Raw genomic sequence first — 229,741 nt, forward strand, 5'->3', positions numbered from 1 at the left:
GTTTACTATCCAACACGCGTGTGTTGCTGCGCTAGTAACGAATTGACACGTTTGCTTACGTGACAAACCTTACTCGTTGGCTGTGTCGGGTGGCAGCGGGTTTAACGACACATTTCTCTGTACGCCATCTAAACCAAAAACCTCTATTATGGATGAATCAATACAATGATTTGCAATTCACTCAAGAACTATGCTACTGTTGTACATAATAGTAATACTGTACGTTTCGAATGTAAAATTCAACATTAATACAATATTGTACTGCAATAACGTGATGTACTTAAGGAAAGTGTTAATATCGCATCTATCTTAAGACTATGAATTCATCATAAAGTAGCAATACATTATCAACGCATTCATAACACGTTTTACTTAATACAAGTGCATGTGAATATGCAGCACAGTTTATTCGTAATATACATTAATGAATAACAGTACATTAGAATAATTTACGCGATTTAAGGCAAATGTGACGACGCAGCAGTGTCGCTTCGTTAGTGATTGATAGTTACAATTACACGTGATTAACTTGAGGCGTCTTAATAGAATACTATCAAATTATAAAATCAATAACGCATAAATGATGGAGCTCCTGTAATATCGTGTGATTTACTCAAGTCTTGTGTTAATGTACAGAAAGCAATTAATTGCAATAATGATTTATATGCTGCACAGTAGTTAGAAAACATAACCTGCTGTAGAATGGAACCCTTCATGCATGTAGCTATCAGGCGTAATTGTCACTTCTCAGTAGACATGCCAATGTTGGACCAACGTCTTAATAAACAGTCGTAATATCTTGATTTGATGTTATACATACGTGACTTTACCGACCAAAGAGTATACAGTCGTAATGAACTTTGGCACGTGGTCTGGAACCATTGGACCAACTTTGGAACAACGTTCAATGTTTACTGTGTTGAAGCTCAAACGATGTCCCGGAGTTTAACGTTAGCGTAGTGCATACTGCATATAGTTCAATATTCACAAAGTTGAACTGTAGGGATAAGTAAGCGAATTGGCAACTGGTCAGGGTTTGGGTGGCGTAAAAGGGGAGAGAGACCATTTCTCTGAAAATGATCAACCACCATTGAAGAAACATCTCTTTGGTATTTTGAGGAGAAATTGAAAGAAGTCAGGGCATTTGCATGACAATATAGAACAGATCCGAAAAAGTCAATTCCTGGGATGTTGTTCGTGTAAGTGTTCCTTATTTGACAAGTGGATTTGCAATAATATTACTACAAAACAACCGTCCCCGTAAACATTACAAAATTTACCTAACTTTGGCATTTTTCCGGTCAATCTACGTTTTTTCCTACGTTACGTGGGCCGTTTATTCGTATAAAGGGGCCGTCCATAAATGACGTCACGCCATTTTAGAGGATTTTTGACCCCCCCTCCCATCGTCACACGGCGTCACAAAAAGTCAGACCCCCCCCTCAAATATGACGTCACAAAGCTCTGCCCCCCCCCCAAATAAAACATGCTTCAAATCGCTTTAAACTATTGTCATTGTAGTGCGTATTTAATGTGGCGCTGCACTCTGGTGTTGTAGTAGAAATCATTTATTAAAAAGTCTATTTAATTAAGTAGAACGTGTTGTCTATATTTATTTAAAGTTGCGCATTTTGATGCGACGTCACATTTATCAACCCTCCCTCCCCCATCGTCACACATCGTCATTTATTGACGGCCCCTTACAAAGAAGTGGTAATGGTGTGTGTCAATTTCTTCATATCCGCGCAGATCCTCAGAAAAGAGGAGCTGACTTGAGGTTACAACGCATCTGAGAATCTGCCGGTTGGTAAACGGGCAGCATTTGGGATGCCCTGTATTTACATCACTCGATGTGATTTGCAAGTGAGATGTAAATTAGTGACATTCATTTATTTCCTGTGGACAAGATGACACCATCAGAAATTGTATGGGAAAGGATCAATGATGACGGTCAAGGTGATGACAATGAATATGTTGCACATATCAAGTCCTGTTACTGATTTCAGTATATTGATGTGGATCGGGCACATTGCTTTTGCTGCTGGTGCCAATAATGTTGCTGATGATTGTCATTTATCCAGTAAAGCGTAATTCTTGAGTGTGTTGCGTGCGTGGAGAACACAGGAGAAGCTGGAGTTAACTCATGTTTATGAGATGGAAATTTACGACAATGTAAGGATGAGTTGATGAGTTAATGATGACGTCACCCTGCTGCTGCTCTATATAAGACCGGGAACCAGAGCAGAGCCTCACCATTCTGGCGAATTGCCCGATGATGCTGGATGCAATTACCAGCGAAACGTCGTACTCAAAAATTGTAAATGTTGTGGTTTCACGCTTCAACACACCGGTGGGCTAAAGCAGTGAACTATTTGTCTTTTGTCAACGTGACACTTTTTACTGATTGGCCGTGTCGGGTGGTGGAGGGTTACGACACATTTATAAATAAAGCGATCTAAACCCAAAAACGTTTATTATGAGTAAGGATCCATGCAATATTGTTGTTTGTATTGTAATAACCTCACCATCTCACACAGCCAAGTGTATTTTGGAGTTTCACTAATACAATATGTGTAATCATATATGTAATCTACCAACCCTTACCTCTAAAACAACCCTTTTAGTTTGCTGTACTCCCCCCGCACTTACGATTAGCGCGGTTGGCTATGTACGGTGTGAAAGATATCTAGCATACAAACACCGCATCACAGTAATGCACCATTGTGTCTGACTGCAGTAGCTGACATCGCTTCTGCTGCTGATAACGATGCTGTTTCTGCTGCTTCTAGATTGATGGAGATGATTCCGATGATGCAGACCGATGGGTGCTGCTGCTGATGATAATGCTCAGCTCATGCTAATGGTGTTCTTCATGATTATGTAGATGATGTTGATCATGCCGCCGATGTTGCCGTCATTGATGCCTTGCTGTTGCTGCGCTGCTAATTCTTATGATGATTATGCTATTGCTGCTGATGCTAATGGCGCTTATGATGCTCTTTATGCTGCTTTGCCAGATGTAAGCATCTCATGATTCACCCCCCCCCCCCCCCCCCCCCAGTGATTTGATGAATCGTCACAACTCAAGAATCGAATTTTAACTGCTACATCAGTTCATCGTTACAGGACATGCTAGATGTGCTTGTAAGCATCGAATAATTTAGATCCGACAGCTGGTCCCCACTTCTTTGATGATCACAGTTATCCTAATTGGTCCAGGGGTATTTATTTTCTTAATACTGGAAAAGGCAGTGGCTACTTCTTCAAGTCTAGATTTGAAGCTTTCGTGACTGCAAGGATTCATACTCTTAGTTCTTTCGGTAAAGTCACGTAGGTCAAAAATGAAATTAAAATTAATAAAAATAAAACAATAAAATCACGACGCGTTGCCTCCGAAACGTCGTCATTTTATTGTTTTATTTTTATTAATTTTTATTTCATTTTTTACCTACGTGACTTTACCGAAAGAACTAAGAGTATACTTCTTCAAGTGCTTGAGAGATCCACATAGAATTATTCCGCTAGTTATATGTCTCTGCATTTGTGTTGCATTTTCCTCACTCATGGCTAATATCTGTGAGTTTTCAACCAAGAACTTTGGGTAAGAGGAGTCAAATGTGAGTATTTAATGTGTATAATCCGACCGATCCATTACACCCCTTATATCGGTGTAGATACACTTAATTGTGTGAATTACATTAAGTTAATTATCTTCTAATAATGTTGCATTTCAAGCATGGATAGCAGGAGTAATCTGGGAGTGGTGACAACTGCATCCTAATATCCACGCTTGTTTGTGGGTTTGACCCGAGCCAACTTGATCTCTGAGATTGTACAAACAAGACACGGAGAGAAACATAACAAACAAGATAACAAAAAACGAGACGGCAATGAGTTTAGTTGACACGCCAATAGATGAGGTTTTCCAATGAGCACACTAGGCCTGCGTGTGACATCTGGAACACCAACATTTGAAAACCCGATAGTAGAGTTTTTTCCCTTTCTGGCAACAAAACAGGTGTTAAGATGGTACAACACCAAATTGAAACCTTTGCAAGGAATCATGTCTGCATTAACCACATATACTTGAGACTAGGCTCTAAAGAAAGCTGTCTCTGGTGTGGACCAATCAGTTTCAAAGACAATGCACATACTGTCAGAGCATGTTTTTTTATGTTTGCATGTTCACCACGAGTATATGTTGTTCATGCAGACATGATTCCTCGCAAACGTTTCAGTGTGGTGTTTTACCATCTTAACACCTGTTGTATTGCCAGAAAGGGGAAAACCCTATCATCATAATTTAATACTGGCAAAGAAGGTCTCATGATCTGAAAACCCCTTCGAGTGGAAACCGAACTGATTTGACCAAACCAAACACTAAATTTCGATTTAAAGCTTTCGTGACTGCAGTGATTCATCTTCTTGGTTCTTTCGGTAAAGTCACGTAGAAGGGAAGTAATAAAATAATAAAAATAAAACATAATAAAATAATTCTCACGACGTTTCGGCCACAACGCAAGCAGCCGTCTTCAGGTGAAGAAACAGGTCTGTCATTCAGACGCTGTCTTCTCGACAGACCTGTTTCTTCACCTGAGGACAGCTGCTTGCGTTGTGGCCGAAACGTCGTGAGAATTATTTAATGTTTTCTTTTTATTATTTTATTACTTCCCTTCTACGCGACTTTACCGAAAGAACCAAGAAGACAAACCCAACACGTGTAAAACCAGGCCAACACCAGCGTATTCATTCTCTCAAAACCTCACGAGTTACAACCCGAGATGGGTGCTTTATTTTTTCCCCTCTGCTCCTTCCTTCATCTTTCGATCAAATAAGTTTGCCTTTTAACCTCCCCCCCCAACACACCACACACGTGTCACACACACGCCTGCAGTGGCAGAGACACGTGCGCGCGCCCGAATCGCGTGGCGCTCGAATGTGGTGCCAAGCGCCGCGGCGGGCGCAGTGGTGCAGGGGGAATGAATGGACGCGTGGATTTTCGTGCGTCTCCCCCTGCTGCTGCTTCTGCTTCTTCTTATTCAGCTGAAGCTGCTGCTGCTGCTTCTTCACATTCAGCTGAAGCTGCTGCTCCTGCCCATGATGAGGAGGAGCCCCGTTTCCTGCCACCCAGCGCCTCCTCTCCTCCCCATGGCCCCGTGTGTGCCTTGCCCTGCCTCTTGAGGTGACCCCCCACCCCCCAAGAGACGTGGGGGGGGGCAGCCTGTAGTACAAGCCCCTGACCCTGACCCCTCTCACATCCCACCGGTACCCCCCCACCTACCCCTCGTGTCTGTCTGTCTGTCCCCTTTGTGTCTGTCCGTCTGCAGCTACCACCACCACCCCCCACCCCACACACGTACATCCCGCTGCTGATGTGTGCAGTGAAAACAGCAGGCGTGTTTGTTGTTGTTGTTTCATTCCTCTAAAGCTGCTGTCCAAGGAGCGGCGGTGACAGCGATTATGGGTAAGTGACGGGGGCGTGCGTGTCGCTGACCACCCACCCATCCACCTCTCTCTCGTGTGCCTTTGACGACCTTTCCCCAACACTCTGTTAAGGCTAAACCGGGGGAATCTTTGTCTTTGTGTGTGTACGATCTGGTGCCATGTGATAGTGAACCTGGTGATGGTTATTGTGCTGATGGAGACGATGTGACCGACTGGGGTGATGGTGATGATGATGGTGCCAGGGGTGATGTTAGTGATGTTGACTGGTGGCGCTGCTTGCTGTTGAGGGGTGATGATGGTGTTATAGATTCTGCTGGGAGTAATGTTGGTGGAGGTAATGATGCTGACTAACTAATATTACCAAAGGAATGGCTTTCTAAATAATCTCACAAAATACTAATACATTATTTTAATTCTTGCTATGTTTTGATGTTAACATGTGGTCAATGATGCAGTTATTGATCACATTGGTACTGTAGTTGGTCACCCACAAAAAGATCCCACTAACATCATTAATATTGCTCATGCAGTCGTGATTGATGTTATGACGATCACTTGTTATTGTAATACATTTTTCATATACACTATATGTTATGTTATTCAACTATTAGAAATTAATATTGATTTTTTTTTACATACTGTAATAGTTTGTCATTATTAATGTAGGCCATTTGGTTATTAACTTGGCTGTTATGTTAATAGTCAAGATGGAATGTTTGTTAATGGATTTGGTTTTGGATTTTTTATTCCACACTTTCTAGAAGGTTCACTTTGAAGAAAAAAACGTCACCAATCAGCAAACACAATCACTGCATTTCAATTTAAACTCTTGCTTACAAGATTATATACAGTACTTATATACAGTACATGATTCACAATTGAATGGTTGGGATCAACTCTGTACATCATCCGTCTAAGATCAATAAAATCGGTGCTCCTTCATGGGAAGTTAAAGGAGTCATCCTATAGCCTCCGCCATGGGAATGTTGAATTTCTACAACTGCTTCAGGGCCACAAATTGAGCTGAGGACACTGTGACATTTGACTTGATTTTTAATAGAAACATTTTTACAGTGCTATAACAATTGATAAAAGTATTATGCCTGGTATTTGAATTACATAGAGTAGTGCAGTCTTTTTTTATAATCACATTTGATGTAGCACCTGCCAAAAGGCTTCTTTGCAGCTTGAAATGGTGGAACAGCTTGTAGCGGTTTCAGCACTTGTGCTATTGAGACGTGGCCCACGCTCATTAAAAGCTCAATTTCAGATGGTTTTAAAATCCAGTGGGTCCTGAATTTAACATCGTTGCTGCCAGGCAGGAGCTACAAGAGACCCAGTATAGTTACTATGCGATTCCCAGAAAACCTTCACTACAAAGATGATTTGAGCTCGGTGGTTTTTCTCTGCGGAGGTGCCGAGTGCTTACAATGAATCTGAGAACTAATCACGAGACCAGTTCTTGACACCTTCCTCGAATGTGAGCAGGCCCTGACAACAACTCAATATCACGACCCCATTGCCTGGTTCATCTGTGGCAAATGGATCCCGTGAGGCTCTTCCATAGGATATCTAAGGCTCAGCCGGAGGTCCATCGGGGCCAATGCAGAACACGATTGTTATAGCATGATAATGTGGAAACCCTGGGTAGGGATGCAGAGATTCCCATTCTTTATTCCCCGTTTGAGGGGCACAGCGAGTGCCGTCTCATTTCCCAGGGTGCATAAGATGCTGCCCATATGTCGACCTACACGGTTAGTTCCAAAGCACTATCGTACGCAATTTGACCAATCATGTTCGAGATTGAATGTGTCACTGGGGATCTGTAGAATTCTGTGTGTGCTCAGTTTGTTTAGTGGCAAGTCTATGTTTTAATTATGGTGTTTTATTGGGAACAGTCTGCGGATGATTCATGTGAGTGTATGCAGATGTCTCTTGGTATATATTTTTAAAAACTGCTCCAAAAATTATAAATATGTTAAATTCTGCCAGCACTTGGATATTTCTAACGACCTTGCTGATTGTGTGTCTCTGTGGTTTAATCAGGTCGTTAATTTTACAGCGGATGGAAAAGACCCAATGATAAGTGTTGGTTTCATCACAACGATTCAAGTTACAGTCTCTGGGGTGACAGTGGTTTGTCAGACGTTTAAATAATATGCAGCGATGATTTCCAATGCACATTTACTGCTACAACCCTGGTATTCCCATAAATATACAACAAATGTAATGACCCCCTAAGCTCAATGCTTACAGGAAGCACGCACTCTTAGTAACTGTTAGAAAAGACTGCCACAGAGTGCGTGAAGTTGTGAACGATTAATTAAGCAGACAGCAGTGGCATGTCACTCACAGCCGGGTCAGGTAATGTCAATAGACATTGATCAGAGCAAGCACAAGTAGCCGCTAAAATCCTCCATGCCTCTTGTTACCTGGATTTTTCTCCCGGTCCTCTGGTTTCCCCCGACACATGTAGAATCGTGCGGTTAGAGTATTTGGCTGCTATCCATTTCCACATTATAAGCCTCTTCTTATGAATTGTCATTTGTGGCCAGGTCGCTTCTGAAAAAGAGCAATAAAGCTTAGTGGGCCGTACCTGGTCAAATAAAAATAGGAAAAAAATAGTTTAGTTTTACCTCTGGAACCGTTTGAAGAATGAATTGCTGGCTGTACCTAACTAAATACAAATATTGTACACCAAGGCCGTAATTATAATATATATTGGGGGGGGGACACATCCCCCCCCCCCCCAATATTCAAATATGCTCAAAATGTCCCCCCCCAATATATTGCTGTAAAATAGATTTATGTTTATATGATTGTGGTTATGGTTGTACTTTATTAATCCCTAATCTCTGCCATTGCATACAATGAAACAGAGCAATGGTATACAATACACTTTTAGACATTATTGTAAAAAATAAATAAAAAGTCCATCCCATGTGTTAGTGATTTTTTAAATATTTTAGGCAGGAAATTAGTTTGCAAATTTAGATTTTATTTTCTGGGCGAGGACTCCCAGACCCCCTGGAAGATTTGGTCCCCCCCAATGTTGACTCCATGGCTACGGCCTTGTTGTACACATCACTCCACAAGGCGTCAAAAGCAGCTCAGTCCTGGTAAAGTGCCATTTTACACGTAGCTTTGTTCATGTTTTAGTTAGAAGCTTCCTGCTTTCCTGGACAACAGAAAGGATGGCTTGGTGCATATTGTGACGTTTAACTACACACGTCACAAGAGATCAAGTGTGCTTTTGATTTCTGACAATACCGAGTCAGCTCCAAGGAAAAATACATGTGCATGTAATTTTTTGCATCGTGTGCGCTTATCAAGTCACATGGTGACCAACTGTCATTTTACACTCATCAGTGATTGCAGAATTTCAAGAAATGCTTATTCATTTAAAGTTGCTCAATTTTACCAAGAGGGAGCCCATTGAGACAGTACATCTGGTAGAAATACATATGATTTGTAAAATGGGGGGGGGGGGGGGGGGGTGTAAGAAGAGTAAAAAGATATAACTGTGCAAGTCAAAACGTCTGATTGCCCAAACGACCATTGATGTCCTTGAGCCAGCAGTGGAAATGACATACCTTTAAGGTCTGGGTTACTTTCTCCACAGGGTTTTCATTATACATTTCCTTCAAATTTGCATGAAATTTTATCTCCAAATATTCTTATCGTAAGTCAAGTGTTCTCTCAACGCACTAGTGGATGGGTAAATAATGGATAATGTACTCTTTTTATATATAGTTTCCAAGTTCCCCCTCAACACAAGGCTCAGCAGCTAATTCATAACTTTTGCAGCTGTTCGGAACAGCTGAAATGGGTTGAAATTCGACCAGCAAGTATGACAATTATCTAATGACTGGGTGACATGTTCCTGGAGTCATCATCAATTTCATGACCACTCAAGAAATTCCATCAATATGCTTACTTTGGCAGTATCATCACCTTTTCATCTTAAGGAGGGATTGGCCTCTAACATAGGCATGTTGGATTTTCCCCATCAGGCACAAGTCCGGAAACAATGTGGAACACTAACCAAGATCATTTGAATAGAAACAGTTTATTTAGACTAAGAAACTTTGCTTATATCATGAATGCAGCAAGAAGTTAAGCCATTAAGTAAATGAAGTCTTAATAATTATATAATACATTTGCAAAACACACTTTCAGTAATCATTTGACTGCTATATTATGCAGTACAATATACTCTACAGTATATATAAAGCGTACTTAGAAATTGCCTTAACTGTAATGTTTGCAAAGAGGTATCTAATAAATGTCGATATTAATGAATTGTCGGTCACTTGGTCATGTGGTTTAAATGATGGAAGGTGAGTGATGGGAATAGATTATAAATGAACTCTGGACTCAGCTTGTACTACAGTAAATAGGAACGTATTTACATTTGTATTTTAGAAAGGGCAAAATATCGCTGGCATATGAAACCTATGTTATTCCACCAATAGATGTCAGCCTACCAAAATCATTGTTTTAACCTCTGTTAAAGTGGAAACTCTGTTGCGTAAGAAACATAAAATCCACATGCAATTTTAATTCCTATTTCTTGTGAAAACTCGTTGCCAAATGTCAAATCTCAAACGTGAATTGTATGTGACATGTCCTTTGCAAGTTGCGTCAGTTCCTGAAGTGCTTGGCGAGATTTTTTAAAATACATAAAATGTCAACATTTTCTAACAGGCTGTGTAGAAAGTTATTCTTTTTAGTCATACATATGTATATTTAATAATTTATATTTCCCTACCTATTTCAGTGAATCATTACACTAAAAGCACTTTCGTGGAATTCAATTCCACCATTTCTATTCGCCCTTTATTTGACAAGTTCAGAAGCCAATGGCTAACCAACTCAAGCAGGACACTCCCAAGAAATATTTTTAAGACTCAATGAGGTTTTTGCAGATAAATAAGCAATTATTACGATGCAGTAATTTATTTTACAAGTTATTGCACAATACACAGCCCTTTGTCAATGCACCGTGAGATGAATGCATTACCATGCTCGGTCGGTCATGTGGGATATTTGACCATACTTTACCACTCTGATCAATGTGGGGTTGTGAAGGGGGGGGAGGGCTGCGATAATTTCAGACATACATCACTGATGTTAGTTGTGGATCGGAATCGAACTCCGTTCGCAGGGTTCAAAGAGCAGTGGGGTGACCCATCACCCCATTGCTCTGACCCACATGTCTGCATGTGGGTTTCTATCCACGGTTACATCTGCACCAGTCGTTGTTTTTTACAGTTTATAGTAATTTTGTGTGAATTTCAGCAGGAATGCTTGAATGGCCTGCTCGTTCAAATGATATCGCGGGGTCTTTAACACCTATTTTGTATTGCAAAACGCACTTTTGACAATGCCGCAATATAAATTACCGGCTACTGCGGGAATCGAACCATCGGCTCTGCGAAAACCGTCTTTGCTTGTGAATACACTGACCACGAAGCGAATAGAGCCGCTGTAAACACGCGTTAGGTCGACAGACAAGTGCAATGCTGCCCTTGCTGAATAGCATAATGACTTTCAATTGAGTGTCTACACGTACAAGCATCCAATAATTCTATAACCGTTGTCGTCTGATGGCTTCCCTTTCGTGCGAGGAACAAGAAACAGATGTAACCTGACAGCTGCTCCAAAGCCTTTTGACAATCAATTCAGCACAAAACATAGAGCAGACATTTGTATGTACTTTGATTTAATGCGCTGTAGCAACTTCAGTGGGCTGTAATGGAGGTAGGAGCGCATAGCATTGGCCTTATAGGGTTGTTGTTGTTGTTAATAAACAATCGCTGGCTATTAAAGGCCTGTGATATTTGGGAAATACTGAATTTATGCGTTGGTGCTGTACTGTTGCTAATTTCCATGTGGCTCTGTACTCCCAGTGAAATGGGTTTCCCATAATTGTATCCACAGCTGAAAGCGAAATGTTATTGCATAAGGCTTCTAACCTTGTGGTCAGAGGACATTGGGCCATTCACACAATTAGATATCGGGCCTTGGTGCCATTTTAACATCCGCCCGGGCGGCACTTTGGTTCGAGTGCTGAGGGGAATCTAATGCATTCAAATTCTGTGTTGGGAATTCGACCCAGACCATCACATCGCTGGGGTCGATAAAGTGACTACTGGGAACTAGGACGCCATTAGTTGTCAGATTCAGATACTGGCCCCCCGTCAAAGGAATTTTACATTTACCACCACTGGCTCAAACAGCCAATGGAGCAGAGGCACTGTTGTGTGTGCATTTAAACAGGGGGACATTTCTACTTTAAACGTGGACACAATCATTACCATAATCACGATTAACACAATCGCGTATGACAGATGTCAACTTGCCATCCTGCTTAGAGACTGACAGTTCTTCCACAAGACTGTCCATCGGCTAAAATTCTATCTTTACCCTCACGACGCGAGGGCGAACCCCTTCAGTGTGCTGCTGTCCTCATGGGAGGCAGAAAAGCACAAGAATTAGCCACAGTAGAGGTGCAGCTTTTTGTTTAATAAACATGTTTGGCCTGAAGAATATGGGGTGATAAAGTTTCATATGTGTTTGTGACCTGAGTTCGATTCCCGCTCACGGCCAACACCACTGACGATTATCTGAACCAGTCCTGGGCCTTCCCTAGGTCGACTCAGCCTCAAATGAGTACCTGGAGCGATACGTAAAAACATCGCCACTATGGAGACAAAGGCGACCAGGCATAGTGCTGACCACCCACCCCCTCGTGTGCCGTTCTGGCCTTCATAGGTACTCGCTAACAGCACTTGCCCCAACAGTCTGTTAAGGCTATAGGGAGATCTTTGTCTTTTTGTGCGTATGTGTGCGTGTATTTTTTTCAAAAGACAACACTGGTTTGCGGAATGAAAAAACAACCAATTTGATTCATTGTATGAAAAAAAGTTAAAATTCATTGCCCTATCCTTTGGGTGTGCAGTACTTCCAGACTGATTGCAAACAAATCAATGTAAAACCAAATTGCATGGTTAGCTGAAGCTCTGCCAAAATGCTTGCCAAAAGGGAAGCTGAGCATTAATATATTCATATATCTCATCACACATTTTAAAAGCAGCCATGTGAGTCGCACACGGCATATCTTAACTTTATTGGTCGTGTTGCTCGCTGCTCTCAAATGGCTCTTTGTTCTTCAGCTCGTCGCATCTGAATGTGATGCACGCAGACTCACAACATTGGCATTGCTACACCTATAGCATAGCTAGACCGCCCCGTTTTCACCTTAACATTGCAACAACAAAAAAACATCCTACGTATGTTTACGTATAGGATTTCAAAGTTCCATTGTAAAATCCCCCAGACTTACACGGCCGAGCTAAAGAACCCTGACACATGAAATACTGTGCACAAATTGCGCCTCAGAGTTGAACTGTGCGAAACAAGATGACACTTGTGCCGATCGCCACTGTGTCTTTCTGCGGACTTCTGGGAGCTGAGGATGCCAATCAAAGTGTCAGTGTGCGCACTGGGGGGTGCTTGTGTGTGCTATTCGTTGAGTTGTGTCATTGTTGTTGAGTTTTAACAGATATAATGGGAGTTTGTCTTACATAGGGAATCCACGTGTGGTCTTCAGACTTCCTTTGCAGGAGGGTTCTGCCTGGTATTTTTGGCCTATTCTTTGTCGTAGGACGAAACGCTCTATAAACACTACACAAGTAGGTCAGCGACCTACTTGCTATGCTTCCACATGCTATATAAGCTTCTCAGATGGTCTCTTATGTGTATGGCCTATGGATGTCGTAGGCATCTTCAATGAATTTGCATTGTATGTATGTTGAACTTCTTTTACACCATGTGTAGCCAACCGCGCCAATCGGAGGTGCGCGGGAAGGACAACAAATGGTAATGGATGGTGCACTGAAAACGGGTGGGGGGGGGAGGAAAAATGTAAACAGAAAACAAGCTGTATGAAACCACAACAAACATGAAAGCAAATATGTAGAGTATACAGGTAATCAACATAAAACAATAAAATGCACAAAACGGCGTAACTCTTTCGCTTTCGCGACCAATATCCATAATACAGGTTTTTTGGGTTGGATCAAGTTAATATAAACGTGTCGTTAAACCCGCCACCACCCGACACAGCCAATTAGTAAGGTTTGTCACGTAAACAGAACATGCCAATTCGTTACTAGTACAGCAAAACCGGTGTGTTGTAAATGTTGTGGCTTGGCTCTCCAACACACCGGTGTAGTGCTGTACTAGTGACGAATTGGCACGTTCTGTTTACGTGACAACCCTTACTAGTTGACTGCGTCGGGTGGTGGCGGGTTTAACGACACATTTTATATTTACGCTATTTAACCCAACAAAAAAACCTGTTTATACGGAAGTAGTTACATAAATTGAGCAAGAAAGCAGAAAAAAGCAGGTTGATGATTGGTAAATAACAGGATAGCTCTTGGCAAGATGGGACCATACCTCATGGTCGATATAGTCATACATAAAACTAGAAAATAAATGTAATATACACATATCTCTACAGCAAAAAAACAATATAATGCGGGAATCAGAATTCGATTATCTGAGGAAGAGGGAGCAATTCCAGATATCGCACTTGAAGAAGTAATGGCTCCCCTTCTCGGTATGAAAAACAGGAACATGCTCCCAGACTAGACGGAGTAACGATGGACTTCATTAAATGAGTGGGGCCAGACGTAACTATAGTCCGTGGACGCGTTTCATACATGTTTACGCACAAATTTAATACCTCGGTTTTGTATTTATGCCTTAATAATTCTCTTCATTAAGGGAGACACACTTATTTGAATAATTGCTTGCACATTAGCCCCCTTTTGCACGAATGTAAATTGTTCGTGAACATCGTAGGGAACCTAACAAAGAACTATTTAGAAGAGGACCAACCACATAAGCTGAATTTAGAAAGGTTTTTCTACCACGGATTACGAAATATACTTTGATATACGTATTTTAAATATAATATTAAATCATTACAGCTGACTTTCGTAGGCCATGAAAAGCCACGTGATCCAGCGTAATTCGGTAGTCATTAAAGTTCTCAAACCGAGGCCTTAATAAAAAATATATAAACATCTTAATCCATAAACTGGCATAGCTACTGTATGTGGAAAATTACAACATATGAATAGGAATAGCAGTCAGCAAGTCCATTCACAGCAACGTTGGCTAGATCATTTGTATAAGTTCTTATTGTGCTCGCGATGCCACTCCTTCATGTGCCGTGCCATCCTTAACAGGCGCTCGCTAACAGAACGTGCAACAATATGCTATGTAGGCCAAACGTGAGATGTGTGTTCCTTTGTCATTTTATGTCAGTGGGATGTAGGAGACTGCCAGATGCACCGCCTGGCCTTTAAGGTTGTTCGCTATTGATGTAAACTGCTGTTGATTGGCTGCTCTAGAGATTACAAGTAGTCCCTCCTAATTTGTAGGGCATACTGCTCATCACACCCTTGACATCCCTTAAAAGTCAGCCCCCTATTTATTTGTCTCAAAGCAGTTTAATTTTTTTCATCAAGTATTACAAAAAGTGTGGAGGTCACAAGGTTAATGCTTTTTTTTTTACTACACCACATGTTTATGCTTTGTCGATGCACTGGAGATGGCCAAGCAATTACCTAAGGCTGGCTCTGAGCAGGAATCACAATTGTGCCTCTAAACAGGCTTTTCTTCACGCCTCCCTGTACGAAATGGCTTTTTCAAATATTCCTGAAATGTTATCACATATAGTATTTGCTATATCATTTTCTGGAAGGTGCAGGGTTAGGCACAGTTCACCAATGCGTAGCCAGGGCAGTTTGCTGTGTGTACGTACACCTCACTAATGCTGCAGTGTTTTAAAATGCAACTAATTGTGCGCTGGACCCGAAATGAAATCATAAACATTCGGAAGAAAAGCCACCGAATAACACCGTGTTTGCAGTTTTCAGTGCCACCTCTATCCATTCCCGGCAAGTTTTAGGAGGCTATGCTATAGTTTATCTTGGTGCGATAATAACGCTTGAACCAACAACGGTGCCATATTTGCTTGCCAAGGCTGTGCAGCCTTTGGCAGTTTGAAAAACGCAAACAAATGCGGGCGCACCGATTTCCAGGAGAAATTCCTCACTCAAAGTCAAAAGAAGAGATAATAAAAGCAATAGCAATGGTTTAAGATGAGCCCCTGAATCTGAAACAGAAGCCACTGGATCCTAGAACAAAAGGAATCGTTTTTATTTCCATGCACGGCTTTTTTCCCCCCTCTCTTCCACGTTCCAGGTAGCAGAGAGAGTTAAACATTTAGTAATGTCTCATCCCATTGCACGCGCTTAACTGACTTTGTGATAAATTGCTTCGTTTAGATTGCATTCAACCTGAAAAATGGAAATGAATCTCTGGATACCAGGCACGTTTACAGAAAAAAAAAAAACACTCGAGCTCCTGATTATATTTTAATGCCTTTTCTTTTAAAAGGGCTGCTTACATGCTTTTACTTCTAAAAAGGGATAATTTAGCCAACGTCCATGAGGCTGGAGTCCGAAGTGGAGCGATTATGATGCAGCTCGTCTCCAGAGGAAGAACACGCGGGGGGGGGGGGGGGGAATGCAGTTTTAATATTTTCCGATCCAGAGCACCAATTCTAGCCCTTAAAAAGCACGACGCACGTGGTAATTTGCAACTGCACATTTGAATAAACTTCAATTACTATTAGCCATTGAAGCGTCAACGAAAATGATTCAGGTTCATTGTAATTATTGTGATGGTATCATAAGTGGAATGCTAATTTAAATGGAGTTTTTTTTTCTGTTTTTAATGAAGAATCTGTGAAAGGCTAATCATCTGCCCTCTGCGGCTGTTTCAACGGCAGTGAAATGGGATCGGGAGAGTTTTAAAATAAGTTTTATTTGATCCACATTTTTTTCTTCTTCCCGTATTGGACAGCAGTAAACATTTAGCCATGTATTATTTTTTTTTAAGCTTGCTTATTCTCACTTGACATATGACACCACCAGTGGAGGAACTAAATTAACTCTCTGTATTTCATTGCGGGTAATGTAAACAAAAAATAGTACCATTTGTGAAAGTCAGTCGTGGTTTTCCCAAATGGGGACATTTGTTCTCCCCGCCATAGCAATGTGGAATTTCACCACTGACTCACTGTCGCAAATGGAAACAAGCACACGCTAATTTCAACATGAAGACAATAATATATTGGAGATATTTTTTTTTTATAAAGGTCACAATTTAAATGCTCTCGTGCACTCTTGGAACGTTTTAGGCCTGCACTCCGTACTTTGACCATGGCTTTTGTTTTATCAGCCCTCAGCTGGAGTTCTCTCTTTGTATGACCACACTTTAAAAGAAAAGCAATCCAAAGTTAGATAGTTGTTTTCTCTATTGGACATTGTTGTGAGGTTTAGCTATTTGACAAAAACCCTCTCTACAATCAGGATCACACATGTAGCCTGGCTTTCTTGCCTGACTCCAAAAGCTTTTGACCTCATGGTGGGAATGGTGATATTTTGAGTTTTCCAAATGACCCTATGACCAGCAATGTTCATACCTTGTTTTGTAAGTTCAATAAAAAATGTTGTTTATTAAGCCACAGCTTCCAAGTTGTCTCGCTGGTTAATTAATCTCTAAGCATTATTTTTGTGGGCGCATCTGGGTGATCTACATGGTGGGTTATGTGCCTGCCTCTATTAGTTCAGGGTGCACTGATGTGGAATCAGATTTAGCCCCAAATACATTGTATAAAATACACGTGCTGCGTCTCATTTGTGTGGTCGTAAAAAAGTGTTCCTGTATCGGAGCATTTGACTCGCAATCAGAAGGTTGTCAGTCTGCTGCATCAAATAGTAACACTTTGCAGAAAGTCAACTGTTGTCATTATGTGGACAAACTTTGGAATGTGGAATATTCGCCAGCAGCTCGGGCCCACTAGCAGAGATGAACACCTGTCCAACGTTCATTAGAGCAGGAAGGCATTTTGACTCTTTGGTGGAATATGGTCTCTGAGCACTATCTCCACCTAAGCAGATGAGGACATATCTATTCTGGTCTCTCAAGCCAGTGACCCAGGGTCACCTAAAGCCCTTTGAGAACCAGTGAGGGCCACTTCCTAGTCAGCCCCACCTGAAGCGCTGGGAAAGGGATAAAGGCGGCCGGGCGTCATGCAGTCCACCTGCCCTCAGGGGCCAAAAAAGTACAAGTGTGCCCTGCCACTGCATGGTCCTATGATCCTTCCTTTCATTCTGTCAAGGGGTTTTTATTTCTCATCCCTGTCTGTCAAAGAGAAAATAACTCTGATCATTCAGAAAGTTGGTCAGCCGAGTGGTTGGCGTTCAAACCGCCGAGCCACTTTCCACTCGGGTTACGGTTCAATTCCAGGAGCTGCCCGGCAACGTCATGGGCTTTTTCGTGTTCATTTTCAAATCACACCGATTGCTGCAAGGCTCGATGATGTCCCTCCATGACAGCCCTGTGACTTCAATGTCAAGAGTAGGACATGCATAATGTGCTCATACCACAGCTTTAGAGACAGATCTATAGCATGTGTGCAACCAACAATCTGGCTACTTGGCATTCTCAGTTGAGTGCAATACTAAAATCACATTGGGACGAGTTCAAATCCCACTTCGGGGTCCACTCAGCCCATCATTCTTTTTGAGTGTATAAAATTAGTATCTCTTTGTGGGACACCAACAATGGTTTTCCTATGGAATGTGAAATTTCTGCCACAGAGCTCAGGGTTGTCAATAGAGAATATTGCCAACCCATTGCTTGTTTTGTGCAGGAAAAACTCACTTTTTCAATTCAGACGAGTACAATATTTGTGCACCGCATACATTTTTTGTTAGCACAAAGTACAATTCCATTATAATCATCGTCATCGCGAAAGGGAGGAGAGGTTACCGGGGTCTCTTGATGATGAACCTTGAAGCAGCAAGCTTTGTCCCGGCACGCAAGGTATTAACTAATTCATTAAACTACATACCCTTAGATAAGGAAGCAGGTTTTTGCCATTAATTAAAACATGTCTGTTTTGGTCAACGGGAAAAACGAGTCCTACGAGATGAAGAAACGTTCTATTAGCAGGAGAGTGACCTAATGCTGTAAGTGCCGTTTTTTTACTGTAAAAGTAGTTGGCTGCGTTGCGTTCTTTCTTGAATCCTACGTGACGTGCCAAAAGGTTTTGTCAAAATGAAGTGCTAAGTGGCAATTAATGTCCCAAGACACTGTAAGAGTTGCCCAATGTATGCTCGTGTCAAGGCCAAATTAGCATCCCACGATAACTGATATACCCACACAGAGCATATTTCAAAGTCTGTTATTGGAATCATTCTCTGTTTCTGCAGGGCCTCTGTAAGTCATTTTCATCATCATCAAGTGCACCTAAGTTGCAGGGTGGAGGGTGGTTGAGCAGGTCCTATGTGCTTGAAGCTTGATTTACTTAATGTGTAAAGTATATAAGCGAAAAGCTTATAAGTGCTCAGACTGTATCTAACATCACATTTTAAGTCCAAGTTTGAAAAATCACCCACAAATTACTCATTTCGGATTACACATTGCAATCATTGCCTCTTAGTGGCAGACTAATGTACACTTATCCATAATCGAGATTTTTTTAGTTTGATCGTAGAAATATAAATGTGTTACTGAACCCGGCGGGTTTAACGACACATTTATATTTAAGCGATCTAACCCCCCAAAAAAACCTCATGGATGGATATTATTGGTCGCGAAAGCCTACGTGATAGATTAATGCACGCTTGCGGACCCAGTGCCACAAGTCACCTTGTGCCACGTGGACGAGCTTACATTCAGGGTCACTCACCTGCTTAAACAAAATAAACTTAATTTTAAAGGAGTGAAGTAGGCTAACAAAGTGCACTCTGAGATGCTTCTTTACATCATGGGTGCAATATGAATGCAATTATACAATTTGCGATTTAAAGGCCACAACGCCGCTGAGGACGGCTGCTTGCATTGTGGCCGAAACGTCGTGAGAATTATTTTATTATGTTTTATTTTTATTATTTTATTACTTCCCTTCTACGTGACTTTACCGAAAGAACCAAGAAGATGAATTATACAATTGTTTAGTCTTTTTTAGTCAGTGTACCCTTATTTATTGTTTTGCCGCATATTACATTAAAGTTGGCTGATCTCCTAAAAGATGTTAGGTCACGGTTTCACTCTATGTTCGTTAGACTGTTACAATGGCGTAAAAGCTTGGAGACGTCACAAAGCACATTACTACAGACAAAGAACTGCCCGGCATGCTTTATCAGACAGGGCCATTCCCGTGGCTAGTTGCTCTGGAAATGTGACATTTTTTACCATTGGCCTACAGCAGCTAAAGAAGGTCAGCACCACAATTTTATCATTCGAGCTGGGAGATTCTCATTATTCATAGCCTGGAATCATGACTCTGTTTTTATTATTCAGGATAAATAAGCGGGGATCGTGGAATCATGGGGAGTCAGGCTGCCCAGAGCCCAGTGTGGAGTTCAGGCAGGAATGGAGGACCCATGTGGCGTGGCTGGCCCCAAGAGTGATCGCCATTGCAATGTACGGTTGACGCCTAGGGTACCACAGTGGAGAGATGTTCACTACCTCGCCTATCATACAGTCAGCATGAGTTCGACCCTGACATTGACACCTGCTCTATATTTAGAGTTTGCATGTTCCCCCTGTAGTCGCTTCGATTTTTCTCCGGATCCTCTGGTTTTTTTCCCTCCACATTTAAAAACATGCGTTTTGAGCATTTGGCTGCTTTTTGTGTTTACTTTGTTGTCCTTCCCCTGCACCTCCAATAAGCATAGTTGGCTATGTATGGTGCAAAAGAAGTTCAATATACATATATTTCTACATGATAAGCCCCTTCCCCGAGCTATCGTTTGTGGCCAGGTTTCTCAGTAGGCCTTACCTGGTAAAAAAAAAAAAGGTTTTCTAATATATTCTTGGTTCTTTTGGTAAAGTCACGTAGAAGGGAAATAAATAATAATAAAAATGAAACATAATAAAATTAAATTTTCACGACGTTTCGGCCACAACACAAGCAGCCGTCCTCAGGTGAAGAAACAGAGGTGTCGGAAAGACAGCGTCCTCATTAGGACGCTGTCTTTCCTCATTAGGACGCTGTCTTTCTGACAGCTCTGTTTCGTCACCTGAGGACGGCTGCTTGCGTTGTGGCCGAAACGTCGTGAGAATTTAATTGTTTTATTTTTATTATTGTATTATTTCCCTTCTACGTGACTTTACCAAAATAACCAAGAATATGAATCCCTGCAGTCACGAAAGCTTTAAATCGAAGTTTTATAATATGTTTCAATTGCGATCCTGGTTCGATGCCATCAGCTGGTATTGACTCGCCAGAGCTCGGCTATGCATGGAGCAAATACGTATATAGGCTAGCATATAAACAGGGCAGCTACATGTAGAACATGGGCTATAAGCACTTGTCAAGTTTTCACATGAAGGCAGAGATTAATATAAACCGAAGAGGTTCAGAGGTAGAGAGGTCATCACAACCCCCTGCTGTTTATGCTAATATACATCACCATCAACTTCCTTCCATTTACCACATCCTACAGATGTTGAACAGTCGACACCAGGCCTCCGAGGTCTGATCTTACCATCTGGCTTCAGGTCGTCCTCTTGGTGGCTCATCTATGGGTGCCACGCCAATGCCTGGCTCATTAAGCTGCCCTCTTCCATGCTGCACACACGTCCCACCCATCGCAACCTCCACTTCCTGATTGTGTCTACATTTTAAACTAAACTTAAACTAAACTATTTTCTTCTACCGGGTAAGGCCCACTGAGCTATTTAGATCTTTTTCAGAAGCAACCTGACCACAAACATTAGCTCAACGAAGTGGCTTATCAAGTGGACATTTATAGCGGCCAAATGCTCACAATGCACGCTTTTAAACGTGGAGGGGAAAACCGCGGAGGACCCAGAGAAAAATCCACGCGACTACAGGAGAACACGCAAACTCCAAATATACAGGCACCAGGGGACGGGATCGAACTCACGACCTCCTGTATATAAGGCTGGGTAGTTAACATCTCATCACCGTAAGATTAGGCTAGTTCAACGTGGTTAGTTTAACATTTTAATGTATTACCAATTCAATGCAATTTCCGTATTTATTTACGTATGTGGGTTCATTTTTTCTTTAATCCAAATTATATTCCAGTAGTGATATTGACCGCATCTCTTGAGAAGAATACATTTACATTTGGAACTCTCCCAGCATGCAGTGCGTCACTTTGTAATGGAGAACAGTCCCAGGAGATTAACTGGCATAAGTGTGTTATTTCAGTCACACCAACCGGCTGTTTTATCCACGGTAGGAGGCGCTTCTCTTTATATGCCCCAAAAAAAGTGTTCACCGCATGGTAATAAAACCAAAATTCTAATTCTCACATTTTGAATACGCTGAATTAAGTAAAGTAAAATTGTATACAAAACCCCGTAGTTATCGGTGGCCCAAGCGGGCTACACTGGAGAACCCACTGGTAATCATGGACGGCTGCCCAGAGTCGAACCCAGGCTCTGAGCAGCGGTGTGCCGGCTCTGTGCTCTGACGTGATATTAGCCCCCCCCCTGACGCACCCGATCACCACGTTCGTTTAATATTTTGTGTGCATCCCAAACGCACGTATATTCTATTTTACATAATGGCCATTTCCCCCATAAGCAGAAGCTTCTAAGGATGCCCGGCAATGCCACAGCACAGTAATGATTCTCAACCTGTATCTGATAAAACTGTGATGCGCGAGAGTAAATAGATAAAAAAATATACGTGCGGCAATTCAGTGCACAACACTTGTGATTTATACAGAAGCCTCATATAAGTAGAATGTTTAGTGTCACACAGGGAATTTCAAAGTGCTTCAGTGGTGTAAAATACCGCATTCCCAAAACTCGAAGCCATATCTCGTGAAGCCCTTAAAGTTTTGCTCACCGCGTTGTAGCGTCGTTAGTCTGAAAAGTATTACGCCAAGGTGCTGTGTTTCATTATAACCAAATAATCAGAAATAATCTTGGCTGAATACGTGCATCCTTAAAGAATGCGCATTGCATTAAAAACGGGTGCTTAAGTGTCACCCAGGGGAGCTATAAAGCCACACTTTGTGTGTTGCAATGGAGCCCGGGGGACATAAGTATGCTGCACATATTTGTTAAACTCTTCGTTAATGCTGAAACAAGAGCATTTTGCAATTACCGTTATTAGATCCTTTTAAAGCTTCGTTTTAAGCGCAGGTGGATATATTTTATTGCAAGGTGGGCTCGGACGAGTAGGAGCAAGCAAAGGGGTAAAGTGCGACGCGATGAGTCGTGGGCGAATGACAGAAGGTGACCGACTGTGGGACGACGGCAGGGTGGGTGGCGTGTGTCGTGATCTCGTCAACGTGGTGTGTGTGCGCGCGCTGCTCAGCCACTTTGCAATAGGAGTTAACGGTTCGAATCCTGCAACCTCACCGCACTGCTACGGCGAGTGCCGCTGACGTGTAGATTTTGCAATCCCTTGTGGCATAATCTCTTCGGGTAGGCCAATATGTACCTACCTGCGTCGCGGCTCAAATCCCACGTTTGAAAATTATCCATAATTGAAATCACGAGCACCATTTGGTGAGGCTGCATAGCCCTGTTCAAAGCCAACATTCCTTGTGTGGATAGATAAACTCGCGCCTGCAATGGGGAGTGTGGAATTTCCGCCACTGGATTAGGCCAAGCAAGAGAGATCGGCGCCACAAAATTGTGTTGTGAGTATGGGGGGGGGGGGGGAACACACTCATTACAAAAGAAACTTAACATTAGCAGGTGTGTTTGAGCATACAATACTGCCAGCTGCCCACCACATCTCAATCACATGGTTGCAATTTCTGCGCAAGGGGTTAGAGGTTGAGCGATGTGCAGGACCGCACATCCTACTGGTCGTGAGTGAAGTCTGTGCCCTAGCGATTGCTTGATGGTTGAGACCATCTTTTCGTGGAGCTGAGCGATGTTGACCGATCGATTAAAGTTGACACACAGGATCTACATGCATGTATTTTTTTCCCCTGGGAATATTTATCTTTTATGGAAATGACATGCAAATATACCCCCTTGAGGCAAATTGAAACAAAACTATGCAAACAAGACAGAAAAAAAGTGAAACAGACAACACTAACGAGACAGTACAAATGGGACGAACCAAAAATGGTTTCCTGAATCAAATTGCGACTCGGAATTGTAATGACTCATCGAATGAGCAGAGAGGCAAGTCGTCAAACGCTCTGTAATCAGTGAAGCCTGCGCATTTGCAATCAGCACACATTGCTCACAGACTCGCATGCTGTTCATTGGAGTAGCCAGAAATTATACCATAATAGAAAAGGTAATTCCACGGTGATGAGGATGACGATAAATATAAAATACATGCGTTTTTTAAATGTCATGGTCAATGTACCATTTTCTAGAATTCGGAGTCAAATAGGTCGTGATAGGTTATCATAGAAAGTGCTGTGCGATGCCTGGTAACATGTCAAGCTTGTCAGGGATATAGGCACATGGATTTAAAACCGGGTCGTGTTACTCCGCTTACGACTAATACCCCAGTTCATGTTAAATATTCTCAATGCATACATCTGGGATAAAATCACACGCATATACAGATGACGTACCGTACATTTGAGTCTGAAAAAATATTACAAAAATCTACTTTATCAGCCATCCCCTAAAACTGTCCTTTGGACACAAATTGCATTTAGTACTCTTTTAATTACGGTATTATATCTTGCAAGGCAAAAGTAAAATAAACCCGATGTGAGAAAGTCGACTGTAATGGAAGAAATGTTGGTTGATTTAATAGCTCAAGGACTCGTCGTAACCTTCAAAGTTGGTGAACCCTGTGCCTTCTCACCCATATCGTTTTTGTCCAACGATGGTCTTATGCCGACGCCTTGCGATGGTCATCTGGCTCTGACGAAACCACACTTGTCAACATTTGATCGTGTCTGCACAGGAACAGAAACCTGCACAAAGTTGCATCTGCCTCCTACGAAGTATGACGCACACATTGCGTAGATATTTACACACAACCATGCTCGCTTCTATTTTTACACGAAGTTTGCACTTTTGCTCGTGTTGTCCTTGCTTAGTTAAGTACGACACACACCCTGCGACAAAGTTGGCGAAGAACTTATTTGACTGTGCTGGCTACAGGCTTAGCGTCAGCCTTGCAAGCGTTGCATAAGTGGCTTAGAATAAATCTTCACTTGAAAAGGAAATCCGGGGAGCATTGCTCAACTTCTTCCCGTAGAAATATGTACCAGGCTTGACAGTGGTATATTACGGATAATTGCTCTGAGGTTGAACATTTTAAATTTTAAGTAAGTGACCCGCTGTGCTGTAAAGCAATGCAGTTGCGTGTCAGTTTATGACAATCTGGCATAATTGGAAGTTTATAATCCACGCTTTCTCTCCTGGGATTTATGTCGTGCGTTCAGTTCTCTTGCCGAGACGAAACAAACTTGTAGTCAATTCGGCAAGTGGAGTTAGCGATGCATCGAGTGGAACACAGCCCTATTAGCTGTACGCATAATTCATCAGAATCTCGCATGCAAGGTATTGTTTTACAAATCAAGCGCATCTTTTTCCCACCAAGCAGTGTGCATACAAACACAACATCATCTGAAATATAGTCTTTGTAGAGTGACATCAGCCCAAGCATTAAGTATTTAGACCAACATTGCATAACATTACCGCTGTGTTATACCAAACAGCGTCTAACTTATTTTTTTCTACAGATATTTTTTATGCTTTTAACCGCACGTGCAAAATTCACGGAGCATTCGCTCCTCGTGTGTCTTTGGTGTTGTGTTGTCTTTTTAGATAGTGGTGGGGTGCCAGTTGAATGTAACCTACTCAACTATCCACCACTCTAAATTACCAAGGTGCAATTCTAGGCTGTGAATATAACTGGAAATGTCTTCCTGTTTTTCCTTCATAGTTGACTCAGTTCAACGACGACAAAAACGGTCAAGATCAAGCCATCAGTTTGGTTCTATGTTGAAAGGAATAATGTGGGCTGTGTTCTTCGCTACTGGTGTTGTGCTTGTCGTGGAAATTCCACATTCCTGGGGCAGGAGCTTTGGATCTTAAAATTAAGCAACCATCGCTTACTCCCCAGAGGCATAGCGAAGCAGACAGCTGCCCTGCTAAAACAACCACGGCTTCGCCCACTGTTCATTAAAATACAATGCGATTTAATTTAGTTGTATGTGGCGTCAAATATGCTCAAGCATCATGCATCGACTTTAATAGATGTTTGTTGATGATACATTTCTAAAATGGTCTGATTAGGCATAAACATTTTATCTGTGCTTTTCAAAATGAACAACAATACCTTGCTGATCCTTCAAGAAGCATAAACCATCACGCAAACTTCGGTCATCCTTGCAGCAACCGTTTTTGGCTGGCCATTGAATAAAGACGATCACCGTATCACGCGCTTTCAGATGCGCTTCTGCGGCCGTCTGGAACGCTCTTCCTTCCAATATTAGGAAGCCGCTGGAGCTGTGCACTTTTAAATCTAAATTGAAAACTCATTTCTTTAGAACTGATTTTCGTGTTTTATTTGTTGTCCTTCCCTCGCACCTCCGATTATCGGTTGGCTACGTACGGTGCGAAAGAATTTCAACATTCATACGTAAAAAATTTACCCGTAAAAACAAAGTTTTTCACTATAAATCCTTTATATGTGTGGCGGCTAGAGTCATCTGGTCCTCTGGCTTGAGATGGCTGCCACCTATGGGTCAGATGATTGTCTGCCAGTATTAAGCAATTGGTAATTAAATATTTAATTTGTTTTCCCTAAACAGTGTAAAATTTTGGAAAAAATTTTTCACGAACATTAATTGTCTCGCACAACGAGTCTGTGTGCAAAATGTCAGCTCGATTGGATCACGGGAAGTGAGTTAAAAAACGACCGAAAGATTTGCACGGTCGTAAGCAAGCAAGCACGCAAGCACGCAAGCAAGCAAGCAAGCGAACTTAATATAAAGGATTTAAAAAGGGACGCGTGCCGCGCCATGGCGCCTTGGGAGCATTTCACCTTGAGAGCATTTCGCCTCGCGTGGGTGCTGGGTTTGCAGGTCGCCGTGCGCGGTGTCAACCGTCGTGAAGCGGGACGCCCAAGTTGAAATTCCGTGTTGGAGCAATTTTTCAAAAGCATGCCTGCAAAAAGCCGATTATTTCTGTTGGAACAAATTATTTGTTTTGTAATTTTTATATCATAATTGAATTAAATGCGCTCAATAATATGGTCATTTATCTTGCAGGGAATATGGAAGCTATGCCCATTATAAACGTTCTGTAATTAAGCGTAAGTAAATGCTTATTATTATATACTCGTTGGTTATTCAGTTTAGCTATGTTAATAACTCCATCGGTATTTTACATTTAGATTTTTCATCAGAGATTCCGTTTCGATATTTAAAAAAAAGATTGAAAAAAAATATTTTCAGCTAATGTACAGTAAAAAATGTATCAACCTCAGGAAACTTAAATTCCATAATAAAACTACCCCAGGTCTCGCTCGATATGAAAAAATGTATATCTCAGCGTGCTCCTAACCTGGTTAAATAAGATAGCTACACATCTGTAAAGAGTATATATATATTTTTTGGAGCATTGTGTGTTTGTGTGTGGCAATTTTCAAATATGCATTGCGCGATATAAGTTCGTTTCAGTTTACAAAAAAAAACAACCTTGACCGGTGACAGTTTTATACGTGTGGGTGAAAAAACCTAACACCTTTTTACAAAAATAAAATCTTGATTTTCACGGCAACTGGACAGCTCGATGAACCGATGATCTGGCGTCTCTGGCAGAACGGGGTATGGTAGTTCAACTGCTACTCGTGTGTCTCGCAACGCTTTAGGTTAATCTTCTCCGATGACTGCATATGATTTGGCGGCGCTGCGGCTGCTGCGTTGGCAGTGGTGCACAAGCACAATTAATTTTAAAAAATCAACACATTCGTCAATAACAACCGCATTGAAAAAATGGAGAAAAAATATAATAGGTGCCATTATGGGCAATGGACCTTCTTCACGTGACATTACAAAGAGGTGTGTACTATGAAAAAGGGCCATAACCCGAAACATTACGTATTTATATATTGTGTCTTTTTCTAAGGCCACAGTGTGATAGACTAACATGTTGAGTTGTTGTTGCTAAAATCCTGCGGCACATTATGCAATAATTCCTCTCTTGTAGTCTTGCTGATTTAAATAAAACACATTGTGCTGAGTTTGGAAATAGAGACCATTTGCCAGAGCGGCAACACGTTGGTAAATTGGCATACGTGATCAATGAATTATATTAATCAATCTGCAGACGGATTATGTCTGGGCAGAAAGGAAAAAAAAACTCGTCCAAGTTTAACGGGTGCTTTATTCATTTACAAAGGACGCTGGCTAATGTATGTATTCACTAAAGCCGTGTGTTTGCTTAAAGAATGCAAACGTTGCCGGTAAAGTATATGCAGTTTGAAAGTAGCAAAATAAACACATTTTTCCTGAGCTTGCAGACAGTGTGGTGGAGTAAAGCTTGAGTTCTAGCACGTCTTCTGAGACGTCTGGGTAGCGTGGAAGAGTAGGCCAACACATCCTAGACATGCGCCTCCTCTCGAGCCTCCTCTAGCACAGGCACTTCTGGCAGCAGTGGTGTGAGCAAGCAATTGCAGGGCTGCACCTTAACCTTTTTATAACAACTATTAACGTCACGCAACAGGAAAACATCAAAATCCACTGCTCGATAGCCCAAAAGCGTATCACTGATTCTGACATTACTCGAATGTGTGAGCCCTTGCAAATGCAAACACTCACAACAATTTACCACGTTAAGGACTGCCTTAACCAGGTTGTTTTATTATTTAGCTGTAAGCAAAATATATGGCTATTTATTCATTTATTTTAAAAATTAGGAGCTGTGGTTAGAGCGCTTAACTCACGGGTCAGCTCGCACATTATCCTTCATTGAGAGTGACAAAACACACACCATTACGTGGTCGGTCAATAACAATCGTTCATGGGAATGTGGAATTCCCAATGCTGGCTCAGGGTCACCGACGGACATGAGGGCATATTCGCTTGAGCATGAAAACACTGACGACACAGTGACTGTATAAGTTAAAACAAAATGTACTGTCTTCCCGACAGTGGAAGGTATCACCAACAAAGAGAGTGGTCGCACAGTGATTTGCGCATAGTGCTATGAACCCGGCAACTTGGGTTCAAATCCCGGCGATGGCTAACCTCAGTGGCAAGTGATATTTAGACCGCATTGAACGAGCATGGTGTAGTATGGTCTTGCAACGCACATGATTGATATGGCTTGCATAGGCTTTCCTTCAGCAGGGCTGTGAATTATCATCACTAATATATATTCACACGAGAGTGAGTCGTCAGAGCGAAAGTTCACACACCTCACAGAAAAGTGTTTTTTCCGATCAGCGCCTATTCATCTGCACCACTCATATATAAATTAAGCAATTTACTTTAATTTCTAGCTTAAATATCTTTTAAGTTTTTACCTCTATTTCCATTGGCATTTTTTTTTACCAGTACATACATTTTTTAGAAGTTTGTAACAGATAAATAATGAACATTTTTCCCCACGCCCGGTGTGATGGAGAAATTAAGCGTGTGTTTAAGAAGGGCGCAGCCGCGAGGTTTCCGCGTTTTGATCGGAATGCATCGGCACATGCGCCGTTCCTACCACGGACATTGCTGGCAGGCTTGCAATAAAAAAGGATTTCACATGATAGAGAGGTAATCTGTAAAAAAAAACACCGCAGCTGTGGAGCCTCCAACCAGTCTCGGAGCGTAGCCCGAAGGGAAAGCATTGCATGGCGAGTTTCTTTTAAACCTGATGCCAAAAAAATGAGGCTTCAAACGATCCTTTTCTCACTCCACGCTGTTCCAGTTCCAGACCAAACTCCGTTGGTGCTTTTTAGCCAAAATAAACTTTTTTTTTTTAAGGCGAGGAGAGGAATAGAACAGCTGCACGTTGCCAAAAGTAGCCGGAACGCGAACGCGCGAGTGATAAATTATGTGCAGGTTAGCATTTAAAATTGAACAACATCGGCTTTTATGTGGCACGAGGGCCGGAGATGTCTGAGGAGCACAGAGGAGCAAATCTGTGCCTGTGGTGCAGCGAGCGGAGCTGCGGAACGAGCTGTCCCAGGCCACGCACGGCGAAGGGCCAGACGTAGTAAGGACAGAGCAAGGGCGGAATGCGCAGAGCCGATTTATAACATTTCCTCGAGTGCAATTCCACTAATTGATATCCATTTGCCGCATATCAGTCGGCCTATTTAACGCGTAGGCTTTCGCCAACAATATTGTTCGTAATAAAGGTTTTTTGAGTTAGATTGCGTCAATGTAAACGTGTCGTTAACACACCACCACCACCCCACACAGCCAATTAGTAAGGTTTGTCACGTGAGAAAAAACGTGGCTATTGGCTTTTCAGCACATCGGTGTGATGGCGAGTAAACCCACAACATTTACAACTTGAGCACGACGTTTCGCTCGGTGATTACAACCAGTTTCTTCAGAAGATTTTGCCAGAATTGTGAAGAAGTCATCCTGCATCCGGTCTTAAATAGAGCAACCTTCATTATGAAACGGTTGGCCTGATTGCCACTGAGATCTCTTCCCACCGCTCCCCACCCTCCCCCACAGAAGTTGAAACAATGGTGCAAGTTTTTTTTAGATCCCACCCGCCCCCCCCCCTCTTTCTGTGCACCCAGTAGTATAAACAGGCTCACCGCAGTCGGTCAAGTGTGTGGTGGCGTAAAATGTGGGTACTCCCATCTGTCCAGCGTGGAAGACAAAGCCAACATATCCTCTGGGGGGGCCTCTCTCTCGAGCTCCCTATAGTGAAGGTCCTTCTGCAAGCAGTGGCTGGAGCAAGCAGTTGCAGGGCTGCACCTCTTCCAACTTTTATGTGGCCAGGTGGTGCTGTGGTTAGAACGCTCACCTCCCAACTTCGTCATCGTTTGATTCAGATGAAATGCATTATATGACTTTGTGGGAATTCAGTCGTGGCTGTTGTATAACCCTCCCCCACCATTGTAATATGGAATTCCACCACTGGTTCAATATGGATCTCACGTTGCCACCTGGATAGACATAAAAACAGAGATGGAGTGATGAAATTAGGGCATGTGTGGAAGGACAATGCATTTCAGCTGCACAGAAGCAGAGGTGATAGTGTCAGCATGGTGATGCATTAATTCAGCGGTGGGCTGAGAATGGGTTGATGATCTCTGAGATGATACACAGGAAATGCACACAATCAAAATACGCATATGCATGTGTATGCACCGTACACATAAATGTATGCAGATATTTCGAGCATTCACGCGGTGAAAGATAAATGTGGACCGCGCTTAGATTGTATGCCTAACTTTCGCGAACAAAAACACAGAGTAGAAATATTTAAAGTTGGGATAGTCCTGTTAACCCCAAGAAGTAAAATCATACCATCACAATATTGCTTATATTGGGTATATAACCATGAATCACAAGAGAAAACCTTACACCAAATAATGTTTACTGTTAGGGAAACACTAAAATGAAATGGGAAAAGATTATTGATAAAGAACCGGCCTGAATAACATTGTGAACGTACAGAATATACATGAATACAAAGAGACTCACTCCATATCTGATGTCAAGGCACTATCTTCATCCCCTTTTTGAGACATCCAAATAACTTTAGCCTTAAATAGAAAATGCGCGTTATTTTTCACGTGGTGGAGAAAAAAAAGCATATTTATCATATTCAATAAAAGCTCCGTGTGAGAGAGGGGACCAAAAATATGTCACCGTAGATTATAAAGCGGTGGGTATTTTTTTGTGCTGAGAATGTAATCGCGAGTTAGGAGCACAGTTTATACGTGGGCCGTGCGGTTCTGATTTCAGCATCGGCTCTCTTTATGTAGAATAAAGTGTCGTGCAAGGACTGTTAAAGTGGATTAGACCCATACATTATTTATGCCAGAGAGACTGGCTAATTCCTTTGGAAACGTCAGCCCCAGCTGCAAGTGCTCTTAACCCATTTGCTCGCAAAAAATGCGGAGCAGCTATAATCATTGATTTCCATGTTACGTTCAGCAGCAGCTGCAATCGCTTTCAAAATCGACACCAGCCTCATCGTCGTTATTAGCACCGCTACTTTTGCAATTGCGTAAAGTTCGCGTTGTGCGTGTGTTCTCTTACGGCAACAAAGCGGATCCGGGTGTAAAATGCTCGAGTGATTAATGATTCACCGCGCGTGTCGTTTCGCGATAAATGGACAGCGATATGCACAATTAGTGCAAATTGAAAAAATAAATTAAACCTTCTGCCATTTAATTGGTTTATGCAAGCATTAAAAAGGCTTTGTTGTAAATTCATTTTTTTATCAGGTGTCGGCCGTTTATTTAAAAACCCATGGATCCAAACCCACGATCGTAATGTCGGTTGTTTTTCCTTTTAAAAGCCGCCAATTTGGCATTTGCGAGCGATGCATGCCAAGGCCATGTGACTGCACAGCTAGTGTGACATTATTTGTTCTCCTGGCTTCATTTTCTTTCTTTCTCAACTAGAATTGCCTTCAATGTCTTAGAGTGGACGCTGTACCCGTTAGAAAATAGGTGGCAATGCTCAAACAGTTAACCAGTCATTTGCTGTGCAGTGAGTGCAGGATAATGTGGGACTTGATAACAAGCCTTGTCTAAGCATGGCTTGATCTCTAAGGCGTAAGATTACAAGTTACTACACATTACATGCACTCTATACCGACAGTTCAAACAGCGGAGCCACTGTTTATTATAATAGGTGCATTCTCAAACCACTTCACAATAAACCCACTTTGAATGGGGTTGGTCGTGAGCTCAATTTATTTATGATATTCCTGCCAGCGTTAAACACATGGACACATTGCTTTTGTTAATATTATTATTTTATGGATATACTATTATAATTTTTTTTCTGGAAGGCAAGTGGTGTTTTCAATTAGGTTTATTTATTCCACGCCTAACTTTGTACAAGCGGCCCGCGATTAATGAAGGGCTGTGTGTGAACCTCTGTGCAACACAATGCAAAACATCTTAACTCGATCATTTCCGAATGCAAGTTTTTTTTATATATATATAAAGGAGAATTCATCACACGCTGCAAGGCTGTGTTTTAAAAGTTAGAATTTATGAATAGAATATGTAAAAAAAAACATATACTATCCCATGGTTAATAAAAAAAATATTCTTAATGAATGGCAAGTGTTATAGTTGTTTTATTTTTATTATTTTATGATTTCCCTTCTACGTGACTTTACCGAAAGAACCAAGTATATGAATCCCTGCAGTCACGAAAGCTTTAAATCGAAAAATGTCAAGTGTGTTAACTTTGTATAATTGCAACCTAGAGAAATGACTGTAGGTCAACGCATTGCTTTAAGTCTCATATGCTGGACGGTCAAACGCAGGTTGAACATTTGTTGGAAATGTGCCCGTGCCACGTTTTACGAGTAAAATAAAAGGCTGTTATAAAATTACCATGGATTAAGATGACTGGTGTTAAAGTGCTTTATTTTTTAAAATACATGTTTATACATTATTAACATTAATTAGGTCATTAAAATGTATGCTACAGGGATCCAATTATCTGTCCTTAAAATATCATGGCAAATAAAAGAGAAAATAGTTGGATTTAATAAATATTTAACGGTTTGTTTGGGGGGGGGGGGAGGGTGTGGGAAATTCCACCATGTTCATGTGTCGTGGTGTGTAGAAGTTGCGAGTTTACCTCTCAATCAGTGCAGCACAGTGCAAATCCCAGCCGTGGGGCCTAACTCGATATAGAACGCGACGCCTCAACCCTCATATCCCCTGCTCCATTTTGCCAAATCTCGCCCTGAGGGAAGCCTCGCAAATCTGTGCTGCCTCATCTGTGCGGCCGGGCGAGTGTTTTTCATCGCGCGCAGGGAGGCCAGCTGTACGGTTTTGAGATTGCGACCGCCGAGCGAACATAACGTCACGCCGGCCTAATGCCGATGCTTACGATTTTGAATCGAATGAACAAACGAGTGCGTTGAAGCCCTATCGGAGGCCACCTCAATGGATGTTGGGAGAGGAAGCGACGCGTGTGTTCTCAAAGCAGGTCCCACGAAAACTTTAACCACCCCTTGTACTTCTCATTTCGGTCAATTACACACACGTCCATCACAGTGGTTTCCCCCTCCTCCCCGCCCTTTCCAGGTAAATGCAATACCACCCCAAAATTTACACTCATGTCTCACATGGCGCCGGTGCAGGGCACTGCTCCGGATTTACAATGTCTTGAGTTTCAATTCCCAGCCAGCATATGAGTGTCGAATAACACATTCCTGCGGAGGGAGCTGGTAGGAACGTTGGGTTGCTCGCTCAATGGCCAGGGTCAACGGCGGCGTGGTGTATTCCGCAAATATGGCCGACTGTGAGGGCGGGCGCAAGTCGGCGTGAGTAGGTTAAACGTTGAGTTTTATAAGGGCACCACGGGGTGACCAGCCCCTCCCCACCCAGCCCCACCCCTCCCTCCCCACCCAGCCCCACCCTCCCCACCCAGCCCCTCCCCTCCCCAGCTAGCCCCTCCCTCCCCACCCAGCCCCTTCCTGCACGACGGACACAATAATCCCCTGTGGGCTGGTGTAACCAGGAGGTTCCTACCAGTATTATCTGTGCTTTGTCCGTCACTCGTATTAGGTCATCCTCACCTGGAATGGGCGTTTGGTGGAGTGTAACGGCACCAGAAGTGGGGAGACAAATGCGTTTGGCTGTGTCGCTGGACAGAACCACCCACTCAAAAGTGCTGTGCTGAATTAATAACGAATAAATATATGCTCCTAGCAGCGCTGACCTTAAGAATTTAATAGACCTTTGTCGTATAGAAGTATCAGCTCCAAACATATCGGCAGATTTGAGAAGAGGTCGAGCAATATTAAAAAAGCATGTTATTCACCAATGTAATTATTCAATCTTTATCCGTGTTGTTTTCCCCTTATTAATGCAATGTCTTTATATGTTCATGGTCAATTTAAATTCCAGGGTGCTTCATATACACACGTACAATACGCGTTTGTACACATAGAGTGTATACATAATGCACCTGCGTCTCCCTCTCCACTGAAACCGGACGTCCACACTTCATAAACATGCCCCTAAGGTAGGACACCATCTGAGGCTGAACTCCCATAAATAGTTTGTAGCACGCGTGGCTTATGAATAAAATCATGTTTATGCAACTCACTTAATTCGCGTGTAATGAGCAGTGCTGTAGCAGCAGCAGCAGCACACACATTATGCATCAATGCGATGCGTGTGGGGTGAAGTTTAGAGCAGACAGTACGGCGGGTAGCCCATTAAATCAAGGGCGAACTGTCATCTATTTGCTAGCTCTATAGAAAGCTTGACAATTTAATGTAAAACTATTATTCAAAAGGCGGGCGATTAAATAATGGCATCCACGCATTCTTATAAAGCCCTTCAAATTTACGAGGACACCCCGAATAAATAATGCTTATTTGATGCGTGTTCAGCTCGTACCTTGTGCGTTGGGCTTTAGCTCCATGTGCTTGGAGTTTCTTCAGGAACTGACGAAGCTCCTAGCTCCGAGCACGTGGAGAGAAATGTCGGACATCGTGCCGAACAACCCCCGGGTACAACCGAAAACGCATCGGAGAGCCATATGTCAGAACCGCGAAAACCTACGGAATAGCACAGCTTATTTTGTCACGTTTAAGTGTGCGTGGCAGAGACACGAAACCGTAGCAAATAGGAATAGTGGCACGAGTTGCCATATTGCTATTCGCGAACATTGCAATGATACGAAGCGAAAGGGTAGCAATGGAATTCTTCGCTCTTCCCTGCTGATCGAAATTCCTTGTAACTTTTTTTTTAGTTCGCCACGTAACTCGCGATACGTAAAGGCATAATTACGCAGTAAACAAGGGACGTTGGATCAACGTTGCGGCAACGTCGGTCCAAGGATTCCAACCAACGTGCCGAGGTTAGCCCAAAGTTCCATGTTCACTGGGTATCCACCGTAAGCCGCCACATTGTGAGGTGAATATGTTGAAGCAATCTCCTTGGTCTGTTAGGGAATTCTGCCACTATACTCTTAGTTCTTTCGGTAAAAGTCGCGTAGGTAAAAAATGAAATTAAAATTAATAAAAAATAAAATAATTTTTATTTCATTTTTTACCTACGCGACTTTACCGAAAGAACTAAGAGTATGAATCCTTGCAGTCACGAAAGCTTCAAATCTAGAATTCAATTCTGCCACTACTCTCTGCCTCCATTTTGAACCCCCAGCCGCTTGTACCGTGTCCGAATGGAGTGAAAGTGACATGGATGGAGCGAAATCAGCTCTGGTGTGTAGGTGCCGGGTGGATTGTTTCAGAGCAGAACCGTGAGAGATGTCGATGGCTTTGCGAGGCATTAATCTGGGAGTGGATTGATCAAGGCTGGAAGCAATGCAAATTTTCATCGCTTCCACCACGGTCACATGTCAATTTTTTGACCGTGCTCAATTTAATAGAGTCATTAAAAACAGTAGGCAAGACTGTTTGCATAACGCTCGTATTTAGTCATTGCTTAACAAGTGTGTTTGCAGAGAAAAGGCACACGAGGCAGTGAGCAAAGCCATTGAGACGCTCAATGTCTTTGCGAAGTTCTTTGTCAAGAGTTGTCGCGCTTTCATGCGCGCGCCGTGCCCTCATTCACAATTCAGCGTAATTTGCGTTTTTCTCTCGACCTAAGTTCCTGTCCGGGGCCCCGTTTGTGATCTCCCCCGTAATGATTTTGTGCCGAGGAGCTCGCAGTTTAACGATGACACGGATTAGCGCCGACACGCCTTCTCATCTGCGGGCAGAGAGGAGGAGGAGGATGACACATTGAGAAGCGGCATCGCGAGTGCTCCGCACGACGTCCTCGCAAATGGCTGACGGTGAGAGGCAGCGCTCGGCAGGAGAGTGCCATGGCCCCACCACCTTTTCTCTCCATGCAGCCCCTTCTCACCCCCCTCCCACCCCCTTCCTTCACCCGAGCCTCGTCTCTTTCCCTTCGCCCGCCTTCCCTAACACACACACACAAAAAACAAACCGCCCAGCCATCCCGTGCAGCTTTCTTGCGGCGGCGGCGGCTCTCTCTCTCTCTCTCTCCAACCCACAAAGCATTGTTTGAAGCCTATTATTTTTTATTGCAGAGGTCCCAGCTCAGTAGATTTGAGCAGAGTTTCAGAGCACCTGCTAAGTCTGGTCAGGAACAAAGCGCGGCCAGAACTTCACAGCCTGATTCGGGCCTCTTGTGGCGGCAATCAATATTTTGCCACGGCCTAATGAGTGCTTGTCAAGTGCCCTGAAGCTTGCCCTTTCCCCCCCTCCCTCTTCCCCCATTGCTTCACTTTTGCCATTTTCTCTGCTCGTGTATTGCTTCCAATTGTGGTATTCCACGCCTTATTTTGTGTTCTTTTTTTATTGTTGTTCTAATATATATATTTACTGAGAGTCGTTTTTTTAATATATCTTTCTTACATTGCTTGTCCGTTTTTGGTTTGTCATTCCGGACTCGTGTACGGCTCTCCGTGTGTTTAATATTTGAGTGAAACCGTGCATTTCCGAATTCTATAGAGGCACACACACACACAAGTGGCCAAATTGACATTGGTGAGTCCCCGTGTTTTAATTGCCAAATCCGCTTAAATTCATTCATCAGTCGTCTTGCTCTTTGTCATCGCAGTCAAAGGACAAAGGAGTGTTTGGCTAATTGTTTTGAGTGTTGATCTGACTTTGAAGAGGTCTTTGCAGAAGCAGGCTGATGATGGGTGCTCTGATGGCTTCGTTAAAAATTAAATTGAAGAGTGCTTTGTTGAAATGCTGCCTTTTGTTGATTTCACAAGGCACATTATACGGACGTCAATAGCATGCCAGTTTAATTGGTCAAAACATTATTTGTGTATGTGTGCATAAATAAAGCACTGTAGCACATTTCCATTGCTTTATAATTGGCTTGTTTATAATAATCATGTAACGGCAAATTGAGATGCCCGTAATTAGGTGTTTCGTGAGTCCACCTTGTATTACACAATACACATATGAGAGTTGTTTAGACCCAATTAGCATCATCAGCCAAGGTCAATCCACTGCTGGACGAAGGCCCCTCCCCAAGCCGCTCACCACCTTTCACGATCCTCCCAGTCTTAATAATCCACCCAGGCACCTGCACACGAGCCGATTTCATCGCTCCATCTCCACAGTCTTGCGGACACTTGGACGCATTCCAGTCCTTTTTCTGTCACTCCGTTCTAATTCTGGACCGCCATGCGTCGTTTACAATACGGGAGGTTTCCGAATTTGACGACTGAAGCTCATTTTAAACGTCGTTAATTTACCACCACGACACCCAGCACACAACAGGCTTCGCGAATGACCTCGCAGCCCTCTCTTACGTCCCAGCTTCGAACGGTCCGTGTCTCTACGAGCGCGTCGGCTCTCTGGCAGTGCCGAGCGCGCGGCCGCCCTTAATAGAAACGTTTCACCTACGCACGGCGCACGCGGCTCATTCGCTTTCCGCGGGGGCTTTATTTGGGCCGAGCCAATTCGTGAAAAAAAAAGAAAACGCCCAGGACAAATTCAGATCTAATCTCTAATTTACAGACAACCCGGCAATCAAAAACACATCATTTTCCCATTGTCTTTCCATTTATGCGGGGATATAACCATCCTCTTGTGGGCCCAGTTACTTTGCTAATTAGTGCGGGGACCCAGCCTGGCTTACGGAGCATTTTCCATAGACGCCACTGAATGGGTTTAGCAGAGATTATAATTCTGCACTGACCACCCCTGAGGACCTGTGAAATTAGGCTGAAAGAGCCAGAATATGGTTACTTAGCTGTGTTATCTTCTGAGCAGATACAAAGGCACAATGGTTGGGCCATACAAACGTTCCATAAACTGCTTGTGTGGAATCCATTATATGATTGTAAGGCCTGAAAAAAAAGTTCCACACTTGCTCTTTGTAAATGTGAAGATAATATTCCTGGGAAAGGGCTCTACACACTGCAAGTGAAGAGACTATTATGAACGTATATTCGCTTGTAAGTCCAACTGCACTGTGTGCCAACATGCATTATTATCATTATTAGAGAAAAACTGTACAGGAACGGTAGAGTAAATTCAACAATATTGAACAAAAGCCTAACTGTATTATTTTGAATAAAAAATGTAGTAAAAAACGGATTTATCCATAATCGGTATAATCTTGGAATGCTATTTTTGTATATTAGTTTGTCAAATGTGCATATCTATTAAGAAAGCTTCGACTCCTGTACACAGTAAAGGTGATCCCTGCAAGTGCTTGCTCATTCCACTGCTACTGGCAAGGCCTCCACTTGAAGGAGCTCCAGAGAGGTCATCTAGAGGGTACTTTGGCCTACTCTTCCACCCTGGAGAGAGGTTTTGGAAGAGAGGTGTGAGTACCCACACTTTACCCCACCAAACACATCCTGCCAATTGACTGTTTGTGGTGAGCAGAGACGGGAGGGATTTCAGAAACTTCCGCCGGCATTTCAATGGCTCTTCTGGGAGATCGAGCCGGCGACCTCTGGATTTGCGAGTGCAGTGTGCTAACCATCACATCGTGGCACTGTCCTTACTCCTTTATAAACGACCGCATATGAAACGTTTTTACCACATTGAAATAAGAATTGCCGTTGGTCAATGAAATTAATGGGTTAATTCGAGAATTTTTTTTCTAACATGTAGTAATATTTTATTTATTTATAAAGTTCTACAAGTATTGGATCCAGGTTTATCTTCACAGTGTGCATCGTCTCCCACCAAATACCAGATTTCATTCATTTGTTAAACGTAAACCCGGCCTGTAAATTATCACGGCATTTCTGCACCCCCCCCCCCCCTCGTTTATTTCAACAACATGAATCTTAGTCACAGCACAGGTCTAAATTGTAAACGTTTCTGAAACATAAAAAAAAATTTGACCAGTTAAGCCTTATCATTACGTGGAAATTAATAGCAGCCAAATACTCGTAAGTACATGTTGAGTCTAAATGTGGAGGGAAAAACCAGAGGACCCGAATAAAAATCCACACCACCACGGAGGAGAGAACACGCAAACTCCAAATAGACAGGCATCAGGGTTGGGATGGAAACCACGACCTCCTGCATTCTAGGCGAGGTAGTTAACATCTCGCTACTGTGGCGCTCCATTTTCTTAAAATCGTGAAGGGTGGCTGACACCCGATTCTGCATCTGCAACCTTCAGAAGGTTACCTACTGAGTGACAACGACGACGGCAAAGAAATTCCATCTCGTAAATGCTGCTGCCTGGAATGTAGGGTAACGGCACATTGTCTGGGAACGTGACGGGAGTATTATACATCTGCTAAGCCCCCACCTTTTGCATTGTCACCGTGTCCAGACGGCTCAACTTGACAAAGCCCTGCTTCTGCCCTTTACCTGCCGCCCAGTGAATGGTGCCAACTGAACACCGCAAACAAAAACGTGCCACACATACGTGTATTTTGCAATCACGTGTCTGGGAACATGTTGACACAAAGGGGCACCTTTAGGGCTCGCCAAGTAGCCAGACACCAAAAGATGGTAAGTCTGGATGGTTATGCTGAAAATGCTTCGTGTTTATTGACGTTTAAATCTGGAGCCCCAAATTGGGTTTTTTTGAAAGCCATCGCCCCTTGTTTATTGGCTCCATACAGAGGTTTTATTGGCAGAGGCTTTGTAGGGTTTTTAACCATCTGCTCATTTTGTGTGGCCACTGGAGGGGGGTGGAATTGGTTGGATCAGGCTGCAAACTGGAAAGAAGCTTAGGCTTCACAAAGGATCATGTAAGAAGATCAACAGATAAGTAACTAATTTTGCGTACTTAGCGAGAAATAATTGAGACCATCCCCAGTGGAATAAGCTGGCAGATGAGATGAAATGAGAATCGGCTGTTGACTGAAAGGGGGAGGCTTAGAGCCAGCGTAGCAGCAAAATGTTAAAAAGATTCCCTGAATTTGATATGGTGCTTTCTGACGGAGGGCCCCGCTGAAATTGGTTATTTAGGGAGATTTGCATTTTGGGTGTAACCCTTCACGGCTCGCGCGGTCTCCCACAGCAGCTCCATCAAAAAAGCCACGCCGCACTAACGCGGAAGCGTGTAAATAAATAAATAAGTAGGGCCCCGCTCGTGCAGCTTAAATTCAAAAGATCCCTTAAAATAGCTCCCATCATTAAGAGAGCACATTGGGAAATGGTCCGCATTTGCACGTGGCTGAACAGTATTGGGCATGTGCTGCACATGATGACAAAAACGTGGTTAATCAGACGCTCTCCGGGTTCTGGATGCGGCTGTGTTTCCGGACTGCGTGGTCGTACGGCAGGATTTTTGGGGTTTGGCCACACAAGGTGGCAGAGAATTAACCTGCTTGGAGAAAAGCTGGTGGAGTGATTTAGATTTCGGTAGATTTGGCAGCTCATCTGTGGTTGGGATCCATCTTTCTCTCTTTTTTTTTTATTCCTGAAATTGCATATTAGTGGCGAAATGCGGCTGTCGTGCAGGATTGCTTGATAAGAAATGAAATGAACTGTCATTCGGGTTGAAGAGCGGCGTAAATGGGATATTTTACGTCTAATTTTCCTTCGCTAAGTTTTCTTTCTCTCGGCAAATGCTGGTCAAAACTTGTTTTTACACGCGGGGCACATCAACAGGCGAGAGTCCGTCTCTGTGGATAAGATAAATATACTTGGCCACAAAGTTGCCAGTGTCCACTACTCGTAAATTACCCCATCAGGCAGGCGTAACTGTCGAGATACCACAACTAACCTGAGCATCCATTGATATATAATAGTGGCACTTAGCAGGTAATTGCGAGCTAATTGCCAAATTAATTAATGGCATGTGTTGCTGTTGGGGTTCCTGTTTAAATACAAGGCAATTACCAGATAACAATATAATCTTCAACTTTGTGGTTAGTAATGTTACAGAAATACACGGCAGCGTCTGCCTGAATTACTATCTGTTGAAGCAGATTTCTAGCGCATTCATGAAGCAGAAATGGGATTTTCTGTGTGAAAGTTTACGTCTGCAACTTTAATCAATTAATATTGTTTCATGATTCGAATTTCATCGAGACAACTTCAATTTTTGGCCCATTAACTTCATGGGGTTGAATAAAATCAGTTCCACTGTGTGACACGTCTTCAGTGTTTGCCGTGTGGAGAGAATGACCACTGCCATAGGAAGGTTGAATTTCTAACACTGGCTCAGGACCACTAATATTCATTTAAACCAGGGCATTCACTTTGACTTTGAATTGAATTGCCTTCAGTCTTCCTGTAGGGCCGAATGAGCCAATCATCTGAAGGGGAGTCAACGTGAGGTATATGCGCACCAATGCTCCTCAAGCAACTGTGTGATTGACTTATTTATTGCAACAAGGTGTGCCGCAATGGTGTCGTCGGGCCCATCCTTCCACAGAGTTCACAGCACCAATTCTAGATTTGAAATTTTCGTGACTGCAAAGGTCCATACCCACTTGATACAGTAATTTTGCTGTGACGGTGCCACCTGAAGACGGAAGCTTGTGTTGCCTCCGAAACGTCGCGATTTAATTTATTTCACAGCACCACTTGTACGTTGAACTTCTTGCACACCGTACGTAGCCAACCGTGTTAATCGACTTGCCACTCACTGTGAAGATAGAACCCAAGGCTGAACAAAGGCCATAGCACACCCTGTCCTCCAGAAATTAGGCCTCTGGGGCCCGATTACCCAACAGGGAGGGCAGGCAGCTGCCAGTGGGCCCCACATGCCTCACGCAAGGGTGGGGGCAGGGAGGGGGGGGTTCAATCAAGACTCAAAGGCATGGGAGGGGGCCCCTTCAATATGTTTCTGGCTTAGGGCCCAGGATGCCCTTAATCCAGGCCTGGATAAGCCCACCGGCAGATTGGTGAGTAATGCCTATACATCTTCTGCTTGCTGTTTAGGGGGTGGGAGTTGGACAATTGCCTCCCCGGCGGTTCTGCATTGTTAACAATAACGAGTTTGCGACTGGAGGTAGTTCAGAGGCCTGGTGCCTGTGTCTGAGCACTCAGCCGCCCCCCTTTGAGGTTGTGGATTCAAATACTGGCCACCACCTGAGGTTAAACCAGGTTCTCTAAATGTCAGCATCAGCCATGATCAGCACACTGCTAGATGAATGTCTCCCCAAGCTGCTTCCACCACGCATGACCCCGCCACGTAATAATCCGCCTAGCACCTGGACACAGGCTGATTGTATCGCTCCATCTCCACGGTGGACATGCTGTCATATGTATTCCATTCCCTGGCTTCCACTCCATTATTATTCTTGACCATGGCCATCCTCCCTTGTAGTGACATGTCCTGCCAAGCCAATTCATTTTTATTAACAGCTTGAAACTCAAGTGTAGTGACTTCAAAGACCGCGACAAAGTGGAAAATGTGGTTCTTCACTTAAATTATCATTACCCAGCTCTGGAGGTGTCTTTGATTGATAAGTGGAGAAAATCCCTCTCACTGTGCAGATTTGGAGAGAGTTTAAAGTTTTGTTGTCGTTGTAAAGATGGGCCCTTGTCGGGTATCAGGCAGTGGCCACGTTGAATCTGCAATGATAGGGAAGCTAATTTAAATAAATGCTTATCTGTGTGCCATGATGTTAACAGTGTAATTGACAATAGTTTATAATTATGTGAAGAATAGAAACATAAAAGCCGAGTTTACAAAGTAACTACAAATATTTTATTCATTATTTTCTGTACATTTTGCATTGTAACCGGCCATCATCACATTTGCTTAACCAAATACAAACTGGTTGCATGCAAATACCTCCCAGCACGTTTGCTTACAGACAAAAGACAATAGAAACCTTGCCTGTTATTTGGCCTGCATGTCCATTGTCTTGTCTATTGTCTTTAAGTCTAAATACATATTCTGATTCAAATTAAACACTTTTCTAAATAATTTCCAGAAATCGACCTGATTTTGGTGCCCATTGTACCACCTCCATCTTGGAGAAACCCCGACAGCATGTGATTGCTTGTCTCCAAAGGGCACACAGCGCGTGCAAGAATATTTGCAGTAACGCAGTCTTGTGCTGCCAGCCTGAACACAGACACTCGGGAAGAACTAAAACCAGATTGTGGGACACCGTTGGGGCAGGCCTTAGAGGTCGCATGTCCACTGTGTAGCAACTTCTGGATCTGGAAAAGGGTAGAAAGGTGCGGTAGTACTAACGGCTTTGGCCATGATGAGATCTCGATGTTGATTGGTCTCGTGTTTCCATCATGTACGTTAAAGCAAAAGGCGGCCACAGGTCTTTGCAGGACGGGCAGCACAGAGCCCTTTGCAACGCCCAAAAGTGGCGGAGTGTCGCAATGCAGCGGAATTCACGGTGGAGGGTCGTGCAATGGCAACTTAATTTTCGATCGTGTTGGGTGGCGACCGGGGGGTAGGGGCTGGTGAAATGGAGGGCATTAGCCGATGCCGGCATTGCACACAGCAGCATACACGCGGTGCCGCGGAGCGCGATGTCCGGGCTGTGCGAGTGCGCTAAAATTTGCGGCTCGTAGCCTTCGCGATGCCTTGGTCCACAATGCGGTCGTAAACCCTTTGCTAAGTCGGTCGCTACAGGGGATTGGTTGGCACCTCCGTTGATCAATCCACTGCTGGTGAAAGTCCTGACAAATTCGTCACCATCTACTCATCGGTTTTGTGATGTAATGGTCCACCTACTTCCAACGCATGCACAAGCTTTTTTCATCACTCCATCTCCTCTCGGGAATGTTCCGTTCCGTGGTTGCCCACACGATTATGTTCTGTAATGTTATAAATGTGAAGAAAGTACAAGTCAATTATTGTGGGATCTTCCAATCCTGTGCTGCATACATTCCCCTGTTAATTACATGCAATAAGCTGCACGTGATATGAAAACGATATCATTGTAAATGTAAAATGTGCAACAGAATGGGCATGATATAATGTCATGTGTTCGAGCATAGTGGTAAAAAAATCCAGTAAGTAAACATATTTCAATATTCCACAGTAATTTGTGATTGTTCTTATTCTAACCATAATTATCAATTCAATAAGTTGAGAGCAATTGCCTTTATTAATTGTAGCACCTGCTATCGTGTTGTATCATAACAATGACATATTATTCACGTAATAAATTACTTAATCGAATAATATTTACAAAAAATATGGTACCTAATTTAGCATTTTATTATAACCCTTAAAGCGCCCATCACAATGCTATTTTGTACAAATTGTTCGTGCAAAATTATGAATTCCGAAATAATTAAACTTTCTTTGGAGGGCGCCGGGTATTTTTGTTATTGAATATATCACATGTAGATGATTATTGCAGTGGCACGACGATGCTTCACAATACCATGCTTATTTCTGATCATCGATTCCGTCTTCAGAGAGCCAAGTGGATGCTTCTTACCCTTGAGCCACTTGAGTGGAAAACTCTAAGCCACTTCACAAGACATTTGTTTTCATTCAGCAGCAGTTGGGGATCATTGCAATGCTCCGCTGCTGTTTCGGTGAATTTCCAGGAATCACCATGGCAGACACGTGGGCCACGCACATTTCAATCTTTGAGAAGACTCTTGAAGCGTACGTCCTGTTGTGCCTCCGCGACTTGGATTCTGCAGGAGCCACTTTGCCATGCAGGCCAAATAACAGTTTGTTTCCAGGCTGTGGCCACAATCCCAGAAAAATGGGTTTAAAAATCGAATATGATTTTGTTCAGACTATCGCTGTTCGCTGGGAAACTAGTACCAACCCTATTGACAATATTGTCTAAAGTGTCCCTGTCGGTTGACAACTGATTTTTGAGCAGTTGTGACCGCGTAGTTACATGGAATTCCCCGATGCATGAGTTTAAACCAACAAAAACATGATCCTTGATGTGTTTGCATAACCTCTACTTTCAGCAATGGCCTGACAAACGGCTGTTAATAAGACACATCAAGGTTAGAATGGTACACGCATGTTAATATCACAGCATGTTGCCGTGGCGTCACGGTTAGCACACTGGACTTCCAGAGGTTGTTGGGGCAAGTTTTTTGTTGTTGTTAAATCCCTCCACCGCCTCTGTCCAGCCAGCATTAACAAGTGGGTCTACCACGGTCGATCGGCAGGTCGTGTGCGGTGGGGTAAAATATGGGTACCCCCCCCTACTTCCAAGACATCTGGCCAGCGTATCAAAGAGGAGGTTCATTACCCCCCCCCCCCAGAGGAGCTCTGTAGAGCTCGCTCCTTCGAATGGAGGCCCTTCTGCCAGCAGTAGCCAGAGCAAGCACTTTCAGGGATGCACCTTTACCTTTTAGATGCTCCTAGCAAGAAATGTGCTCCTCCATTGGACTTGTCTAGTAACAGAGTTGAGCGTTTTCTTGCTCAAACGTTGGGCGGTGCTCATCAATGTTTGCAGCCCTGAGCCTGTCGTAGAAACTCCACGATTCTATGACGGGGGCCAGACACTCCGCACTCCACTCACCGTTGATTTTCTACAAAGTGGCACTCAAATGATCGTCCCCGGAGCCTGCTGCTCATGACTGCGTGAACGACATTTGTGGGACTATTATTTTATTAATATTGGAAACTAAACTAGGAGACGCATGCTGTAACAATTTCACTGCACACTCACTGCTCTAAGAGACGGAGACAGTTCTACCTCATGAAGCACGGAAAGAAAATCGCCGTCCGTCAGTCATCGTCATTAATACTGTCTCGTAACTACGAAAGTACGTGTAAAAAGCCACTGCCACTGAAAACGGTCTTTGTTTAGAGGAGCGTGAGAGGGCAGGCGGAGGATTTCTTTTCACTCCGAGGTGGAGACAGCAAGTCGACGGTGGCAGGTAAAATGTTTTCATCTTGCCGAACAGATTCACATCTCGACAAAATGTCTGAAACGTGTCGTTTTCGACGACAAAAAGAGGACATTTTCCAATGTGAGAACCGGGCCCGTGTGCGTCGTTAAATCAGCTTTCTGCTTCCCTGGAAGCCGTTCCCAACAATTAATGAAGCCGGCCTTGGACGAGCACGCTCGACTCGTCCAAAACCGCAGCTAGACTGATGTTAGACTGATGGCCTTAATCTAAGTTGTCTTGTGGATGTATATTGTTTGACTTGCATCCCACTGGGATTTTTGCACACAGCGTTGGTGTACGGTGCTTTTTTTGCAATATTTTGCTGTCTTTTTTTGGATCTTCTGTTTGCACATAGTCACTTTAAGATCTTCTTGGTTCTTTCGGTAAAGTCACGTAGAAGGGAAATAATAAAATAATAAAAATAAACATAATAAAATAATAAAAATAAAACATAATAAAATAATTCTCACGATGTTTCGGCCACAACGCAAGCAGCCGTCCCTTCTACGTGACTTTTACCGAAAGAACCAAGAAGATGAATCCCTGCAGTCACGAAAGCTTTAAATTGTCACTTTAAGATGTTTTCTTGTTTATGTTTTTTGTTTGCTGCAGTTGCACCCGATTAAAGAGCCAAATGGCTCACAGGGCTATACCAAATAAATGAAACTGAAAAAAATTAAACTAAACAACTCTGAGTATCCATCTCTTTGGAGAGTTCAAGTCTCTTGTATTTCGTTGGAGGTGGGTCTTCCCTGCTGCCTGCCAACGTTGCGCAAATACCGCATTCAGATTGTAAGGACGCACTCCCACCCCCCCCACCGCAAAATCTGGGGTTTCATCTTTTACTGGAATCAGGTGTGTGTTTGTGGTGAGCAATAGTGTCTTTGTTTTGAAGCGGTTAGTGCGCTGCACTAAGAACCTGGCGATCCGGGTTCAACTCCCGCTCATGACCAACGCCAGTGACGATTATCTGAACCGGTCCTGGGCCTCTGCTAGGTCAACTGAATCAGCCTCAAATGAGTACCCGATGCGGTGTGTAAACATCGCCACCCCCTCGTTTGCCGTACCGGCCTCCATAGGGGCTCGCTATCAGCACTTTCCGCAACAGTCTTTTACGGCGAAATGGGGGATGTTTGTTTTGTGTGTGTTAGTGACCAGATTTAGAATATGGTAGCTTGGAACAATTGTGCAATTCTCATTTTAATATTCACAACGCGAAAGTGTCTCCTTGCTGAAATGTGGAAATTTCCAAATGGAAATTCATCGGCTACATTCGTGGCACTCGTGGCGGAAGTTCCATGTTCTTATGACGGGGACGGTCTTTCCAGAGGAGAGCCTCTGTCAACGTCTCGCTGAGTGAATTGAACTTCTCAAAAATATCGGATGTGGTGATAGCAGTTGTTTATTTATTTGTACGTATGTGTGTGTATATGTGTATTGTCCTAGTCATCTCAGTCAGTCAACCCATGGCACCTGGGTCTGTCCCGTGACCTCCTACCAGCGGGCGTTCGACACTTCACATCACCTCAACGTGCACATGGCCTGGCACAAGCGCCGCGGTGACGTCACCGCCACTTAGTGGCGAATATCGGTTGTTGTTATTGTTCTCAAAACACTTGCCATTGTCTTAATAACATGCGAGGATTTGATGCCTGTGGGTTTGCTGTGGCTTTTAAGCCTGTGTTGGGGGAATCATCACTGTTGTCCAGCACTCTGGTGATGAAATACACAGGGCTGACCAACACTGAGTAATCACGGGCAAGATACACACACACACATACACCCATGGCGGGGACATTATAGCTACAGCCACTATTGTGGAGTAACACGAGACTACTGCAAACAGCACTGCATTACTGTAATCAGATTACTAAAGACTGGCACCAGTAATCATGTGTTGCTATTACTTTTGTCGGTAACATGTAATCAGATGAACGTTACTCAGTCTGTACCGGTGGATTCATATTTGTGATTATTTTTACTTGTAATAATTCGAAAAACATCCCAAAAGCCATTATTAAGTGGAAGAATGTGTGTGCCAATAGCTTGGCTTTACGTAATAACAGTGGCAACCAGGGCATGGGGTTTATGATGGAAGCCTACAAATTATACGATCATACTTTAACTTTGTGCGGTCTTCAACATAAACTAAATGAATGTAATGCAATTTCAGCTTGAAGACAGTTGAGACTTTAAACCGAAAAAGTAATCAAGTAATCGAATTACTTGACTTTGAAATACCAAATCCAGAATCACATCATATTACTTCTAAAACATCAAGCAATCAGTATTCGGGGACTTGATTACTTTACCCAAGTAACCCTCCCAGCTCTGCATACTGATGGCGAACTCTACACAGGGCCGTTTGACCTGCAAAAAATCCAAGGACTAACTCACCGCAGGGGATGATGCATGACAACAATTGAGTGTCAACAGATGTCTTTCGGAGCGGGCCACGAAGACCGGTGGCAAACAGCGATTTCACTGCTGTGCATCGACTCGCGGGTCAGCGCCGCGCGTACGCAAAGGAAGGGGGAAAGCGTTGCAAAGAGCGGACGTTTCTAAAGTTCGCCATTGATATTTGGGGCTAGGAGCATCACTCATTAATCCAGGGTTCACTCCGCACGCTCCTCGAATGTTTGTGAAGCCAATATTTGCAAGCGACGTCCGCATAATGGTGTTTGCAGTAATCATGAGATTTAGGACGCGTTTAGGTCAAGCTTATAGCTTTGGCGCTGGTTCTAATGCATGAATTCTTGCCGTGTGGCTGCCGCTGCGCCGCTGCACAGTTTGTTTGTCATGAATGGATTCGCTTATGTACATTGCTACATATTTATAAGGCTGCCCGGATCAGTTCACAAGAACCCGGCGCATATAATAATGGTCGGGTATTGCACTCGGGAAGAAACGTGTGTGTGTGTGTGTAAAAGCAGCATAATAGGTGCAATAATTTAAGTAGAATGTAAATAATTCAAGAAATTAAATAGTGTGAATTCATCCAAAATACTGACACCGTAATACAGTAATATATTTATATTCCATGTTTAAGCGTTACAGTATAAATGTATTTACTTCTTATGAAAAACTAATTTTGAATCCTTGAAATAGTATTTTTTTTATTTTACATGTCAGCGTAAATCATTTATTTCTTTTTAAAAATCACGTTGTTGGTTTTACTTGTTTCATATTTTAATTTGGTTTAAATTCTGTTCGAAATAATACTGCATGAGGTGTACACGGCTCTTCGGTGAGATCACTAAGTGGCCTCCACTGAGATCCTGAGTTTGAGTGATGGCAGGCCCTCGTGATGAAACAATGCACTAAAGGGTATCAAGTTCATGGTTTGAACCCAGTCACAAATATTCCCACAAAACAATCCCTGGTGACGAGATGTTAACTACCTCGCGTGGTATACAGGAGATCGTCGGTTTGATTGCGACCCTGACTCCTGTTGTTAATGTGGAATTTACATTGTCTTCCGGAGGTCGTGTCGATTTTTCTCCGGTTTTCCAATTTTTCCTTCAATATTTAGAAACATGTGTTTAGAGTATTTGGCTGCTATAAATTTCCACGTAATGATAAGCTACTTCGTTGAGCTATCGTTTGTGTCGAGGTCGCTTCTGAAAAGCAGCTATACAGCTCATTGGGCCTTTCCTGGGTAAAATAAAAATTGAAATAATAAATATTAAATTCGGTTTCTCACTTAATTCGTTTTTTTTCAGCTCTAGGATTAAACACGTTGTCTGATTGACATAAAGCAAATTACCTTTACAGAGAATTAAAAGGTACGTCTCTATTATAGAGAGAGGCCTACTGTGCGACATCACAAGTAGTCCTGTGATATAATTTTCCAGGACTGTTCTGTGACGCAGGGTAATGCATTGCAAGCTGCAGATATTCCAAATTGAGAATTTTTCATCGTGTCACATCATGCCAACAGCACAATCTGGAGATAATAGAGGAGATAATAGAGTAATTTAATCATATTAATTATCCTTTATCTAACCAGGTAAGAGCCTACTACCACTTGGAAGGAAGACCTGGAGAGCAGTGATGATGTTTCTCTGTTAATCCACTGCTGGATGATGGCCCTCCCCCCATGCATTGTCAGTCACGACGGTTGTTTGACCGTATCTCACCATGCTGATCAGTGCAGGTTGATAAAGTTGAGGTTTGCCCAGGACCGGTTCAGATGCCACTCACTCTTGGTATGTGCTGTGGTCGGGAATGGAACTGGGGTCATTAGGTTCATAGCACTCCCCCCCTGTATCACCACTCCACACAACAGTGATAATAACCCAATAATTATTGGACATCTGTGAAAAATTGCTTCTTAGCTCATTCCTCCAGCATAAATAAAGATTCTGATTCTGTCGGAATATTTATTAGTTAATGTTTTCTTTGGTAGAGTTGCTTTTATTTCACCTTTGGAATATGTGCTATCAAGTCGCTACACAACAGCCTGCTCTGGGGGTGGGGGGGGGTGAAGCGTTAACTTTACAGCAGACTTTGGTAATAATGCCCTGCAGTGGGAATTGAACCGTGGACTCTGCAAATTGGCTCAGTGGTGAATGCACAGGCTGCAAGGCAGTGCCTCGTTCACCATTTAGCGATAACAATCATCATAATCATCATCATAATAAACTGTGAGAGTCCTACCTTGTGTGCGGTTGGTGGCACCTGGAAGTGGCAGGCTAATGTTGACGGCAGCGTTGTGGGGGAACGTGCCACCCAAGGGCTTTGCATTAGCTGCAGCCTTAAGGGCAAGTGAGCCTGTTGACTTGATCATTACAGCTTTGCCACATTGCTTACCCATTAACCTCAAGCCGAGCTGTCTTGACGCTTGTGCCTCTGCACCGCAGCGTGGTCCTATTAAATTCCCGGCGTTTTTTTAAAAGGAATCAATGCCTCACCCAATTTGTGTTTATTTACCCAAATAAAATCTGCCGCCGCCGCCGCAACAGAGAGGGCAGCAGCAATGGTCTCACTTTGAGCCTCAGTCTCCGCACGCGCAGTGATGGGAGACTGGCGCTGGCCACTCGGTGCCATTGCGCTACGAACGGACCGTCTCGACCATGGGAAGGTGGAGTTTTCCACCACTGGATCAGGTCCGTCACTAGAGATAAGAGCACCATCCATTGCTTGTTTGAGCAGGGACACTCGTGAACTTTGTCTAACACGGACACTAGAAAACGTCTAGTTTTATCGTGATAAAAAAAAGCTATTCTATGGCGCAATTTATTAAATGCTGTAATTTTTTTGTACGTATGTACATAGGTATCTCAGCGGTCGAACGATTTGTGAGTTCAAATTCTGTTTGGGGGTTGACTCAGCGATTCATGATTCCAGGGTCAATAAAATGAGTACCGCTTTCTACGGGGACGTCAACAATGGCTTTCCTATGGAGCGACTCGCCCATGACCATAGGAACGTGGAATTTCCACCACTGGTTCGGGGCTGTCAGCGGGAAATGTGCACCGTAATGTCCTGCTCATTTGAGCAGGACATTACTTTGCCTTGCCTTTTGATATAAGCAGAATACTTATCCACAATTGTTGGGAATACTGACGGGTAAATAAAACATATGAACAGTGTCTCCGTGCTCAAGCAAGCGTTGAGCTTTGTCTTATCTCCACTGACACCGACTTGACTTTGTGTAAGAATCGTACACATGCTGTTACAGCTCACGCCACACAACAATACTCATTACTGGATTAAAACATCCGTGTTCATATGCAATAATGAGGCAAATGTTTTCCAAATCATATATTTCTGTTCCTTCTCTCCCTATCTACAAATACTTCTCAAATGTAGAATTTCGCTCCATGGGAAGCAAGAATCTGGTCTGTAGAAGAGTTTGAGATTCAAGGTTGATTGCGTGTGTGTATATACTGCATATATATGTTGGGAAGCATTAGCATCGCAGTCAGCATGGTGCACAAATTCTGCTCATGGCCAACACCAGTGATGACGATTTCAACCGGCCCTTGTCCTCCCTCAGTTCGATTACCTGGTGCAGTTTGTAAACATCGCCACTGGGGAGACAAAGGCAGTCAGCTGTTGATGATGGCATGCACCCCATGATGTGCTGTGCTGGCCTGCATAGGTGATCACTAACAACACTTGGCCTAAATGTCTCTTAAGGCTATTAGGCGGGGAGGGACTTTGATCAAAATATATTACAGCCAGCAGCGCTGCTGTAGCAGGTTAGGACCATAAGCAAAATATTCAACTGAGAATTAACATCGATCTTTTCATTACATTATATTGATATTGAGCTTAAAAATATGTAGCGACGTAAAGCATTCCTCTGCCAATAATCCCCGGGTCTCTCTGGCAAAAATAAACCACTCACTATCTCAGGAGGCTCATTCATACCTGGTTGTAAATTAGGGTTTACATTTTTTTTTTCGTACAAACAGTACGGCAGCGTAAAAAAAAAACATCGCTAAAGGTGCATATGGATGGATATCCACTGTGTTTTTATTTATACATACACACTGGTAAGCAGGTTTCAGATTGTGGAGAATGGTAAGCGACTGGCAATTGCAGCTGATCTCCAAATCAAACTAAATATCAACTGCTTTAGAGGCCACACAAAACCAGCTGCAATGCAAGCTGCCTGTTGTTTTGAAACTGGGAAAATGCAGAGGATCCCACGGTTAGGCTATAAACTTTAGCGCACAATTGTAGGTTGGCAGATTTGAATTATCTAGCCAAATCCACGGGAAAATAGAACAAAGACGGATTCAGAAAATAGGAACGTGCAACTGGAAATCAGGAAAAATTGTGATTCTAGGATTGCAGAGAAAGCCAGGCCATCGGGGGAGTTTGGTGTAATGGAAACGCATTTGTGGGTGTGTGTGTGTCCCGTGTGTGTGTGTACCGTGTGTGTGTGTGGGGAGCGGTAGTGTAGCGGTTAGTGCACTGCCCTAGGATCCCAGTGAAGCCGAGTTTAATTCCCACTCCTCGCTACCAACCCCGGTGACAATGTTCAGAACCAGTCTTGGGCCTCCCCTCGGTCGACTCATCCTCAAATGAGTACCTCGTGCAATGTGTAAACATTACCACTCGGAAGACAAAGGCGGCGAGCGAGGTGCTCGCCACCCACCCCCACGTGTGCCGTGCCGACCCTTCATCGGTGCTCGGAAACAGCACTTGCCCCAAGAGTCTGTTAAAGGCTATACGTGGGATCTTTGTCTTTGGAGGGAGTGTGTGCCAGAATGCTAAGGCCCTCACAACATAAAAGTAGGTCATCAGTTATGGCAGGTGAGGATAAACAGTGTAAGAGCATTCTTGATGAAGACGTAGTGAAAAAAATATATGGACAAAGCATTTGAATGTGGCCTTTGAGAGACCATCAGTAAACTTGAGTTTACATAGCTTAGCATACCTTCCCGTAATGCACAGTTTGTGAACATCATCGTCACAGTTATATTATACTTTATGGTAGGTGGCTACAAATTAGGGGATGACTTAGAATTATTTAGTTATATTTGAATACGCTTTCCATTTTCTGCTGTTGTCAAAATTCAAAGAGTTGTTCTGATAAAACGAGCATGGAGCGGTGCTTAGCTCTGTCAGTGACCCTGTATTCTCATCAAGGTCAGCCATGGTTTATCCACTGCTGGATGAAGGCCTCCCCCCTCTGCCACCATTTCTACGATCATGCAATACTCCTATTGTGCGATGTCGTATCGCTATATCCTGTCAACCACAATATTTGCGCCCACACAGTAGACCGAAAGATACGTGCAATGATGGTAAGTGGTGGAAATTCTACGTTCCCATGGTGGGGTCCAGTCTCTCTGGAGGGTGACCTTCTGGCAAGGTGGCTTTCATTCTGTCAAATCGGCTTCGTGGAAACGCCCGCTGAAATTTGATTTGATGACCTTATTGTGAGCCAAGCACTCAATAAAAAAAAACATGTTTAAAATCAAGGGCAGAAAAATATTCAGAGTGATATCTGGTTGCAGTTGGGTTTATGAAGTTAATTGAAGGTCATAACAAACTTATCTGTGTTGGAGCAGATTTTTGTTTAAAAAAATCTGGTTTTGGTTCTAGATAAAAAAAAATGCAGGGACTCTAATTCAATTTCTGGGTAAGGTGACCAAAGAACGTGATAAAATGTGCTATCAATTGCATGGGACATGCTGAACGGTAAAGCGTTTCGGATATTCAAAGTTCATAACACTAGGGAGGAAAAGAAGAGTGTGGCTTTGGGTCATTTAGATCGGATCATTGTTGCGAGACAAATTGCGGAAACAAGCGAAGAGTTTCATGAAGTGAGAGCGCCGATTCCAACAAGATTGATGTTCGCCATGCACTCCGTTCAATATATGGAGGGCTCGTGTGCAGTTTATCCACGTGTACAGTTCCAGACGATGTTGTTTCTCCGGTTCGATGGATGAACACAAAAACTTTATCATACATTTGAGTGGTTTTGAAGTTCCCCTTATTTAAGTAGAGTTCCGCAGAGATGTGCTTCATTGTCATCCTTCATTTCAGGGACAGCTTTGGTCTATGCTGCCAAACTAACAGCCCTGCACACAGTCGGCCGGCTTTTCCCATCACCATTCCATTCCACGCACCCCTAATTCGGCTGTATCTGGTGCTTAGCCTCTTCACTATCCCTTTGACATCCCGTGACGTTTTTGTTTAAAGCTTACAGACATATCCAGTGGCTAAAACCAAAAGTGCTAATGTGTGCGCTCGGTTATCATCGGAGGCCGCCGCTATATTCATCTCAACCCGTTAAAGCCTCTCCATACTTTTTTGAGCGACGGGCGGTAATCCTGACCACTGGTTGGTGGGCATTCCACATTATTGTGATAGAGCCCAGTCTTTCCAGGGGACAAGCACGGTTGACCTCCCACCAAAACTGTGTTCATCAGGAGGTGATGTCGAACTGATCGAAATGATACAGCCACGCAGTCCCTCCATGAGAATGTCATGAGCATTTAAATGTCTCAATGAAAGGCGTGAGCACTTTGTGCTGTGATCTCATCAGCACAGATTCCATACACAGTCCTGCACTCAAGTATTCAAGTTGGCCACAATGACTTCCCGGTTTTGTGTTGCGTCAACAGCAGCACTGCGGAGACCCAGGTGGCTGAATCGTCGATGGTTCACTGCCCCTTCGTGCATCTTGATACATACTTGCTCACGGTCCCTGGACCATTGCCCTTACAGTATATAGTCTTCTTCTTGGTTCTTTCGGTAAAGTCACGTAGAATGAAAATAATAAATTAGTAAAAATAAAACATGATAAAATAATTCTCTCGACGTTTCGGCCACAACGCAAGCAGCCGTCTACTCGACAGACCTGCTCTCCACATGAGGATGGCTGCTTGCGTTGTGGCCGAAACGTCGTGAGAATGATTTTATTATGTTTTATTTTTACTATTTTATTATTTCCATTCTATGTGAATTTACCGAAAGAACCAAGAAGATTAATCCCTGCAGTCACGAAAGCTTTAAATCGAAGTATATAGTCTTGTTACCTACTCAGACACGTAAAATATATAAAGATATTTTAAAATACCAGCAGATAGCAATACATTATGTTAGTGCAGCGTGGAGGAGTAGGCTAAATACCCTCGCGAGGGGCGGAGGTGATTTTGCTAGCAGTGGCATGAGCAAGCAATTGTAGGCCTATACCTCTATCTTTTACAGTTGGCGCAAGTCTGGTTCTCAGCCGCCTATTTAAGGCTCGCACTACGTGCCAAGGGTGTTTGTGGCCGACTCCACATATGCCTGGCCACATTTGTGTCCTCGGTGGTGATGTTAATATGAACTCATTTCATGCAGTCAACCTAAGGGAAGCTCATACCAGCTTCAGATGTCTACTGCCGCTGGAGTTGTAGATCATGATCATGGAATTAACTTAAGCCACCAGGATTGTAGTTTTTCAACCTTTAACCGCTGCACATTGCGTACTTATGCGTGCTCACACTCATGCATGCATACATATGTATAAACTATTATTTATTTTACCAGGTAAAGCCCACTGAGCTATATAGCTCTTTTTCAGAAGCGACCTCGCCACAAATGATCGCTCAACAAAATGGTTTATAATGTGGACATTTATTGTGTGGAGGGAAAGACCGGAGGACCCTGAGAAAAATCCACGTGACCATGGGGAGAGAACATGCAAACTCCAAATAAACAGGCGTCAGGGTCGGGATGGAACCGACGACCTCCTTACCAGGCAAGATAGTTAACATCTCACCACCGTGACGTGTGGTGAGGTCAATGGCTGGGGAGGCACTGGCTCGTGTCAGAGCCAGAGTCACACACGGAGGGGGCGTGGCCTCACTGAGGGGGCGTGGCCACACAGAGGGGGCGTGTTAGACACGTCCCCCTCAGTGAGGCAGATGTGATAGCTGCCTCCCCTGGTGCTTTTTCATTGCAGTTTCATGACGAGACCAGCGAGCCTAAATATCTTTATACACATACGTGAAATAAGTTAGCTGGAGTATGGAAGGCGAGGACATGAAATGAAGGGGTCTACAAACATTACATTGGTGACATACTGAGATAGTAACAGGCACGCGCTTATTGCCCGCGCTCCGTCCAATTACTGAGGGGTTGCGCAATCAGAGGGGAGGCTGAGTTCGTCGCTGCCTCACCTCTCGTCTCTTACTGTATTTGCAGCGGAGCTCCGCAAATTTGGCGATTTTGACTATAAAAATGATTAGAATCATACAGAAATGAAATTCTTTATAACACAGATCAGTGGAAAAATCCTAATATTTATTTTATTGTTCTTTTTTTTACTTTACGTAACAGCTATTTTCATTGGAGCATGACAGGTGAGGCTCTGCCTCCCCTGCCTCCCCTGACCGCACAACCCTGCTTTATGACACACATAAAAAAATGTAACGCTGGGATATCTGAAATTACCTAATTGATTGCTTTCCTGATTATCAGTTATAATTACTCGACCAAAACGATTGAGAAGACAAAGTCCCCTACCTGTTCCCACGCGTGCCGCTGAACAGGAGGTGATTTGCCAATGACGTCATCGGCCGCGTCACGTTGGGCGTGGCTTTAGGGGGTTTCCCGCCTTCAGGAGGCAGAGATGTTGTGGTGCCGCTACGTTTTTTAAATGGGCCCTCAGTACAAAACAAAAAAAAGGGTAGCAGGATTACAATTTTCCAGTTGAATAATCGATACAGTGGAGCTAAATCGTTCGAGTTCGAAAACAATGCGTATTTATAGCTTGATGTAATTTCTCAAAAGAACCGTGCACTTGAAAATGATCAACGATTAAATTATTGCCTATGGTGAATATTGTAAGTTGGGGAGCACGGACTAGCTAAGACTATTGGCCGCGCACACCTACTCACGTTACACGCGTTGCTTCCAAGAAATGCATTTTTGCTTTCGGTTTAATTACGTGTTTTAATATTACAGGCGACATCTGCCAACCAGTGCCTGCTGGCCATGCAATTCCGCTGCATAGCAAGTGGATAAAAAAGCGCGTGTTGGGGGGGGGGGGTTTAAAAACCCCGTCGTTAATCCGGCCTCGTCATGTCGCTTGGCTAATACGGGAGCCCTGCCTCCTGTAAAGCAACCTGCAAAGACCTCCAGGGATTCCTGTTTATTTTCCTGTGTTCTTTCAACAAGAATTTAGAAACTTTAATGAAATCCCAGGGGGTTGAGGTAGAGAGAGAGAGAGAGAAAACGGGGGTTGGAGATGCGGTAGGGTGGGTTAGGGGGATGGTTGTTGTCTGTGTGTGTGTGGCGGTGGTCGCTGATGTGTTCTCGCGTACGCCTGCAGATTGGCGCTGCTGCTGCTGCTGCAACTTTTTTTTGGTGCGCTCGCACAAGAATCTCTCCCCGGCAGAACGGGGAGAGATTGCGTTGTTGCCTCTCAACGCAATTAACCTCCTCCGTAAATCCCCTTTTAAACGGGGAGATATCTTTTCACCCTCCACCACCCCCCCACGAGCTCAAATTCCCTTTGGACAGCTCTTGGAGAGGGGCCGCCCGTTCTCAATCGGCGATTTCCTTTTCATCGCTGCGGCGGTTGGCCACACAAAGACGAATTCTGTCATTCCGTCGCTACGTCATACGGAACGTTAAGTACAAAAAAATCAACACCCGGGCACAACGCTCCCGTGCCCCCCTCCTCCCCCAGCCCCCCGTGCCTGCCCATTCACGTACTCGGGTGGGGGGGGGGGCGGTACATGAAGGGGTGTTCACCTCGCCACTTGTGTGCTCAATTCACTCCCGAGTTGCAAAGACATTTTCGCTCAAGCCACCTCGACTCCGTTCACGGCTCGTGTTCTGCGGGTGTGTGTGTCCCCCCCCCACATCTCCCAACGCCGCTGACATTTTTGTTTCGCGATTTGGCAAAGCGGCGAGCGTGTTTTACAGCACAGATGGGGCTATTTCACGTTTTCCTGCTCGCGTGTAGAGAGATTAAAACTGCATATGTAATTGAATACAAATTACCTGCTCGGCGCCCGGGATTGAACGAGCGGCATGTTTTTGTTGCAAATCGGGGACGGGTGGCGGTATAGGTTGTTGTGCTAAAGTGAGTGATAAATGTGGCACAATTTCATCTGTTGTAGGAGGTGGGCATTAATACACTTTTAGAAAATTACCCCATAAATTAGAAATAGGGGTTATCGTTTTAGAATTACAAAAGAACACTAAGCTCCATGCGAGGTAATTACTTCCATTTGTATGCAGCCGCTAGTTTAAGCAAAGTTTCTTGAATTGTTAAATAAATAAATGTGTTTCATAACAAGCCGTTCATGTGAGTGGCAATCAAAACGTTTTGTCAATGGGACATGGCAAGTATCCACACTGTCATCTATTTTATTTTGTTCAACGTTCTAGTAGAATTGAATGGAAGTGAGTGTCAGCCACCATTAGCATCAGCTCTTATTGTAATAGAGCAACAGCAAAAAAGTCCAACACCCAAAAGTCAAAAGTGTCTCGCTCCTACAAACGAGCTATGGGACGGCAGTCAACCCCCCACTGATGCCCCAGAGCTAGCAAGGGCCAGGATCACTACGGTTGATAACCCACATAGGGGGTACTCAATTAATTTTATCGCCCTCTTGAGAGATGATGGATTGAGTCGGCTTGCCACTCGGGATTTGATCCCGTACGCCTTCGCGTGTGAGTGGAAGGCTCCACGTGTAGTGCACGGATATCAGGTGAGCCGGTTTAAGCTGCGTGTAAATCAGCTATGTTCGGCTTCGCAAAAATACACTTTCTTACTGTCGAATGTTGTATCGAATAACCTTGAATTATTCCACGAAGCTGGCAACACAGAAGCCACACATTAAGGATGCAACATATGCTTAACTTAAAGGCCAGCCGGTCAGTTTGTTGTTATGTTACCCCAGCTCCAACTATACTAAAACGTACGCAACCATGATTAGGATTTAGCCCGGGCCATTTATGATAGACACCGAACAATATGCCGATAATGTGCGTAGTGATTTACTGACAGGCTTTTGCGACAGAGGCACACTTCGGCATAGCATAGGCCCTAGGACGTAACCAATTAATTTTGGAGATTTTTTTTTTCTACATGGGCATGCTTTCTAAAGGTCTAATCAGTGTAAATATTCAGATAGGGCAGCGGGTTTTGTTCTCATTCTATAGACGCTTCCCTATTTATCTCTGTCCTGTCAATTAGACGGAAAATCTGAAAGCAGAAAAAACTAATTAAGGGAGTGTGTGGTTTTAATTAGCTGTTTTAATGCCAAAAATAATTGGTTCCCTTGTGTTTTGGCGGTGCGTGCAGCGGTGGGGCGTGATACCTGTGCGCTGCCGAGTTCCCAGCCGCCCTTTAATTAGTTTTGCCTGTGAAAAGCCTTATTAATCGCCTCGATTTGCAGTTGAAAAAGGGAAGTCGGCTGTCAATAATTTGGGTAATTGCCCGGGGGGTCCGGCCGATTGTGGGGCGGGCGGGCGGGCGCGGGGGGGGTTGGCAAGTCGCAGCCGTTGCATGTGGCCAGGGCTCCCATGGGGTGCCTTCACAGGGCGAAGGACCCCGCCTGATCTGACGTCCCCTCGGGGCCACGCTGCTGCTGCTGCTTGCTTTGCTGCTGCGACCGCTGCCGCTAATCAGACCTCTAAAACCACCAAGCCCACCCGCCCCCCCTCCAAAAAAACCCGCCCGCTCCAGAATGGGTAAACAACCCAGGCACTTTAGAAGTGCTTCGGCAATGCGCGTGCACGTTGCCGGCAAAAGAAACCCCCGCTCCGTTTAAAGAAAAAGGCTTAGAGAAGCCCTTTCTGGCTGGCCGAGCCGTACAAAAGAGAGGACACCCGGCGAAAGCCCCCCCCCCCACCTTGAATGCGGGTCCCTACTTTGCGTGGCCAGCCATTCACTTTTCATCGAGGCCCATTTTGCGTTTTAAATGATTCTATTTAAGCGATTTTCCATTGCACGTATTCTTGAAGAACGCCACCGTTGCCACCGTTGCCATCGACGCTCAACGGGTTTCCAATTAGAACCGATGGAAATTATTCCACTTCGCACAAATAAAATTAAATGAATTCAGAAAATCGCCACCTTATGCTTTCGCTGCATTCTCGGTGCATTTCGACACGGAGGCTTTCGCCGACCAGTCCTACTCGTTAATAAAGGTTTCTTGGGTTAGATCGCTTAAGTATAAATGTGTCGTTACCCCGCCACCATCTGACACGCAGCCAATGAGTGAGGTTTGTCACGAAAATAAAATGTGCCAATTCGTTACAACTTCAGCCGACCGGGTGTGTTGGAGAGTAAATACACAACATTTACATTTTGAGTACGATGATGCTGGATGCCATTACCAGCGAAACGTCGTACTCAAATTGTAAATGTGGATTTACTCTATAATACACCGATGGGCTGAAGGAGTAAACTAATTGGCACGTGTTTTGTTTACTTGACAAAGCTTAGTAATTGGCCGTGTCGGGTGGTGGCGTGTTAACGGCAAATTTATACTCGGTGCATTTATTTTCAAAATGGAAATATGCATTTCGGTATGAAACGGGATACATGTATTGGAGAACGTGTTTTGTTTTTGTTGGTCCAATCAATTTTACAAACCTTTTCGTGAAAAAAACAAGACACCTTGGAAACCCAGTGACTTGGTTGATAGAAAGAAAACCATACCTAGTTGGCCAGCATAAGATGCACCATACGAGGCAGCAACACTTCTTCAGAGTAGAAGGCAGACACGTTTTCATGATGGGGTAAATACAATTCTATGGCACTGTGTAGCAATTTTTTTAATGTTATACAGCACTCAGTCAATCGGCAGGTCACGTGTAGTTGGATAAAGTGTCGTCACTTCAACCTCTTCCAAGACATCTGGCCGGCATGGAAGATTAGGCCAAATACCATCTTTTGAGCTACCTCTAGCGGAGGCGTCTTTTGCTAGCCATGGGCAGCTTGCCCAATATTACTAAAACTATTTAAACTATAAACTATTTTTTTTTATTATTTTACCAGGTAAAGCCCACTGAGCTATGTAGCTATTTTTCATTACCGACCTAACCACACATGACTGACTCACAAATGGACAAACGGAGTTTCTCACAAAGTGCATTTTAGTTTAAGACTAAGATTTACCGTCTTCAGGATACGCTGGTGGCAGCTTGTGCAATGATACTGGTAGGAACCCACTGGTTCCACCAGCCCACAGGGGATTAATGTGTCCGTCCGTCCATCGTGCAGGGAGGGGCTGGGTGGGGAGGGAGGGGCTGGGTGGGGAGGGGCTGGGTGGGGAGGGTTGGGCTGGGTGTGGAGGAGAGGTGGGGAGGGGCTGGGTGGGGAGGGTGGGGAGGGGCTGGGTGGGGAGGGTAGAGCTGGGTGAGGGGTGGGGCTGGGTGGGGAGGGGCTGGTCACCCCGTGGTGCCCTTATAAAACTCAACGTTTAACCTACTCACGCCGGCTTGTGCCCGACCTCACAGTCGGGCATATTTGCGGAATACACCACGCCGCCGTTGACCTTGGCATTGACCGAGCAACCCAAAGTTCCTACCAGCTCCCTCCGCAGGAATGTGTTACATGCATTGCTTTCATCATCGTCATCAGCCATGATACATTTACTGCTGGGTGAAGGCCTTCCCAAGCCGTTGCGATCTCTCACGATCCTACGATGTAATCATCCATGCAGCACTCGCGCATTATTTGATGACTTGTCATTGTTTTAAGCTCAGTGATATTAAATTAGCGATACATTTAATATACCTCGATGAAAAAGAACAGCGATTGAGTGGGGTCAAGTCTTGCAACAAAAAAATCTTCAGATTTCTGCGATACAAAACAGACCACTTTTATGCAAATAAGTATTTTTAAATATGACTATTAGTATTATGCGTATAACTCTATTGCTGGCAATTATGTGAAGTGTTCCTTTCGGGTTAAGTTGTCGCCGCTGCTGTCGATCTACTCAACAGACCCACATAGTCATCAGCATGAGAGCTGCATCACTGCTTTTCCCATGCTTTGTATTTCCCAGAAATCGGCACAAATGCAGGCAAAATAGTTAAGCGTTCTCTCTCATGCGCACCGTGTAGAACATTTACATTAGTGTTGATGTGTGTACAGCGTTTTGATTTTTTTATTATTAATGTATTTGCTGTGTGCTATAGGGGGTACGCCTTACAGAATCCTAGCCTTTGGAAATGGTTGTTTGTAAACACGCAGAGCGGAACCTCGGTTATTTGCGCTAATTGGGACAACTCACTCGCGAAAACTGGGGGGGGGGGGGTTGAATCGCGTGAGTGTGAATCTAGGTTGCAGAGAAAGATCCTGTATCCAATGCATATATTGCACCTTCAGTTGTGTGGTGTGTTGTGTTGCTGGCCACTCAGTGTTTTGGGCCTTTGGACGTATACTCAGGAATCGAATTTTTTTTAAATGTATGCATGGCTCTTTTTAGTATAAAGTTACACCAAAATGCGGTTTTAAAATGGTCACACACCGGCTATCACTAGATCGCCATTGACATCATCAGAGCAACGGGGAAGACCTAAAGCCAGATGACGAGAGACTGTGGGGTTGGGTGTCCACTTTGCCATCGCTGCGAGATCTAGCAGTCACGAAAGCTTCAAATGCAGAATCTAGCAGAAGGTTCGAAGTTGGTGGCTCGGTGTGGTGGCATCATCAGCACTGGACGTGATGACCTCTCGATCTTTATCGTCCAGATGACACGGGTTAATCGGACATGGCGTTGACTTGCTATTGTTTCAAGAGGGTATTTTCCAGAAGCTTTGGTTGGGATTAGAACCTTTGAACTGTAGTTGGAGATTTAAGCACACTCACCATTAGGCAAACCCGCAGAGGCTTGTGTTTATTTAACACAAACACAATTTCGTGGTAAATCGCTAGCATTTAACAGCCTTGACAATTTCATTTCAACAAAAGACCTTTATTTCTGCTAAATCTTTAAACGTGTACATTACGTCTGTTTTTCAACTCCAATACTTTGCAACGAGCCCTTATGAAGGATATTTTTAATTAAAATGTTACAGTAATTTAAAGTGGTCACTTTCTCGGGATTACTTTTTAACTCGTAGTTAATCTCAGCTGCTGGACATAATTAAACAGTTACAACTTTCAAATTAAGGTAAATAATTTGATTTTGCCCCCCCCATGTTAATAGATTATTCATTAAAATGTGTCTGGAATGTTCACGCTGAACGGGGATGGCGGGTGGCTTGCTGTGCAATATTGCCTCTAGTCGAACGGAACACAGCTAATATCATCTGTACATTAGCTCCATGCAAGAGTCAAGACAAGTTCATTAGAAAAATTCAATGGCGTGTATCGATTTTGTGATCGGATAATCTCGCAACCATATGAAGGTTACAGATGTTTATGGCTGAAATGTAATTTTCTCTTTTCCTTTAATATTCCTTCAAATGCATTTAAAATAAAATATAACGCTGTTATTTTCTGTTGTCTTCACATCTCAGCTGTTCAATTGAATAGGTCCAGCCCGTCTCTCTATAGCCCTAAGCACCACCACGAAATGTATATGTTTATATATATATGCGTGTGTTCAGGCTGCTTCAGTAACATCAAAAGCCTGCAGGTTTAATTATGGGTGGGAATGAACCGGGATGTTTGTTTTATATTTTTTGCACAACCGTCGTATTCTCAATTCCCACCCTCCCTTTTTAAATGCATTATTGATTTCTTTAAAAGGTAATGATGCTCTCAGAGACCAACATCTGTGAAAGACGGGGGAATTTTACAGTTAAAAGGCAAAGACTGCTCTGCAGTGGATTTAATCCTAAATTATGAAAACCCAGAGGCATGTGTTAACAGAGCAAGAACTTCATTTTCAGCTACGGTTCTAGATTTGAAGCTTTCGTGACTGCAAGGATTCATACTCTAGGTTTTTTTCGGTAAAGTCACGTAGGTAGGAATAATAATAATAATAAAATACATGAAAATAACTCAATTAAATCACGACGTTTCGGAGGCAACACAAGTCTCCGTCTTCAGGTGGGACCGTCACAGCTAAATTGATACAGTAAATTTAACTTTCAGCTATGAATTGAAAAATGTAGTCCGTTCTGTCATGGTTTCCTTTTTGGTCAATGTGTTCAATAATTTTCTGAAGCAAAGACAAAGATCCACCATATATCCTGAACAGACTGTTGGGGTAAGGTTTGATAGCAAGCACCTATGTGCACACGTGGGTGGGTGGCCAGCACCACACCGCCTTTGTCTGTCCAGTGGCGATGTTTTGTACACACTGCACCAGGTACTTGTTTGCGGCTGCATCGACTTAGAGGGAGGCCCATGTCCTTGAGTGGGAATCGAACTCGGGTCGCTGGGTTCGTAGCGCACCGCGCTAACTGCGACACTACTGTTCACCTCCACAACTTCCCTCTTTGTCTTTCCGAATCACACACACACACGTATATAAACATTTCATGTTGCTGGAAGCTAAAAAAAAAAGGTTTATAGCTCTGGCCTGTAAAACTATTATCGCCTATCGGTGTAATTTGTATGGAATCGCAGTCCAATTTTGAGGTTAACTGAACAGAGTAATGATGTAAAAACTAATAGCCGCGGCTACTTACACACCACGGCACACACTTTAATTAATGTTTTCTCTGCCAGCAAAGATGTATTATGCAGCAATTTTACTTTTAAAATCTCACATCTGCTCGTTAAAAGTATTGCATTAATAACATTGCGGGGTTATCTGCAAATGCACTTATATCACTTGCTATATGTAAAAAACATTTCATAATCAGTAAATGTATATAAGATACAATGCCAGCTTTAGACGTATTAGGCACTGGCAATGGAGTCTAAATAGGATCCAAAAAGAAAGCACAGTTATGTGTGATTGCATTAAAATAAAGAATTGGAATTCGCTTGTTAGTGTAGACTCATCAGCGACGATGATTTCCAACTGAATATATATTTGAGCGAAAATATAATCTATCCACGTATGGGTGTTTTAAGTTTTCATTGTTGCAAATTAGATGATAACAAATAGCTATTTAACAGCAAGGCACAATTTATTAGCAGAATTTTCATGATAATCTTTTGGAAGCATATAAAAAAGGCCTTTAATCAAAGCTGTGTTTTCTTTATTTTCCTTTTATAAACTAGATATATTCCGGTAGTACTCAGCTCGTACCTGCAGCCCGTTATTGTTCAAATGGGAGCCCAAAAGCTTAAATTTTTTTATCATAAAGCAAAATAAACTGTGTATTTTTGACGTTTTTCGAAATCTTTAGAGCAGATATTAGTGGCTCCTGCAGCGGATGGTCTTGAGCAAGGTGGTTCAAACTTATCTCGGCAGAATTCAGTACCAACATCTGGGGTGGATGCTAGCATGCAGTGGACATTTGGCACACTTTTCCCTACTACTAGTGAACACACGAACCCATAACCCGAGATGCGTTAGCCATTAAAAAAAATAGCCCTTTACTGGATCGTTACCTTTTACTTCTTACATTATCACCGCGATCCAAACTGAAAAATGTAGTATTGGTTTTTGGGACATGTCTATTGAAATCCTATAGAATCCTATTAGCATTGTATAGCGGCATGTGCCATGTCGGGAGAATGACGGTAATTTGAACTCTGCGTTCCGATGGGAAAGGGTCGGCCACTCATGCCGCCTGCACGTAGTGTCTCCCCATGCATTGGTTCAGCGCTTATGATCATGGGGTATAAAGGGTGCCATGCAGCAGTGGTCTCAACTGTCATAAAAATGTGAGTTAACCTGCAAAGACGAAGATCCCCCCCGTATCGCCTTCGCAAACCATTGTGGCAAATGCTATTAACGAGCACCTATGAATGCCAGCACAGCAAACGAGGGGGTGTGGGATGGACAGCGCCTCGCACAGCCGCATTTGTCTCTGAAGTGGCGATGTTTACGCATTGTACCAGGTACTCAATTAAAGCTGAGTCGACCTAGGGGGAGGCCCGGGACGAGTTTAGATTATTGTCACTGGTGTTGATCGTGAACAATATATCGAACTTGGGTTCCTGGGCTCATGATGCAGCACGCTAAACACTCTACTACCGTTCCCCATGGATGTTTATGAACACACATACACGCGTAAAGATAAATATACAGGACTTTTTCAATAAATAATCTGGATAAGTAACCCCCATGATTGACAGGATATGAGGGTTGTATGACCATACTTCGCCACACTGGTCAGTGTGGGTTGGTGAAGGGGAGTGGGGGGCCCTGAACTGGTTCTGATATCATTCGCCACTGATGTTACCTGTGACGGGGGATTGAATTGAGCTTGCTTGGTTCTTAGCTCAATGCGTTATCACTGCACGACCACCACACCCAATCCTATGATATTATTGACTTAGAACTGAGCAAAAGGCTTTGTTGTCATCATTGATGTTGGTTAACTCATTGGGACTCTCATATCAACATTTTATTATTCAAAGGTCACCCAAACAATGTCATTGTCCTATGTGACCTGGTTCCAGTGAGACCACATTTGACAACATTTTGTCATTTCTGTATGAAGAAAATATTTTATAGAGACATATAGACGCGTTCACATCCCACACACTCACTCATCGCTGTAGTATTGCAGAAGCATTCTTGTAAAACGACTTTCAACGGTCTGGGGTCTTTGCTGAGCCATTGCAATGTTACGTTTCCACCACTTGGTGAGGACTATCAACAGAGAACAGGATGCAGCAGGGAAAACGTCCTTGTACAGGGCTTTTATGGTTCAAGTGATTTTCCATTGGCTGTTTGTTGAGCCGAGGCAGAATTTAGACCATGAAACTCAGTCTTCACAAGACATCTGAAACTTTGGGCCAAGCAGGGCCAGGGTCGTTGTTAGTAATTTTCACCACCTACACACAACTCGTTCATTGTATGTGCAATGTAGCTCTCAGAGACACCGTCTTGTTCAGTTATATGTATATTTATTATGAATAAAGTCCGCCGACTCACTGATGACTTAACGAGTAACCGCGAGTGAATTTATACACTTGGGTAACTTAAGTAACTCTATTCTGAGACAATAACAGGACCCTGCGGGGTGGGCTGGTAGGAATAATACTTAGTACCGGTACAGAGATATCGACCGGGTATAGAGGAGTTAAAGAAAAAAATTACTGTATTCTAGTGTAACGTTTATTAAAAGTGTTTGTTTTGACAAGAAACGCTGTGAGATTTAAAGACTCGTAGTCTTTCATTTCCAACACCACCCTCAACACCACCCCTCCCACGGACGGACGGACGGACGGACGGACGGACGGACGGACAGACGGACGGACGGACGGACGGACGGACACATTAATCTATTGGTGGTCTGGTCCACTTCGTTCCTACCAGTATAACTCTAGCCTTCCAAGACTACAAGGTGCCCCCTCCAGGACGATGAAGACGACCCACTCAAAGTTGATGACGGTAACGGCAGTTCCCCCACAACAGCAGCCCAGAGCCCCGGTTCGCGCCGGCTTTTATCCCCCTCACGACCCGGCCACGCCCCTATTCACGAACCCTCTCTCACCGCACCTGGCCCTGTCCCTCTCTGCCCTTATTACAATTTACGACCGTTAGGTCCCGTGCTTCCCCTCACACGACCCTGTCAACGCTTGTCCCATCAATCATTTTTAGCGACCACTAGGTCCCACATTACCCTAACGTGACCCCTGTCTGTTCCCGTTACATTAATCAGTAACCATGGCCACGGGGAGCCGTACTGTCCCTACATCACCCCGTACTGTCCTTACATATGTATTCCGAACTTCTTTTACACTGTACGTTGCCAACTGTGCTAATCGGAGGTACAGGACAACAGACTAAACACAAAAAGCGGTTCTATAGGAATTAGTTGCCAATCTAGATGAAAAGTGCATAGCTCCAGTGGCTTCCTAATATCGGAAGAGTATTCAAGATGGCCACAAAGGCGCATCTGAAAGCACGTGATGCAGTGACCGTCTTTGTTCAGTGGCTAGCCAAAAACTGCTGCTGGGAGGATGACCGGAGTTCGCGTGATGGTTTATGCCCCTTGACGAAATCAGCAAGGTATTGTGGTTCATTTGTAGCAAGCACATTGTGTGTAATGAGTGCGACCTTATAATGTATTCGTTCGGCGACCGGAAAATCGTTCGTTTGTTTGCGACTTTAGTGGACACGGATCGGCTTCTGCAGTGGAAAAACATGCCTCCTGAGCCGTGCCGGTCTGGCTCGGCACATGCCTGGCACTGCCCGGCGACACAGTGGGAGAATATGAAATGTACGATCACAGCAGCAGCTGTTGCCGAGCGCATTTGGCATCCTCTTGTCACCACAGTTTTTACACACGGAACGTCGACCATGCTCAAAGGGGCTCATCCTTCGATTTAAAGCTTTCGTGACTGCAGGGATTCATCTTCTTGGTTCTTTCGGTAAAGTCACGTAGAAGGGAAGTAATAAAATGTTTTATTATTATTTTATTACTTCCCTTCTACGTGACTTTACCGAAAGAACCAAGAAGAGGGCTCATCCTTGTTACTGCTTTTGCTTCTTTAAGTTAAAGTGAGAAAGATGGACGAAACATGGTCAATACATCACCAGTACCGTGATAATGAGTAATATATTATCAGGAAGTAATTGTTTTTTTTAATTAATCAAGAGTATAATGATGACGGTTTTAAAAAGTAATGGCATTTATCCAGACATCAATAGGTGTCTCTCGCGGGCAATCACACCCAACCAATCACTCCATTGAAAGTGTTTGTTCTGCCCTCCAGGTCATGCCAGGCCAGGTCCATGCCGTCTCAAAAACAAGGGATGTTTTTTTTTGTGTGCACATTTTTTTGGCGTTTTACCCATCCGCGCGCTACTCTTTTGGCTCTGCAAGCTGTGAGCCGCGTCTCGCGCAACTTTCAACAAACAGATGACCAGCCGCGCGTGGTGCTACTTGTTGATGTGACCGCCGTTAAGTTCTACGACGACAATAACAATCGTTACGAGGTCATCACTTCACTGCGGCTGGGTGGGTGGGGTGGAGCGGCCAAGCTTTGGCTGCGTTCGTTCGTCCGTCAGTCCCTCCGCGGTCTCGCGGGCGAGCCTTGAACAACGCGAGTCCACGCGCACGAACACCGGCCACCAACGCCACCATCACCACCACCCATCAGCCACCACCACCACCAACCCGTCACCAACCACCACCAGCCACCACCACCACCCCGCCACCACCACCACCACCACCCCGCCACCACCACCACCCATCAGCCACCACCACCACCCATCAGCCACCACCACCACCAACCCACCACCACCAACCCACCACCACCACCCATCAGCCACCACCACCACCCATCAGCCACCACCACCACCACCCCACCACCACCAACCCATCACCACCCATCAGCCACCACCACCCCCAACCCACCACCACCACCCATCAGCCACCACCACCACCAACCCACCACCAACCACCACCAGCCACCACCACCACCACTCCACCACCACCAACCCACCACCACCCATCAGCCACCACCACCACCACCACCCATCAGCCACCACCACCACCAACACCACCACCAACCCGCCACCACCACCACCACCAACCCGCCACCACCACCAACACCAACCCACCACCACCACCCATCAGCCACCACCACCACCACCCATCAGCCACCACCACCACCAACCCGCCACCACCACCAACCCGCCACCACCACCAACCCGCCACCAACACAAACACCAACCCACCACCACCAACCCGCCACCACCACCACCCCGCCGTCGTCTCCCACACTCGCCGCGTTGCCACCGGCGCGCCTGACGCCGGCGCACACGTGCGTCACGCGGGAGCGCACGGTGACCGGTGTTGGTGGGTGTGTGTGGGTGTGTGTGGGGGTGTGTGTGGGGGTGTGTGGAGGTGTGTGTGGGTGTGTATAGGTGTGAGGGTGTGGGTGTGTGGGGGTGTGTGTGGGGATGTGGGTGTGTGGGGGTGTGGTGGTGTGGGGGTGTGGAGGTGTGGGGATGTGGGTGTGTGGGGGTGTGGTGGTGTGGGGGTGTGTGTGTGTGGGGGTGTGTGTGGGGGTGTGTGGAGGTGTGGGTGTGTGTGGGTGTGTGTAGGTGTGAGGGTGTGGGGGTGTGTGGGTGGGTTTTGTCCCATCGGTGAGCTCCTCCGGCAGGCAAGGCTGCGTTGGCTGGGTCATGTAGCCCGCATGCCCAGCCACCGCATGCCTAAACAGCTTTTGTTCGGCCGGACGTGGAGCTGAGTGGACTTGCCGATGACTGGTACCAGCGGTGTCAAGATCGGCCTCAGTGGAGGAGGCTCGTGAAGGACGCTACTGGGCAGTTGGAGGCAGTCGCCCTCCAACAACAACGGAGGGCGGAGGAGCGACGCTCACAACAACGAGCGGAGCGCCGGGTGGCTAAAGCACAGCAAGTTGGCACAGTAGGGGGCACAGGTGGTGCATCAGCCAGTCATCTCGGTCATCTCGGTCAGTCGACCCGTGGCACCTGCTGGGTCTGCCCCGTGACCTCCTGCCAGCAGGCGTTCGACACTTCACGTGGCCTCAAGATGCACTTGGCCTGGCACAAGCATCGTGGTGACGTCACCGCCACTTAGTGGCGAATGGCGGTTGTTGTTGTGTGTGAGGGGTGTTTACAATGGGAGGCTGATCGAAACCCGGGTGCGGTCAAGGGATGGCTCCCGATTGCTCAACCACGTTGTGTATGCCGATTGTCTGGTAATTGTTGCTCACTCAGAGGAGGAGTTCGAGGCGCTGCTGCTGAACCTGGAGCTTGCCACCAAGAGGTGGGGCCTTACCCATAAGCCCCACCAAAACTAAGCACCTGCCTGGGTATTTTGTACCATCGGAAACTCCACCTCCACAACTCCCAATGGGAGTTAGGGCAGTTGTGGAGAGAGTGGAGAGTTTCCCATAACTTGGCAGTGTGCTCATGACCGGCTCCGGTTTAGAAGCAGAGGTCTCACTCCGAATCAGTCGAGCGGCATTATATTTTCATCGGTCTTCTCGGCCACAGTCATTCCCTCCCTTCTTTACGCTTGCAAAACGTGGGCCCCCCTAATGGAACATCTTTGCCGGTTAGAAACATTTCGGCTGGCCTGCCTACGATCCATCCTGGGTTTAACCAGGCTGGATTGTGTGAGGAGCTCACAAATTCTTAAAAGATCTGGACAAAGTCCCATCGGTGAGCTCCTCCGGCAGGCAAGGCTGCGTTGGCTGGGTCACGTAGCCCGCATGCCTAAACAGCTTTTGTTCGGCCGGATCGAGGGGATAAAACGGGCGCGGCACGGACTAGAGAAGAGATGGAGTGATGTGGTACAGGAGGACGTGGAGTTGAGTGGACTTGCCGATGACTGGTACCAGCGGTGTCAAGATCGGCTTCTGTGGAGGAGGCTCATGAAGGACGCTACTGGGCAGTTGGAGGCAGTCACCCTCCAACAACAACGGAGGGCGGAGGAGCGACGCTCACAACAACGACCAGAGCGCCGGGTGGCTAAAGCACAGCAAGTTGGCACAGTAGAGGGCACAGGTGGTGCATCAGCCAGTCGTCTCAGTCAGTCGACCTGTGGCACCTGCTGGGTCATCCCCATGACCTCCTGCCAGCGGGCGTTCGACACTTCACGTGGCCTCAAGGTGCACATTGCCTGGCACAAGCGTCGTGGTGACGTCACCGCCACTTAGTGGCGAATGGCGGTTGTTGTTGGGGGTGGGGGGGGTGCCTGTGCCCCCCACCCCACACACAAACACCGTCTCCACCGTTTAATCAGCCGCCCCGCCACCACCAACACCGCCCAGCGAGCGCCTCGCACTTAACGTGGCGCGCTGCGCCCTGACGCCGCCGAGTGCCTTGTTGTTGTTATTGTTGTTATTGTTGTTGTTATTGTTGTTGTTATTGTTGTTGTTGTTATTGTTGTTGTTATTGTTGTTGTTATTGTTGTTATTGTTGTTGTTATTGTTGTTGTTATTGTTGTTATTGTTGTTGTTATTGTTGTTGGCGTGAGCCAGGTGCCGGCTGGGGTTTAGGCTGGAGTGAGTTGGCTGTTGTCTGACCGTCATAGACCCCCCCCCCCACACACCCCACTCTCTCTGACTTCCCCCATTCTCGTCAAGGAGCCACAATGATCCATCACGCCAACTTCGGTGGTCACCACCGTCGCAGTGGCGACTTTTGGCTCACTGTCGAACAAAGGCGGCGGTCACCGCATCACGCGCTTTCAGATGCGCTTGTGCGGCCGTCTGGAACGCTCTTCCTTCCGATATTAGGAAGCCACTGATAGCTATGCACTTTAAAAATCTAAACTTAAAAAAATACTAATTTCTCAAGAACTGCTTTTTTGTGTTTAGTTTGTTGTCCTTCCCCCGGCATCTCCGATTAGCGCGGTGGGCTACGTACGGTTCAAAAGAGGTTCAACACACACACACACTATACTTTTCTTCAACCCACAAATGCTCCCTGATCCCTTGTAGGACACTTGCCCCGTTGGTAGCGACTGTGGTTGCGAGCGTGCTGCTGTGGACGTGCCGTTGGGAGCGGAGCTCTAGGTCGTGGAGCCCTAAGCCGTGGAGGGTCGTGGTGGCTAACACAACGTGTTCCGATCGCAGTTTCTCAGCGTTGTTGCGCAATTGTACGTTTGTACTTCTTTCGCGCCGTACGTAGCCAACCGTCGTGCGAATCGGAGGTGCGGGGGAAGGGCAACAGACTAAACATACAAAAGCAGTTCTGAAGAAATGAGTTTTCATACTAGGTGATTTAAAAGTGCACAGCTCCAGTGGCTGCCTAATATCGAAAGGAAGAGCGTTCCAGACGGCCGCACAAGCGCATCTGAAAGCGCCACGCGATGCGGTGGCCGCCGCCTTTGTTCGATGGTATTGTGAGCAAAGCCGAGTGCATGGCGCGATGCTGCGGTCAACATCGACTCAAGACGGAGACGAAGGCCACGGATGAGAAGTGGTTCTGGCCCCTCCATCCCATTCCTTGCGGCGTCAGCCTTAATATGTGCTTTCTAACAGTACTTGCTATACATCAGGAAAACGTTACAGATCTTTGTTCTTACGGCTGTATACAGGATTAGACCACACAAGACCCATAGAGCCGTGTCCTTGATCCGAGTAGTCCACGTTGCAATTCTCTGCCACAGTCCTCAGACACATTCAAGGCCTAATTAAATAACACGTAACGTGACTATAATTGCGGTTGTTCATGCAGTCATTGTCATCACCAACCGCGAATGTTGATCCAGGCTGAAAGCTGGATTCGAACCCAGGTTTCGTCGTTACCGGCTCATTGTTTGCTCTGACATGACTAGAGCCATATGGCCTCGTCAGAACATTCCCTCAAAATATTATCGGGCTATGCAATGCTTTAAATTCTGGCTTTGTGAGGTCGTATTGCCCAAGACAATGGCGGGGAGATGTTTCCGTGGGGTATAGTATTCGTACACACGCGATACGCGCACAACCATGTGCAAGTGGCATTGGCCTACCCATTCACTTGGCAGACTTTATTTTAATCATCCCATGAAACCGCAGCCTTGGCCAATCATCCTCTCTGCTGCCCTGAGCGATTGTCAATTCCATAATGCAATTCCCCCCTGCATAAAGGGACGCAATAATTGAATGCCAATACCAATGTACAACACACCACAATGGCTCCACTGCTTCATGTAAGCCTTTGCTGAGGGAGAGCGAGCGAGAGAGAGCGAGCGAGCGAGAGAGAGTTTCACACAAGTAATCCCACTCCATCTATTTTTTGCTTAAACATTTCATCAAGGAGGAGTGTTCAGGGATTGTTACAGATAGGCGTCGCAGATACCGCCGTCGGTTTAAAAGGAAATGTGCCGAGGCTCATGAGTTTTTCATTTCGCCATCGCATTCCTTCCCTTTAGCGCTGTCGAGCATTTAACATTCAGTTTATATGTCAGCGTTTCTCCAGGGGAAGAGCTTAAACAAGGCTTGCAGACGTCCTGGAGAGACGTGGGCTCGTGGTAATAAGTCGCCTCTCACAACAAGACCCGTGTCCATATGCAATTCCCCCCTTATCTCAGCCACAGATTATCACTAACAAGGGGCACCACATTTCGGGGATTAGTGTTGGAGAAATACCAGACACTGCAAGGAAATTCTAGCACCTGGAGAAAGAATTAACACCAAAAAAAAGAGAGAGGCGCGCTGTACGATCAGCGGGGCCAGGGGTTTAACCCATCGCACACCTCGGGGAGAAGAGAGAGGGAAAAGACGATGGCTCACAGCGAAATAAACGTGCGCACGCAATCTCGTCTCGACTAGCACTGTACCTCTGCGACACCTGGGAAGGGTGCGCGCCATGGCAATGCCAACCCCGTGGTTCCTCGTTAACTTCGCTCGGATTGCCCAGCGTAATCTAATTACAAAAGGCAGTTATGTAATTAAAGCCCTCGCCACCGCCCGCACACACACACACACGTGTGTGTGGTGTTGTTGTTTTTTGCGCGATTGCAAGCACGTTTGCCTTCAACGCGTGGTAGTATAACCCTTCCCTTTTTGAACGTTCGCACGAGTGCAGCGATGTTGTTGCGATGTTGAACGTCAACAACAACAACAACAAATCCGCGCATTCGTACGTGCTTGTAAATGGCTGTGATGGCAAACAATCGTGTGAAACATTAAGAGTTCGCGGCGTTATGGGAAGGCCCTGACAATAGTCAAGATGAATAGTAAAAAAAACGCTATCCGTTTTTATAACGGTGCGTAATTACGAGTGTAATTTAATTAAAATGAAATGTTCTTACATTCTTTTTAAAATTAATTTTAGCCACAATTCCATAATTTTGGGATTTGATTAAAGTCTTGACATTGAGACGATGATTCCCCCCCCCACCTCTATACTGCATCAAGGTGAATTTCATATTCCGAGAACAAGAAGAAGAAAAAAAATCATTATCACGCGCAGACTGGTCATTAATTAATTCCCCACACTTTTGTTTTATAGCGTTTTAGAAGACGGGCAGTTACGAAACAAAAATAATTGCAGAGGTGAACGGGTTAAGGACCAAATTGGACACTTGAGGATGAGACGGGGAGCACACAGCAAAGAACGCTACGCTAATCTGCGCGTGGTGTCGATAATTGTATTCACGTTTTTTGATGAGATATGTGCCCTTGCTTACCGACCGATCGATTTTCATTTTTGGACAGTAAAGCCACTGTTTGCCGAAAATGTCCTTGCTTTCAGCATAACCTTTTTTTTGCACTAGCTTTTACACCAATGCTTTCATTGCTAAACAAATATTACATTTATATACACTCCGCACATACATGGGCATAAAAAGCAGAAAAATATTTTTCAACACATTTCTGAACACATTATACAACTAACAAAACAGCCCGGAGGTGTTTATCTTAAACATAATTGGCTGAGCAAACCTGAGTAAAAATTAATACAATTGTGTATATATATTAAATACAAATAACAGTATGCCGCTTATCCCTTTCATATTTCTGACATTATTATCTGTTCGATGTTCACACAAAGCGCGCCTCGCTGTGTCTTCCCGTGCGCGCAAACTTTCCCTTTCTGCCGCCACCGCCGATCTTGCCAGTGTCCTTGACGCTAAAATTACCACATAATTCAGGTACCTCCTCTGCAGAGTAATTATGTTTGCCTATTGAATAATTGATTTTGGACCCAAGAACATAATGATCTCTGTTAATTAAATGGCAATCAAATTTAGAGGGGAGGGGGCGGCGGGGGAGCGGAGAGCATTTGCGAGAAGAGGCTCAATTCAGTCGCCATATGCCTTTGGCCTTCTGAGCAACCGGCCCAGTAAAATGCATAGAACAAATCACGAGCCGTGACAGCCTTCCATTGGTTTTCTCGACTCGGCTGCACGTCTCTGAAAAAAAGCAATTGCCGAACAAATTGTGTGGACCTTTACGGAGAGATCGGCAGACTGATCTTGGTAAAATGGAAAGTTAATTCCCGCAGTTTATCTGGTCAAGGTTGGAGCTTGGATGCCGCTTAACCCCTTCGCTACCTCAACCGCTCCTCCCTGGAACAAGACTGCCGGTCACTTGTTTTTCCTCACGAACTCTGAACCCTGGCTGAGGAGGAGGAGGAGGAGCGGGGGAGGTGCAGTGGCGCTGCCGCTTGCTGCTGTGGTTCAGCGCATTGCGAGCGCGAATCCCAGGGCCTGGATGGAAAGTGAAATAAATGTTGCGAGCGGGGATGGTTAACCCCTTCCTGTAGCCAAATTGCAAAGCGCTCTGCTCGCATGTGTGGCGTTTCTATTTGTCTGCATTGTGTGGATTTTGTTCTTAGTCCGTCACCAATCTGTGCATGTGAGCAGTGCTCTGCTGCATGTCCTGCGTCATGTGATGTGAATTTACAAAGATTCTTGACCCAAAAAAAGGCCCCTGTGGGAATGTGTCCCAATAAATTCACTTTCCCATTTAACTGGGCACTGTGCAGTGAGAGTGTTTCCGATAGGAATTCGGTTCACATGCAAGGTGATAAAAAAAACACATGTAAACACCCTCACAAAAAGCAACACCATGAGCAGAAAGACACAAAAATACCTTTTAAATCAAACAAATCTCTGCACAGGTAGAGAAGAATTACAGTATGTGTGCTTGATGTGACACAGGGTAATGAGCAATTTGTATTTCTCAAAAGATGGACACGTCATTTGTCAGGAAACTTTGTGTGGGTTAATTTAGTAAATGTTCGTGTCTCCCAGCTTCATCGGTGCTGGGCAGTCGTGAGAAACCTCCATTGCTACGGTAGGGACAGGTCTGTGCATGGGACGATGACTGTTGACTTTTACAATAAACCACGTCGGTTGTTTAAAAATACATATAATATTTATTAGAGAAAGTAGCACGGCATATTAGTTTAAACATACACGTTTGAGAATATTTGAGTTTCATCAAGAGTTAATAAGATTTTTTAAAACAGTGAAAACATGGTTTTAGATTCTATTGTCATTCTATGATATATGCGTAAAAATAACACAAAACAAGCACTCAACATAATTGACTCCGCACCCACAACCCCCTTCGTTCTAAAGGCATTTACAGAATAATTTCAGTTGCCGCGACTTAACCAAAACAACACACACACACAGAAAAGTAAAACGCGCGTCTAAATGTTTTATCACTTCCAATGTCTCCGTGCGCGCGTGGCTATGGCTATATTAAGCCGGGATGCAGCTTGTTTACAAAATGTGCTCCTGTTTTGTTTTGGTGATCGTTACTTATTTAATGCCTGCGGTTAATGTGGCACCGACACGGCCCCCACGTAAGGCCTTTTACCGGTGAAGAGCATGGTGGGGATTTTTGTTGTCTCCAGCTGAGAAAACGGAACACCCTCTTTAAAGCACAACGCCTGTAGCACCCTTATCGTGGCAGCACGGATGGCTTCTTCAACACACGACCTTCACAGCTAATATGCAAGCACATTATCTCCAAAACCTCTGTGCCATAACACTTAACATTACTCCTGTTTACAGCAACCCTTTGGCTAATTGGCAGCATCGAGGGCCATCACCATCAAAGGCATTGGACGAGTCGTGTAATGGTTCGTCGCATCTTTATTAAAATAATATTATTTACATGGCCGTCAGTCTCGCAATGGGAAGGTCATCCGTTTAGCCTTTGATCCCTCGCGAGTCGATAAAATGAATAGAGCACGACATGGCATACCTGACTCCCTGGGGACTGAGTTATAGGCGGATCTGTGAAAAGGTCGGATATGTGAATGTCTATCGATGAGAACAATTACACAGTGCACACTTAGGCTACTGGGCAAAAAGAAAGTGCTTTTGCAGTATGTTAGAAGCAAGTGAATGCACGCGAGATTAATAATACATTCTGCTACTCTGCTATAGGTGAAAGGAGAGAGGGAAATACATATTGCGAGAGGAACGTATAAGGAGGAGCAACCACCCACACAGGATCCCTGGGTGATCCACCAGCCCTACCTCCAGAGTGACAAATCGGAGGTCTGCGCCAGCGCGCCTGGGCCATTGTGGTGCAACCTCCGGCTGTCGTGCAAATTCAACCACTTGCCCATCAGAGGAGTCCCACCAAGGCTCCTTGTCCTGTCTTTGGAGGAGTTCTACCAAGGATTATTGTTTTGATTTTGGAGGATATTCCACTAAGGATCATAGCCCTGTCTTTGATGGAGTAACACCAAGAGTCCTTGTTCTGTCTTTGGATGAGTAACACCAAGAGTCCTTGTCCTGTGTTTGAAGGAGTTCCACCAAGGCACCTCGTCCTGTCTTTGATGGAGTTCCTCCAAGGTCCTTGTTCTGTGTTTGAAGGAGTAACACCAAGAGTCCTTGTCCTGTCTTTGGAGGAGTAACACCAAGGCCCTTGTCCTGTCTTTGGAGGAGTACCATGAAGGTCTGAGGCTCAGTGACGAGTAAGAGTAATTAATGTACAATTACAGCAAATTCCCAATTCGTGATCACGAACGGTTATGAAGATGGTTACAGTCAATTACAATTGGCCGAGTTGTAATAACAATTATAAATGGCTTTAAGGAAAATACAATTACAACTCAATTGCTTTTTTGAAAAGCTAATTATAGGCGGCGTGCCAATTACACTTGGCCAGATGCATTACTTGGGCGCTGAAATGCCATCAAGGACGTTCAGAGTGACCTCTCGTCGCATCAGCCACGTTCATCATCTTGCCACAGTGACATTTTGACTTACAGACACTGCAACGATGGCAGTATTTTGCTGACAAACAAATACAGTAATTCTATCAACTGGAAATACAACACCACACAACCAGAAGAGGGGAAAAGGATTTGATTCAGACCAAACTGGTTTGAGATGTTCAACGACCCGTTTTGTTCATAGTGCTCCAAATACACGGTCCATATCTAGGTTGTGTATTCCGCTGCACCAAAACAGCTCCGTCAGTTGCTCAGTAAACCCCACGTTGTGAGGAATTGAGTCAAAATCCCAGTCTGGATCAACTCAACAATATCATGATCATTGAGTAAAAATAAAATTTGCATCAGCTGATGAGGCTGCTCCCACTTTGAAGGAAGCCAGCCAGGCTTCTGCAATGGATACACTGTTCCCAGGCATGGGCATGTGGAAATTCCACAGCTGGTGCAAGGCTGCTGGTGGAGATGAGCAGCGCCCACAAGGAATGTGTACAGGGAGACACTCGAATATTAAATTGTGTCCCAGACCCAGTGACATTAAATACAAGCAGCAACACACTGCCCAAATATTGCGACTGCAAATGTTTGGCCACGACATACTAGGAGATCACTAAACTGAGGCCCAGTGTGACCCGTGCACTGGGTTTTAGTTGTGTTACTAATGCGTTAATGTAAGAAAGAATATTAAATGGACTCTTTAAGGCGACGTGGACATTATGCCGGAATGCGCTGCGAATCACACACAGTATTTATTTTTATGGGTGGAAATGCTCTTTTAGGCTCATTATGTAACACAAATGTTTGCCCTTTGTAGCTGTATTAATGTATCCTCATTATTATTCCTCCATTAACAATAACTATTTAATAGTCCACTCAAATATATACGGCTTGCAGATCCTGATTTTTTTTTGTTAATGCCATATAGAATCTCACTGGAATATGAAATGTCGGAAGCTTGTTATGCAATTACTTTTATATTCCTGTAACACCCAATATATTTATTTAACTATAACACATTTCCAAAAATGTTTAATAATCTGAAATAAACGTTGCCGTATGCTCACATATGTGTGTATGCTGTACACATGTAAACATGTACAGTATATGTACTATATGGGCAGCAGGGTGGCACTACGACTCATCTCACAATCAGAAGGTTGTAAGTTGTAAGTTCAAATCCCAGTCGGAGGTAAACTCACCGGATCATTTCTCGGGTCAATCAAATTAGTACAATTGCCTACCATAGTAATGTGGAATCTTAGGCCAAAGCTGAGGACTATTAAAGAAGATGAGCAACTGGCCAATGCATATTTGAGCATAAAATCTGTACATAGTACACGTGACAATGTTGTTGTGATGACATTGTTGCACAATGAATTGCAATGTCAGCTTATTTCTCTTTTTTAAATGACAGTTTTTCACCACCGCAGGTTAAGTGACAACGCGCAGGCCTGCGTGCCCTGAGCTCATTGCCCGGCGAATTGATGTGGTCTTGCGGCGCTGCTACTATTCCGGCCTTGATACCTTCCCGCTCGAGGGTCCACGGTGTGGGCAGGGGATTGTGACCGGGGCAGCGGAGGACAGCAATGAGGAGGTCGGCACTCGGGGAATGGGGGGGGAGGGGGAGGGCTAGCCACAAGTAGGCCACGCATGCTCGCTACACCGGCCCTGCTTATTTTCACGAGTCCGGCGCGAAATTAACGCTCTGCTCGTCGGCTTCCGAGCCGAGCGGCGTGCCCAGCCGCCCGTCGGGACCGAGCAGAACGCGTCGGCTCGCTCCGCTTTGACCTGGAGTCGCAGCCGAAGGCGTCGGCCGTTGCGAGATTGTCGATGAAGACGACACGAGAGACGCGAAATGCCACCGCGCGTCGAAGCGCGTCGTGCCCTGGCACCCTGGTCGCGAGGCACGGCAGCACGCGGGCGCAGGATCTTTTTGGGCACTTCTGCAGTTAAAATCCAGGGAGGGTGTTTGGCCTTGAAAGACAGGACAAGGCTAAAGGTTACCATCCTTTTCCAGGGATGAGGGCAAGAAATAATAGCTCTGCCTCGTCGCCACAGCCCGGTTGCCACGGGAGATGTAATTAAGAGTGCGGAGACCTCATCTCTCCACTAATCTTAGTCATTACTGGAGGTGCAAGTTGCCTAATCGAACAGGCAGCATAGTGCCTGCGATGTGGTTTTCTATTTAACCCTTTCCGCACCTGCCCATCTCGGATGTGCCGCCCGCGTTGACTGGACACCCCAGGGGCGAACCGGCGCAATGCTCCCCCCCCGCCCGCCCGCTCGCTCGGAGGCGAAAACGTGCGCCTCGAGAAATTGTGACACGAGTCACGGTTTTGCATTGTGGCTTCTAATGCAGGCACAAGGCCCCTTTCGCGAGACGCCGCAGGCTGGAGGCCGCTTTAACGAGGAGTGCTTTACTCGGGCTCCGTGGCATTTGTCGGTTGTTAGCGGCGAGGAAGGGCAGCTCGTTGCAAACGAGACGTCAAAGCAGCACCCGGCGCGGGAGGAGGTGATGGGAAGTTGTTGCGGCGGTCTGCGGAAGGGTTAAAGGCACATTGTAATTTCTGAGCTGGGGCTGTAATTGTCTTGTGCAGGCTCGGGCTGATGAATCCAGAGATTCGGTCACAGTCCTAACGGCGTTGGCCCCCAACGATATTAACATTTTTTTTTTTGCGGCAGCAGAGGCGGATTTTCGCAGGTTAGTTATACTCCTGAGTTCCATTAAATGAGGCTGTGACCTTATCAGAGGAAGCGGCGACGGGCTTTTCGTCTCGCGCCTGTCAGATTGGTCGCCATGGCGACTTGCAGAATCCGGCAGCGGGCCGCTGGCGTGCTGGCCAGTTTAGCAGAGAAAGGAAGCAGACGTGGCTGTCCCTGCCTTGCCTCGCACCTCGTGCTAAGTGCTCACACCCACCGAGTCAGTCCATATACACACACACACGCGCGCGCCACACTGCTTCTTGATCGGTAAGGGTTTCGCGATATCGTCACCGTGGGGTTGATAAAATGGGGACCGCTTTGTGGGAGGCCAATGGTGGGTTTGTTCGGTCAATATGCAGTTGCTTGCCATGGGAATGTGGAATTTCCACTCTTGGCTCAGACCTGCCAAGAGAGATGGTTGCTTCCCGATTTCTTGTTTGAGCAGAGAGTCAGTTTAATATGAACTTTAACTGTCAACGGTGGTTGTCCCTTGGATCAACAGGCCCCCTGCCATGGCAATGTGGAAAATCTACAACTGGCATAGGGGCGCCAATGAAGAGAAGAACTGGCCAAACACAGGTTTGAGGAGGGAGACACTGTGCGTTCTTTTGTATGATTTTTTTTTATTTACCGAGGAAAGGTTTGCTCGCTCATGATAACTCACACCGAGAAAGGTCCCGCTTGGGGTTTTGGCCAATTATGTTTTGAACATTTTCACGCTCAAAGTGCCCGGGAGAAAGCCCATGCAACACGAGGGGACATTACTCAAACTCTACGCAGATAAATCTTGACTTAAAGCTTTCGTGACTGCGGGAATTCATATTCTTTGGGTCTTTCGGTGCCGATTGCATGCGTTGCGATCGAAACGTCGTGATATTTGTATTATTATTTTTGTATTAACTTTATTTTTTATTATTTTATTGTTCTATCTACGTGGCTTTACCGAAAGACCCCACGAATATGAATCGACGCAGATAGTAATGTACACGTTGCATTGCTTCCAGCAGGCACCTCGTGCCCTTTAGGTGATTGACTCAAACCCATCATGGCTACTTCTCTCTGCCTGATCCGCCAACCTCACCTCCAAGTTAATGGGTTATAGACATGCACCACCACACCCGGCCATCGTCTGAGCCATTGATTGATTGATGTGCCTTATTTAATCAGGTGGGGGTGGGGCCCTCTGAGATTCATTATCTCTTTTGCACGGAGGGTCCATCGGGGGTACTGCAGTTACGTAGCAACAGCTGCTAATTTTTTTTTTGTCCAGATATTTAATTTAGCCGTGGGTGATTTTTTTTTTCTTCAAAGTTAGGATTTTTGGGGCGTGACGTCTGTTGCAAAGAAAGATAATGTCACGAGGTTTTTTTTTTAAAACGTCCGCTTTAACAATGAATGTATGGCGTGCTTTGGTAATTTTCGGGGCTGTAATTACGTGGCGGCGATGGGGATTGACCCCCCCCCCACAGTTTCTACGTAAACTGACCCAGCGGTGAGGTATGCAGACCACTAATCTGCCTGCTGTCCAATACAATTTATAAACGTAGTTGCTAATGTATTACAGCTACAGCGGTTTGTCAATTAGTGGTTTTATTTAATTTATATTCAGAGAAAGACGTACTCACATTTCTGTTGATGAGATCACAGTGAAAATTTGCATCCAAAACTACCCACCCAGACTTGGGAGATGCTCATTTTTGCAGAGAAATATCTCAAGCCGGAGTGGACACTCCACACTCCAATGACGGGTGCCGGTCTCTCCACACGGTGATCCTGAGGTTGCCAACCCAGGAGGGTTGCTGAGCTGAGTTGGATATCCTGACGAGGGTGTCAACTTGACGACTTTTTAACCGGGAGATAGGCGCACGCATTAACCACGGAGACACCCTGCTGGATTTGACCCAGTTAAAGTCAGCCAATACCAACTCAATCGTATAAAATAATAATCCAACACGGGGTGGTGTGGTTTTCGCTCCATGTAAACAACATATACACAACAGCTTTTCATTCAGCTTAGAGCCGAGTCCAGCGTAGCGAAGGTCCCGATGCACACTCGCAACAACAACAATAGCAGCACCAGCAGCAGCAAGGAAATACACATTGGGTTTTTACACAATGCTGTGTTTTGATGTGACGATGAGGCCAGGGGCAGGCACGCTGTGTATGGCATGGCCTAACTGCAACGCCGTGCGATCACGCGAGGCACCGTTCTCAGCGGAGCCGTGCTTTCACCGTCTCTCTTCGCCCTCACTCAAAGTAACCGCCGTGTGCTTTGTTTATTGCACTGAAATCGGTAAATAGGCGGCTCTGTAAAGCATCATCGTGACTTTTATTGCCATATTCTAACAACCAATCCAATGAATGTGACCTTATTTGCTTTAAATGATACCAGTTTCGGCATTTTCTTTGGCAGGAAGCGAAGTATTTAGTCTTACGCCGCATTCCAATTTCTGCTCCACGCTGCCCAGCGCATGCCACTTGCGGACACGCGTGTTGTGTCAGTAACTTGCAACAAACGAAAAACTGGAGCAGTCCTTGTGCTCATAGCCACACTGTCATTTTGCGTTTTTACAGGAGGATAAAGTGAGCTGCTTCCCTTTTGTAGAGGAGGTTTCATGAAAGCAAAGGTGACCACTGGTTCATTTCTGAAGCGTGTTTTTTCATATTCTTAACACAACACAAAGACAAAAGATCTCTCCCACCCTTAGCCTTAACAGGCTTTTGGGCAAGTGCTGTCAGTGAGCACAAGTAGATGGTTTGGCCAGCACCACGCCCTTTGTCTCTCTCGTGGCGATCTTTACACATCACACCAGGTACTCATTTTAGGCTGAGTCGAGCTAAGGGAGGCCCAAGACTGATTCATACATCCATCATCGATGTCGGTCGTGAGCAGGAATCGAACTCGGGTCGCCGGATTCATCGCGCAGCGCGCTAACCGCTGCACCACCGCTCCCCATTCTTAACACACGCGCGCGCACACACACACAAGCGCACGTGAATGCTACGGGAAAGACACTTTGCCAGCGATGTTGAAAGTGTCCGCTACAAGCAATACTGACTTGCAAATTGAAAACGGCACCAGAGATGAGACGGCGTTTTGTGCGCCACGTACACCTGTTTTCACGTTACGACACCGTGAGAGTCACACATAACCCAGACGTGTTCTTTGTGGCCATTCCATTTATTTTCCAGCCCCCATCTCCGCAAATCACATTTCAAGCATTATCCGCATCCCCAGCAAACATTGCATGTCAAACTTTTAAAATGGAAAGAGCGGCGGCAAGAGAATCGCATGCGATGCATATTTTTACGCGTGTGGGTAAATACGGCGAACGCGTTAATGCGCTTATTTAAGTGTGGGATTGGTACATGAAGGTTGGAAGGCCTTCAAAATAAACATTAAATTAGGTTGTTGTTCTTCTTGGTTCTTTCGAAGATGAATCCCTGCAGTCACGAAAGCTTTAAATCGAAATTTAGGTTGTTGTTATTGTTGTGACCTTTTGTAGATGCCTTGTTTTGAAATGCATTGCCCACTCTGTGTGTGTCTAAGCATGTGTGGTGGAAAGATGCATCGATCCGTCGATTAATATTTGTCTCGCGATGCACGCATCGCATCATGTGTGGGATTAAACGTTTTTTTAAATGTATATTTGTATCCAAATGTCAGAGGAAGCAATATGCAATGATTGTATACTTTCCTATCTTCGTTTGGGCACCACAGTGGCAAGATGTTAACTATCTCGCCTGGTATACAGGAGGTTGTGGGTTCGATTCCAACCCTGATGCCTGTATATTTGGAGTTTGCATGTCTCTCTCCCCGTGGTCGTGTGGATTTTTCTCCAGGTCCTTCGGTTTTTCCCTCCACATTTATAAATGTGCGTCTAGAGTATTTGGCTGTTATAAATCTCCACGTAATAAGCCACTTCGTGGAGCTATCATTTGTGGCCAGGTCGCTTCTGAAAAAGAGCTATACAGCTCAGTGGGCCTTACCTGGTGGAATATATTTTTTAATAGTTTTTAAAGGAAATTATATTTTCCAAAATTGCTCCATCCTGCTTCCACCTTCGGGAATTGCCTGCGGTATACGTGCCCTGTCGTGTGGTCCGGTTTTGCCCCTCCCAACAATTATTTGAAGGAGTGTGACATTTCAAGACCGTAAGGGATTTGCGACGACACGGGGGGATGCCTTTGTGCAGCAGTGGATAGAACATTGCCGACGACGCTCTGTTACGTTTGACGGTTTCATGTGACAATTGCGGACACTGCATTCCGCTACCATTCACTGAAATGTAAAAACAAAAATGTACCAAAATCAATCGGTCGAAAAACTGGCCGGTAAAGAAATTAATCCTTCTAATTCTTGTCCACATGCGAAGGGACCGTGCTAGGTTCGTGGTTAACGCACTGTGCTACAACAACTGGCAACCCGGGCTTCTGGTTCTGGCAACGAAGTACCCCATCGTTAGTGATTGAACTTCCCTTAACTAGAATGTCGCCTTAAATTAGTAGTAGTAGTAGTACTCGTGTGATACGGTCACAAGACCATTAGCAACGGACAGACTAAGGTAACCGGGCCTATGTGACGATGGTCTCCACACTCTATCATGTGCTGCGCCAACCTTCTTAACATGTGCTTGCTAATAGACCTTAATAGCCCATAGGGTTCATAAGGTTTAATCAATGGCACCAATGGTTTAATTTGTGCATTTAACAGATATACTCGCAGGTTTTTTGTGGTTGTGCCGATTAGCTCTCTGATGTGTTTTTCAGGTCGTACGGAGTGGCGTTCAGAATAATGTCCGACGCGTCATTTCACGTGCTGGGAGCTTCCTGAGTTAAGGCACATTTGAGAGACGAGAGACAGACAAATGCTCGCCTCGCGGTAAAGAGTAGACGCAGTTGGAATATCTGCAAGTTTAAATATACGGATAAAAAAAACCAACAATAATGTTCTTGTTTTGGGGGTTGACACCATTACACTGGGAAATTCAGTCACATAATCTACACATACACGACCAATTCACATTACCTAGAAATGACCACGGCTGACATTTTTTTCATTAAATGTTGAAGTACGGCATTCACAATTGCTAGCGAGCAATGCTAATACTGCCCTGGCCTTGTGGCTTTAAATACACATATATATGCACGTCCATATGCACTTTTGTAATCTATACATGTGTGCTGTGAATGTTAAATGACCGATTTAACGATACCAAAAGCCGCATTTTAATCGCCGCCCCCAATAAACGCGCGCTGGCATTCGCCGTGTTCCAATTCTCAAAACGTTTGCCTGTTTATTAACAACGGTAATAAGTTACAACAAATAAACGTTTCGAAAGATTAATCATCTGGATTTTAGGCTTGTATTGATATGTACACCTAGGCAATTAAGTGGCTCTCAGCTGTGTAATTACATTTTAAGGGACAGGCTCTGCAGTGGGGGGTTGTGCACACTCCCAGGGGAACAATCCTTCACCCGCAGTGACACGTGGGATAACCTCATGGTTAGCAGCAGCGTTCGTTATAGCAGGCGGCTCGGGAAGGAAATGCAGAACAAAATGGGGAGAGAATTGTCGTATTTTAAAAATTCGGTGAGGGGGGGGGGCACTTTCTACTGACCGAACAGGAGGCCATAGTGGGGAGGGGGGGGGGGGGGCCATGACGTAGCGCCATTTAACAGCATCATCCGATAATCGGGAGGAGGGGGGGGGCTCTAGGATGATTAACAATAAGCCCGTTAGATTGAGCAAGGGGTGGGGGGGGGGGGGTACTGTGGCCGAGCAAGGTGGCAGGGGGGAGGGGGGGGTGACGAGCAGAAAAGCTGCTGAGACCAAGCAGGAGACACTCGGCCTGGGTAGGGGCCACTGGGAGGCTAAGCAGCGGGGGGGGGGGGGGGGGGGGGCCTTCATCCTGAGCTATCGGTTGTGCGTGGGGCGAACTTTCTGGCTGAACTTTGGGGGGGGGGGTGGGAGCCTTAGGCTGTGTAGGGAGACGCGCTTGGGCTTCGTGGTACGGGAAGTAGCATGCGCGTAGTCACAGTGGTGGTGGTGGTGGGGAATTGTTTGAAACGCTCGGCAATTTCGTTCTTCCTCGAGCTGGCAAGCGCGCCAGTCACGTGCGTCGTCACGGTGGCACGACGCCGCCACCCTTGACGGAACTTCCGTCGAAAGCCGCAAAAAAACCCGCCACGCCGTGACCCGGTGCCGTGTTTTGATCGATGACCTTTATTTAAACAGGCGAGATCCCGCCGAGGTCGGCTTCGTGAGATCAAGATGAGCAGGACGTCACTGCCAGTTTCGTCAACGCTTCTACAGCTTGCCATTGCTTCCTTCCGTCTGCTGCATCCCTGAGCTGTGGCATTGTTGACACTTGACCTTCAGGGGCTGGCGTTAGGCTTATCGCGCCACCATCTGCCGAGCCGTGTCTTGGTGAACTGGCAGACCTCTCTTGTAAGGGAGTCCTAGGAATGCATAGTTTAGTACGAAGAGTGAGACATTTTTTTCCATGTCATTTTGAATAGTTTTCATATCTGCGATGTGTGTTAGGATGCAGACACACGATAGAATGCGCTTACAAATTATGTAATATGGTTTTTATAAGCTCCACCCGCATATGAAGTATTGACATTTGGCCAATTTTGTCCAATCTCATCCTGACATTGGTCATTAATCACGCCACCAACATTGGCCCAATTCAGCACGTTAATGGCGTCAGAATTCAGGCCTTGGTAGTACAGTAATGCCTCAGAAGGTTACCATACTTTACGACCGTTAGAAATAAGCTTTGAACTCTGTGTGCGCTGAGTGCAGTGGCGGACAATGCCACACCTCAGGCGCATTAATTTAGGAGTTGCTGGTTCGATCTCAGGACGTGGCAGATGTAGCTCTCCAGAGCTCCCATGGCGTGCGCAAGCAGATGCAGGGTTGCACCATTTCCTTTTCCCCAATTATTTAGTTTTTCTTTTCATGATAAATGTTGTAGGAGGTAAAGCGCAGCAATTGCAATGTTTTGTGTTTGGTTCTGGGACCGCAGATTTTGGTGAAATATTTTTTTGTATTCATTGTGTTTAGCATGATGATGAATCCACAGTCCAAAAATTGTGTTTCTTTACTCAACTTCAGACTGAGGCAGTGCTTATATCGGTGGGTAACCCTTAGCTGTTGGCGTAATATCCACATTCCTATGGCGGGCATCAATCTCTCAATGTCACAACGATCACTGACTTCCCACAAACGCAGAAGGCATTTTAAATAACCCGTGAAGGAAGAGCTGAGTTGACCACCATTCAGGGGTTCAACTTGCAACTGCTCTGTTTTGAGTTTGAACACTCTACCGTGCCAAGCAGCCGAATTGTTAAAACGTCGTGTATCATGTTCTCTGGGTCTTTCGGTAAAGCCATGTAAATAGATAAAATAATACAAATATATATTCTCAGCAGCTCTCCCGCGATAGTTCTCACCTGATGAGGATTGTTTGTGTTGCGATCGAAACGTCGTGATATTGTTATTATTTTTTATTCTATTTATGATTTTTTTTTTATTTCATTATCCACGTGGCTTTACCGAAAGACCCAAAGAATATTAATTCCTGCAGTCACCAAAGCTTTAAGTCACGTAGTGTATCATTTAGACGACATTTATTTTAGTTTCAGATAACAGAATAACAACGCAAAATGTACAAAGACTTTGCAGCTTATATTGCCGTCAGCAGTGGAACTGTGGAAATAACGGATGATAGAACGGCAACATCATCCCATGAATGCGATTTTGAAAGCGCGCTCCAAATTACCATTGGGGGCGTTTGACATTTCATTTTTAAAACATTACAATTACAAATTAAATGCGCATTGGTACATTAAAGCTGCATTTGCGTGGCACATTTTAAACATCTACACCACCACGTGCACTTTTCACAGCGGATTTAGCGGAATGCCAAAGGACGCTCTATTTCCGACACCAAAATAAATGGCATCCGGACTTTAAAAGGCGTGTGATTTGTTGCAGATACAGGGCCCGTAATTATACTATCCAAATAATGAGACGTGCAGCAGCTTCAAAATGGGGAAAAAAAGGGGCAGGGAATATAGTATTTTCTCAGTTACATAAATTACAGTGGAGCGAGCCGTGCAGTAATTAATACTTGTGGGACCTTCGGAGGTGTAAGCTTGGACATCAAAAGCTAACCTTGTAAGCAAGGACTCTTCCTAATGGAAGGGCAGCGTTGTGAGAGGCGCGCGGCACTTATTAAGTACTATCCCCCCGCAGGAAAGCTTAAAGAGAGAATTGTATATTAATTTGAGGGCTTGGCGGAAAAAGAAATTGGATCCGCCGCAAATGAATCTTCCGCGAAGTATAAACTAGAAAGCCGGGTGATTGGTTTGGCCCTGGCGAGCGGCAGATCAACGGCGACGCGATGGGAGATGAGGGGGCAAAGGACCTTCTTTGCGAGGGACGTTCTTTGTTGATGTCAAGTGCTGTCTTCAATGGGACCTGGGTGTATCCGGCAGCAGAAATGAGCAGCAGAGAAGCCCACATCTACTCTCTGTTTGAAAGACCTTGCCTTGCTTTTGTCAGTATCTCTCACCTTTTTACGCACGTGTATATCTTTCTTTCTCACCCAATTTTCTTTCAGTGCCCCTTTGCAGTCGAGGCTGGATTTCCGTGTGGAAATGAGATTTCGGGCTGGTCTCATGAAGGCAAACCCCATGGCCAAGTGCATTAGCTGTCCACTTTGCTGCCAGGTTCCATGCTGCGATGGGCTATTTATAATTTTCTCTTTACATCTCGTTCCATGCATGCCTTCTTTGGCCCTGGCCCTTTCTTTCCTCCATTTGAACCTTATGGCGGGACCCCGGGGTCTTATAAGCCCTCGGCTCTCGCATAAACTGCGTTGCGACGTCAATTTTATGTCTGTTGAAGGCAAACGATGCAGCAGTCTATTCATCTCGACGAGCTCTGCACGATGGGCGAATTAAAGTTTCAAAGTTTTGGTTATGACTACGGCAATTTTGGCAATGACGGGTGCTTGGTGAAGAACGAGAGTTTTGATTTCTGGTGGGTCGCGGCGTTTATGTGTGTGGTGGGACGGGAGTCGGCCAAAATTTTCATGTGGATGCCTCCAAAGAAAGATCCATCGTGACTTTTAATTATTATCGGTAATAAATAGCACAACAGACACACACACACACTATTTATGTGTGTACGTATGCATGCCACAACCGAGCTGAGTGTGCTGTGGATAATATTTTTGCGTCACTATCTTGACCAGTGATACATTTTCCCTTAAGATATCAAATAGGATTTGGCAAAAGAAAGTGAGATATCGATTTTTTGGCAAACAGTGGTGTCTGTTGGTTTCTAGTTTCACCGTTTTTACCTATATCTATCTATCTAGCACACAGGCTATATATATATATAACAGGAGCAGTTAGGAAGTATATCGAGAGTGGGATATTGCAAAATGTCACATCAACTTATGATATGTAATTAGAATTGAGGCCTTAATGAATAGTAAAATGCCGCGTGTGCGTACGTGCTATATTGAAGGAATAACATCATTTGTGTGAGTCAGCTTGTACAATTCATAGCCCTTATATCAACAGTTTCACCGTCATTCATAATCAACGTTTTTGGGTTTAGATCGCGTTTATTTATAAATGTGTCGTAACCCTCCACCACCCGACACGGCCAATCAGTAAAAATGTGTCACGTTGACAAAGACAAATAGTTGACTGCTTCAACACACCGGTGGGCTAAAGCAGTGAACTATTTGTCTTTGTCAACGTGACACATTTTTACTGATTGGCCGTGTCGGGTGGTGGAGGGTTACGACACATTTATAAATAAACGCGATCTAAACCCAAAAACGTTGATTATGAATAACATTGGTCGCGAAAGCCTACGTGTTAAACTGAGTTTCACCGTCCTTTCACAAAAGTACGCATTTTTACCGCATTACTTTAAGGCTTCTGCGGGTTCGCAGTGCTGATGTCTGCACACTCACCGGGTGCCGCTTTGAAGGCTGAGTTGACCAGACACTGGTTTAAATTCTACTCGCCACTGATGTTACCCATGGTTGTCAATAACACCGCTTTAACAAGAAAATATTTACATCGTAGACGACGTTTCGGGCAATGGTCTACACGACGTTAAGGCCATTTGTCCCTAAACGTCGCCTATTATTTCCCTGGCCCCCTTTGAAGGCAGTGTTATTGCCAAAGGTGTTGAGTCTTCGTTGTTATTTGTGCACCGCTGCCAACTAAGGTGTCATTGCCAAATAATGTATCTCTGGTTGGGAATCTAACTCGGGCACAGGGACACACACACACACACTGTTTATGCACGCGTACACAGACGCGCGCGCACACACACACACCGATGTTTAATAAAAATGCGTGTCAACCTCTCGGTGTTTACATGTAAAGACACTAATCCTTTAACTCCCGGTGAGTGGTCTAATTTATACTTTGTTTGCATGAGTGTTCGTTTCTTCCCCGTGTCTCTTCTCCTAAGCAGCAATCACAATAAGGTGCTAATCACAAGTGATTACACAAAGGGCCATCCATTAGGCCATTCACAAATTAGCGACCTCTGTAGCGTACGCCCGCATATCGCGGTGGCAGGTAAACTTCGGCAGGTAGTGGATTTGTTTATTCTTCTGCGTCTTCTTGTTCCCCAGCACAAATACCACGTGTGTCCAATGTGTCTAATTGAATGATTGATATTTTGACATGCAGCGCACATTAATCTATTAGGTCCGTGTGACGTGAGTAATCTTGACAACCGAGAAGGTGTCGCGGTGTCTCTGTGCGTGAGCGGTGGGTGTAGCGGTCAGCGCTACGCCGCGCTGTGAACCCGGCGACGCGAGTTCGATTCCCGCTCACGGCCAACACCAAGTGACGATTATCTGAAACCGGTCCTGGGCTTCCTTCCCTAGGTCGATTCAGCCTCAAATGAGTACCTGGTGCGATGTGTAAACATTGTCACAAGGGAGACAAAGGCGGCCGGGCGTGGTGCTGGCCACCCACCCCCTCGTGCGCCGTGTCGGCCTTCATAGGTGATCGCCATGAGCACATGCCCCGACAGTCTGTTAAGGCTATACGAGGGATCTTTGATCTTTGTGAGCGACGGAGCGGTGGTGCACTGGTTCACGCAGAGTGTCATCCTCGACACTGGACAATGTCAGCGGGAAGTGATATCTGAGCCTGACCTAGGCCTCACTGACATTAGCTCAGCCTTAAATGAGCATCTGCTTTAGACGTAATAACTGGGGACATCTGGCTGTGGGTGGTTCTCGCCACACTGTCTCCTCGGTGCCGGCAGTACCAGCCACAATAGGTGGACGCCAAAAGCTAGTTTGGGGTCCTTTCCTAACTACTTTGTGGGGAAAACTATACATATACGTATTCCCAGGTCTGTCTTGCAAGAGAGATGCGTTGTATCAGTTGGGTTAATACAAAGGTTACATTACAAAGGATATGCTTGAATGGATTTCAGGTGGCTGGGGGTTAGAATTCTCAGAACAAATGGGTACGACCGGTGTTTAGTATTATTTTTTAAGTAAGATGTTTAAACTGCAATGCAGTGACCTTCAGTGTCGGGGATTCCACATCTACACAGCGTACCTAGCCCATGCGCTTATGGATTAATGGTCAATCACATGCACAGCTGCGTGCAATCATCACACCGTGTGCCGGTCGGGGTATATTTGTTCTGTCTATTGTGCAATGTACGTATATACCCGTTTGTGCATTGTCTTCAAATGTGTTTTTTTTGTGTGTGTGCATAGACGGCGCGTTGCACGTGAATTCATAACGAGGGCTAGTGGCATTTTAAGAGATAAATATTTCAGTTAAATGCAACGCGTATGATTACACGCGGCGCTTGTGAATGCAGCGTGTAAAAAAACCCCACACCGAAATCGGGAATTTAAGAGGCATTTCATTTCTCAGCGAGCAGGTCATTGGAAAAAATTCCCAGCAGATTCTGTACAGACAAGATCCACTAAATCATTTAGAGGCGCAGTTCAACATACTCTTCGTAATTAAGGTGCTCCGAGAGATGTGGGTAAGACGTTTACGGCGAGGAAAGGTACATTTACGTCTCCCGGGAATTTCAAATAATGGAATAGAAAAGCCAGATTCATGAAGGAGCCAGCTACAGCAGTTGAAAGGGGGCTTTTCTCATTTCTTAACTATGCTTTGTATGCTCTTATGACTTACAGCTCAGATAATCGAATCATTGTTGTGAATTACAAGGTCAAAGGCTCAAGTTCAGTTCCACCAACACTCCGATACTGTCAGCAACTGGATGACTGTTGAGCTGCACTGAACAATTTCGGGCAACATTGCTAATGGCAAGTTTATTCTGTCTGGTGCGTGTGCTCATTGGTATGGTGGGATTAGTGGTGTGGTGATGTCTGGCCATGGATAACATCAGTGGCTTGTGGTATCATAACCTGGCGTGGTGTTCACCCGACGTGGGCTCAACTTTCAATGAGTATATTACGTGGTGTGCACGAGCTGTAGCACGGGGGAGTTAAAGGCAGCTGACCGTGATGCTACCCGAAGCATTGCAGCATTTGTCTTTGCTGCCTGCATAGCTGCTCGCAAACAGCCCTTGACCCAGTGTCTCCCCGCTCAAATGAACATCGAGGTGACACTCATCTCCGCTGATCGCCCTGAACCAGGGGCGATGACTCCACATTCTCATGGCGGGGGCCAGTTTATCACAGAATAGTGCCATTTTTTTTATCGACTCAAGCGTATTAAAGTGTGGGGTACACCCTCTTCCAAGACATCTGGCGATCGTGGCAGAGTAGGCCAAATACCCCCTAGAGATTCTAGATTTGAAGCTTTCGTGACTGCAAGGATTCATACTCTTAGGCTTTTTCGGTAAAGTCACGTAGGAAAAAAAATGATAAAAATAAAATTAATAGAGGGCCTCCCTCTAGTGGAGGCCCTTCCACCAGCAGTGGCATGAACGAGACATTGCAGGGTTGAACCTTTACCGTGCGAGTCGATCTCTGTTGCTTGCACAACCACCGCACTTGCGGTGCGTGTTTACGTGCGCACGTGTAGGCGCACCGCTACGAGACGGCGTTCGGGCGCGAGTGGTCAGTGCGAGGCCCGTTCGTTCCCAGCGAGAGGCAGAATTCTCGTTCGGTTAAAAGCGTGGCCTTTCAGCGCCCGCTGCGGTTGACGTCGCAATGGACTCTGAGAGTATTGCCGGCTGTCTTGTTTGATATGAGGCCACACAATTCTGACAGGGCTGTAACAAGCGTGTTAACTACCGGTGTGGCAGATTGGAAGGTCAAACAGTGCCTGTCCTGAGCGAATGCGGGGGGAAAAAGATGTGCATTCACCTTGCGACATGGGTTGTACCTGTAATGTCATGATGGAAAGAATGGCAAGCATTAATGCAAACCTTTTTAAAAGCACTCCCTTGTTTGACTGCCCTACTTTAACGCAAAGGTTGCCGCTATCAGATGTAATATTGTATGCGGACTTAAATAGACCGCAGTTTGTTTTTGATGCATTTAGCGACAAAGTGACTGTTTATACCACTCACGGATACTGTTAAAGTCATGCTGGAGTGTAGATCAGATAATGTTAATACAGTCGCTTGAAAATAACAGCAGTGCCGTGAGCATTTATACACGTGCGAGATTTAAAATATAAACACAAAGGAGTCCGTAATACCGCTCGCAATGTAAGTGGGCTTCATAACACTTGTGTTAGCGTGCCGCGAGAGATAAACGCATTCCCTTAAAATAATAGCTGTGAATACAATTTCGCTGCGGGTACAGGAGGTGGCTCGGTGGCTTTGAGGTCTGTTGCACCCTGTCAGGGCATGGTGCCGGTACCTAAGAGACACTGGGTCAATGCCCTGGGGTAAAGCAAATGAAAAATTTGCGCTGTTTGTGCAGCTTGGAGAGATACCTTTCGCGCGATGATTTTGATGGCCTCGGCTGATCCACGGGAGACGTCTCGCCTCACAACCTCACGACGACGGACGGACGGACGGACGGACGGACCCGGACGGCACGCGGCAGACACGACACTCGTGAGTGATTCACTCGGACAGATTCACTCAGACAGGGTTTCTTTTTTTCACCGTTCTACGGTGAAGGTTGCAATGCATTTTGTTTTATGATGAACGCGGCTTTAGAATCGCTTTGTCTCTTGGTTAGACTGGCAACGCGTTTGCCACCAACCTACTTTGCAGTACAGCAAGTAGGTTGACGGCAGGCTATCTGTTCGGCGTGGCGAATGCATGTCCTGGCGCTCACCTTCACCTACATGTATTTCCGGTGAGAAAATTACAATGATATGAAAATCGATTTTATTCATCGCGTGGTATAGCGGCATCCTCGAAATAACGTGAGTGGATATAACAACGGGTTTTTTTTTCTTCTGGACCCATAAACGTTTAGTCGGAACTAATTAAACACCGCGCTCTCCCAAAGCTCGGAAATTGAAGAGCGCGCAGAGCGATGCTCAAAACGTCAGCTTAGTCGAATACATAACAACTGTAGCGCTGCATTGCGCATTGCAGAATTCTTATTGATAGACCAATTTGTTATATATATATTTTTGCAAGTAATTTTATACATTCATGACATATACGCGTTGCTTTTTACGTGATAAAAACTGTTGAGCATTCGCGTATTAATATCACAAGCTATGGATATGGCAGGGTTTTGTCGAGGAAACTGAATCTCCTGAGCAACCCCACTCCTGAATTCGGCCAAGGAGTCTGAGGACACGGTATATGTGTTCTTGTTTGTCATCATATATACGAAGTAGATCAAGGTCAGAATGTGTCCTTGGTCAAACAATTTAGTTTCATCTTTGTTGGTTGTCCTGAGCCACCGGTGGAAATTCCTCATTCCTATGGCCAAGGCCAGTCTGACCACGTGACAAGCAGCGTTGTCTTCGTACAAAGTTGTACTGCGTATAACAATCCCGGAGAGACGATGAGCTCAGTTGATTTCAACTCACAACCTTTCAATAGTGAGTCGAGTACTCTTATTATAATAGTCCCGCCCGCTCAGATTTCAGTCGGCGAATGTTGGCTTACGCCACTGAATCGTGTGAAAGGAAAAGGTGGAGCCCTGCAATTGCTCACTCACGCCTCTGCTGGCAGTCGGGCCTCCACTAGAGGGAGGTCAAGAGAGCCCCTCTAGTGGGGAGTTTTGGCCTACACTTCCAAGAAACCCAGACATCCTGGAATGGGTGCGAGTAGCCACGCTTTACTCCACACTGCGTGGCCGGTCGGTCGATCAATGAACCCTCGTGTAACCCAGTTCATACCGCTGGGTAGTCACAGACGGCGCGGGGGATTTAAGAAACTCGCAACATTGTTTCAACTGGAGATCAAATCGAGCCGGCGACCTCTGGATTGCAAGTCCGGTGTGCCAACCACGACACCGTGGCAGTAGCCTTGCACCCGTTCCACATCTGAACGATGAGGTGTACAACCCACACCGTTTTTCGGAATCGCGTAGCTTAATAAATTGCCTGCAACCGCTTTGTCCACATCTGAGTGACTGGTTGCGCAACAAGGAACTTAAACGGCACATTCAGGATAGCAACGGCAAACGTGTGCAGCACGCGACGAACGCGACAAACCGCTGAGCAGATCGCAGCTTGCAATCGGAGACCATCCCGGCCTTACGCAACTGCTTGGGCAACTCATCGCAACTGATTGCAGAGACGTCCACACACGTAACGCGACTCAGTTGTATGCAACAAAGTAGCGCAACCGATCGCGTGGGTGTGGACCCACGTGTACGCAACCATACCTTCCGCAATGATAAGATGATTATAATAATGATAATAACATTATCATCGTCATAATAACATTATCATCATCATAATAACACTATCATCATCAACGCGGGGTGGCTGTGGCTGGCATCGCTGTCATCGCAACAACGCTGATCCTATTTCAAAGATTCCTTGCCGTGTCCAGTCACAGCCGATCGGAGCATCGAATGTGTTTCCTGGAAGCACCAAATTTGAGATGGGTGGCACCCGTCGCGCGTCCAACACGGGCAATTGTCAAGTGATTTGGAGCCCCAATCTTCGCCTCTGGCCTTGGGCATTTCTAATTTAGGGGCCAGCCTTGTGTACCAGTTCTGCCATTGAACACATCACATCAATAAAACAACCCGAAATCTATCATTCATGAGCCAGAACTTGTTTATTTAGTTAGTTATATATTTTTTGCAACGGAATAATGAATTCACCGATAGCTGAATAATTGCCGTGGTCACAATGTACGTTGCTATAATGAATCAATAATGCGCGCGGTACATAATGCATATAGCTACGGGTGAACCGTGACTTGCGTAGGTTCGGCAATTTCCCAAAGCTCTCTCCGTAGCCACGCGTATTCGACGGCACAATAACACGGCGCGTGCGGAACCGCAGAGAGGGCCAGGGAGAGGAGGGTCGGAGCGGAGCACGCTTCGTGATCGTGCCACTGGAACAACAACAAAAAAATGCGCTGTGGCAACGCGATTAACACCTTGCACTGATCGCGTTGTTGCGTACCCTCTCGATATCAATTTTTTTCTAATATATAAAATACTGATCCAAAATTAAATTGGGTTCATTTTAATTGACCACTTCAGCTCCATTTGATTGCACGTCCAATATGGATGGATTGCCGGTTCTCCGGCAAGCATTGTTCACTCAACGCCACCGGAGCTAAATCAGCCAATTAAGCGCGGCACTCGACTCGATGGGTGTCGCGGAAATTGCGCGCGGGCGACGCCGCGTGAAGCCGCCGCGCGCTCCTTGCCGGTCATCGGCACGCTCATCGGCGCGCGCTCGCTTAATCGGCGAAATGAAATGGCAGTTTAATCCGCAGACAAGACGGGCAGACCTCACGGATCGATGCAACCCCGGACGCGGGCCCCGGTGTTTGAGCAGATGTCGTCGCCTCGCATCAGCGGAGTGTTGGGCCCACCTTAAGCGAACGAATCCTGCTGCTTTGGTGGCCGGGCCCGCTACGTGAGAGGAGGGGAGGTGTGTCGACGGAATAGAAGTGTGGCCCAAAACGAACACGCAGCTGTGACGACGTCGGACGAAATGCGAAGTCACGTTGCAGGCATGCCACGGATATTCACAGCAATGCCAGGGAGGGGCCCCTATGCAGGTAGTGGGTAAAGGGGGGGGGGGACACCCCGTCCCTGTGAACAGTCGAGGGTTCATTGCGTAATTGCACGAAACGTTTGAACATCAGGCTCCTAAATATCCAAAACGCTAAATGCAACACAAAATTATCCAAAACAATCTTTCTTGAACAAAATGCAAATGTCAAAGTGTCACGATTTGTCGATATTTTTTTAATATTATCCGTATAATAAATGAGATATTTTAACGCAAATAACAAACACGGCGACAACAACAACTGTCATCACCGCAGTCAGATTTGTGGACAAACAGCGTGCGAATGGGATGGCGGGTGTCGCGTGCGTTGCTCCCTCTACAGATAGTGAGAAACAACAAAGAGGTTGGTAAAGGAAACGTTTAATTACCAACATATTTCAACGTTTAATTTCGCTACCCAATCCGGCCCTGTGTATGGTTGCCTGTCGAACTTCTTTCTTCGCCGCACGTAGCCAACCGTGCCGATGGGAGGTGCGGGGAAATCGGGAGGCTCGAAGCCAGATAGACGCACGTGCGCCGAGACGGAGCAAACTCCTCTCTCCCCCTTCAATCTCTCCCCTTCAATCTCTCCCCTTCAATCTCTCACCTTCGCCGTGCGGCGACACGCGTAGCCCGCCCGCCCGCCCGTCCGTGCATAAAACCACGGCGGCGCGGCGCGTGCAAAGTGCGCGCCAGTTGTCGGCCCCCGAGGTGCCCTGTGATGCTGTGACATGGAGGCGTGCTGTCGCCACGCGTTCCGTGGCACCAGCGGGGCCGGGTGTCACCCTCGCGGCGGCGGCGGCGGCGGCTTTTGGCGAACCATCGAATCAAAGACGGCGGTCACCGCATCGCGCAAGCTTTCAGATGCGCTTCTGCGGCCGTCTGGAACGCTCTTCCCCCCCCTCCCCCCCCCGATATTAAGAAGCCACTGGAGCTATGCACTTTTAAATCTAGATTGAAGACTCATCTTTTTAGAACTGCTTTTTGTGTTTAGTTTGTTGTACTTCCTCTATACCTACGATTGGAATGGTTGGCTACGTACGGTGCGAAATAAGTTCAACATACATGCATGTGTCGCAACGTACGGGTAGTTTTTGCTCTCTTGCGTCCGCCGGTTATAAAGGTTGAATATTCCAACCTTGCCCCTCTCTCTGGGTTTCCTTTTTTTCTGCTTGCCACGTTTTCGCGGCATTACGGGAATATTAATCGGTCTTTTATTTAACCCGGGGAAAGTCTCAAATTATAGTCTCAGGCATGTTTCCTAAGCGCCCCGCTTAGGGTGATCGGGCATATTTGTTAATGAGTATTTTTGCAATGGGGAAATAAAGTGGAATTTCTTGAGAGGATAATGAATTTCATTTTTTATTATGCAAGTGTTTCATGTGAGTGTGCACTCAAAGGCATTTTTCAGTGATTCAAGTTGAAGCCACAATTTTAAAAGTCGGTTATTTCATGTATCATGGACGTTTGTACACATGTACTGTGTTTGCCTTTCGCATTTGTCATTCCCATTGTAATGGAAATCATAACTGTGCACAACCCTGCTGCGTGTACGTATGTAACCAAACATATGTACGTGTTGGATAATTTTGAAGTGAATTATAAGAGTACGTGTGTTGGTACATACGTGTATGACCTTTTGCCAATTCACTCCCCACGTCGTGCCGGTCACGGGGATTATTTGACATACTTCACCACACGAGTCAGCGTAAGTTGGTGAAGGCGGGGCGCTTAAGTGTGGACACATATAAAAGTACAGTACAACTATAGCCGCACTACCCTCTGCTGCCCACCGCTAAGATCCACAGCAGCCTATAACCTGCCCGTGCACGGTTGTCACCCATCTAAGTGCTACCCAGGCTTATCCTGTTTAGTTTCCGATACGCGATGAGACCTGGCGCATTCCAGACGGCTTCGTTGCAGGCCGTAGATACGCAGCACAGCGGGAAATTGACAAATCGTGAGTGTTGATATTCTTGGTTCTTTCGGTAAAGTCACGTAGAAGGGAAATAATAAAATAATAAAATGTATTATTAGGAGACGCTGTCTTCCCGAAAGACCTGTTCTTCACCTGAGGACGGCTGCTTGCGTTGTAGGCGAAACGTCGTGAGAATTATTTCATTATGTTTTATTGTTATTATTGTATTATTTCCCTTCTACGTGACTTTACCGAAAGAACCAAGAATATCATTAATATTCTTACATCTAATCCCTGCAGTCACGAAAGCTTTAAATCGTGAGTGTTGCGTTGACACAACTGAGCGGTGTGATTTATTCGAGAGCATTGAGGATCAAATACAATCATTTATAAATCGTAACTTGAATATTTTTTTTAAATCGACTGATAGCCTCTTAACATGCAATACCAAACGAGTAATCGCCAAATTACCGAAGCAACCACGATTGGATTACTGATTCACGCGCGTCTATACAATGGATTACAGCTGCTTGGCCAAACAGCGATCTGGTTTGTGGAATGTGTTACCGGACCAGCCCTTCGCCCTACAGGCAGCGTTCATTCAGCCAGCATTGTTTTACTTCAGTCGTAGTCTTAGTGGACGACGGCTCCATGGAATGTTTTGTTTGTCAATTCTCAGTCTCGTGCGTATGGCGGTTTGTTTGTCTAGAACGTGACCATTCGTATTCTATACTTTAGTTGTTTATGTAGTTTATACTTTAGTTTTCTACGTGGTTGTTTAGTAACTGCAGCTACATACTATTAACATTCCTTTCCTTTGTTAATGCTACCCCCCTTCCCCCTCCCTTTGATGCTGCTAATCCTGCATAATGCACGGGCATAATATTAATTTGAAACCCCCCCGCCCACCTTCTACGCATTTTCCATATGCTAAATTCCTCTTGATATGCAAATTATTTTGTCAAGGCGCTCTTCTTCCCACCTCCCCCCCTCCAAACCAGCTTAAATATACGCTCCAAGCTTGGTGGTGTTTCATTCTTCACCTGAGGATGGCTGCTTGCGTTGTGGCCGAAACGTCGTGAGAATTATTTTATTTTATTATGTTTTATTATTTATTATTTTATTACTTCCCTTCTATGTGACTTTACCGAAAGAACCAAGAAGAACATTCTTATTCCAGTCGACGAAAGCGGTGAAACGATGAGTCACACGACGACTCTCAGTTATTAAATACCGGTGTGAGGGGCATGCAAGGATTTCACCCTCAATCATAGCATTGCAGCCAATCAATAAAGGAAGTAATATTTGTTAAATTTCGATTTAAAGCTTTCGTGACTGCAGGGATTCTTCTTCTTGGTTCTTTCGGTAAAGTCACGTAGAAGGGAAGTAATAAAATAAATAAATTTTAACATAATAAAATATTTTTTATGTTTTATTTTTATTATTTTAAACATAATAAAATATTTTATTATGTTTTATTTGTATTATTTTATTATTTCCCTTTTACGTGACTAAAATATTTTATTATGTTTTATTTGTATTATTTTATTATTTCCCTTTTACGTGACTTTACCGAAAGAACCAAGAAGATAATATTTGTTATTTACATAGATGGCTATGTATCATTTATGTTCTTTCATCGTGCTCTGCATTCCATAATAATGTTACCTAAGTCTGCATCTTCATTCAGACTCGATTCTTTCAATTTAACACGTAGGCTTTTGCAAACAATATTAATTATGATAAAGTTTTTTTTGGGTTAGATCGCGAAAATACAAATGTGTCGTTAACCCACCACCACCCGACACAGCCAAATAGTAAGGTTTGTCACGTGAACAGAACATGCCAATTAGTTACTACTTCAGCACACCGATGTGTCAGAGAGTAAACCCACAACATTTACGATTTGAGCTCATGACGTTTCGCTTGTGATTACAACCAGCTTCATCAGGCGATTTGCCAGATTCGTTACTTTTGTCTCATCACAGTCGGTCGCGCTTAGTTCTCCGCTGAGCCGTCGAAATCATCGTCGTTCCAGACGTTTTTCATCCACTAATGCTCATCGGTGACCAAAATTTTACAACACCGTTGACGAATAGTTGTCATTAATGATCTCGACGGATTTTGTTTACAAAAAATTAACACCGTAAGGGTCTCACGGCACACGCTGGTTAATAGGTGGGAGCGGCCCCAGGTCTGGCCCAAAATATTCACACCCTTCAACTCCGGCTGGCTCACGCGATTGTGGAGATAATGCACGTCCCACCATTCCTGTGTCCTCATCCAAATGTTTTGCTCTGGACCTGACTCCAGGGACGACGGTCTCGGGGATTTTGTGGAGAGGTCCAGTGGGAACGATGGAAGGAGCCCTTGCCCGGTCATGCTTAAGTACACCCAGTCCCTTAAACAAACACTCTGAATGAATAATCATCGTCCATACGCTTTCAACGGCGGTGGCAACTGTGATTTAAAACCCTGCCTTAGAACCGCGTGCTTGTCACGTTGCACGTTACGCTCGTGGAAAAAATCAGGTGAATTGAAAGTAAAGCTGACGCACGCCAGACTCCGGTCACATTTTTCTCGTTCCTGCTTTTCGTAACATACGCATTATTTGCAAGGCATTCCCGATTCCGTTGAATGCATATGAGTTTAGTTACGTTGATGGCTAGTTTCCTGGCTGCTGTGTTCACTTCATTGTTTCACGTCGTTGCTGACGGTTCATTCATATGCATCGTGCACAAACGCATTCACGAGGAGTTGCTACGTCACCACATGTTGTGAGCACAATAAAAAAAATAGAACGCACCGATAATGATAATTGTGACCCAGTGTCACAAGGAGGCATTCAAATGTTACAGCTCCCCTTACAAAGAGCCACAGATTTTACCGATAGGACTACACAGCATTGCAGGCACGGCAGTGGGGGTGATCGAAGAGCCACGGTTCTGACACAGAACACTATTTGGTGACCCTTACGACTACCACTCTCCAGAGGTTCATGCCATTGGTTCTTAACCTTTACTGCAGCCTTGCACCCCTTTGATTCTCAATCGTTAAAAACGTTTAATGCTAGTAAATACATAGAGGGTTTGATTAAACAAAGTAGTTGTACTTACGTGCTCGTGCTAAATTTGTGTTTTAGGTGATTTGCCTTTAAAAAAAAATCTGCTGCGTCTCGTACCCACAGGCGGTAAGCGCATCCCAGGTTAACAACCACTAGTTCTAGATTTGAAGCTTTCGTGACTGCAAGGATTCATACTCGTAGGTTTTTTCGGTAAAGTCACGTAGGTAAAAAATTCAATTAAAATTAATAAAAGTTATTTTTTACCTACGTGACTTTACCGAAAAAAAACTTAATTTGGAGCTTTCGTGACTGCAGGAATTATTATTTGTTTTTTTCGGTAAAGTCACGTATAAAGATAAAAAAAAAATTTAATTAAATACTAGCATACGACGTTTCGATTGCAACACAAGCAATCGTCATCAGGTATAAATTAAATAGAAACACAAATCTAGTATACTTAGTATGAATCACTTGATACAGTAAATCTAGCTGTGACGGTCCCACCTGATGACGGAGACTTGTGTTGCCTCCGAAACGTCGTGATTTATTATTTTATTTTATCTCTATTATTACTTTTATCATTATTTTTACCTACGTGACTTTACCGAAAAAACACAAGAGTATAACAACCACTATTTTATGCGCTTACGCTTTACACATGCAATGCCCTGATGAAACTCCCACAACATGGAGCGAAACGTTGGATGTCGTGCCGGACAACATGTTACGCGGCTCAAAAACCTCGCCTAGAGATGTGGCTGGCCTGAATTAAATCGTGGTTATTTTTCTTAATTCTCCCCTTGAAGAAGAGTACACTTCATCGATGCTCCAAGCCTTTAATCTCAGAACTATTTGGCCGTGATTCCCCATCTTGCCGACGGAGCGGTTTGTGGCTGTTTTTGACGTCAACCAACAGCTCACGGTAATATTTTCCAGGAGTTCACAACAACAACAACAAATGACCTTGCGAGTTCTTGTGTGGCTTTAATTGACCTCACCTGGCATTGTTACTGGGCGTCAGAGAACATCAAGCCCCCCCACCATCACCACCAAATGTCTACTCCTACGTAAAAACAATCACGTGTTTGACGGTGATGTCATCGCGTTGTGTGTACGTACGTTGAACTTCTTTCGCACCGTACGTAGCCAAAAGTGCTCATGGGAGGTGCGTTGCCAGTGCGTGTGTGTCAGCCCCCCCCCCCCACCTTGTGTGTGATTGGCTGCTGGACAATGCACGGAGGGGCTGATCGTGGTGCCGGCTGATACTGAACGATGATGGGGAATTCGATTTTCAGCCGGCGCTGGTTACCACGGCCAAGGAATCACATGTTTGCAGGACTTTCCAGTAGGGATGAGAATCGTGGCGTTCGTATTTTTCCTTTACTCAACGGCAGAATGCATATTTCATTGTCACGAGGAAATGTATTTCCCTGCAAGGGATTCTCGTTTTCACGGTTTAAATCGCCTCCAGTTTTATTTTCACAACCTATATTGTTTCGTTACTTATTTTTCTTGCGTAAAGTAGTTTTTATATATATATCTTTCGGTTGGTGATTATATGTATATATTTTTACTCTAACCTTACTAACTGCTGTAAATGACTTTGGGATTATTGTAACCCTGTAAAGCGCATTGATCTTGTAAAAGTCGTGATAAGGCACGAAATCAAATTAAGTTTAATTGAATTAACTTATTTAACTGTGGAGATGTGACGGGAAACGATGGGAGCCAGGTCTGATGAGTTTGGGGTTTCTCCGGATTTCTATGACTTTTCAACTCTATGATTATTCACATATTTTATTGGATTCACGTGATTATTTCAAAAACCTGTCAAGAAATGGCACATTTAGCCAATTGCTATGCAATTTGGTAATCCTTTACAATTGTATTGATACACTCAGAGACACTAGGAATAGGAGGCACTCTATGTATTGTAGCCTTCACAGGGCACAAGGGGTAACTACACTCTCAAGTCAGCTAACAGACTGCCTGACTGACAACGCCGAGAAGGTGAAGACGGTGACGAAGACTCCAGCAGCACGATGGGATCCCACTCCAGGCGACAGCCCCGAACATTCGCTCGGGGTCCCCTTTTATCCTCCCGGCGTGGCCTCGCTCCATTCCCGGCCACGCCCCCCTCCTGGAACCTACTAGTGGGTTCCCGGGCTCACCTCACGTGGCCCCTCCTCTATCACCTTTGCCCTACGTCCCCCTCTCTGCCTATCACGTGACCTGCTGACAGACAGGGCTGCTGCAGCCGCAGATCCCTTTCCCTGCCAGCAACTCGCGCTATGCACCATCGCGACCCATTCCATGTCACTACACAATTATACACGTTTAACTGAACATTAACCCTTAGAGTATAACATCACCCCTTATATGTTAATAAAATAAAAATGACTTACGTCTGTTTCTTTATCCACTGCTGGATGAAGGCTTCCAAATGCCTCATTAGCTATGGTGGTTATTTTCTTAACGATACATCACCATAGTCGTCAGTGTAGGTTAGTAAAGAGGCCGGACTAAGGACTGGTTCAGATATCACTCGCCACTGATGTTAGCCGTGGCTATGCGCAAAACCATTGCACCACATTACAAACACATTCCTGCGGAGGGAGCTGGTAGAAACGTTGGGTTGCTCGGTCAATGGCCAGGGTCAACGGCGGCGTGGTGTATTCGGCAAATATGGCCGACTGTGAGGGCGGGCACAAGCCGGCGTGAGTAGGCTAAACGTTGAGTTTGATAAGGGTACCACGGGGTGACCAGCCCCTCCCCACCCAGCCCCACCCCTCCCACTCCCCACCCAGCCCCACCCTCCCCACCCAGCCCCTTCCCACCCAACCCCACCCCCACCCCGCCCCTCCTCATCCTCCCATCCCCACCCAGCCCCACCCTCCCCACCCAGCCCCTTCCCACCCTCCCCTCTCCACCCAGCCCCACCCCTCCCATTTTTGGGTGCACGACGGACAGACACAATAATCCCCTGTGGGCTGGTGTAACCAGGAGGTTCCTACCAGTGAAAAGGCTCTGTGGTCGTGGGTGCCATTGCGGACCTGTTCATCTAATTCGAACTTCTCGTGATGAAGTTTCTTAAGCTGAGAATAGATTTTAAAAATGCAAACAATTATTGAAGATAATGACTCTTGAATGCGTTTAAAACTCTTTGAAATCCTGCAGAAGGTAAAATTACACAGCACAGCGGAAGAGAGACACATTTTCCTAATTGGTTGTTAGTGTTTATTTTATTATTAATCTAATTGTATAATTCCCCCCCCCCCACACATTCAATTATTTTGTATATTCAGAGATATTTAACAATTTCTAATTAAAAGTTTTCACAATTGCCCGCGTAGGGTTTTCACAGACAGCGATGTGTACACAATCCCTAAGTTAATTAGCCTGTGCGCGCGCTCGTCAAAAGCAATACGAAATAACAGGACGGGCTTTTAAAAAGTGTCACTTTTAAAGCCACGCTGGCACTCCATTACCGTGGGACACCGTTTAAAGCAACGATGTTACGCTGCTTCTGACAGGAAATAAGGTGCCATGCTTCAGGAGCACAATACAAGGGGCACGTTCACGCGTGGCGAAGCACACACCATTATCTGCTCAACGTGGTGTCACCGTAAGTATTGTGAATAAAACTGTGACAATTTGATGGAATTTCCAGCTGTGACTAAGGTACTTGGGGGCAGTAACGCTACGTGCTCTCTGCGACCGGCCTCATTTGCTGCCTCACGCTGTCTGGCTCAGCGCGCATCCCACCAGGACCCATCTTTTTTAGAAACTGAAACATTTTATTTCGCCTTGCGTGGCACTCCGGCGCCTCCTTAATCTGACCGTGTTGGTTTCCGCCTGTCTGATTAGCGAGGGTGTTAAATTATGTATTTGTGCAGTTTAATAGTGTATTTTATTTTAATTGGGAATTGTTGATTTTAAAAAAATGTTGATAATTTTTTGTGACGTCTTAATTTTTTTTAATAAGCAGTTAAATCGGGGTTTCGTGTACTTGTTATCGAGATTTTTTAAAGTCACACGGGTTGAGAATGTATGTCTACGTCGTTAATTGAGATACCGTGATTTATATTGTTGCGCTTGAACGCACGGTGTGTGCGTGTGTGCGTGCTGCATTATTATCCGAGCAAATGTTAGAGTTACACACATGAGTGGAAATTAAATGGGTATTGCAACCAACTTGGCTTGCACCCATCCACGTTAACTCAGCCTAAAGTAAACAACTCGTACAATGTATTCTAGATTTGAAGCTTTCGTGACTGCAAGGATTCATATTCTTAGGTTTTTCGGTAAAGTCACGTAGGTAAAAAATTAAAATTAATAAAAGTAAAATAAAAATAAAATCACGACGTTTCGGAGGCAACACAAGCTTCCATCTTCAGGTGGAACCGTCACAGCCCGACAATGTATTCACGCAAACACCAGTTAGACACAAAGGCAACGGCGCACTGCCTTAAGAACTCACCTGTGTGTTCTGTGCCAGCCTTAATAGGTGCTCCCAAATAGAACTTGTTTCAACATTCCCTTCCAAACACACTCCTGTGTATGTTCGCATACATTGTAGAGTGGCAGTGACCGCACTAGGCTATGAACTCGACACAGTTTGATTCCCAATTGCGGTTAGCACATCTGATGCAGTCCTGGGCCTCCGTATTGATCAACTCAAGCTTCAACAAGTACCTGGTGTGATGTGTAAACATCAGCACTGGGAAGACAAAGGTGACAAAGCGTAGTACAGGCCACACCACCTGTTCGTACACCATACCAGCCGTACGATGCTCTTGCTATCAGCACTTGCCCCAACAATCTTTTCGGCTGTGCGGAAAAATCTTCGTCTCTTTGCCTTTCTAGAAGGTAAAGGTGCAGCCCTGCAATTGCTTGCTCACACCACCGCTGGCGGACGGGAGCTCTATGAAGCCCCCCTCTAGGGGGCTACGAGGGCCTCCTCTCCCACGCGAGTCAAACACTCTGCCTCATCACACGTGACCCGTCCATCGACTGACTGCGGCGTTCCCGTTTAGGGGCCGTCCATAAATGACGTCACGCACCTAGGGGGGTGGGGGGGGGTCAGACATTTGTGACGATGTGTGACGAGGGAGGGGGGATTTGAGAAATGTGACGTCACGTAAAAATGCGCAACTTTAAATAAATATAGACAACACGTTCTACGTAATTAAATAGACGTTTTAATAAATGTTTTCTCCTACAACATCAGAGTGCAGCGGCACATTAAATACGCACTACAATGTCAATAGTTTAAAGCGATTTGAAGCATGTTTTATTTTGGGGGGGGGGGGGGCAGAGCTTTGTGACGTCATATTTGACGGGGGGGGGTCTAGCTTTTTGTGACGATGGGGGGGGGGGGGCAAAAATCGTCCAAAATCACGTGACGTCATTTATGGACGGCCCCTTACACTGCTGGGTGGAGACAGAGGCGGGCTGGGAGGTTGAAGCGAGCGGCCGCGTTGTTTTGACGGCCGCGCTCACAGTCACAGCGCGTCACCCCTCCGCCTCTGTACATCTCAGCCTGGAACGCGTGGCAAGGCCAATGCAGTCAGCTTGCCCGGCGCGTTTCTAGAGCTCGCGTAACATGCTCAGAAAATCGTCGCGACGTGTTGTTTATGCCTAACAGAGCGTACGAAGCAGCGTCGTCGCTGGATTCCGTCAACTGCTTATTATTATTGTTGTTGTTTAAAAAGACGTGTTTTTCTTTACACGCCGATTGTTTAAAAGTCTGCGCGCGCAGTTTGTAATCGGTGACACTGACAAGCAAATAATAACGGCACGATAAACAAAAAATCTTTGTAAATTCTGCGCCGTGATATTGCAACGATACGCCGGCTGGTGCGAACGTGGTCACCCAGGACGGACCCTGGAACGCGATGACTCAATGGCCAGATTTACAAATGCGAAGGAGGCATTTGGCACGGTGATGCACCACGACCCCAGGTATTGGGCGCAATTATTTGTCTCAAAATCACAGCCGCCGCTCCCCGCCGACATCGGCTCATTGCAAAGAAGAAGACGAAGGCTCGTCGCTGCAAGATGTCTCAACGTCATTTGTTTGGGATGCGCCGGCGTTGTATTGCCCTCCGTTTTGGTCGAAGTTAGCAGGAGACGTGTGAAGCGCAACCAGTGTGCAGTCAACTCGACCGTCACACAGTCGAGCAATCGTACTTATTATTGACCATGAATTACTTCTGTACAGCAGCAACAACAACACGACGCTGTATGTCGTCGAGTTCCGCTGAGAGCCTTGAAAATTCACGAGTGCACTTGGTGGGAAAAGCGTACGCTCGTGGTTGTTCCCAACCAGGGTCAAGTCGTCATTCCCTTACTCTTTAGGGTTGATACAAAACAAAAGAGTGCAGTCCAACGTCGCACCTGCTAATATTTTTCTACTATTTTAATTTTTACCAGGTAAGGCCCACTGAGTTACAGAGCTCTTCTTCAGAAGCGATCTGGCCACAAATGATCGCTTTACAAAGTGGCTTATCACGTGGACATGTATCGCAGCCAAATACTCTCAACGCGCGCTGATTCTAAATTTGGAGGGAGAAACTGTAAGACGGGGGAGGGAAAAATCCACGCGCAAACTCCAAATATACAGCAGGCGTCAGAGTCAGGATCGAAGCCACGACTTCCCGTGTACCAGGCGAGGTCGTCAACATCTCGCCACCCTTGCCAATTAAGCGCACACACCAAGAGCCGTTTTTGCGCGCGGTGTAACTATCAATTTTCTCGAGATGTTCACAAATCCGAGCTTTTCACGCACACAGTTATATGCACGTTCTCATCACGTGTACATTTGCTCACTTCTGAGTCGCAGTGAAATTTTCTTTCCCCCCCACCATAAGTAAAGCTGCTTGCACTTGTGCACGGTTCGCATATACGGCCCTATTTCACATATTCACCTCGACATCGTTTTCCCCGCAGACGTTATAATGTTCCACACGGTTGGGCGAGAGAGTGTGTGTGACCGAAAGCCTTATTGGGAAACTGGTTTCTGTCGTCGGAAAGCACGCTCGCTCCATCCTCGCCGACTCCAGATCCACCACCCCTACCAGTCAGCACACCAAGTAATCTGCCTCCAGGTGTACACCACACACGGCGAGGCTGTGCACAGGTAGGTTGTCGATAGGGAGCCCGGTAGCTACGAGCGTGGGCAGGTAGTAGAGTGAAATAGCTAGATAATAGGAGACATGCCTCGTTGTGTAGTAGGTATGCAGGTACACGGGCAGGTGGGCAAGTATGTAGGGTGAATATGACAGGTAAGTAAGCTATAAAGTCAACTTTTCTATTTTACCAGGTAAGGCCCACTAAGCTATGTGGCTCTTTTTTCAAATAGAATAGCCCAATGTGTTGGCTTATCACGTGGAAATTAATATCAGCCAACAACACTCAACGCATGTTTCTAAATGTGGAGGGAAAAGCCAGAGGACCCGGAGACAAATCCACGCAACCACGGGGGGAAAGAGAGAGGACATATATACAGCAGGCGTCAGGGTCAAGATCGAACCCACGACCTCCTTCATGCCAAGCGAGATAGTAACATCTGTGGGTAGACAGACAAGCCGATTGGTGGTTGGGTAAGGCAAGTTGGTAGGTCGGGTAAATATGTAGGTTTTTATATTTTTAATCTATCTCCGTGGCTTTACCGAAATACCCAATGCGTATATAGGTTGTTGGTAACGGGCGGGGGATGTGTGTCGTTGGGCAGAGAGGCTGGCAGGCAGGCAGATATTGTGCGGCTGGGGTTAGTGCACGGGGCACAGTGGCCAATGACTGCTGTCAAAGCTCCGTTAAGGTGGAGGAGCAAATTATAGGCGACGTTTGGGGGGGGGGGGGCGTGTGAAACGTTGGGGGGGGCGGGGCGTGTGAAACGCGCACTCATTACGAGCGGGGCGTGTTTGACATCCATCGTGGCCAATCGTTCCCCCCCCCTCTCCAAGTGTTGAACTCCAAAAGCAAAGACAAAGATCCCCCGTATAGCATCAGCAGGCTGTTGGGGCAAGTGCCATTAGCAAATGCCTATGAAGGCCGGCACGGCACACGAGGGGGTGGGTGGCCAACACCACGCCCGGCCGTCTCCCTAGTGGCGATGTTTATACATCGCACCAGCTACTCATTTGAGGCTGAGTCGACCTAGGGGAGGCCTGGGACCGGTTCAAATAATCGTCACTGGTGGTAGCCGTGAGCGGTAATCGAAACCGGGTCTTCAGGTTCGTAGCGCAGCGCGCTAACCGCTACACTGCCGCTCCCCACACACTCACGCAGCCTCGCTCTACGGAGAGTGAGAAGCGAGAGAGCGAGGAGAGAGAGATATGAGCTACCGTCGGAGGCCGTAGGACTGCGAGAAGGACTGGGTGCAGATGCAGCACTTGTCGTAGTAAAAAAAAAATATTACATAGAAAAACAGGGGGCACATAGACATAGAGTAGGGAGAGAGGGGGTGACAAGAGAGAGAGGGGGGGGGGGGTAAGAAGAAGGAGAGCAGAGCGTGGAATCTTTTGTGAAATCTTTCATTTAAAAAGGGGGGGGGGGGGCACTTAAAGCAAAGCATTGAAAAAAAAACCCGTAATGATGAACGAAGCAAAGTGCCGACTACACCGAGCATCTTCTTGTTTCTGATCGTAAAAAAAGAGAGAGAGACCGAGAGCGGCACGACGGAACACAAGTGGTGGTAAATCTTGTCACACACCTCGCGTAACCACCACCGTGTCTCCCTTTGGGGAGGCAGCGGGCTTCCAAACTTTGCACGCTATGCGCTTGTGAGGAATGTTTCACTTAGAGGTAGCGATGCAAGGATGTTTTCTTCTTCTACTACGATTAGTCGCTTGCCTTTCCCCCCCCCCCCCCCCATCGTTAAACTGTTTGCCGAGCACGTTCCGCTATGTAAGAGCACGTTTGATGACGGCCACTGCACAGGCAAAGGCCGTGGAGTTGCGGAATTTCTCCCAATGGACCAGGGTCGCCAACGGAGATGACCAGCACCACCGCCACCATCACCACCCTTGCTCGTTTGAGCAGCGAGGCAGTCTGACGTTTGAGTTTGTAATACTCGTACGTGTTGGCTCCGCGACATGTCTCGGGTTGCACCGCGATGACGATGTCTCACTTTCTAGATTTGAAGCTTTCGTGACTGCAAGGATTCATATTCTTAGGGTTTTTTTTCGGTAAAGTCACGTGACTCTACCGAGAAAAAGCCTAAGAAGATGTCTCACTTCACTGGCAGCCAGTTCCTGCAGAAGCTCCCCTGCACGTGCTAGCGAAGCGAGGGGACACCGTGCCGAACAACGCGCGGCACGAGTCGCAAACGAGTTGGAGAGACGCGCTGCGTGACCGCGAACACCTACGCAGGACCATGAATTCGTTGTAATAACCAGAATTTTTATTTCTGAGTGGAGAGAAAACACGCACGGGGTGCCGCGTTGGCGAGATGTTCATTCCCTCGCCTGCCATGCAAGAGGTCGTGGGTTCGATCCTGATGCCTGATGTTTATTTGGAGTTTGCATGTCTCCGCGTGGATTTTTCTACGTTTAGAAACACGTGCTTACAGTATTTGTCTGCAATATATTTCCACGTGATAATCCACTGCGTTGAGCTATCATTTGTGGCCAGGTCGTTTCTGAAAACGAGCTGTATAGCTCAGTGGGGGCCTTACCTGGTAAAATAAAAAAAATAGTTGTTTTTATAGTTTGCATTGCAACCCACTTGCTGCTGCCTAGATGGAGTGTGTTCATCCTTTGTACTTTTCCCAGTGTTGCATCTCTGACACAAATGTGAACAGAAGGCACAATCCAGCAAGTGTGTTTTGGGCCGTCTGACGCCCGTTCATAGCTTCAATAATGTGAAAGAAAAGTATTTAAAATAAAAACGCAATCATTCGCGCCACTCGTGACATCACTGTAGCGGGGTGACATTAAAGAGTATGGGAGCAGGAGGTGGTCGGAGGGGTTCAGAGGTCAGAGCACTGATCCGGCGACACCACTGAGATCCATCGGGCAGGAGAGGGCTTTCGCCACCTGTTGCAGACGTTCACAGTTCGAATCCAGCCCTGGTTATTACTATTTTCTTTTACCAGTTATGGCCCACTGAGCTATACAGCTCTTTTTAATTATGTCTGTATGTTGAACTTCTTTAGCACCGTACGTAGCCAACCGCGCTAATCGGAGGTGTGGGGTAAGGGCAGCAGACTAGACACGAACGAGCTGGCCACGAATGATAGCTCAACCACGTGGCTTGTCGTGTGGACAAATACTCTCGACGCACGCTTCTCAAAGTGCAAATACCCCATAATACAGTGCACGTTGAAGATCCCGTGGCGTCATTCGCGAGAGGAGGCCATTGCGTGCCGGCGTCATTGGGCAAACTTTGAAAAATGACACCGCAAAATGACTCGGGTGTTGGGATGATGCACAGCGATCATCGGCCCCTCCAACTGTGTCCAGTGCCGGATTATCCCAGGAGCAAAAGTAGCGACATGAAAACTAGATTCGAAGCTTTCGTGACTGCAGGAATTACTCTTTGGTTCTCTCGGTAAAATCACGTAGAAAGAAAATAAATTAAATAATCGAATACGACGTTTCGATTGCAACACAAGCAACCATCATCAAGTACGAATGAATGAGAAAATAAACATTGCAAACTTAGAAATATAAAGCAATACAACTCAGAGAGTCTGCTAACTACAACATTCAACATCCTACCTGGTTGATTACGTTCTTCCAAAGAATGCTAAATTTGAGAGAGACAAACACAGACACTTGTGTGTCTGTCTGTGTGTCTGTCTGCTTGTGTGTCTGTGTGTCTCCGTGTCTGCGTTTTGTCTCTCTCTCAAATTTAGCAATCTTTGGAAGAACGTTAATCAACCAGGTAGGGTGTTGACTTGTGTTAGCCGACTCTCTGGGTTGTATTGCATTATATTTCTAAGTTTACTAGGTTTGTTTTCTCATTCATTCGTACCTGATGATGGTTGCTTTTGTTGCAATCGAAACGTCGTATTCTATTATGAATATGCTATGAGCCCCGCACTTTCAAGGGGCCCGCGCTAAATGCTTTCAAGCTATCAATTCTGGCTCAGTGATTCTGCACTTGCTCTATTACTATAGTACTATACTGCATTCAACTTTTATAAACGACTGGGTGTTTAAGGTTAGCGATTTGTCGTATTATCTGGCTGTATAGCAAATGAAAAATGCAATTACTTTACTATGCAAGTAAACAAATGTGTGTTTTAATATTTATGTGTTTATTTATTCAGTGCCCCTTTATAACATATGCTACAGGCCCCGCACTAGCTTCATCCGGCACTGACTGTGTGTGTAAGAGAGGTGATCTCACCGTGTAATGGCCATAGCACAATTGTAATAACATCGGGGGGGGAGGGAGGGGAAAGTACAAAAACGATAGAGTAACACACAGTGATGTCACCAGAGCGCTATGACACATCTAGGCCGTGACTCTCAGTGCCGTTCACCCATATTCCTTGGGTCTTTCGGTAAGGTCACGTAGACAGTTCAAAGAAAATAACGAAAAAACTACGACGTTTCTATCACAACACAAGCGATCGTCATCGGGAGGAAAGAGGACGAAAGCTGCTTAAAGCAGACTGCCGTTCACCCATGAACAGAACCTCAAACTAATTAGTGAGAGTCCGTACACCGACCCAATACACATCCTCGGTACGCGTCTCCGCTATGAGCAACATTTATTTCGTTTGTTTGGGTTGGGAGGTGGCTTGGGGTGTGGGGTAGTTGTATCTCTCGTCTCAATAAAACAAAAGTGTTCTCACCCACTCGTGTGATCAGGCGGAGTGCATCGACAACCGCCTCGCTCGCTACGGCCGACACGCGTTCCCACTCCCGCCGCGTTAAAGGCACAGCCAATGGGGGGGGGGGGGGGGTTGGTGGTGATGGTGGTTTATGGCATGATCATGTTTTACGGCGCAATTACCCGCAGTAAATGCCACCACGGCCGGCATACGCCAGCGACGACGACGACGACGCCGGAGAGGGAGCCTCAAGGACGACGTGGGGGTAGCCCCCCTCGGCGTTTACCCACGGATCAATTATTAACGCTGCCCCCCCCTCTTCGTTCCACTGAGCTCACACTTATCGTGGCGTTAGCGTCAACGCGACGCGTTGGCGTGACCATGCGACTCGCGCACGTGCGGACACAACATCCGTGCTTGTGTCGCTGCCTTGTTTAAAAGGGGGGCGGCGTGGAGGTGGAGGGGGGCAGTGGGGGGGGGGGGCACGGACAATTACTCAGGAGATGGGGGGGGGGCGAGGGAGTCAGTCACAAATCCGGTCGATGTCGAACGAACTTTAAACGAATGTAGAACGCTAAGCGGGCTGAGTTAACGATGCGGTCTGCATGCTGCTCAGGGCACTCGCTCCCTTGTGCGTCTACGAGGGACTCTGAAGGAAAGCTGCCACTGGTGGGAAATAGTTCGAATTTGTTTAATATGACTGCTAGATGAATGTAGATGGGGCGGGGTGGGGGATTGCAACAAGAACAAGCTGCCAAGCCTACTCAAGAAGGGAGCCGCAGTTTTATTAGAGAAATTTGAATAAGCAAAGAAATGTGAACATGATACGAGTAAGACAGCAGAGTAAAGGTACAGGACATATATACAAACTTTAATAATACATAATCATGATATGTGTTTGATGGAGTGCCCTTTACACCGGGGGCATCTCAGCGGAAGATAAATGGACCCAATGTTGATATTTCAGTTTATCTTTACAGGCAGCCAACACCTCCAAGAGGCAGGCAAACCCGGGGCTCCTGTTTACAACGCGATGTGAATGCATTGCGTCTCAAAGCAACTTTAATCTCGAGACACAAAATAGTGTGACATGTGTATAACAGGGAGAAAGTAGGTGTGGGTGTGCGTATACTCTATATTCAGTGGGGAGCAGTAGTGTAACAGTGTGCTACGCTACGAACCCAGTGATTATCCGAGCCGGTCCTGGGCCTCCCCTAGGTCGGCTCAGCCTCAAATGAGTGCCCAGTGTGATGGTTGAACATCGCGACTGGGGGGAGAAAGGCGGGCGTGGTGTTGGCCACCCACCCCCTCGTGTTCTTTGCCGGACTTCATCGGTGTTTGCTCAGAGCACTTGCCCCAAGATTCCGTCAAAGGCGAGAAGGCGGGATCTTAGTCTTGCACTCTTTGGTTCTTTTGGGAAAGTCACGTAGGTGAAAAAATAAAATACAAATAAAAAATACAAATAAATAAATAAAATCACGACGTTTCGATTGCAACACAGGCAATTATCATCAGGCGTGACAGCCACAGCAAAGAGGATGTATCCTTTCGTCTTGTCTATATACTCAGAAAGAAGAGTCCCGAGTCCTGGACTTGGACAGGGGCGGTGAGTCGAGAGCACAGGTGGCCAGGGGCGTGGGAGTTTCCAGACTTTGTGGGGGGCAGCACTGACCCCCAAAAAATCTGTTCAGACTATAAAGGGATTATCTTTGTATTCTTTGGGTCTTTCGGTAAAGTCACGTCGAAAGGTTCAAAGAAAATAACAAAAAAACTACGACGTTTCGATCGCAACACAAGCGGTTGTAATCAGGAAAAGGGTGGGTGGGGGGTGGGTTTCTTTGTCTTTGGGGGACAGCGGCAAAGAACGGACAAACAGCAATTGATCAGAAGTCGGCGGCAGGAGTGGAGTGACGTCGTGCGCGGAAACGGGAGGGGAGGGATGGGGACGACTACGCGGTGGAGCTTGGGAAATGATGGCGGCGAGATCTGACCGCGTTCAAGATCCTCCGTCGTGTGCACGTTGTTTGAGCTGAAGCCCCCCTGTTGTCAAAGTGTCTCGACCACATGCCATTTAAGCGGGTTTCCATTAGGAAGTGGGAGAAATAACTGTAATTATGATATTTTTTAGTAAAAAAAAAAATTGGCATTTAAAAAATATGAAATTGTAAAAGTTGCGTATTCTTTTCTTGCGTGTGGCAATATATTCAGGAGCTAAATGTCAATGTTGCGGTCTGCTAGCCACGAAAGGGCTTCAGGAGAGAGTTGGTGTAGTTTTCCGGAACGCACTGTAAGGCTAAAGTACAACTACGGCGATCCATAATCCTATATTATTGTACTACTGTATGTTATTATAATTCCACAAACAGGTTTATATGTAAAAAAAAAGATAGATTCACAGTTATTGTTCAGTGTGTTTTTTTTTATTGATGAAAATACAAACGAAATAGCATTTTTTAAACACCAACATTCCAGACTGTTCCGGCTGAAATTAAACCCCAGGTTTCACTGTGGAATCCCGATTAGAGGTGCCTGCTATTGGATGGAATTTGCCACGTAATTTTACTCCTTTCTCATTCATGGCATCCTTAATGCATTTTTATCCTCGTTGTGAAGAGCTTAACTTTTATGGAAGACGTATACATTCTCCTCTGTCCAATCGATTTGTCCCAAACAATTTCTCATCAAATAATCCACACTTCTCTCTATATATATAAAAGTTGTACTCTAAACTCGGTATCGAAACATCGCTCCCGCACTGTCTTGCTCCGTTGAGCACGCGCACGTGCATGCACGCACGCGCACGCACGCACGCCAGCGTCGAGCTCAGATAATTCCGCAAGTTCGAGATGCAACGCGGAATGGGGGGGGCTACCCCATCTGCCCGAATGACTGTGGGAGAACATCTATAAATTTGCCCAGCGCCACAGCACAGAGAGTCCACGGGCCCTGCTTTGACATTAATTTCTGGGCAGCGCTGCGACTCCGCCGCGCTGTATGTTGCTCTCTGACATTTTGCTAATGAGTCAAAAAGAATCGGCGCTCGGTTTATGCGGCCGTGATTTCACGGGGGCTCGCGCCGAGGACGGGCGCGCGATGAAAGTGGAGGTTTCACGTCGCTTGTGGGCGAGCGTGCCCGCGCGAGCACGCTCTTTGCGCCGCATTCGTAATCGCCGATGCGCACGTCCGCAATGCAGGTGGCACGGCAACGTCGAATGCGGAGGTTGCGTTGTTGTTGTTTAAATGGAGGAGATATTTTTTCAAAACAGGCGGAGCCTTAAAAATCGATTTAAAGCTTTCGTGACTGCAAGGATTCATCTTCTTGGTTCTTTCGGTAAAGTCACGTAGAAGCGAAATAATAATATAATAATAATAAAACATAATAAAATAATTCTCACGACGTTTCGGCCACAACGCAAGCAGCCGTCCTCAGGTGAAGAACAGGTCTGTCGGAAAGACAGCGTCATTCATTGTTTTATTTTTATTATTTTTTTATTTCCCTTCTACGTGACTTTACCGAAAGAACCAAGAAGAGGTGGAGCCTTGTCTGTCTCTGTATGTTTGTGTGGCCGGGTCGGTTCGGGGTGTTTCAGTGGTGACCGCACGATGCTGTAATCCTGGCGACCCGGGTCCCATTTCTGGCCATGCGCACAGGTTGGCACGTGCCGTGTGGATCTGTATTGCTAGGGTGACTCACCCTAAAACTAGCGCTGCAATGTGCAACACTTTATCCTCGTGAAGATGGATACAGATGACGATTAGCCAACCGTGCTAATCGGAGGTGCGGGGGAAGGACAACAAATTAAGCACAAGAAGCGGTTCTAAAGAAATTAGTTTTCAATTTAGATTTAAAAGCGGCTTCCTAATATCAGAAGAGTGTTCCAGACGGCCGCACAAGCGTATCTGAAAGTGCGCGATGCGGTGACCGTTTTTGTTCGATGGCCAGCCATCTAAGTACTGTCCTTAGATGGGTGAGCATCAGGGGCTTGCCAGTTGATGTAAGAGCGAGGCGGCGCGGTGGAGCCAGGAGATAGCAGTGATCAACGTCAACCCCTCGTGTATGCCTGGTGCTGGGGTTTGTACGGTTATTTCGGTCTCTTCCCGTATTCCTCCCATTCATTAATGGAAACTGACTGCATATCCCAGTGCAGGATCCTACTGAAAAAAAGAGTCAGGAGATTTGAGTGAAGCCTTGCTGAGTAAATAAGTGATCATAGCTCTTGACTTCCCACAGTGGTGTTTCATATCAGCGCAAGACGGACGGTGGTTTAGTTAATATGGTTTAACCATGTGAGGACTCTTTTAACACGTTCCTTCGGAGTGGGCAGGTAGGAACTTGGTTGGACAGCGCATTCGTGCACGACAGCCAGACAACTCATACCTGGTGGGCAGTGTGGAACCTGTTGTTCCTACCTGTATACAAGAAAACTTGACTTGAGGTAGCCAGGCAGCCAGCGAGGTAGCCAGCCCTCTTAAATATCGGCCCCTCCCCCTTGCTTAGGCACCTCTCATTACCCCCTCCCTCCCTTAGGCCCCTCCCCTGACCCCCCCTCCCTTAGGCCCCTCCCCTGACCAACCCCCCATATCCTTAGGCCCCTCCCCTGACCCCCCCTCCCTTAGGCCCCTCCTCTGAACCCCACCCCCCCACTCAGGCCCCTTTCATGACTCCCCCCTTCCTTAGGCCCCTGACCCTCCTCCCTTAGGCACCTCCCCTCTCCCCTCTCCGTACCCGGCAGTAGGTCTCCACCAATCAAAGAGCTGTTTGTAAGGTCTCCACCAATCAAAGAGCTGTGTGTATTATATATTTATTTATGCACGACAGACAGACAATAAATCCCTGGTGGGCAGTGTGGAACATTGTTCCTACCTGTAAAAGATCCTGATTGTGTCACGTGCAAGAGTTGACCAAGGCTCAACAAAATGATACACTGAGCAGACAAGAGGCTGGGATTTGAACTCACCGCGAGGCGATTGTGAGGCGTGCACTTTAGCCACGGTCGTACGAAGATGCGCGTCGCAAACATAGCCGGGCATCTCACTCCACTTCATGTCGAGTCTATTGAGAAGGCAAAAGCGGTCTCCCACTAACTGAGCATGGGGTGGCGTTGAGCTCCTGTTTAGAGCGCAGTGGTGAAGGTCCACAATCATCCGATGGTGGGCACAAGGCTCTCCAGAGGACAGCCACCGTTGACTTACCTATAACGTGGTACTAATCTTGTCAGGAGGGGCGATGAATTTCGATGTAAAGCTTTCGTGACTGCAGGGATTCATCTTCTTGGTTCTTTCGGTAAAGTCACGTAGAAGGGAAATAATTAAATAAATGAAATAAAACATTATAAAATACAATTCTCACGACGTTTCGGCCACAACGCAAACAGCCGTCCTCAGGTGAAGAACAGGTCTGTCGAAAAGACAGCGTCTGAATGAACACCACCAAGCTTGGCAGCGTATATTTAAGCTATATATTTAAGCTATATACGCTGCCAAGCTTGGTGGTGTTCATTCAGACGCTGTCTTTCCGACAGGCCTGTTCTTCCCCTGAGGACGGCTGTTTGCGTTGTGGCCGAAACGTCGTGAGAATTGTATTTTATTACGTTTAATTTTTATTATTTTATTATTTCCCTTCTACGTGACTTTACCGAAAGAACCAAGAAGAGGGGGCAATGACTTAACCCCCGGCCAGGATTTGAACTTGCAACCTTTTAATGACAAGTCGCACATTCTACCACTCGGATACTTGGCCAGATGCACAGTTGTATTTTGGTTATTAATTCATTATTATTACGCTTGTTTACGTATGTATGTTGAACTTCTTTCGCACCGTATGTAGCCAACGGCGCTAGCGAGGAAAGCCTCACTGAGCCTCGAGACTTTTTTCAGGAGGGTCCTGCCAAGTATGCGCAGTAGTTTGCGATGTTGCTGTTGTGTGTAATCCAAAATTGAATCGTTTGCAGGAAATTTTCGCTGCATCGGAGCGTTTGGTCCATACCGGTTACAATGTTTGGTGTTTGCTTTGAGCGATGATCGGAAACCAGAGAACCCAGAGGAATTACTCTTTGGTTCTTTCGGTAAAGTCACGTAGAAAGAGAAAATAATAAAATAAATAATACCATACGACGTTTCGATTGCAACACAAGCAATCGTCATCAGGTACAAATGAAATAGAAAACAAAACCTAGTAGTAAACTTAGAAATATAATGCAATACAACGTAGATAGTCGGCAAACGCAACAGTCAACACCATACCTGGTTGATTACATTCTTCCAAAGATTGCTAAATTTGAGAGAGAGACAAAACACAGAACAGGAGACACAGACAGACACGTAAGCAGAGAGAGAGATAACACAGAGACACACACAGAGAGAGACAAACACATAGGCACACAGTACAGGGGGAGAACTTACAAACTACATATAAACTCCATACTCATTGGCTGTGTTAGGCGGTGGTGGATTAACGACCCATTTATATTTACGCGATCTCACCCACAAAAAAAACCCTTTATTATAGAACTCTACAGAGAAAAGGCGCCCAAGTAGGGGGCTCTAACCCAGGTATTCTTGCTTGCGAGGTACGGGCGTTACGAGCACTGCGTCACCACCCTGCCGCCCAAATTCACCTATACAGTGTGCGTTTTTTGTACTTTATTCACACGTGAAGTAAAAAAAAATTGATGTAGCGATCCATTGCCCACATCATGATTCGTCCACTTTTATTGCATTAGTTTGCACCCCTGGTCTCCCTCGCAAAAGATACACACACGGTGACAGCCAGCTCTAACCTGGTTAAATACTTCAATCAATCACTCAATCAATCAAGCCGTCTCTCTGATGTAACTACCTACCCATACATCTCTCCGCCTGCCTATATTCCTGTCTATTTTAGAAAAAAATTGTGCTATCGATTTGTTCACAGTGTCCACTCTTGCGCAGGAATGCCGCGTCTTGCAATTGAGCGCCGATTTGAAGTGGGGCATTTTAAAGTAATCAGGGCTCCGAGATCGCGTTGGCGCGAGTGTGCTGCGGTCAGAACCGTCTGTGGCTAGTGTGTGTGCACAGTGCAATGTCGCATAGCCGGACTGGGCTACAGGCGGATGAGTGAAGATAGTCGGATATGGGAACGTCTGTAGAAAATGACCGTTAGACCAATCACAACATGGGTTACCGGACGAAGATGAAACGCAAACTGATTTCAACCTGGAAAAACTACTCGACTCTGCTGTATCGCTCAGCGAACATTCGCGAGATTAAGAACACATGACCGTGCACGTCATTGCCGAGTGTGTGTGGGTGAGTGAATAGGTCACAACTGTGAACACCTACGGCAAACGCCAGTTACACCGCGTGCTGAGCCTGCACTGGGCATGGGTGAGCAAGTTGGTTAGGTCAGATATGCGACGTTGTACCGTAGCAGCGTCTCTCGCCAAGCAGCTCATCGGGACTCTTGAATCCAGTGGGGGACGGTGAGCCGCGATGCCTCCTGCGAAAGGAGCCGTCGCCTGCGGCGCAGCAGCAGGACTTGAATCGGGCGGTCGGGTTTCACTGAGCTAAGAGACGAGCAAGGCAGAGAGAGAGAGGTGAGTTGCCGTGCCTCTTGGGGCTCATTCGGCGCTTGCGTCGGAGAACTGAGCTTGCAACGCTCGGCCTTCCGCGTTCACATCCCAGACTTAATCTCAGGCACCCGAGGAGCAGGAGGAGGAATACAACCCCGGCAGATTCCCACGTGTAGTGAGTTCGATGACCTCCGTTGAATTTAGTTTTGCACCTCAGTTGGTGGGGTCTAGGCTCTGAAGGGTTATTCAGCAGAATGGCACAAAATGAACCACGCGCTTGTCACCGCACAGAGCAAACGAGTGCCGTCGAGTGCCTGCGCAAGATTTCGCTCCTGAAGGACATTGAGCGAGAAAACTGGCGACGTCGATTTTCGCGGAGTTTCATTTTTCTTTTCTTGAAGCGGACGCAGGGAGACCTCCACACCGGTTAACAACAACAACAAACGCGACTCTGCCGCCACGCCTGTACGCCGAGAGTACGATTATGAGGCAATTTGCGAGAGAATAACACATTTAAACGGAGGGTGGGGTGGGGGGGGTGGCGATATTAAAATAAAACGTGTAAGCAAAGCGATTCCGTCGTCGGGTCTTCTTCCCTCCTGCAGATCTCGCACGGGAATTTGTAGCGGCTAATTCTCTTTTTTTTTGGCGTCGAGATGCGGCCGAGCCGAGCCGTGCCGACGAGTCGCGGAGTCGCGGAGTCGCTCGCATCGGCCAACTTGAAGCCCCCCCACCCCCAGGGTTCGCGTTGCAAGCGGCCGCTAGCAGCGAGCGAGCGAGCGTTCGCATGGGGATCATCGGCGCGTTGGCGTCGCTCGTACCAGATCAGAGCGGCTGCGGTGATATCTCGCGAGCCATCTCGTGGAGGAAGTCTTCTCGTCGCCCATTCAGAAACATGACATTCAGCCCCCATTAACAAAACACAAAGACAACCCCCCTCGCATCCTCCCCCCCTGTTTGGAGTTACAGACCGGAGAGATGAGAGATGAGTGAAATATTTCATTTAAAAAGGGGGGGGGGGGGTGGGGTTTACATAAAGCAAAGCATAAAAAAAACTAAATGATGAACGAAGCTAAGTGCCGACTACACCGAGCATCTTCTTGTTTCCTCTGATGGTAAAAAAAAGAGATGAGTGCTGTTAGCGAGCTCCCGTTAAGGCCGAAGCGGGACACGAGTTGACAGTGTGGCCAGCACCACGCGTGGACTACTTGTGTGCCCACGTGACTGATGTTTACACGCCACGGCCTGTTAATCATTTAAGGTGGAGTCGACCCTAATGAGGACCAGAACAGCTTTAGACGTGATTTCCCGCTGATGTTATTTGCAGCTCGGAATCAAACCTGGGTCAACAGGCACATGACACTGCACTAATTCACTACACCACCGATTCTACCAAACACATGAACGCAACACTCACACACTCACTCTCCTAACACGACTGATAGTTGATTTTAGTGGACCCACTATCAAGACTAGCAGGCACACGAGGGGGTGTTGTTGCTAGACTCAAAAATGTACATCCACCTACCTTTGCCTCTTAAGTGCTGATGTTATTGATAACGCACCGAAACAAAAAACACTCATTTAAGGCCACGTCAAACCTAAGTGAGGCTCAGAGCAGCTTTATTTTTAATTTTTTGATAACCAGCTGCCAATGTTGTTGCGCACGATCAGGACTACAACTCGGGTGACCAGCACCGCGGCTGCTAGCACGGTGCGCCAACTCTCTCGCCGCCACTGCACACGCACGCATTACACAGATACGGGACACCGTGCCGGCACGCATACAGATACGGGGCATCGTGCCATCGTGGGACAAGTTGTACGACGTAGCAATGCGGCGGTATTGTAACGCCGCGTGACCGATGCTGTCCCTGCGGCTTTGATGGTGCCTGTTAAGATGTGCCCATGTGTCCAGATACTCACAACGGCCGTGCCTCTCACATCCTGAGCTCTCTTGTTGAAGGCACTTCTTTTTTTCAAGCCCAGTGTGTCTCACAAAGAAGGGCACATATCCACTGAGCACTACAAAGAAGGAGTAAAGTTTTCACGACAAAATGCGTTTTTTTGCCTTACGCTCTGAATGTAAAAGAGAGGGGGAAAACGGCATTTGTGAAAATGTGGCCGTGAGATGTAAATAAATGGCTGTCTATTTTTTGTCAAACGCGTTTTGTTGACATTAAAAGCCGAGGTGGTTTGTGATTTCTTAAAAACATTTTTTCGTAGCATTTTTCGTTGCATACTACGCAATTAGAAAATGTTGCTAATGAAAAACAAAAACATGTGTTCACACCAATATGATATTGGGGTATTAAAAAAAAGATCCTTATTTTATACACAATTCAAATAATCCGTCATTGTCTTCATGGTCGGGACGATTTTCTCGTCGAGTATTAAGTGCGTCCGTGTTCAATTCACACTCGTGTGTTAAAACTTCGCTTCTCTTCAAACCTGCGGCTTAAAACGCTGAGCCTTTTAACTCATCCTGTGTATCTTAGCAGCACCCATCATGTGCGTTTCTCATCCTTTATTGTTGTTTAATATAACCATCCATAACCGGGTGTGGCAACACAGAAGCATCTTGAAAATTAAAATCATTGGATTTTAAATGCACAGCGCATCACCGAACATCTCGGATTTTAAAATCCAATCATATCGAAAATTGCAACGCTAAAAGTTGCTCCAAGCGCACTAAACGATTCCCCAAATTTGCGGGCGGAGTGCTGTGATGTTTATTTCATGCCGAGGCGTTGGGGGCGTTAGGTATCGGGCGAGAGAGAGAGAGCAGCATCAACAGCCTCCGACTGTCTCCCGCTCGTAGCACTCCTACGGAAGCAGCCCTTCACCTGCACATTGCCACGCCAATGCGCTTAATTAAAACCCTCGAGGCCACATTTGTGGAACCGGCCACAACACGCGGACCTCCCTGTCAGAGTTGCGGTGGGGGGGGACGGGGGGCGGGGACTACGACAACACATTCCAGCATATATATGATGAAACACAACGTAAACATCTAAAATGTGAAATGCAAAAGCTTTCAAATTGGTGTGAATGCTTACGCTTATACTCACGGTGAGCTGTTACGGTAGATCCAGCTGGGGCGGGAATGGCTGCGGATTTGAGCCGAAGTAGTGATTAACATGACAAAAGAATTAGCAATGTTTCGGGTGTTTTAATGCCTCGGCTTTTCAAAGCACGGACACAAAGTGACCGCTCTTCTCTGGACGCGCGGTTCGCAAAAGAGAGCGCGATTCTAAGCGAGTGTATTTTTCACGTTCGGTTGCCGTCCGCGGGTGATTTCTATCCCAACCCTCCTTGTCTTGAAGCCGAATTTAGTTTTTGGATTTAGTTTTTTTACAACTTAATAGCTCTTCGCGTGCTGAAGCGATTCAAAGCGAAAACTTCCAATGGCCTGGGCCGAGGATTTTGTGGCCGTTTGATGGAACCGTTCAATTTCACACGGCAAAATTAACACAACGCTCGCCTTAACGCACTATTCTCCCGTTACGTACTCGAGAGCTAATAACGTATTTGTTTTTTTGTCCAGAAATTACAGCATGTAATGGTTACAGGGTACTGCATACAGCACACGATTCTCTCATTATGTGAACACAATCACAACTACACGCGATTGTTATGCATTGGATTATTTTGCAAAGATTTATATTTTTTGTCTCCACTTGCCTAGTCGCAGTCTGGTGTAATCGCGGGCAATGTTACCACCTTGTATAGGAACACTTTTGCGAATGTACGGACCTAGCGATTATGAATGCGTGATCGCTAAAGACACACCAGCTATCAATACAGCCAATGCTCGAGAGTAAATCATATATTCCGCACTCCAAAATTGAAGTCAAATTTTCCGGCTACAGCGCTCGGTATGACGCCAATTCCAAGAATTTCATCTCACATTTACGCAGCGCCCTCGAACGCATCAACATTTCTTTTTTGTACACCGGCTGGTGTTAACGGACATGCTTTCTGATAAAAAATAATAACGAAAATGCGGCAATGTTTTAATAAATGGTAGAAAAAATGGCCCCAACGCGTGGACAAAAACCGCATGAATTTTGCACGAGCGCTGGCTGTTTTGGTCTGCCGATGGAATTTTTTTGGAGTAAAGCTGCTGTTGTTGTAGATAGGAACAGTGTTCTGCTCTGCTCCCAATTACCCGAAGCCGCGCTCTGTAAAGTAACCCTGGCTACCCCAGCAGAGCGGAAGAGGGTCGTGATTCCGATAAAAAATGTACGTAGCTGCTCCAGAGTCGGGCGAGGAGAGGGGCTAAAAGTTTGCAGTGCAGTCTTTGCTTTTCTTTTTAAATGCAAAACCTGTTCATTCCCCAATTCCCAAGGCTTACCTTCTTTAATGCTCTCATCCTAATTAGAGGAAAATAACATTCTCAATTGATTGGCATTTCCAAAAGTTGGAGTGGGTCTTGCGTTCTCCCAGGTGCACACGCCTGGAAGTGCTTTTTCATTCTGCCTCTCAACACTGCCTTTCTTGTCTCCTGACAGTCCTGTGTAGTTTTTACGGGTGAAGTTTCAAAAGGAATAGACCCCAGGCTTAGTTATTAGTAGCCTGACTGCTCCCCCACACCATATCCCCTTCCCCCTCCTATCTCACCCTGCCCTCTACCTATTTATAATTTATTTATTTATTCCATTGGGGATTTTATGTCTATCCCCATCCCCACCCCCCCGTATTTTGCCTTGACTCCTTCGATCAGCCTCGTGGCCCCACAAACATTAGCCGAAAAGAAAAACGTTAGAGACGCAAGTGCCGGCAGCCACCAATGCCATGCAGCTGCGCCACTCGCGAGCACATCCGACCCTCCCGTCACCCCCCCCCCCATCTCTCACCCCGCATCCCCCTGAAACACCCCTCCGCACACACACACGCACACGCGCGCTCCCCCGCCCGTCAGCCCCCCAAACCCCTTCCTACATCCCCATTAGCGGAGGCGGCCCGACTACAAAAAGAGGGGGGGGGGTGGTAGTCCCCCACCGCTCGATACGGCAGGAGAGCAGCGTTCGGACCCCCGTTCGTTCACCCCGGCGAGCCGCGGACACTTTGATATCCACGACCGTCAGAAGGGCATTTGCTCGGAATTGGAGGTTGGGGATCTAATTACCTGCGCCGTAATTGGGGGCTGGGGAATAGACCAGGGCGCACTCGACTCAGTGCAGATCAATTATGTTAAGAGAACATCTGTAAGTAGACCTTAATGAGGTCCATTAGAGCAACATGTTCGGCCGCTGTCAGACGAAACTTGTCAGTGAAGTTGGGCGAGCCTCGGATGGGAGGTGGGGGGTTGGTCGGCTGGAGGTTTAAATACCGAGGCAGACAGCCCCCATTTCAGCACTCACACGGAGGAGGCCCTCACTTCCGAGCCGAGGGGGTTGGGGTTGTTTCTCGGCGCTCCGTGAGCTTTTTGAACGTCGTGCCGCGTCCGGGCGCGCGCCGATTGCGCCACTCGATCCGCCCGTCAGTTTTGCCGCCATCCCGCGTCAAACGTGGGCATACCTAGGAACCCTGGCTTAGCAGCGCCCATCCCATCTCGTCATCCTACTCCTCCTCCTACTCCTACTCCGCAGCAACAGCATCTCACCGTCGCAAGCGCTGACAGGTGTGGACAATATATATTTTGTTTCGTCGTTGTTGTCGTTGTTTTTTACAAAAACTAAATTGCTTGGCTTGAAATTCTGTTCGTGAACGTGTGTGAGATTTTTTCCACCGCCCCCCACCCCCTCCACCGATTTTGCGTTTTATTTTAATGTTAATTTTCGAGCACTGTAAATAAATTTTTGCTTTTTAAAAATAAATTAACACAAACGTTGGCACACTGTTTCGTAGAGTGTCGAGATCTGGCCATCAGCCAGTGCAAACGCCTTGCAGACAACACGAATCGCAGCGTAGCCTAACTTTGTCTACCGCTCTCCGCGTGTGATTTTGCAGTTGTGTGGGTTTAAAAAAAAATTCTCAAACGTGTCGTCCAAAAACAGCGGCATGGGAATGAGTTCCGAACAACTAATTGTGTTTTTCACGTAACATTTTTCAAGCGCGCACGCGCGTGCCGTCACGTGCGTGCGTGCAACCTGTGCGCAAATAAATAGGTGGAGGTGTAGCGATGTTCAAATGAGTATCGTGAGAGTCCAAAGCCAGGCAGGTTTCACGGTACGTTCCGTCGTGCGATCGTTCCGCCACTTTTCGTCGGGCGAACGTGTTTATTATGATGCCGATGTAGCCAAGGGGCGCTTGTGCAGCTCTTTTTCTCGGCACACTTTAAATAATAAGGACAACATACACACGTAGCAACGTTGACGCCGCGTGTGTGTATATATCTCTCTCTATGTGATGCGTACGCGTGCGTGTGTACCACCGCTTTGTTGCATCTTCCGTGGAATATTCAAGGAACATCTGCATTGTACACAAACACCGCTCCACACTGAAACGTGCTTTCAAATCAAGGGTTATGATTAAGAGCCGCGGCCATATGCTTAATGCAATTATGGGATAAAATTTGCGTGCATTGTTTGCGAGGCCCAGCGATGTAAGGGCTCACGCCACTTTTCTTCGCTTTGTGGATTTTTTGTAAGCCCTCGCCATGCAAATGTTCCCGCACAAACTGTATTACTGAAAACACATTAAATGTTGCATTGTTGCCAAGTCCACAATTGGTTTTTTGCCGCAGTTATTTGGTTAATAATTGATGTCACTCTCTTGGGGAGCCGGCTGGAGGGGGGCTTGTGTGTGTGTGGGGGGGAGAGAGAGAGGAGGTAAGAAACGCGAGTAAAAAATAAATTCTTTTTCATTTTCATAACATTAAAACGGTGCAGAAAATTGCCTCGACGGCGAGATAGCCAGCTCTCAGATAATTTAATTCATGTCAAAACCTAATTACTTTCAGGTAATAACCCTGTCAGCTTTAGTGCATCTCATCAGTCGAAATGAAAAAGCCGACCGTTTTATGACCCATCCAATTACCATTTACTTTATGAGGGAAATTGAATGACATGTAACTGAATGTTAAGTATTGATTTCCTTTATTGCTCGCCGTCCGTGCTGCTGCATATCATTCAGCCCATTTTTGCCTTCCATTCCCCCTGAAAGCGACAATCTCGACCGCTCACGAAAATCCCTTTCTGAGCGAGAGAAAGGGTGGAAAATTGCTCTAAAATGTTAAAATGGGCCTCATGATGGCAAGACAACAATACAGCACGATCCTTTATGCTCGCCTGAAAGGGGTTTGTGAGCGGGCGGGGGGGGGGGGGGCGAACTAGTGGGCCATTAATTACACAGGCCCGCATTAGTGTGGACAGCAGCGTTTCCAACGTTTAATTAGTTTAACGACTCGAAGCTAAGATTTGCGCAGAGGTGTCTAATCAGATGCCATTAATTGCGAGGCAGTCGTTCTCACAGCGTGGGGTCGGGTTTCGCACGCTGGAAAAAAAAACCTCATCTTCTGGAAGGTAATTAATTTAATTGTCCTCGTTAGCTGTGCCCCCTTTATCGATCTCCCCATGCCCCCCCCCCCATCTCTCACCCCATCCCACCGCCTTCATCCCTCCCCCACCACCGCCAACCACTCACACACACTCACGCACCTACACCCCCCTCAACCAACCCACCCACCCCCCACCAATCCACCCCCCCCCCCCACCAATCCACCCACCCCATTCTAAATTCCCTGAGGGATGACATTTACCTGGGTGGTGCTGTTCGTGTTGACAAGCAAGAATTAGGTGTCTCCGTGCGTAGTGCGCGCGCACACACGCACACACAGGCAGCATTACTTATGCTGTGGAGTTGTATCCGCATCGGGCACACAGAGTGGGGAGCAGCGCTGTGTCACCATATATCATCCGCGTGTACCGTGAAGAGAGTCGCGGGCGCGCTTGGGTCAAGTTCGCGCCGAGAGCGAGGTTTTGTTACCACCGCTACTTTACTCCCTCTCGCGCTCTCTCCTGCCCCCGCCAGCCAAGGTAGGCTACAACACTTTCGTTCATGCGCGCACACACACACGCATGCACCGTAGTAGCGTGCCCGTGCCATTATTAATACGGCGTAATAACAGGACGCATGCGACGTGTATGTGTGTGTGTGTGCATTGCGCGCATTGCGGCTGCGTGTGCGCGATTTGCCCGGCTACGATTGTCGCCTGATTGATGCCATTCGCGTGTCCACTCGGCCTCTCCTCTTAGAAACACCGTGAGACTCACGCGGCACGTGCGTTCGGTGTGTGCTGTGCGGTGTGTGTGGCGCGTGTGTGTGTGGTTATACGTCGTCGCCGGTGCAGTGAAGAGAGCTGGGCTCTGGCAGATTGCTGTGGGTGCACGAGGCTGTGGTGCCCATCCTCGTCCTGCTCCTCCTGCGGTCTCTCTGTGTCGCCTCTGCTACAAACGTGTACTTGATAAATGGCTCTTTCTTAAAGGCTCGCGGGCGGAGGTGGGATGGGTGGTCTTGTGTAACGTTTCGTGACAGCCGCGTTCACGGGCGCTGCTGCTGCTGCTATTACTATCAGCCGTGGTACAGAGAGGCGGACGGGCAAGACGGGTGTGCAGGCAGGCAGAGAGGGAGGAAGGGAACTTTGATAATAGCTGGAAGACATGATAGGCCAGACAGGCGGACAGCCAGGTTGTGTGGGTAACTGTCGCGCTATTCACGTAACTAAGAATATCTGAAAAGAGGCGGGCGATGAGTCGGTCACTGCTGCACATTTGGCGAGTGCATTACGTCCATGTGTTGCCGCGCATGACGGGCGCAGTCAACGCAGACGGCTGTATCTCCAAAGAGTGCAGATTGGATAAACAGATCTTGCTTGTATTTGAAAAGTTCAGCACGCAGATTGATAACCTGTAGGGGTTGTCTACTGTGCAGTGTGCGTGTGTGTGTATATACCTACCTACTAAGGAGATGATCACATCGCTTGGGATGCGCAGTGCCTCTGCATACCTCGGAAGCTAAGCAGGTCTTGAGCCTGGGTAGTGTTTCGATGGGCGAACACCACGCACAAAAATGTTGCTATAGGCTGCTGTTACCACAGACAACAAAACCTTACAGTTGTACTGCGCTTGTATGCTCGCCTTCACCGACCCGCTCTGACCAGTGTGGTGAAGTATGGTTATACCCCCCCCCCTCTCACTCGATGGCCGGGCGGCGTGTGATTTGTGGGGGGCGAAGGTGGGATGCTCATCCAGCAGTGGATTGCCGTAGATGGTTCACTCTCACACGACGGAGGGGTTACTGGCGTGCCCAGGCACTTCCCCATTGTGTTTTTTCCCCCTCGATTGTTTGGCTATTGTTACTTACTGACCCGCCCGTCACTGGAGGACATATGTGGTGGTGGTGGTGGTGGTGGGGGAGGGGGGGTGGGGAAAGAGCTTCATAGCTCATCGGATTTCCTCCCGCAGTCTCAATGTAAAGATGCCGATTCTGCCCCACGGAGTGCCGAGCGAAGCCCGCCGGCGTGGTGGATGCTGCCGGGCTTGTGTGGGTGAAAGCCCCCGACGTAACACGGCGATCGAGAGGGAGAGAGAGAGACGGAGAGAGAGAGGGGGGGGGGTAGGAGTGAGAGCAGCCCACGGCCCAGAGGAGACCGCGACGGGGGGTGGAGAGAGCGTGGAGACTCGGACAGTTTGTCGCCAGAGAGAGAGAGACCCAACACAGCCAGTTCGTCCCCATCGCTGCTGGCTTCTTACAGGGGCAGCGTCCCTCCTCCGCGTGTGCTCTGCGTGCTCCAGCTTGCGTGAACAACCCGCCCCTGTGCCGTACCACTAATGTAGCCATACAGCCGGCGTGGAATAGCCCCGTGGTTTAAGTGCGCGACGTTGTTTGACGCTACAGTCTATTGTGTCACGCGTCGTGTTTCAAACATAGGCTGCTTATCAGGACTCGTCTATTCGCTGCTGTCGCCCTTAGACGCTATTATATATATTTTTTCTTACACTGCGTTGGGTTCTCGGTTTAAATCCGCTGCGTACGGCTATCTGGTCGGCAATAGCCGCCAGTGCGGCTATTGTCGCGATGCGCTATGGACACGGTCTCGTGTAGTATTGCTTCATACGCACTCTGAAGGCCAGGTTCTTGCTCGCTAGAGCCCTTTCACACACGTGCGCGCGCGTGCGTGGCAGCAGTAGCCCGCTAGAGGTGTTTGTCGCTAGCCACGCGGATTCACCACCATCATCATCATCGCCACCATCATCACCACCATCATCATCAACCACCGCGCGCCCCTGTAAGCCGGACTTGGACCATCATCATTCAACATTCGCGTGCGCGGGACGTGATGGGATGGGATGGTTGGTGATTAAATTCCACTAATTGGGTGGCGGCGATTGGCTGGCTCCGTTAGGCACAATAAAGAGGAACAGAAGGAGGAGGATTTAGAGGTGACGGAGGGGAGGGGGTTGTGGAGGAAGAGGAGTGGGAGACGGACTCCCCAAGGGGGGGGGAGGGGGTGGTAGTGGGGGGGGGATCAGGGAGGGGTGGATAGACTCACAGCGCTGGGTAGAGCAGAGTGGCCGAGCGGCTGATGAGTGCATTAGGAGGAGCAGGAAGAGGAGGAAGAGGAGGAGGGGGGTCGAGGTGGAGTGACACTGAGCTGGCGGCCCCGCGTTGTGCGGCGCAGAGGCGGCCCCGTCGTCTTGTGTGTGGAGCATGAACGGTGAGCGGGCTTGCTACGCACACGACACCACACAGACGGATACACGCACACAGACATACACCCCCACACACAGACAACAGATCCCTCGTATAGCCTGCACACGCACACAGACATAGGTGTACACTACACACACACACAGGTACAATCTAGCTGTACTCGTACATATAGTTGTACACGAGCACGTCCAGGGATTATCAAAGGCATACGCCTACACACGCAGATATACGCACGGGCACACAACGTGGAAACAATTAGAAATGCACGTGCCTGGGTACACATGCGTGCGTACATGCGCGCACGTACGCAGCTCATACACACACACGCACGGTCACAAGCGCACGCACCGCAGACACGTGTGTGCGTGTAGTGTGTGTGGTGTGTGCACGTGGTGTGGGGGTGTGCACGTGGTGTGGGTGTGTGCACGTGGTGTGTGTGTGTGGTGTGTAGTGTGTGTGCGTGGTGTGTGTGTTGGGGTGTAGTGAGTGTGCGTAGTGTGTGCACGTGGTGTGTAGTGCGTGTGTGTTGGTGTGTAGTGCGTATTGTGCGTGTGGTGTGTGTGTGGTGTGTGTGCGTGTGCTTGCGCACGTGTCGCGATGAGCGGTGGCGCAGCGGTGAGCACACTGCGCTACAATTCCGGCCACCGACGTCCGATCCCTGCCCGCGATGCGCGTACTCCGGCGAGCACGCGGCTGCCGTGTCCCAATCTGCTGCGGGCCTCCGCGAGGTCCACTCAACGTACCGATTTTGAGTGCGGGGTTTTTTTGCTGTTGTGTAAATGCGTTGAGCAATTACGGTAATGCGGGGGGGGGGGGGTAGGAGAGACGAAGGCGGCGGCCGGGCTGTAGCCTCCGGTTTGCCCAACTCGTGTGCCGCGCCAATGCCTTAATAGGTGCTCGCTGACAAGCGCGTGCACGATTTGCAATGATACGCGTCGGGACGCATGTCTCGGGGAATAACCAATACGTGTGACCCTTTTTGTAGATCGGGTTGCATCTCACGCTCGAGTCAGTCGGGGGAGGTTACGAGTTCAAATCCAGTCTCGGACTATCATCAACACCTCGATCGGTGTCGATAAATGTGAAGTCAACGGTGGGGGTATCGGGGGGGGGGGGGGCATCATCGCTGTCAACCCGTGTACGGTTTACCCCGTATTCTTGTCCAGGGAAATCGGAGTTTGCAGGTCCACACGGCGTACGGCCGTTTCAATACGGGCAATACGAATCATGTTTTTTGTCTGTTTTGTGTTTCTCCTTCCTCGTGATGGGCACTTTGTCCGGTGAACATTGAGATGTATAAGGGCACGGGGTGACCGAATAAGGTCTGGATTGGTCTGTAATATGGCAGGGCACTGATAAGGGATTTCCAGGTAATGGGGAAATCAACAGTAGTTGTCCTAATGGACAATTAACCCTCCCCTCCCCTCCCCACTCCCGCCGGCCACAATAATGTGGAATTCCCACGACCGACTTCGGGCTGCCAAGTGAGATGATGAGCTCGGCTTGATGCCCGTTTGAGTCGAGGCACGCGCCGCTAGCCACATCCACAGTGCAGTTGTCCCCCGTGTGTTTGTATACGTAAGTTGTACATCCTAATGAATTGTAAAGACCTTGAGATATGAAATGTGATTTTGTGTACAGATGTATCCAGCGTGCTTGGCTGTGTGCGTTTCAAATGATGTACGCTCACCCACCCAGCCCTTGCTATACGACTCGATCGTGGCTGTGTGTGTGTGTTTGTCTTTGTACGGTAATTTACGCTGTGTAATGAGTGGTGGGTTCTACATTTGACCTGCTTAATAGAGCATATGTTTGACATGTACAATCATATTTATATTCACACGCGTGCACGTCGTATAATGGTTATCCTCACGCCAAGCCACGTGGTGTGTGTGTGTGAACAACGTATACGTTTTATACGCACACGATATATCTGTGCAACACGCGTGTGTGCGTGTGTGTGTGTGTGCGACGAGATGTCAGCGGCATTGTGAACGACACTTTTCGTTGATAGACTTGGGAAAGCCCTTGATGAGTTACAAGAGTCGCCTTTCATGATGATTGAGATGATTGGCCAATCCCCACGACCTGAGTGAGTTTTTTAAAATCCTTTATATTAAGTTCGCTTGCTTGCTTGCTTACGTGCTTGCTTGCGCGCTTACGACCGTGCAAATCTTTCGGTCGTTTTTTAACCCACTTCCCGTGATCCAATCGAGCTGACATTTTGCACACAGACTCGTTGTGCGTGACAATTAATTTTCGTGAAAATTTTTTTCAAAATTTTTACACTATTTAGGGAATTTTTTTAAAAATATTTAATTACCAATTGCTTAATGCTGCCAGACAATCATCTGACCCATAGGTGGCAGCCATCTCAAGCCAGAGGACGAGAGGACTCTAGCCGCCACGCATATAAAGGATTTATAGTGAAAAACTTTGTTTTTACGGGTTAATTTTTTTTCGGTTACTTGTGGTAGGAGCCGGGAGGGACCCCCCCCCTCCCCCCTCCCCCCAGCACGCTCGCAACTCTGCACAGATTGATTCAACAACGAATTTCTGTACTTCCCCCCCCACCCCCCTCCGCCGAACCTTCATCCTGCCACCTCGCAGCCCAAGTTTCTAAATTTCGTGGCTCTTGGCCAGTCTCGCATCCGAGTACGAAGCAGTCTCGAGCCTTTGCCGCGTAGCTTCCGAGATATTCGCGTTGGTGGTTCCTGTGCGGTAGCTTCATCGGTGGCATCGTTACGTGTCGGTACTAACAGGCGTGAAGACAATTGATGTGTAAATGTGCACGTGCTTTGTGGTTGTGTGTGTGTGTGTACCTACACTAGATGTAAGTTTAGATGCTATGCTTGAGTGTATATCGTGCTGAATATAGCGTAATATATGGAGTGCATCATCACCACTATACCATCGTCATACAAACATCAATACACCACCAGCATAACACCATCGCCACCATACGAGTAACATCGGTCATGACCACCGTAGCATCATCTGTCACCATCACATCCATATCATCAACTTTATGCCCATCATCGTATCACCATCGTACCACCAAATATACTAGCATGACCAGCGTACCAACATCACCATCTTCGCCACCGACGTATAAACATTACTGCAACCATATCAAAGTCATGCACAATGTGCGTGTTGGCATGTTGTGAATGCAATGCGGACACGTACCTGGCCAGGTAAGAGAGCCCGTTTTTAAGCCGAACGTCGCTCTGGAAAGAGAAACCTGCGTTCGGCTCTTGTTCGTGACAAACACCACCGTGGGAATTGGTATCTGAACCTGGGCTGCATCTCCCCCTAGGTCGACTCGGCCTATAATTGATCGCTTGGTGCGCCGTTTGTAACTTAATAGGTGCTCGCTAACTGTGTTTGCACAATGTCTGTCCAGTTGACCAAGGGTACAGATTATGCATGTGTTGTGCACGCTGTCTCCTGTGTCCGTGTGTAAATCAATGATATGGATGGCGCATGCATGTGTAATGCTATGAATGGGAAGATGCTGTGAATGAGTTCACTGCATGCACTCGTGTCACTTTGAAGTCCACGTGTGTCTGTGTGTGTGTGTAACTACTCATATCTACATGCACCTAGGTCGTGTGCGTGTATTTGAGCCGAATAATACAATACATATAGTTACATTTCGATTTAAAGCTTTCGTGACTGCAGGTATTCATCTTCTTGGTTCTTTCGGTAAAGTTACGTAGAATGTAAATAATAAAATAATAAAAATAAAACATAATCAAATAATTCTCACGACGTTTCGGCCACAACGCAGGCAGCCGTCCTCAGGTGGAGAACAGGTCTGTCGAGAAGACAGTCTGAGAAGACAGACCTGTGTGTGTGTTTTATACAGGACTCTGTCCTCTCGACAGACCTGTTCTCCACCTGAGGACGGCTGCTTGCGTTGTGGCCGAAACGTCGTGAGAATTATTTTATTATGTTTTATTTTTATTATTCTATTTTTTCCATTCTACGTGACTTTACCGAAAGAACCAAGAAGATGAATACAAATAGTTGTGTCCGCAATTTTGTGTCGTGGACACGGACACGCATTTAATAAAACATTGCAATGCGTGCAGTTTATAGTTGTGCTTGCACCTGTGTTGCTGCTAGCTTACAAAGGTGCACAATCGTACTGCGATTCCATTTGAAAGTTTGCGAGTGTCTTTTTATGACACGACAGTAATTTACAAAAAGGTGTTGGTGACTTCATACTATGGTGGTAATTACGGCATGGTGCAGATGGTTGGGATGGTGATGACATTTGGTCTGGTGACGTTGGTAGGATGACAATAATATGGTGGTGATGGTATTTTCCAGGTAATGATGGTAAGTGATTATTGGTAGTACTGAAGGTTTAGTGATGGCGAGTGTGGCATGTGGATGATAGGGGAGTTATTTTGGAGATGGGTTTGATCGTGGTAGCACTGCTGATGATGTTGATAATCCGATTTGTGTGCTAATGCTGCTGATGTGATAATGATGATGGTGTGAGCGTGTGATGGTACCAGTATCGTGTCAATGGTGAATAAGCTGGTTGTGATGGTGGAACATTAATGGTGCTAACAGCACTGATAATGGTTGTATAGTGATGATGTTAATGATGACACCACCTATATAGTGATGTTGATGATGGCAGAGCAATGTGAATTGGGCTATTCTAGTTCCAATTTTGTATTGAGTTGCAAGCGTGCAGTCACGTGGTAATTTATTTGAACACTTGTTCCCTGCCTGGTTCATGTCGGATGGACCTGGTTACTAAAATGTGTGTGTGTGTGTGTTTTATACAGGACTTGCGCATGTGTCCAATGTGTACACATGACTGTCAGAATCCTATATGCAGTCTGCAGTATTCGTGTTTCTGTTTCGTAACATACTGTGTTTGTGTATTTCTTTTCCTTTCCCGCACCTCCGATATTTAGCACGGTTGGCTACGTATGGTGCAAAGGAAGTTCAACATACAATAGCGCTGGCAACACGTGCCGTATACGTACATAGGACTATTTTTACTCGTGTTGTGTACACGCATGCGTTCTGTATACGCAGCTAGTATTGTGTGCATATACTCGTGAAATGTGTAATTGTAGACACAAACACCTATACCCAGTAAACATGGAGCGTTGGTCCGACGGTTCCAACCACATGCCAACGTTGGCTCAACGTTGGTCCATCAATTCCAAGGACCTGCATGTCCCGATAACCGGAATTACTAGTAATTGTAAGAACGCTGAATGTATCTTCTTGGTTCTTTCGGTAAAGTCACGTAGAATGGAAATAATAAAATAATAAAAATAAAACATAATAAAATAATTCTCACGACGAGAAGACAGAGTCAGACTCTGACTTCTCGACAGACCTGTTCTTCACCTGAGGACGGCTGCTTGCGTTGTGGCCGAAACGTCAGTGAGAATTATTTTATTATGTTTTATTTTTATTATTTTATTATTTCCCTTCTACGTGACTTTACCGAAAGAACCAAGAAGATGAATCCCTGCAGTCGCGAAAGCTTTAAATCGAAATTTAACGGTAAATGTAACCTATGTAAAGAATAAGATCGCATGCATGATTTAGAATTGATTGGCCAACTCTGCCAAAGCATTGACCAATGTGTGTTTTTTCTTTTGACTATTCCAGACGGATGTATCGGAAAAAGATCAGTCACGGACACTCCTGTATATTAAAGTACAGAGGGTTTTTTTTGTTTGTTAACCGTGTGTATACGTGTGTGTGTGCTTTTTACAGGTATCAACGTGTGTTTTACTAACTGCGGTGTATATACAACCTTGTGTGTGCATGCATGTCTGGCTAGCGTGTAATACATACCCTCCAATGTGGCATGCATGTGTGTTTATAGTCTCATCTGGCCACCCAGTGGATCCATCACTGAAATATGCACCGACCATATGCAGTCGAAACATATCCAATGCTGTACTCATTGGTATGTCTAGACCTACAGGCGTAAGATATTCTTATTAATGTGCATGCACACACGTACATACCGCTGCACGTACATTCCAACGTACGCGCATCTCTACACCTCGTACACTCGATGTTCAATTTCATGTTTATTTGCTACACACAGAATCTCGTGTAGCCAGTTACCCAGCTATAGTTTGGAAGGGGGGGGGGGGGGAGGCTTTGAGTGCCAATCGGCACAGAAACGACAACGTCGACCGTGGGAAACATGGGAACAAGAACCGTACGTCCTGGGCACACGCAATAATGACACTTAAAGACGTTGTATATACATACAAGACAGGATTTACAACGTCGGCACCAAAAACGAACACCGTGCACCAAAACCAAGGACAATGTAAAGAATAGTCCATACACTCCTCCCTCCACCAATGTTATATAGATTGCACACTCGCATAACTTATTCTCGCACACATACAGTGCCACATGCATGCTCGCACGCACGCACGCCCTCTGCCTGGCTGTAGGCATGTCCTCTACCGGTAACCCGGCCAAGGGCTTTTAATGGTGGGCGGCTGTAAAAGTAATTAAGTGAGAGAGAGGGGGGGGGGGCTGGTGGGGAAGGACGGGCGATTTTTCATTCTGGCCAAGCTCGTTTCGCCCTCTCTTTGTGCCGCTAATTACCAAGCCAGTGTGTTGGGCGCGGATCGATGGCATGTTCGTAAGCTGTTATTTAATGAGGGGGCTCCTTGTGGGGCTCCTTGTGTTGGGCGGGTTGTGTGGGGGTATTTGTTGGCCAGTGAATGCGAAAGTAGAGATGGAGAGTGGGAGCCCCCTTCCAAGCTGGGGGTCTGGGGGTTTTTTTTCTTCCTTTTTTCGTGGGACCATTTTTATCCTGCACCCCACCCACCCACACCACCACCAACCCTATCTCTCCCTGCCTGAACTGTTGGCCAAAATCGCGCAAGCTGGGGGGGGGTGGGGGCCGGTGGACAATTTGCCACGGGGGCCAGCAAAACGGAAAGGTGTCACTCGCAACTCTGTGCCTCCTGCTGCTGCTCGTTATTAAGGCCCCGGCACCGAGACACGCCACGGACTTGCCGCTTAATTTATCCTCAGGAGGGGGAGGACCCCCTTGTTAGTGAGCCCCCAAGTTTTTCGTTTCCCTGCAATGTTTCTTTATTTTTTTGCCGCTTATTGGGGTTTGGAAGTGGTCGGGTGGACGGGCTGGGGTGGGGGGGCTGACTGTCTCCCGGTAATTTGCGGCTCATTGGATTATAGAAGGCAACTGTGCTGGACTACACGTGTGCTCTTGTTGTCACTCCGAGTAGCGGTATTTGTTTTTTTTAGCCGTGCGTTTGTTTAGCAATTATGACGGATGCCGCGCTTATTGCTGAACAACGCACAAGCACCGTGTTTTTTTCTGTTTTAGCTTTCGTTTTATAATTGAGGGGAGGTGGAGTGAGGCGCGTGGATGCTTTGTGGTACGATCCCACCAACAACCCTGGCTTGATTCCCGGTTGTATCTTGCTTGCCGCGTTCCTGGGATTCTTGTAGGTCAATTCTGTGTGTAGCAGTTTTTTTTTATTACGGACATTAGCACCATGCCCTAATGGGTGCACACGCATAGCGCTTGTTTGTAGACTAAACAGGCGAATCTCTTCCCGTTCCCGTCGATAATGCGCGTGCGAGGCTCCGTGCGTTTAAGTCCTCTGATATGTCCTTGCCATAGCCCTTCCTAAGAATCTCTCCTTAAGAGTGATTTATAAATAAGCGTGCCTCCTGTGAGCATTTGCCTAATCAGATTATGTGCAATAATTACGTTAAGTGCGCTTGGTAACATCGCTGTTGCGGGTCCTGGGGTGTCGTCGTGACGCCGCGACGCACGTCCAAGCGTTTGTTGTGTTTTTGTTGCAAAGCGATCATAGCTGGAGCACTTTAAATAAATCGCCAACCATTTTTAAATGTCTTTTACGTTAAAAGCCCAAAACAAGCACCTTTTTCATATAAGCGCCTCCAATTACATGCTTGGGTTTCCGTTCGCCACACTTGCGCAAATTGGGCTCCAACGTTGCACATTCAACGCCATCAGTGTAGCGCACGAAACGCATCGAATGCAAAACAAAGTTTCTAGTGTCTGTGTGTCTGCACATGTCAGTGCGTGCGTGTGTCCACGTTCAAAAATCCGCGTATCGCAACATCGTGTTCAGAATCGCTTGACAGGTAAACGAGGGTTTCTTTTTTTTTGAGTGAGAGGAGCTCGTTTGGGAAGGGGGGGGACACATGCGGGGTGAGTGGGTGGGTGGTTGGTGGATTTGGCGGGGAGGAGGTTGTTGACTGTAGTTGGCCAGGGACTTGGGACCACCTTTTTGCGGGTTCCCAGTCCCCTACGGGACCCCCCCCCCCGGTCCCCTTGGCGAGGCGCTGCCGAGTTGGAGGCGGCTCACGATCCGTGTCTGCTGGCTTGAGCGCGCTTCCCGCGAGACTTGTTTTGTCAACAAGCGGCAGCTGTTGCACGCTTCTCCACGGACACCCCCTCTTTCTGCCGATAATGAGGCCCGATTTATCAAGTGCAATTAGCGTTACATGGAATATTTCTGTCGCTTGCGCAAAAAAAAAAAACTTGGGAGAGAGGAGGAAACTGTTCACCCCCCCCCTCCTCCTCCGCCCCCCTTTTTCACCGCTCCTACTCGCTTCGCGAGCTTTGCCGTTCTTCATCTGTGGATGGCTCTAACGAGTTGAGTGCATTTATGTTTGTGGGTTCGTTTGTGAGCTGCGTCGGGAGCCAGGTGTGTAAATTGTAAGTTTTTTGCGCTAAGCGTGCGCGCGCCACTAATCCAGCACTTTTCTCCAGCGTTCGTGTGTGTGTGTGCGACTCGCAGCCTGAATGATTGTGAGGTTTGCCGTGAAGCAGTACAGCAAGTAGGGCATTGACTTATGTGTGTGTGAAAATATTTGGATATTGGCGCTTGCCTGTGTTGGGCGCTCTCCAGGAGCTTTTCTCGGGTAAAAAAAAACTCTTAAGGATTTTGGTCACAACATTCCAGGCAGGGCCCTCCTTGAAGCTGAAGCTTTTCTATCGGTGTTGGTGCGTCATGGGTTCGAGGTACTGATGTCCTGGAAATGTAGGTATTTGTTTTTTTTATTAAACGAGAGCAAATTGTGAGTTGGTACGATACAAATATTAAGTTAAAATTGCAGTTGACCAACAGCTTAATTTGTCACGAAGAAAGATAATTTGTAAAATACCAGAATACCCTTCCAATGTATTCCTTTTAATGGACATACATTTTTGGTTTGATACGGTTCGTAGCGAAATGGTGTGTGTGTGTGTGTATATTTACTCCGAGAAAATGTATACCAGCAACACCATCACAAGTGTATCAAGGGAAGTTAATGAAATCCCATGCTCCACTATCTTCGTGAAATATATATTTTAAATATCGAACGCTTGTTGCTTGCATTCAGTCAACTTTGAAACTTCTCTCCAATAAGTATTGCATGGACTCAATAGTTTACCTTTTTTTTATTACAGCGCAGCTGCTGAGATCGATGTGTTTAAAAAAAAAAACATTGCGGGTGTTTAATATTTATATATGTATGGGACATTGTTAAGTACCCAGGTTTTGCTGGCTGACAACTATAGTTCCATTAATTGGCACATGAAGTTCCTTAATTAAGTGAGCGGCTAACTGTCATACGAGGTAAAAGTTGTTACGTAATGTGTGTGTGTGTGTGTAACAATTGTGCGAGTGCTTGAAGCCTTTTTGAGTCTGGTGTGGAAAGCTTGTAGCCGACTTTTTTTTGTTACACGACCAGACGTTACATCCTGGACATATGGGTCTGGTTACAAGACCCCTGCAATATCTAATCTCTTCACCCGCTGACTGAACTATTAATTTGCCTGCGCTCGTAGAGGCGGAACAGAAGATGCCGCAGACGTATACAATTTGTAAAAAACGTAGCACGGCGCTTCTCAAGGTGATTTTGAAAGAATCACTTTTTTTTAGGAAAAACAAATGAAACCTCCCTCCATTTTTGGCAAAATTTCCCCATGGCGCTTTGTGCGAGAGCCCAGATAAATTGTTAACCGAACGCAACCCAGAGCAACTATTTAATTGTACTTCGTGTAACGCCAAAGGTGCCGTTCCTTAATTTTTGCCGTGGTACTGAAGTGTTAATGTATCCTCATTATCGATGCAGCTTGCAAAGAGATGTTTTTTGTCTGTATTGCTGTCACTGGTACTTTAACATTGTCAAGGAACTAGTTTTTTTCACATTTCACACGCGTATATAAAGCAAGTGTTACGCAGCTGCTCCACCGAACGGGTTTTATTATAGTTCACTCATTATTGAATGAACTTATTCATCTTGTGTCAATATGCGTGCACATGTGGTCTAAATTTGGAAAATAATAAAATGCAAGCAGCCAGTTTTTGAAAACGTTATGGTGTTTTGTGATTTTGTTTTTTTAAATGGAATGTGCCAAAATTGTAAGGCCCTTTCTCAGCCGTAGGCAGTTCGGCTCGACACCAATAAGAAATAAAGTTGTTTTATTTTCTCATATTTTTGAAGGAAGAAATCTGGGTGATAAATGCGAAATGTGAGTTCTACTGCAATTGAAGAGGTAGGCAATGAGATGCGTGCCTCAGTCCATGTGTCTGGATCCCACTTTAAGCGAAACAGGGCTTTGTAAACTATGTAATTGGCTCCAAAGGTGCTTTTTGAGGTGGAGAAGAGAAATTCTTCCAACTTTCCCGCAAATTTCTCAATCGTTGCACTTTTCGCCATGGGTTTAAATCCGCGCTCTTTCGTTGTTTCTTAAGAAAAAAAAAAGTCCAAACGCCAGTATCGTGCACTAAAGAGTTGCATCCTGTTGTGTATCGTTGTTGACTTCATTTCTTCTAAGAGCTTCATTCCCGTTGAACAGAAACGTGATAATTGGGTTTCTTTTTTTTTATGCCGAATTGAAAAAGCTGGCACATTCGCTTAACAGCGCGAGGGGCTGCGCGCGCCACCGTTCGCGGGGTATCATTTGTTGGCAATTACGGGGGCTATGGATTGTTTTTTCTTTCCCTTTGCTGTGCTTGTGTTTTTGAAGTCGTCATAGTCATCGCTATAATTGTTATTGACGTGTACATACGGAGGCGGAGGTGGCGGTAAACATGACGGCTGTGGTTCACTGGCCGCACGCCGCATTATCGACGGACGTGCAACACGGCGATTGGGAGTTGCGATGCGGGGGGGGGGGGCGCTGTTGGGAGGCGGCGGGGGGGGGGGGGCACGGTTGGATGGGAACTTGCGTGCAGTAGTCTGAGACCTGCGGCATCCGCTCCCAAAACACGGATGCCACTTAATGTGCAACAGTAAATCATTTTAAATTGACAGATTGGCAGCTTCCCCAAATAGGGTTTACGCTCGGAAAGATGGATGGGTCTCATTTGTGACCTGCACTGCGCACGGAGAGGCGCGTCGCGACGCGGAAGACGAGACGCCTCCCGCCGCCGCCGCCGTGTTGCCACAGGTGCCACGCTCGAACGGGCGCCGCGCTCCAAATATCTCCCGCCGCCTGCCGGCAAATCCTAATCGACGGCATAAACCTCGCCGCTCTCCCTCTCCCCGGCCGCGCCTCCTCGCCACGTTGCCCCGAGCCCCGTGCTCCAGGTGGAGTCTCTTAGCGTGCACCTCCTCCTCCCTGCGTAGCGAGGACAATCGAAGCCGCCCCCCGCTCTCCCCTCCTTCCCTCCCCGCGCTTTCTGTGAAGGGGCAGGCAGGCGGGTGGGGTGGAGAGCTCGTGGCAATGTCGTTGCTAACGGGACGCCTGCGTGCATGTGTCGTCTGTGCGCGCGCCTCCGCCCCTACCGACCACTCTCTTCCCCGGTTTTTTTTGTTGCATCCGCAGCCGTCCAAATGCTGTCGGTGCAGTCAGACGGGAAGCCCAAGGGCTGCGCGGGGTGCAACCGCAAGATCAAGGACCGCTACCTGCTCAAGGCGCTGGACAAGTACTGGCATGAGGACTGCCTCAAGTGCGCCTGCTGCGACTGCCGGCTGGGCGAGGTCGGCTCCACCCTCTACACGCGCGCCAACCTCATCCTGTGCCGCAGGGACTACCTGAGGTGAGGGGTGTGAGTCCGCGAGCGGTCGAGCGGTCGGCTGCGCGCTGGCATCCCGGCGCTGGGGCGTCACTGCCGTGGTGTTGTTGCAGGATGTGCCAACCTGCAAGGGGCACGCCGATGACCCAGCCCGAGGGATTTCATTTGGCCCCATCGGCCCTTCCTGGGGGATGAATTTTTTTTGCATTTTAAGTTCGTCTCTCTTCTCTGTGGGAAGTTTTTAATAGCGTCTCGAACTATTGAGAGAGACTGTCTTTTGGAATGGCAATGTGACGTTTGAACGACTGTCGATGGATGAGTGTACCACCTCCCCAGAGGCGTGGTGCTTGGCCACCCACCCCCTCGTGTGTCCTTCCGACCTTCATAGATGCTCTCTAACAGAACTTTTCTCCAGACAAGTCTTAAAGCTATACGGGGGACCTTTGTCTTTGTAACCACTCCAGGGGAGACATTTGACCACTTGTTTACAGGTGTGTGCGTGTGTGTGTGTGTTTTAACACTGCTGCGGTGTCGTGGCTGACGCGCTGTGGACCTTCAATCCGGAGGTCGCCGGTTCAGTCTCCAGGCCACCGCAGTTGAGACAGCGAAAGTTTCTTGCCCCCCCCACCCCCACCCGGGGCACGCCAGAGGTAGTTGATGGACAAGTTGCGCGCGTGGGGTACTCCCGTCTCCATGTGAAGGGGTCTGGCCGGCGTGGAAGAGAAGGCCAAATATATTCTGCTGTAACATTCGGTTGAGTGGCTCCTCCTAATGGAGCTGCCTACGTAGAGAGAGAGAAAAGACCCCCTCTCGCTCACGGGTGGCGTGAGCAAGTAATTGCAGGGCTGCGCATTTTTTTACATTTTGTGGAGAATTCGTGCCTCCTGCGGAAAAACACAAAAACCTTGTCCCCTCGTGGCCCGAATCGGCGCAATCATTGACGGGGATGTGGTCTCGTTGAAGGCAGCGGGTTGACCATCGCTGCGGTTATAAAGGACGTTGGCATTTGCTGGTTGGACTTGGACCTTGCGGGAATGCAAATGAGGAATGAAGTTGGCCAACTTCGGGGATGACGACAAAGCCCTTTTGCACCTCGTTGATGTCAATCTGCAAATATGTTTATTTTATTCACTTTTCTGTGCACCCCATGGTACCTTACTTTTCCTACCCTGGGATAAGAGGCTTGCTAATCCATTCACGATGCTTGTACGTGGGGTGTAGCAGTAAGTCAGTATAATGGTTACCACATTGGACTCTGAACCCAGCGACCTGAGTTTGATTCCCAACCGATTGCTTATCACCAAGTGTCGAGTGATATCCGAGCCGTTTTAGGATTTCCCTCCGCCGTCAACTAGCACTGACCAGCGTGGTGAAGCATGGTCAAATATAACTGACACGAGGCCTACATCCATCAGAGGTGTGGAGGTGCTCGTTCAGCAGTCGCTTTAACAAAGGACTGTAAATTATGACGGAATTATCATCGCCGTTTCAAAACGGCACTCCGCATGGGGAGAAGAGTAAATTTTGATTTTTGAACCGTGATTTCTCTGTGATTGGACGACCTTGTAAGCCCCATAACCTTGAAAGGTTGACATTCAAGAATTGTAGCCTAATATGGGTCTTGACATGAACAAATTTCTACTCGGCAAAGGTCAATTTTTGCCTTTGAAATAAAGATCGCACCCATATTTCAAGCGATTTCCCCCCCCCCCCCCCACCCTGACCGCTCGGCAACAAAAACACCTCCACATATGCCTCGCAAGTTTCACATATCACCCACGCGATACACTCTACAAGACTGCAGTGCATTACATAGTACAAATTCCAGCAATATGCGTTTCTAATATTCACTTTGAATAGCTAACATTTACACCTTGACATTTTAAACTATTGGTGATGGCTAAAGACTTACCAATACTTAACTTAAATGGGTACGTATCAATGTAAATGTTAACATCTTTATGTAAACCGTTTAATCATTCGTGCCCCACAGTGTTATTATTGTTAATTTAACTTTACAATATTTACGCCGTGTTTTATATTCTCTAACCGATTAGGAGTGGGCTGATCCACTCCCCATTGCCTGTGTGGTGGGTGAGGCTCTGCCCTTTGTTTAGAATTCCCGTTGGATGGAATTCCCAGCAATCGTCGCTTTATTTTCACCATATTTCGTATTTTAGCCTCTCTCATTCCAACGTATCAATTATTTTCGATTTACCCCTTTCGGTAGCACCGTTTTGTTGCTGTGGCCGCTTTGGCATATTGGACCGTTGGGCTTGCGCTTGGCAACCTGGTTTTAAAAGTAAATGATATTTAAATAAGAAATATATTTTTACATGGTCCGAAGTCTTGAAAGGTCGATTGTTTGCTGAAGAGGTGTGGGATCCAACGCATCGAGGCGGAGTTGGAAATCCTCTTAGACAAGTGTTTTTACGTGGGACACGAAGCACTGTGGCCATGATGATGATCATCATTTCGACGTCTCTATCCCACGTAACTATCTCAAATATGTGCAAGATCCTCTCCTGCAATTATGTGTGTGGTAAGAGGCAGTAAAGCAAAAGAGCTTTTCGGACTTATCTGGGTAGAGTTTGAGCGTTCTCTCTCTATATATATATAATGCGTAAATGTTTCTCGGCACTGATTTTTTTTTTTTCCAAAGTCAAATACTTTTTTTAAAACAAGCGGTTAAACGTCATATCGTGAATTTGCCTATGTCGGTGCACCGGGAAGACTGCGCACAAGTGACAAGCGTTGTTAGGGATAGGTGGGCCCCGGTTTTTAACTTGAACAATAATAGTACGACAACCACTTGTTCTACTTTGCCGCAGCCATAATACATGTCAATGCCATCGTCATCTTCATTCACGCGGCACACATTTTGCAAACAAGATGTCCCAGAGCGCCTGACCTTAACGCACTGCATTTCAATTAAGTCGGAGTTTTTTTTGTGTGTGTGCGTGTGCGCAAGCTGTGAACGATTTGAGGGAATCTCACAGCACATAACCGCGTAGTGGTAGCCAGCGCCACCGCCGATGTTTAATGCAAAACATGATCCGAAGTGGTAACGGCCTTTCATCTTACTGGTGCGTGGTGGTGATGTATTACCCCTGTGATTTGTTTTCGCGGTTGTGGTACTGGTAATGTTAATCGGTATCTGAACTGGTCTGGGCTACCGCCAGCACAACCACGTCTCAAATGAAGAGTGTCGTGCCGCTGGAGCTAGCTAAATCGGCGCCGCGTGCTGCGCAGACTTTAATCGGCGCTTGCTCTAACGCCGCTTTTTGCCCTGCTATATATTTCTATCGGGCAGTTTTAGATTTTTGTGTGTGTGTGCACGTCGGTGGCAAGTGGTCTCCTGAAATTTGTCCACGGACCTTCTCCTTATTTACAAATTGGCCACAACGCGAGCAGCTTGCGCAGCGAAGTAAACATCAGCACTTGGGGGGAGACTAAAGGCAGCAAGGCCTGGTTGAGACTCAAAGGGCAATCCACACACTCTCTTAAGTGTTCCACATTTACTAAACCCATGATTAAGTCCGAGTCTCCCTGCTCGAATGAATAATGGGGCAACGCTCCTCCTCCTCCCATTGGTGGCCCGAGATCAACGGGTAGAATTCCACATTGCCATGGTGGGGGTGGGGGTGGGGGGGTATCACAAAAGGAACAACCACGGGTTGACTTCCAATAAATGTCTTTTTGGTTCTTTCGGTAAAGTCACGTAAAAGGGAAGTAATAAAATAATTTTTAAAAACATAATAAGATAATTCTCACGACGTTTCGGCCACAACGCAAGCAGCCGTCCTCAGGTGAAGACCAGGTCTGTCGGGGAGACAGCGTCTGAATGATACCGATTTAACATTACCAGTGCTTGCGTTGTGGCCGAAACGTCGTGAGAATTATTTTATTATGTTTTATATTGTTATTATTTTATACTTCCCTTCTACGTGACTTTACCGAAAGAACCAAGAAGATGAATCCCTGCAGTCACGAAAGCTTTAAATCGAAATTCCCATAAATGGTTTCTTGCTTTTACTGGTCACAGATGGATGCTGAGCTTGAGCTGACCACCTCGAACCAGAATCTGTACGTTACGTTGATTTCTGCTTTTGTGGGTTGAAGAGCTTGAGGTGCTGCACCACCCATCGTTGTCATTCGCCATGATCATTCCACTGCTGGATGAAGGCCTCCCCAAGCCGTCGACGCCACTTCCCATGATCCTGCCGTGCAGTAATCCACTGGCCACTAGCACTTGAACTGATTCCATCGCTCCATCTCCTCGGTCGTGGTCCTCTCGGACGCATTCCATCATTTGGATATCCAAGGAATGAGGAACGCGACCAAATGCGGCAGTTAAGATCTGTGACTCCCATACACCCGAGATGTGTGTGTGTGTGCTCGTGTGTGATCGGTTACTCCTAGGGGCAAAATTACAAATATTGCTACTTGAACTAAACACGGGCTTTGTTGTGGGGGAGGGGGCGGCTTCCTTGGGTGTATGGGAAAGCCAATTTGATATTGTTTTCAAAATGCACTTGCGGACTGGGAATTGAACGCCGATCCGCAGGATTACAGCGCCTGCAGCAATTGGAGCAATCGTTTTCCATCGCTTCCGCGCTGCAGGAGAAAACGCGCTGATCTTCGTGGAGGGATTTGGCTTGTGGGCAATAGAGGTGATTTAAACAAACTTTGATTTCCAAGAAGAGTCGTATTACATTTCTGTATTCATCTTGTTAACCAGCTTTGGTCGGGGCCATTGCGGGGGATTATTGTGAGAAAACATTCATTTCTCTTACAGGGAAGTTATCCTTGACACCAAATTAAATACGGTAGCGTGCGATTTTTATAAAAAATTGTATTTTAAACGTGCATGTCTTGCGTGACCACTTGGGTTTCCTTCCTCCCACAATGCAAGGCAATTCGTAATTAAAGTAAACGTGCAAACACCCGACATATGCAGAACCCCCCCCCCCCCCCCCCCACTATAGGAGGAGGAATAGTCAGTGAGGTTTTCCCATGATTAAAATAATAAAGTCTGTCTTATATGGGGCATTGGAAGGCGAGGCGCCGATGAAACAAACAAAAAAAACACCACAGGTAGTGAAAGAACGCACGTCAGTGAGGCTCGACGCTGATTCTCGGATGGGGGGTGGAGACGTGGTGTGTCGCCCGCTTTTTCAAGCCATCGCTTTGCTTGCCGACGTTAGCAAATGTCCACAGGCACCAAAGTCGCTGGCCCTCGACGAGCGAGGAGCGGATGGCGATAGCAATAAAAACCGGTGTAACGTTACGCGTTTGTTGTTTGGCAGGGGACCATGTGTTTTTGAGCTTCTTTCGCACTGAACGTGACCAACTGCGCTAATCAGAGGCACGATTTAAGCACTGTTAATGCAGTTAATCTGCATCCTGGATAATGTGACCCGCAGATAACCAAGGAGTGGTGGTTACCTGCACCAGTGGTGGTAATTCCACATTGCTATGCTGAGCACCAGTCTGTCCATTTAGACCCGAGCACTGTCGATTTCTCACGCAAGCGGAACTTGTTTTGATTGACCCCGTAGGGGTTAATGGGTTGAGTGGACCCCAGACCAAGATTTTTTCACTCCCAGCCTTCTGATTTTGAGCCTTGCTTTTTCTAACCAGCCTTGCCTCGGGCTGCATTTAATAAAGGGGACGTTATTACTACTTAATAATGCCGTCTTTTAATTGGCACGTAAATGAAAGTCCACATCTTTCAACGCCATTGCAGCGCCTTGTGTTGTTACAGCGTATGCAACGTTGCCGTTTCCGTCCATTTCCATTGCCTCCTGTGATTATATAACCTCCATTGTGGCTTGTGTGAAGAATCCATCGAGAACCTCGAATTGTCGGACGAGTCCTCGTGTCGTGGTGAAGGCGTTCTCGGGGTTTGCGAGCTTCATGGTGAGCGCGTGTACGGGCAAGGGCTTCGCGGCCACGTTTTGAACGGCGCTATTTCGGCCCAGAGGATTGCTCGGGAGCCCTCGATAGGCGTGGGGGTCCCCCCCCCCCTCCCCCTCCTGACCGCACGTTTCGCTCGCGGGTTAAGACCTTTGCGCAGGGAATAAAAAAGCGTTTTGCAGTACCTGCCTCAATACCTGTTCAGCGGAGAGGTGAACACTTGCAGTGTCTGCTTCTGCGCTGCGGTTGTGAGTTTGTTTTGATTTTTTTAATATGTAATCGTGCCTGTAAACATCACCGACGTGAAACCTGATTTGGAAAAATAATGTCGATGTTATTAACCCTTTCCCGTTCCGAGACATCTGCAAGTTGCAGTGTGGGTCCCGTTCACCACATCTGAATCTTAGAACGCGCAAGGCTCCGCATTCGTTTTATGTCGCGATGCTTGGTGCCGTTGTTTTACTGGTAGGAACCTCCTGGTTACACCAGCCCACAAGGGATTATTCTGTCTGTCCGTCGTGCATCCAAAAATGGGAGGGGAGGGGCTGGGTGGGGCTGGGTGAGGGGTGGGAAGGGTGGGGCTGGGTGGGGAGGGGCTGGGTGGGGAGGGGCTGGTCACCCCGTGGTGCCCTTATGAAACTCAACGTTTAACCTACTCACGCCGGCTTGTGCCCGCCCTCACAGTCGGCCATATTTTCGGAATACACCACGCCGCCGTTGACCCTGGCCATTGACCGAGCAACCCAACATTCCTACCAGCTCCCTCCGCAGGAATGTTTAAAAGAGTTGTACTCGCTGCAGACAACTCTGGCGACACGACTGCACTCGATGGTAGCTGGTGCCAAGGTAGGGTTGCACACCCTACCTTACCGCATGGCCTTATGGGAGCCACGGTACCGATGCAGTTATTTTATATTTTCTTCCGTGTTCGTTTTGATGTACACGTACGTCATCGGAACGGGAAAGGATTAGTTGCAATACAATGTAATGGTGCTTGGCTTAATAAAACAATTAACCTTTTATGTGCAGCATGAGTTGAGTGTGCTTGTATGTGTACGTGTGTGTCTGCGTGCAGTATAGTGTAGAGCGGCAGTGCAACGGTTAGCGCACTGCGCTACGAAACCCGGTGATCCTGAGGGTTAGATTCGTGCTCGCAGCCAATAATGCACACCCAACGTTTTTAAACCGGATCCTTGGCCTAGGTTGAATACCTGGAGCGGTGTTAACATCAGCACTGGGGAGACAAAGGTGACTGGGCATAGTGTTGGCCACCCGCTGCCCTCGTGCCATCAGCCTTCATAGGTGCTCTCTTACAGCACCTGTCCCACTGTTAAAGGCTATATCAGGGATCTTTATCTTTGTACACGTGTGTGTGTGTGTCTTTGTACATGTGGCAGAACCTTAGTTCGACTCTTGGCCTTGCCTTAGAAAAGGCACAAGTGATATCGAACCTGGTCCTGGGCTTCTCCTAGGTCGACTTGGCCTAAAATATGTAACCTGGTGCAGCATGTAAACATCAGCACTGGGGGAGCGGACCGAGGCAGCTGGGTGTGGTGCTGGCCTCAGCCACTGCTTTGCGCACCACCACGCAGGCCTTAATAGGCGCTCCCTAACAACACTCGCCCCAACGGTCCAATTAAGCGTGTACTATATGGCGGCTGGGGGGGGGGATCATTTGTGTGGTGTGGTGGTGGTGTGCGCGCGTGTGGCCAGTTCTGCCTTCTTATGCACCGTTGCTACGCGCGGAGGGAGAGGAGGGAGCGAAAGAAACCCCTTCCCCCCCCCCCCAAAAAAAAAAATCTCGCACCACTTCTCGGCTCTGAGCGCCAGTGTGGGGCACGGGGAGAAACGCGACCGCACTGCAGCCTCGCGCACCAGATATGGCCGAAAGCTGTCAGGAGCTCGACACGGGCGGTTGATCAATAGCGGCTAGGCATCACCCACCAAAATGCATTTTCTTAATAGGTTCAGACCTGTCGAAAGAAACGAATGGGGGCCTCGGAAGGTTGGAGGGAGCCTCTCTGTTTTGCGCTCGTGGAAAACTGCCCTGGCCGACTTGGGAAATAAAGTCTGGTCCGCGAGCGACGCCAAGCCCCAGAGTAATTGATTGCGCCCAGAATTTGCTGGTTCCTCAATTAGCGCGGGGGGCTTGTTTGACTTGCCGTGTTTGTACGGCGTGCCTTCCCTTCCCTTTCTCTCTCTCTCTGAAGGTCACCCTATTTGGACACCCGAAAGCCGCACAAAAGGCACCGCGCCTCTGTTTTTTTCTTCCCCTTCTAATTTCTCTTTCGACACTGCGCACGGCAAATAATCCCATAGTGGAATTTAATTTGGACGGGCCCCTGTTTGTGTGTCCCATGAGAAAAGAACGGGTTTTTTTTGTACAGCCTCTCTATATTTTTTCGTGTGTGCTTGAAGTTGCCCGTCCACTGCGCGAAGTTGGTTTGTGGTGATGAAGTCCATCGGTAGCCTGATTGGTTTTGCCAAAACATTTCTCTAGCTTTTTACTTGCGGTCTGGTCCACATGCTAATTAAATGGTTGCTGGGAACAAGAGGGAAGGGGGTGGGAAATGAACGAATTGTGCCTCCTGGCTTTTTTCTGACTTTTCCAAAGCCTCCACCAGTGGTATCCAATCCATGAACGTCCTGGTTTCAATTCTGTTCATTAAAGTTGAAATATGGCAGCCGCAATGAGAACATTGCTTTATTTAATTGGACGTGTGAGGGTTGTTGGTTTATTTTTTTGGGGAGCGGGAAATGAAACGGGATGGAAACCAAACTCGTTCATAACTAACCTTAAGTAAAACTCCAAATCTGGTTTTCAACGGGAAGCATGAAAGTAAAAAAAAAGCAAATACATTTTCACGACACAACGGAACATGAAATTATCAAACGGAGAACATTTTAAGTGGACATTCCAAATTGCTCATTTTCTTCCGAATAAAAGTTGAATACACGGAAAGGGACTGTGCGAATCGAAGCTGTGAGCGCTTTATAATGGAGCGCTGTGAAGTTGAAGGGCCCAGCGTGCCCATTACCGCGTGCTTTCCATATTCGTCGAAAATGTTTTAAGGTGTGTTATGCCTCGTAATGCGCTCTTGAACTCGGTGCGCTTTGAAACGCATGCCGCCGTTCAATTTGCGACGCGGTAGTTCGTTACCGGAGCGCTCTCCTAATGAGGAGTCCGGCGTGAGCAGCGTCGCGACTGCGGCGAGATGCGCACGCTGCCCCGTTTCACTTTTTTAATGGCCCTACAGACTCGCACTGTCACTCAGGGATAATTGGGTCCTTGTCCTGAACTTCACAAACACTCGTGCTTTGTGCGCCGAGAAAACTTCTGATTGGCGAAAATGTCACCTTGTTAAGTCTGAGGCCTCCAGTGAAACCAGCCATAAATCACTGCCAGGATGTCAGCGGGACATAATTGCTCTGATGAGTTCGCTGCGGGGGGAAGGCACGTACTCGCGGCGGGCCTCTCTCACGCTCGCTCCGCTCTGCGCGCCCGTAAGCAGCCGGGGAGAGACGCGCTCCTGCCACCCGGACGAAATTGGATCGATGCGGGGGCTTGTTTTTTCCGCCAGCCCTCCTCCTCCGTAACAAGCCGCGGAGCTTGGGACCGCGCGTGCCGCTCGAGAGGGAGAGGGAGAGAGAGCGGAAGGGAGCTTTTGGGAGAGACGGAGAGAAAAACAAAACCCATGGCGGTGGCTTTTTTTTTTCAAAGAAATGGTGGTGGCGGTGGTCTGGAAGGGGAGCGCCAGTGGGGAGGAGGTTTCGTGCGGCGAAGAGTCGGGTGGGGAGGGAGGCTCGCTTGCGTGAGGAGGGAGAGCGCAGCGAGCGTGTGCGTACTGGACGACACGCATAGAGGAGGAGGAGCAGGGCGGGGGGTAGAGGGGGAATAAAAGATAATTTTAAGTCGGACAGGAGCCCAGGTGAAACCACAGCAGCAATTAATGCGCCTCTTTTAATTGGCGGGCCTCGTTTAATTCGCACAGCAGGCTCAACGCGTTGCTGTTATTTGGCCCCTGGTAATTTGCGGCGAACACAATAGGCTCCCTTCTCCCTCGGCCATCACTGCGCACACCCCTTCTCGGTCGCTCCAACCCCCTCCTCTCCCTCTCTCTCTCTCCCCTTTCCTCGGGCGTGTGCTTGGCCTCCATGCTTGCACCTGGGACACCCCAGGGACCCGCAGACAAACAGAAAGCACTCGCTGGGTTGTGCACTGTCCGCGGCGCGTTTCGTCACGTTGATTGATGGAGAGCACCCTTGTCCCCCCATTACTGGGGTTAATGTAGTGTTTAATTAAGTGTCATTTGCTTGGTAATGGTCGGATGATTAATGGCCTGCCGCAGCACGGACACACCGACCGTGAGAGAGGACCTCGCCTGCGCACCAATAGATTCCGGGCCCGAGATAATGGAAACCTTTTACCTTATTGCCTTCTATCTATTCTTGATATTCCGATGTGAAATTGGTTCTTTTTTAATGGCTATTAATTCTGAGCCGCTGTATTGGCCTTTCTGCGCGCGGGGCGGGGCGGGGGGGAATTGCAAAATGTCACACGGCTGTCGGGAGGTTTTTCCCCGTCCGCAGAGTAATTTAGGCAGCATTGCTCAAGCCACGGTCTCGCCCAACGGAGCCACAAATCAACATGTGACATAAGACGCAGGGCCTCAACGCGCGCGGAACATCTACAAGAGTAATGCGTCGCCCCATAGCAAGGTAGTCGGCGTTTAAAATTGCATTTATTTGTAAAGGGACATGCTCGAAAACAACAACAACAAAAATTCCCGACGCAATTTCTCGCGATAAAACATTTATTTATTTTTTTGCGCCGCCGGTGTTGGAGAATTTGTTATAAATTGATATAACCACTTTCGAGGAGGGGAAAGCGAAATAACGCGGACTGTGAATTGAAAATGTTTGTGGCGGCTTTCCCCCCCGGTGTGTGCGGGTTTAAAAAAAAAACTGCTTAAATGTAAACATTTTGATGGTGGGGGGGGGGGAGAATAAACATCTTCCGCACGCAATAAAATGTTTTTCAACGTGCTTTTGTGATTAAATGTCCACTGTTTAAGCATGAGCTAGTAAAGAGATACTGTTTGTTTATCAATGAACGGCGAGTCTGGCTAAAACCCCATGAATTTTTGGTGCCTCTCTTTATTTTTCACATTGACACGATTCCCCGAGGTTATGGTTTTTTGTCCTGGCAAATTACCACAACACGGAATCCGTTGTGCTAAGCCTCCGCCACCCTACACGGGCAGAACCCTCGATCCTGCAACCAAATCTCCGTGAATACACCAGATCTCATCCCATCTCAGACGCGAAGGGGGGGGGGGGGGTGAACGTGGTTAGTAGCTCCTGGACGAGTGGTCACCAGGGCTTGCCAGGTGCTGTAGGAAGCGTGGAGCTGGGAAGCGTTGCCAGGAGATGGCAGTGCTGAGCGTCACCCCCTCCTCGGTGTATACCTGGTGGGTGTTCGCCAGTTTCCGCTGGCACAAAACCAAAGACGTCGATGATTTAAGCAGCACAGAAAGTAGGTCGTTGAACAAGTATTCCAGTGCGGAGCTCTCTTTGAAAAATAATCTCAAGACCCTGATTCCTTTCCTGGGTGAATGATTGGTATCACTAAATAAATGACACTTTCATTAAAAAAAAATGGCTTGTTGCAATTCGCTTATTTCATTTCACCTGAATGCAGTGATGGAAAGAGAATAAGCATTCGTAGCTTAAAAAAATGTCCCGTAGATGTGAATGCACTTTTGCTAAGCAGTCTACCGTCTCTGCGTGGACGCGAAGCTTCGTGTACGCGATGTGAATAAGTTGTAAGAAGGATGCGCGGACGTTTGCACGTTGAAAGCCTCCGTCTGTGCACTCATAACTTACTTCCCAACTTTCATTTTCCGTACGGTCACCCCCACCCCCTCCCCCCCTTTCGTATTATCGTTTAATATTGCACATGGGAGCACATAAACGTGCAGCTTCAATACAGTGCCTGTGATGTATCACGACAGATACAATGCGTGTGTGATGCATCGCGTGTTATTTACGCTGCGCGGCGCATATGCATACTAGGGTGACTGAATGACACACATATGTGCAGCCTGTCCCCAATCTGTTTGCTGTACTGCCTGCAACAGCCGATTAAGCAATTATTCTTCTTGGTTCTTTCGGTAAAGTCACGTAGAAGGGAAATAATGAAATAATAAAAATAAACATAATAAAATAATTCTCACGACGTTTAGGCCACAACGCAAGCAGCCGTCCTCGGGTGAAGAACAGGGCTGTCGGAAAGACAGCGTCTGAATGATCTTCATGTTCTTCACCTGAGGACGGATGCTTGCGTTGTGGCCAAAACGTCGTGAGAATTTTATTTTATTATGTTTAATTTTTATTATTTTATTATTTCCCTTCTACGTGACTTTACCGAAAGAACCAAGAAGATGACTCCCTGCAGTCACGAAAGCTTTAAATCTAAATTTAAGCAATTATTACGTGGACGTTGTGTGCGCGCGCAATTATACGCGCATATGTGTCTCAATGTTTCGACGTGTCATGTGCTTTGTGTCAAATCAATTCCTTCATCCAGCAGTGGATTGACGGGACTATAATCTATAATTAATAATCATGTGCAGTAGGTTTGTATTGTGTGTAATTATGCTGGCCACTATTCGATGAATCCAGAGAAAGGCGCTGCTGCTGTGTGCATGCTTGTGGACGTACTGTGGGTGGTGTCTGCAGACTAAGATGCCACCGTAACATCCACCCATTCATATTTTCGTTTTCGTTGAACGATGCCATGCGCTCTTTAGCAGCCCCGCGCTGTGCGCCTCGTTTTCACCGCATCGCGCGCTCGTCAAACCGACTGCCGGCACCGAAAACAGCAAGCGAGCTTCGTGCGCGTGTCAAAGTGTTTTTTTTTTGTTAACGTCCCGCGTACCGGCGTGTCTTGTCGGGTTAAGCATAATCAGAGGCGGTGTTGTTCAGACCTTCTCATCAGGAATTTACCTGTGGCAGTAGGATCATCCCATGGGGTTGGCAAAGGAAAAAACAAACCTTGAACCTTTTTTTTGGGTTGCAGTGTTTATTCGCAACACCCACCCTAATCGCTAATGATGCAACAGTGCAGCTCGATTTATAAAAATATTAAAATTTCTCCGGCTCGGAGTAGACGGTTGCTCAGGCACTCTGAATTTCTGCCGAGGTGCGGTCAGTTGCTGGGGCTGGCCCATTGGGCGTCCTAAACAAAAAATGTTTTTGCATTTAAATCCGAGGTGAGATGACCAAAGGGAATGAAGATGAGCTCGCGGCGTCGTGAGATCAGGGAAATGTAGATGCCGTGGCGTTGTGTGACGAGAGATGCAGACGGGATAGATGAGGGAGAGAGATTTATTGTCCTTCTGAACGTGAATTCGCTTGGTATGTGACTTAGGATTTGAATTTCTGCTTGGGGCACTGAACCTTTGCCCAGCTCGCCGCCGCTCGGCACCTTGAAAATATTCCGCGAGGCGGCGATGAACATTGCCTGCTGCTTCGTATGAGCGAGGAGATGCACGCTCGCGCCTTTTAAACGGCACCAACACTCCAGCTAGTGCTGCACTTTAACATTTAACATTCTGCTGTATTCTTAAGAATGCCCCCCCCCCAACAACCCTATGTACTTCATTGTAACTCTGACCTCAACACAAACTTTGTTTGAAAAAAATGGTTTTGAAATATTATTTTCTGTAACCCGCCCGTGTACCTCTCAGCGTGGCATGGTTCTCATGTCTCTCGGGACTTTCACAAGGACTTTTTTCCCCGCCTGGTGCCTTTTTTAATAACGCCGTTTGGATGCGAGTGGGTGCAGTGTCAATATCCCGACGCGCCAGACTGATAGAACGGCAAGTGGTACCCCATTCGTTTTACCAACACCCCGAACTTTAAAACATCGTTGGTGCTTGAACTTTAAAAAATCTACCCCATTCTGAAGCAAGCATTGTGTCCCGTTTGATTATCACTCATTAGCAAGCGTTAGACATTCCACAATGCGATGCCGGGGACCAGTCTCTTCATGCGATACTCACTGGACTTCCTACCAAGTAGTGCAGTCTAATGGGATGGTGCTCGGTGTGACCCTGGTGATGCTAGAGATGATGGCGATGATAGCTCCCTGATGTGTTTTCTCGTCGTTGTACCGCGTGCTGTTAGGTCGGATGCCCGACATTTCCTAGCCACGTACTGAGAACTGAAATCATTTCCTGAAGAAGTTCCCAGAACATTGACGGAAACGTCGCACACCAAACCGAACAACACGCCAGCGGCACAAGCCAAACGCACATCGGAGAGCCACCGCAGCACAACCTGTGCACCTACGATGACGATTCGTACAGCCGAGGCCATGCCTGGCCTGGATTTGAACTCGTGTTCCTGATCGTGGGAGCTCTGCATCTCTTGCACGCTAAGCCGCATCCATGGCTGATGATTGAACTCTGCGACCTTTAACAGAGAGGCAATCCGCGCCGCCTTTGTGATCCCCCCCAACAGGAGGTGCTCATCTGCACTGCATCGCTCGGGTCAGAGGTCACGCCGACTTCAAGAAATCATTTCAATGCAAGGATGCGCACTCCGCCGCTCTCTGGAGACGCGCGTTTTGCGACGCATCGCAATTGGCTAATTTTCGCGTTGCACCCCGCGAAGCGCTTTCTCTGCCTCCTTAATTGTTATTGACAGCTGGCAGCAAATTTTTTTGTATTTATTCAAATGTAGGTCATTGTCAATTATACTTGCCGTTCCGGTGGTAACACCGCGTGCTGTTGCAACTGACCCTCCCACGTGACTGCATCGCACGGAGCTACACAAGATGTGATTTTCTCTGTTTTACTTCTTGGAGCCTCGCTGAGACTGCAGGTTGATTTTCTAGGAGAGTCCTACCTTTGGGATGTTTGGCCAGTTCTGTTTGTAGAACTGCTGGAAGTAGAAGGAATGCAAGTACCTGGAGAAAAACTGCTCTTGGAGGAGATTAACGTGCAAACTCCTCGTGCATACCCTGTTAGCCTACTTGCTGTGCTGCTTTACTACATGCGGGTATCTTGTGCACATTGTAGCTCCATCATTGCATCGCCCACAAGCCTCACATTTGTCACCTAGATGACATGAGTGCATTATGACCACCACACCGGCCAAGTCAAATCCGTGGGGCATTGCTTTTTTCTCTCTTTGTAACTCTGAACCAGCAGTGACATTTCCACATTCGTAGGGCATAGCCAGATTATATATTGGACAATTTAAAATAAATTTTATCGGACATGATCAATTTACTGCTAGACAAAAGCCTGCCTAAGTCATCGCTACCCCTCTCATGGTTGTGTGATGCAATGGCTATTTATTTATTTTCCTCTTACCACAAGATGATGCATTGTATCGGCTCCAGAGGGACGGTGGGCTCGGTCAGCCCCTGACATGGATTTGAACTCGCAACATTCCTAATAATGGGTCAAGAATTCTCATCCCCAGCAGCGCCGTCGATGCTCTGCAGCGCCACGCGCGCCGCAACACCCAGTCGTTCATGAGCACTCGGCTCCCGCAAGTGATGCATAACTTTAGCCTCATTACGACACAGGTCAAGAACCATCACAACACGAGGCTAGTGGCCGGTGGGGGCGGGGGGGGGGACTGGTGTACAGCGACAAGCTGAGGCTCTTGTCGACTGCAATGATGACAAAGTTATTAGAGCCTTGGGTTCGCTTCAGTCGGTTTCCTTGAGGCGTCCTTAAGAAGAGCAGTTGAACAGCGCCACCTCTAGCTTCATCGCCAGGCCGAGTGAAGGGCTCCTGGCGCATGCTTGCCTCCCCTGGTCTGCAGGCATCAACACATCTGTGGGACACTTGATTTACTTCGAATTTTTAAGGGCGATAAACACGCCACTGTGCCATGCCTGGGAGGCTCTGTAGAGGAATCTGAATGGTTTGGTTAGAACTGACCTTGCATTGACCCAATCTGCCGACACAATCATTGCCTCGCTTTTCATATTGTTGGTGAATTATTAATATATATTTTAAATGAATCTCGAAAAGTAATAAGCTGGTGCGTGACTTTGCCCAAACAAGCAAATGGGGCAGTGAACATCTCCCGTGACCATCCTGAGCCAGTGATGGAAATTCGACATTATTATGGTGGGGGTCAGTCTATCCACTTTGGTTGCTTTTGTCAGTGATATTTTATCAGCCCTAGAAGGATGAATGTGTCGAGGTACATGTCTTTTAATCCATCACTTTGGGGGCAAATGTGGGTGGCTCGTGCAGATTTTGAGAAACTCTCAAACCCATGGAGATGAGCTGGCCAGGAAATTGCTGACTTAAAATGGGTCCATAAACCCATCTGTACGGACCTTTTTGTTAAACCTTTCGAAGCATGGGTTACCCCCATTTTCTTCCTCTACTGCTTTAAAAATAACAATTAGCCAATAATTCCAAAGCAGGACCTTGCTGAATGAAGTGCCGTTTGATTTTCTAGATGCTATATATTCATAGAAAAAATGTCGGATTGACTTTTCAGCTTAAGAGATCTTGGTTCTCTCCCAACAATCACCACGGAGCCGGATGGACCGCTTTGCGTCAAGTCCCGTCAATTGGGTCGCAGACTCTGCCTCAAACCGAGTAACACGGGGAAGCGGGCGGGGGGGGGGGACGCACAAGCCGCCCCCTTTCGTTTGCGATCTGATTTACTCTAAATTTTGATTTAAAGCTTTCGTGACTGCAGGGATTCATCTTCTTGGTTCTTTCGGTAAACGCTGCTTTCCGACAGACCTGTTCTTCACCTGAGGACTGCTGCTTGCGTTGTGGCCAAAACGTCGTGAGAATTATTCTATTATGTAGTATTTTTCTTATTTTATTATTTCCCTTCTACGTGACTTTACCGAAAGAAGCAGGAAGACTGATTTACTCTCTCGACGCATTTGCCGCCAACGCCGCCCAATTCTCACCCCTGAACTGTGTTGTGGCCTGCAACCCGCAGGCTGTTTGGCGTGACGGGAAACTGCGCCGCCTGCAGCAAGCTCATCCCGGCCTTCGAGATGGTGATGAGGGCCCGGGACAATGTCTACCACCTCGACTGCTTCGCCTGCCAGCTCTGCAACCACAGGTCGGTGCTACGCATGGCACGACTCGGGCAACACGGCAGGAGGGGGAGAGGAACTGCACGCGTGCGATTGCTTTGTCTTCGGTGGCGCATCGCGGCATTCTCTGTGTTGTTTATAAGGTGCAGACGTATCTCGTGCATCTTAAAGCAATAGTTTTTGAGTGCTGTGTACTATAATCTGGTAGGTGTGTATGTGTGATGAGATTGTGTAACTTTATTATTTGAGGGTGTGTCTTTCCGGTGTGTCTTACAAATCTGGACGATACATTATTGTGCAACCTGACAATAACTGGGACTTTAAGGTCCTGGGAAGACTCGAGAATTCCGAGGATGGACTACCTCGAAGGGACCAATTCATGGGAGAAAACCAGAGCAGGTGGCAACCCCAGTGGCAACGGCTTAAGAGCTCTGAGTTTGTTGAGTTCACAGCCTCCTCGAGACCCTGCGGCACAGAGCTGGGCTCCAGTAGACCGTTTGCCAAGGACACGTAACGCGCCCAACTAGGCAGAGAGAGAGAGAGCGCTTTGGTGGCCACTCCTGGCAACGTCGCCACGAGATTTTTGCCTGGCTCCGCGAATGACGCGTTGGGGTTTAATGGAGATTAATGATGTTCAGGTTTCCATGAAGCATTTAATGCACCTTTTTAAAAAAAAACTAAATTTTGTAAATACTTTCATTTTGGAAAGGGGACGTGTTTCGACTTGGAAAAATGATGTTCATGCGACTACATTTTTCGCCCCAGTTTTTATTCGAGCGGTATTGACGTTGATACTGGCAGAAAATGTATTTTGATTACCGCTGTGGGCTTCAATACTTGCTGGCGTTCTGAATTTGAAATTCAACCGGGTGGAGAGGCTTGGTGCAGCGTACACTTTAGACGGGGAGGTTTGCCTTCCATTCCTTTTGTGACGAATCCCTGTGCCTTGGCCAAAGAGCTGTGGTCATCGGGACATTGTCTCGGATAGAACCGATTTTGTATTGAAATGATGGAAAAAAAACCCACCCCTTGAACACAACAGGATAGTCGAGTTACTCCGCTACTCATTCGGCCACAAACTACCATGCCTGGGTAAGTTGAGTAGCGCAGACATCGGATACGTGTCGCGAAATGTAATGCCAACGTGTGCAGCGAACGCAATATAATTCCCTTTAGAAGTCGAAGTGTCTCCCTGCCTACAGAGACACATGGCAGTGCTGCTCGTTTGCATTCGCAGCTGAACTGGTCCAGTTTCGTAAATTTCACGTTCATATAACAAGGGTCAGTTTTTATCCGTAGCACCATCGTACCATAACCTCGAATAATGGTCCAGTGTGGAAGAGTAGGCCAAAAAAGCCTCTAACGGGGCTCTCTAGACCGCCCTCTAGTGGAGGTGTTTCTGCCTACAGCGGTATAAGGAAACAATTATATAACGTTGCATCATTACCTTGCCTTAACCTCACAAAGCGAGACAAATGACATGTATCAAGACGTTTAAAGTGTTTTTTTTTACATAAACATGTATTTCCATTTGCAACTGTTGCTTCACATATATATGATACATTACAATGCAACATGCGGGAATTTTGTTGTAGCCGAACATAAACATGATTGTTCATCTTTTGGATTTTTGTGGGGGGGGGGGAGGAGGGGGGGGAGTGCAACGTCGCGTCGAGTGCGCCGCTCGCAGCCGCGAGCTGCGGTGCGAATTCGCGAAGGGGGAAAAAAATAAAATTAAACCACGGCTCTGTCAGATTTCCTAAATAACATTTATTACTCCATAAAATATTCAGCAATTTTCAGTGAACAATGAGGCTTTGCTTTTTCTGCCACCAAGACACATTTCTCTGATCTGTTTTAGTTTCCAAGTGCCCTTTTTTATATTTATTTTATCTGCAATATTACGCCGCATTCGGCGCAAAGAAAATGTCAAATTGGCGATGCGTCTGCGATAAAGCCCGCAGTCTAAAGTGTGCGCCTTTTTTTTAAGGGACAATTACACATGGCAGCAGAACATGCAGCTGATATCATCCAATCCAAGTTTATACATTTCCCACAAAAGGTAACCTATTAATTGCGAGAACTGGCTGTATGTTCTATCGCTCTGCTCATTGAGATTGCACTATTCAATCCTCCATGGAAGGGATACAAATGAATGCCATCGTTCGCTTTAGATCGACTTAATTTTTTTATTGGCAAAGTGCCCATGTTTACCACGCAACTGAGCAGCAGTCTGTTGTGCTACATTTATAACAACAGCGACCATGACGACGACGACAACCCAAGTTCGATCCCAAGTCATGCACATCGGGGTGAACTTACCACGAGACCTGACTGGTGTGCCCTCCTCTAGGTTGACTCGGCCCAATACCACACACACACACACCGGAGGAGCAAACAGCACTCTCTGGCCATGCCATCATTACCAGGCGTTCGCCAACAGTGCTTTGTGCCCCCCCCCCCCCCCCCCGGGAGAGACTTAATAAAAATCGCACCAACCAAGGCGCTAACCCCGTCGTGTCGTGTGTGGACTATGTGCAGGTTCTGCGTGGGAGACAAGTTCTTCCTGAAGAACAACATGATCCTGTGCCAGATGGACTATGAGGAAGGGGCCATGAAGGAGAACTACCAATCCCAGGTTCGCTAGGGCCCACGGACGGGCCCTGCCCTGCGAGGCGCTGCCCCTCGCTGCCCCCTCGCTGCCCCAGGCACCGGGCGGCGGCGACGGCGGTGGTGGTGGTGGCGGCGGGGGTGGTGGCGGCGACCAGCAGAAGGCTGTGGACGTTGTGGGGACGGCAATGGCCTGCATGGCGGCTGGACAATGGGGGCGGGGATGCAAAGAGTTGTGGGGCGAGATGATTGGCGAAAGGAAGGTGGTGTGGGTGGAAGTTAAGGGGAAGGGTGGCTGGCGAGGGAGGAGGTGATGGTCGTGGTGGTGGTCGTGGTGAAAAGGACAATTGACACTGTTGTGTGTCATGGATGGCAGCAGGCGAGGTTGCGACTGCAGAACGAACTCGGGAGTTCCGATGCGACGCGCGTTACGGAATCGTAAGGCGCCAACTACGACGTTTTCGAAGAGGTGTAAATCAAACAAAAAAAACAATGTTAAGCAAAAATACAAATTTACGGGGACCATGACGGTGATGATAACGATGAAATGTTTCCACGTTTTCAAAAGCTTCGCAGAATTTTTTTCGCGATCAAAAACGTACAGTGACCACTAAGCTACTGCTGCATAAACAATAAACTAAAATGGCTTTTTGCGCGCTTTGTGATTCGCAAAGGGGAGGAAATTTCGGAAACGACCAAATTTGTTATTTTAAGCAACTTCACGTTGAGCTCAGCAACATGGTGGAGGACAAGAGTAGGTGGAGAGGTTGGGGGCTTTGTAATTTACTGGGGATTTGTTACAAAAAGACGGCACATGGGAACTGTTGAAAACTTTGTATTTGCAGTGCACCCAAAACCCACAAACCTTTTACCCCCCCCCCCCCCTTTTTAAGGAGTAAAACTATAAACAGTCGTAGGAACGTTTCTATTTTCCCTTTAGGGGACGAGGTTTGCGCGAAAGCAATCGCCGTGCGCCCACTGCATTTTTTATCCTGCACATTTTTTTCGGGCGTTCACCACGTTTTCAAAACAACACTGGAAATGAAAATAAAACGACGGGGGGGGGGGGGGGGAGGAAAAAATGTGTAAAATTTGTATTTTGCAGGGCTGGGTATCTTTTGTTCGATGCACTGCTTAATTAATACCGTGCTGTGATTTACATTTTAATACCTGCTGTAGATGTAATATAACCAGATTATTGTTAAATACGAGCATTCTAAAATAGTGTTAATAGCTGCTGGTGGTATATATGTCTTCATACGTTGTTACTGCTTGGTCACGTGTGTCTGTGCAGAGGGGTTCTCCCCACACTAAATTGGTCAGGAATACAAAGTCGCTCTTTCCCGTGCGTTACCGACCTATTTGTCCATACCCCAAGTCCCGTTTGTTAATCCTGTGGTAATTCCACATTCCTATGACAACTTTGGCAAATCCACGAGGCGAGCACGAACAACTTCCCACCGGGTGTTGCAGCCTCGCCGAGTGGCGCTCACTTTACCCGTCATCATGACGACATTCCACATTTCCATGCCAAGGTCCAGTCTATCCATAGTACTGGCCACTGTTGACTTCCTACAGAGAGTGGTCCTCGTGTTATCGATGCTAGGGGGGGGGGGGGCGGTGATGGAACTCACAAATTTCCAACAGCGAGCCAATGGTTCCAATTGCAGCACTCCCCTTCCTAGCCAGATATGACTAATTCGTCGTCATCATCGTTGGTCTTCTATCCACTGCTGGATGAAGGCCTCTCTCCAGCGGCCGTCATCTTTCATGATCCTGCGGCGTGATAAATCCACCAAGCTCCATCGACAGGAACCGAATTCACCGCCACCGCTGCTTCTCCACAAACATCGGGGCCCCGTGAAGGAACGTTGCCCCCATGCTTGCGGCACCAGAGCAAGGTCCCACCACACGTGTCCTCCACAAAGTTGGGCATCGAAGTGTGGCAGAACATTAGGTTTGTAAGATTCCTATTTCGGTGTTTGTTTTCACAAATTTGAAGCTGCTCACACGGGGAGGGTAATTCTCACTTGTTACGAGTGGCACTGGACCAGTCCTGTCGGCTTGTTTTTGTCTGTTTGTGGGCGGGTTTGTGTGTGTGTGTGCACGGCTGCGTACTTTTATTTTTAAAAAGACTATTTTTTGTTAATATTTTTTTCTTTGAAATTGAAATAATTACATTCATGATAACGTACGGCAGTCCTTGTGTTACTGTTGCGTGGAGAGAGTTTGATGAATCAATATCTTAAAGAGACTTTGGATTATTGTTACATAATGAGTTTTCTGAACAAGACAAGTAAAAAAAAAAGTTTTTAAACTGCCAAGCCATTGTAATAATGCACATTGTGCAATTAATGCGCAGTAGGTTCTGATATCTTAATGCCAAATTATGAAGCGAGCCTCATTGTTTTTGAGCACTTTCGTGAATGGGTCGTAATTATTCTGTTAGCATTTTAGCGGCTTCTGAATATTTTGTTGATTGTTTTTGGTATTAAATCACAAATCGGAACATTCCTGAGAAACAATCTTGCGCACAAACTTGTAACTGCCTGCAAAAGAGCGGCGCTATTTATTTTCACGTTTTATTTTTTAAATAGGTTGATTGAAAAGTCAACTTGTTTTTCCGTGCGGCTGATTCTCAATCCCCGATTTCTAACGGAGCCCATCAAAACACGCGCGCCGTGTCAGCGAGGACGATTGCATTGCCCAATGAACGTTTTGGACGTAATTTGCGTTGTGCCACATCAGGACTTCTTTTTTTTTGTTTGCGGTAAATTTGTTTTGAGGAACAGATCTGATAAAACTACCGTCCGGTGGATTAAAAAAAGGAAAAACATTTGATTAAAAAAACGGATACAAAAAAAACAAGAAAAACGACCGATACATTTCTTATTTGCACTTGAGACTTTAAAATTGCATTTGCTTGGCGAACGATTTTGTCCAGATAAGAGATGCGGGCCGAGGCTCTTCAGTATTACAATGCAGGGATTCACGTGAACGGTTCGTGTTGTCTTAAGTTATTTAATAATAATAATAAAAATTAAAAGCCACTTGGAGTATGAGCCACCTGAGGACAATTCTACGTCGTGGAAAAATGTGAAAAGCTGCAGTGGCTCAACTGACATACTTACTCCACGTTTCATTACCCATGCTCGGTCCACTGCTGGATAGAAACCTCCGCAAGTCACAATCAAACTCTGATCTCAATTTGTCCCAGTTGTTCACGAATCCATCTCCTTTGTGTGAGTGTGCTGCACGCGTTCTCTCCTTGTTACCCAATGCCGCACACCGACCTGAGGCCTACCCTACTCTACCCGGTCTCATGGTTTTTCACTCATAATGACGGCGATGACGAAAATTATTTCTTTGTCCAGTTCAATGCATCAATGTCACCTGATGCTGGTTATTAATTTCCCCTCCTTTAATCAATAATAAACCATCAGGATAGTGGTTGGAGGTTGGTTTATATATTTAAAAAAAACATACCAAGGTGAACGCTAATGCACAATACACGTCGTCTGTGTTCATTAATTTTGTTTTCGCACACGCGCGTTATCTCTCCCATGTTTCGTCGGTCTCGTCGTGTTGTAAAACATGCAGACAACCGATTGGAATAAAAAGCGCGCACCCATCGATATCTGTACGAGTACCAAGATTAGTTTGTCGTCGTGTTCTCTCTTTGAGTGTCATATCGGAGGGCATCTGACACGACACGGAGTTGATTGGAGGCTCGTTATCGCGATTTGATATTGTGGCCGCAGACCGAGCGTTTAGAATGCCGTGTTAGGATGTTTTTGCCATCATATTCCTGTTTATTTCCCAATTGAGGGGCTCGCTCTGAATCCTTGTCCAACGATGGGAGAGGTTGGGCATTCGGTGGTTGAACGCAAGCAGGTGTCTCCCTGGTACGTTGAACACTTGAAACGTGACGTTTTATTTCCGCAGTGCAATATTTTATTTATCACGTGGAAGTATTTCAGCTTTAAATATGAAATTTAAAAAAACACAAGCGTGGTGCTCTCATGACTGGCCCATGTGTTTGTTGGACTCTCTTACGGTTTTTATCACTTTGGCTTTCATTTCCTTTCAAAAAAGTGTGTTTCGCCCAGTCGCTATCAACGGTACAATAAAACAAAATACATGACGGTGAAAGCCAACAATTGATCAATTTATTGTGGTAATATTTAAAGACGGGCACGTTTATTTTCAAAAAATGTTTCTTTGCGTGTGAAATAAACTTACCAGTTTTGCTTCCTCAACCAGTAGATTCTTGTGAAACCCCATTGGCAGGGCTTCATTGCAAGTCGGAGCTGTATGGGCTTGAGCTCTAGAAAATATCTGACCAAGGCCCCCTTATTGGCTGTCAGGGTAGAGTTGTGGGGGGTGGGGGGGGATGCCCTGGAAAATATTCAATGGGAAATTAAGCCCCGATTATTTGTAATGAATCGGAGGGGGGGGGGGGGCAATTTGCTTCACTGCCGTTACTTGTGTTGATGACACTCAGGCGCAGGGGAGTTTGTGTTAAAAACTTCGCTGTTAAAGAGTTCCCCTAATGTCAAGTTCCACAAGACCGACGCTCCGAGCACCCTTTGCTGTGGCTCTTCGCGCCCTGAGGTTCCCGTTCGCTCAAGCGATCGATGGGACTTGGCGCGTCGCAGCTGCAACGACGCCGCGGCAGTCCGATCACTGCAGCTCGTCAAGTGTAACCCATCACAACGACTCCACGTGCAACCTGTAACTGATTACAGAGTGCCGTACTTGCGATTATAATATTGCGATTACTTTCTCGTGCACTAAACATCGTTTGAGTATGAGATGTGCTCGTCATTGGATAATACAATGCAGTACCAAGACCACCCCCCCTCCTCCTCCCGTGTTGAACTAGGGGAGGCCCTTGACCGGTTCAGATAATCGTCACTGGTATTGGCCGTCAGCGGGAATCGAACTCGGCTCGCAGGGTCCGTGGTGCAGCGCGCTAATCGCTGCACCACCGCTCCCCACTAGGCAGTACACGCGCACACACACACACGTGTGTAGACCGTTACACACATTGACTGCATGGCACCGTGGTTAGAGCTCAACTAATTGGAAATTTGGGATTTGAAATCCTGATGGGGGTTAACTCGGCCCATCATCTCCGCAATCGATATAAAATAAGTACCGCTTTGTGGGAAGTCAAGTGGGTGTCCAAAAGGAGAATTGGCCCCGCCACCCTAACGTGGAATTTCCACCACCTGCTCGGGGCCATAAACGAAGCGGAATGCTGCTCGCGATGCCCGCGATAGTGCGGAGACAATTTGACACGTGAGGGCAATGAGAGATGCGTGCCGTTTTGCGTTGCTCAACACCCACGGTGCCAGGCACAGTGCATCGTTGAGTCGATGCACAAATAACAGTTGCGCACCAATACTGTGGGACCGACTTGCAATTTCTGAGATGGCAACACCTAAGTGTTGCCTAAATCACCTTTGTCACTGTGTAATGCAGTGTTGGATAACACTAATCTATTGCCACCTTGGGTCTGCCGCCTGTCCAGTTTGAGAATTGGCAGCTGTGTTCGAGGTTGCAGGAATGAATTTGTGCTGCGGTACACTGGTGTTGTGTTGTTGAATTTCATCGCACAGTTTTGATCGTAGACCCCGAGTGCCGACTGCGAAATGTGACTGGGTTTGGTCGACGGCGCGATACACAGAATCGGAGCAACACTCCTCCGCACTGAATTTGCCACGCTCCGAGACGTCTCGTTACCTGTAGACAGTACGGAGAATTCCCTGCAATTGCAATGAATTAAAGTACACGCGCATTTATAAACTGATGTAATGTGTGAATGTATGTGTGTGTGTATATACTATTTCACGTGTACATACAATAAGTAATTTAAGTTTATAAGAAAAAAACAAATGTGAAAGGTAATACAAAATATAATCCAAGCATTTCAATTGTGGTAGTTTCTGGTAGTCGAGTACTGGACCGAGTATCGGATGACGCGAGGGATCTCGTGTAATGAGTCATCGGCAACTGATTACATTGTTGCAGCAACGCTCCTGCCACTGGATGTTTTATGACGTTCCCTTTGTGACCACACAGAGGTTTATTTTCTGGTAATCTCCTGTATATATTATATATGCTCTGCTTCATGCAGCTGATGTTGTGTATTTGCACTGTATGTATTAAAATAAAAATGTAGATGATATTAAGTCGACTTTTAACGGAGGCTGAAAGTTTTACGTTGGTTGATTTCGTGTTTCTTTTTCTATATGCGGTATATATATATTTTATTGCTGTTTGCTTTTTGTTGATTACAATGTAAATGCTTAGCTGTTCTGTTCCAAATGCTTTATGCCGTGTATAAAGCGCAAGCTTCAAATAGTTAACAACAGATTCAGCTTCTGATCTGAATGACTTTTTGCCATAAGAAAATAAAGGATTTTAAACAAATGTACACTCCATGATTTGTGTGTGTGTGTGTGTTTCGGGTGCGATGGGGCCACAGTTCAGACACTGCGCTCTGAGCTCACGAGCTTGAGCTCCATTCTTGGCGGCGACTTAACATCGGTGGCATGTGGTGTTTGAAACTGTCCTGGGCCTCCCCTAGGTCAGCTTGGCCTTAAATGAGTACCTGGTGTGGGGTGTTAACGCCTGCACCGACGGGACAAATGTGGTTGGGCACCCATACCTTTGTTTGCCTTGCTGACCTTAATAGGTGCCCGCTAACAGCACTTGCCCCAGCGGTCTGCGAGGGTTTACGGGGGATCTTGCATTGCTGGAGAAGGAGGAGGAGAGGATATGCTCACAACAACAGTGGGTGGTTAAAATACCAAACGGAAACCGTGGTGGTCACACTCAGAATCTTTCTTTATCCTGAAGAAATCCGATGAGATATGAAGCTATTTTTTCACAGAAGTCCTCTGCCAGTCACACTGGTCTGGTTCTGGCCTGTGATCACCTGCCAAGCAGGCTTTTTCCACACGACTTGGCCTTCAAGTGCACCTAGCCTGGTATAATTGCCGACATTTAGTGCTGAATGTTCGCTGTTGTAAGTGCGGGCGTGTGTATAGGCACATGTAGCCGGATACACAGTAATTGGGTTTGTGTGTGTGTGTTAGGAATTGCAACAGAGTGGTTAATCAACAGCACGATTGCCCCAAAAACCTGCGATCGGCTCGTGCACACGATGCAAATCACCAGCTGTAACCCGTATTTAAGCCTGGCGTGGGCTCTTCCTTGGTGAACTTGGCCTAAAATGAGAACTGAGGAGCCACACCACCCCTCTCGTTTGCTGGTTACAACTCTACCCGTTCCTAATTTTAGGCCGAGTAAATGTTGCATTTGCCCGCACTTACGATTAGCACGGTTGGCTAAGAACGGTGCGAAAGAAGTTCAACGTACAGACGTACATATTCAGGGACGGGATGTTGCTCCTGGCTGTCATGGGTAGCACGCTGGACTTGCCATCCGGAGGCCACTGGCTCAATCTCTGGTGCAACTGAATCAAGGGTGAAAGTTGATTAAATATCTCTGCATCTGTCCACCCAAGCAGGGTAAATGTTTTTTTTTTCACTTAAAACTTTCGTGACTGCAGGAATTCATATTCTTGGTTCTTTCGGTAAAGTCACGTAGATATAAAATAACAATAAATAAATAGATAATAATAAAAGCAAAAAACCCACGACGTTTCGATCGCAACACAAGCGCCTGATGAAGACCGCTTGTGTTGCGATCGAAACGTCGTGGGCTTTTTGCTTTTATTATTTTCAATTTATTTTACATTTCTTATTTTATTTTACCGAAACAACCAAGCATAGGGCAATTTGGTAATCAAGCACAGTTCGTCGATTGGCGGTTCACGTGCGGTGGGATAGAGTGTAGGTACTCTGCAGAGGGGGCTCTCAGGAAGAGACAGCAAGCAACAGCCCTTTCACAAGCAGTGGCGTGAGCGAGAAATTGCAGGGCTGCGCCTTGACCCGTTTAAACCACACGCAATGGTCCGTACCTCGCGCATATTCGCAAGGCTTCGTTTGGGTTCGTTTTTGTTTCGACACTGCGCCATGCAACAGCACGTAGCGGTAATAAGCCACGTAAGCATGAGTTGATAAAGTCGTACAGTACACGGTGTGCCAGTCGTGCACACTACGCTCATTCACATTTGAACATCATTATTACTATTGAATATGTGGTCTCTGGGTTGACATCATTAAGCTGCAAATAGCGTGTCTTGCACCGAGGCCGTGTGTGTTTTTTCTTTTGTGTGTGTTGTGTGTGTGCGAGAGAGGACGGGGAGAGGGTTGGAGTGATATGAATTACGCTACGCGTGGCTAATTTAGGCTGTGACTCGGCAAGACCTGCAGGCATACGCTGGCCTTTTCCGAGTTGTAGATTTTTACCCTGGAACCTCAAGGCCGAGCAAGGGAGAGAGAGACACACACACAGGATCACGGTAGGGAGGGGAGGAAGTCCCCTGGAGAAACCTAACGAGGCGATTGTTTTGAAGGCTCATCCATGGCTCACGCTGGGCGCGTCAGCCCCCCCGCCCCAACAACAACCCCCACGCCTCCCGAACGCACGGCAAAGGCAGGAACCGTGAGGCTCAGGTGGATATCTGCGACAAAGAACTTCACAGCTCATCGGATTCCTCCGGCCGAAATGAAGAGCGTCAAGTTCATGTATTAGGTATAGCCCTGTGAGCCATTCGGCTCTTGAATCGGGTGCAACCGCAACAAACAAAAAAAATTAACAAAAAACATCTTAAAGAGAATATGTGACTTAGCGCAAACAGAAATCCAAGAAAAGACAGCAAAATATTGCAGAAAAAAAGCACCGTACACCAACGCTGTGTGCAAAAATCCCAGTGCGATGCAAGTCAAACAACCAACAACAACCACAAGACAACTTAGATTAAGGCCATCAGTCTAACTCTGTACTACAACAAAAAAACATGGCTAAACCAATATACTTTTCGAAATTACCAAAATAAAGCCATGAAAGCAATGAAACAGTGATCATAGGCACTCTGACCGTCGACCTTTGCATCAATGCTGAGTCCGAGTCGGTTGACGAATTCAACAGAGACGCTGATTTCCTCCTTTCTGCAGGCGACCGCATTAGGAATGAACGTGCGTTGAGAATATTTGTCTGCTGTAAATGTCCACAGTTTCAGTTTCAGTTTGATTTATTAGGATTTACCCTGTGAGCCATTCGGCTCTTGATTTGGGTTCAGCCGCAACAAACAATACAATTACAAGATGCTCCTAAAATTCATTGTACACAAATCTGAACATCACATCCGTAAACATTAAAATCCTACAGAAAAAGCACAACTCGTCCATGCTGAGTACAGAAAGTGCAAACAAATCCATTTCGATGTTTGATCCCAATAACAATCATAATACAATACGGATAAAAAAATTGAAGTATACATCTATACAAAATAAATAAAAAATCGGCCCAAACCAAGCCCCTCTAAAACGTACTAAAACAATGCTAAGCCACTGCGTGGAGTTATCACTTGTGGCCAAGGCGCTTCTGAAAAAGAGCTATATAACTCAGTGGACCTTAACTGGTGAAGTAAAATAGTTTAGAGTTCATGATCGGAAACTTCCTGAGTTCACATCCCGTCTCGGGGGAGTCGACTTGCTTCATCCATCTCAAGGTGTCACCACAACCAGTGTGTCGCTTTGTGGGAGGTCAGCAGCTGCCTTCGACTTTTATGAACGACTGGGTGTTTAAGGTTATCGATTTGTCGTATTTTCTGGCTGTATAGCAAATGAAAAAAGACAATTACTTTACTATGCAAGTAAAATAGAAATGTGTTTTAATATTTACGTGTTTATTTTATTTTATTTAGAGCCCCTTTAGAACAAATGCTACAGGTCCGGCACAAGCTTCATCCGGCACCGGGTGAGACCTGAGTGTTGATGAAGAGGAATCTCGAGTGAGCCCTCATTTGCACGTTGCATTGTTTTCGTTTGTTGTTGCATTTTTCTGTTGCAGTGTTTTTCTTGTCCCTTGCAATTGCAGTGGCAGTTAATCCACATTGCAGTGTCATGATGGTCTGCAGGTGAAAATAGCAATTGTGTAAAGGTTTCAGGATGAGCGGTGGCATCTGTGGTTGACGCACTGCAATATGATTCCAAACTACAAACTCCCAACAATAATCTCGGCTGCGTCATCCTCGCACCTCCGATTAGCACGGTTGGCTACGTACGGTGCAAAACACGTTCGACATGCATACTGCACATACACCTTCTTGGTTGATAATTCGTTTTTTACCAAAAAGGCGTGAGGTTCCAATGGTGTAAATGCTTCACCCCGAGCTCTCATACTCTGATGGTGCATTGTCTTTGAGTTGTGCGCCTATTGGCGTCATCTGGTCCAACCCATGTGAGACTAGGCTCTAAGGAAAGCTGTCTCGGGTGTGGACCAATCAACTTCAAGGACAGTGCATATATTATCAGAGTTATGTTTTTTGTTTGCATTGTGACTGCAGGTATTGTTGTCTATGCAAACATGACTCCTTGTAAAAAAGGTGACAGTTTTGTTGCCAGATAGAAGGGTAAAAAACCAATTATCATATTTTTTACTGGCAAATGAGGTTCCAATGGTGTAAATCTTCTTGGTTCTTTCGGTAAAATCACGTATAAGGGAAATAATAAAATAATAAAAAGATTAAACAATAAAAAATTCTCACGACGTTTCAACTGCAACACAAGCAATCATAATCAGGTGTGAAATCCATCATCACCAGGTGTGAAATCCACACCTGATGATGATTGCTTGTGTTGCAGTCGAAACGTCGTGAGCATTTTTTATTATTTTATATTTTTATTATTTTATTATTTCCCTTCTACGTGACTTTACTGAAAGAACCAAGAATATGAATCCCTGCAGTCACAAAAGCTTTAAATCAAAATTTACACAGACATCCTCGGCTAATTTTCCTTCAACCTCCTTCCGTCTCCCTCGACTGTCTTCCCATCGCCAGCAGGGCCAGCTCCAAGATCTCCCACCTTTCCAACCACCGCTCCTCGACATTTGCTCGTCCTCCGTAACCCTCTGCGCTGCTGCTCTAACCCTGGCCCTCCAGCTCACGGTAGGACTTTCCACAGCAGCGTGACTCACAGCCCCCTCCCCCCTCTCCAGCTCTTATGGAGTGACTCATGCAGCCAGCTATGGCTGCCTAAAGTTTGGTCGTACATGTTCTGTGTATATCGTTTATTGTTAAATTTGAATCACAGTTCCTACGATCACTGTTACATTGTTTTTATAGCTTTATTTTGGTGATTTTGAAAACGTTTTGGTTTAGCCATGTTTGTTTGTTGTAGTACAGAGTTAGCCTGATAACTTGAATCTACATTGGCTTATGGTTGTTATTGTTTCATTTGCATCCCACTGGGATTTTTTGCACACAGCGTTAAAAGGCGGTGTTTTTTCTGGAAGACTGCTGTTTTTTCCAGGATTTTTCTGTTGCGTGTAGTTACTTTAAGATGTTTCTTGTTCATGTTTTTGTTTTGTTGCGGTTGCACCCGAGTCAAGAGCCGCATGGCTCACAGAGTTATACCTAATAAATGCAACTGAAACTCTCCACACCTCCAATTGGCACGGGTTGGCGACGTACGGTGCAAAAGAGGTTCAACATGCGCGCGTACACCGAGGAACCGGCCCGTCATTACTCCGTGGCAGCCCCTGCCAGCAAACAAACCACACCGACTTCAAGAGACACGTGAAGGCCTCTGACCTCTATCTCCTAACTTTCCAGCGACACTGAGGGTCGCGGTCATCGCAAATGATTGTTCATTTTATGAGCCAGGCGACCCGAGTTCGATTCCCAGCAACAGCGAGCAACGGTGGCGAATTACATTTACGAACAGGTCCTGGGCTCCCACTTCACCAGCCCACACTGACCAGCGTGGTGAAGTATGGTCATGACCGACACAGCATGGGGAAGCCTTCATTCAGCAGCGTATTGACAGGAGGTGTTTTAATTTCGATTTAATAGAGTTTGGTTTCGTACGCATCGTGGCCTAGCCATGCTACATTCCACAAAATGTTTTACAGCTGGATCCCACGTTGTTATTATGATGGGTACCATGATGGACATCATGCCGAGCAGCACAACGAAAAACACATCGGGGGATTACACGCCACAACCGCAAAGACCTTCGCAGGAGGGTTCTCGTAAATGTGCTGTACATCGAGTGCTGTATTTGGAAAATCACTTTGGCCAGTACTGAATGAGGAGGGCGAGTTAAGATGAACTCATTGACGTGGCTTCTCTTCCGGGGTCATTCCCCTTAAGCCGCGAGGTCACTGAAATGCACACTTCGTGTCTCTTGCCTTTCTCTTGAGAAGCACAAATGGGATATAATTGCGTTACAAAAAATACCCACGTGCCCCAGTGTAACTGCATTTGCAATTACAATAGGACCTTTTCATTAGAGAGCTTCCTGATGAAAGGCGAGTGGATACAATAAGATCCACTCTCTCTCTCTCTCCCATCCCAGGCATCTTTAACAATGTTCTGCTCTCTGCTCTGTTTATGGATTGGTTTTTTTGCCTATTTATCTGCCTCTGGTGCAATATATCAATGGAGTTTTTTTTAGTATTGAATTTGCAATGCACCGAGAGTTTAAGTCAAACTCAAATCAACTTCCTCGCTACTGTTAAATATCACAATGTCAAGAAATTTGCTTCGTGCCATTTCACACTTTCACCAAAAACAATAGAGATGCAGCCCCTGCGCATTGCGTTCGTGAGAATCACACGATGACAACGTTGCAATACTTACCTTGTTCAAGTTCAAGTTCATTTATTAGGTATAGCCCTGTGAGCCATTCGACTCTTGAATCGGGTGCAACCGCAACAAACAAAAAACAAAAACAAAAAAACATCTTAAAGTGACTATGTGACTGAGTGCAAACAGAACCTCACGAGGCTCGTTCGTATTAAAATAAGCCAATGAACTACATCGAGGACAACGTCACACTGGAGAAAAATAGAGCAAAAACTGATTTAAAAAAAACGGCTGACATGTTTACTGTACTCGAGAAGTGAGATTATGAAAACTGCACTTTACTGTGCGCGCTGGGGGTCTGGTTTGTGAACACCTCTGTAAGATTATGAGGGTTAGGCCACAAACAAGTACTGCTGCCCCGTGTATGGGCGGCTAATTGGTCTTAGCGGATATTTTGATGGTTGGATATGTGATGTTGTACTTTATGAAGATCATCATCATCAACAGCAGCAGCAGCCATGGTCAATCCACTGCTGTATTGAGGGCCTTCCCATGATGTCCACCGTCACCGCAGTCTAGTTTTGCCACATGAGCTGCTCATTTGGGATGTTATGTTAGACATATGACGGTACATACATGCAAATAAGTTGGGTGATACTTAAGCCATAGGTTCTAGATTTGAAGCTTTCGTGACTGCAAAGATTCATACTCTTAGGTTTTTTCGGTAAAGTCGCGTAGGTAAAAAATACAAATAATAATAAATTAAATATTAATAAATCAATTAAATCACAAATTTATGTTATCAAGTGATACAGTAAATTTAGCTGTGACGGTCCCACCTGAAGACGGAGACTTGTGTTGCCTCCGAAACGTCGTGATTTAATGATTTATTATTCTTTTATTTCTATTATTTTATTTTTTACCTACGTGACTTTACCGAAAAAACATAAGAGTATTAAGCCATAGGGTTTAATGATATTCTGCATGTGTTCATGTATACATTTGAGATAATGTTCAGATTTTAGAGAGTGTAATTCTTACAAAATTGCACCTCACAACTGCTGAGGAAGCACAGACAAGCGGGAAGTCACCCAGGCGGTGAGCCGGCACCAACACTTGCCCAAGCTGTGTGGTCCTCTATTTATTAAGACGTTTCATTTTTCGATGTAAAGCTTTCGTGACTGCAGGGATTTATCTTCTTGTTCTTTCGGTAAAGTCATGTAGAAGGGAAATAATAAAATAATAAAAATAAAACATTTATTTTATTATGTTAAATTTTTATTATTTTATTATTTCCCTTCTACGTGACTTTACTGAAAGAACCAATCCATTTATTCAGTGTTCATGCATAGATTGTCTGAGTTTCCTCCCACATTCAACACACTCCAAAAAGAATTTCCCAAAAATGAGTGTTTAGACAACATGATGTTTCCATGAATAAATTAAGTAAAAAAAACAGACAATTTAATCTTGATTGGAAGCTTTCGTGACTGCGGGAATCCAATTCTAGAGAATAATTATATATCAATGGTGGACATGAACGGTCCAGTATTGAGAAAGAAAGAGAGTCAATTTTGATAATTCTATAATGAATGACTAACGCCGTATGACAACTCAGAGCATTATATCTAACACATACGCCGCTAAATGTCAAAAAACGTTAAAGTACATCTGTTCGGATGCAAGTCGTTGTATTACATTCTTAATACTAAATATTGGATGCAGCGCAACCCCATGGCCAGGATATTAATTAACGAATGTAAATGACTAAAGAAAACGCGGATTTTAATGTCTAACGGGAATTAACAGAATAGTGACATTTAGGCTCGTTGCTGTTTACCTGGCTACCCGGTTGAAACAGCATGGAGAAATTCTGACGATTATTTTATTTCAACTGCATTTCGCCGTTCTAAATTGGCAGCTGTGGTGTACGTGTCATCCCTTATGGCTTTATTACTGGTAATGGGCGGCTCTCTATGTATAATTAATGTTTTATTTCCTATGACCTATGCAGGCGCTAATGGGCCATATTTTAACATGTCAGATTTGGCATGCCGGCCGGCTTGACGCAGCGGAAGGGCTGCGTAGTGGGAGGAGAGGTGGCGGGTGCATATTAAAATAAGCACAGATTACCTCTATTGCGGGTCCCTCTAGAAACGCTAGTTGGACTTTACTTGCCAACACTTTTAACTCGTCCAATAAATTAAACAAAATTGGACAATACTCATCAGCTTCTGGCAGCGGAGGATTTACACAAATTATCAGCGTTAACAGCCAAAAAATAAAATGTCCTTTTTTCTGCCAATTTTTCTTGTTGTTCTTATTCCAGGCCACTTTGGCAAACAAAAAAAATCTCATTATGCCACTGATTACCCCTAAGGCTATCCGATACAGAGCCACTTTGTGCTTGAGACGTGGATTCAGAAGGAACTGGATTCGTGCTATGACGTGGGCAAGTGAGAAGAGAATTGTGACGCAAATCCCAGCGAACACAATCGAGGAAGTTTTACACGGCGCGTGACCGCAGTTCGTAGTAAGCTGACACATTTCAACTTGGATTGCTCATATATGCATACGCACATAAGGAAACGCTCAGAATGAATCAACTAAAAATGTATCCATTCACAACCATTGCATTCGTTCAATCAAAGCACGTATTCTTTCTTCAAGAATATAAAAAAAATAATGTTGAGGTTTTTATTTTATACCACCCTCCTCAATTAACAAGCACGAGGCAGCGCCAATCTCTTTTGGCAGCCCCAAGATATTGGTGGAAATTCCACATTCCTATGTTGGGGGTCAGTCTCCCACGGTCGGACAGGATGAGCGCTGCACATTTTATTTAGCATCATCAAGTCACTCTGAACGACGTGGCTGAAACTTCTAGAAGAACACCACAGGGTATTCTCGTGTTATTACAATACTGATAACTTTCCAGCCCTCACGATGGCTTTTTTTTATGAATGACTGGTGAAGGCATAAACAATATTTTTGATACACTTTTAATGATCACCAAAGGATTGTTTGGCGCACAAAAGTGTTATCGTACCAAAGTACACATACACACACGCCGCGTGTGTCTGTGTGTGTGTGTGCGTTGCGCAAGGCTCTTCATGGTGAGCGCAAGCGCAACAACGAGCGTGCCCCGTGCACTCTGCAGCTCCTGCCCCAGCACCAGACTAATTGCCGCATCATTTGCCTGGTTAAAGGTGTCATCTCACACCTACGCGGCGCGAACGTTGCACTCAAAAGCGCTAATTGCCTTATTACTGATATTTACATAAATGTGCCCCTGTGGTCACGCAAAGCAAGGCTGGAATAGAGGGGAGGGCAAAGTGCTGAGAACCAAAAAAAACTTTAAAAAAACATTTAGGCCGCTGCGAATTTTGAACCCCCAAATTAAAGAAACACTCTCACTTAGCGGAACACTCTCACTCACATCGGTGGCAGTGGCGACTGATTTTCAACCGAAAGAGTTTCCCCCCCCCTTCTTCTTGTTGCGTTTTTAATTTAAAAAAATCGGAGGGAGAACAATTCGTGGCAGTGGCGACTGATTTTCAACCGAAAGAGTTTCCCCCCCCCTTCTTCTTGTTGCGTTTTTAATTTAAAAAAATCGGAGGGAGAACAATTCGTTCTGCCCAACACCCACACGCCACTGAGGGCTTGCCCCTTTCGTAGCGCGGTTGTTCAACGTGGCTCAAGCGTGTTCCTTCCACAGACTGGCGTGCGGCTGCTTACACGCGGAGCACAGACTCAGTGGCCTACGCACACACTCCTCGTGCGGAATGTTGATGTTGTGATGTTGTTGTAGTTATGTGTAGTATTATTAGACCTAATGTCAGAGATTTATATGTGGATTAGCATGGGAAATAAGTTCAACATACATGTGTAGTGAGTCATTTCAGAGACACTATTTAGGAGGCAACAACGTTTATTCTACAATTATGCAACATCGTTACACACAGGACTAAATACACCTTTCTCTCACTCTTGTTACACACGTGACCACAATACACGTATCTCTCTCGCATACGGAATAACTATAATCAGGTCAGAGCAGCCAGCGTGCTGTCTGACCCACGATGTCGGAGACGTAGACGCAGCACGTGGGCTCCACTTCACCTGCAGACAGCCCCGATATTCGATCGGAGCTCCCCTTTATTCCTTCTCGGCGCGGCCTGGCTCCACCCTCGGCCGTGCCTCCCTCTGGAATATTCCCGAAGGTTCCAGGCCACCTTGCACCTGTTCCCTCTCTGGCTCCGCCCTTAACCACGACCCCTTCGGGAACTTTCCAGACGTTTCTCAGCGACTCTTCCCGTGTCCCCTCGTTCACCTTTTGCCCACATTCCTCACCCCGGCCCATCACGTGATTAACCCGGTGCCGGGGTGACTCGTGCTCACATGCCCCCCCCCCCCCCCCCACGGCCAGCCGCCCCCACCACACGGGCGGCCTCTAGATTGCAAGTCCAGCGCGCAAATCACGAACCCCACGGCAGCACCCCCCTATAATAATAATAGTTAAATTTGTAACGCGCGCAAATTTGCAGACGTAGTGGCCACAACTCAGAGGCGCGGAGCCAAGCTCAGAGTCGCTCGAAAGCATGATTATAGAGGTGAGTTTTTAAGTCTCTCTTGAAGGAGGCGATTGAGGTGATGCTGCGAATGTGCAGAGGGATGACGGCGTTCCAGACTGTTGGGGCTGCCACCGAGAAGCGGCGCCTAGACACGATGACCATCCTGGATCTTGGTATCAAGAGGAGGTCGTGAGTCGCTCTGCGCAAGGCATCTGCCGTGTGCTGAGCTGCAAGTTGTCAATAATGAAGAGAGGTACGGCGGGCAGGCGGACATGAAGGCATTGTGGCAGAGGCAGGCGGTCTTGTATGTGACCCTACAGGCGATGGGTAGCCAGTTGAGAGCACGGAGACAAGCTAGTAAGTCGAGATGGGGATGAGTGTGGGCAATGACGACTATGGCCATGCCGCACCTCTGATGATCACGGCTGGCTACGTACGGTGCTAAAACAGGACCCTGCGGAGTGGGCTGGTAGGAACGAATAACCAACGAATATAAACATAATGTATTATTACACTTGTTTAGCCAGGAAAGCCCCACTGAGTCTAAAGGTTTTTCAAGGGGCCTGCCGAGTGTTTACAGTAGGGGGCGATGTTGCTACACCTAATCGGACGATACGAAGGGAGAGTTTGAGGCCTAGTTCTAGGCTTTAGGCCTAGCTGTAGGCTTTAGGCCGCCGTGAGTTAGTTTTTAATTTAAATGTTTTTATTATTTATGTAAAAGCTTTAAATTTAAATGTTTCTATTTAAAAGCATCAGGGAATGTAACATTGTTAAACATTAACTCCCTTGCACACACGCGGGGGTACGATACGAAGGGAGAGTTTGAGGCGTTGTTCGAGGCTTTAGGCCTAGCTGTAGGCTTTAGGCCGCTGTGAGTTAAATTTTAATTTAAATGTTTTAATTAAAAGCTATCTGAGGGAATTAGTAAGGGAATGTTACACTTGTTTAGCCAGGAAAGCGTCACTGAGTCTAAAGGTTTTTGTAGGGTCATGCCAAGTGTTTGCAGTAGGGGGCGATGTTGCTACATGGACGGACAGACGGACGGACGGACGATATAATCTATTGTAGGCTGGTTCACTTCGTTCCTACCAGTATAAGTTCAACACTTCATACGTGCGTACATACATACACGCACACCCCTCTACCGCCTTGCACAAACCCCAACAACGCTGTGTGCGTCGCGCCTGAACAAGTCTCACGCACGAACAGCGCTGACTCCTCGCGGCACGTGACCATCGGCGTTCCCTCGACGCAGCGACAGAACGAAGAGCGGCGTGGGCAACGCGCAACAAAACAGCCAGGCAAGTGTACCGCTCCTGGCACCGCGCATCCGTCGGCAAGTGTACCGCTCCTGGCACCGCGCATCCGTCGGCAAGTGTACCGCTCCTGGCACCGCGCATCCGTCGGCAAGTGTACCGCTCCTGGCACCGCGCATCCGTAGGCAAGTGTACCGCTCCTGGCACCGCGCATCCGTCGGCAAGTGTACCGCTCCTGGCACCGCGCATCCGTAGGCAAGTGTACCGCTCCTGGCATCGCGCATCCGTAGGCAAGTGTACCGCTCCTGGCACCGCGCATCCGTAGGCAAGTGTACCGCTCCTGGCATCGCGCATCCGTAGGCAAGTGTACCGCTCCTGGCACCGCGCATCCGTCGGCAAGTGTACCGCTCCTGGCACCGCGCATCCGTCGGCAAGTGTACCGCACCTGGCACAGACGCAGGGGGGAGGATTGGATGCCTGTGGAAGAGATATTAACTTCGTGTTTCCACTGTTGCCCTTTGGCTTAGACTTGGGGTTAGATATCTATTTAATAATAGAAACAAAAAAATGTTGTACTTTTTGTTTTACTAAAAGTGTCAAAACTGTGCCATTATTAATTACGCTGCCACTGTGTTGAGGATATATAGCCCTCCGGGTGCGCGCACATGTGGAGATGTCGTCAGTCAAACTAAGAATACACGAGACTGTTATAATGCTGCTGTTACCAGAGTCACAATACCGTATCTCCCTGATCAAACGAGGGTTTGGCAGTGCTCACCTCTTATGGCAGCTCTGAGAGGTGGAAATTACACATTACTTCGACTGAAACCAATCTAGTAAAATAAAATAAACCATTGTTGACTTCCACAAGAGTGAGACTCAACCGATACATTTCAAAGACATGATGGACCGAGTCGATCTCTCACACTGGATTGAAACGAATTGTTTTCCGATACGAGTTCCACGTTCAAGCCACAGCGCCATCCATTCCGGATAGTATACGTATCATAAGCAAAGGAGCTCACTCACAAATTTAAAGAGTGCCATCCCGCAACAAGCCCAGCCGGTGCCACCGTCAATGCAATGGCATTTGCTCGGTTGCTGTGAAGTTTCAAGATCACATCGGATGACAATAGCTGCAGGCGAACTGTCTGCCTCTCACTTGTTAGCGGGCAGTAACTGGCTCAAGCCCCGCGACCATATTTTCTTTTGTATTGCCAAGTTGGACCCCTGACGTCACATCGCGTAGGACCCGTCTAGTCATCTTCAAAAGATGTCCACGAGTTGCCCAACATCAGTCTTCTCCCCTTTTAACCGTTTGAGCCTCACATATATCCTGCCAAAATACACCAACGCATATTTTTGCGAATCAATACAGATGCCACCTGAAGTCAGAAGTCAAGTCCCAGGATCTCCCCTGCTGAAATGAGCAATGTGGCGGCGTTTATCCCCAGCGGTTGGAAATTCCACACTCTTATGCCGGTGACAGTTGTCCTGTACGAGAAGCCCCAATCACTTTCTACAACGCGGTGGTTATTTTATCTATCCTGAAGGGATGATGGCCGGAGTTAAATCCTAACTAGAATTTGTTCTCGTGACCAAATTGTCAGTCAAGCGCTTTCCCAAGTGCCACCCCCAACCAGACGATTCCTAAATTATTTTACGGCTAAATACCACTTCATACGTTCATATTGGATATTACGGTTTTTGTTCATCACCTCAGCACAGCCATAGAGGTTAGCTACCTTGCCACATGGAGAGTTATACATAGGCTTGTTAGTTCAATTCCTAATGCCAACCAGGAATGCTGTGGGGACTTCCCCAACTGTGCCATCTGCCATCAAAGCAGACATTAAAGGTCCTTTTACATCAACCACAAGAAGAGGGCTTTGTGTGTCAGTATCACGGCCAAAATCCTTCTCGCCACAGGGGCGCGATGACGAGATGTTAACTACCTCGCCTGGTATACAGGAGGTCGTGAGTTCGATCCCAATCCTCACGCCTGCATATGTGGAAGTTTGCATGTTTTCCTCCTGGTCACGTGGATTTTTCTCCGGGTCCTCCGGTTTCCCCATGCGTGTTTAGAAAGATGCTTTTGGAGTATTTGGTTGCTATACGTTTTATAAGCCACTCAATTGGGTTATCATTTGTGCGCTGGTCGCTTTTGAAAATGAGCTCAGTGGGCCTTACCTGGTGAAATCAAAACAGCTTCGTTTTAAAGAAATTTACATTCATACGTGACTAACCATACATAATTCGTTTTACATTTCTCCCTTGTCAAAGACGTTGAATATCAATGGCGTCTCACCTGGTTTTATACAAGGGTAAAGGTGCGGTCCTGCAATTGCTGGCACATTAATTTTGAGATTGACTTTGAAAGTCAATGCCAACCCCCAGGATATTATCATACACAATTCGCTCTGTGCACCATCACCGAGCGAATGCAGCGCAGTTCACTGGACCACAGATTTTGTGCCACATATTTTGTTTAACCAGCTTAGAACTCAAGAGACCAGGATAGTCTTGTATTCAAGTGTGACCTGGGGCCACAGTCTGCCAGTTGGGGACGACCGTTGCGATGTATAATCACAATTGGCCAAATTTTGGCCGTGACGGCGGCACGCAAATTACGTCAGGGGATTTTTTTTTCACGTCGACTTCCCATTTAGATTCAAACATTCTTTTGTACACACAAAGACAGACTGTTGGGACAAGCGCTGGTAGCGAGCACTGATGAAAGCCAGCACAGCACACCAGGGAGTGGGTGTGTCAGCACCACGCCCGGCCGCCTTTGTCTACCCAGTGGTAAGGCTGAGTCGACCTAGGGGAGGCCCAGGACCGGTTCAGATAATCGTCACTGTTGTTGGCCGTGAGCAGTAATGGAACTTGGGACGCCGCTTTTATAGCGCAGTGCACCAACTGCTAAAAAGACAAAGATCCCCCTATAGCCTTCACAGACTGTTGGGGCAAGTGCTGTTAGCGGAGCAGCTATGAATACCGGCACAGCACACGAGGGGGTGGGTGGCCAACACCACGCCGACCGCCTTTGTCTCCCTAGTGTCGATGCTCACACATCGCACCAGGTACCGCATTTGAGGCTGAGTCGACCTAGGGGAGGGCCCAGGACAGGTTCAGATAATCGTCACTTGGTGTTGGCCGTGAGCGGGAATCGAAACCGGGCCGCTAGGTTCGTAGCGCAGCGCGCTAACCGCTCCACTACAACACACACGCACACTAACACAGACTGGCAACGCTTGCCACCGATGTTAAAGCCGTGGATGGGAATTGAACTCAGACGACGTCGCTGCATGGGCGCACTCACAGCCATCGCACGGAAGTCATCCGCACAACTCGCTCGATCTCATTCACACGCGCAAACCCAAAGAGTCGAGAAGCTGATTTTCCTTTTTTTTTTGCTCTGCAGCATCGAACCAGCTCATGGTTATTTATAGGCTTTATTTTTTGAGTTCCAGCCATCTCCATCACAGCGTACCCCCGCTGCAGCTCCAGCATCTGTTACTCTCTTACACCTCCACTAATTGATGCGCCCCAATTAGTACGCGCTGAGATTTCCTACGGAGCTGCGACGTCACACCAAGCCGCCCGGACATCAAGAAAAAAAGTTTTGCAGCTCGTAAACTTTGAGCCTCGTGTCAGTTACCTAATTAAATTCAAAATAGTCGTACTTGTTAATTATTCAAAGATTGAGCGAAATTTCCTTGCGCGGTCTTCGCAATTTGTATGGTTAAATAAGGAAAGCGTCGAAAAACTGGTGCACGTGCGTGTGTGCGCGTGTGACGTATGCATGCACGTGTGTGTCTACACACAAAGTGGAGTGATGCTGCGGTGATTTGTAAAAAGATTGATTACGATTCTGATGCCACAGGTTTGATTCCCAGCCGTGCTCAACAGTGGAAAGTGGTGTCTGAACTTGTCCCTGGTGCCTCACCGAGATCCATTCAGCCTCACACGAGTACTTGGTGCGGATTGTTGTCTTTTAGTAACACAGTTAAGCAGCGGTGTAGTGGCTTGTGAACTTCGCAAAGTGTCCCCAAGCATCCGGGTCTGTTTCCAGACTCAGGAGCACCGGTCGAATTTGGTTTCTGAACCAGGCAATTCAACTCAGCCTCAAGTATTGAGTCGAATGCGGTGCTGTTAAGATTGGACTGATCAGAAGAAGCCAGCTAGGTATGCACGGTACAAGCTACACCGCCTCTCGTGCGACCGCAGTGCGGGCTTTAATAGGTGCTCGCTAACAGAAAAAGTTCGAGCAGTGTCGGAATTTTTCTGTGTGCATAAGAGGCAATCACAAGTCTTGAAAATTTGATTATAAAAAAAGAGTCACCAAACTTATAATGGGTTTTTTGAAGCCTGACCCTTAGGTAATGATTACACTGTGTAACAACATTTATTTTGTTCCTGGGTAGTAAGTCTTATTTCCTAATTGATTATGCCTCAAAAGTACAGAAAATGGCTATTATTCTCCACAAACTTTGCTTTTGTGATCAGTACATTGATATTTAGAAATGTACCTATTTTCAATGAGAAAACGTGTGCTTTTGTGTATTTCGTTCATAAAGTCCTGGTCACAAAACCAAAGTTTGTGGGGAATAATAGCCATGTTCTATACTTTTTAGGCATAAGCAATTAAAAAATAACACTTACTAACCAGGGACAAAATCGTGTTACATAGTGTTAAATAACATCCTATACTATTATTTGATAAGGGGTGACTGCATTGAAGACGTTGATAAATATACATTTTGGTTGTAATAATAATAACAAAATACTAGGTTTTGTGTGTTTGATCAAGTTGTATTTTTAAATTGTTTGCGCATGCAGGAGGAGACGAGTTCACAATGGAAATCCATCGGAAGGATGTACTACACACTACACACTCGTTTAACAGAAAGTGCAGCAACCTACTTGCAGTACTGCTTCCAAATGTACTTTAAAAACAGCCTGACGAGTTCCGACTTTCGAGACGGCACATACCAGGGCAAGACTACACTGAGTACAAAACACAACTTTATACACTGCCGTTAGTTATGATACATGGGTAGCCCTTGGTCAATCCACTGGTTGTATCAGTCACGGGGTTGTTTGACCATACTTCACCACGCTGGTCAGTGCGGGTTGGCGTAGCACTGATTCAGATTACACTCGCCATTCGTGTTAGCCGTGGCTGGCAATCAAACTCTTGTCACGAGGTCCATTGGACGGCACACCAGGCACTGCACCACTAACCCCGGGTTTCACTTGCACACACGCACACAGATAATAGACGTGCACACAGATAATAGGCGTGAAAATGTCAGCGTCTCCCTTCTCAAATGAGCAGTTGGTTAGGGGACATCCATTGGTGGAGCCAGTGGGGAGGGGGGGGGCATGGTCTATTGTAGCAACGTGCCCTGCCCATGTCCAGTTAATAATAATACTCTTTGGTTTTTTCGGTAAAGTCACGTAGGTAGAAATTAAATAAAAGAAAAACATGTTTTTGTTCTTTCGGTAAAGTCACGTAGGTAGAAATAAAATAAAATAAAACCATTTTGTTTTATTTTTATTTAAAAATAAAATAAAACCATTTTGTTTTATTTTTATTTTATATCTACCTATGTGACTTTACCGAAAAAATAAAACCATTTTGTTTTATTTTTATTTTATTTCTACCTACGTGACTTTACCGAAAGAACCAAAGAGTATGGATTGCTGCAGTCACGAAAGCTTCAAATCAAGATTACTCATAATACTTTAATTTTATATTCTGTCATTCATGCTAATATCATCCCATAGCGCTGTACATTAATCATATATAGGGTGCTTTAAAAAAAATGCGAACACTGGGACTATCGTTGTTAATGAAAAAGAACGGAAAATAATACACTGTAACATTTTTAACAAATGTATCTTAAAAGCTTTAAAAAGTCATAGAGTCTCCACTTGTTCGCCATCATCGTCAACGCGTGCCTGGAATATTCTCCAGGTGGTCTCCAGAGCCCGGAGGAGGCACAATTGTCGTGGTATTGTTGCAAATTCTCGGAAGTGTTCACATTTTTTTGAAGCACCCTGTTTTTGATGACCAAATCCCACGTGCAGCCACTGCCAACCAAATACAAACCCTGCCACAGAAACAAACACAATAAACTCATTAAGAAATGCCACCAAAACCAAACGGCACAAACAATAAAGTTATCACAACGAAGAAATGAGCCCACGAGACCGACAACGACACATCCCAGAGCACAAGTTCCAACTTCCCAACCAAGCCATGACACATTCACAGCTTGGGCAGTGGAGTGACAAAAAGTTACCGCTCATTGATATCAATCGGCCCTTTTATAAGTTACTCGGTCCAAAATCACTTGTAACCCACATAGTCTTGCGAGCTTTTTGTACATAAAGTACAGACATAACCAGATATATACACACACACACAACATACAGTAGTGTATATATAAACAAAACACTCATTCCCTGCATGCAACAATATTGTAGTAATGACCTGAAATGTCCTGCTTTTGCAATGTCATTTCCCCTAACATATGTTATTTACTGTGTCATTTTTATGCTCCGCATCTTGAATATGTACTGTCCATCCTATCTGAAACGGCGCGTAATGGCACTATAAATGAGATGTTACATCTCAGCGGTGTTTCCTGGCAAAAATGTTTTAAACACGTGCACATAAATACACGGAGGCATAGGTCATCCTGTGATATGGTGTCAAATAGGGAGTAAATCTACAGCCAAACAGTACTATTTACATTATGACATCAAATATCACATTTTAACACGCATGCACACACACGTACGTGCGCAGCGCAGCCCTCATGAAAACGCATTATTACAAAGAGAAATTAAAATATCATATTACTGTATTTTAATGCCCTATAGAATCCTATAGAAATTTGAAATTCTTGTATCAGCCCGTGTACAATAATTCATTATAGATCTATATTAGATATGTTTAAAATTTATACAGGCCATTATGAATTCCTTTGTAATGTGCCATGACTCACTGGGATGTTATTTTAAGGGTATTGTCCAAAATGTTGATTTTTTTTTTGCTCTAGTAATATTAAAATATGCTCCGAGTGAAATGTGCCAATTTTTTTTAAAGGCCATTTTTGCATGATATTCTTGACATCTCCGGTAACCCTTTGGCTGGTCTCTGCATCCATCATTACCCCTGTCAGCGGCACAGTGGGATGATTACGCTGCACCGGGTTGACTGGCGGATCAGCTGTGGTGGGGCAAAGTGTGGGTGCCCACCACATCATGAAAGCCACGTGGGGTCACCTCGAAAGAGTTGTCTAAACGACCCATCCTTTATTTAACTGCATGCCATGTCAAAAAGTTGCATTGTCCCAATTCTGAAATAAGTGTTGTGTGTCGCTCATCTGCATGAGTGATCCTCGGGCAGCGGTGATTCTTAGCCTGTGATTAAATTCCACATTATTATGGCCAGGATCAATTCTCAAATATTCAATGTTCCTGTCGGGGGCAGTGCGAATTCACGAGGTGGGGCCCAATTTACCAATCTTGGAGGGGCAATGATGATGATAATAATTGATGATTGATAATTTAATAGATAATTAATGATGATAAATAATTATGAATGATCAGTGGTGCTGCTGCTGATAAATTATACTGATGATAAAGCTGATGCTGAACATGATGGGACTGAGATGAACCTGATAATGATACTATATTGACCCTGGATGGAGTTTGAACTCATATTCACATGAATGACAGCCCTTCTGCTCCACCAGCCCATGTGAAAGTATGAATAGGAATCGAACATCACCATCCATGGTTATTTATTTTTTTACCACGTTCGAGCCCATACACTGCTTATGACTAGGCCAGGATCAAGTATTGTGGCATTAGAACAGCACGGCTATATCCCACTGAATATTACTACTAATGTCTAAACCAGTATACAAAAACACTCAATAAATGTGCCAATAACACTGCCTATAAAAGAAATTTAATACAGTAATATACGACGTTTTAGGCAAAGGCCCTTCTGCATAGCATATACAGGTATAGTTGGCATGTTCATCATCAGCAGCTGTGATCAACTGCTGGATCAAGGCCTCCCCATACCACCACCGTCTCTCACAAGCTCACAATGTAATGATCCATCTAGTGCAAACACACGTGAGCTGATTTTATTGCTCCATCTCCACAGCTGGTGTAGCCCTTTCAGGCGTGTTTCATTTTCCTTTGGCTTAACAGATTTGAGATTCAAAATGGCTTAAACGATTCAGAGCAGCTAATCACAGATGTTGTACGAAATTTTCAATTAAAAACTAACACAGGCAATCACCATGCACACATACATGCATATTCATCACTGCATGTATATGTATGATTTCCAATTTCATAGTAAATTAATTACAAAATACCATCTGAGACAATGTTAATCACCGACATGTATAATGTGAGCATGGTAGGCTTTGTAATAATGTCCATTTGTGCTCTCACATCTGTGGAAGTCTTGATGTATATAGTATCCAATTTGTAAAGCAAATCTGACCTGTCCCCACAGCATCTGTTCCCAAGCTATCGTGTGACTGATCACGCTGCAAAGTGTACACACACCCTCGTTTATCTTTCATATACAAAACAAATTGAATTCATCTCTATGGCCCTGTAGACTCCTTTGCAATAATCCCATGTATGTACTCCACACTTAGCCATGACCATACAGGGAAACGACTCCTCATTGATTGCTTCGCCGCTGCACCGTGACCTGTAACAAGGCAGTTTTTGCCTAGAGCTGTGGCACCCTCTACTGCACATACCGCGTCACCTGTGCCCTTGATGATGAAGCCGCAGTGACACCTGTGCCCTTGATGATGCAGCCACAGTTACACCTGTGCCCTTGATGATGAAGCCGCAGTTACACCTGTGCCCTTGATGATGAAGCCACAGTTACACCTGTGCCCTTGATGATGAAGCCACAGTTACACCTGTGCCCTTGATGATGAAGCCACAGTTACACCTGTGCCCTTGATGATGAAGCCACAGTTACACCTGTGCCCTTGATGATGAAGCCACAGTTACACCTGTGCCCTTGATGATGAAGCCACAGTGACACCTGTGCCCTTGATGATGAAGCCACAGTTACACCTGTGCCCATGATGATGAAGCCACAGCTACACCTGTGCCCTTGATGATGAAGCCAGTTACATCGGTGCCCTTGATGATGAAGCCACAGTGACACCTGTGCCCTTGATGATGAAGCCACAGTTACACCTGTGCCCTTGATGATGAAGCCACAGTTACACCTGTGCCCTTGATGATGAAGCCACAGTTACACCTGTGCCCTTGATGATGCAGCCACAATTACACCTGCGCCCTTGATGATGAAGCCAGTTACACCTGTGCCCTTGATGATGAAGCCACAGTTACACATGTGCTCTTGATGATGAAGCCAGTTACACCTGTGCCCTTGATGATGAAGCCAGTTACACCTGTGCCCTTGATGATGAAGCCACAGCTACACCTGTGCCCTTGATGATGAAGCCGCAGTTACACCTGTGCCCTTGATGATGAAGCCAGTGACACCTGTGCCCTTCATGATGAAGCCAGTTACACCTGTGCCCTTGATGATGAAGCCACAGTTACACCTGTGCCCTTGATGATGAAGCCACAGTTACACCTGTGCCCTTGATGATGAAGCCACAGTGACACCTGTGCCCTTGATGATGAAGCCACAGTTACACCTGTGCCCTTGATGATGAAGCCACAGTTACACCTGTGCCCTTGATGATGAAGCCACAGTTACATCTGTGCCCTTGATGATGAAGCCACAGTTACACCTGTGCCCTTGATGATGAAGCCACAGTTACACCTGTGCCCTTGATGATGAAGCCACAGTGACACCTGTGCCCTTGATGATGAAGCCACAGTTACACCTGTGCCCATGATGATGAAGCCACAGCTACACCTGTGCCCTTGATGATGAAGCCAGTTACACCTGTGCCCTTGATGATGAAGCCACAGTGACACCTGTGCCCTTGATGATGAAGCCACAGTTACACCTGTGCCCTTGATGATGAAGCCACAGTTACACCTGTGCCCTTGATGATGAAGCCACAGTTACACCTGTGCCCTTGATGATGCAGCCACAATTACACCTGCGCCCTTGATGATGAAGCCAGTTACACCTGTGCCCTTGATGATGAAGCCACAGTTACACATGTGCTCTTGATGATGAAGCCAGTTACACCTGTGCCCTTGATGATGAAGCCAGTTACACCTGTGCCCTTGATGATGAAGCCACAGCTACACCTGTGCCCTTGATGATGAAGCCGCAGTTACACCTGTGCCCTTGATGATGAAGCCACAGTGACACCTGTGCCCTTCATGATGAAGCCAGTTACACCTGTGCCCTTGATGATGTAGTCACAGCTACACCTGTGCCCTTGATGATGAAGCCACAGTTACACCTGTGCCCTTGATGATGCAGCCACAGTTACACCTGTGCCCTTGATGATGAAGCCACAGTGACACCTGTGCCATTCATGAAGAAGCAGCCACAGTTATATCTGTGCCCTTCATGATGAAGCCACAGTTACAATGCTCCCCCCAATGGGAATGGCTGCCGTGGTGTTGATGGTGAGCACGATGGATGATTTCCAAGCCAGAGGTCGCCACTTTAAATTTGATCTCCCCGAGTGCCAGTTTCAAACAAAGGGCAAGTTCCTGAATCGCGTAACACGTAGCAGTCAGTGGCCACGTGTGACGTTACCTGCCTCTTTAAGTGAGAGTCGTCGGCTAAATATCCCTCTCCCGGGGGCTCTCGAAGCCCTTCCGCCTTTTCCCTTTTTGTCTCGTAAAGGGGCTCGCCCAGGTCGGCTCGGCCTCAAATGAAGAAGTACCTGGTGCGGTGTGTGTATAAAGCGTCGCCACTGGGCGAGATGATGTGCGGATGTCCGTGGTGCTGGTCACCCCACCCCCCTCGTACGCCGTGCTGACCCTCGTGGGTGCTTGCTTACATGCACTCGCCCATTGTTGTCTTTAGTTTATTGTCCCCCCGCCCGCCCCGCACCTACGATTAGCACGGTTGGTTATGTACGCCATTGGAACATCATTTGCCAGTAAAAAAATATGATAATTGTTTTTTTACTCTTCTATCTGGCAACAAAACTGACACCTTTTTTTAACAAGGAGTCATGTTTGCATAGACCACAATACCTGCAGCCATAATGCAAACAAAAAACATAACTCTGATAATGTATGCACTGTCCTTGAAGTTGATTGGTCCACACCCGAGACAGCTTTCCTTAGAGCCTAGTCTCACATGGGTTGGACCAGCTGACGCCAAAAGGCGCACAACTCAAAGACAATGCACCATCAGAGTATGAGAGCTCGGGGTAAAGCATTTACACCATTGGAACCTCATTTGCCAGTAAAAACTATGATAATTGTTTTTTTACCCTTCTATCTGGCAACAAAACTGACACCTTTTTGACACCTTTTTGTTGTTATGTACGGTGCGAAAGAAGTCCAACATACATAAACTCGAACACGTGCCCAACCACCACAGTTCTTAACCACCCCACTTGAGACGTCGTGGTGAACGTGTTCATTTGCACACGAGATCCGCTGTTCGATCCAGCTTCACCATACTTCACCACCGTCATCAGCTGCGGCTTGGGGAAGGAAGGGGGAGGCTTCATGACCACTTTGCTGACGTTAGCCGTGGCTGGAGTAGAACCCAGGTCACCGAAAGTTCGCTGCGCAGCGCAGTAACCGCTGCGACGACTGCTCTACCCGTTTGAGACGTACCCGAGTTGAAGTTGCTGATATGGGGCCGTCCATAAATGACGTCACGCACCTAGAGTGGGGGGGGTCAGAGATTTGTGACGATGTGTGACGAGGGGGGGTAGGGTTTGAGAAATGTGACGTCACATCAAAATGCGCAACTTTAAATAAATATATAATTGTTACAACAACACTAATTGTTATAACAACACTCCGACAACATCAGAGTGCAGCGGCACATTAAATACGCACTACAATGACAATAGTTTAAAGCGATTTGAAGCATGTTTTATTTTCAAAATGGAAATATGATTTTGGGGGGGGGGGGGGGCAGAGCTTTGTGACGTCATATTCGAGGGGGGATCTGACTTTTTGTGACGCCGTGTGACGAGGAGGGGGGGGGGGGGGTCAAAAATTGTCCAAAATCGCGTGGCAGAAAACGTCGTGGACAAGAGATTCATTCAGCAAGGTGCGGACCCCACATCAGCGCGGGCAAGATGACGTTTCCTGTGCCTCCATTTGTGGTCAATCAGCCTCCACATGCTCGCTTAAATGTGCTCTAAATCATACTTGGGTGCATCTTGTCACCTAGATTTGTAAACACACCTGACTTTGCTATGTTTTGTATGCGTGTATGTTGAACTTATTTCGCACCGTCTGGAGTCAACCGTGATCAGGTTCGTAAAGAACAGAGGCGAATTTGCCTTACTGGAGGAGCTTAACTGCTCTTCGACCCAAGTCTGCGTCGCTCAGTCTCACAGACCATGTGTGTATGAATGAGCAGCTGATCATTCGCATTTCTGGAGGTTTATTTGAATCGAAAAGACAAGAGGTTGCCCGTTGGCATCACTTGATTGAGGAAAGGGAAGGTTTCGTTACACAGCTGTACATTTCACTCCAGAATGCACGCCACTTTAGCTCAGAAATGAACAGAGCGATTATCATGTGGCCGTATCCCAATTTACATGTGAAAGGAGATTGATGCCAGTGGGAATACAGGGCCTTGTGCCAGCTATACTGTATAATGCAGGACGGATCATGAGTACGACATCTTTTGTAAAAATGGCTGAGCTTGAACATTCAATACGAGCCTTCATATAAAACACGTATATTAGCAAAGCAGGGGCATGCAATTAATGTTTCCAAACAGTCTACACAGTATAATTATGAACTGTATCAGGGTACCAAGGTCGTTTTACTTAAATAACACCACTTCGGAAGAAAATTAATAAGTTATAAAATCAGCAAATGACTCCTCTAGAATTATTAGGGTTCAGTTTTAATCCCACAGATTCACAAAGCCAGGCTAAAGCATATGTAGTATTATTATGATCACGTGTAAATGCAGGCGCATAGAGCCAATTGCAATAATGACACATCGGCTTGAGCATAATGTAATGCAACTCCGGTAACAATTACAAAAAACTGTATATATTTATGCGCGTGTGTGCGCGTGTACGATCGTCTGTGTAGTAGATGTGTGCCTATGCGTGGTTTGCGTTAACCTTTGTTGCGCATGCATATCTCGAGTGCAGATCGGTAGAATCTGCACGCGTTCGTTGCCTCTGTTGCGTTATGTTTGAGAGACCCAGAGGGGGGTGGGGGTTGAGGGGGGGATGGTTGCCGTTGTCGTCAAAGCTGATGGGTGACAACGGTGGATGCGAGGAGGGATTCTGGGCAATGCGTACCACGCGCACGCAATGCCCCACCTAACTCGGTTATTACCCACCCTCCTCCCACCAACCCCCTTTATTTAACAAGAACTTACCGCACACACATATTACAAGTATCTATTAAAAGTTTAAGGGATATTAACAATGTTGATGCGTGTTGGATAATGCAAGCTAATTAAACAAGTTCTGTGTGGATTGTCATAGTTTAATTAAAACCAAAATTACGTCCATGTTCTTCTTGATTAACACATCCACTCTACGTATACAATATGAGAAAGTTTAGAACAATGCACCATTTAAATATCTAATTTAGATCCTATCCCCCCCTCTCCCTCAACACAGTTGTATCAATTTCAGCAAGTGTGACATTTAAAAGTAATTGCTTGTTCAAAATTCAAACCTTTTTATGTCATAATACACTTTCATGCGCTCACTTTGCATACCAAATGAAAATCTGTGAATATAATCAGAGGAAATTAAAACAATTAAGTCAACTTAATGGGATTGCCCGCATCTGAGCACAGTGGGCACATGAAAGCTAAAACATTAAAAAGGCTGGACTTTGAACAGGCATTTGCTTTAAAATGTCACAATTACTGAAATTGATTCACCACGGAAACATTTTTTTGGTACAGCATTAAAAAAAGTGTTGGGTCCACCACACTGGCTTTTTGATTTCTGTTTTGTTGTACGAGGTGAAAAATATCCTCTGGCCATGTTTTAAAACTAGGTAGTTTCGACTCTTTTTTTGTTGTCGAAATATAAAGAGTGCTAAACACTAATGCCACAGCAGCCAACGAAACATTGAAGCGTGCTCGGATTTACGATGAGTGATCGCTGCATGGGCTTTCGCCGAAGTGCCGTTTCAAACCTCCGTTTCAAACCTCCGACGTGTTTGCGGGTTGGACCGCGCGTTTGTTCGGCGTGATGTCCGCGACGTTTCGCCCCGCCGTGCTGGGAGCTTCTTCGGGAACTGAATGCAGTGAGATCCTCCAAATGCTGGGTCCTACTTCGAGCGCCGATTAATTCCTGAACCCTTCATGAAAAAGCTTCCAGCATGTGGGGCAAAATGCCACACCTCATTCCAAACAACACATGGGACAACCCAAAAACACGACCGCTTACTATTATAGGGGGGCAATGGCGCAGTGTATGTTGAACGTCTTTCTCACCGTACGTAGTCAACCGTGCTAATCGGAGGTGCAGTGCCTACATGCCCAATGCCCTCAGTTGAAATCTTGGCGATGGCTATCATTGGCCAGTGATATCTGAACCAGCCCCCAACCTCTCACCTTCACACATTGACCATTACGAAGTAGTCACACCCCAGGCCCCCGTGATGATCACAGAGTAGCGCAGCCTTCATTCAAATGTGTTTACAAAAACGTAAAGGTACGGGTACAAACTGAGTAATCATTGGGAAAGATATTAACATGTTATTAACCATGCAAAAAATATTTAACTACACATATTTGGACCATATTATTTGACAGGCACTATTCTTCAGTTACCGTAGTTTCTTCTTTTTTCACACACTGGTTTCCTGCTTTAAGTTTTACCACACATATTTGGCAAATCTAGAATTAATCCCAGCAACGTAGCAAAGTGCTGTTTCATCTACATAACAAAGGCTCAGTCCCATTTACAGCAGCCGCACCTTTACAGCAGCCGCACCTTAACAACTGTTGGAACCTCCCAGTTCAACCAGTCTACACAACAAAGGCTCATTCTTAGCAGCGGCTTCAGCCGCACCAACCTCACAATAATAATACAAAACTCCGATCCAGGGGCCTGCCTTGGCTCCTCCCACCCTCAACCAGTATTTATACAAGGACGGTTATCTTGGAATTTCTCTTACTTGATACAGCTATCGTGCTGTGACGGTTCCACCTGAAGACGGAAGCTTGTGTTGCCTCCGAAACGTCGTGATTTTTATTTTACTTTTATTAATTTAAATTTTTTACCTACGTGACTTTACCGAAAAAACCTAAGAATAAAAAAACGTAAAGCTTTTATCGTGGTTTCTAACAATAACAAACGGATAGTATTTTTTTTTGTAATCTATATAAAATGTACAATACCCAGAGATTCTCAAACTTTTTGGGATGGTGCCCTCCCACAACCAAGACCGCTGGTTCTTATCCCAACTCTAAACTTCCGAAGGCCACAATTGAGATCACACGTCCCGCACATCTAATCAATGGGGTGCACAATTTCTTTCATCGCATTCGTGCGTTTTTTTTGTATCACCGCAACACGAAGCCGACGCTCCCCGGTGTACATTTAAACGTCCTCCTGCACGGTATCCACGCATGCCAAAGCACGCGCCCCCCACCCACCCCTTGAAAGGCTTTCACGCCACCCCCCCCCCCCCACGGGTTGAAAACCACGATACTACACACGCACAGTATAGGCTGAAAATTCAGTCACCAGTCGATGTTGAACTTCTTTCGCACCGTACGTAGCCAATCGTGCTAATCGGAGATTCGAAATGACCCCTACTCAATTCCATCAATGAAGCAAACATTCTCTGGCAATGGCTTTTTTTCACGGGAGAACCTAAATTCAACAGCTGGGGGGGGGGGGTGTTGCGTCGTGCAATCGCCAAGGTTCCTTTGTAGGTGTAACTCAACAAGGTGGTTTGGTGGCATTGGAGGCTCAACATTTCTTTGCTTTGGAGCATCGACACCGAATGTTGTAGGTATTGAGATTAAATTAGGTTCTCGTTTATGCGAGCCAGGTTTTACTACGTGGCACAAGCTCAGGACATCAGTTGATTGTCAAGCAATCCGATGACTCGCACGCCTACACAGCTGTAGAGACCATTCGTGGTTTGGTGCGAGGTAGGATGATGAAATGGTGCAACGTGGTTCTCAGCGCATCCAGTGAAAATATATGTACAGACTCATTTGCACCTAAATTCCAATACTACGATCCAGGACAAAATATTGAAAAATGCAGTAATACCACTGTGCACTATCGCAGTAGTCAAATATTGCATTGTCCACAACCTGTCGGCTCTCCGATGCAAGCCCATTTATAGGGGAATTGTTCCAATGTGGAGGGAATTCTTCGTCTACATACGAAGCATTCTAAAAACTTCCAAGCTCACTTTGACGTCCACGTATTTAAAGGCAACAATGAGAAGCGTGCATGCAAAATTACGAAATTTACATTTGAATGCCGCACATTTGCGCGAATGGATGGGCGGAAAGACCTCCGGCAGGCAAATCATCGTTGTGCGAACCACTGCAGCTTCAGCGATTGTTGCGGCGTTCTCGCTAATTAATGCAATGCGTTCAACATCTGCTTTTCCAGCTTGGCGCTACATCACATTCATTACATTTGCCTTCTCATTATGAGCCGGCTACCGTGGCGCATGCTTAATGAGGGTTAATTTTCGTTTTGCCGGATTCATAATCGCACGCAAAACGATGAAAAACTATCGGTATGCCACACGTGTAAAATGCCTAATCGTAGAGACCGGCAAATTTGGTCTCTGGATAAGCAAGCCAAGGTCAAGTTCACTAAACAATTGCAGATATCTGTCGTGGAGCCAACCGGCAAACACAGCAGTTATTGTATTAAAGCAGACCAGGATCAAAATGACCACAGAGGCAGACGAGGGGGATTATTTTTTAAGACAAAACTTTTCGGTGTAAGTCAACACACCAATGACATTAATAAAAATAAACGCGTATTGCCCCATAATAATGTATATGGATTAGATTCGGGAAAATGTTCAAATTGAAAACTGGGTGTGCAGAGGCATGGAAAGATGCATGTTTCAGATAACAGAGCGAGGGAACACATGGATCAAATAACAAACGGAGGTTAAATACGCCATTCATTGTTTAACAAAGTAATCAAGCTTGGGCAGGACAGCAGAAAGAGATGGCCGATGGAAGTGAAAGGCTCACGGCCCCCAACAATATCCAAATGTGAAAACACCCCATCCATGCTGTCAAACCCAATGGTTTGAAATGTGGCGGGCCCTCACACCGATGCCTTATCGGCGAAAGTGGCACCCACTGAAAATGAGTGAACACCGGCCTACGCTCAAGAATAACGAGTGGAAATCAAGTGAGGGACTGCGTCTAAGTCGTCGATCTTGGCGATGCAATGATTACATCAGCTTGTGTGCAGGTCCAAGGTGATTGAGACTGGCGCAGAGATTGAGACATTTATCCGGCAGCGATCATGGCTGACGACCGGCATCTATCAAAATACAACTTTGTTCAAATAGAGAACAGGTCTGTCGAGGAGACAGTCTGAATGGCACGCCCCAGGCTTGGAGCGACTATTTAAGCTGGGATGGAGGGGGAAGAGCGCCTTGACAAAATAATTTGCATATCAAGAGGAATTTAGCATATATATGGGAAATGCAGATTCGATTAGTACTACTTGTGAAATGCGTAGGTTTGGCGAGGGGTTTAAAGTCATTATGCCCATGCATTATGCAGGATTAGCAGCATCAAAGGGAGTGAGGTTAGAATTAATAAAGGGAAGGAATGTTAATAATTGTTTTATTTTATTTTCCTTCTACGTGACTTTACCGAAAGAACCAAGAAGATGACTCCCTGCAGTCACGAAAGCTTTAAATCGAAATTTGTTCAAATATATACGCAGTGCAACTATGCATGATGCCGGTGCCCAATGGCCATCGCCGACCAATCACAATAGAACTTGCCGTGCAGTTGGAACGTTCACACGAATCAATTTCAGCAATTGGCGCTAAGGTTAAAATATAAATTTAAAATTTTGAATCAGTAGTCCATGACGAATTGTCTAAAAATAATTAACCGCAAATCAATTGAGACTTATGGAATCGTGTCAAGAATAAGACGCTGATCTTTTAGTAGGCAGTACAGCACAGGTTGCCATTTGATCTGCATGGCACTGTTACCCCATGGGATTCCATTTCCTTCCCAGGGAAAATGTCTCCCAAGTAAAAACTGCTTGAGAATCTCCAGACTTGACCAGGGAGGTTTTAAATTATTTACCAACGATTTACAATGTAATCTTTTTTGCAGTTTCATGGAAGCGCTCATGGCTAAATTAACTTCCAAAACACACAATTCCTGATGGTCTGTCACGCAAACACAATCAACAGCTTATAAAAACCCCCATTAACCAACCACAATGCCCACGAATTGCCATTCACGCAATCTGTGCATCGTAATTTGAAAGTCAATTTCAATTTACAGAGCACCTGTCGACTTAAAATATTAAAATGCAGCAAAAACAGCGCAACGCCAACATGAAAACCTCGACAGCACCATTCATCGCACGCACCGTGCACTCGAGCAGCAACAAAGAGGACTCGCACTGCACCGTTGTTGGTCTGGGTATTTATTGATAGCTCCACACGCAAGCCATCTAGGCTACATGCCATCGAGCACAATGGTGGTAAACATGTGTACTTTAGAACTTCTGGAACTGCTTCTTGTTGCTGGCAGCCTTGGTGACCTTGAGTACGTTGAAACGCACGGTCTTGCTGAGCGGCCGACACTCCCCCACCGTCACGATGTCGCCCACTTGCACATCCCTACGAAGGAAAATGGGGACGAGGAAATGCACAGGGAGTGAATGAAACACTTTGCCCGCACGCACATTATTGCCGTGTCTTCACTCAGACGGAGGCTGTGGTTTGTGATCAGAAAATGTCTTGGCTCGCTGACCAATTCTACTGGGTGGGGGCGTATGTGAAGTGCTGTTAAAGATGGACTCAAGAGTCATGGAGAACAAGTAACTTATGCCCCAACCTTATTCCAGTGCCATTAGGCACGCATTGTACTGCGGTCTGATTTTCCTACCTTTTCTTTAACCTCTCCACCTCCATTTCAAAAACACTCAGAAAAAAATAGCTTTTCATGATCACAACCCTCCTTTAAAAGCACTGTGAAGTTTGTCACCTTGCTTGTAAAGTTATATTCAGATGCTTTACAAATACAAATTGTGGTCATGCATGCACAACTTCTGTGGCACACAATGATGACCTCTGTCGTTGAGCAGCTACGAAGTGGCCGCCAGCATTCGTTTTGTTTTCAATTTGTATAGAAAATGGGTGTTGCTTCCAAAAAATAATCTGACATTTCAAAATTGTATTGTGATTTACGATATGAATTATGGCTTTTAATATGCACAATGTTTATTATGATGATCGTATCGTCGAAGCAGTTATAAAGTGCAATTATTTAATTTGCTCGCTATAAATACAAACTCAGCTTTGAACATAATACAGGGTGTTTCACAAAATGGACCCGATTTGAAATCGCTACATCTCTGAAATTGGGTCCATCTTTATGAAACACCCTGTATAAAAAACCCCCAACAACTATGATACCTTAAAATATTTACTAAAGAAATACAATTCAAAACACATTGCAATTTCAACAGTAAATGGTAACTTGACTTCAAGTACTCATACTTCAGAACCTGATTATATCATAGTGCTGTATTAGTGTTCACACACTAGAATAAGCGCTACATTCCACCCAGTACTTCTATTGCATTAACACATAATTATATAGGACTAGCTTGGAGGGGGGGGGGGGGTCTTGTCTTTAACAAGCGAATAAAAATAATCACAATATCAATCTGAAGTGGCCTGATCAGAAAAGGCCAATTGGCAGTCTCATCAATGCTCCCTCACCAAAGGTGCTATGAAGACCATCGTGAGAATTACTCATCATGTCAAGCCACATCAGCACTGATGTTTCATTTGAACAAAGACTCGGGACTAAAATAAATAACACCTCTAGAAGTAACAAAGCAACATACAAAAGTTTTACGCAAGTATCCCTCCATCGTTGGACACAATTTCAAAAACTTAACAAGGGTGGAAAATTATATAGAAGGAAAATGTACTACCACTATGTATGTTGTTTGGAAATTACTCTGAATCCTACCAGCCTTTTAGCACGAGCAAATGTAATGTATTTATTTATAACAATGGAAATGTTGATGGAGACTTGGACAAAATCTTTTAACAGTGTTTGGTTGCTATGCAAAAATTACCAACTACATTTGTACCTGGTCAGCATTGGCACGATGCTCATTTCTGACTGCTATGAGATAGAGATCACACGTTCTGATGGCAGGTTCAGTCCTTCCATATGTAGACGACGACTGACTACTCACATAATGGCATGCAATCCCAGACCAAGATTTTAACTCTAAATCCAACACCATCATGACGGATTGTAGTTTAAAAGCAAACTAAAAAAGCATGATTTTGTAAGACAAATTAAGTGTGTGAAAATGTATTCCGTAACTATTGAAAAATGAAAGCCTTCCAAGGTCTGTGTCCCATCAGGTTATAACGTACAAATATCTGGCTTCAGGTCTTCCCCATCGATGTCTTTAATTCCAATCTTTATAACCTACCCTTCTCGTCTATCCTACACGTGACTTCAGGATTCCAAATATCGTATTCCTGATGCGACAAAATGGTTTCCCAACGTTTTATTCAAAATCTCCAAGTTGCTTACACTACCCTGGCTTGAAATTCCGAGCAACCTCTATGAACTCAAACTCAAGTTAAAGATGCCTCTTTAATTCTCACTTGGTATCACACCACACAAATATGGAGGCCACAGCACTTGGGCTGTAACTGTCACGCCCTTGCTCCCAGACGTTGTCATCAATGTCCTTTGCGTGTTCTACACTGCTGCCAGTGGTTATGCCAGGACTCACCTGAACGCTGGCGAGAGGTGGACGGACATGTTCTTGTGCCGCTTCTCAAAACGGTTGTACTTGCGGATGTAATGAAGGTAGTCACGACGGATCACAATCGTGCGCTGCATCTTCATCTTGGTGACGACACCTGGGGGAGGCACACAAAAGTTAAAACGTGCCAGGCAGGCTTAGTGCTTTACAGTTATTTCATTACTATCAGGTTTCATGCCTGCAACGTTTTTTGCAGCAGAGGGCACAGTTATTGTGTTAACCTAACTGCATCATTTGTTGGTATTTTTTGTTGCAATGAGATGTTTGGCCAATACCAGTTAGATGGTATGTTTTTTAGTTTATGCAGAAAACCAGATAATCCAGAAAAAAACCCATACAGCTCAGGGAGAGAACTCCACACAGAAAGGCACCCAAGTTGGGAATATAACACATGGCCTTCTTGCTGCAATGGACAAGTCTTAACATTAAACGTCCCTCCCACTCATAGAACTGGGTTGCCACCTAGTGTTACCTTTCACAAGTTAGAGTACAATGATTAGAATATCAATCTGAAGTGACCTGATCAGGAAATGCCAATAGGCAGTCTCAGCAATGCTCCCTCACCAAAGGTGCTATGAAGACCATCGTGAGAATTACTCATCATGCCAAGCCACATCAGAGCCGAGTTTATTGTAAAAAAATACTCGGGACTAAAATTATTGAATACCTCAACAAGTATCATACACTGATAAAATTAAGCAATGCGATTATTTTATTGGTGCGAATCCCAAGCATGTAACAAGAGTATGAATGCTATAAAACAAAAACATTTACAAGTGAAAAAACACTCCAGAATATGGCAGCCTTTTTATAGCACTAGCAGAAATGTTTGTTTAATGCACACTTTTCCTGCAGGGCCCAGTATTAGGTTGCTTGGTCAATTCCTGATAAATTATCATCGTATGGGACAAACATTTTTGCTGCCGTCACTTTCCCAAGGTGTTAAGATTTGATACCATCACATAAGACCAGTTTTATAGACAAAAGGTTGTTGGGATCACGCAAGACCCCCAGGGTGGCCAAAAGATGGTGGTATCGGAGGGAGGTTCGTTAACCCATCCGAGTATTAACCCCTGGTTTGCGTGTTTCATCCCAATTATTTGAGATACCCCCAACATGAAAAAAACTGGTTTAAAAAGCAACTAGCCATACATTCAAATGCAAGACCCATCTGAAAGTCGTAATATTCGTTGTCGCTTCCTGGGTAAAAAGTTCTAATCAAACAAATGAACTTATGGATGCACGCTGCGACACTTGTTTAAATGCCAATAAAATCTGCAACAGTAGAAGTCACCTCATGCATGCTGAGACTAGACCCTGAAGTAGTAATGGGCCATTGCAATGATCAGCTCAGGGTCAAAATGGAGATAACCCCAAGCAGATTTGTTTTGGGAACCAGACACTTCTGATCATCGGAAAATTGCCAATTCTCAATGGCTTACCCTGGGATAGAGAACATGACTACCACTTTGGGGAAGTCAACAACTTCATAGAAAACTCGACTGCTTTACACAGTAATGTGGAATTTGTGCAGGAACACTGTTTATTACCACACAGCACTAATTTGTAAATGTAAAAAAAGAGTTAAGGACTCACCTGTAAGAATACGGCCACGGATGGACACGTTGCCAGTGAAGGGGCATTTTTTGTCAATGTAAGTGCCCTCAATGGCCTGTTACAAATACAAAAACATAGGTAATATAATCACGTCACATGAATACTTAATTTAACCACAACCCAGCGAGTAACAACAGCTGCATTTTGCTTGGAATTACATTGATGCCAACTAATGGTTTAATCGTACCTGCAGCTAAGTATATGATTTATATTTGCGTTTTCAAAGAAATACTTGGATAGTTTTTTACATCATACTTTGTACAATTGTAAAACCTAAAATCAAATTATTTCATTAAATGGCTGGGTAACATGTTTAGAACAGCATCACACGTCATGTGGAACAGCAGTGGCTTGATCAGTTAATGCCAATAGGCAGTCTCAGCATTGCTCCCTCACCAAGGGTGCTATGAAGACCATCGTGAGAAGAAAATCATCATATCAAGCCATGCCCCCACAGCACAGTACTTCCAGCATTATCACAGAGATAAAACCCGGGGCAGTTGTCAGGCATCGGCAACCAAAACAAGAGGAACCATTTTTTTATTCAGTAAAAGCCACAATGCATGTGAATACGAGATGGTCCTTCATAAATAACGTCATGAAGCAGCACTAAGAGCCGCATCTGGAGCTGTTGGTTGCCGACCCCTATTTATGAAACATTTTCTGAGATGACAGATCTGCTAAGCAGAGGTGTAGTATTTTTTCCCCCTGCATGGATATTCACAGGTTGAAGCAAATCTTACCTCACGGGGGGTCTTGAAGCCCAGGCCCACACTTTTGTAGTACCTCTGGACTTTCTTCTGCTTTGCAGAGCCCGACACAAGTACCTTCCTGTTTTGGAAAACAGTGGGCTGCTTCTGGTAGGCCCTCTCAGTCTGAAATTATAGAGCAGGTAATTGGTCAGTTAAAATAAAACAGATTCTGGCACATGCCTATTCAATAATTGACCTTAATTTACAATCAAGGGACACAAGATCCCTTGATGGCAAACTTGTCCTAAAGCAATTTTGCCTTGAGAAAGCATGGCACTATCTATTCCAATACAGAAACTACATCTGTTTTATGTAGATTTAGTTTAAACTTTACACTTGAATTTATATTATACATGTGAAACGTATATCGAGTTTGCCGTAATGAGCATTAGGGTGGTCAAATACATTTTCATATTCAAATAATTATGGATGCAGTTAATTCACCTCAAGTACATAGCAGCATATATTGTCTTCTTAAATAAAATAAAAAATGCTTTAATGTAGCGTTCTGCGAGACAAAAAATACTACGACTATAAAAATCCCGTTATGTGCCTTTATTTTCTCATTGGGTGGTAACCAGAAATAATTTAGATAATTAACATAATGTACTCAACCATTTCAAATGTGGCAACTGGCCAAGGTATTTACAAGTAGCGGCAGTGAGACATGGGACGTGGACTTGATCAGAAAAAGCCAAAAGGCATCTCAGCATAGCTCCCTCACCAAAGGTGCTCAGAAGACCATCGTGAGAAGAAAATCATCACATCAAGCCACGTCGAGATCCACAATGGACGAGTAACCAAAATGTGTCTATTTGTAAACTGAGCTAAACACGTGTACAAGACTACAAAGTCAAGATGTGGCATTTGCCGACTTCCACTTCGTTATGCCTTCACCTCTTGAATAGATCTACATTACTGTACACCACCCGATTTTACGAAATTATCAGTTCCTGCAATATACTTATGGTTTACGTAACTTATTTTTTTGTTTGTGGGATTGAGAATCGCAATTGCCTTTGGCCCAAAAGCTATCACTTATTGTAAAAATATAAAAAATTAGGGGGTGGTGGCATTCCCATCCCATATTAACAATACGTAACACTACTGCAATTGATGAAGCCTTCGTGAATGCAGACAATACATTTGCTTACTCCCAACGACCCACTTGAGGTCCATTACATATCAACCACGTGCGCAATCTAAAGCCGACGTTCTTCAACGTCGTGCAACGATTCCAGGGGTACCAACACATTTCAAGATATTAATTAGCCAAAACCGAATTAAACGCGAATGGTAGTGGCCTACGTGGCAAATGAAATCGAAAACTAAACAAAACTTGAGGCCAATGCAAATTGAAGCACTGGCATGATAGTCACCATGAGTCGTGATCAATCCACTTTGAACGCTTCCCTCGCCGAATGTAATAACTAGTGTCCATCGTTCACGTGCATTTATGAAATAATTATCTTGTTGTCCATTCTTAACTTACAATGCTTTAAGACTTCATGCAGAACATTAAAGTACAGTACATTGGCTTGAAGTGCTGCGTTAATGTAGACTATTTTAACGAAGGCTCAGGGTGCAGCAGTAAAGCACTAGAAGCAATAGTTCAACGTACATCCATGTACATCACTGCCTTGAGATAAAACATCGGCTTCATACAGATAATTATAAAAGCAGAGGTATGACCACTGCAAACCAACATAAAAGCCCCACCAATGGCTTCATTATACAACACGTGCAAGCGTACAACTCTTTACACAGCCTACACCAGAACCATTACGCACAACCTTTAACCACATAGGCGTTTCACCACAACTTCCTTCCTCACACAGTTACCCCGTCGACTTATTCTTGCACATTTCTCCAGACCTATTAAATGTTTAAGCCGCGACTTTGTCGAGGCCTACAGCGGCGTGCTCCTACGGCAGCCTTAGGCCCCGAAAGCGTCAAAACTCATCTCGGGCCTCTTAAGCTCTCGCGGCTTTAACCGCTACCGAGAGACACACACACACACGTAGCTGCGTTAAGCGCTTAATGTTCGTTGTGATTTAGGCGTCGAGGCGCTGGTGGTTTAAGTGTGAAGAGGACGAAGCGAGCGACGAACACCCCACCTGTATGTCCGCCATGGCGCCGCGCAGAGCGGAAAGAGAGCGGGGGCGGGCGGGGTCTCCCGAACTGCGCGCGCAGGGGCCGGAAGTCGGAAATACGTCACGAATAATTAATATTCATATATTTTTTTAAATTGTTAAACATTAAAAAAAAAATACATATATATAACATTGTGCAGCGTATTACGTCTATATTGCCATTGCTATACGTTGTATTAATATATTTTTTGAAATATATATCGGAAAAGACGTAGGACGTTGGTAACAGACGCCGGAAATTACGTCATCGGCACCGAGGTCGCCCACGATGTTATCCACTGCTGGATGGACGTCTCCACCTCCGCCTTTGTCTCTCCCCACGAGGACCCCTCCGCCTCGAGCCTGCTCCAGTGCAGCTTCCTGCACACACGGGGCGACTTAGTGATGTATTTAGTCGCTCCGTACTCTCGGACGTGATAATATTACGTCTCCCCCCCCCCCCCTAATTAGTCGCAGGCTTTCTCCATTCAGGAAGGCCTTCATGTCTCGGTGCTGTTTGTCGCTGGCCGCGCTTGCTCAGCAACTTTAAACAAAAACAACCCTTCCAAGTCAGTGGTGCATATAAACACAACAAACTCAACATTCGTGAATAACCTGGAGCGGGCGGGCGGGCGGGCGGGCGGGGGGGCGGAATAACAGTTGACGTTTCGGTCACAAACCCTTATCAGTGCCTACCTTAATACGGAACATTTAAGACTTAATTAATCACCCCGTGCCCCTTATACATCTCAAAGTTCATCCTACAAAGTCCCATCACAAGGGAGAAACACACTGAAACGTCTGCACGCCGTATTGACCTGAACACTCAATTTCCCTGTGCAAGAATAGGGGCTGAATCGTACGGGTTGACAGCTATGCAATCAATTATCCTTCCACACACAATAATCATTTGTCCTTCCACACACGACAATCAATGGTCCTTCCACACACGACAATCAATTATCCTTCCACACACGACAATCTTCGTGCTTATCCAGCCTTATCGTGCTTAGCCTCAGCAGCATTGCGGCTGCTGTGCTGATGGCCATGAACCACGTGGAGTTGCACGCCGCATTCAGTTGTAAACGCCTCTCGCAATGTCTACAAATAATGCGGCCACTCCAATCTACTACATTAATCAAGCCCCTCATAATAGTTGTCTACCACGAATAGTTACGTTGTAATCGCACAGTATGTGCATATTTAAATTATATGTTAAATTATTTTGCAAGGAACGGACGTGACGTAATCTTCGCACAGCTGTGGGCCCTGTATGGGTTTGAGTGCTCAGTGCGGGACCCCGTAGCGGTGTTGCTGTTGTTGTTATTGATTGATTTATTGTTGATTTGTTGTTGTTGTTTTGCACGGAAGCGATGGCCGAGTCGGGGTTCCGACGCGTGGCCGTGCTGTGCTGCGTGGCCGCCTGCTTCTCGCTGCTCGCAGTGAAGGTGTTCGTGCCCATGGCGACGCGAGAGACTCCTCACTCCGGCCAGGGTGACGACTGCAACAGCAGTACCACCATCATCACCATCATCACCACCAATACAGCAGTACCACCACCATCACCACCATCATCACCATCACCACCAATACAGCAGTACCACCATCACCACCATCATCACCATCACCACCAATACAGCAGTACCACCATCACCACCATCATCACCATCACCACCAATACAGCAGTACCACCATCACCACCATCATCACCATCACCACCAATACAGCAGTACCACCATCACCACCATCATCACCATCATCACCATCACCACCAATACAGCAGTACCACCATCACCACCATCATCACCATCACCACCAATACAGCAGTACCACCATCACCAATACAGCAGCAGTACCACCACCACCACCATCACCACCAATACAGCAGCAGTACCATCACCACCACCATCACCACCATCATCACCATCACCACCAATACAGCAGTACCACCATCATCACCATCACCAATACAACAGTACCACCATCACCACCATCATCACCATCACCAATACAGCAGTACCACCATCACCAATACAGCAGTACCACCATCACCATCACCAATACAGCAGCAGTACCATCACCACCATCACCACCATCATCACCATCACCACCATCATCACCACCATCACCAATACAGCAGTACCACCATCATCACCACCACCTCCAATATAGCAGCAGTACCACCATCACCACCATCATCTCCAATAGTAGCATCAGTACCACCACCACCATCATCTCCAATTGCAGCAGGACACCGTGGTTCATCAGAGCTAGCATGTTCAGCCGTGGTAGCGATGACAATGGTGCTCAATTATAAAGATTTGGTGACCACTATATTGTGCATTTCCAATAGTACCGTTGTTAATCTGCACTGGGATATGAAACGCAGTGGTAGTGATTTCGTTTATAATGTAACCATTGTTCATAATACAGGGTTTTTTGGGTTCGATCGCCTAAATATATAAATGTGTCGTTAAACCCGCCACCACCCAACAAAATAAAAATTATCACGACGTTTCGACTGCACCACAAGCAATCATCATCAGGTGTGAAATCCACAGCAAGAAAATTTGAAAAAAGTAAAACGTCGTGAGAATTTGTATTGTTTAATATTTATATTATTTTATTATTTCCCTTCTACGTGACTTTAACGAAAGAACCAAGAATATAAGAACCATCGTTAATATAATCTTCTGTGGTTTAAGAAACAAGACCTTGACAACGATCTGGTTGTCTTAATACCAGACTGAAGCACCATTGTAAATACATATTTAAATATTAAAGTAGTGGTTTTTGTGCCATTTATAATTGCACAATTGTTCATAAAATGTACCATATTAAACAGGGGGAATGGTGAACATTTGTGTTAATGTAACAGCAGTAGCAGCCATTTATTTAGCTCTTATTAATATAATTACCATATTAACCAAACAAGGCCACAGAATCATTTATAATCTTGTTAAGGCATGAATGTACTTTGCAGCCTTCTTCATTAAGGTCTTCAATCATATTCTGTAGTTTATTTCAACTTATTGTTATAATGTGACGATGTCATCAGAAAATCTAAGATGGTTAATATTTTCTACATTCATGTTTATGGCTTAATTTCTCCATTCCAATTTTCGGAAAACATCTCTGTCGATGTCAATGACTTTGGCGAAAGCACATGTTGCTGTCTGACTCCACTTGTAAGATGTATTTTGGTTCTTTCTGGAAGTAATCTAAGTTTAGCTGTTCCATTTTTGGAAACATTGGTTTTACTCGAAGTATGTTTTTATAAGCCTTTGTGAGAGCTCAGTTAATACATTTTCACTGAGTCACCATAATATAAAAAGGTTGTATTTCATGGTATTTGACAATCGTTATAGTAATTTAAAGATTCATTGTTAGTATGTACAGTACATAGTCATTGTCAGAGAAACAACTCAACCCTGCTAACAGTTGAGGAATGTAATTTCTGTGTAAACGTTTAGTAAATAAATTTGATAATGCTCCAAAAACTAGTCCCACTTATTTGATGATGTTTACATTTATACCGTGTAGAGTCTACACTGTAGACCAAGAATTTTCATTTTTTTCCACACTTATTGAGGTTGGGTCAGGATCAACACGATGAAACTTGCATGAAAAGCAACATAACCAATGTTCCAACAGAAAAGTTGTTAATTAGTGCAGATTGGCTTTTATCACATATAGATGAGAAACGTGGACATTTGCAAATACATTGGAGCAAAAGCTGAAAGTGCTCAAATAAGCATGGAGCGGTCTATTCTTAGAATCACACTGTGAGGCAGAAATGAAACATTAATCAGAGAATATACACATGCTATAGAGACATCGTAATGGATGGGTTTGATTACACCAAAGCCGGTGGCCCTGGAAAAAGACTTAGTTTCATTCTAGATTTGAAGCTTTCGTGACTGCAAGGATTCATATTCTTAGGTTTTTTCACACTCACATCTGCTGCTGTGTTGTCACCGAACTCTAAACAGATTTTATTTAAAGCTAGCCTATTTAATTTTTTACCTACGTGACTTTACCGAAAAAACCTAAGAATAAGACTTAGTTTCAGTCTAACCCAGTTCCTTAACACTTGGGTGATTCTGGAATTGAGGCAAAATACAGCTACCGAGGGTGATTTTTTTCTTCCCTTTCGACAACTTTAGGAGCTGCGCGTCAATTTCCTAAGCAGACGCCACAGCGCCCGCTCGGCCCTCAGCCCGAGCGGCCCCGGATGGGAGGGTCTCATATCCCCGAGGCACGCGCTCGTCACCATGCAAACTCCCAGCCCGCCACCAGCAACCGCAGCATCATGGGGCAAGTCCTGCCCGTCTACTGCCTGGGCATCTTCATCTACGTCGTGTACATCCTCTTCAAGGTGCTCGCTGGGGACTGTTGTGGGTCTGTCGTTAGGCGGCTGCTGGCCATTTAACGTATACCTGTATTCCATTGTAAAACCCAAAGTTGTGCCAGGGCTGCGCCGAGCTAGTCCGACATGGCTCAGGAGGTGCCAGGTTTTTTCCACTACAGATTCTGAGCTGTGCCGCCAAAATCGCACGCAAAGGAAAGTCAATATGCATGGATATGATGCAGTGAATATGTCATTATCCCCGACTCTTGCCCTGCTTGGCCCCGAGCCAGATTCAGATGTCTTGTGAAGCCAGCTACCAGACGGGTTGGTTCTGGCTCGGCACGGAGAATAGCAAGTGGAAAACCACCCTTACCGTGAGGGCCCCGCACTGGCATGGATCGGATGTGCCAGTGGAAATTGATAGGAGGCTTGAGCCAAGCTGCACTTAGTGGTTCATTACCCATAATCGATTTCAAACTATGTCATGAGGTTATCATGGCAAATTCTGTTGATACCACCTCACCACTCCATCACTTTCCTTTGCTATATGCCCAAGTTGTTAAGTAGTAATATGCCCATGCGTATGTTGGGACAGTTTTCTGACAATCAGCCTCTAGTATTTTAATGTCCAAGCAAAAAGAATCAAGGAAATTGTTGCGATCAACAATACATGTTTTCCTGTTCATTGCTCATTGCCCATGTCGATTGGTGGCCCAGAGACAGTAGAATAGATTCGACATTGCTGCGGTGAAGATACATTCTACCCACAAGAAAATCACTGTTGACTTTCGACCAACTTACACTAATTGTATTAGGTGTGATGGGTTGAAGGACGAGGTTGACTCCAGCTGCACAGTAATTTCCGTGGGGAGTTTTCAAACCATAAATTTATTTGTGGAGTGATACAGACTGTTGCATCACTTTCTATTCTCATATTTTGGTACTGGCAAAGGAGGTCCCATGATGTTGCTGCTCACCCCGAGCTCATTACTCTGATAGTGCGTTGTCTTTGTGCTGTACGCCTTTTGGCATCCTTTGGTCTAACACCGTTTTGAGACGAGGCTCGAAAGAAAGTTGTCTCTGGTGTGGACCAATCAGTTTCAAAGACAATGCACATACTGTTCAGAGTATATTTTTTGTTTGCATTCTGACCACAAGTATTGTGGTTAATGCAGACATGATTCCTTGTAAAAGGTTTCAGTTTGGTGGTTTTAACATCTTAAGTAGGTCTCGTATTTTGGTACTGACAAAGGAGTTTCCATGATGCCCATATCTTCCTGTTAAACGAAATAAGTAATTGTGCTCTATCCTGATTAAATAAAGGACATTCAACTGATTTCTAGGCTGGCTTTGAATGCTCATCTCGGAAGTAATAAACCCCCATGTGAGATCAGTTTTACAGCACGGACAACAAGTTATGATGACAACCTGCATTTGAGGATGTGTTAAATATAAGTTTATGATGTAAGTTTATTTTAGCGGTTGATAACGTGAATGTGTGTTTTTTGTTTAAGATTACTACGAGAAAAGATGGTTCACAACCGAAGAAGCCGGTTAAGTGTTTGAGCGGCAGTGGTCTGAGTAAGTCAATCTCAGTCCAAACATCTATTCATGCTCTTGTGCATTCTCACATAGTAGTACATGCCTAGCCAGTTTATTGGATGTCACTGAGCAGGGATTGGTGTGATTGTGTGTGAGATTTGTTCATTTCATTGCACACTGATTAAATTCCTGCATTTTCTTTGAACCTGCAATAAACTAGGGTATTCTCAAATATAATCCTCAATTCTCGATGAAATTTTGGACTGAATGAAGCCACCAGCATTTCATTCTGCTTTTGCTTTTCTTTATTTTTCTCTTTGTCCAAGCATAATGCTGCGTCTTTCAATTTAAACCATTTATAATGACGTCTGGATGGCCCCAGAGCTGTTGGACACACACTAATTGTGACTGGAATTAAGGGTAATTATCACTGGGTTAGCTTAGTGGGCAGTTTTCACAGGGTCAATGGATTGATACCCGCTGCTTCCAGCTAATTTCTGCGTGGGATTACCGTAGCATACTGCATACATGCCAATGCGTACTACTTAAACATAGCATATTACAGCAACTTCACATCATGGTGATGATGATGAGGTGGTTGACAGTTGTTGTCATTGCATTGTACCCCACTCAAGGTGAACACCAGCTCATCCAGCTAAAGCAGCGTTTGGAGGACACGGAGAGAGCACTGGAGAAACTCGCCTCTAAAGTGGGGCCTTTCTCCGATGGCAGGTGCTTGTATCAGCAATCCTACACCTGAGTTCAGTGTTTTGTGTATTTGTATGTACACGTGTACATTGTTAATCCACTGCTGAATGAGGTTCGCCTCATGGTGGGTGAGTCGTGGGAATTATTTGACCATACTTCTAGGGTCAGCAACTTGATGCTCATTTGTCTGCAACCACTTCAGCAAGTTAACCGATCACTTTAAGAAGCAATAAAAACCAATGACACATTCTACATATTCACCTCCATTCTAGTAAGCAAATGTAGATGTATAGCCTAATTGATACCAAAGTTGTAGTTTTTTGCGGGCCATTCCTCCCTCCTATTACCCCAGATAATGGAGAGTTGACTCTATTATGCTTCACTCCCTTTCCTCCAGCACACTGTGTACACTTGTGATGCATGTTGATCAATTTGAGCGATCCCTTAGTTGTTGTGTTACTCGTAATAAGAACATATGAGATCATGGCAATGGACAAAAAAGGAGCTGTAAGGTTTAACTGCCCGATCATGTGTGTGTGCGTGGCAGAAGTGGCGGTGAGCAAGAAGAGCGACTGCTGTCTCAGTTACAGGAGATCGCGCGCACACTTAGAGAAAGCACCGACTTCACCGGTGTGGATACACCCGGGGGCGGCACGCACCCCCAACACGGTCAGTGGCCGTCACGTTACTGCCACGCTGACGCTATGCGCATGGCTGAAATTCACAAAACGTCGCGATGTTAACAAACCTGTATGGAGTGGTAGACTCCACAGTCTGTAATGAGGGGAGTTCAATGTCAAGGGGTTATCACGGCCAACGTCTTTGATACCACCAACACCCTCTACATTAGTTTAACACGTTGGCTTTCGCGACCAATATCATCCATGAGTGTTTCTAGCACTCATTAAAGTTAGTGAAGTGCTCACATATGACTCGCTGGCCTGTTCTATCCCTTATTGATCATATAATAACGTGAGTTGTATTTATTACAAACTTGCAGACTCGGCAGGGGGTGAATGTCCAGGACACCAAGCTGCCGCAGAAGGTGAACACTCCCCATCGGTGGAAGAAGCTGGTACTGCGGTCTGTGCCGAAGGCAGCGCAGAAACACCGACCGGTCACACACAGCTTGGAGAAACCATGGGCCCTACCAGCAAATCGGATCGATGTGATGACAGCAACGATGTGGATGCGAAAGATCACGATGCAGGCTATGAGCAGAGTCACGTGACAGCGCACTGCACTGGCGTTCGAGGCCCGTCTGAGATGGAAGTGGAAAATCTGTCACCCGATGTCGCAGGACCCAGCGAGACTGACGAGGGCCGTGATGGCAGTGAGGAAGAGTTCAAACAGCACGCAGACGAGCAAACGAGCGGAGTGAGGAAAAGGATCGCGGCGAGCATGGAGAAAATGTAACGGACGGTGTTGTCGTGGTGGGCCTCAAATATATTTCTGGCAATACATTTCAGTGTTAATAATTATGTATGGTGAAACCTCATGTATTCACACGACTATTCACACATCTAACTGCAGTTAACAGTTGTATAGCACAGCATGTTATTTTTGTATTTAAAACCAACATAAAAAAAACCTGCAAGACACCCGTTCTATTTAATTTCCTCATGTTTTTGTAAAAATATAAATATGGTCTATAAAATACTCAGTGCAGTTACTGAGGTAACATCTCACCTGTATAAGCAATACTTCCAAATTATATTACTCTCACTACTCTTGGCAAATGGATCCCTCAATTAGTGGGAATAGTTGAGGTTTCACTGTATATTGTTCTTCCATTTGGCCCGATTGTCTTCTTGTTGTCAAGGTACGAAGAGAAGTTGTGGTATATCATGCAACCATTTAGTAATTGTCGTATCCCATTTTGTTGGGGGAGAACCCCGGATGGCATAAAACTACTTGCAGTCTCCCTTCAGTAGGCCGCTTAACATAACCACAAAGTTTATGTAATTGGTTTTCTTTGTGTCCTGTCTAACGTTCACATCCCGAAGAGCAGGGATAAGCCATATCAAGTGCAACATCTGATTAATTTGATGAAGGCTTTATTGTGCCCTTATTGGTGATGGGGTGAGACCATCAAACTCTATACACTTGAGAACCGATATTGCCTTGGTTATCCAGCTACACCGTGGACCCAGGACGTTGATGGTGCTGGCTGAATACACATTACCCCCTAATCCACAAACACAACTGATTCTCCTTCAACACGTTCCTTCGGAGTGGGCAGGTAGGAAATTGGTTGGACAGCGCATTCGTGCACGACAGACAAATAATCCCTGGTGGGCAGTGTGTAACCTGTTGTTCCTACCTGTATAAGTGTAGTGTGTAGGTTAAACGTTGAGTTTTTTTATAAGGGCACCACGTGGTGACAAGCCCCAGCCCCTCCCCACCCAGCCCCTCCCTCCCACCCCCACCCTCCCCTCCCCATATGCACGACAGACAGACAAATAATACATGGTGGGCAGTGTGGAACCTGTTCCTACCTGTATTAAGTTGGTTACTATGAAAGCGAGGGTTCAGTTTTCAAAGTGTTCTATCCTGCATCAAACGAGAACCGTTTGTTATATTCGCCAATGGTTTCAAATGTTGGTGTATGTAAAAATTAATTGTACAAATTGGTTTTATTTATGTTTTGTATTCATGCGTATTTGTATTTTCATCTGTTTATTGCTATTTATATGTCTGTAACACATAAGCCAATAATGGTTAAACATGCATGCTACAAATTGTCTGGTTTCTTTTGAACGTGGTTGTTCCGTAGTTTGTAGAGGTTTGTAAAATCATATCATAAATACAAATGATTTATGCAGAATAAAACAAGACACCTACTTCCAGTAACAAAAAGCGTTGGTTTACAGTCTTTACAGCACAAATGGAACTTAATGCAGAACAGTCGCTCACACAACGGAGAATGCGGAGGGCGCCTACAATACATCGCCATAATGCGCTCATATATGACAGCGCAAGTCAAAACCACTGGATACATCAGCAATCCAACTACAATTGCATTAAACAACACATTTATGCCAAGCAATCCAATTGAGCACTTGGAAATATTTAAGGATCTGGATGCAAGTTGTTCAAGGTCAATCTACACTTCTATGGAAAATAAAGTGGAGTGAATGGAACTCGTTCTATTTTCCAAGTAATTCCAATGCTATGCATACACAAGTGTACCATCAGCATGTAATGCCATCATGTCAGAAGCATAGAATAGATCACGATATTTGCACATCCATTTCAGGATATCTACTTGTCTTCAGAATGATCTCATAACCTTATCAAGTCTGAATGGTTTCCACATTGATGCAGATGGATATTTTAAAATAATTGTTTAACTTGGGTTTCACACAAGCTTGTTCACCATCCAATAATGGCTCATGCATTTGTATAACTTTAGCACAGCTCATTAGCAAAGTCTACAGCTAATTTCCTGTAAATTTCAGCTGTGTTGAGATATTCCTTCGCCAGAAACTCCATTACTCAACACTGTCCCACAAAACATGTTGCACTATTTACAGCTATCTTGGGAATACCCAGTGTTCTGTGCAGGTTTGATGTCACTTCTCACAAGAGTTGCCAGATGTGGCAATTCCACACATTTTAAGTAATCTGGGATGCTTTTAACAGTTGTCTCGATTAAAAAAGTTTACATCAACAGGTTACTTAAAAACTTCAAATTTAGAATCCACAGGTTAACCTTGAATAACTTTCATAGTTGGGTCGTGGTGTCAGAGTCTGAAGTCTTCCACCCTCTGGGCCAGTGGTGTCAGTGGAACAATGGCTGGATGGCCAGGGACCATTCTCATGCCAAAAGCCCACGATGACAGAGCTGGATCTGAAGCGAGCTCGACGAGAGAAACTGGCACCACCGTGAAGATGGGGAACTCCCACAATTAGAGCTGGGATGATTGGTCGATTAACCACCAAAACTGTGAAATCGCCTACTGTTGTCGTCGATTACTCGGTTGACAACCACACATCCTGTCTCCCAAATGCGGGAAACCACGCCCAGCGTGACGTGCCTCATGGTGTTGATGTAACAAAGCCCCGCCCATCACCTCTCGTCCAGTGGCACAAGTCGGTAAGGCATTTTCGCCAACTATTTTCACATTCTCCAAACGGTCGAATGATCGGAACTGATAATCTGTAACCAATTAAAAAATGCAATTACCCAGCTCTCACGATGGCATGGGGGGGGGGGGGGATTGGATATTAGAATGTAGGGCACAGATAACTGCTGGGGGCCTCATGAGAGGAAGGTATGTGGGCGTCGAGTTACTCAGGGAGGCAAATAGCCAAGAAAGGCTGGGGGGAGAGGTGTGAGGGTGGAGGTTCTGCACAGTGCAGCGCTCACAGGCCGATGGTTGACGTTCTAGAAGCAGGAGAGGTGCTGTGGCTGGGTCTATTGTGTATTGAGTGTTCTGTCTGCAACCCCCATCCCGTGCTTGTGACGGTGCAGTGCTGCACACTGGTGGTGGAGGTCTACTACTTCCACTCTACGAGCAAGCTCCAAGCAGTGGGATGCTGACCTTGCCGGCCAGTGTGGCTGGGGTGCTGGCGGGGGTGACGCTGCGCTTTGACATTTGGTCCATGTGAATTGGGACCAGTTGCCCAGCGCCAGGGTGTCTGACCTGCAGGCCCTGCCAGCTACATTTCAGAATGTGTTTAGCTGCCACACAATTGAATTAGTAGCAGCATCGATGAAGATACCACGCGAACACATGGGCAAACTGGAGCGCGGTGAAGTTGATGAAGCTGTGCGGGAGATGCTGACAGATAGCATCATTGATCCCTCCTCCAGCTCCCGGTCAGCATCAGTTGTCCTGGAAACCAAGAAGGATGGAACTCTGTCCATCAGTGACAAATTTCCTCTCGCGTCGACGAGATGTTCAATAATCTCACCAGGGTATGGCTCTTCTCCGCCTTTGACCTGGCATACGGCGACTTGGAGGTTGAGGTGGCCCCGTGGATTGTGTGCAACAGTTTTATAGGATTCAGTGTTGCACGCAATGCATGAGGGGTGATGTGTGAGTGAAAATGGTTCGGCTTGGTGTTGGGGTGGGTGGATTTGCATGGGAGCGGCATCGCTCCCATGCAAAGAGAGTTGTCTCTCACCGTTCCTGTACTCGAGTCGCATTCGACTGGCACTCACGGACCCCATGCTGTCCCTTGCCGGACCAGAGCGAGGCCCGAGTGCTTCTAGTGACCTCTTGTCCCTGTGGTGGCTCGTTCAATGTTTTGATTTACACAGCCGTAACCAGGAACATATCCAAGAAATTTCCAGATCATGCTGTTATAAAAATTGATATTTAGGAACCTGTATCATAACTCACAAATGTAATACGTATCGACAACTAAATTGAAAATTAATAACTGTCCTTACAAACTCTGGTCACCCGGGTTTCATTGCGAATGACTTTCGATGGGCTCTTACCTGTCACTCGGACATGAAATAACGATGTAATGTCACAACGTCTTTATCAGTCGCAGAATTATAAGGGCATGGGAAGCATCTGTCCTCATAAGAGCGCATTACCATCTCCTGCTACCCTTTTCACTACTCACTTCACATTTGCCCTGAAAATAATGGCAGTAATTACACTTGTGGGTGCTGACTGCTGCAATATTCTCCTGCTTTTTGTTCAATGTGTTGATGTCAATTGTGAAAATCGTCTCAAAAGCCACGAATACTGTTGAATACATCGCATGCTCAAATATTGTGGGGTTTTTTTTCCCTGGTGTCATGTGATGCAGGGCAGCAAATAAAGCACGCGTTCTTTGATGCCTCCCTCTGATTTATGTTATGCTGGAGTGCCATGCATAACATTGGCTAACTTATAATGAAATGCAATTATTGAGCAATCCTCGAGGAGATACGAGTGGGCACAAACAAGACAAAAGATGAAATAACGTGTAAAGATTGATATAATGCTACACGTTTCAGCATTGATTAATTTGTTAGGAAAATAAGCATACAAAGTATGGATTTCACTGACCACAGCACAGCATAAGCTGAAATCTACCCACAAAATACAGTGTAAAATGAAATTGAGTTGTATGGAATATCAGATTAATAAAAAACTGAAGTATGCATGAAAAGAAATTGACAATGGTACAACCTAACACATGCTATGAAGGTATAATAATTTAAATTCAATGGTAACCAAAGCTAAATTCTCCAAAATGTATGCCACTCAGAGTCGTTATCATCTCCAATGTTGACCCTGAGCCAGGAAGTGGAAACCTCATTCCAATTACAGGATACATTCACATATACAAATACGTGATCAATTATTCAAGAGTGGTTCTTAATTTTATGAAAAATGTATGTCATAATGCTTCAAAATCATCCATTACCATTCAACCGCATTAGTGTATACGATTGATTATAAAGCCAACTGGTAATGCACGTACGACCATATGTTTAAAGATGTTTGTTCTGGTGCCACAAAGTCTGACCTTTGACCAGTGCCCAGCGCTGAGTCTCAAGAGCATTGAAACTTAGTCAGGGCTTTCCTGAGTAAACAAAAAATAATAAATGTTTTTTTTTTATAAACGAGCACCCTCTGCTAGTTTGGCGGCAAAATCGGTGTCTCAAATATTTTCTAAGAACCATACAATACGTGTATTGTAATCATGTGTCTTATTTAGTTAACTTGCCGTTCCCAGGATTCGAACCTGTCGCCTCTCGGCGTCTGGGGTTGACTATCTTCCTTACGGTTCAACACATGATCACACAGACTCACAGGGCTTCTACATGGTGTAGGGGCACACGCAGAAATGTGTTCTCGCCTTTAACAGGACTGTTTGGGCGAATGCTGTTCTGAAGGCTAAGTCAAGCTAAGAAAGGCACAGGACCACTTTAAATATTCGCAATAGACCACCTGGCACTTGCATATGAAATTATTTCCATCGCTCCATCTACTCAGTGGGAATGCTCTTGAATGTGTTCAATTCCTTAATTCTAGATTTGAAGCTTTCGTGACTGCAAAGATTCATATTCTTAGGTTTTTTCGGTTAAGTCACGTAAGTAAAACATCAAAATAAAAATCAAATAACGAAAATAACGAAATAACGAATAATGACGGAGACTTGTGTTGCCTCCGAAACGTCGTGATTTTTATTTTTATTTTTATTTTGATGTTTTACTTACGTGACTTAACCGAAAAAACCTAAGAATATGTTCAATTCCTTGTCTGCCACTCTATTGCTACCAACTCGCATCTTTTTTAAGCAGCACACCACGGGAGGGAAGTAGAGTCAATGATCTGATTTATGGCAAAAAAAGGAACGGGAAGGGAAGAGAGTGCATAAAGAATGGGATATAAGAGGAAACTAATGAAGAGGGGGTTGGAAATTTGGATCAAAAGGTTAGGAAAGATGAGAGTCGGGAAGAAGAGGCTACACAAGGAACTCGCCGCTGCTCGGAGCAGAATGTTTTCACGTGGGGTGGGAATAGGGGAGGGATTTTGTAGTGGGGATGGACACACAAAAGTCTGATAATTTACGAAGGGGCTTGAGCTGAATTAGATTTTGTAGATGTAATTAACAATGAATGTTCTCGAATGCATGCGTTGTTTTTGTCGAAGAGCACGCTTCTTTTCACACTTGAAGGTCCCCCCCCCCATGTTTCCAAGCTTAATAGCATAGCAGGTGCTACTCACCGATTAGAAACACTCGCTCACGTCACTAAAGAGTGGCCTCACATTAGCCAGGAGAGATGACAATCTCATGCAAGTACATTAGTCAATGAAACGTCAACTCGTTTTAATGAATTCATTGTTCATCTCAGAGTAGCCCCTACAACACCACCCACCGGAAGTTTGTGACACCAGCCGCCACTGCGTCTGGCCACGAAATTCATAACCGTGACCCGTGATGAAGTGTGGGGCATACACCAGTATTTATGGCCCATTACTGAGAAGGAAACACTCAAGCCATGAATAATAAATAAATAAACAGATAATAGTCTATTTCACCACTAATAAAAGCAAAACAACATTTTCCTCCATTAGCCAAAGGGGCTGTGTGACCAATGTTTTCTCGGAGAACGTGCGAGGCTGTGCTTAATCAGCAAACTGGTTTGTATTTGTCCACAGGGCTCCATCGGCAGAGCTCTAAATGCTGCTGGGTTGCCAGAGACCTGAATCCTTTGCAATTTTATCAAAAGTACAGCTGAAATTTTTGGTATTTATTATCCCGAGAAATGTAGTTTTTTTTTCTGATCTGATTATGATGTATGTTGAACTTATTTCGCACTGTGCGGAGCCAACCGTGTTAATCGGAAGTGCGGGGGAAGGATAAAAAAACTAAACACAAAAACAAACGCTGAACGCACACTCGGCAGTGTCCATGACAGTGTTATTCTGATAATGTTTTGCTTTTCTGCACTGACTCACTTGATGCAGCAAATCTGGCTGTGACGGTCCCACCTGATGACGGAGACTTGTGTTGCCTCCGAAACGTCGTGAATTTTATTTTTATTTTTTATTTTATTTTACTTTTATTAATTTTAATGTTTTACCTATGTGACTTTACCGAAAAAAACCTAAGAATATGAATTCTTGCAGTCACGAAAGCTTCAAATCTAGAATTTGTACGACCCATCCAGCAGTGGATCGACAAAAAAGAGCTGGACACCTACATGCACTTTGTTCCCGTGATTCGTTGCCAACGTTGTGCCAAAGTTGGCATGTTTACTGGGATGCCTTTCTGTTATTCTCATTCCTATCGCTTCACTTCCACGACCCATCTCGCAAATCAATGGGCTCTCACCCTGGTTACAAATATAGTTCACGTGTAAGTAACCCTAAACGCAAGACAAGGATATTCAGACATGAGTCACGGGTCAATAATACTCAGCGGAGTCAGTGGGGCAGTGGGTGACATCTGACGACATGGCGCGTGACGTCACTGACACGTGCTGCTGACATGGGCCTCATCCGATGTGCGCGTGACCCTAACGTCAACCACGTGTACAAGGGTTACAATTCATAAACTGCTTAGGCGTGTGGTCCCGTCGCTCCCCATAGAAAGTCTGTGGCTATTTAAAGTATGTTTTAAAAATTACACCAACAAAAAAGGCACGTTCGACAATAACACCCCAGTAAACATGCAACGTTGGTCCAGCTTATTGTATTTACTGGGACTGCCCTGAAATAAGCAAAGGCAACGTTAAGGGTAAAGTAAGAAGGTCCGTTGTCTGAAACGTCGCCTATTGTACTTATTTTTTAGGCAACGTGTTGAGTATTTTTGCGTGTTGTGCATGGCCCCCCACTGCCAACGCAGCATCACTTAAATATAATTGCTTGAAAATATGCACTTTAAAACATATTGTCACGTGTCTTATTACCCAATACTAACGTCTCACTTTTAAAGAATGCCGCCACATTTTGAAACTTACTCCGCTGTGTTACTTACACAGCTTAAAATGAGACAAATCGTAAACAGCACGATGTTATTCATCTGTTTCTTTGCAATTAATAATATCTGTAGCCTATGTACTGTATTTCTCAACCGGCCATGTGGCTCAGCCTGGTAGATCGAGCCGCTCGCAATGGGAAGGGCATGAGTTAAATCCCTGGTTGAGTGGGGGATAGTCTCCACCCATCAGCCCGTTTTGGTCGATAATATTAATACCACTTTGTGGGAAAATCAACAGCGATTTGTTGTTAATTTTCCTACATACACACATATACTGTGTGTATATACTCATCCCCCATCATAGTAATTTGGAATTTCCACTACTGCCTCAGGGCTGCAAGTAGGAGATGAGCACTGCCTCTGCTCATTTGAGATATAAATACGGTACATTTGTATTTATCCTATATTTACCTTTGACATGCGGAATTATATCTCAAAATGATTTTACCAGTGTTGTGTAAACTCCCTCTTGCATTCCCAGAACCTAGCTTCCCCCGTGACTGTAAATGATCGAGTGTGAACAATCTGCCACCCATTGCTCTGAAAAGGATGAGAAAATCATGAATGACAACTTTGCCTGCTCCTATTTCCTATCTCCCCACCACCTGACTTCTGAAAAATCCCTTCACGATTGTGTTCCACAAGGCTCCATCCTCAACCCCCTGATCTTCTCTGCACAGTATATATAATCCTTCCTGGTAACATAATTTCCATTTTTATTGCCATGTATCATTCCTATGCCGACGACACCCAACTCTACTTTTACATTTATTCCATGTACTCAACCGCCCTGTTCACTCTCGCATCCTGCCACTGACACGGTAAACTAAAGCAGAAGTTTCAGTTTCAGTTGCATTTATTTGGTATAGCCCTCTGAGCCATTCGGCTCTTGAATCGGGTACAACCGCAACAAACAAAAAACAAAAACATGAACAATAAAACATCTTAAAGTGACTATGCGCAAACAGAAAAATCCAGGAAAAAACAGAAAAAATCTTCCAGAAAAAAGCACTGTACAACATCGCTGTGTGCAAAAATCCCAATGGGATGCAAATCAAACAACAACAACAACAACCACAAGACAACTTAGATTAAAGCCATCAGTCCAACTCCGTACTACAACAAACAAAACATGGCCAAACCAAAAAAACTTTTTGAAATCACCAAAATAAAGCCATACAAGCAATGTAACAGTGATCATAGGAAGTATCGCTCATCAGCAAAACGTCCCCACACCCTGTAAGAACTCCAGTTTGAGTACCTACTAAACTCTGACATTGCACTGGCAAACGGTGTACACAATCGCGGAGGTGATTTGATCCGGAGCTTTCAATCTCTTCCCACATCGCGCATCTGCAGGACCTCCTATCTCCACCTGTGCAGCATCCCCCACATCTGCAATGTATTCACTCATGCTGCTGCTGAAACCCTCTTTTCAATACGATCCATATACTGGTTCTGGTCTACATCACTCGTCTCATCTCACTATACTCAGCTACAAAAAACACATTCCTGCGGAGGGAGCTGGTAGGAACGTTGGGTTGCTCGGTCAATTGCCAGGGTCAACAGCGGCGTGGTGTATTCCGCAAATATGCCCGACTGTGAGGGCGGGCACGAGCCGGCGTGAGTAGGTTAAACGTTGAGTTTTATAAAGGCACCACGGGGTGACCAGCCCCTCCCCACCCAGCCCCACCCCTCCCACCCCCCACCCAGCCCCACCCTCCCCACCCAGCCCCTCCCCACACTCCCCACCTAGCCTCTCCCCACCCTCCCCACCCAGCCCCTCCCCACACTCCCCTCTCCACCCAGCCCCACCCCTCCCATTTTTGGATGCACGACGGCCGGACACAATCATCCCTGTGGGCTGGTGGAACCAGGTGGTTCCTACCAGTAAACCTCCTACCTCTCTTACTCTCCTTCCCGACACGCATTCCCTGCTCCTGCTATCAAGGCTTGCTATCGAAGCCCTCAGTCAATGTTCGTTCAGTGGTATAATTAACTTATCATCTACTCCCCTGAATTTCTGGAACTCTTCCTAGCTATGTGAAATCGACGCCATGCCCCGTTCGAAGTCGTCTCAAGACCTTTCTTGTCTTTCCTCCGCCTATGACTGCCTTTCTCTCGGCAAATTATAAAATAACCCACTGTTTCTGTACAGCACATTAGTTAATGTAGACCGATGCTTGGAATTACATTGAGACTGTAAGAGATAGATTGGATTTAGAGAACGTACACAGGAAGAAGTGGGTTTGGGTACGACACGTCGCGGGAAGAGATACCGGCCCATGGTTAATATTAAGAATCAGAATATGTATTTATACTGGAAGAATCCGATGAGCAATAAAGCTATTTTAATAGATATCCAGTAGAGTAGTGAACAAACGGAGGTTCATTCTAGATTTGAAGCTTTCGTGACTGCAAGGATTCGTATTCTTAGGTTTTTTCGGTAAAGTCACGTAGGTAAAACATTAAAATTAATAAAAGTAAAATAAAATAAAAATCACGACGTTTCGGAGATAGATAGATAGATCGTTTATTGTCATTGTCATCAGTACAACGAAATTTAAAATGCTCACCAGTCAGGGCATCATTCATAAATTTAAATTAAATAAAACAAGAAAATAAAAATTAAATTAAATGAAAGATAATCAATTTATACTATATATAAAAACAGCCCAAGTATACCCACATACCCACATAAGGTTACATTTTGTCATTGCACATCTCTATTTCACAATCAATTGTAAACACTATTACTTAATAATTAATTAGCATTATTGAGTGTGGTGATCGCTGTAGGATAAAAGCTCTGTTTGAATCTGTTTGTCCTTGTTTTGAGGCAACACAAGCTTCCGTCTTCAGGTGGAACCGTCACAGCCACGACAGCTGTATCAAGCTGTGACGGTTCCACCTGAAGACGGAAGCTTGTGTTGCCTCCGAAACGTCGTGATTTTTATTTTATTTTTATTAATTTTAATGTTTTACCTACACGGTGACTTTACCGAAAAAACCTAAGAATATGAAACGGAGGTTCAGCCAATAAAGAGAAGGAACGTGTCTGAGGACTTCCACCGCCGGATGAGATGGAGAAAGTTGGCAGCTTGATTGCTGCATCGGATTTGTGAGGCCTCCATCGAGCAGTGGATAGACCAAGGCTGCTGATGACGCATCAACGTTGCATTTGCGTTGCGCAATCGGTCCCCCCCCATCCCCCCACGCGGCGTGCCCGACCTCGTGCGCCCGGTGACGAACGGCGGCAGCTGGCAGTGACGTCACAGAGGGGGTGGGAGGCTAGAACAATGACGTCACGCCCCGTGACCAACAGCCGCAGCTGGGAGAGCGACGTCACGACCCGCCTGGGGGTAAGGGGGGCGGGGTGAATGACGTCACGCCCCGGG

The 229,741-nt window shown here is 45.8% G+C and overlaps 3 protein-coding genes and 4 non-coding genes across 13 annotated transcripts; 2 read left to right on the plus strand and 5 right to left on the minus strand.

Moving 5' to 3' along the window:
• The first annotated feature begins 4,975 nt into the window (after nt 1-4,975).
• On the plus strand, nt 4,976-167,124 carry LOC133350341 (LIM domain only protein 3). Of its 4 annotated transcripts, XM_061564608.1 has the most exons (5): nt 4,976-5,182; nt 5,429-5,464; nt 146,245-146,458; nt 163,349-163,474; nt 165,990-167,124. In XM_061564608.1, exons 2-5 carry the CDS (start codon nt 5,461-5,463, stop codon nt 166,093-166,095), a joined length of 450 nt encoding a protein of 149 aa, XP_061420592.1. In that variant the 5' UTR covers nt 4,976-5,182; nt 5,429-5,460; the 3' UTR covers nt 166,096-167,124. The 4 variants fall into 4 exon arrangements, with proteins under 4 accessions (XP_061420592.1, XP_061420594.1, XP_061420590.1 ...); XM_061564610.1 differs by lacking the exons at nt 4,976-5,182; nt 5,429-5,464 and adding an exon at nt 129,123-129,375; XM_061564606.1 differs by lacking the exons at nt 4,976-5,182; nt 5,429-5,464 and adding an exon at nt 131,471-131,731.
• Nucleotides 167,125-203,405: 36,281 nt separating this feature from the next.
• On the minus strand, nt 203,406-210,350 carry RPS11 (ribosomal protein S11). The gene is made up of 5 exons (XM_061564611.1): nt 210,287-210,350; nt 208,161-208,292; nt 207,397-207,472; nt 205,768-205,897; nt 203,406-203,617 (listed from the first exon to the last, which is right to left on the minus strand). Exons 1-5 carry the CDS (start codon nt 210,299-210,301, stop codon nt 203,494-203,496), a joined length of 477 nt encoding a protein of 158 aa, XP_061420595.1. The 5' UTR covers nt 210,302-210,350; the 3' UTR covers nt 203,406-203,493.
• LOC133350459 (small nucleolar RNA SNORD35) lies at nt 204,675-204,769 on the minus strand. Its single transcript, XR_009756067.1, has one exon. It is a non-coding gene; the product is annotated as a small nucleolar RNA SNORD35 (small nucleolar RNA).
• Nucleotides 206,315-206,409, minus strand: LOC133350461 (small nucleolar RNA SNORD35). Its single transcript, XR_009756069.1, has one exon. It is a non-coding gene; the product is annotated as a small nucleolar RNA SNORD35 (small nucleolar RNA).
• Nucleotides 207,764-207,859, minus strand: LOC133350458 (small nucleolar RNA SNORD35). The gene has a single exon (XR_009756066.1). It is a non-coding gene; the product is annotated as a small nucleolar RNA SNORD35 (small nucleolar RNA).
• LOC133350460 (small nucleolar RNA SNORD35) lies at nt 208,845-208,939 on the minus strand. Its single transcript, XR_009756068.1, has one exon. It is a non-coding gene; the product is annotated as a small nucleolar RNA SNORD35 (small nucleolar RNA).
• Nucleotides 210,351-210,579: 229 nt separating the features above from the next.
• On the plus strand, nt 210,580-219,953 carry RIC3 (RIC3 acetylcholine receptor chaperone). 4 transcript variants are annotated; one of them, XM_061564604.1, is made up of 7 exons: nt 210,580-210,877; nt 211,673-211,795; nt 214,468-214,679; nt 216,167-216,233; nt 216,830-216,926; nt 217,450-217,571; nt 217,903-219,953. In XM_061564604.1, the coding sequence occupies exons 2-7, from the start codon at nt 211,675-211,677 to the stop codon at nt 218,316-218,318; spliced, it is 1,035 nt and encodes a 344-aa protein (XP_061420588.1). In that variant the 5' UTR covers nt 210,580-210,877; nt 211,673-211,674; the 3' UTR covers nt 218,319-219,953. The 4 variants fall into 4 exon arrangements, with proteins under 4 accessions (XP_061420588.1, XP_061420587.1, XP_061420589.1 ...); XM_061564603.1 differs by having other exon boundaries at nt 210,580-210,870; XM_061564605.1 differs by having other exon boundaries at nt 210,690-210,708.
• The last annotated feature ends 9,788 nt before the right edge of the window (nt 219,954-229,741 follow it).

This window comes from Lethenteron reissneri, chromosome 33, assembly GCF_015708825.2.
Source record: "Lethenteron reissneri isolate LAM-NWPU_2019-01 chromosome 33, ASM1570882v1, whole genome shotgun sequence".
Taxonomy (NCBI): Eukaryota; Metazoa; Chordata; class Hyperoartia; order Petromyzontiformes; family Petromyzontidae; genus Lethenteron; species Lethenteron reissneri.

What these genes read in the sequence shown, in the direction of transcription:
- RPS11 (XM_061564611.1), bottom strand. An exon ending in GCTTCAAGACCCCCCGTGAG is followed by an intron (nt 207,473 to 208,160) that starts GTAAGATTTGCT and finishes TATTTGTAACAG; the next exon opens with GCCATTGAGGGCACTTACAT. An exon ending in CCGTGGCCGTATTCTTACAG is followed by an intron (nt 205,898 to 207,396) that starts GTGAGTCCTTAA and finishes TGCCTCCCCCAG; the next exon opens with GTGTCGTCACCAAGATGAAG.
- RIC3 (XM_061564604.1), top strand. Translation starts at nt 211,675, where the DNA reads ATGGCCGAGTCGGGGTTCCGACGCGTGGCCGTGCTGTGCTGCGTGGCC. An exon ending in GACTCCTCACTCCGGCCAGG is followed by an intron (nt 211,796 to 214,467) that starts GTGACGACTGCA and finishes CGACAACTTTAG; the next exon opens with GAGCTGCGCGTCAATTTCCT. An exon ending in GGGCCTTTCTCCGATGGCAG is followed by an intron (nt 216,927 to 217,449) that starts GTGCTTGTATCA and finishes TGTGCGTGGCAG; the next exon opens with AAGTGGCGGTGAGCAAGAAG.
- LOC133350341 (XM_061564606.1), top strand. Translation starts at nt 131,545, where the DNA reads ATGCTGTGGAGTTGTATCCGCATCGGGCACACAGAGTGGGGAGCAGCG. An exon ending in TCCTGCCCCCGCCAGCCAAG is followed by an intron (nt 131,732 to 146,244) that starts GTAGGCTACAAC and finishes TTGCATCCGCAG; the next exon opens with CCGTCCAAATGCTGTCGGTG. An exon ending in TGCCAGCTCTGCAACCACAG is followed by an intron (nt 163,475 to 165,989) that starts GTCGGTGCTACG and finishes GACTATGTGCAG; the next exon opens with GTTCTGCGTGGGAGACAAGT.